Source organism: Crinia signifera, chromosome 6 (genome assembly GCF_055691185.1).
Source record: "Crinia signifera chromosome 6, ASM5569118v1, whole genome shotgun sequence".
Classification (NCBI taxonomy): Eukaryota; Metazoa; Chordata; class Amphibia; order Anura; family Myobatrachidae; genus Crinia; species Crinia signifera.
In genome coordinates this window covers 177341513-177611181 of record NC_139222.1, presented here as the reverse complement: position 1 = coordinate 177611181, position 269669 = coordinate 177341513, and the positions used below count along the sequence as shown (strand labels likewise).

The window sequence follows — 269669 nt, the reverse complement described above, 5'->3', positions numbered from 1 at the left end:
GGCCAGCGTTCTGCGCAGCATGGTGTCCAGGGGAGAGGAGAAGGTGAGGCAGCGGTGTGACTCCGTAGTTGCTGTGAGGTGAGCGGGCGGGCGCACAGTGTATGACGCGACCCGCTCTGCTCCTTTAGGCGGTGGGAGGAAGCGCTGTGCGTTCCAAGTCTGGATTATGAGGTCGACATAAAACCCAGAATTGAGGATTCTGATGATGGTGGATCTGGGGCTTCTGGCGCAGAGTCCGGTGAACTGGTTGAAGAGGAATGGTCATTTAACCTGGAGCTTGTGGAGGTGGTCCTCCAAAGATTTGTATAAAACATTGAATTACAAGCAACCAGTGAAAACGGAATATGATGTTCTATTTGAGGATAGGTCAAAGAAGGGAAGGTGTTTTCCTGTTCATAAGGTGGTGAAAGAAATCATCACAAAGGAGTGGGGCAATACAGACAAGCGTATTGGTTCAGCTAAGAGGGTAGTGCACATGTACCCAATTGAAGATATAGAATTTCTGAAATGGTGCAGTATCCCTAAAATTGATGCTGCAGTTTCGGAGGTCACCACTAGGACAAACATCCCATTGGAGGATGGTGCTTCTCTTAAAGAAGCAATGGATAAAAGAATGGAAAACGCATTGAAAAGATTGCATATTTCAAGTTATGTATCTATTAAATCAGGGGTAGCCATAGCTTCCTATGCAAGGGCACTTAGAATTTGGTGCACCTCATTGCAGGAGGATTTGCAGGACAAAGTCGCCAGGGAGCAGCTCAGCAGTAGTCTGGCTCAAATACAGTTGGCTATAGATTATATCTGCGAGGCATCTTTGGACGTGCTGGATTATTCAGCAAAGTCGTTAACATCTGGAGTGGTGGCAAGGAGGGCCCTGTGGCTTAGGTCCTGGGTGGCAGACTCTCACTCTAAAAACAAGCTGGCTACCCTGCCATTTGAAGGGGAATTTCTTTTCAGCAGTAAATTAGACCAGATGATACAAAGGATGTCTGGAGGTAAATCCGTTAGATTGCCCCAGGAAAAGAGGGGAAGATCTTCAAACTATTTTCCCAGACAAAGCTTTAGGAAGCCAGGTCATATAGGCCTGGTAAGCCATTTTGTGAAAGATATGCGTCAGGGACTTCCAGAGCCTTCTTTCGTCAGTCAATTAAGAGAGGTACTCAGAAGCAGTGACAAACCATGTCCTATGGAGAAAGTCCCGGTGGCCGGAAGATTGCTAAAATTTGCTCAAAAGTGGAAGCAGACTGTCCAGGACACAGGGAATTCCTCTCAAAGCCCAGACTGGGAAGATTTTTAGGAGCCAGAGCGAAATCTAGGCTTCTACTCACGACTATTTGTCATAAGATAGAGTTCTGGAGGACTCAGAACTATCTTAGATTTAAGAGACTTAAACAACAGAATTTGGAACCGAAAATTTCATATGGAGAAAGCCAAGTCCATTCTGATGGGGCTGAGAAGAGAGGACTACCTCATCTCAATAGATCTAAGGGACGCATATTTTCATATCCCTATTTGCTTACAAGACAGAAGATTTCTAAGGTTCTGTGTGGGAGAGCCATTTTCAGTTTACCTGCCTTCCTTTTGGCCTCACGTCTTTGCCGAGGGTATTTACAAAGGTTTTGGTGGTCCTTGCAGAATGTCTCAGAAAGAAAAGAATTTCAATATGGGCCTACTTGGACGATCTGTTAATCTCGGAAAAGTCAGAGAGCAAAGCCGTTTTAGCCTCCGAAACAGTCATCCACTTTCTGCAGGATCACGATTGGCTAGTCAACTGGGAGAAAAGCCATCTTATTCCTACTTAGATTATCCAGTTTCTAGGTATCATCATAGATACAGTAAAATTTGAGGTTTCACTAACTGATCAAAGGTGCAACAAAATTCAAAATCTCATTTGCATTCTACAAGAAGATGGAAAAGTGCCACTAAGACTAGCGGTGAGTCTTTTAGGAATGATGGCATCAACAGAAGCGGTGGTTCCCTGGGCCAGATGGAATATGAGAACACTTCAATGGTATCTACTCCAGTATACCAGGAGTCGTGTGCCCTGGCACCCAGGACAGTGTCTCTATCAAGACCACAGTACGTAGTGTTAACGGACGCAAGCGCTACAGGATGGGGAGCGCATTGTGTGGGCAAGACCACACAAGGTATCTGGTCCATTCAAGAGTCAGATCTGTACTCAAACCACAGAGAGCTGAGGGCGGTGTGTATGGCCATAGAGGCCTTCAGGATGGACGTAGTGGGGTCTCACCTACGAGTATTCTCGGACAATGCAACTACAGTCTCCTACATCAACAGACAAGGAGGGTCGAGGAGTCGTCCACTGTTGGAGGAAATTCAAGCCATAATGCTTTGGGCCGAGGAGTATCTATTGTCAATCTCTGCACTCCACGTATCAGGGGAGGTCAGCTGGCAGACTTCCTAAGTCAGAACCAGGTGCTGCCAGAAGAGTGGGAACTAGAGGACTCCGTTTTCCAGCAGATAGTTTGTCGATTCGGCCAGCCACAGATAGACCTTATGGCGACACCAAAGAACACAGACGCCGCATTTCTTCTCCAGGTTTCCAGCTTGCGGGTCCAACGGAGTGGATGCCTTGTCCCAGGAGTGGAAGTTTGCTCTTGTATACGTATTCCCCCCATTCCCACTCATCCACAAGGTGTTCTGGAAGATCAGGTCGGAGCAAGTACAAGCAATAATAATCCTACCGTATTGGCCCAGAAGGTCCTGGTTCCCTATGGTAGAAAGTATGGCAGTAGCAGACCCGTTGTTTCTTCCAGTGTCTCCCAACCTCCTAAGGCAAGGCCTGTTGCGGTGTTAGGATCCACAGAAACTACATTTAGTGGCTTGGAGATTGAAAGGCAACAGCTGAAAGATAAAGGCCTGGCACCAATGGTGATCAGCATGCCCTTAAAAGCAAGAAAAAAGGTCTCTTCAGACATCTACTACAGAATTTGGAGAATTTTTGCAGAGTGGTCAAAAGATAAATTTCGGTTTCCTAATGCAAGCATCTCACATATCTTAGTTCCTTTGTGAAGGATTCAACAAAGAATTGGCAGTAGCGACATTGAAGGTGCATATTTCACAGCACTTCAGCACCGTGATTTATTGGATAAAAGACTTGCCGAACACCGTTTAATAAAAAGGTTCTGTCAAGCAATAAGAAGAATCCGGACGAGGATCAGGTCAGTAGTCCTTCAATGGGACCTCAATTTAGTTTTGAACAGCCTTCTGTTAGCTCCGTTTGAGCCTTGTGATAGGGCAAACTTGAAGTTTCTAACATGAGAAGTAGTATTTCTTTAAGCCATTAAGTCGGCAAGACGAGTAGGAGAACTACATGAGTTATTGTTTCAAGAGCCTTATTTGAAGTTGTTTCCGGACAAAGTAGTCCAGAACAAAACCTTCATTTTTACCAAAAGTGGTTTCTTCATTTCATGTTAATCAAGACCTTGTTTTACAATGTTTTTTTCCTAATCCAGTCAGTAGAAGAGAAGATTTCCATACATTGGATATGGTCAGGGCTATTAAAATTTATTTGGATCGTACAGCCAGTTTCAGGAAGAAAAAGTCTTTATTTGTTATTTTGCAAGGGGCGAAGAAGGGGTTTGCTCTATCCAAACAAACCATCTCAATGTGGCTTAAGGAAGTAATCAGCTTTTTATACAAGAAAGTGGGTCGGCAAGTTCCAGAGGGAATAAAGGCACACTCGGCTAGAGCAATGGCAACTTCCTGGGCAAGAGAGGCTAACGTTTCAGTCAAAGACATATGTCAGGCATGGACATGGTCGTCCATACACACTTTCGCTAAACATTATGCATTAGATGTGTCAGAGGAACAGTTTGAAAGCAAGGTTTTACATCAGGCGTTGATCTAAGGTATTGTAAACCCACTCTACTGCTTTGGTATATCCCATTGTTTGGCTGCCATGAAGTAGGAAGAAGAACGCAATGGATTATACTTATGATAATTCCTTTTCTTCGGTATACTTCATGGCAGCCTATATTATCCCCCTTGTTTGTGTTTTTCCCTAGTATTGGTGGCGAAGACATTTCAAAAACTGAAGGCAAGGGGGAAGGAGCTTGTTAATGTGCAGGAGGATGAAGGGGCGTGTCCTAGGGAAAAACTACCTGTCTAAGTATATAGGGGAGAGAGGGATGAACCCATTGTCTGGCTGCCATGAAGTATTCAGAAGAAAAGGAATTATCGTAAGTATAATCCGTTGTTTTTTTAAAGTAGCAATGATTTAAAAGGCAAAATCACTAGGATGAAGATTTAAATTTTAATATGCCATCTGGAAACCAAATTTAGAAAGGACCATTTGCATATTTGCCAAATGTTATCATTCACACGCCTTCTCGAGAAAGGAGTAAAATTTCAGACTCTGTTGGTGTTAATCAATCTAAAGTGATGCGAGATCATAGGACTATATTCAATTGATCTATTTTTTATTCTGCACATTGTGCTCATTATGGTCAGGATTAGCCCCGCATTTGCACATTTCAGCTCAACACCCCCAGGGATAGCGACTTGAAATGCTATTGAAAAACAGTTGAATACTGCCCAGTATTTGTTGCCTATTCAACCAAATTGAGAACTTGCGGGTATAGCTTGACATCTAAGACCAAAACCCACCTGATCCAGGTGGGTGAATTGGTTAAGATGGTTGGCAATCAATCTAGCCTAAATTTACATGTTTGTATTAAGGGCAGTAGTCTGTAATTTGTGAAGTCAGTGGGGTCCTTACCATGTATAGGAATAGTAATATTTTGGTCCTTGACATCTCATCTGGGAATTAGCTCATTTTGGAAGCTTCATTATACCGCAGCAAAAGAAACCATAGAAAAAAACATCCATGCCAGGGGCCTTGCCTTTTTAGGCAGCTGTATAACTGCCAACTGTATCTACTATGTCTAGGTGGCAACCAGAGATGACAGGCAGTCTGTCTAAATGTAGAAGTGGGACTAGTCTTAAGAAAGGAGGTTCATCTAGTCTAGTTGCTTTTAAGGATTTTCTCTTTGACATGGAAGAAAAAGTTTATATTTTGGGGAGCAGTGCCAGTAGCTGAATATTTCAGGAGAAGTTTATCTGATCTACCAGTAAATGCTGATCAACCGAAGAGGGGAGTAGCTTTCTGAAAAGGGTCATGGTGTAATCATAGTCTGCATCATTTGGGACTGAATGTAGAATGTCCCCAATCTTGACATTGTCGTTCCTCCAAGATCTGTCCTCTGTATTACTCACCTGGTCTTTAACACCTGATCGTTTGTCTGGATTGATTTGAGAGGCATTTCTGCATAGTGTTTTCCAGGTGATTGGTGCAGATACCCACGTTGACTTTTTCTGATGATCAGATAAACCTATGGGTTAAAAGTCTGCCGTGATGTCCACGTGGAAGGACAGAAACACCTAATGACCATGCAGATTGTAAGAGGACCATCTATGGGAAGGGTCTGTGGAGAAGATGTGGATGCCAGCATCTGTGATTTTTCCTGGCTCTTTAGTGGTTGCTGAATCTGGAGATTTAGGGGTGGGGAATGGGATTAGAAGAACAAGGGTAGTTCACTTCCTGTCCTTAGATGGCATGATGAGCTATATGGAGACAGAAATTAAGTAGCAGATACAAAAACTGGCAGCAGGGTTATGTTTGGACCTCAGGTAGGCAAATAGATGTCACAGAGGTCTCATTGGGTGTTTGACAGAGGTCACATAGTCAACATGACTTGTACAAAGGAGGCCATGAGTAGCAAAGGTCACTCTCCACCACAAGAACCAGAAGGTACTAATGTAGAAGCCATCTGGCAAATAGAATTGTCAGGAAAACATTAAAGGCCAGACCAGGAGGCTTGGGTAAGGGTCCAGTCCCAGGATCAGGTGGAGGTCAATAGCAAGGGCGAGTGGTTGGTCTCTTAGCCCGCGAAGCCATTCTCGAAACTGCATGAGGTTACGGTTAGGTCTAAATGCTAGTGGGCTAAAGGACCTCCTGATGTCACAGGGGAGGAGAGGGGGTGGAGAGAGGAGAGGCAAGGTCGGAAGAAGGGTCCCAAACGGACCGTCGCAGGCTCACCTCGCTTTGGGCACGGTGGCTCGCTCGCCACCTAGTTACTAAAGGCAACCAGTGGTGGCGTGGATAGTGAAGGAGAAAGCCCCCCCCCCCGGCCTTGCTCCTCCCCCTGGACGTGAAAGGTCCCTTATCCCACTACAATTTAGCATCTAACATCAGGGTTACTGCTCTCACAGGAAATTATTGTTTCTTGTAAGGGATTTGTGGTTTCTTCCACTGGAAATAATTGGGTGAAAAGAATCCTACACCTTTGCTTCCTCTATTTGTGAAGCCTCTGCTGACCTTCTTCCCCAGTGGTCTCCTTTCTTAAGTCTCCCTGGTCATTCCAACCTAGAAAAGGATGAGATTCCATTTTAAAAGGATGAGATTCTAGAAGTATTTTCTTAAGCAGACATAACTTCCATAACAGCTAAACCTGAAAAGAGCAGATTCACGATAAAAGCCCCTGGAATCAGTAATATATTGCAGAAGAATGAGTTAATATACAAAAGGAATTCAGAAGTCTCTAGTGCCTTCTCCGATTTTCTGTCTGGTCTCAAAATTTCCCATTTCTGCTCTTCCTTTTGACCTAGCAACAGCTGTAAGGGGTTGTATGTGGTTTTTTTCTAAACTCATGGCAGCAATGGATATTTTTTTGAGATACAGTATTGTGACAGCTGTTCATTACTCTGATAACCTATTAAAGCTAGATCCTCGTCCCTACTCCAGACTCATAGGCAGACATCCATGCATATGGGCCCATCATGCACTGGCCTGCTTCGGATTGTGCACAGCGATACCTCCATCTTCCCCCACCCTCATCTGTCACCTCCTCTTGATTTCTCTCTAATCGGTCTCTACTGTTGGTCTCTGTTTTTGCTTTCCATATCTCTCTCATGCCTCACTACCCGCACATGCCTTTCGCTCATCTCTGCTCCCCTGCACCTCAGTATGTGGAAGGGTAAAGGGGTGCAGATCAGGGAGAGCCATGAAGGTATGCTGGGGTTGCAGGTATACCAAGTGGGGATTTGTGGACTAGCTCTGGGCACTGGCAGGGGTAATAGTCACCCTTACATCAGTACAGTGCTGAGGGGAGAATAGGCAGCCAGTAGGTTCTCTCTCCATAGAGGAGGTGAAGCCTTGCTCCAGCTCCCTACTCCACCTGTGCTAGACTAATACAGTAGGAAATTATGGTATAGATAAATAATTGTATTTTCTGGTAGATAAGTCTTCATATAAATTAAGTTCTGCTTTTAATCAGACATTGTATAAAATCTTTAAACGAGAGGTTAATTCATTGTGAAAAAAAATATCTTCTGTAGTGGATGATTCTTGCTGGACATGGCAAAATATAGATTACATGTACAGTAGTTTTGAATAATTTTGCTTGACATAAAGTAGCAGTATCCATTCCATCTATTATTTATGTGGACCAATGTGCTGTACATATAGAGATTTTCTTTTCCACATTAGATCAATTCCCCGGACACACAAAGGTTCTATTTTCTAATTTCCACTTAAGATACATTGGGGTCGATTCAATTCAGCATGCAATCAATAGCTCCAGTAAGGAGCTCCTTAGCTATTCAATTCTGTGCGCTGTTGAGTAAGGCACAAATAGCATTACGGTGGGGCCTCTAAGTCAGAAAATTGGCCATTTTTGTGACGGAAGACCCTGTTAACCCTTTCAAGTCCAACATCTAGTCAGGCTCAACTGCCCTAGCGCTAGTAGCAGATCCAAAGGTGAGCCACTTTAAAATAAGAACATTAACATCCTTCATTTTTTTTTTTTTTTTATAAATTTTTCTTTAAATTACAATTTAACAAATTATTTAGACCAGACTGTTTGAATTGCAAAAAAAAATTGTACTGCAAAAGGTTAAAGGAAGGAGTACCGACCGGATACGGTCACTAGGTCAACAAGAGGAAGATTGACACGGGAAATTAGACAAGACTGAAGGTCGACATTGGTACGGTTGGTAGCCAAAAGGTCAACATGTTTTTTTTTTAGCTGACATGTGCCAACAGGTGGTATTTCATGCCCTACCATTCACTAGGGCATGGTGGGAGAATGAAATAGTGTGCCGAGCGTAGCGTGCGCAGTGCACTCTTCAGTGTCCATGTTGACTGTCAACATTCGGGTGAAAACATCCATGTCGACCTAATGACCCAATCAACCTTCTGGCACATCAACATTCATTGTTTGACACAATGCTTGTAGACCTAATGCTTGCCTATACTATTATCCATACCCACTCTGACATAGCAGAATTGAATCCTTTTGCTGGGCAAATGAAATTTGACATACTGTGGTATATATATATATATATATATGTGTGTGTGTGTGTGTGTGTATATATATTATTCCATATATGAGATATATTGGTTACACAAATACAGATGTATTTTGTATATTTATATAGATCTATTGGTCAGGTTTGCTCTTTTGGCTGCTCTGATATTTTCCAATAAAGTGATAAAATAGCCTAGCTACTGGTGGGGCTGCTCATACTGCAAATAAGTCTCTTCTCTTTGCTTTTCCTCTCTTTCTCGTCCTTTCTCTTTCTTGTCTTTCTTTCCTTAATTTTTATAATGCCACAAGTGTTTCGCTTCACCCAACAAAGTACATAAATAAGAAAAAAAAGAAAACACATACACTTAAATCAGGGGTGTCCAAACTTTTTGCGACAAGGGCCAGTTTTGGTGAGGTGAAAATATGGGGGGCTGACCTTTCAGCCTGACATTCTTTGAAGAATCAATAGCATCAGAACGGTCCCCCACTCTGCCCCCATTCACTGTATATTCCCTAGACTGCCCCCCCCTTCTCTGTAATTCCGCCAGCCTGCCCCATTCACTGTATGTCCCCCACTCTGCCCCTTCACTGTATATTCCCCTGCCTGACCATCTTTCTCTGTATGTGCCCCAGCCTGCCCCCCTTCTCTGAATGTCCATAACTGCCTCCATTCACTGTATGTCCCAAAGCCTGACCCTCCTTCACTGTATGACTCCCATTCACTATGTCCCACAGCCTTCCCCCCTTCTCTGAATGTCCATCACTGCCTCCCCCCTCTCTTCTGTGTATGCTTCCCAGACCCAGGGGCAAACGCAGGATTTTCAGAAGGGGGTTTCCAGAGGGGAGGAGCAAAGCACAGAGATGGACACTTAGGTGACCCAGTATATGCCGGGTCAGTTAAAGTATTATAGATAGACCAAATGTATATATTTAATAATAATTTAAAAATATATACATCGCATACATACAGGGGCGTCAACAGCAGTGTAGACCCCTGGGCATAGCAATGTATTGGGGCCCCTACCGATCCTCCAGCAGTAGGGGTGGGGGAAGCTTTGATGTCCCACGGGGTGGTAGGGGGTATTATATCTACCGCTCAGCATGTAGGGCCTGGATCAGTAATTTCCACTACCTTTACTGCCAGCGGCGTAGCGAGGGTGGAGCCGGCGGAGCACGAGCTCCAGGCGCTGAGATTTCACATGGCGCCGGAGCCGTGCTCTGCCTGCCGCTCGCTCGCCCCCCTGCTGTCTGCCAATGGTCAGGGTAGGACAGTAAGGAGTAAGCAGTGACACAGCAGAGGAGTGTCACTCAGGGCGGCAGAGCTGAGCGGAGTGAGGAGACCGGCGCACAGCAGCGCCCCACACACAGCTGCCATCAGGCGGGAACCGGAGCAGCACTGTGACAGCGCCACAGCAGGACGGAAGCTCGGCGGTGATTGACAGGAGCCGGGTATGAGGTAGGAGAAGCCAGCAGAGCATCCTCCCCGCCGCCGGAGGCCCCAGAGCAGCACAGCAGTCGGACGACCTGTACAGTAGGACAGCCCTCACCCGGAGCAGAAAGTCATGACCGGTCAAAGCCGGCAACGGATGCAGACAGCCAGGTACCCGCACCCAGATTGGCCAACCTGTACCCCAGTGTATCCCCGTCCATTCCGCTGGTCCCACTGGCACCTCCTTCACCCAGGCAACCTCTGACCAATACCATTGACCACTTTGCAAGTACTGCCCCTATCTCCTCCATGTTGGCAGGCCTCCCATTCTAGGGATAACCCACGAGGGCCCAGCCCATCTAACAAAGTGCCCAAAGTAAAGCCACACTTCACAATAGCCCTAAGGAGTGGGTTTGGGTGCATACACCCTGTTTGAGAGGATTTATAACAGCCTTTTATCATTAAATTAATTTTGTGATAGATCAACCACTCCAATTCCTTTTTCTACAAGCAGCGCTATCTCCATGTGACTGTGTGAGTGCGCACTAGTAGGTACGTGCTGCTTCTGTGAGGCACCAGCAGCATTGCAGGTATAGCATCCAGCTTCCTGGCTGTGAGCGCTCACTCGCTTGGCTTTGATGGCTGCATTTATTCCGGTGATGGGCATCATGCTGTATAATGTGAAATGGGCCTTACGGTTTGTTATATAGTAGGTAATGGGCATCATGTGTGGCCTTATGTGTAATTGGCATTACGGCATGTGGCTTTATGTGTAATGGGTATTACGAAGTTCGCTAAAATGTGCAATGGGCATTACGGTGTGTGGTGTAATGTGTAATACCACACCCTCTTTTGTGATGCAATGCCTCCTTTCCATTAGGATGCGACCCGTTTTCACCACGCAAGAGCCCCGCCTACTACATATCATGGGGGGGGGGCGCAAAACATGCCCTTGCTCTGGGCACCGTCGCACCTAGCTACACCACTGTTTACTGCACAGATGGTGGGAGATGGGGTGGGAGAAGGGGGCATTGGGCTGAATGAAGGGGCCCTGATACATAACTTCCAGGGTGGTAGAGGATGTTTAATACGCAGAGGAGGGGGTATATAGTGGAGTGGGCTTATTATTCATAATTTTCTGGTGGGAGGACAGCTTGCTTGACTGCAGATATCTCCAGTTCCTGGAAATAGATTTATTTATATTTTAATGGAATTAAAACTAGAGAATCCCTCCCAAATGGTATTGGGGACTAGGGGATCAGAGTTCAGGAGGCAGAGCAATCTGCCAATGAGTATATAAAACGACATACCAGGTGTGTGGACCTGGAGCAGTAACCAGCTGCTGGAAGGCTGATATCTCTGGTTCTGGGAACAGTAGAGACAAGCTACTAGTGTCCATCAAAGGGGAAAGAGTCCCAGCTTTTGGCATATACCCTCAGAAAAGCTCTAACTCAGACAGAACCTGAAATATCTGACTGGGAAGAGCAATTAACAGGCTTGGATGGGACCACTGATTTGAAGTCAGATATCTCCGGTTCCCAAGGGCCGATTTTTCAAATTCTTGTACCCATGGAAAGAGGGGACCCTCAGCTTTCAGCCTAGGGCCCTTAAACTCCTGGGGGGGTTTACTGGGTACTCAGAAACCCCCCCTGCATGCGCTACTGAGACCCTTTTGTGAGCCATAGGACTGAGAGGCAAAGCAGGAACTGCAAGGACAGGAGATGCTTGGACTCCCGCTGCCGCCCTTCTCCACTCGGGAGCAAGCTTCCCCCTTGCTGCACCCCCTCTCCACACACTGCTGTCACTGATTGCGGAGGAGGGTGATATACAATTGCAGCTGCAGGGGTTGGATGCATACTCACCTGAAAGACTCCAAACACATCTTACTGTGGCGGCTGGCACCTCCTCACTGCTGCAGACAGCAAGGTAAAGGCACGCACGCTGGGGCCCCACATTTAGTGCTGTGTGTCCCGCAGCTGATGCTCCACCCGCTTCTGGCTGGAGGCTGCGGGCCGCTTGAAATGACAGCATGGGCCGCAATTGGCCCCCGGGCCGGACTTTGGACATGCCTGACTTAAATGAATAGCGAAGTAGACTTTTCATAATACATTATAGATTGTGATTTCTTCATTTCCTATTTCATGACCAGTCTGCCCTTGACACAGGTTTTTTTGTATAATTCTTTCATTGTGCCAGTAGAGGGAGATAGATAACAGGCTGTAATATATTACCACACTGCCTGGATACATACAGTACTTGCTTAAAATGTTTTCTCCATATAAATTTAGAAAATCTAATTAGTGTATCTAATTTTGGCATTTGGCCATATAAGCACATCCTGCTCCTTGACCACATCCCACATAGTAAATACTGGAACGTATCTGGATATTCCTATCAAAAGGAACCACCTTTTGTACCCCAGGAATAACCCGCAATTTATTGACCTGTTGTATGCATGTACCCTGAACAAATAGTATAATCATACATAAATATTTACAAAAGAAGTCAAAGGGCATTTGTGCATTGGACCCACAAGTATTGGTTAGGTGGATATACCCAATTAAAATGTTCACAAGTAAAGTTTTTGAATGTTTATATTGTGTTACAGCTGCTGTATGTGTACAACAGCAGGAGGGTCATGCTATATTATGCCCCTTTCCCACTGCAGCCTTAAAACGGTATATTGCCGATTTTTGAGGGCAAAATACCGTTTAAGGCTGCAGTGGGAAAGCGCCAGAGTTGAAATACCGTTTAAAGTTAAACGGTATTTCAACCTGTTTTCAAAGCAGTGTTTTAAACGGTAATCTACCGTTTAGGAGGCAATGGGAATGCATCTTAAACGGTTTTACCAGCAGATGCAGCGAGGATGGCTCATATTTGAGCCATCATCGCTGAATGTGTATACAGCAGCCGGGCTGAAAGATCCAAGGCTTTCAGTCCAGCTGTCTGCTCCCTCCCTTGCCACCCCCCTCCCCGCCCGCAGCGTCATATACTCACCGGCGCCGTCCCGCTGTCACTCACCGCCCGGCAGTCCTGCTCCCCCGCCCGGCCACACAAGCTGGGCGCTCCGCCCCTCCCGGCCTGCTCGCCCCGCCCCCCCGCCTGCTGAACGGAGCGTACACTGGCCACCAATGGTTTCTTTTTAAGCAAAGCCAATAATATATATATTGCTGGCACAGACCAGCAATGTATATATTATTGGTACCACTGGGCACCAATGATTATTTATTAGCCAGTGATATATACATTGCTGGCACAGACCAGCAATGTATATATTATTGGTACCACTGGGCACCAATGATTATTTATTAGCCAGTGATATATACATTGCTGGCACAGACCAGCAATGTATATATTATTGGTACCACTGGGCACCAATGATTATTTATTAGCCAGTGATATATACATTGCTGGCACAGACCAGCAATGTATATATTATTGGTACCACTGCACACCAATGATTATTTATCAGCCAGTAATATATACAGTACATTGCTGGCACAGGCCAGCATTTGTGCTGTAAAAACATTTTGAAGAGCTAAAACGTTTTACCTGCAATGGGAATGGTACTTAAATGGCATTTCAAACTGTAATCTGCTGCAGTAGGAATGCTAAATACCGTTTAAGATTACCTGTAACTTAAAACGGGTCTGCAGTGGGAAAGCAGCATGAGTTGTTTAAGTGAATTATTAAACTTTATTGATGACGGGAAAACTCTTAGTAATGCTAAATAAACTTTTAGTATTAGGTCTCCCATACTGACCAGACCCCTCCATAACTGCATGTCTCTTATCATAAAGTTCTAATATGTTATGTTAAGTACAATAATGTCAGGATCCCTGCTTGTACACAAACAGGGCAGTCATCAGAAATTGTGGGGCTCTTCTCCTTCTTGAACTCCAGCATGCCAGATGAGACCTTTGGTGTCCGTAGCACTGGCCGCACAACTCCACCTCTACATTGCTGCATGGGAAATGTAAACTTTATATCAAACTAGCTGCGGGACCTGGCGGTGCCCGGGTTCGGTTGTGCAATTAGCCATACTTGAACTTTATCCTTTTGTTTCAAGCTTAACCATTAATACACCTGATTATGGTGGGCTCCCAGATCTGACCACAGTTTGTTTTTTCCTTCAACCACATGTCCTCTACCCTCTTTATGTTATGCAATGCTGACATATCCTGCATTCATGACCCACTTTGTGTAGTGGCCGGACCACTTTTTTGGTCCCGGGACCCCTTTGGGGGTGTTAGGGGTGTCTTACCCAGTGTCGGACTGGGGCATGAAGGGCCCACCAGGGAAATCACTCACAGGAGCCCACCAAGGGGTGTGTGGTCTTTTTGAAGGGGTGTGGCCACCTGACCAGAGAGGAGTGGCTATACACTATGCGATTTTGGGGCATTTTCATCTGATTTCGGCACTTTGGGCCGATAATCGGTCAAAATTGACATAAAATCGCAGTTGTATGACATTTGATCCCTAAATCCCCACCCTGATAATAATGCACATAGGTCCCACAGATAATACAGAAACAGGGCCGTTTCTAAACAATTTAGCTCCCAGGGCAAAGGAATAAAAATGTGCCTCCCCCCCCCCCCCCCCCCCCCCCTAAAAAAAAGTTAACACGCCATTGAAGAAATTGCGCGCGCCTCTTCTTTATTTTTAAAAAGGGGTGTGGCTTAATATAAGGGCGTGGTCTAGCAGGAAAACAATTACCTTACATCTTACGTTTGCAGCCTGCATGAGCAGACATTGGTTACCACAGGAATTGTCATTGTACTCCCGCACTTTAGTTGGCGGGCTGAAGGCCACACAGTGACATAAAAATATAAAGGCCCACACCGTGACCTAGTACGCCTCACGGATCAAGGCCAAACAATGACAGGCTACTTGAATCATTATACACTATTTATCCGTGATGACAATTACACATGTCGCCACACACCGTGATGACAATTACACATTGTCGCATACCGTGATGACAATTTCACATTATATCGCACACCGTGATGACAATTACACATGACGCCGCACACCGTGATGACAATTACACATTATATCGCACACCGTGATGACAATTACACATTGTCGCACACCGTGATGACAATTACACATTGTCGCACACCGTGATGACAATTACACATTGTCGCACACCGTGATGACAATTACACATTGTCGCACACCGTGATGACAATTACACATTGTCACACACCGTGATGACAATTACACATTGTCACACACTGTGATGACAATTACACATTATATCGCACACCGTGATGACAATTACACATTGTCGCATACCGTGATGACAATTACACATTGTCGCATACCGTGATGACAATTTCACATTATATCGCACACCGTGATGACAATTACACATTGTCGTACACCGTGATGACAATTTCACATTATATCGCACACCGTGATGACAATTACACATTATATCGCACACCGTGATGACAATTACACATGGTCGCACACCGTGATGACAACTACACATTATATCGCACACCGTGATGACAATTACACATTATATCGCACACCGTGATGACAATTACACATTATATCGCACACCGTGATGACAATTACACATTATATCGCACACCGTGATGACAATTACACATTGTCGCACACCGCCCCCCACTCATAATACCACACATATGTACCCCCACATATAATACTTTGCATAGGTCACTTACACACAGATAATAGTACAGCACGTAGGTCCCCCCACATATAATACAGCACATAGGTCCCCCCACTCAAATAGTACAGCACATAGCCCCCCATATAATACATTACATAGGTCCCCCACTCACAATAACGCACATATGTATCCCCACATGTAATACATAAAATAGTTCATCCCTACCCAGATAATATGACACATAGGTCACCCCTCCCACACACAATACAGCACATATAGCAAGAATATAAAAAAGTTACTGCAGCACATGGTTATTTACCTACCAGTTTCCAGATGGGGTCCAAAAGCAGCTCCCTCTTCACCAGCCGGGAATAGACCTCCCGGGACATCTACCCCCGCCGCAGCCCCAGAGTGTCATCCTGCAGCCGGTGACCGTGCGGGCAGGTTTTCCATTACAGTGGGTTTGCTACCCAGCCGATGACTCCTCTGTCACCTGGCTGAGCAGCTCCCTGTCACTGTGTGCTGACTCGGCCGGACCGGAATCCCGCCTCCTTCCCTGCGCGCTCAGCCTCAGCCAATCCCTGAGCCGCAGGACAGGCAGGCATCTTGTAAAACCACTGGACAGCTGAGCCTTCGCTCAGCTGTCCTGTACTTGTACTAGGAGACCAGGGCACCAGCGGCAGATGTAGGTGCCAGGTGGAGGGGACGGGGCTCCCGCTGCCGGGCGAAGGGGGGATGGGGGGCAGATGCGGGCGGAGATGGAATTAAAGGTAATGCTGCTAGGTAGCCGCAGATGGCCAGACCCCCGTGCACACACCTATGAAAGGCCCCGCCCCCCTAAACAAGTGGGCGGGGTCAGAAGTCATCGGGGCCCACCGGGGGATTCCCCGGTTCCCCGCCCGGCCAGTCCGAGCCTGGTCTTACCCCACAGTTTTTTTCCAAGATTGTAAGTCATATGTGTACCGTTTGTTGTAAATTGGTCCAGGCATTCCAGAGCTATGTTGGAATATAAATAATATTATTCCAGCATAACTCTGGAATGCCTGAAGCAATGTACAACAAACTTGGTCTATATCCTGGGCACTTTTTCTGTCTGGGATTGGAGTCCTGGCTTCCTATTCACCATTCCAAAGGCTCAGCTAGCACAGGTACAGGGTGTACCGTTTTACTGAATTTGTTTTATGGCAAGCTTACAAATGAGGGATCCATCATCATCATTTTCACAATTGGTACAATATGAGGGCCCAAAAGATATTTGAGAATCTTGCGGTATATGGTCGTTAAATCAATAGCACTAAGGTCGATATGCATTGGGAGGACTACTGAAGGTCAACATGGGCCAAAGTCGACACCTGAAAAGGGTTTCTCACTTTTTTTCTGGAGCCAACACGTGCTGACGGGCGGTATATCGTGCCCTACCATCCACTAGGGTTGTGGCTTGAGAATAAAATAGTGGGCCGAGCATAGCGAGGCATTGTGCCCGAAGCATGGCGAGTGCAGCATTTGATGCCCTATCATCCACTAGGGCCAGCAGGTGGTATTTCATGCCCTACCATCCACTAGGGTGTGGTGGGAGAATAAAATACTGCCTGAAGCATGGTGAGCGCAGCAGTGTTCTTTTTCAGTGTCCATGGTGGCTGTGACATTTGTCTCAAAAAAAGTGAAAACCCCCTTGTTGACCTAATGATCATGTTGAACTAAGCCCTTTTCAGGTGTCGATTTTGGACCATGTCGACCTTCAGTGGTTGACCCAATGCTTGTCAACCTTAGTGCTGTTGACACCATACCCAGGGATGCAGTTAGAATCCCACAAGAGGGGGGGGGGGGGGCGATCCACGTCCCCCCCCCCCCCCCTTGTCGGGTTTTCTTACCAATCCCCTTACCCAATATCACAGGTGTCTTGTCATACTGATCATAAAGGTATTACAGGTTGAGTATCCCGTATCCAAAATGCTCGGGACCAGGAGAATTTTGGATAACGGATTATTCCCTATTTCGGAATATTTTAATATTTCAATTATGTATTTTGAAGTATCTTGCATGTATGCTGTATAAACACATAAAATACACACAAATATATTTTATTACCACATAAAATACACACAAATATATTTTATTTGTTCAAAAAACAAGGTTTCAAAACATGAAACAAAATTTGTGTACTATCTCAGATATTGAATTTGAATGCCAAGCAATCATTTTCTTGCACATATATAGTGCCAGTTACATATCATGTCACCAGTAGTGCTGTTACAAATGTCCCCAGTGAGTTTTTAGCAAAAAAAAATTTTTTTTTTCACTTTCTGGAATGTATGGTTTTCGGAATAATTCGGATAATGGATACTCGGATACGGGATACTCAACCTGTATACACAAAGGATAATAATGTTAGGACGTTTCCTTATTTATACAGGCAGAACTCTGCACACTGATGATGATAAAGTTCTATTGTATAGTGGTTAGGAATATTAGGATTCTTCCTCTCTATAGTGACATTTTTTTCCAGACAAATCATGTCATAGCGCAGCCTGTTCCTGCTGTAACGTATAGCGCTATACAAACACATCTGGTTTACAGACTTAGATTCTCAGAACTGCAGTGTTACATTTAGCTGCAGCCACTTCTAGGAATTCCATTATTCTGAGAGTAAGGTTACTCCCTCGCTGAAATCTTAAAGGTGCAATCCCTTCATTATACATGTAAAAACATTATTACGAACTAAAAAGAACCCCAAAATAGGACTGAGAAACGTGATCCGGATGGGTATGATTCTTTTTTACATTTCCTTATATTCACTAGGCATTTGTAGCCTAATAAAATCTTTGTATGAAAGATGTATCTTTAGAAAATGAAATTTTGGATCACATAAGTATTTTTTAGTTTTTGTAAACGTTTCTGTGTGGTTCTGTAGAGCAAACTCTATTTAGCCCGTTCTGTTATCAGAAACTTTCTAGTTCTGTAAAAGAATACACTCATGTTGCTGTAGCACTATGAAAAATGTGCTGCTAATCATTGTGGTCTGTCTGCTGTAGGTTAATGGAGTACAGTATTTCTGATTAGCTGTAGCCCCATTCAGTATTATATTCTAGAAAAATACCTTTTTTTTTTTTTTCTTAAACTTTTTATTAAAGCATCGTTTCACTTCACTTTTACAGTAGTCATAAGTAATACATGACAAGACAATGGCAATACATGGACAAATAAATACAATTCACCATAGTTCGGTTTAATATACCAGAAACATTACGTTAGAGCCTGTCACATCTGTGAACTACAGGAACAGTGTCTCATTTCAATGGAAATAATCGCTTGATTTGCGATAACATCAGGCCCCATATGCTATGAAGAGACATATTTACGTGCCTGATATTTGCTTAAGAAGTGCTTACGTTCTACTTATGGGCAGGGGCGGATCCAGGATAAAATGACAGGGGGGGCACCATGATAAAATGGGGTTTGGGTGGGGGAGGGGCGATGTTAGTGGTGCCAGTGTACATGCTAAGAGAGTGGCAGAGAGAGGGTGGGAATGGGATTAAATGCCAGGATCTATTTTTTTAAAGTACACAGGCCCACCATGGTGACAAAAGGATGTAGTTGTGCGCGCGCCGAAGGCGAGCTCCGGGGAAAGGGGTGTGGCCACTCAACAGGGGGCGTGTCCTTGAGTGTAGTGTACAACACCATATACAACTTCTACACATTATGCAACAAAATACTAGACCCCATTATACTTGCCACTTACACATGATGCCAAATGGAATGAGCCAAAATTTACATAATGCCACATGGATTGAGCCAAAATTTACACAATTCCACACGGATTGAGCCAGAATTCACATAATGCCACACAGATTAAGCCAAAATTCACAATATGCTTCATAAACAGGGACATTGTCTGCCAAAAGCGCGCATTAAACATTTACACCATAATGTCCGTTACACGTCATTATGTCCATTATGTATTATGCCAAACACCATAATGCCTATTAAAAATGATGCTACATAAGTGCTGCTTATCTACATGCTCATTGCCAAGGGTTTCATGCTCATTGCCAGGGGTTCCATGCTCGTTGCCAAGGGGGAATACATGCTCGCGGTAAATGGGGGACAGCCGCCTCCAGGCAGAAGTGATAGCCACTGACAGTGGCAGAGCCTGGCTGTATTCAGAGCACTGCAGGTCCCGGCTATTTGAAATAATACTCCTTTCACACCAGAAAATGCATTCCCAGGTTGGCCCCTTTAACACCAGCCTAGTCCCTGCATTTTCTGGTGTGAGGGGGAGAGAAAACCACACCTCCCTTTAACCAGTTATCTCATTTAATGGCTATATCTTCAGAACCAACTGATCCATTTACATGAGACAAATATCATATTGAAGAACTTTTGAGTGGGTTTTGAATGATTTTGGTCCCGTGAAACTGGAACGTCTGATTCCAGAGTAATCTGCACTCAAATAACATGAACAGCCATGAAATTACATTTCAAAAGTAAAAAAATCGGTTTACATGCAATATCTCTGGAACCGATTGACCGATATGGACCAGCCTGGTATCATATTGAAGGCCCAGTGATTTGAAATTGAATGAGATCAACAAGCTTCTGTGATGCCAGGGGGGGAACTGGCAGACGTCGGAACCGGGTGGGGTCGGAATTGACGGGTCCCATATTATACTATGGGTAAAAAAAGTTACAGCTTTGCCAGGCAATATCTCCGGTTCCCGGGGGGGCTAGAGACACGGGGCTGGGCTCGTTGGAAAGCCCTGGTCCTCAGCTACAAAATGAAATGACTGGGGGGGCACGTGACCGGGTGACCCCCCCCCCCCCCCCCTGAATCTGCCACTGCTTATGGGCGAGGCAGCTGTTAACACTTGAGGCCTAATCTTCATGCTGCCTCTCCTACAGTCTCTGCAGGCTGTGGTAGTTCACAGCAGGGATGCAGAGCAGGGAGAGTACCATTCCAGTCCGGTGCCTCCCTGCTCTGAATACAGTGCTGAGCAGATAATGCTAGCCTTGCTTAGGGAAACAAGTCCAACAGAGCCAAAATATTTATTTGTACACTGAACAACCATGATCTTTAAAACCACAAAAACACCTCTAATCCGTAAAGGCATGGGCTGCACTATACCTTTGAAGGTCACTTGTGATATCGGACACCAAGATGTTAGGATCAAATCCTTTATGTTCTGTAAATTGCAAGGTAGGGTCTCTGTTTTTTTTTTTTTTTTGTTCCCTAGCCCATACCATTCTTATCCAGATCTGGGAGTTTTGGTGTTTGGTGGAATTTCTGCACTGTTACCAGACACATTCCACTGCCATACAAGTATTTTATATGCGATGGACACATTAGAGATCAAAAGTATCAACCAAAGCTGGCTTCAACACGTTGCCCAAACATTAATGGAGGAACCCAAAATCAGGCCAAATTGTCATATTTTATCCATATATCTAGGTAGCCCGCTGTCCGGATGGCCTAAAGTAGATACTATGCAAAAGCCATGTCTTATACCACAGCCTTTCCTACTGTAAAATCATCCCACTTCTATAAAATTAAGACCAATCGGTCAAGGGGAGACCATAGTAAACCTTGACTGCTCTCCCTTTTGCTGTGGAATCTTGTCAGCGGCTGGTTTTCCATGTTATACGTGGAAGCACCCAGGGCTAGGGAGAGTAAATTCATTGTGCTGGGGATGGAGCTTGCTGAGCTGATGTTTTCTCCTCCACTGCTGTGTGTGAGCCCTGGGTGCAGGACACAAGCAGGGCAAACATCTGGCTTCATGCACAACTTCTGGACATACTGCTGCTGGATTCTGAAATATAACAGTTTACTTACATTACTTTATACCTTTACAACAGCTGCATACAGCAGATTTTACGGACACACAAGCTACTGATACTAGGATGTTATAATTTCCTTGTGGCAATGTGCCATGTACTTGACATGTGGTCAGCTGGGGACTTTGTGTGCAGTCTTGCGCTCACCTGTGTGTTTATCAGTATATATTGTACTTTTGATCGATGTGTATCACTGTACACTATATTGCTGTGTCTCACACTCATCTAGATTTGTTTCCTGGTATATATTGCTATGACACTATTGCCTATAAGTATCTATGCTACATATTGGGGTCTGTCACACTCCCCTATAATCTACTGTCACTCTCACCTTATTGTTCCACCATTGCCACATGGTTATATTTATGTGGCCAATTTCATATTAAAGGGGTCTGTTCCTGAAACAGTTAAATGAAAAAGTTGCCCACGGGAGCCAATTACCTGCTATGTATATTATTTATAGAATAAACTTGATAAATGCTATATTAAAGCTCAACTCAATGGCAACTTGATCCACTTTACTATACACCATAGCTTATGACCCACTTTAATAAATGCCAGAAATATCCTCTCACAGACCATGGGTGCCATGGGGCCATCAACATTCTGGCCAACAAAAGCATTGTGGAGATCTGCAACGAAACAACAGTATTGGCCACCAGTGACAAACATAGCTTAGTAGAGTGTAAAACTAGGCCGCCTTAGACTGAGCCGAGTTGGTCCAATTTTGGCCAATGGATCGGCCCGTGTAATTGGACCAAATTGGCTGTAAGACATGCCATCGGGTCAGATGCACGGTCCGTACGCATCAGACCCAAACCCTATGCTCGCAATCAGACCCATTAGTGGCATATCGCAGGTGCTTTTATCACCCACGATGGGTCAGGTGCGATCCTAGGTTTGTGCCAGCGGTGAAGCATCGCTGGCACACACCTATGTGCAGCCAGCAGTGGGGTCCGTGCAGCGGGGGATAGGCAGCATGGTCCATAGGGTGGGCAGCTCGTAGTGGCGGGCAGCGGGGTCCACCCGAGCAGTGGCTAGGAGCTTGTATCAGCATTTTGGTGGGCGGCGAGGCGGGATGCGGCTGCTGAATATTTTCAGATGACTGGCCGCTCATTGATCGGCTGAGAGAATTCTCCGGCAAGTCATTTCAAAATATTTAGCAGCCGCTACAAGGTCCCAGGCGCCGTCGCTGCTTGGACAGACCCCGCTGCCCGCCAAAAAACCTCAATGACTGGACATTACCACACAAAATGCGAGTAACGAAGGGACTGTCACAAGCTGACAGTTCTCACGATATATCCAGGATATCTGGCTTCTGAATCATCACACTGCACCGGGATAGGAGACCTCATATGATCATCTCAAATAATATGTAACATGTATATACTGGCTTGATTGTGATATATAATATATTGTAAAAGGGGAAAAATGTCATAACTTTAGTGGCTCTAACAATGCATACCTCCTTAAATTATTCATTCTTCACATAAAATGTACACCCCTCCTTCCCTTAACTCAGGACAGTTGGGGATATAATTACACAGGAGATAAAGCTAACTGCTAAGTCCAACTGGAGATATCCACTGTGTTCTTGTAAACAATTGTTTTTTCTATTTTTTTTATACATATAGACAGGTTTTTCAATAAATTTTATAGAAAAACCTGTATGTATAATATTGCTATATGGTAGCAATATTATAATTTACATATACTACAACCTATATTCACTTTCCATCTTTTAATTAAAAAAAGCAGTGTTGAGACCATAAATAAAACCAGTTAATATGTACACCAGCAAGCCACACATGCTTCTTTGCATCATCCCAGTGCCATTTTTCTTTTACTTGCTTCACTAAAATCATCAATAGTGGTGTAGGAGGAGCCTGTTTTAAAAGCAGCCTAGTCCCAGTCATCTGTTTCTGAATCTCCTTTTCCTCGCTCACTGCCAGCAGCTCTCACCTCTTGCTCCTTCCAGTGGGCCATGCTGTCTTTTCTGCAGCTCCCTAATGACCTCAGAGCCACGCCCTCCCAGCCAATCCGAGCGGCCCACCCTGACAGCCAATCACCCAGTACCCCACCAGGAGAGCCAATCACTGCCTAACAATGTGTAATAATCCCAAAAACTCTGGTCGCACACCCTTTCAGACAGCCGGCAACAGGTTTTTTTTAATTAAGATCTGGGAAAACCCTGCTAAATTGCCATGGTCGAAGCCCTGACATTTTAGATCCACATCTAACCTCCTGGACCAGGGTACTTCCCAGGTTCTATTTTCTGTGTGAAAGGGGTGTAAGTGATTTATCACATACATTACAGCCAGTGTGCCTCCCTCAGTACAATGCTCCCACCAGGCAGCTCCACTTACTCATCCCTTGTATTGATTGCAATGGTAGTGTTTCCGTTTGTGCGATGTACAGCAAGGCCATAAACCAGTTTTTGGTTTGCACATGGGAAAGAAGCCTTATTAATGCACCTTCCCAGGTGGAAGCTGCAGGTAAATAGAATTAGATAGCTAGAACCCTGCAGCAGAAGTACTGCAGTACCACTCTTGGTCATTGTGTGCAATGTAGAGCACTACCATTCTCTAATTGAAATTGTCACTGTTTTTTTTATTTTCAAAATATGTTTTTATTGAGCCTCACATATTACAGTTTGTACATATAATGGTAGATAAAATGTTAAAATAATACAACGAGGATCAATCCACAATTTTCTAATTTTCAAAAAAAAAAAGAACGAACACACAAATAAAAAGAAGACATAACATGGCAACTCCAATGGTAATATGACTGTGGTCTAAATTTAAAAATATGTCAACAATGTCGTAAATAGAAATATATAAGCAGTAACGACTAGTCAAATACAAGAGTTGCCAAATACAATCAATCAAATAAAAAAAAAATAAGTTAAATATAAAAAAAAAACGGAAAAATAACAATGAGAAATTTAAACAAGAAACATCAATATTTAAACATCTGAACAAAGCCCGTTCCTAGTTCCAAGCCATCAACCCATCCATGGACCGATCCAGCAAGAGGCACAAGGGAGAGAGGAAGAAAAATATATGAATCTTTGATAGTATTCGGCATATGTGTAAGGGGCATTATGTGTGTCATGTATAAATGCATTAATAATGTGCAACATATGTGTAACAGGCATTATGTGTGTCATGTGTATAAGGGCATTAATAATGTGCAACATATGTGTAAGGGGCATTATGTGTTTCTTTATGTGTATGAAGGGCATTAATAAAGGTTGGCATAATGTGTAAGGGGCATTATGGTTATAAGGACATTAATAATGTGTGTCATGTGTAAGGGGCATTACTGTGTGGTATTATCAGGGGTGCCAAGAGAAAGGGGTAGGGGGTACAAATTACCCAGGCCAAAGTCTGATGGAAGGGCCCAGTGGGGGCCCCGGGCCTCCTCCCCTTTAATGACAGCAGCAGCTGCAGCTCTTCTCCTCTGCCCCGCACATACTGCTTTGTGCTGGGTTGCAGTGTGGCCATGGAGGGTGCTTAAAATACAATATTTTCTCAGGATTTTTTCTAAGGGTATAATGTGAATAATATGAGGAGCAATGTATATAAGGTAAAGTGGTACTACTGTGTGATGTAATGTGAATAAGGGACACCATCACATGATATAATGTGAATAAAGTTGCACTACTGTGTGGCATAATTTGAATTGGGGGTACTATTGTGTGGCCATGCCCCTTCCCAGCAAGAACACACCCCTGTTTGGGCTGTGCACTGAATGTGTGCACGGTTTCTATTTAAAATATTGCGGGTAGGAGCACCAAAATGATGACTGCTATGATGAGGGTTGATGGTGCTGGGAAAGGGGAGAAGGGTCAGAGGCGGAACTAGTGGCGGTGCTAGGGGGCACCAGCCAAAATCTTGCCTAGGGCATCATTTAGGCTAGGGCCGGCTCTGAGTAATTATGTAGGTTCTGTTAACTAAATGGTAACAGGGACCTTATTCTGAAGGAGCTGTAGATTATACCAAGAGGTGGATTGGCCGCACAACAGGAATTAGGAAGAGTATTCCAGGGAAGGGGTCAGGGTGTGTATCCATTGTTGTAGAATGGCCTTTCTGTCAACAGCTGATAAAATCACCAGAATTTTTTTTTCATGTTTGAGAGTAGAGTCTGCAACATATCCGAACAGCGCTCATGCTTTATTATAGTGAACAGTCCATTTCAATGAGGACGCTGCAAAGTTGTGTAGGGCGTTCCAAAAAGTTTGGATGTGTGGGCAGGTCCATAGACAGTGGTACAGGTCAACATCAAAGGAATGGCATTTGGGGCATTCCGAGGAATCAGCGGTACCCATCAAGTGACAACATTTGGGGAGAAGTAAGCCCGGTGGATGATTTTGTAAGACATCTCCTGGTAGGAACTAGCAGGAATAAGCTTGAGGTTTAAGAGAAATGTATTTTTAGGATTGAGCATTGTGGCCTGTGAGGCCCATTTGTGAAGTCTCGGAAGGTCAGGGTCAAGTTTGGGGCAAATACGTGCATTTATTGTAGATATAGAATATGTACAGAGGATCCATAATGTCTTGGGGTGGCTTGGAGGTAAGCAAATTTATGTTTCGGTAACAGATGAAAATGTGACACAGCTTCATCAAAGGTTAATGGAGTATGTGAAGTGTTTAATAAATGTCACAGTGATAGAATGCCAGAAGAGCTCCAGGTAGTGAAGGGAGATGTGGGTTTGCCATTCTGGAATTCTAGATTGCCAACAAAGGGGGAGGGATAAAGAGTGGTAACATTGTATATGCAGTGATTTCCTTGCATATCTCCATGCATAAATAGTAGAGAGAGGAGGAAGTTGTCGTATTGGGTATCTGGGCAGGACACAGGGCAGTGGAGGGGAGCCCACCGTCAACTCCGCTCTGGAGTAGCAGCCAGTCTGTAGGTGCTGGATGCGCCAGCGTCAACGCGATGTCCCGGATGCGGCCAAAAATTGAGTCCCTGGCTTCGTCCGGTGGGCTAGGGATTTTAAGCCCTCCCCAGCTCCGCAACCTGCACCGCTCGGGTCCCGGAGGTAGTGGCCTGCCAACAGGAGGGCAGTGGAGGGTGAGTATCTGGGCAGAAGGGGATATTCGGGTGGGTAAGGCAGGAGCCCCAGGAGACTGCTTCCACTTAGTATGGCTGCCAAGCCATGCCCCCGAAATTGTCACCGATACTAAAATAGTCTTTCAACCAAGATGTTGGGGTAAATTTACTAACATGCTGAAATACGGCCAATCCCAGGTCTGAATGGATACGACCAGCTTCGGCAGTATTTTGGCGAAAATACGAATCGTGAATAGGGCAAATTTGCTAATCTGACGTATTCACCTGATTCGTATTTTCCGGTGTCGTAGCCGGTCGTTTCCATTTACGACATTTATGTGTAAAAAAAAAAAAAAAGAGCCAGTCCTGGTTGTAGAAATACAGGGGCAAACAAGTTGGGTCCTCTCCTGTTTTTCTATAACCAGCACTGGCTCATCCAAAATACGGGGGGGGGGGGGGAGGGGCAAAATGGCTATGGACTCCCTGTATTTTCATAACCAGACAAACAGGACCGCTGGCCAAAGCATTCACCCCAATGATTTGTTATCCTGGGCTGGGACCCTGGAGGAGTGGGGTTCCCCTAATAAAAGGTCCCCCCTCAGGATGAAGCAAGCCTGGGCTGAAGCCCTGTGCTGTCCCTGGAGCCCCAGTAGGCACCGGGCTGACTTTTTGGTGTAAAAATAATCATAAACTATTGGGTTAAGCTGTGGAACTACAAGTCCCCGCAAGCCTCCCCCTGCATTCAGGGAGTTGAAGAACCACAAGTCCCAGCATGTGGGGCATTAAATGGCCCACTGGTACTTGTAGTTCCACAGCTTAACCAATAGTTAAATAAATCTCACAAACACCTTAGAAAAATAAAACTTTTAATTCATATAACAATTAATCATCCATACGTACCTATGGCTTCCAACGTGGGCTCGTCCTCTTCTTTAGTAGAATCCAGTAGGGTACCTGTAGAAGGAAAATATACTCACCATCTAATTCAGCATAGATCGCGTCCTCGTCATTCCATGTAGCACGGGGTTAAAATAACAAACGTAGGGGTACCGTATCCATGCCAACAAGTATGTTTATACTTGGGGCTTCTCCTTCAAATAGGGGGATTTCAAACACCAGATCCTCCCCCAGCCAATCAGCAGCAGGCTCTGGGGGAGCTCCACGGTTGATTGGCTAGTCATGGCTCTATAGGAATCCCATGTTAAAGTTTAACATGGGTGGTTCCCATCATAGAAGACTATGTAAAATGAGCCTGGTGCTGGTTATAGAAATAAGGGGGAACTTGTTTGACCCCCTGTATTACTACAACCAGTACTGGCTCTTTGAGCCCGGGCTGCTTATAGCTGTGGGTGGGACACCCCACACCAGTTTTTTTTTTATTATTTATTGTTATTGTCTGCACAGAGAATCCTGATCCGTGAAGATTTCAGCCAAATATGCCTGGAGTATTTTCAGGTCAAATACTACCCGTGTTTTACATACGGCCTGGTAGTAAATTTGGAATCACTATTGTGATGAATGGTAATTCATATTCTTTCGATGGCGTATGCCATCGAATAGCAGTATATTGGCCTTTGTAAATTCAAAATTATGAAGTTATGGCCATATCTATGAATATGGGCATTTGTATTTTAGTCAATTTATCTTTACTGGAAATTAGATATGGAATGCACAGCCATTTTTTTCTCCATTTATAGATGGAAGCACTAAACAAGCTAAATGAACTTTTGCGGTAAATTGAGGTTACCATATTCGGGGTAAATATAAGCCACATTTAGTTTATATGCCTATTGAAATAATGTAATTCCGCAGTAGCTTATATGCAGAATGACCGTTGAACGCACTCAATGTATGAGTGGAACGCACGGCCATATTATTTCCGCCCAGAGGTGGAAATTGGAAAGCGGAAGCTAGAACGTTAATGCAGACAGCGTCTGCTATAAAAATGGACACTGAGCAAGGCACAGACACGCTTTTGACGAAGGATCAGTGGATCTGAAACGCGTTAAGCGTGTCTTGCTTACCTTTTTAATCCAGAGGCTGCTGCAGGTGGATGGACTTTTGTTGATTACGAGTGACCAGATCCGGAACTGGAATCTCTTACATCTGATCCCAAGGACCCAAAGCCGCTCTGCCTGAACCCCTTAGTTTTTGTATCTGTTGAAGCACACTATCTGCATATGATCTGATCCCGATCCTGATCGGTACCTAGCTGGAGGGGTCATTTTCAAATCCTACCTGCTGCAAGTAGGATCTGAAAAACGACCAAACGACCCACAGGGCCAAGTATCGGATCGGAATCGGCTCGGAAATGGCCCAAAACATGCCCAATTTACATACAATCGGTTGAGATTGTATCTACATCGGGTGTTTTGAGACCAAATCATTCTGGTGTGTAACCTACATTACTGTTAGATGGGGTAAGTGCCCTGAGTGCTACAGTAGATCGGGGTAAAGGGATGTGTCAAATGAGATCCCAGAACAAAGCTCTTGGCTAGAGTATCCAGAGTCCTAGCACTCTGAAGCTTAACATGAAGGCTGTGTTGAGCCTTTACTCACTGGAGTCACAGATTAAATGTTGTCTTCTGCACTGTCATCGCCAGTGAATATTGGGGTGTGAATTTGAACCACTTATTGAGAGAATTTTATTCAGGAATTGCTGAAGAAAAGGTTATGAACTACTTCTGGACAAAGTTATTTTATTAAGATGTTCAGGAACTAAAAGGTCAAATTCAAATAAGTGTTGGGCTTATTTCTGCTATTAGAATAAGAGATACAGAAATGTAATAATGTGTCACCTAAAATATACATAAACACTAATTCACACAGTCTAAACACAGCTGTTTTACACTTGTGATTAAAACTTATCCAGCCTAGATTTTGCCTATTTCTTCTGGCCTGGTAATAAAACACAACCTGCATCATAAACTTTAATGAAACACAGGAAGCCATGTTAGATGTGAAAATAAAATAAGGACACAATGAAAGAGACTCATCACTTGCCCAAGAATGTCTCAGTCTACCCTGTCCTTTTCCAGCGGAACATTCATTTACTCATCACTATTCCCTCAGTCCAGTTTTTATGAGACTGGAAGGTATGCTTGGAATAAGAATGCTGCTGACTAGGGAATGGGCAGGATCTGACTCAGTTTGGTCTAATACACAAGACTGCCTCTTGGATGCATCTTTTATGTCTATTGTCTGGTTGTATTATAGTAATCCAATATATATTAGTTTTGTTTTTGTAATCTAAATACTTTGGGCTCAACATAATCTTTAGGGGCCTACACACGGGCAGATTTTGGTTTTGAGCAATGCTAGATCGCTCAGCATACAGCAATGTGTCAACGCTGGGTGCTGAGCGATATGGGCCAGTGTGCTCCAGTGAGAACACTGGCCCGCGATATCCTTGCTCTGGGCCGCGCAGTACTGTCACTACACACGGAGCGAGATCACTTAGAAAATGCCCTGAAATTGCCCCATGTGAAGCCCCTTTTTATACGGCAGCAACTCTGGTGTACCATTTTTAAAGCATTTTGGATGGTGCTAGTCAAATATTTTCACTACAGAAGCACACTGTGTCCAGTAACTATTATATAGGTACTGTTAAGTGCCAGTTATCTAACCTTTACAGTATATCTTTTCTAGTATGCAGACCCCTCCAGAATTAGCAAAGGAGGTGACGACTACAATTACATATGCCCCTGGGACGGGTTGGGATCTTTTTGTCTACAAGTTGGTCTACAAGCATTCGTAGACACCATTAGGTTGACAGGTTAAACAAGTCGACACAAGCAAAAGTTTGACATGGGCAAGGTCGACATGGTGTTTCTCTCTGTTTTTCTGTGTTATTTCACCACTATGTCAACACAGCCGACATGGACACTGAAACGTAGCACAGCGTCCCCTTGCATGGCTCACCACACTCGCCATGTTTTGGGCACGGTGCCTCGCTATGCTCGGCACACTATTTTATTCTCCCTCCACGCCCTAGTGGATGGTAGGGCTAAAAAAAACAGTCAAAAGCCCAATGCCATGTCGACCTAGACACATATCGACCTATCTGCATGTCAACCCAATGCTTGCCGACCATTATGCTGTAGACCAAATGACCGTATCCCATGGGACAGTTCCTGTGGGTAGAGCAGTGTTATGAAAGAGCAGCATATATGTAATTATTGCTACATTCAATATGCTATGCTGTTGTTTTCTTATAGCTGATCGTTTTATCCCTTTCACAAGCTCTAAGCTGATATAATTTGTTTCTTTTTCAAGGCTTCTGGAGATATTTACTGCTGCCTCATCCAGCATGCCTCTGGCTGCCTACATAAAGGAAGGATCAACAGGTGTGTCACATGTGAAGGGGGATCATTGTGAACAAGATTCCCTCTCACAAGATAGATCTCTCCCTCAGTGTAGGACCTATTTTATTAATTCATAGTTTAGTGATATACCATTAAATTACCAATTTTGGGTACACATGGGAATGGAGCTGAAATTTTGGAAGGACCTATTGTGTGCTGTTGCAGGTAGCGTTATCAGTGCCTTAGAGAAGTTATTCTAAGTGGGTAGGGGGCTGTGGTGACAATGCTATATCCCGACAATACCTCTCCACACTATGGACCTTATTCTGGTTGACGCGCAGGGCCACACTTCGCTATGGCTATGAGCCTTACACACACAATGATTTGTGCTTAATTTCTAGGTGATCTAGTCAAATCACTTAAAAAATAGGTGCGATAAGAGATACTCAGTTGTACTGTGAGCAGTATTCAGCATTAGCTGCCTATGGCATATACATCCAAATGATTTGTTCCACTCTGCTCAGCCAGCTGGGATGGCACCACCACATGACAAGCCACACACCCAAGACGCGCTTCGTCAGTGTGTTGCCTTGTGATGTTAGAGAATCGTTTTATGTGTCTGTGCATTAATTATCTCATTAAACACGTTATTCAAGAGTTTTCGAATATTTCTCTATATAGTCTTGCTTTTTTTTTACATTTAATTTTCGTGTTCTGCAGGCTTTTACATTTTATATGTTATTTAAAAGAGAGAACGGGCACGCCATAGTGCGTAAATATTTTAAAATATAAAGTTTTTATTCAGTATAAAACAGAAGACAGGCAGATTGAATCACGTACCGAAGTTGGCGGCTCTAATCACCGCAAGCTTACAGCATGTGTCAACGGTGCACAGCACCTACTCGTTTCTGAGCCGGTTACACTCCGTACTTGCAGGCACTCGTTGCCGGTCACGACGCCAGGCCACGCCCCAACGCGCTTCGTCACACGGACTTCGTCAGAGGGCATAGCACCCCCGTGTTGTATCTGCAGTTTCCATGACCACGCAATGCCCCCTGTGATCGTTCAGTGTGTATGTACCACATTGTTCATTCTATAGCTCTGGGAAGTTCAAGGAACAATATAATTTTCTGCCTTTATCGCATAGTGTGTATGAAGCTTCATGGACAACCCAAAGGCGTTAAGGTTCATTTAATACTCTGGACTTTATAAAAGGTACTTGGAAACTTTTTATCTACAGTTATATTTGTGTATGTATATATTTGATACCTATAGATATAAATATGAAACGTCTGCATTGACAAAAGGTCAACAAAAGCAAATGGTCGACATGGAAAGGTTTACGCATGAAAAGGTCAACCTGAGGTTTTAGGTACATGGACCCCCAAATAGTGTAGCACGTACCCTTGGTTCAGGCCACTTTACCGTTCCTAATTGTAGTCTACGTGGATTTTGCAGTATGAAAAAAAGTATTAAAAATGGGGGAAAATATAAAAAATTTGAACATTTTCATATGTTGACCATTGCAATGTTGGCCTTTTGATTATGTTGACCCTTTTGTCAGTGCTGACCTTGTGCATGTTAACTTTTCGGTGTCGACTTATCATTCGGATCCCGATGTAGACATAAAAAATTGTCTATAGCGTTAATGTGACTGCTCCTGCCTTTAATATATGATACACAATGGGTATCCAATTGCTGTAGTAATTTATAGTGGTGGGCTAATTCCCACTTTTATTTTTTTTAAGACTCTCAATAGAGGCCCCAAAAAAATCTTCAATAACAGGCGGGTAAATGGAAAGTAAGCCTGTTAACAAATGATTCATGCACCTTTTACTGATTCTGTGTGTTAATGCCCTTTAACCTCTGTCAAGGTACTTTAACATAAAACAGGGTATGAGTCAAAAAAGGAGTAGTAGTAGTAGTACGTTTATGTATAAGGCGCCACAAGGTGTCCGCAGCGCCGTACATAGCAAACAAAAAAAAACAAATTACAAGGTAACGTACAGGGTGTGTTGATAAAATACAGCATAAATAGGGGTATAGCTGGTAGAACTAAAATCAGCATCAGTTCTGAAGTAGGTGTAGAAATTGTCGAGGAGACTGAGGATGAAGTAGAGGAAGGTAAGAACAGGACAGGATCACAGGTGAGGTAAAGAGGTAGGGTGAGGAAGGAGGGCCCTACTCATAAGAGTTAACAGACTAAAAGGAGGTGGGTGGACGAACGAAAAACAATAGGATAAGTAGGAAGGGATGGGACGGAGGCAGGATAGGAGGATCAAAAGAGGTTAGGAGGAGGGATAGGCTAGTCGAAAAAAGTGGGTTTTGAGGGAGCACTTGAAGGAGGTAAGGGATCAGAAAGCCTGATGGGTGGCGGGAGGTTGTTCCAGTGCAGGGGGGCAGCGTGAGAGAAGTCTTGGACGTGGGAGTGGGAGGAGGTGATTAGGTGAGAGGTCAGTGACGGAGCGAAGAGGACTGGAGGGAGTGTGGATAGAGATCAGTGAAGAGAGGTAAGGAGCGGTGGAGGAGGAGAGAGCCCTGTAGGTGGTGGTGAGGAGTTTAAAGAGAACTCGGAAAGGAATGGGGAGCCAGTGAAGAGATAGACAGAGGGGGAGGTGAAGGTAGAGCGGCGGGAGAGGAAGATGAGCCTAGCAGCAGCGTTAAGAATGGATTGGAGACGTGCGAGAGGTAGCCCAGAGAGAAGGATGTTGCAGTAGCCAAGTGAAATTGAATAGTTACGTACGTCAAAGTCAGTGGTGGTTTTTACCTATGGACTTTAGTTTCTAATTTTACCCCCCCCCCAAAAAAAATAATAATATATTTTGATAGGGTGCCATGATTCAAGAATTTTGGGAAGCACTGGTTTACATTTCTAAATTAGGCCATAGTCTATTTCATATTGTATTAACTCCAATAACTGTTTTATTGCACTGTGGGGATTCCCTGATTTATATCCGTATTTATCACCCACATTTAAGAATGCCAGTATGTATCAATGCCTAGCTCTTTGGACAGCTCTTCCAATAAGAGCTGTACCTTGCAAAGGCCCTTATTCAGATCGGTGCGGATATTCCCGCATTCTTACGGAGCGGTCCGCACGCCACGGTGTTTTGCCGCATGCGGCCATCGTCCGTAGAAACGCCCACGTGTACTCCGCATTCGGACGGACTCACTCGTTAAGAACAGGGCGTGTTTACGGACGACATACAAAGCATGCGTGTGCGGGAGAAACACTCCGATTCGGCACGGTATCACAGAGTATTACAGAGTTTGCTCGGGAATACCGCATCCGAACGGGAGCCAAGCGGTGCTACCGCACGTAAGCGGAGTATTTACGCCAAACAACCCACTATTATGTCAATTCTGCAATGCATCACACTGGCATTGACTGTGACATGAATATAAATAAATGTGTTTACTTTACCCAAAATGTGTGGTTTCATGAGTACATGTCAAATACACATGTGTATTGCTAGTATTAATATTCTGTCATGTCCATTGTTAGCAGTTTGAAAGTGTCTGACAAGTACAGCATATGTGGGGGACTAGTAAGGTTTCCTTGAAGCAGCAATGGTTTCAATTAAAGCACTGACAAGCGTCCTATTAGTGAGTAATGAGTAAAGGAGTAGATTGTATTGGGTTCAGGTGTTAATGGTTGTAGTCATTAGGCGTACGTTCGCCTACCGCATGAACGAGTGGTGTCCGCAAAGCAATAGTACACTTGTGGACACCGCACATTTCAGCCCTTTTTGCTCGCGTGCATTCGGAGTGGTTTCCGAATGTACGCCCCCCAACATAAGTGTACTCCCCCGTGTCCGCCCATGTTTCCGCCCCGTTTTGCCCACTTTGAAACTACGCCCATGTGTCATTCCGCATGACGCCCATAATACGCCCCTATTTCCCGACTGATTGCGGTGACCAGTTTTGGACGGTCTTTGTCCGAACTGGTACCGAGTCAAGGCGTGGCACATGCGCGTAGCGTTCTACACGCATGCGCAGACGCCGTAAAGACGCAATCCGTAAGAACGCGGTAAAGTCCGCATCAATCAGAATAAGGGCCAAAGAAAGAAATTCCAGCCTGTGCTTGCAGAATGGGGGCACTTGCAAGAAAAAAAGCCTTAATGCTTGTATATGTAACGTCATCTGTAGATGATGTTGCCTATCGTGTAGAAGTAATGGAAAGTTTCCAGCATACGGACAGAACATTCCTAGGGGACTGCTGTGCAACGGGTCCTGTTTGACTGTTGTGTAAAGGGTGTTATGGACACTTTTTAATACATATATGTAGGATAGTAGCCCATTAACTTTGATACATCCTGTCCCATCTAGATCTAAAATGTTGCCCAAAAAAATTAATGCTGGCTGCATAATATATATATATATATATATATATATATATATATATATATATATATATATATATATATATATATATATACACATACTACTTGTATGCCGGAACTCCCAGACAGCTTGATCCGGTGCTCTCAAAACTTAAATACAATCTTCCATAGATAGAGGCACACGGACACTTGTCTGTACCTGGGCTGTTATCCTGAAGACGGGGCGGTGACCCCGAAAGCGCTTGATAGTGCCTACTATGCCCAATACACTTTTTTGAATTGATGACTGGTGTCCATGGTGCCTCTATATACACACATACATACACACATCTGGAGAGGAGACCCGATATTAGCATGTCAGGGGGGCGGGGCGGGACCGATGTCATCAAGCCCCACCCCCATGCTCGGCAAACAATGCAATGCGCGGGTGGAGGGGCTAAAATGATGCGATTCACATTAATTTTAGCCCCGCCCCTCACCACGGACCCGTGAGAGCTGGCATTTTGTGCAGCAATGAAGGGGGCTGCCTGGGCAATGCAGGAGGATTGCCAAGCTTCCCGGGGGCCGGGAGGGGGTCTCAATTTTTGGGAGGGTAGGCAAGCCTGACATACATACACACTTAACTATTTGTATAGGTGCACTTTCACTTGCAACCAGTCTATCAATGTTTGAAAAATGTCCTCAATAATGGATTCCCAGTATGTCCAGGACCCTTCTCCTCCCAAACACATTTGGGTGTGGCTGTGTGACGTGCTCTGACTACCTGACAAGCTATACTTTGAGTGCGGAGAAGGGTCCCAGTGTATGGTGGTGTCCGTGGAGGAGATCGGCATGGCCCGTTGTCCCAGCATTCCCAAGAGGGAGAGATTCACGAATGTCAGTGGTAAATATAAAACAATCTTGTGGTAATAAGCCCACACGTGAAGAGGTACATGTAGTATCATAAAGGCTTATGACGACTGTTCAGTGATTTAAAAAAATAAGTGGTATTGCACTTAGGAGGTGCCCCCACTGTCTTACTCTCTATTGGAAAAAAAAAAAAAGTAAATATATTTCATCTATGTGAAATTTAATATAAATGTTGTGTATTATGCTATACAGTATCTAGGGGCTGCCCAGGAACTTTCATTGATTCACCATGTCATGTCATGTCATGTCTGTATGTATGCCATGTAACCAACATTTGATGCTCTTTTACAGTAAATATTAAGACTTTATTGTTCTCCATCAAACATGAATAAGCAGTTGGGCTCCAGCTTTAGGTATAAATCAGATGAAGGTCTTTGATTTACAAGCTGGGTATGTCTGGGTATGTCTTTTGTGCGTTGTCTCCTTTTATTGCTCAGTAATTCTAGACACAAAGACTCAAAGGTAATGAGTCATCAATTTTCTGCAGCTTTCTCCCAGGCACCACCAAAAGGAATGCCCAACATAATAATTGTGATCTTAATTAACCCCTTAAACTGCCATTGCTTATGTGCAATGAATCTGTCCGCTTTGCTTTTTGTTTTCAGTTATATATTCAGTAAAGTTGTTAGTATGGATACTGTATTTTGCATAAGATGCCAAGAAGCTACTGTATCCTTTTCTTCGGCAATAAATCTTGTGTGGCATAAAAGGCTAGAGATTTGCATGGCTTCGCCATTGCCGGACTAGAAAATCTAGTCAAATCAGCGGCCTGTGCTAACCAGAATACTGGTTAGCACAGATCGCCCATACACACATCGCTACATACTGTATGTATAAGAGATCTAGCCGCCAGGAAGTACAAGGGCAATTTCCCTAGCAGACATCGTTTGTGCTGGGCGTAATTCTAGTGTCTTCCTCTCTGAAACATAACTACAAATTTATTTGAGACCTGGTTTATTATCTTAAGCCCCGTAGACACCCGACTATATCATTTATGAATGATATTGTCAACGATTGCTGCTGAATTTTCAGTGAAGTATATAGTGCATGAACACAGAATCCTATAGTTCAGTGAACATTCAGGCATTGATGATATAGCCATGATTGAGCTGCATGTACAGTCAATGCACATGGGGCTGTGGGAACATGTATCGTTAACTATATTGAGTGTTCACTGTAAGTGATATTACAAGCAATATGTTGCTCCCAAAGGCCAAAATGAGTGATATCGTTTAAACTTTAACTTGGTGTGTATGGGGCTTTATATACATTTCCAGATGGTCAGTATAACTGTCGTAACTAAGGTGTGGCGCAGACAGTGCTTTGCACACAGTGCAATTGTACGGTGGCCTCAACGTCTGCACCCATATGTGCCGATGCAGTGCTGGCTGCTGTAGAGGAAGTGCTGGGCAAGCAGAGTCTGTCCTCCGGTGCTTGGCCCCCTCATACTCTTGTGAAGTGTGTGAAGAGGGACATCAGGGTATCCATTTTCCAATCCCAAAAATCTGGGAATTGAGCATATTTCAATCCCAAAACTCAGGACTGGAAAAGCGGCCCAAAACTGGCCTCCCTTGATGTGAGTAGGTGTGAAACCTACTTATAAATTTTAGCATCTTCTGGAGATTCCTGATGGATGGCAACGATGGTTTAGACATACTGTATTACCCCAACTTTAACTCCACTTTGATTATAACATTAACAACTGATTCACTTCAATATTTGTTAAAGGTGGTGTTTCCCATAGCAACCAATCAGATTAAGTTATCATTTTGTAGAGTGCAATATTAAAAAGTTAGAATCATATTTTTCCCCTAGATATAGAATTTAGAAAAATACATATTGTATACAAGCGTAACTTCCTACCACTTTCCTGAGATAGAGCATTGTAAAATCATGCATGATCGCAGCTAACAGCAGACTCACACTTCAAAAACAGCCACGACAAGCCTGCGTTTTTGCTGCCACTCCCACGCAACTCCCCCCAAAAAAGTCCCATCCTGTCAATCTCTGTGTATATTCGTGTCAGTGTGATCGCGGCACATGTGGTCTGCTGATAAATCGCCTTTTGCTAAAAACATTGGAATTGCATACAAACATAAATTAGGCCTTATGTACAAGGTACTTACTACTGCACATCTCAGAAGCATGATGTATTGTCCACCTGAGTGTGCAGTGTAGGTAGAAACAAGTTTTCCGTCTTTGCAAAGCATTTTTTAAGTGTTGTTCCATATCTCGTGCAGTAATACTGGAATATTAGTTCAGGGACAGATGTAAATCTGGATGATTTACCACACCACTTAAACATTCAAAGAACTGCAACAGGAACTCTATACAGCAAACTATTTCACAGTGCTTAAAGACTAACAATTCTGTGTGAGCATTTTGTGGGGTAGTTGTGAATGTCCACAGGCAGTGTCATGTGACATAGGTACTACTCATCCAAGGTGAGGTATGTCTGAGGCGATTGTGAGTTTAACCCTTTTTTTACACATACCCCACTCCATACATTTTTCAGTTTTCCTATCAATAACCAAAAAAATCATACTGAGATTTATTTGACATACACAGCAGTAGCATCTAAAGCTAATTGGAATATTATATAGAAAACAATTCCTAAAAAAGTTAAGCAGATATGGACTTTTTTATTACAAGCTGCCCTAACGCAGGACCTGATGTTTAAACCTCCAAATTTTGGAGCAATAGAAATAAAGAATATCTAAAATGGACACTCATGGCCCTGATGATGAAAGCAAACAATCTCTAAATGGGTCTGGGGAAAAGAAAAGTACATTTTAGCACCTAGTCTGAGTTTGCCGCAGATGCAAAATGCAACCAGCTATACATAGATTGCAAATGTGACTCCCTCCCCATGCAAGTAACAGGAGAGGATATGCCAAGAATATATTGCTTGACAGGGAGTATAAAACATGTTAGTAATAGCAGTACACAATTCATACACTCTCCATGGATGAATAGTGCAGATAAGTGCTCCGTTCGATTCCGGGCTGGCTCTAGGTCTAATGGACCATGTGCAAGCAATGTTGCTGCCTCATTTAAGTATAGCCATAATTACTTTTTAATAATAATTTTATCAAACACATGCATCTTCCCCAACAGGTAAAAACATACAGAATGGGCCCCACTGGGTTAAAAAATAAAACCTGCACAAGAAAAATGCAGGAAAAAAAACCTCTTGGTCCCTATTGGGAAAAAAACCAACAACATGCTATATACACATTGTACCCCACAAGAAAAATACACACAAATTGCCTTCCATGGAGCAGCAGTGATAGCACAGTATGGTGATGCAGCAGGAGACGTCAAGTGCAAGGATATACCATCTGCTGCAATAGTGATCCAAGATACATCCTGGGATGCAGTCTCAGATCATTTAGTAGCCATTAGGCAGCTTACGGCATCCATGGTGCTGCGCAAGCTCGCCATCTCAGAAGTCAGGAATTCACAGTCCTATGCCAGAGATCCCTATCCTCTTTCCACCTCCTCCATTGATATGACACACCTCCCTTTTCATGTATAGAGGACATTGCCAATGATGGAAGCAGATCCAGCTGGACCTGAATTAGGCCCATTGTTACCCACAAGAAAATATACACATAGGACCCCACAGGGAAAAAAATAGGTACTTATGTAATATCTGGGCTCCCGTTTTTCTTATGAGACCGTGTCCCCTCGCCACGCTTCGGGCACGGTGGCTCGCTGCGCTCGCCACACTGTATAAAATCAACTCCATGCGTAGTTGGATAGTAGGGGTATGAAAAAATGGGGTGCGTTTAACATAGGAGTCCATTTAATACTTAAGTACCAAAAAATACTTTGGCTCCCATGGGAAAAAAATAACACATTGGCTTTTTTTTTTCCCTGCGTGCGGAGCAAACACATTGGTCCCAATAGAGGAAAAACATTGTCCCCACCAGGAAAACAAAATGGAACAATAGCCATCATGAAAAAATTCAAAACATTTAAACTCCAATAAAAAATAAATAAAAAAAAAACACATTTGCCCCTAAACATTAAAAAGAAAAACTCACATTGGCCCCCAAAGCCTCTATGTTGGAATCCTATACTGTGATTACCATACACCTATGCCTCTGCATATGTTCCCATACCTCCCAACTTTTGTAGCCCAGCAGTCGGGACGCTGCTGCGCGCCGGAGGCGTTTATTCCCCGCTGCTTAGCAGCTGACAGGGGGGACTCCCAACAGCCCCCCCACACCGCGGGACACTGCCGCCCGCGGGCGGGACAGGCCCTGAAAATCGGGACTGTCCCGATAAAATCGGGACTGTTGGGAGGTATGTGTTCCATAGATTGGGAATGTATGTATTTTAATGGATGGGCACTAAGAATCGTTCTCTGTGCACTGAGAATTGTTGTCTGTGCACACAAAAAGGTTATTATCACCGATAGCTCTGTGATCATGTATTTAACAAGTCAGATTGTGTAAGTTATTTTAACTATAACCATATGTGCAGCAGGAGCAGCTGGCTAGGAGTTCAGGGCTATGAGTAGCGTGCAGATCTACAGAACTGTGTTACATACATTGTGTTATATTATGCCTGTCAACAGTGATACATAAGCGCCTACAAAAATGCAGATCAGGGCCAGATAAATTATTTAAGAAAAAAATCTAAACTTGGAAGCAAACTGCATTCTGTCATGTAGATGTCCCCAGGCCAGTCTTCTCGCACTTCCTGCTTCCATCTGGAAAACTATGGGGTAGCATAGGAGTTTGCGAGAGGACCCTGTGCCCTTCTTTCGCACTGCATTGAAACGGTTGTGCTCCTATTGATCTGACTGTCAGCATCTCACAGTATTTGTCTTGTATATTACTAAAAGTAATTTGTTTTTCTGTTAGTCAGATGAACCCACGGATCTGCAGCACTGTGCAACAGCACATGCTGATAAAGTTCACAGTGAACTGTGCCATGGAGAACCTAAACTACTTAATTTTGGAAGTGCGTGGATTTGGAAACCTGGTCTTCTCCGTCTTGATTCTAGGTGCTACTAGAAATGCTGCAGTCTTCCAGACCTTAGGGAGAGCAGGCAAGTATTGCAGTAAGTAGTCAATTGTCCCTAAAATTGTATGACTAAATCCTATATAGTAAAACGCTAACACTACTCCTCACCTTAAGCAAATTGTGTCTACAGTCATTCTTATGGTGCCCACGCACAGGTCCGATTCGGCCTGTTTTCACCCGATTCCAACCGATCTAGCCAACGGACTGGGTAAAAAGTGGCCAAATTGGACCTGTGTTAATATCCGATCTGATGTGCGGGCCCAAGCGTATTGGATCGGATCCAGAGATTATATGTGCTGCACATACGATCTCTGACTTGCCCCCCCCCCCTGCATAGGGAAACAGGGATCACATGCGATACATCTCATGCAGAAGGACCATAGCATGCGATCCTGCCACCCCTGGAAGGTCCCGAGAGGCTTAAGAGGATTGGATGCCAATACAGTTTTCGGAGCAGTGTATGGCCACCTTTAGGCTCAGTTATATGGTGGTGGACAGAGTTGTGCCTCTGATTGTCCACATGTTCTATGATTGAGCCACTAGCACTAGTTTTGCTGATCACTTTAACCATAACTCATTTGATTGAGTCTGGCACTACCAACACGAGGTACACCTACAAGAGTATCCCGGCACCCCAGGGTGCCCTTTTCACACAGTCTGGGAACCCCTACCGTATACGGAGAGGCAGCATAGAATTGTTGTTGTTTTTTATGAACACAACACATTTTCTTTTCATTCCTTTTTCCAGATATATTTGGATTGTTGTGTTTTGTTTTTTTTCTGTTACTATCTCTGCAGTGTACCCAGAAAGTAATTACTACATTAAAATTATATTATCTATTAGCTGTAATGAACTAATAAAATGTAATTTTATTAGATCTGGCTTTCTTTTCATTTATTTTACTGCCAACTTTTTTTTTTTCCCAGTCGACCATTAAATCGTGTGGAATTTGGATTTTAAACATATTTTGTTTGGTTTCTTCACAATTATTTTATGTAGGCAAGTTGTAAAAGCTTTTACAGACAGAATCTGCCCCTCTATAGAGAAATACAATATAAATAAACTTTATTTAGCAATGGATTTATTTATGTAATTTAAAGTATGAGTGTCCAGGGCATATGTTTTATACTGTTGCATAAACTCAACCATGAATGATGTCTGCGCTCTGTCTGTCTCAATGCAGCAAACATTAGAGATGGAAGTGGTTGAAATAAGAGGAAACATGTTTCATTTCTTTAAACGTAGCTTGTTCTAGCGAGATGTACTGAAAAAGCTGAAGCCTAATTACTTAATTCTGTATCATGGCTTTTACTCCCTTCAGTACCTCCTGGGATAAAAGTGCAATGTATCCACTTATGGTTTATAAATAAGGCTTATAAATGGAATAAAATGAGCGCATTGATGGCTCACAGTAGTGATCTGTGCGGAGTGCAGAGAGAACGAATTGTCCACCTCTTACTGTGGACTATTTCTAAGAAATCGTTACAAGCGGTCACAAGTTATCATTTGTGGTACTGAAGCACTAGCTCATTTCTATGGACAGAGGGAACCTTGCGATTGACTGTGCCATACAGTACATCAATTTACATAAAAAAGTCACCTAAGTATCTTCTATTTATGTAGTAAGGTGACCTGAGCTCCCAATCCATTGTCCCATTAGCATGATACCCAACAACTCAAGAGAGGGGAGATTCCTGAGCTCCATGATTACGAAAAATGTAAAAAATTATAATAAAAAACCCCCCTGAAAGAACCAATAAACTTGTATTAGCATCTATATTTTCATGTTTATAATATTAATATTATTATGCTTTATTTATATGGTGCCAAAAAGGAGTCTGCAGCACTTTCCAGACTACATAAACAGAATGAAAAGTGATTAACAGTACTGAACATTGCAGGACATAGGGGTCTGATTCAGACCAGCTAAGAAGCAGATCCCTGTGATCAGATAGCCGTTACACCACCAGAGTTAAATACCACCCCTGTGAATAGCTGAAAATCCATTTGCAATCTCCCACCATCTAATGATTTTTCCTGTGTGTGCAGTATCTTGGTGGTTGCGATAGAATCAGGCTGTTTAGGTCCAGAGCTGATGTCAGAGGCGCTCCCTTGCGTACGACAATAATTACTGTATGCTGGATTTTTTTCACAGAATGGGCCTGCACATTCCCATGGATCGTAGTCAATCGATAAATCGGATGGCCTGAAAATTCGCAGACATCTGAATATGTCAGAATCTGTCTTAAAACACAAGTGAGCAGCGGAACAGCCAAGCACAAAGGTTTGGTATTGTTATTGGCAATGGGAAGCAGATGATGTTATAAGTGAGGAGAGAAGAGCACATTATTATTATCCTTTACTTATATGGTGTCACTCATAGTTGAATACAATAGAGGACAAGTACAGCATACATAACCATAGCTGCTTCCACAGAAGACACTGGAATAAGTATCAGCGTGTCAGAAAACCATAGGATTTGGTGCCATCAAAGATGGTTTAAGCAATAGAAGGAAGAGCACATGAGGGAAGAGGGCCATTGACCGCTTACAGTGTAAAGGGATATATATAATCATTATATTTATATCCCTTCATGCAAAACAAAAATAAAGACCCTTCCTACTATACGCCATTCAAATGTTACTCCTTTAGATAAAAGACTAAGATCTGGGGGTGTGTGGCTTGGCAGCCATTGGAGACAGCAGCATATCCCCAGGGCTCCCACTCTTAGCCCAAATCTCCCCATCCACCCCCACCTAACTACCCTTTCACCCCTCCACTGGCCGAAGGACATTACCGGGACCCGGGCGATGATGGTCGCGGAGCCGGAGAGGGCTTAATAACCCTCTTGCAGGTTGCGGCCTGACACGCTGAGGTGGCCGCATGTAGCCGCGATAAGAGACTCAAAGACCCGGATACTTCTCCCAGGCAGCGGTGACGTCGGGCTCTCGTCTGCTGCTCCCTGCCCTACCTGGACCACGTCACTGCCCTCTCGCTGTGCAGGACAAGGCCCGGCAGCTGCTGTCTCTGCACTGTGAGCCCTGCAGTGCCTACACACCACAGGAATCATCCTCTCCCTGTCCCAGGAGCATTGGGATGCGCCCTGTGCTGGCTGGGGGGGACCCCACACCCCACGGTCAGATTGCGGCCTACTCCTCAGTCGGATCTGGGGCCTCAATTTTGGTGACACCTGAAGTGGGACACATCCATCAGCTGGAGCCCAGGGAGACAGATTCTACACTCTGCCCCTGCTGGATGCTGGAGTAATACATTGGGACCTATGCAACCAGTGTTTTAACACTGTCAGGTGCTCATATTGCCTGCACTGTCCTACAGCAATGGATTCACATTTCAGCTCCCTCTTTGGAGATGGCAACCTCTAGATTACTCTTTCTATTTACCATGGACTGGCTGGAGGCATCGCTCCATAAAGAATCCATGACCCCAGTCCTATTAGATGCTGGGATAAATATATCCAGACTCTGCCTCCCAAGACTAAAGTGGCAATCCAGGCATGCTTCCAGTCCACTTCATGGTATAATTTACAGCTTCTTCAAAACAAAACCCCTATTATAATATAACTACTATGGTACACACTACTCTCCGCTCTCTTTTGTCCTTCCCTTTCTTTTACTCTTCCCTTTCTTCTTCTCTTGTATTTTCCGCTGGATGACTGGATCGATCCATGGATGGGTTAATGACGGTCTCTGGAACGGGCGATTGTTCCTTATTATATAGTTATTGTTACTGAAATGTTTTGGTAACCCTTCTTTTATTAATATATGTCTTCATTTTATGTGTGCCATTACTATTCCTGGAATGCTATTCCCAACATCATCATTTCCACACTGTTACCATGTTTTATTATTTCTTTTTACTTATTAATGTTTGATTGGAAAATTTGAAAATGGTGGATTGCTCCTCATCTGATATCTTTGTCTCCAATTGCTGCTGTCTATATTGATTGTAACTTATGAGGATCAATAAAATACATTTTAAAGAAAAAAAAAAAGACTAAGATCTGCGTACTCTAAACAAAGCCATTAGTACAGTCATCTGGGAGGGGTAAAAAAATCTAGAATTTCTATGTTTAAATTAACACAGCATGCTTCGTTAGGCGGCATTAATCTGCCATGCATTAAAAGTTATACGTTAACTGCCAACTTTATATATGCAATAGACTAGATACAGTCGACCAATAATTATGCAAACGTTACTATTGAGCAAGTATTTTGCCCTAACATACCTTTAACGAGTTTATTACACGAGACCATCAAGTTTTCCACCTAACATTTCTGGTAATCTATTATTACTAACTACTTGTCAAGCCGGACGGTTCTCCTGCTCTAGATTAGGACTATCTTCACATTCCACACTATTCCAATCGATATTTTACAATACTTAGACGTGTACACTAACCTTAAAGAACTCAAGACTGGCTTAAACCTGGGATGTGGCAGGTCTACGTCTATTTAATTTCATGGATGAAGGTTGCAGAACCATATTATCTTATTAACAGTTGTGTGATAACTACGCTAGCATTTCTATACCTATATTTTTATCCTTTCAACGGAAAAGTGATCTTTTCAGTGTTTTTAAAAAATACTGGCATTGTATATTGTTAAAGGCCTAGATGTTATGATCAGCCATACCCAAGATAGACCTTGTAAGACTTCTTTATTATACATTCATCTCAAACGGCAATTGAATTTAGACAATTACAGGATTAGTGAAATGGCGTGCAGACTTACCCCAATGTACCTTTACCTACCCTTTTATCTGCTTTTGTACGGTTGAACAAAACCTTATGGCCCCCACACACAGCACAATTTTCAGGCACTTTCTGAGCGATTTTACTAAATCGCTCAGAAAATGCCTGAAAATGCATGTAAATCGCTGTGTATATAGCCCACACAGCGATTTACATGCGCGCCCCCGCCGTTCTGAATCTGCACAAGATTCAGAATGGCCCGGTCAGTCAATTCATAACAGTCGCTCAGAAGCTCCTGCTCATCTCCCGCATGTGTGGCGCGGGGATGAGCAGGGCCATCTGAGCGACTGTCATGCCGGTGACTGTGACTGTCAAGCCCCGCTGCCACCGACCTGGAAGCCCCGCCGCCGCCGCCTGGAAGCCCCGCCGCCGCCGCCGCCTGGAAGCCCCGCCGCCGCCGCCGCCTGGAAGCCCCGCTGCCGCCGCCTGGAAGCCCCGCCGCCTGGAAGCCTCGCCGCCGGAGCCCAGCAGAGACGCTTCCTGGACCTGCCGGGTGCCGCGCCCGCCCTCTGCAGTCAGATGGAAGCTGCAGTGAGAGGACGCGACGCTGGAAGACACCGGAGTTGGTAAGTATATTCTTTTTTTTTTTTTTTTACACTGTGCCACCAACGGTTGAGGGGAGAGGGGGATGCCACACTATACCACCAACGATTAAACTTTTTATATGGGGGACTAACTAACTATTAAACTGTGTATGCATATATATATATACTGTGTGTATATATATATATATATATATATATATATATATATATGTATATGTATATATATATGTATATATATATATATATGTATATATATGTGTATATATATATATATATATATATATACACTATGTATGTGTATGTATATATATATATATATATATATATATATATACTGTGTGTGTATATATATATATATATATATATACTGTGTGTATATATATATATATATATATATATATATATATATATATATATATATATATATATATATATATATATATATATATATATATATATATATATATATATATATATATATATATATATATATATATATATATATATATATATATATATATATAGCGCAGTCTGGGCAGGCACATCCAGAGTAGCCAGCTGCACAATGTCCAGTCGTGACAGATTTGAGATCTCCCGTGCTGAATCTCCCAATTTGAATCTCTGACACAAATCTCTCTGTATGTGGCTCATTGTCTGAAATGAGCCAATTAGTGAAATCTCTTGTGCTGAATCTCCCGTTATGTATCTCTGGCACACATCTCTGCGTATGTAGGGCCCTTTAGTTTTGGCGTCTTATATAGAAATGCTGTAAAAACTGCTGCATCGCGCTTATTATACACCGAAATGCCCCTCACCTGTGTCCTGGCAGTACAGAGCTGTGGTGCCCGGACCTGTGACCTCCTCCTCCCTGCGCTGTAATCGTCTTCCGGGTGCAGGGAGGAGGAGGAGAGCCAGCCCCCTGCAGCAGCACAAGCCAGGTAAGGGAGGGAGGAAGGGAGGGAGGAGTCGCTGGGTCCCACTGGCTCACCGCAAAGGACAGCTCTTAATGCAGGAGCTGTCCTTTGCCATAATTATTGCATCTGTTGGAGCATATGCGATAATTATATCGGCGAAGGGGGACTGCGAATGTTAGAACATCCTGCCCCGTCAGAATCAGCGTAGTGTTCCCGCGGCCAGCGTAGTCATCTTGTGTCTGCGACTGTGTGTACATTCGCGCCTAACCGGAGCTTACACAGTTAGCGTAGTCAGTCAGTGTTGTGTCAGAGCTTATTACATTGTGTGGGAACCATTGACAATTTTTATACTGCCTGACATGACAGGTGTGAATGTGTTCCTGAAACACCCCCACTATTCACGTCAGCCCGAAGCGTGGCGAGACCTGCGTTACTCGTCCTCCCGACCTGTTCATACCCCCACTATCCACGTCGGCGTGGAGTTGATTTTATAAAGTGTGGCTAGTGCAGCGAGCCACCGAGCCCGAAGCGTGGTGAGCGCATTGAGGCGATGCGGATTACTTGACGTGTATTAAACATCCCCTTGCCACGCTTCGGGCTCGTTTTACGCACCCGCTCATCATGCTTCAGGCTCGCAGCGCTCGTCACACTTTATAAAATCAACTCCACGTCGATAGTGGGGCTATGAACAGGTCAGGAGGACACATACCGCGTACGCTCGCTTCGGGCTGACATGGATAGTGGGGGTTTGAAATGGAGGCATTTGCCAGTATGTAATATGGAGCACTGGCAAATGCGTCCTTTATTGTGCATGATGCACTTGCGCACCGCACCCCCCCACACCTTTGTGCACGAGATGCACGTGCTACCGAACCCCTAACCCTGACCGTCTCCCTGAAGCGGACAAGGGCAGGGTTGCCGTACCCTGCCACATGAATTACTGAGACGCACAAGTGTATGAGACGCTTGTGCGTCTCAGGCAGATGGATCACCTCTCCGCCGGCTGTGTGAGAGGCGCTCACTAGGCTTGCCAGGGACAGAGCTGTAGCTCGCGGGGACAGTATGGTGACTACACTGCCTGACGGGGACACTACGCAGGGCTGCCACTGGAACACTATGCTAACTACGCCAGGCTGCCGTTGAGCTACGCTGAAAGCATAGCTTAGCCTGCTCCCGTGAAACTACACAAGTACCGTAGACAATTAAGAGGCTCTATGGGGCATCAAGCACTTCCCATCTGGATATGTCTCCATGTACATAAATCCTCTCCTCAGCCATGCTTATCCACTTGCTTCCATACTTGAGTACCTTAGAGAAGGCATTCTGCTCACACAGTTTTGATCACCTCAGACTCAAACCACCACTGCCTATAAATGACAATTCAAAACATGAATGCTGCCGTACTGTGTATCAGAAACCTGCATGTTCCTGACTCGAATTCTGTACTTGTGTCTTGGACTCCTACTTGTAGTATAGTTATTGTACCTCAGCCTGTGACCCGGTCCTTTTCCCTGAATAACTATATTGAACCAGAGTCTGTACCCCTGATCCTTTGCTATTTCTAAGGATTTTCCAGTTTACAATTTGTTACTGCATTATAATACCACCAAACCACACAGCTAATCATGTTAAAAGGACAATTTTCAGGCCTCCTGCGAAGAAAGCCAACACTACCTTCTTTCATTAGACATTAGACGCATTTCAACAAAGTCCATTCATCCCACCTGTATATATGACAGAGCCGATGCAAAAAAGATTACTATAATGGTGTGAGTTTACTAGTGTAAGGTTAGACATGGGACAAAGCTAGCACAAAGCTGACTTGTTAAAAAATATTGAAATTATTTGAAGGCTGAGAGCCATTTGTATCATGGAGGGAGCCTTCTAGGTGAGTGTGAAGAAATAAGAAAGGTGTTCCAATCACCTTATAAAAGTCATCACCTTAAAAAAAAAAAACCACATAAACCAAGTTATTGACTACCAAAGTCATGTTCTTCACCACAAATCAAGGGAAATATCTTACATTACGAACTAGAAAATTATTATTGATCTTCGGCTAGCAAAGGTTACACAGCTATTTCAAAGAGTTTGGTCTATCAAGCTGATACACTATTAAGAGAAATAAATCGTAACCAATATATTCAAATCTAAAAATTATAATACATCAATTGGTATCACAAAATTATATAAATTTATTAAACATTCTAAAATTTCCAATAAAAATATTGAATATAAGAATATAGTGATTAAAAGTTGGACTGAGCAATATATACTTACGGTGGTCTCCCGCTGAGGTTCACTTCGTCATCCTTATTTTCTTAATCACATTGGAAATTTATAATGGTGGGTGTCCATATAAACTGACTGGGTTTTTGGTGCTGTGTTAGGATATCTCTGTCCACATTGATAGTGTAGAATCAAAGGCCAGTAGAACAGGTAACACAATATTGAGCAGGTGGTCGTGTTCCAAGTGCAGTTTCCCAGTGGAGCAAGGATCCTCAGGTTAGGTCTTTGAAAGTGAAATAAAGGTGTTTACAGCGGGATATCCATCCAATATGCTTCAAAGTCCATAAAAAATAAGACAAAAGTCTATATTCTGACGCATTTCATTGTCTTAGCTGACAATTTTTTCAAAGTTTCCTTTGAAAAAGTTGTCAGCTAAGATGACGAAATGCGTCAGGATATATAGACTGTTAGCGCTTCACTTTTCCTTGTTTGTACCATATTTGAGGAATTGACTATTCCTTTGTGAGAGCTGCTTAACACACACATACCATCCTTGGCACCTACTATTCACCAGTTGGTGAATACCCCTTTTTCTCTTTTTGATAGACACTAATGTTATGATTGCCGCCTGGGCGCTGGATAGAACTACAGGAGGCAGGGAGCTGGATGTCAAGCTTGAGCCCGTAGTTGGGACCGCTGGTTAGGATGGCCACAGCGAACCCTACACTGACTCTATTGAGTACCCCGGGCAGATGACAAACCCCTGCGGGAACTAGGCTTCACCTATGGTCGCTGCCTTCGAAGGAGTGAGTTATGCCTGCTCCAACCTCGATGCCACCAGGTCTTATGGATGGACAAAGGGTGAGCGATCATTAGGGGTAACTCAAGAGGATGATCTAACTAACGGGCCTGACTGAAAGATGCCCCTATCTACCGGCACCTGGCCAATGACGGGAATACGACCCAGTCTCAAGCACCAGTGACAGAGTACGGGGAATCTCCACACAAAAAAGTAACAATCCCCAAAACCAGGACTGAACGGAGAGGCCCTGCCTAATAAATGAACTGAAAGGACGAGCAACGAGAAACGAATGTAAATAACTGGTAACCACCAGAGAGGGGAAATGGGCTAGGCCCGCGGTGGGGCGAAGTCCTGAACCTAAAAAACTAAACAACGGGCTGAACAGCCTAATAACTAAAGGAGCTTGGCAGCGCTCCAGACGAACAAAGAGAAAATGACCAGGCTCCACAGGAGCACTTACGTGACCGGACCGAGACTGGACACTGACCGTCCCAAGACGGAACCGGATCTGGACCAAGACGGGACCTGGAGAGGACCGGATCTGAACGGGACCGGGACAGGCAGGAGACAGGATTATGTCTGGACCAGGACAGTGACTGGACCCAAACTGACACAGGACAGGATACTGACAGGATCCAGACTGATTGGACCTAGGACATACAAAGTCAGAGCAAAAGGGCACAGCCAAACTGACTACAAGGACCAATATCACCGGCGGGGCTGACCAGGGCTGAATCCCTTAAGAGGGATAGCCCAGCCAATCAGCCCCTGCCATATGCCCAGCCCACTGTGATTAAAATCACAGTCAGCTGGCTGGCCGCACACCGCACGGCGTCGCCTGGTTGCTTAGCAACCACCAGGCGACGTAATCCCCGGTGTCCCCTGTTGCCTGGCAACCGCTGGGTGGCTGCTAGGGGACGCCGAGGGCTCCCTGTGCAGTGACCCGGCCGGGCGGAAGTGACGCGGCGGCCTGCGCACCGCCGGGCGGAAGTGCACGGGATGCCCTTCTTTCCAAGAACTAGTCATACTAGGAGATTACAAAGAAACACCACAGTATTGTGAAATGTCATGCTGGATTAGGAGAAGTCTTCTTGCACCTGGATTGTCTAGATTGTAACCTCCTTAGAGCAGGGCCCTCCTCCCTCCTGTTCTCACTGCACTCTTCTTGTATTTCAACTACAGCTCTCTTACTCATCTACAATCTATACCTGCATCTATTCTCATTCACTTCCTTATATCTCAGCTGTATTGTGTACTAAGAATTGTGCTTTAATTGTGTTATGACTAGTTCTGTGTACCCTGTACTGTTCTTTTGTGTTCTATATGTACAGTACTGGCTGGTGCAATCACCATGTGGCGCCGCTGATTGGCTGCCTGGGTGCTGCACAGCTCAGTAATGATATGTTCCCCATGTCTGTGACCCTCATTAGAGTACATCTAGTATATATATCAGTACTGTTACTGGCTACCTAGCTGGCTGTGCAATCACCATGTGGCGCCGCTGATTGGCTGACTGGGTGCTGCACAGCTCAGTAATTATATGGTCCCCATGTCTGTGCTCCTCATTAGAGTACATCTAGTTTATATATATCAGTACTGTTACTGGCTGTGCAATCACCATGTGGCGCCGCTGCCTGGGTACTGCACAGCTCGGTAAATATGTTCCCCATGTCCGTGTCCCTTATTAGAATGCGTCTTGTGCATATCTGTATGTGTGATGTACATTTGTACTGCCATTGTTGCCTGTTCCTTGTACTGATAACCCTTTGTATTGCAGTATGTGCATTGTTATTTTTATTGTCTGTAAAGCGCCTTGAGTCCTGTTGGAGAAAGTGCGCTATATAAATAAAACTTACTTACTTACTTACTTACTTATTACATTGTACATTCATTGGAGCAAGTGCATAGCTACTTTAATTTTAAAATATGTTTTGTTTGGAGCCATCATGGAGTGACAATGTTCAGACACCCCACTAGAATAATGCACCTCTTTGTAGCAAAGGTCTGGTCCCCCATCCCCCTTTAAGTCACAAGTGGGAACACATACACTAAACAAGGTATCTGAGCTTCCTGAATGTTGGATCACCCTATTTTTTGGGATGTAGAACTTCATGTTGGGAGCACAACTTCATATTACAGGGCTATTTACAATCATTTTGACACATTTTTAACAAAGCTATACTGTCCATAACACATGCTTTTTTATACAATTGTTATTCAATTTTATGGTTGCTTATTGGCCATATCCTGGCATCGGCCAACTCGGATTCATCTGTCAGATTTGCAACCCCAGAGAATTTTCACTGCTTCAGAGTCCAAGACACTGTGCGTTACACCACTGCAGATGACCTCTGACCTTGAGCAGGGCCATGTGTGTGTGGCTGACCAGCTTTATAAACCCAATCCAGTTGAGCTCCCAATAAAGTTATTGAGTCCCTGTCTATGAGCTTGTGGGGCCTGCTACTTCATGGATGAATTATTGTAAGGCCTTCTCCACTTCACACTAAAGATGGTGAAGTAAGAACAAGCCGGTTTATAATTAAAAAGAATCTTGAACTTGTCATGCGTCTACCTTTTTCAAGTCAACCTTTGGGGGTAGACCGATTGGCTGTATCGGGACTCTGTGGAACTATTACCCGCAACCAGTTCACACCCAACATACTGAAGTTTACTGTGTTTCCCTCACATAATCCATGGTTTTCCTGTCATCCTGCAACTGCCCCACTTTTATCAAACCAACAAAGTGCGTAACTACCTCACACTGCTCCATCCTTTTCTAGGAGGCCAAACAGGGCCACTGGTTGCAGAAATTGCCATGCTCTTTTGCTATGCGCACTTCCTGCTGACTGGTCTCATGTTACTTTGCTTTTATGAGTCCGTACTTACTACTCTCCAAAGTATCTTAAATGTTCACATAAAGACCACACACTGCTTTCGCTCTCCATCTCTGCTATCACTCTCCTTGCACCTGTTGTCACTATGTCCCCATGCCCTCTGTTGTCACTCTCCATGTCCCCATTGTCACTCTACCTGTCCCTACTGTCACCATCTGTTCTTCTCCCCCTCCTATCATTGTCACTCTCCCTGTGTCCCCACTGTCACTCTCCATGTCCCTACTGTTTCTGTCCACTCTAACATTTAGCTTTTTTGTAGCAGAAGCTTGATAAATATATGGAATGCGTAAGGCCAGCATTTTCCACCTTTGGTAAATCTCACTATCTGTCACTCATTGCCTCCCTGTCACCCTTTACCTCTGCTGGCACCCACTTCCTCTCACCGTCACCTTTTGCTGTGTAGCATTTTATAAACTTGGGTGGAGAGGGGCCCAAAGCATATTTTTGCACCTGGGCCCACTATTTTCTAGTTCCACCTCTGCAACCACCTCACATCCCCCCAAGCCCTGCAACTTCTATACTGTCGATTCACATACAACTGTGACATAGTGAGGCACTTGGTCCTAAAATATCAAACAACTTTGTTTTTCCTTCCACTTAAGCTGTCCCTGAAGGAAATCTTCACTGAGTTGGAGCAATGTTCTTACTAGCTAGAAGCGTAATCTGTCTCAATACACCCTGAGGCAGATTCCTTGCCTTCAAGACATTGTTTAAAAGGAAATTGTTCAAAAACAAAAAAAAAAAATCTATGTTTTATATAATTTATCATACAAAAATAACAAGAGCAACTTATTCTATTCTAAGGAAAGCTATTTTAGCTGCCTTACTGAAAGGATATCTTTGTAATAACCAGGTCACTGGGCACACTGTTTATTGCTCGCTACAAATGACATCTCATTTAAGTGCAATACAAGCAAAAACACTGTACCAAACTCTGTACTACATCTTGACACTGCCGTCAGCTCTGTGCCATTCTCTCAGGTCTTAAGGCAGTTTATGCTTCTCCGGATGTTGCTGACTAATGTGTTACTGTGTTTGGTCGGATGGAGGATTAGGACAGCTTCTCTATTTTACCTGGCCTCTGTTTTGAAGACAAATGAAAAAAGCATAAGGGAAACACAACAATTTGCTTCTGTTTAATTCCTTTTTGGTGATTCCATTTTTGTCAATTATGTATCTTTTTATATGCTCCTTTTAGGAGGTGTATTTTACTTTGAGCTGGGTACACCTCTAAACATCCAAGCTACGTGGTACAGCGTGACATATTGTTACATGCTTATTACGACAAATACTGTGTCATTCGTGGAATCATCCTACACTATACAATAAAAGATTGGACAATGTTGCAATCGGGAACCATTATATAGTGTGTATGTTCAACTGGGTGGTCCCATCGTCCCACTGGTTGTACTGCACATATAATGGGACAATTGCATGAATGCAGTAGGGAATATGAAACATGTAGCGATATATTGCATCATTGACCATTGCATCATGTACTGTGTACAGGACGTGATATCATTACAGTACATTTACGTGCCGCACCATCATTAAGGTGTGTACCCAGCTTTAGCTTAGTGTATGAGGACTAACATCTGACTTAAATTGCTGTTTGGTAAAATCTTAATTTGCAATCTGGTGGACCATTATGTAATATAGAATACCTATCCTTGTGTATCACTGCCTTGTTCTCTATGGATTGTAAGTTTGCGAGCAGGGCCTTCCTACAATTTTACTGTCTGTAACGGTTTTATCTCTATTTCTAATTGTACAGCGTAATGGAACCTGCTGCGCTGTTTAAGAAACTGTTAATAAAAATCAATACATAATGCCCCCTGCTCACTGCTTTAGCTCGTTTATGATTGTCCAACCAAATTCTATAAATATTGTTATAGACATTTTGTCCTACAGTAAATTCTGGCATCTTGAGTTGAGCGATTAAGTTGCTTAGTAGGAGCCATCTCATTGTAATCTGTGCTTATAATACAATCTAATTTTACTACTGTCCTATGAGTTTCCAAATGTCCCAAAGACATTACTGGATGGTGCGGACCAGAGACCTCAAAGGGGGACACACCAAATTGCTAGCTCCTCCATAGTGACAGCGAGTCAGGTTCTGCACAGTGACATTCTTGTCTAGCTCTGAAAAGGAGCCAGCAGTCCACCAAACTCTTCTCTGGGAATGCTGAGCACAAGTAGAGATGTAATGGGGGCTTCCAGTGATGCCACACCCCTGAATTGTAGTAAATAATGGCTTATCATAAGGTCACGTCCCCTTATCAGCCACAAGCAATGTTTACTGTAGCAATGTTTGGTGCATTGGGAGTCTCACAAAACCCAAATGCTTAATCCTCTTTTCTGTGAAGTCTATTTTGTATTGTAAATGCAAATGTACAGAAAAAAACTGAGTCCTATTGGGAGAAAAGGAATATAACATTATTTAAGAGTATTTAATGCCAATAAAATGTATATATGTGCTTTAGAAGTCACAAAAATATAGCTTAATATGGTCTTGGCCATGCATAACAATTTGTTATTGCCTTAATAGACATCTCTAGCACCTTGTAAAACCATAGCACTCTTTGTCATCGGATACATGCAAGCGATCTAATGTAGTTATGGGCAATAGGTGCTTCAAAGGTTCAATCCAAACACACACTTTGTGGATTGATTGATTGCTTGCTTGACAGGCAGTGTAGACTTGTGCTGAAAGCCTAGATATCCTATCATCAGGAATCACACACACAAAAAAAAGACATCTGTACATTTTTAAACTGAATAATTGTTTTACATAATGGCTACAAGACAATGTTATTCCACTAATAAAACCACCCCAAGGGGGTTGAGGAACTGTTCAGATTGAAGAGACATGTGGATTTACACGCTGAGACATTGGTTTGTCAGATCGGACCTTCCTGTGCTGCAACACAGGTCCACTCCAGCATCAAGGAGGATTTCCAATGGTCCGAAACAAGTTTATAATTTGAAAATATATGAGGATTGTTCAATAAATAAGGTAACAAGGCCTTGTGTACATTAATTCAACTCATAAATATAGGTTTGATTATTAGTATGGCCTCGGTAGAGATTATTTTTCCACATAGCCCCATACTTTTCTAAGCTTTTGTTCCAACAATACACCAAGGCATCGAAGATATCAGCGTCAAGCTACTGAGGTCAAGACATGACAGCTTGCTGAACTTCATTGTTAGATCACCTTCCACACCAGGTGCTTCTATACTGGTCCAGAAAAAGCTGGAAACCAATTTCTGCAAGGTCAGGATTGTTGGGTACTGCCCAATGGTAGCACTGCTCATCTTGAACTTCTGTTCTGCGGTTATCAAAGGCAGTGCACCAAACCTGTTTATGCGTTCTGACGTTATCACTATACAACTTGACAAGTTGGCTATGAATTTCACACAGAAATCTGAGAAAACTTTGCACTATAATGTTTTGACCGTGATTCTGCCAGCCCTGCCATGTTACAAGTGATGTTGGAATGAGGGGGCAGTCTAATAGCCAAGAGGGGAAACTGCTCTGGCCTTACAGAAAAATTAGAGTGAAACACTACAGACCAGAGGTCTTGTTACCTTGTTGAACCATCCTCCTGTTAACAGAAGCGTATGCAGTATATAATTCAAGCCGCATCATTTTTGTTGTCAGTGTGCACAATGGATTTGTTCCCGTATTATTACTGTTGAGTCATTACAAAGTGTAATTAATATTGTAGTGGATGTTCAATGCATGTCAGCTGCCCGCCCCAAGCAAGCATGGACATGCCTGCATTTGCAGGGGTACGCTCAGCATTTCTATGGGTGCTGTTTTTGTGGGCAGGCCGATGAAACTCTAGGTGGTCCCCTGAATCCACCTCCTCCCCGGGGAGTGTGAAAAATGATGAAGGCTTTTGCTCCGGGGGTTTGCACATGTGCATATTCATGCATGCATAACCCCCAACAATAGGCCGAGGTAGCAAATTCGCTCGCATTGAGCGCATCTAAATTGCCCCCTATGTGAGGTGACAACTAAACAACCATGGGAATTACAAACCTCAAGAGCTGTCACATCTTCTGCCTTTCTTGCAATTACTAGCATTCCTACAAAAATGGAGGATGGATTGGTCGCCCTTACTAGAATGATCAATATAGAACATTCAGGAGGGCAACCTCAAGCACAATGGCAGATAGGACTGGTCCTTGAAATAATTACTGGTGAGAGTGGCTCTTCTGTTCACTGCTATGACAATGTCCCACATGACAAGTCCCCTCCAAAGAGAAGCCACACTCACCTGCAGGCATTTATCTCAGAAATTGTAGGGTACAGGGACAGAAATAATGGCCCTTATTCAGATCTGATAGCAGTACAAATGTGTTCACAAAATGGGCTAAACCATGTGCATTGCAGGTGGGGCAGATGTAACATGTATAGAGAGATTTAGATTTGTGTGAGTTATTTTGTTTCTGTGCAGGGTAAATTCTGGCTGCATTTTTACACTGCAATTTAGATTTCAGTTTCATCACACCCACCCAAATTTAACTCTCTATGCACAGGTTACATCTGCCCCACCTGCAGTGCACATGGTTTTGCCCATTTTGAGAACAAATTTGTACTGCAATCAGATCTGAATAGGGGCTATAATGTAAATTGCCTCTTAGGTGGGCTTTCTGCCTTTGCCCCCAGCAAAAATAATCATCAATCCTAGACATGTATATTATATGATTGGGCAGATGACATCACAGCCAGCATATCTGAGATGTGTTAAAAATTGGTGAATAGTAAAATATTGGGTACTTATGTAGTATCTGGGCTGCCGATTTTTTGATTGTATGCCTTAAGTTAAGGCATACAATCAGATGCGATGCGATGCGATGACCCGATTTTTCCATAGGATTCAATGTTAAAATGGACTGAGTCCATTTTAACATGGAATTCAATGGGAAAAAGGGGTCCTTTTCATACCCCTACTATCCAAGTGGGCATGGAGTTGGATATAAACCTGTGGCGAGCGTAGCGAGCCACCGAGCCCGAAGCGTGGCGAGCGAAGCGAGCCCCGCGAGGGGACGGTATTCTGTGTCCCCTCGCGGGGCTCGCTACGCTCGCCACGCTTCGGGCTCGGTGGCTCGCTACGCTCGCCACAGGTTTATATCCAACTCCATGCCCACTTGGATAGTAGGGGTATGAAAAGGACCCCTTTTTCCCATTGAATTCCATGTTTAAATGGACTCAGTCCATTTAAACATGAATCCTATGGAAAAATCGGGTCCATCGCATCGCATCGCATGCGATTTGGTCGGGTGCGATGCGATGCGATGGACCCGATTTCAAAATCGGCAGCCCAGTTACTACATAAGTACCAAATATTGTTTTATACATTGCTGTAACAGGTACTACGCTGATCTAATTATGCTGTTGGCAAGTAGGTCAAATCTTTTTTAATAGCTTCAATTTGGCAGAATGAATTAGAAGTAGTGGGAATTGCAGATGAACTAGTGATTTGGAGTGAGGACTGAGAAATGACAGACCTACTGTAAGTCATTATGATTCCCTGTGTGTGATTGAGCAGTTATATAATTTTCCATCAAATTACGCTCATGGGGCAACTTCCTCTGTGTTATAGGTGTGGAAAATTTGTATTTTTATTGCATCTTTTCATTGTAAAAATGTCGAATTCCATGGACTTCATCATTCTGTCCCACGAATCCATCCACAGTTCCCTTTAAAACAGTACTTACGAGACATGTCAAAGGAAGATTTGTGATCATAAATTATCCATCAGTACTGGGAGACCTGTATCTGCTGCCCTCCTCTCCTACTCGGACCATGCACCGGTGATCACCATGGACACCCTTCCCACCACCCATGAACCCCCAACCTCTATGAACCCCACCTCCCTTTACCTGCAAAATCTGTGTCCGTTAACCCCCAGGAATGTAATTTCAGCCTGAGGACGGGGAAATAAACTCCCTAAAAACGTTGCTAATCTAGCATGGCGTGAGATGATTCTTGAAATATATGATAAGTCCTGAGTGTGTGGCATCCTGGGTAGACTGTGTAAGTTTTGTTGCCTGCACCTTGGCTATTGCAGAAAAGAGGAGTGAGTGCCGGCATATCACATTATATATTATATACACACACACACACACACATTCCAACCTGGTGGCTTGTACTGTGTCTCTCCCCCAGCCCTCCCCCCCCCCCCTTCCTGCTCTCCCACCAAGTAATTTGCCTTTCCCCCTCCCAGGCCCTACCCCAAACCGTCTCTGTGTCCCCACCCCAGTGTCAGCATCCATCTGTGTGTCAGTGTCTGCTTCTGTGTACCAGAGTCATTAGCTGGCTGGCTGGCTATATTTTTTTATCTTATTTTTTAATATTCAAAACATGCAGGAGTAGGCAGAAATGTCTGCCTACTTCTGTGACATCACAGGATGGTGAGAAGTTGGCTGATCTGAGGAAAAAGTGCTCAGGTTGGCTGGTCTGATAAAAATAAGTTGGTTGGGTGTGGGGTGGTGTTTTAGTTGGACAGATAAGTTGGACAGTAGGTCAGATGAAAAGTTGGAGAAAAACTGGTCTGATTGACAGTACAGACAGCATAAGTAAATAGACCCCATGTTCTGTGAGGAGTCGCGTTGTGATGCGATTTAGCTGCAGTTTTACAGGCACACCATAGAATAAATACCAACCGGAAGTGGAAGATTTTGCTGTAGAGAAATATACCTTTTCTATACTAAATACCAGACATCCTAGTCAACAGCTGAGTCTCCCATCGCAAACTCTCCATCACCCTATTGCCCCCAAGGTTAAACTAGTCATTCTATTGTGACTCATTGTGGTGGATACGCCTGTGACGCGCATGTTGTATGGTGTGTATGATATAAAGAAGAATAATTGTCTTCCATCTTGTGCTACAGCAAGCCATAACTTTCTTATGCAGGATGGGTTATTAAAGTTCAAACCTACAAGAGGCAAAAGCTGTTAAAACTAGTTTAAACCAACAGTACAGTATGATGCGTGGTCGCAAGATGTTTGCTCGAGGCGACACTAGTTAGTTAATAGTTCGTTAACTAAAAGTTAGATATATAAGATTGGCTAGTTAGTTAATAGTTCGTTAGCTAAAAGTTGGGTATATAAGGTTGGGGATTTCTACGGGGAATTTGGAATTCATCTTGGACGCAGCAGACGTGCTACGTGAGTCCCGGTATTTCCCCGTGCTGATTGCTGGAATTCCCCAATCAAGGACAAAGCTTCGGGTGATGCTACAATATCCGGTGATGTATTGATGCTTTTAACTGAAAACTTATACCAATAATCTCTAGACTGTTAGATCATAAGAATTATATTGTATTATGTTTTAGCTTGATACTTGTATAATAAACTAAGGAGTATTGAGTTAATTCATGTCTTGACTCTCTTTAAATTGAGTGCCTGTTCAGTGAAACAGTGAGCGTTGTATGTAGTGACTTAGTGTCACAACATTATATTCTGTTGAGGCAAGACATAAATTGGCGACGAGGATGGGATGTATCTTGTAAATGTATTGATGTATTGAATGCCAACAGACTAGCGGTCTTATGCTTCCCAATCTTCTGGGATAACGCTACGTGAGGCTTCATATTTAATACATCAAAATCAGCGATTAGACTGTCTGCTGCATGTGGCAGCCTATCGCAAGAGTGTGTTGATAAAATAATATTGCCACCATAGTCAACAAGATATAAAGAACTTATAGAGCAAATTTGGGCACTTGGCACTTTGCCAAAAGTTTTAAAATATGTGTAGAAAAGTAACAAAGGTAGAAAAGACTGTGGTTGAAGTGCCCGGCTGGACCGAGGCACCCTACCACCAATTAGGACAGGAACTTTTAAACGCAGGGCTAGCAGAGAATTGGGATAGGCAGTTAAAAGACTCAGAACCTCTCGATGTTGTTAAAGTACTCGAGAGTCTCCCTGTTAAGACAGGTGATGCAGTTGCTTTAGGCAGACGCTGCTGGATATTGTTGTCCGCATATCGGCAGAATTGGGATAAACAGATAAAAGACTCAGAACCTCTCGATGTTGTTAAAGTACTCGAGAGTGTCCCTGTTAAGACAGGTGATGCAGTTGCTATAGGTAGACGCTGCTGGATATTGCTGTCCGCATATCGGCAGATACATAGGGAAATACACCCCAAAGCTAGACAAAAAATCTTAGATTTTGCAACACCCAGGGATAAAACAGAGACACAATCTTACATAGGATTGTTCACATTTTGGAAACAGCATATACCTCATTTAGGACAGTTGTTGGCTCCCCTGTACAAGGTAACTCGGAAGAAGTTTGAGTTTACCTGGGGAGAGGAACAGCAAGAAGCTTTTGATCAGACTAAATTGGCAGTACAACAGGCAGTAGACCTGTGGCCCCTTAAGGAAAACCCAGTAGAGCTTCATGCGACTGTACAGGACATGTATGCTACATGGTCCTTGTGGCAAAAACAGGAGGGAAAACGAGTGCTGTTAGATTTCTGGAGCAAAAAACTGCAAGAAGCAGGTGATAAATATACCCCCTTAGAACAACAATTGTTGGGGTGTTATTGGGCACTAGCTGACACAGAACAGTTAACCCTAGGACATGAGGTACTGATGAGACCTAGGATTCCAATTATGAATTGGGTAATGTCAAATGCAAAATCAAATAGGATAGGACATGCACAGGAACAAAGTATCATAAAATGGAAATGGTACATATCCCAAAGAAGTAAAGCAGGAGAGGGAGGAGTGGCTACACTACATGAAAAGGTAGCAGATGCACTTGCATATGACAGTCAACCCAAGGGTAAGACACAATTAGAAGAGTCACCTGTGAGATGGGGAATACCATATTCCCAGTTAACAGAAAAAGAACAAACACATACATGGTTTACGGATGGTTCAGCCAGGTACGTTGCAGGATCCAGAAAGTGGAAGTCAGTAGCTTTAAATCCTAAGTTACAGAAGACTTTGGTGATGGAAGGAGATGGCAAGAGTAGCCAGTATGCTGAATTGTATGCTGTATTCTTGGCATTAAGACAAGAAAAAGGAGGACGGTGTTATGTGTATACAGACTCATGGTCAGTGGCCAATGGTCTGGCTACTTGGATGATGAGCTGGAAAAGCCATGATTGGAAAATTCATGGGAAAGAGATTTGGGGATCAGAGATATGGAAGGAAATTGAAGATATTGTGAAAAGTACTAAAGTGACTGTATTTCATGTAGATGCTCACATGCCTCTTGACTCATTGGAATGTTTATTTAATTCCCAAGCAGATGCCCAGGCAGCCATTAAACCCAAGACTGCTACAGTGGCTGAAACGCAAAATAGCGAAGAAACACAAACATGGCTTCATGGTACAGCCCTTTGGGCACATCAAAAGTCAGGACACCTGGGAGAGAAAGCCACTTACAGGTGGGCACAGGATAGGGGTCTTCCCATTACGATGGATATCGTAAAATCAGTAATATTGCAGTGCCCCTTGTGTCAACACATGCAGAAAAGGGAAGTACCACACACGGTCATGGGACATTTTGGTAGAGGTAAGCTACCAGGGCAGATATGGCAAATAGATTTTGTAGGGCCTCTTACTGAAAGCAGAGGATGTAAATATATTTGCACCGCAGTAGACACATTTTCAGGATTGTTGGTTGCTTTCCCATGCAAATCAGCAACACAATGGAGTACTATTAGGACACTAGAGACAATAGTACAATACTATGGTATGCCATTACAAATACAATCAGATAATGGTAGTCATTTTACAGGACAACAGGTGAAGGATTATGCCCAAAACAATAACATTGAGTGGGTATACCATATTCCATATTACCCTCAAGCGGCAGGGTTAATAGAGAGAATGAATGGCCTTCTCAAAACTGCTTTGAAAAAGTTGAGCTCCAACGATGGGTATGGTCAATGGAGGGACAATCTGTCTGAAGCATTGCAGACCCTTAATAATCGACCATTGACGGAGTCAACTACACCTTTAATGAGGATGTTGACCCCTAATCTAACTATCAATACTGTCAAAATAGACAGTTTGATATATTGGAAGACAGACAAGCAGGCAAAAGAACCATTTAGAGCTACCCCTTACTCAGCAGGGGCAGATTTGCATGCACTACATTCAGAAGTTATAGTACCATCAGCCACTAAGGTGATTCCCACAGGGATAGGATGCAAAATACCAGAAGGGTATTATGGGCAATTATCAACCAGATCAGGCATGGCCATTAAAGGACTTATGGTTGTAGGAGGAGTTATTGACCAAGATTACCAAGGAGAGTTGAAGGTAATCTTACATAACTCTGGAAAAGAGCCTTTTATAGTAGCAGCCGGGGACCGTATAGCCCAGTTGCTATTGATCCCAATATTAATACAAAATTTGAAGGAGGGAGAAGCCCCCACTACCTTGACTGTAAGAGGAGACAAAGGTTTTGGGTCCTCTGACACTGTCAATGTAGGAGCCAAAATTTGGGTCCAGAAGACTCACGGACCGCCTGAGCAAGCTGAAGTCATTGCAGTAGGCAAGGACCGAGTCTTATTGGTAATGAAGCCAGGTCAGGAAAAGTGGGAGTACGTTCCACAAGAAAAATGTTACTTACGTGAATAATCAGACCTGTTTACATTACAGATTCCTACATACATCTTTATACCCCTTGTAATCCTTGTTTTGCTGTTACTGGCTGTAAACGTCGGAGAAGCTTGGACGCCCGGAGTTCCGGTGGAACGAGACAACGCTTCTGTGACCCGTTGGGGATGGAAGAATGATTCCAAACCACGAAAGCAGGACAACTTTACCTGTGCCAGCAATACAAGGTGCTTTATTGCCAATTTAACTTTCGGAGGAACTCGATGGAGTGGATCGGTGGCTGATAATACAGGATACCGTCCCACATATGCTTTGCATAATACAACAGGGACTATCAACATAACATCCAGTGTAAATATTAGTTGTTGCTCACGAGGGTCAACTTTTCCATATTGGCCCCTGCGGGATCGAGTAAGAAGTGTAAGAAATTGTTCCCTAGAACATAAAGGACAATATGAATGGAAATTTAATATTACAGAAATTGATACTTTGGTGTGTACTAATGCTACAGTAATTGATAATCGCACATCTTGGGGACAATATCTGGTGTTTATAAACATTGACTCTGCTAAAATAGATCCAGGCCAAGTCAAAAGACTGCCAGATACTTGTGAACGTGTTGGAATCAATGCACAAAAGACTGTAATATTAGCCCAAATTGTGTTTCCACCCTCCAATGTAGAATGTTTAGCTAGGAGAAAACGAGCATGGTATGACACTTTGTTGGGAGGGGTGGGAACAGTAACTGAAGTACTCAATAGTTGGGACATTGAAACTTTAGCTAATAGAATGCATAATGCTGGAAGTAAAATCAATAATGGACTGACTTTACAGGCACAATGGATGCCAACTATTTTTGAACCAGCAAAAATATCAGCTGGTGTACATACATTGACTAACCAATTGATTTCTGCCTCATTGTATTTTGATCAAGGTTTTGACACCAATGTTACTAAGTTTGTTAATTGGACAATATGTACTCTGAAGACTATGAATGAACAGTCACAAAAGGTGTCAATGCAAAGCATGTTGATGACCGGTAATGAACAGATTTGGAGACAAATGTTTAACAAGACTGTCATGAGCAGTTTTTGGGTACATATTGATGCTCAGAAAATGCAATGTAATGATACAATGTGTATGGGAACAGTGGTAATGTATAATGTAACGAAACAATCAGTAATGTGTAAGTATATAGTCCTGCCATTGCTTTTGGGCCCTCCAGGTCATCAATGGTACTGGATGCCTAAAATGAATGGTATGTATTTAGATGAGAAAAATAGAACACATAACTTAGATATATGCACACAATCTTTAGAAGGTAAGATTTGTAATATACAATCAGCGGCATATGAACCATGTTTATTGCAGCAAGGAATTAATGTTTGTCAATGGACTATATTACCTCTTGCTTATAGAATGATGATTGAGATTGCTCCCCAGCAGGTATGTTTGGTAACTGACCAAGTGGCTGTTCCAGGAATGAATGTTCCTTTTGTAGGATGTTTAGCAAATATATCATCCCTAATTTGGGAGAATCAAACATATATATTGTTTGAAGAACAACATGAGAAAGTAATTAAGTTTTGGAGGCCACAAGATACTCACATACCTACTTGGGATTTTAATCTAAACAAATTGAAATCTTTGCTTAATGAATCAGAACATATTCAGGCACATATAAAATTATTAAATACTAGTATTAAGGAACATCAAGTGACCACGACAATCATTGCTGGAAAACTGATCAAAATCGGATCTGACATTCAAGATGCAACTTCGCATCATTGGTGGGATGCATTTACTGGCCTCTCACCCTCTGCCTCAAAGCTGTTTGAAGTTTTAATACACCCTATCTTAGTTTTATGTATTTTGATGTTGGTAATCACCATCTGGAACTGTGTGGTTTTTTACAAAATATGTTGTAAAGGGCCAAAATCAGTTATGACATCGTACGTCACATGATGGAAACAATTAAGGACCGATTGTGGTGGATACGCCTGTGACGCGCATGTTGTATGGTGTGTATGATATAAAGAAGAATAATTGTCTTCCATCTTGTGCTACAGCAAGCCATAACTTTCTTATGCAGGATGGGTTATTAAAGTTCAAACCTACAAGAGGCAAAAGCTGTTAAAACTAGTTTAAACCAACAGTACAGTATGATGCGTGGTCGCAAGATGTTTGCTCGAGGCGACACTAGTTAGTTAATAGTTCGTTAACTAAAAGTTAGATATATAAGATTGGCTAGTTAGTTAATAGTTCGTTAGCTAAAAGTTAGGTATATAAGGTTGGGGATTTCTACGGGGAATTTGGAATTCATCTTGGACGCAGCAGACGTGCTACGTGAGTCCCGGTATTTCCCCGTGCTGATTGCTGGAATTCCCCAATCAAGGACAAAGCTTCGGGTGATGCTACAATATCCGGTGATGTATTGATGCTTTTAACTGAAAACTTATACCAATAATCTCTAGACTGTTAGATCATAAGAATTATATTGTATTATGTTTTAGCTTGATACTTGTATAATAAACTAAGGAGTATTGAGTTAATTCATGTCTTGACTCTCTTTAAATTGAGTGCCTGTTCAGTGAAACAGTGAGCGTTGTATGTAGTGACTTAGTGTCACAACATTATATTCTGTTGAGGCAAGACACTCATGGGATTATTTCTCAGAGTTGTACTAACTGCAACTCGCGTCCTTCTTACATCTATGGCTGCCTTGTTCGAATGCCAGGAACTGATGAATCAGGTTTGTTCGAGAATCAACTAATATATCTTATGTGTGATCTTTCCCTACAACAGTGGTTCCCAAACTTTTTTCAATCACGGCACCCCTAAGTATCAGAACATTTTTCACGGCACCCCTAGCCCAAACGTTTCTAATTGAGAAAATAAGAATAAATATTAAAGTAAGTAAATTGTGTTTATATCTAATCCTTAGTGTCAGTTATGTAATGGGGGACAGGATTCACTTCTGTTTGTCCACAATTTGCCTAATACATTGGTCAAAAAATAATTAATGGGTCATGGACCACCAATCCAGGGCACCCCTGTAAGTCCTCCAAGGCACCCCAGGGTGCCACGGCACACAGTTTGGGAACCACTGCCCTACAACAAGGATATATCAGCTTTTGTTTACCCTACACAAATAATCCACCTCAGTAAATGTGTGCATGAGCCAGTATAAACATGCAGCTAGCAGTGTCTCTAGATTATGACAGTCAATGACTTCTGGTGTTTTCTTGAAGCAAGTTATTATAAAGTGTGAATTACGGTGATTGAGAAAGATCTCGGAGTTAGAATTTATGAATAATTGAATGTAAATAGGAAAGAGAACAATGCAATTTTCAGGGAAGTAATTTCCTTTACATAAACAGCACGGTTATGCCTAAGATTCCCGGCAGAGAGGAAACACCTGATGCAGTATATACATGTGTACATGTAATAATGGCACATTAGCCAACAAAATAGTTGCTTCCATCTCAAGTTTTCCTTTAGATTACATTAAACTGAAAAATATATTTAATAGTATGTACATGGAACCCAGGACATAACATACCTTTGCATGGCATAAATGTTTATTTCACCAAATTCCAAGTCATTCTGAATGGAAAAAAATGCTAGCTTTGCCTCTGACCAGAAGCCTCATGAAATAGCTTAGGAGACAGACCTTTCCAACCCCTACTGATGACTAGGGATGGTGCACCATTAGGACAAGAACGGCTAAAGCTTCTATCAGTGTGGCCAAACAGGAAGTGTGCTATAAGGTATATACGAGATGGCACTTTGTGCATCACACTATTTCCATCGTCACCAAGCTCCTGTTAGAGACAACCCCTTTGGAGGACCGCACATATGAACAGTCCAATGTGCTTGCACAGGATTCCAACACCTGTTCTCTCATGCCATCTGCTGTTTGAGTGACAGTGGGCAGCCATTAGGCACCGTGTCACCAGCGTCTTCTGGCCAATCGGGAGAAGCGTTAAGGTCATCAGCGGCCACCTTCTGCCCACAGCAGTGCAGAGTAAGTCTTGCCTCCCTCAGGGCTGCGAGCATGGGAAAAATCATTCAATGGTGAATGATTTTTCACATGTGTATGGCTAGGAATGCATTCACAGCCATGCTCAGAGGCGGGTGGCAGCTATTTGCTCACTGAGTTCCACAGCCCAGTGAGCAGGTCTGAATTGGGGCCAATGTAAAGAGTGCCGTACCTTCATACATGATGGCCCAATTATTGCTCTCTTTTGGGATGAAGTGTGGGACATGTTATTACGAGTCACAGGTATGTCTCTGCCCCAGATATCTCAGAAGCGCTTTTAAGTGCCTCAATTCGGTCCGCCAGGCACCAAGACAACCTAATAATCTATATTTGTAATGCTGCAGAATCTTTGGTTACCAAAAATCTCTGGAACGACACTCTGACAGCCTTTCATCCTTGTGTTCATTTGTGGCCTCAATCCAGTACGGATGGGTGTAATGGTTAGCATTACTGCCTCACATCACTGAGCTCATGGGTTTGATTCCCACCATGGCCCTAACGGTGTGGAGTTTGGGTGTGTTTCCTCCCACAATCCAAAAATATACTGGCAAGTTAACTGGCTCCCAACAAATTAACCCTAGAATGTCTCTCTGTTAGGGTGTACATGTGGTAGGGAATATAGATTGTATGCTCCACTGGGGCAGGGACTGATGTGAGTGTTCAAATATTCTCTGTAGAGCTCCACAGAATATATGTGTGGGGTACAGTATATGAAACTGTTAATAAATAATCTAAGTTACCTTGGTCTTCTCTCCTCTGTAATTTTCTATTCCATATGACCAGTGAATCTCTGAATAATCACTGGGTATTATGCATACTGTATGAATATTATTGTTTTATTCACCTTCTATGTACCCTCCTTCCATAGTTTGCTAATCGTTTGTTATAGTAATGTGTATACTAACCTTATTATGGAAATCTTTAATAAACATTTTTTATTGGGGGAGCGGGGGGTTTAAAAAAAAAACAAAACAAAAAAAACCACACAAAACATTGATTTTTTTTTACACATTTATTTTAACGTCACATTACAATACAAAGCATCTGAAATCACTTATTATTGGGGGGGGGGGGTGCATGATTTGCACTTTGCGTAAAAACTGTTAAGTGTCCCCCTATATATTTAACACCAGGATTAAAAAAACAAAAACAAATTTCCTTCTGATCAGTTATCTTGCTCCAGGAAAACCCCTATTGGGTACCGGACAGGGTCCCGACATCGGGATCCCGACTGTTAAAACACAGACAGACAGGTTCCTGACGGCCACGGCTATTCTCCCTCACGACCCCCATAGAGGGAGAATAGAATTGGTGGCGAGCATAGAGTGCCACCGTGCCCGCTGCATGGCAAGCACATCGAGCCCTCAAGCAGCTTTGTTGCGCTCGCCATGCTGTCTGAGTCCGGCCAGTCGGGCTAATGACTGTTGGGATCCCGGCTGTCGGAACCCTATACTACACCACCCCCATTTGCATTGTTCAACTAAGCAGTTAGCTACCATGAGATGGATAAAGGGGGTTTGCTAGCGCTCAGTTACCTATTGAGCGAAGGGGCTGCAGAGTAATGAGCTGTCCAAACTCACAGAGATAATGTAATACAAATAAGGTATACAATGCGCTCTCCTTCTAGCAAAATTCCGTAGGTGCACAGAAGTTTGCCCTATGTGGTATAAGTGTGGCAGTATTAGTAACAGCTCAAAGCTGGATGTGATGCAGGTTATACCTAGGTAATGATGGGTCTGGAGAACAATGTATTGTAAAAGCACAGTTGCTTTATTAATAATAAAAAGAGTGCGTGCACGTCCAGGTCCCACTGCTGTGGGTATTTAGTCACTGAGGGGGAGGGGGGAGAGATGAGCTGGGAATGGCAGCACGGGGGTTTGTGCTGGTTTGCTGGTGATGTGGGGTAAGTAGGTCTGCAAGTGCAGACAGGGGGAAGGAAAAAGTCAAGTGATGAATGTGGCACAGGGGGGGTGCAGGGGGCTGGCGTCCCGTCCCCCCGCAGTGCACCTCTCACCTGTGCTGTGGATCACGGAAGGTCCCGCGGCGTTCTTTCAGTAGACTTCAGCCGCAGCACTGACAGCGTGGGAGCTGTGCTGTGTGCTCGGCTCTGTAGTGATGACGTTGAGCGCGACTTCCGGGTCCTGGCGTCTGGTTGCCAGGGAGACCCCAGCCGCGTCTGACTACAGGCTCTACTCCCAGCCGGGAGGAGACTTTGATGTAGTGAGTGCTAGTGTGCTGGTATGTCCAACGCGTTTCAACCGCTGTGCGGTCTTCTTCAAGGATGATTTACCGTGGGCAGTGTTAGTTCTTTTATTGAAAAACGTCCCGCCCTCTGTTGCTCTGGTTGGCTGTTAACACTTGTGGGAGTGTTCATGGCTAGATTACGTGATTGCAGCTGACACCTGTGCTGTAGATTGCACTGCTGTTGTATATTGCCTGGTGTGTGGCCACCCTACATTTGGGAATGCACAATAGGTGACTGATTTAGACGTTTTTAATGCTGTGTTTGGTCTGAAAACGTTGTACAGCAGGAATGGCTGGTATCCCACAGGCATGTGAGGGGGGCTAATGTATTAGCCCAATGTACCATTGTTGAATTCAATGTTGAGGCCCATAGGATGTAGTGTTTTTAGGGTGAACATCCAATATAGTTCTTTTATTTAAGATGTCTGTGTGGTCCCCCCCTCTCCAATTTATGTCGGGGGCTTCAATGGCAGTGAAAACTAATCCCTTGGGGTTAGAGCAGTGTGTCTCTTTGAAGTGCATTGATACGCTGTGCTTAGTGTACCCCATTTTGATATTGCGGATATGCTCATAAAGTCTGACTTTAAGGGGCCTTGTGGTTCTGCCAACATATTCCAATCCACAAGGACACCTTAGGAGATATATGACCCCTTTACTCTCACATGACATTTGTTGTTTATGTCTGAATGTTTGGTTAATGGTGGTGGAGGTCCATGTTGGTGCAATTTTCGTGGAGGAGTTAGTTAGGTTTTTGCATCCAGCGCAGCGTCCAAACTGGAAAAAAACTTTCTTGTCAGTAAGTGTGGTTTGTCTGTTTTCTTTGGGTTTTATATGGTTTTTGACAAGTTTCTGTCTGAGGTCCGGTGCCTTCCGGAATATTAGTCTGGGCCTGTCTGGTAGAATGTCTTTGAGTTGGTGGTCCTGTTTCAGTATGTGCCAATGTCTGCTCAATATATTCTTGAGTTGGTCAGAGGATTGGTTTAACTGTGTAATGAAAGTGACTTCCTGTGTGGTCTGTGTGTCAGTTGGGTTTTTATTTGTCAGGGTGGCAGATCTGTCCATGGCGGTTATGTCGTTGTATGCCTTATCGACTATATCTTGGTCATATTGTTTATCTAGGAGCTGTCCCCTGAGTTCCATGCATTGTGTGTGAAAATCATCAGTTTTGGAACAGTTCCATTTGATACGGCGGAATTGTCCTCTAGGAATGTTCTTTAGCCATGGTTTGTAGTGCCCGCTGTTATAGAGAATGTAACTATTCACGTCCACCTGTTTCCTGTATGTTTTTGTGTGTATGTTGTTGGATTCTATGAAAACTTCTAAGTCCAGGAATTGTACTGTGGTTTGGCTAGCGGTTGAGGTGAATTGTAAATTTCTGTCATTGACGTTGAGGTATTGCATGAATTGTTCTAGAGAGTTGTATGTGCCCTTCCAAATGAAAATGCAGTCATCTATAGATCTTCGCCATAGGATCAAATTGGCACTCCAGTCACGCTCTCCCCATATTTAGTCCTCCTCCCACTTACCCATAAAGAGGTTAGCGTAACTGGGCGCCACTTTTGATCCCATGGCGGTCCCAGTTGTCTGTAAGTAAAAGGTGCCATTGAACCATGTATAGTTGTGGTGTAATATGTAGTCAATGGAGTCGATGATGAATTGTATTTGGTCCTGTTGTAATTTTTGTGTTTTTTGGAGAAAATGTCTGGTGCTGTCGAGACCTTGGTGATGTTTGATGACAGTGTAAAGTGATGTGACGTCACTGGTGACAAGCCAGTAATCGTCTTTCCATTCTATTGTTTGGAGTGTAGTGATGATGTCTGTGGTATCCCTTATGTATGATGGTAGGCTTTTTACAATGTCTTGAAGGAAGGTGTCAGTGTACTGCGCTAAGTTTGAGGTGATGGAGTCAATGCCTGAGATTATGGGTCGTCCTGGTGGTTTTTGTAGATTTTTGTGTATTTTGGGTAAGTAGTAAAAAACGGGAATTTTAGGATGTGTTTGTCTGATGAAATTGTGTTCTGCTTTGTTAAGGATTCCTGTTGTATGACCTGTGTTGAGTAGATCATGGAGTTCTTTGTTGAATTTGGATGTGGGGTCCTGCGGTAATACCTGATATGTGTCTTTGTCTTCAAGAAGTCTAAGAGATTCAGTAATGTAGTCCGATTTGTTCAGTATGACTATGCCACCCCCTTCATCTGCCGGTTTTATTATGATCTGGTTGTTGTGTTCTAGGTTTTTAAGTGCTTGTCTTTCACTATTTGTCATGTTCTGTTTGTATTTATTGTGAGTGGTTTTGTCTGTGGTTAAGCGGTCCAAGTCTTCTGTAACCAGTGATTCAAAAGTTTTGATTTGGTGGCTCTTGATATGTGTGGGATTGAAGGTGGACTTAGGTTTTAGAGTGGTATGTGAGTAACGGTCTGGTGTTGTGTTACTCTTTTTGATGATGGGGTTTGTCATGAAGTACTTCTTCAGACAGAGTTTCCGTGTGAAAGTCTGTAAATCGCAATATGTGTTGAATTTATCAGGTTTCTTGTTGGGAGCAAACTTGAGGTCTTTTGCAAGGACATCAAGTTGCTGCTGGGACAGTGTGGTGTCACTCAGATTGAATATTTGAGTGTGTTTGTTAGTGTGTTCTATTGTGGTATTTGATGTGTTTTTGTTTTCTTGGAGTCACCTCCTCTACAACCTCTTCTAGATTTATGTGTCTTTTCTTTTTGTTTTGTGTGTGGTTGCTGGTTACCGGCGTCAGGCAGGCCTGACGACCTGCCTCCGTATCTAAAAAATGTTCTCCCCAGGTAGGAGCTTCTGATGTGAGTGCGGTACATGTTGCTGGAGGAGTTGTCGTCACCCTATCTGTTGGGTCTTGGAGAGTGGTGTTGTTGCCAAGGTCGTTATTGGTAATGGTGTTGGAAGGGTTGGTATTGAAGTTGCGTTGTGTCGTCACCCACCCTTGGTCAAATGAGAGTCTGGTGAGACACTAGCACAGCACACTAGCACTCACTACATCAAAGTCTCCTCCCGGCTGGGAGTAGAGCCTGTAGTCAGACGCGACTGAACGCGGCTGGGGTCTCTCTGGCAACCAGGCGCCGGGACCCGGAAGTCGCGCTCAACGTCATCACTACAGAGCCGAGCACACAGCACAGCTCCCACGCTGTCAGTGCTGCGGCTGAAGTCTACTGAAAGAACGCCGCGGGACCTTCCGTGATCCACAGCACAGGTGAGAGGTGCACTGCGGGGGGACGGGACGCCAGCCCCCTGCGCCACATTCATCACTTGACTTTTTCCTTCCCCCTGTCTGCACTTGCAGACCTACTTACCCCACATCACCAGCAAACCAGCACAAACCCCCGTACTGCCATTCCCAGCTCATCTCTCCCCCCCTCCCCCTCAGTGACTTAATACCCACAGCAGTGGGACCTGGACGTGCACGCACTCTTTTTATTATTAATAAAGCAACTGTGCTTTTACAATACATTGTTCTCCAGACCCATCATTACCTAAGTATATCCTGCATCACATCCAGCTTTGAGCTGTTACTAATACTGCCACACTTATACCACATAGGGCAAACTTCTGTGCACCTACGGAATTTTGCTAGAAGGAGAGCGCATTATATACCTTATTTGTATAGCTACCATGAGAGCTAATATACTGTACTATCTGCCCTTAGTGAATGAAAGAAATTGCATTTTTTTATTGAAGCATGAAAATGTGTAAGACGCATTCCCTTCACTCCAACTCAATGGTTGCCAAACTTTTTCGAATAATCATGGCACCTTAGACCATCAATATTTTTTTGTCATTGCACCCCCAGGCCAAACCTTTCTCATAATTTTTTTTGAAAATTAAAGTAAGTAAATTTTGTTTATATGTAATTTTTAGGTTTAGTTATATGGCAAGAGCAAGGATTCACTGGATTGTCCACATACTTTGTGATTGAAAGCCATAAGCACTGGCTTTGTCTAGAACATTGGCCATAAAAAAAAAATATATATATTCTTCATTGAACACCAATCCAGACACAACGCCACAGTTTGGCAACCACTGCTAACTGCAATACACATTCTACCCCACCTTACAATTAATATACTCTGAAAAAGGCTATATCTATTGCATTACAGAAATCCGCTGACAAATCTGATAAGCGGGGAGACACTACACAATGGGGGTGATTCTGATTGACTCACTAAAGCAGCAAAAAATATGCTGCTTAGCGAGCCTTCTAATGATGCCCGCTAGGCATGCAAATGCAAGACCCCTGCCACGTTCCAAACATCCCCACCTCTTTGCGAATGGATGTTTTCGCAGGGTAGTGTATGGGGCCAAAATCATTTAATGGTCGCAGACCATCAAATGTTTTTTACCCTGTTCACAAATCTAAGTCACTGACCTAGACTTACGGCGTTCGGGTCCGAGAATGGGGCAGGCGGCTGACATCCTGTGACATCAGCCGCCCGTCCCAGAAGTCAGGTGCCAGCCTGTGTTTGCATGGGGATGCCCAGCTTTTTCCTGGGCACACCCACCATTTTTGAAAGTACGCCCAGGAAACACAGGGCGTTCGCATGCCCACCTCCATGTCACCCCCCCTTTGTGAAGGCCACAGCGACTATGAAAGGCACCCAAACAGCAGCCCTGCACATCCGAATATGCACAGTTCATTAACATCAGTCCCCGGTGCGAACATGCCAGGGACCAAACAGATTAGAATCAGGACCACTCTTTGGAGGAGATCAGGAGGTCAGATCAGTCTGAACTGACCTGTATAGTGGTCAGGTATATGGGAAAGTTAAAAATAAAAAAAAATAAAAAACACCTAATGATCCAGATCACCTCTCTACTGTTATTAGGCTTTTCCAGTCATTCGCATAAGTCCCTGCCTCAATGGAGTTTATCATCCATGTTCCTTACCATATGAACACACAAACAAGAACATTAGGGTTTCTCTTTTTTTTTTTCTCCAGAAGCCATTAGCATACCTGCCAATATGTTGTTGAAGTGTGTGAGTAAACCGAATGACCCAGTGGAAACCCACACAAACACAGAAAAACATACAAACTCCACACAAAGGCCTCGACCATTAATTGAACTCATACCATCAGTGCTGTTCCTCATTCTGCCTCCCCCTTAACTAATATCAACAAGTGGCCATTTTGCATGGCGGCCTGAGCAGATGTCAACACATTACATAAGCCTATCAATTAACACTTTGGATAGTATGAAATACAATTACTTGCTCCTCTGTACAGAAATTCAGGAACCCTTAAGGCACATACACATGCAGAAATTTGTGCTTAGTAATGTGTACTAAGTGATCTAGGCTAGGCGATTTTCCTTGAACTTCCCGGTGTCTAAATCGCCCATACACACGCCCACCCTCCAACATGGTCCATTCCATTAGGTACAAAATGTTCTGTTTCTGGACTTCCCTGCCAGTGGCAGTTACAGAGGTGGAGCTGCAGCACAGTCCAATATTCAAATAGGGGAGCCACGCCAAACATCACTGTCCTGGACTCACTGGCATTTGATGCGTCTCCCCCTCTTTGAATTTTGGACTGTGCTGGAGTCAAACCTCTGTAACTGCACTGGCAGGGAAGTCCAGGAACAGAGCATTTTGTACCTAATGGAATGGGTCATGTTGGAGGGTATGCACACGTAGCAATGTGGGCTAAGCTAAAAAATACCCTGCTAAGCGATCTTACTAGATTGTGCCTGCATGCACACAAGATCTGATCTGGCGATAGTGACGTGCAGGACCATCGCTGTGTGGTTTACACACAGAGCGATTGTGCTTAATTTTAAGAGATCTAGACACACATACCCTCCAACATGACCCATTCCATTAGGTACAAAATGCTCTGTTTGTGGACTCCCTTACCAGTGGCAGTTGCAGAGGTGAGGCTGCAGCACAGTCCATTATTCAAAAAGGGGAGCCACACCTAATGCCACTCCAAACATCACTGTCCTGTGACTCCCCCCTATTTGAATATTGGACTGTGCTGGAGCCTCACCTCTGTATCTGCCACTGGCAGGGAAGTCCAGGAACAGATCATTTTGTACCTAATGGAATGGGCCATGTTGGAGGGTATGGACACACTAGGCAAAAATTGCAATGTGTGTACGCTCCCTTAGACAGGGCTCGACAAACCCCGGGGCGCCAGGTCGCCACAGCGACCAGATTCTGCTTCCTGATGACTAGATTTTGGGGGGAGGAAGTAGAATCTGGACTTGGCCGGGTGGGTCGTCAACCCCTCCCCCAAGCTGTATAGGAGCCAGAGGCGAGCAGGACTGTAGCGGCGTGGCTATAACACAACTCCAGCCTGCCTTGCATTGCAAGCCAATTGGAGTTTGCGGTTCGGGAGCCAATCAGGAGTGGCAATGGTAGGACAGCTCCTGATTGTCAGACCGGGCTCCGTTTTGAAATAGCAGTGCCGCGGCAGACCAACAAGCAAGTTAGCTCTTGGCTCAGCTTCCCGTCATGCTGATTGCGTAGGTGCAGTGTGGACAGAGTCAGTGTGATGGTGGCCGCGGTGTTGGCCCAGGGCTCAGCAGTGCACTGTTTTTCTGGTATTCTGCACAATGGTCAGGGATTACCCTTTACCTCTGGAGCTGTCGTCAGGCTGACCGCTTGAAATGCTCGCTGGAGAGGGCCCAAGAGGAAGCTGCGGTCAACGGTTTGATGAATTTGAGAGTCAGGGAGTTTCTGTGGAGCGTAGCAACTTGTAAGACCTCAGTGACACCACGCATGCCGGTGAGAGGACTGGGGCCGGGGAGGAGGCAGCGGCTCTGATGCTGGGCAGAGGCGGGTGACCGGGTGGGCTGAGCTAGTTTACATGCCCTGCTGCAGACAGAGGAAGTCCAGGGGAGACATTGATGTGGCTGCTGAAATAAGTGTGGCCCCCAGGGGCCACAAAGTGTGTCATGTATTATAGTCCATGGGCAAAGTGCATTGTCCCCTTTCCCGTCTGGCACTGACACATACATGCAGGTATATAAGGCATGTCATGGCACTGGTGATGCTGCTGTGCCTTTGACAGTTGAGCTCATTTTCTTTTCAGTAATTTTAAGCTTTTTTATATTTGTTTTGTGCAGTCAGTGAAGAATCCTATAAAGTTACACATTTTTGGGAGTTTTGGTTTTTGCTCCAGCAGGGCTATGTCTTAGACTGTGAGCTAGCTAGCAGGGCCTTCTTACATATTTGCTGGCACCCAGTCTTGTTTAATTACTGGTTTGATCCCAGTAATTTAAGTTAATAAATAATAATCATTCACCCCACATTCTGGACAGTAATTTGTACTATTACGTGCAGCAAATGAGTATCACTAGGGATACAAACGGGGGTCGGTCCTCACTATCAGCGCTCACACAAATATGATTCAACCACACCTCCCTTAAGATTTTGTGGCGATCCTCTTCTCCGAATAACAGATAGCAAGAGTCAGGGACCATGGACCATTTTCATACTCCAAATCCGCACACACTCCATCCACCATGGATATCCCACATAGGAAGAGAGGAAAAGAACAATTGCGCAATACCACTTTTTATTTATGTACACACAATGAAACAAATCAATGATAAAATGCACAGATCCAGTCGAAAGGAGAAGGGGTGGAGTTTACCATATAAGATGGAGAACCAGATGAAAGGCTCTCTGAATGGGCATAGACGGTGACAGATGTTCAAAAAACCCGGGTAGCCACAGCGTCAGTCCACAGATAGGTCACTCCTTCTCCAAATCTCCCAGTCTGTAGGTGCAGTCTTCTCCAACGCGTTTCGGACACCAATGTGTCCTTTTTCAAGTGAGGACCGACCCCGTTTGTATCCCTAGTGATACTCATTCGTTCCACGTTGTCTCACCGCCATCGGGGAAGGCGGTTGGGGATTGGACTTCACAGCCAGCAGCCATTAATTTTTTGTTTTGTCTAAGTTTGCGCAGAACTATTGTGTTCCGGTTGGGTTTTTTTGTTCTACGCTATTACGTGCAGCTGCCTGATGCACAGGATCATTTGCATGTTTCTGTTTGGTTGTTTAGCTTAAATCGTGTAGTAAAAGTATCAGTAGTCATTTACTAAGGCCATAGTCAAAACTCGTTGAAGGTGCACCCCAAAACACTGTCCCTATTATTAGTTTATCTGGCTCCTACATTTTCATCCTGGCTCCTAGATTTTAAAGGAATTTGTCGAGCCCTGCCTTAGACCAATGGTATTCTATGTTGCTCCCACTGAGGTTAGAGAAAATTGTAAATTCAGGGACCCCTAGACCAATGACATTATAGGTTGGTCCCAGTAAGGTGCATAGGCTAGTGGCAATATTTAGAGATTCTCAGTCTTCAGTCAGGTCCAGAATTAACTGCTTTATACAAGACCACGCACATTTCTTACCTTTGCAGGATACATCATAATGCCAGTTTAACGACTATTACTGAACCTGTAACCATTCTAGTCATTCAGTGCAGATCACATAGGTGTTTTATTGTTCATTAGAATCTATTAGAATACATTTCTTGAAAGATCCCAAACACCTGTAATGTCCCTGAACAAATCAATGCCAGACCATATGGGCCTAGTACACAGATATCACACTTTTCTCACCTGATTGCAATTTATCGCAAACATTTTTTATAGTAATAATTCCAGACAAAATATAAGAGTATATAAGCTTATTGTGGGATACGGTGATATTACATACAGCACACAATCACAGTTGATCAAATTACAGTAACACTGCATCAATACAATATAGTACGATAGTTGACTGAAGAGTGTTGAATATTGCAAGAACAATAAGGATTTTTAGGGGCATTATGACTGGTTTACTTAAACACAGCTGCCCCTCAAAGTCCTTCATTTTTCCTGCTTTCTGCTGGAGTCCTGGTGTGCTTCTTATCACCTCCTGGTTCTGATACTGCAAATGGAAACATTAGCAGTCACAATACACATCATTGCTGGTCTCAGAGCGGGCAATGTACCAAACTGCAGTGGTTTTGCAACAATACCTCAGCTAAAGGAACAGCAGTCTTAAAATGGAATCACCATTTTATACCCAATGAGAGAAAACATGTAAAAATCAAAAGGTACTGTACTGAAAGAGCACAGGTTTGTCTTCTGCTAAATCGCCTAAACTAGTAAAAACTTGAAAGTGTGGGCAGTAGCTTCCCTTACCACTATTTTGGCTTTTTTTTAAATATAGGACATGGGATATTACTAACTATAAAAAAAGTTTCCTAAGATATTAAGGGATAGTATTTACCTATATGCATAATCGTAAGCATCAAATATATTCTCTACAGTCTGTAAACTCAAAATTACAATGTTTCATATAGTTTATTTGCATCAGAACCTGATTAATCTACAGCACTGTGTAGTATGTTGGCTATTTCTAAGTAATTAAATAAAATCACACACACAAATGAATGAATATATATATATATATATATATATATATATATATATATATATATATATATATATATATATATATATATATATATATTCAACTACACATCAGGATTTTTTTATAAGGCTAAACATCTGGTTGCTCTAATTAAATTTCAAGGAGCCAAACCTGACTGTGTGAATTAAACTACCAGGAGTAAATCAGAGCTACAAAGTGTTAAACAATAGCAGACTCACATGAGGTTGCTGCTAGGGATGCCAATTGGCAGGATCCCAGGATTAAGGCCAATTTTTATGGGATCTCAATCCTGGGATTAGATCCTCCAATTCCTGGATTTCAAGATTGAAATGCGCATCATATTCCCTCGGGCAGAGCCGAGCACAACATGTTGGTTGGATGCATAGTGTTACGTTAAGGGTCTCTGCCCACCCTCTCCGCTGTATCCACCAACCCCCATCCACCCACTACACTGTGGGCCTTATTCTGATCTGAGCTCAGTACAAATTTGTTCGGAAAATTGGCAAAACCATGTGCACTGCAGGTGGGGCAGATGCAACCTGCGCAAAGAGAATTAAATTTGGGTGGGGTGTGCTGAAACTGAAATCTAAATTGCAGTGTAAAAATAATGCAGCCAGTATTTAACCTGCACAGAAACAAAATAACTCACCCAAATCTAACTCTCTGCACATGTACATCTGCCCCACCTGCAGTGCACATGGTTTTGCCCATTTTCCAAACAAATTTGTACTGAGCTCAGATGAGAATAAGGCCCTGTGTCCGCCCGCTTTCTACACAGCGTCTGCCCAGCCTGCCCTGTCTGCCATCCCTTGCCCACTCACTGAAGGACTACTTTTCATGCACTATACTGTTTGCGCAGGAGTTCTGACGATATAGTTAACAATATCATATAGTGTGTACATTAGGCACAGAAACGGTAGTATGCATACAAAAAACTAATCCAATATAGCAGAGGAAATTATATTCCAGAACATGTTAAACCATATTAAAATAGATTCAGATGGTTAATCTAAGACAGGGTTAAAACAATGGGTGTGTGTTACCAGGGTTATAGGCAATTTCATTCCAGAATTTACACATGGTTAAACAACGGATCAGCTGAGCATGATAGAGTTAAGTAACATTCCCAATCACACCTCAATCAGACAGAAATTTCTGGTTTACACCGGCTTTCACACCAAAATTTTCAGTCCAGCACAGGTTTTGGAACATTGTTCCAATCTGGCCCGGACCCCGTTCACACCCCGGTGAGCGCCAACTATTCTGCTGGCATTTGGAGCCGGCTCTCACTATGCTGTAAATGGTATGTGGATTACCTGATCACACTGCCCTTTAACCTGGGTCCTTCCCATGGGTTATTTTCCAGGGAACCCTTTCACACCAAGCCGTGACTGATTAACCAAACATTTATCTGGGCCAAAGCAGGGGTAAAATTGAGGGGGATGCAGTAGCTAGGACTGCAAGCATTTTCCGGTCGACTGGTACTCTGTCAACACAAGCATTAGGTCGACATGAATTTTTTCCTGGTTTGTTTATTTTATTTAATGCTTTACTTACCAAGTGGGCATAGTGGGAGAATATAATAGTGTGCCGAGCGCAGAGAGACCGAAGCATGGCTTGCATAGCGCACCACGCGTGGGGATGCAGTAAACATATGGTGTCCATGTTGGCTAAGTCGACATAGGCAACAAAAAAATCATGAAAAACTCATGTTGATTCATATCGACCTAATGACTATCGACCCTATGACTCATACCCAATTGAGGTGTTAAAAAAACAAAAACAAGGGGTTTAATGCTAGCATGTGATGTACATGTTGTTAAACAGCAGTCCATGAGGGAAGCAGACAATAGTCACATACAGTATTTCAGGTTTATTGCGATGTGAGCTGGATGATATTGTGACAAGCAGTATGCACAGACTCTGTTTTTATAGTGTTAATAAGGGTTATACATCAGGCGTAATAAACACGCTATCACTTGTACTGTTATTCCAGACTCAGCAATAATCCTGGTATCCAGTCTGCAGAGTGATCTCTTCCATTCACCCTCCAGGTACAAAATATACGTCAATACAAGGTAATAAGATCTGCCGTTTGTAACGGGTACTGACAACTCAACACACACTCTAATTTCCTGCAAACATTTACTATATGGGTAATACTGAAGTCTGTTCATAATATTGTCTACCACAGAAAGGACCCATTAATACACATAATATAATGTAATATACAAAATAGCATTGTGTGCCTCAAATCTGCAAAAATAGCAAATTAATTAGTCAAGCCGATTCAATTATCCAAAAGGTTCCGTTGTAACATTGCAGATATGGTTTTTTTCCCCAAGTACAGCAGTTATGCAGATTTGGGATGATAGATAGGATAGAAATGTGAATATACTAATAAAATAATTCTCTAAATGTCTAAAATAAATACAATCACAGGCTGAAGAATATGCATAACCCTATACCATGCAAAAGTGTAAAGTATAGGGGGTGTGGAACCCCAATGCTTAAGGTTAAGAACTACACTACTAGAGCACAGAGACCGGATTTACCATAAATCATGTAATCCAGCTTGGGAAGGTCTCCCCAAAATTCCAGGGTCTCCTGGGCATTCTCTGAGAGTAGCCAGGTATAGGTTTCAACTGTCTTTAACTGAGTGAGTGAGTGAGTGAGTGGATATATCACATAAATCACTGTTGCCAGGGGAGTTCAGGAGGAATGGGATGCGACTTGAGCCTCAGACAAGTCGCAGTAGTGTATGGGGGTCAGGGCCGGATTAAGCACGGAGTCACTTTAGAGTTAGACAGTACACTTTACGCTCAAAATACAGAGTAAAGGCAGTATAAACTTGGTAAACAGGTATATATATATATATATATATATATATATATATATATATATATATATATATATATATATATATATATATATATATATATATATATATATATATATATATATATATATATATATATATGATGCAGTTAAAATCCTGGCGGTCGGGATCCCGGCGTTCAGAATCCCGACAATTTCTCCCTCCGTGGGTGTCCATGACACCCCTGGAGGGATAATAAATTAGCGTAGCGAGGCACCGGGCCCGCAAGGGGGGGCGATCCACGTCCCCCCCTTGTCGGGATTCCGGCGTCGGGATTTTGAACGCCGGGATCCCCACCGCCGGGATTTCATACTGAAATTATAATATATATATAAAATTTCCTTTGGTGGCACTCCCCGTTGGTATAATAAAGCAGACAAACAAGTCGGTGCCCTCCTGCAGAAAACAGCAATGGCTGTGGGTACTATCTGTAGCGTGGTGTGGGACACACACACCTTGATAAACGAGCCCCGAAGCTTTGAAACGTTGGTGACCAAAACACCGGCTGTTGTATCATTATTATTCGAGTGCCGCCGCAACCCCCCATGCTCTATCTATCTACACACACACACACACACACACCACATGAAAAGTCTGTGTTTGTCCCTCTGTACCTTACTCTGCAGAAGCCCTGACAGGCTTAAGCAGCCCATACATGCTGCTTTGTGGGCTTGCTGTACTAGCACGGATCACATTGCATTGCATGTGCATGCGTTGTGCATGCAATGCGATGCAATGCGATGAAACCTAAGTACAAAAAGTATGTGCTTGCACATACTTTTTGTACTTAGGTTTCATCACATTGAGTCGCATTGCATGCACAACGCATGCACATGCAATGCAATGCAATGTGATCCTTGCTAGTACAGCACGGAAAGCACGCCCACAAAGCAGCGTGTATGGGCTGCTTTAGCGCTGGATTAAAAACCCTCCCATGATGAGGCCACTGTTACTGCTGTGCTCCAAGGGCCTGAGAAGCATATTATGAGCTCCACCAGGCAGAGCTCAGCACAAGCCTCTCAGCCTCTGACCTATTGTGCAAAGTCTCATGGGACTTAGTCAGCTACCAGTAATGCACTGCACACTTCTGCAGCCAGTGTGCCTTGGCTCCCGATGCTCAGCACCATTAATCATTGTTACATTGACAGATAGGTGAAGCTGCAGCACTACCACACTCACATGCACAAAACCTTAAGCTAAAAAATAATAATAAAAAAATACATGCCAAACACAGGGGCACTGACCCCCTGTGTTCCCCCTTAATCCGTCCCTGATGGGGGGGGGGGGGGGGGGGCCTTAAATGAGGCTTGGATGTCCTAGAGAGAAAAGTATCTGGGAGAATGGGCATATTTCAGATACTGGAGCCAATGTGGCATTGAACACACATGTGCCTGAAAGGCATTTCTTAGGTTTACACACTGCGCATGCTCCAAACTGAGCACACAGTAGTTATGAGTTATGTGAAGTCTTGTGTTTTATTTGTCTCCACGCAAGTTTCAGTGAGGGCATGCTGACAACTGTAGGCTACACAGAGTTGAATGTAAGAGACAATACATAATTTTGCACCTGCTATAGGGCAGGTACGAGTGCTCACTAATAATGAAGACATACAGGCAAAAAGGCAGGTACATAGGAAGAGGGTGCAGCGCAAGACACCAAAAACTCTGTATATGGGCAAATATATGCTTTTTACCATGCACACAGTACAAGAACAACATGCACCTAAGATGCTTCCAACTCTGTATTAGCCCAATGGGTGCTGCAATATACTGCGTGTGACAAGTACACAGACATATTCCTAGAATGAGACTAATGCAGGAAGTCAGTAATGTGGCACCAGGGACACCAACAGTGGAATTTATCCGCTTGCGCTGTAAATGTCCATAGAACTATGTGGAGATATACACGCCAGCCTTCACGGTTTTATTTCAACTGGTCTCTGAATGGTTTGCATTTCACAATTACACTACTGGGCCCAAGATCAAAACTTCAGTCTAAATACTCTGATATTTCATTATTTACTGTTGTGCTGGGATTCTGAGCTTGTAATACAAACATAACAGACTAATCAAAAATAACATTCAATAAGTAAAACACATCAAAAGCTCCAAACTCTATTATAATCAAAACTTGCTCTACATCTCCCCATAGTGGAGAATTCAGTGCCCATACTTTTAGGTTAACCCTTTACAGCTACCTACATAATGCACAAATTCAGGCCATTTAAAACATTTCAAACTTATAACATAAAGATTTGACTAAGCTTCAATTAATTGACTTCAGATCATTTGCCGGCAATAACAAAAGTGATTCAGATTCCTTGACTACGGCCCTGGCATTTTTGGCACTCAAAGGGTTAAAGTAAACTCTAAAGGCAATGTCTGACAGTAGCTTGTATGCTATACATAGAATAAATGTACTTATATAGTGCAGCATGTTCTGTTGTGCTTTACAGTACAATTATAAGTGAATACAAATTGAACAGATATATCACATAGGGGGGAGGTGTACTACAGCGGCACGTATTGTGCCACTACTTCTTCTTGCTTTGCCTCCTATCAAGGTGAAGCAGGAAGCAAAAATGCCAAAATGTATTAACATCTTGGCCTCCAGAATGGTCTTACCTCCTGGCCAACCCCACAACGTAGGGTTCTCGCAAACATTGAGAAATGTCATGCGCAGCCGGAGATCCTCACAGATGCTCTATGCTACCACACATACTGGCAGGTAACTGCTGATATGTAAAAAGTGATAAGCAACAAAAGTGCTTAAGATGCATTTTTTAATCTCATGTTAAAGATTTAGTGTCACCATGGCGACGGCAACATTGTTCGTGATTTTTATTTTTTATTTTTTTTATTAAACAATGCCTCAGAATAAAGTACCTGCACAATGTCACCTGGGACACACTGTTCTGTTCCACAAATCTTTATACGATTTTACAGAATACTGAAACAAGTTTTAGGCCTGAATTATTCGCTTAGGGATAATCTATTAGCCACTAAAGTTTTGTGTTGTCCCCCCCCTTTTTTTTAGTCCTTTGGCCATAATTGGACTATCCAATTATAGTCCTTTTTCCGTGAGAAAAAGTTAAACATTTTTCGCACAATTCATATCATCGACGGACCTATGTATTTATCACAGAAAAATGCTTAATTTTCAGGGACTTGGTTACGCCAGCCTCAAAATCTTCAATAGGGCTAATAGGATAGGCCCTGGTGAATCCATTAGCTGCTGTAAATTACTGCGGCTAATTGTGTATCCCCATGAGGGGGGGAATAAATCAAAGCTTAGTGAGCGATAAAAAAAATTGTGAGAGATAAAGTACTAACCTATCAGATCATGTCATTATTATATATATTATATATTATATATATTAATATATTATATTAGTATAGATAAAGTGGAGCTAAAGGAGAAGGTGATAACACACCAGCCAATTAGCTATGTTTGAAAAATGACAGTTAAGAGTTGATTGGCTGTTGCGTTATCACCTCCTAATTTATCTCTTCACCAGGATTAATTAATCGGCCCAACAGCCTGTAAAAGTCAGAAGCTGATTGGCTGGTACATTATCGGTCACAGTTTTATCTCTCTCCAAGCTGTGGGAAATACCCCATCATAAATCAAAGAAAAAGCAGGAAATTAAGAATCTGTTGAGTTGGTCAAATCTGAGTATCGCTAGAAACCCTTTGGACCAGGTTCAATATTGCTGCGTGCATAACCTCCAGAGGCTGCGAGCACGATCGGGTGCAGTGAATACTGGGTCCCCCGCTGGCTATAGGGGGGGGGGGGGCAGCTTGTACTGCCTGGGTCCCGGGGAGCCCTCCTCCCCTCCACATATGTTCTGGGGCAGCCAGGGAGACTTTAATCTCCCTGGCTGCCACCGTCCCCTGGCTCCCTGCCACGGACGCTCGTCCGCTGCAGGGGTTAAGACTCGCCGCGAGTGGCGGCGAGTCTTAACCACATTGAATAGTGGGAGCAGGAGTGGCAGCAAGCCCTCCGGAACAGGGCGAGTGCATGGCGAGAGAAAAAATCTCTCACCATGCACGGAGAATATTTCTCATTGAATACTGCCCTCAGACAGGACTTGAGAAGCGATACCAGCAACAGCTGAAGGTTAATTGAATTTTCACCTCATAATTCTAACGAATCCTTGCACAAATTGTGGATATGGAGTCTACCAAAATAAACATATGCTGAGTCAAGTCAATCAAAGAATGCACCTACTTACAGAGAACACCTAAAATGTATACCAAAATCACTATACACCTGAGAAAATTCTACTTTTTTTTTTAAAATAAAATCAATGCCATAGCAACTGTGACAAAATGACACAAAGAAAATTCTTCAGGATCAGACCACAAGCAAACTTTAGACAAGTAATTTGTAGAAAATAAAATACACAGAAATTATCCTGGCCTGAGCCACAGCGCTTCAGCTTCTAAAGTTAACACTAGGCTAAAAATCAAAGGCAACGAATAAGTCATAAATTCATTAGCTAAAATGTGTTACTGATATTTCCATACTAGGAAACAGTAACACAATCTACGGAATAGGGCCAGGGCAGAGACACAGCTCAGAATAGTATAGCAGCAAAGGGAGTCTGTGTAATTGCAAATGAAAATGAAGAACTGAATAACATGGCTGTGTGGCAGGTATGCAAGGCACCCAAGTTTGTGGCTTTAGGTTTAAATAAATTAAACATTATTTTTTAGTTGGGGGGGGGGGGGGGAAATTATATTCTATACAATATATAAAATTCTTTTTGACCTTTTAAGTTAGCATTTGGGGTCTTGCATGCTGATTTTTTCAATAAAACATTTTTAATGAATAAAGATTTTACATTTTTTTCATGATTCAATTGTATCTATTTTTACCCTTTTTTCACATGAATGTGAGACGGTACAAGTGCACATTTGCAAAAACCATCCCGCCAAAATGGTAACTTAACCCTCACTGCTGAAGACTGGAATATGGGTCCAAGAGAGCACTAACGGCATCACTAACAATTTTATTATTAAACTTCAAACTTTTATTTTTTCTATTGCCAGAATAACTTGATGCCGAGGTCAGAAAATTTATTGATGAATATTTGTGATGTTGGATGAAGTCAGGATTGCTGATTAGGAAAAGTCAGAACTGGGACTTTGTAGGCCAGTTGGAAATGGCACGCACCTCGCCCGCAAAGACCCAGCTCCAAACTCTCTTCTTCCACATAGACAACACATGTTCCCTGGAAACGGCAAGTGGGAATATTAAATGTTGCTGGAACCACAAGTCTTTAGAGCCAAATTATGTTACAGCATGGAATTTAAGAGCAGGCTCATTCTCCCCAACAAACTGTTCAGAAACCAATGTCTCAAGAAACTGGCTTCTCATAATAGTGGGTAAAGAGCTTTTTGCAGGATTTTTTTTTTTTTAACTTATGACCAGTACACCATGGTAGACACCTAGTCTACCCTGTCCTGATACAGAAGACCAAAGCCTGCTTCTGAGACACCTTCCCCAACTTCATGTGAATAACCTGTGCGGTTATAAGGTTCCCATTCCCAACTAGAATAGTTGCCATAACACACCTCCTATTAGCAGTTCAAGTAGCCTGTTCCAGATTTCCAGTTAAAATTATGGCAAATAAATATAAATAAACCATTTTTGTGACATAACAGCACTGTCTGCCCTGTGTGTGTTTAAATAGTTAACTCCTGACTTAAGGAACTTAATAATTAACCTCTTGAGTGCTAGAATGTAGGCAATACTTACACAACACTGGCCATTTCCATAGTGGATCTCTCAAAGGCAGTTTTATCGGGGGCTGCCCTGAGGTCTCCACGACAGGTTCTGGGGTCTCCGCTCGCTGCTGCTAGGACTCCTGCAGGAGGTGGGGCAGAGCCTACAAAGTTTCCCACGTGTAAATGACACATGTACCGCCCGTGGCCCCTCTGCTGGTGCAAATGCTGACTGAGGAGGCACTTCCAGCCCCACCACACCCCCTTCCCCATACTGACTCAGCAGCAACAGGGCTGCTCAGCCTCTCTCTCTTTCGCATGTGTGTGGGGAGGGGGGAGTCTGGGATCTTATGCAGGCACAGACACAGCAGTTCTCTCTCCCCACCGTATACATTCATCATGCTGCGTGCAGACTACATAAGCCTGGCCATAGCTCGTTCTGTACTCGCCCCGTCCCTGCATGCATGTAGCCGGGAGCAGGGGCACAGCGCACTCTGGCGGCCGCAATTACAATATCACCGGTACACAGAACTTCAAGGTAGACAGCAGTAGTTAATATGCAGCAGCGGCATACAATAATAACAGGACAGATGGGACATTATTGCTGTCGCTGCATGGGAGCGATTCATCACACACACTTTTTTTTTTGATCCTGTCATATACAATCTGGTAACATTCTATAATGGGAGGTGTCAAAGCATTATATATATCCAGTACATTGTACACTACTTGTATCTGGGTACAGATGTGTACGGAACGATTGGTTATCACATTTCTGTATTGTAAAATGTCGTACTTTTTTACGAGGCACGGATGGAGACGAGTATACAGGTCTGTTTTTCATTTCTTTTCTTACTCTAAAATGTCAGCATTTATAGTAGGCACGGACGGGGATCGAACCCGTGATCTTCGGTTTACGAGACCGACGCCTTACCACTTGGCCACCGCGCCTCATTTGCGTTAGTCACGTGTTTAGGTGACATCTGAATAGAAGTGTGCAGACAACTTTTGAGGACTGATAACTCTGAGGACATTGACAGTGTAGACAAGTTTCTGTTTTACACATTGGTGGATGGCATAGTTTATTAGTCTACAGTATATAAAGAAATTGATTATAAATGGGTGGGTAATGTGTGTATATATATATATATATATATAGATATATATATATATCTATATATATATATATATATCTATATATATATATATCTATCTATATATATATCTATATATATATATAGATATATATATATATAATCGTTGCATACTTCCTGTGAGGCAGGGTTGAGAGGAGCCACTGACAGGGCGGGATGGGGGTGGAAAGGCTGGCGGATCACCAGTGTGGGGCTTGACCAACGCGATTGCATCTTCGTGACCCTGGGAATGCCTGCACTAGGGTGTGGTGGGAGAATAAAATAGCATGCCTGAAGCATTGCGAGCGATGCGAGTGCATGCGGAGCATTGGAAACTGTGTCCATGACGACTGTGTCGACATTTGGGTAAAAAAAAAACTGTGAAAAACCCCATGTCAACCTTTTGACTGTCGACCTAGACACTGTCGACCTAATGCTTGTATTGACCTATTAACCTGTTGACCTTTCCCCATGTTGACCTAGACCCATGTCGACCTTTCCCCATGTTGACCTAATGGTGGCGACCTAATGCTTGTCAACCAACTTGCTGTAGACCAAACGATTCCAACTCTTTTATACTTACCTCGTCCCTCGGGGTCCACAGCGGCCATCGGAATCCTCATCAGCGGCATCCCCGGTCCAAAGAATGCATTGCGTGGGTGCGCCTGTGATGTCACCAGAGCACTTGCGCAATGCACTCCTGGAACTGGAGATGGCGCTGAAGAGGATTCCAAAGGCCGTTGTGGATACCAGTGGACACTGTGGACATTGGGGGACCAGGTAAAATACCTGGTTCCGAGTGGTCCCAAGCATTGCGGATAAGGGGCGAGATTCTCTATCACAGAAATGCGGTAAAAACCCCGTTATCGGGGTTTTTACCGCATTTCTGTATTCTCTAACCCCCCTCCGCAGTGTCAGCGCTGCGGAGGGAATCGCCAGAAAAAGCTGGCGGTTCCCTGCAGAAGCCTATGGGCTTCTTACCGCAGCGGTGTGTGAGGGATCCGTTCACGGATCCCTCCCAGCATGCCCCGCGGCCGGAGCGTCAGTCTGCGCATGCGCAGACGGACTCCCGGGTCATAGACCCGGAAGTCAAGCAACGGTGCCGCATCGCAAGGGACAGCTCTTACCGCAAGAGCTGTCCCTTGCGTTAATGACCGCATATTTTAGAGAATATGCTAGAGAACATGCGGTCATTAGAAATGCGAATGCCGGCGATACTGGGCTGCGGATTTTAGAGAATCCCGCCCAAGGGATACTGAACATGTACTATTTTGAAAGAGAGAGAGAGAGAGAGAGAGAGAGAGATTTTATTTAGAAATAAAGGAACGGTACTCTTTACTTAGAACGGCGCCCACGATTTTGATCGTGGGCATCGTTAGTAAAAAATCTCGGGCATCTCGGGCATTGAATGCACTAAAAAATCGGGTGCGATGCGACCGACGAGATGCCCGCGATTTCCCATAGGGAACAATGTTAAATATCTCAATTGACCCAATTTTCCTGTTCAATGCCTCAATTGACCCGATTTTTCCATAGGAAACAATGTTAAATGGGCTACAGAGGCCAAATAGGCACCCTGAAGTGTATAATGTCCACCCGAATTGTTAACGCCACCCCACGATCAACGTCAACCCAAAGCGTGGCGAGCACAGCGAGCCCGCGAGGGGCGGCGGTACGCGTCCTACGACCTTTTCATACCCCCACTATCCACGTCGGCGTGGAGTTGAGAATAGAAAGTGTGGCGAGCGCAGCGAGCCACCGAGCCCGAAGCGTGGCGAGCGCACGCGGACAGCTGTGAAGCCCGCGAGGGGACGCGGATACCTCTATTCTCAACTCCACGCCGACGTGGATAGTGGGGGTATGAAAAGGTCGTAGGACGCGTACCGCCGCCCCTCGCGGGCTCGCTGTGCTCGCCACGCTTCGGGTTGACGTTGATCGTGGGGTGGCGTTAACAATTCGGGTGGACATTATACACTTCAGGGTGCCTATTTGGCCTCTGTAGCCCATTTAACATTGTTTCCTATGGAAAAATCGGGTCAATTGAGGCATTGAACAGGAAAATTGGGTCAATTGAGATATTTAACATTGTTCCCTATGGGAAATCGCGGGCATCTCGTCGGTCGCATCGCACCCGATTTTTTAGTGCATTCAATGCCCGAGATGGCCATGATGGGCGCCCTTCTAAGTAAAAAGTAAAGAGTACCAAAGGAACTGACAGGTTACTTTAAAATAAAATGTATCTTATGGAAAGTACACTTTGGCCCAGAACAGGTTCAGGAACCCAGTTCCTGATGTCATATTTAATTAGAGGTTCAGGAATTGAGTTCCTGCAGTATATGTTGAAGTCTAACAGCCACAGAACCTGTGTAATTTATTAGTGTCCCAGTTTAAATGGATGGGTATGGGTCGACACAATTTAGGTCGACCGCTGAAGTCGATAGGCCTTAGGTCGACAGGGTCGGAAGGTCAACAAAAGCATTAGGTCGACAGTCAAAAGGTTGACATGAGTTTTTGCGTTTTGTTTTTTTACCTGAATGTCGACATGGACACTGTCTAAGTGTATTGCGTAAATTAGTGTACTCACTGCACTTGCCGCACTCGCTATACTTCGGGCTCGCTGCCCTCAGCACAATATTTAATTTTCCCTCCACACCGTAGTGGATGGTAGGGCATGAAATGCCACCTTTTGCACACAAAAAAACTTGAAAAAATCATGTCGACATTTTGACTGTTCCCTTGACCTTCCCATTGCTGACCTAATGCTTGTGTAGACATTCCGACTTTAGCCATGTCTACCTATTTCAGGTGTCGGCTCAATGACCATATGCCAAATAGATACTGTGGTAAATATTTCTGTGTATATATATATATATGTGTGTGTGTGTGTGTGTGTGTGTGTATTAAATCAATGGTTTTACTAGGTGACACAGTGCGTAGACATGATTTATAAAGTTATTTTATTTGCTGTTTAGAATAAATGCAATTTAGGAATAAAATCTCAGGCACAGATGGGGATTGAACCCATGATCTTCGGTTTACGAGACCGACGCCTTACCACTTGGCCACTGCGCCTCTTACATGAAAGATGTGGACTCTGTCTGCAGGTATAGCTGTGTATACAACTATAGCAAGGGTCAAACTGATATAATTGTAACAGTGGGAGGGTGAGGATTTATATGTGACAATACACTGGAAAGTAAGAGTATACTAGTATATTTAACCTGTCATTTGCCAGGTCGCAACCATGCAAATTACATGATAAAAAAAATGAATGTGTGTCCATCTGATGTGAGTCCACCTGGGCAGATGCATTACATGTAATTGTGCAAGCCTCAATGGCGTGGATGTATATATATTTCCCCATTGCATTTGGTTTCATGGCATACTTGCCTACCTGACCATCTCCATGCGGGAGAAAATGCTCTGTTCCTGGACTTCCCTGGTAATGTATGATTGCCATCACCTGTGGGGAGCTAGGTAAAGGTGTTTCACCACAATCATACATTACCAGGGAAGTCCAGGAGAAGAGCATTTTTTAGCTCCACCTGTGGATCTTTTAAAATGTGTCAGTCAGTAAGGAGTGCACCTGTCAGGTAACCTGGAAAACGTGAACTTGTGTGGGGTCCCGAGGACCGAGTTTGAGAACCCCCGGGGCAGAGGTTACAGTGATGGTGGTGGTTTTCTACTGCATGCATTCTGTACTAGATTGCATCGCATCTAGTTCAAACCGCATGCAATACGCTCCAACAATGTGCAATTTTAACTAGATGCGATCTGGTACAGAAAGTATGGGCTGCACATAATTTTTTGACTTGTGATTTGAGATTTGCGGAAGTGCGTATTGTATCGCAAGCGATGAGCACCATTACACTGCAATGCTGCTGCTGTGCAGGCCAAAACTATCAGGGAGAGATCCTTTGGTAAGTTTTAATGGTGCTTGATAAATCGGACAGCTTCGCAACCCCCATAGAAACTAAAAAATCCACCACCGTGTGAAGCCAGATGCAGTCTGTGAGACTGCACTGGCTTCATTGTGACTGGCAGTGGCTTCCTATTGGAAGTCCGACCTGCCAGTCACCCAAGGCAGTTCCGTTTGGAGGTGTTTACTCCCTCTGGGATTCCTCTACGGGATGCTGCGGCGGCATCCCACAAAAACGGGTCCTGCACATACGCATTACCAAGGACGTTACTATGCATGCGCCAGATCCAGGACAGTGAATATGCTACTATCGAATGCTACTGAAGCAGCCCATAAATGGGCCAGTGCATGCACAATACTATTGCGCATGCGCCCGTCCCACAACCGCGGCAGAAGTCGGGACCAGCAGCAAGCACCGGCGGCAGGGACCAGCAGTGGTGGCAGCGGATGGGTGGTCTGGCATCGCAACCAGCGGCAGCCAACCCTCCTCCATAGAAGTAAGGGCCACCACTGAATATTACCCCCCCCCCCCCCCCCCAATAACAGGTGTTTTAAAGGGATTTACCTTAGAGTTTAGGGGCACATTTAGCATACAATATTTGCGGGCTAAATCCCCGAAAACACCTGTATCACTGGAATGTATCAGGAGGGACCGCAGCAGGAATCTCCGATCCCTGCTGCAATCCCTCCTGCACCGCCGCCGGCCACTTCCCTCATAGGTTACTATGGGGGATGCCAAGCTGTCCGATGTATCAACATCGGGCAGCAGCGCATCGCATCCCTTGGCCACACACATTGTGCTGAAGCGGGGCAGTGCAGTCAGCGCGTGGGGGGTCAGTGCTAACCGTGCATGCATAGCCCCCCGGCGCCCGGCTCAGCACACCACAGGGATGGGCTCCTTTAGAAAGCCCTGTCCCTGCGCTTCAGGGATGATACATCCCTGTGATAGGATCTCATTTTACAATGCGATTCTGTGCGGTAATATTCGACCCAGATCGCATTGTAAATGCGATAATTGGTAAATGGGCCCCTTAATGTGATCTTTGTATAGCCAGTGACAAATGACCTGGGGGAATGCGTTCAGCATCCCGAAGTTCAGTATATGGACGCCGGCATACCAATTACCAGGATGCCAAACCTAAGTATAATTTATCAGGTTAGGGTCAGGCCAGGGAAGGGGGGATCAGGATTAGGCACTAGCTTAAGGTTAGGCTGCGAGGAGGGAAGTATGGTTGGGCACTTAGAAGGGGGGTTCAGGATGCCGGCATCGGTATTCTGACTGCCAGCATCCCAACCACCGGTCATCCATATGTATCCCAACCTGTGAGGATTCCTAATCTGTTTACAACATTCATTGCAGAAATGGCAAACATGTTGGACAAGATTCAGAGACAAGAGAAAAGAGGAAGAAAAAATGCAAATGCATTATTTTGCTTGCCTGGAACTGGCTACTTCTGCATATACTGTTAGAGCTTTGTTTCTTACAATGACATTTAGCATTAAAAACATTTCAAATCTACCCCACCTAAACTGGAGTCTATTGAGAAGACCCCCTATAGCTCATAGACTACACCTTTGTGTTTACGCTTTTGTGTCTTCTCATGCCTCATCCTCACTACAGTATATACTGTAGTGTTGCCTCTATTTGTTATTGTCACTGCATTCAGTATTGTGTTTCCTCAGTGTCCCTTAAAAAACAAACGGTTTCGATTGTTGTAATTATATACATTTTTATTTATGTACAGTATTATACTCAATACTTTAATAAAAAATAAAAAATCTGCCCTGTCTGTTGTACAACATGGTTTTGATAATATGCAAACCAATCTTGTAAGTCTCTGAATTCGGCCCTTTATACCCCCCCCCCCCCCCCTTTTTACACAGGCGACCCAGCAACTATTCGGCACTTTGAGTGCTGGGTCAATTTGCTGGGGGCAGGCTGACCCCCCTTTCACACCGAGCAGCAAATTACTGGGTTAAACCTTTTTAACCTGAGAATATGCTGAATAACCTTGGTTTTTCTTTGGTGTGAAAGGGTAAACACGGGTCTTAAATCCCAGCTCGCCGACCCTGGTAAAGAGCAGGGTTGGCGCCCCGGAAATTAAGACCCGGGGTTATTCAGCAAATTCCTGGGTTAAAAAGCTTTAACCTGGTAATTTGCTTTTTGGTATAAAAAAGGTATTATTTAGGTTTGCAAAAATGTCCACATGGATATAGCCCAGCTTCATTTGATTTGGCCCAAGAATTCCCTCATCTCACTGGAATGGAGTTTTAAAGCATGTCAGGCACATGTGCGCTACTTTTTTTCATGCTCTCGGATGTAGCTGAAGAATTAAACTGGGTACTTGTTTCCTGGCAGGGCAGTGCTTTTAGCAGAGGCGTAACTACACCATTGTGGGCCCCATAGCAAAATTCTGAAAGGGCCCCCCAGCACTTCACCCAAATGAGGACGGTGGGGTGGTGTGGAGGTCAGAATAGCAAAGGGGGATGGGTATGATACAGTAGAAGGTAATGGGGGGGGGGATCTTAGAATGCACACCCGATTTACATGAGGTGCTATCATGCTGGGACTTGTAGTTCTGCAAAGAAAGACATGTGGTGCAGATGCACACTCCATATTATTAATCAAAATCAATCAATAATAGAGGTTCTTGGTATATTTCTTGGCCAACGAATATACCAAGAACCTCTATTATTGATTGATTTTGATTAATAATATGGAGTGTGCATCTGCACCACATGTCTTTCTTTACAGTAGAAGGTATATTAGGTCAGTGGAGGATTAAGCACGGGGCGACAGGGGCGGTCGCCCCGGGGCCACCACACAAAAGGGGCACCTGTCGCCCCCTGCTCCGCCCGGACGTCTGTCTGTCCGCCCGCCCGCCCGTAGGTAGCTGACAGCCGGGCAGACTGTATGTGCGCTGCCCGGCTGTAGTCTCCCCCCGAACAGCCCGAACCGTCCGCACGCAGTACCTGTAATTGATGACAGCCAGGCAGACTGTATGTGCGCTGCCTGGCTGTAGTCTCCGGCAAGAGAATCTGTATTTTCATATCTCCCGCTGGACCAATCAGGAGCGGCGGCATTGATAGCCGCTCCTGATTGGCTGCCGGTGGTCCATCAGGAGATCTGTGAAAATACAGATTATCTTGCCGGAGACTACAGCCGGGCAGCGCACATACAGTCTGCCCGGCTGTCATCAATTACAGGTACTGCGTGCGGGCGGTTCGGGGGGAGACTACAGCCGGGCAGCGCACATACAGTCTTCCCGGCTGTCATCAATTACAGGTACTGGTTTGAGGGAGGCATTGCGGGCACCGGCGGTTATAGGGTGTCTGTGGGAGACCTGTTGGGTCTCCCCCCGGCAAGTGCTGTTCCCTGTTGGGTCTCCCCCCGCTCAGCGCCAGCGCAGGAAAAGGCAGGGGAGTGCTTGCTGTCCATGGGGCCCACCAGCCGCCGGGCCCCATAGCAGCTGCACCCCCTGCACCCATGGTAGTTCCGCACTGGCTTTTAGCTTACTGGGCTATTCTCCATAGTGAAATCGCATCGCATCACGCAGCGTGTATAGTGTGATGCGATGTCCATATAAAGTGCACAGGAGTGCTTATACAATGAAATATCGCATGTGATCGCAGGGCACCAGGTGCGATGGGATTCGATGCAATATTTCATAGTAGAAGCACCCATGCGATGAGATGTGATGGGATGTCATGTGATGTGTGCATAGTATGACATGTGATGGGTGCTTCAAATTGAAAGCACCTATGCCATTGTTTAGCGTCACCTCCAGTATCAACGCCACCCCAAAGCGTGGCGAGCGGCGGCAGAACGCGTCCTCTGACCTTTTCATACCGCCACTATCCACGTCGGCGAAGAGTGGCGAGCCCCACGAGGGGACGCAGAATACATGTAAAGTAATCCCATTTTATTGACCCAGCCACAGGAGTCCATACGCAAAATGTGGAGCGACTGTGGGGCGCAAGTAAGAGGCACTGCGCGACACAAGCTCCAGTCGTATTTCACTGAAGTCATGTGGAGATAGACATTGGGAGCTCAGGACCCTTTCCTCTGCATAGTTCAGGCACTGAAGCTCCTCCCTAAGGATGATTAACTTTGATTTTATTTATTGTTCTTTAATCATTACTTCTATATGTTCTTTAAAGTTCTTATATTGTCAATATTAATGAATGTTCTTATTTGTTCTTATAAACATATTTGTTTCTGCAGATCTATGTGTGTGAGCCATACATCTGCCCAACATTTCCCCGATGATCTGTCCTATGTGTTACAAATATGATCAGTATGATTTCCCAAAATTCAAAATACTGACAAGCATTGGGAAACAGTCCAAATACTGACATTCAAAATGCCCACAATCATTATGTCGCCATGGTCAAAATGGCAACATTTAAAATGTAAAAAATATGGGGGGGGGGGGGGGAGGGTGTCTATGGACCGTGAAAAACAAGTCAGTTTCAAAGAAAAAAATCATGAAAAACTCATGTTGAATTTTTGACATGTCGACATTTTAAATGTCTGCATTTTGACAATGACAGCATAATGAATGTCAACATTTTCAACATGTCAGAATTTTGACTGCCAATTGTTGACGGTATTTTGACTGCTGGTAAGTTGACTGCATCCTTTTACCATATATTGTGCATTTTTCAGGTGCGATGCGATGTAATGCGCGTCCCCGCACACATCACATAGCACAGAAAGCCTGTTCAGCCCGATATTTTTGTAGTAGATTGCATTGTATCCAGTACAAAAAGCAGGCTGCTGTAGCACACTTTTTGTATTAGATACAATGCAATCTTGTACTAAAAGTACATTGCTCTTAACCGATTTGCAATGTGTGGCACAAATGTTTCTGTTTCCCATTTATCATTATATATTTGCGGCCAAATCCCCAGTTAGCCGCAAATATTAAGTGTCACTGGCAGGGGCGTAACTACAGTGTGGTGGGCCCCATAGCAACATCTTGAAAGCCCCCCCCCCCAACCTTGCGAGAGAGAGTGTCAGAGAGAGAGAGACATAGGGGTTTATTCGAGTTCACTCTTTCTGACAAAATCCTTCTTGGATGGACAAAACCATGTGCACTGCAGGGGGGCAGATGTAACATGTGCAGATAGAAATAGATTTGGAGATTTTTTGGTGATTCTTTGCAGGGTAAATACTGGCTGCTTTATTTTAACACTGCAATATAGATCTCACGTTGAAGTAAAACCCCACCCAAATCTAATTCTCTCTGCACAAGTTACATCTGCCCCCCTGCAGTGCACATGGTTTTGTCCATCTAAGAAGGATTTTGTCTCAAAGTGTGAACTCGAATAAGGCCCATAGTTGGGGAATGGGATTGTCAGTGTGTTATGGAGACAGAGAATGGAGAGACACAAAAGAAAAGGGCTGACAATTTCAGGCATATGGGGAGTCATCTTGCACATACTCTCTACTGCAAGGGGGTGGGTTCAGGCTCTGTAGACACATGCTTGGGAGGCAAGTTTTGACTTGTGTGTGTGGGGGGGGGGCATTAGCAAGACAACATGGGGGGGATCAGGCTTTGCAGGCACACCCTGGAGAGTGGGGGTGGGGCCGATGGCAGGGTTATGAAGTGCTGGGGGGGGGAGGGGGGGCAGCAAGGGTAAGTCAGGCTCTGCAGACACAAGGGGAGAGTAGGGTGGCTGGCTGAGATATGCAGGGGTGAGGCATCAGCAAAATAAATAAGGGGTGTCAGGCTGCAGAAAGAGGTGGGGCAGGCTCTGCACATACCTGCATATACAAGCTGGAGAGCGGGAGAAGGGGGCCATCAGCAGCCGAGGTAAGCAGCCTGTGTGATCCACATGCCGCCGCTTTGAATTCGGCATGTGGCTACCCCGGCACTCGCCACGCCCACCTCCCTCTACCTGTTCAGGCAGCCGTAGGACTCGCTGCAATGTTTATCTTTTTCAGTCTTCCCGTGGGTACATCGCTGGCTCTGCGGCGCTGCGCTTGGGTCCCGGGACTGTACAGGGCTGACTGCACAAGCCCCAACAAATAGAAAACAGAAAAGGCAGCTGTGGCACTGTTGAGTGCCGACCTGTCTATATTCTGCCTAGTTCCCTACCCGCCCCGAACTCTGTGCCGTGGCTACTTTATCAATTCAAAAACAAAGTATTTTCATTAAAAAGGGTGCAGGGGATTGCCTGCTGGGCCCTCGGGCCCCCCCCAAGCCCCGGGCCCCATAGCAGTTGCACCCCCTGCACCCTCCATAGTTACACCACTGGTCACTGGAATGTATCAGAAGGGACTGCAGAAGTTATCTCCGATCCCTCCTGCACCGCCTCCGGCCGCCTCCACCATAGGTTTCTATGGGGATGTGTAGCTGCCCAATGTATCAACATCGGGCAGCAGCGCATCGCATCCCTGGGCTACCACCATTCAGTAGGGGGGGGGGTCAGCGCTAACTGCGCATGCACAGACTCCCAGCGCCAGGCTTAGCACGTCACATGGACGGGCTCCTTTCGGAACCCTGTCCCTGCGGGTGGGGGACGATACATCCCTGTGATAGGATCGCATTTTACAATGCGATTCTGGGCAGTAATATTCCACCCAGATCTCATTGTAAATGTGATCATTGATAAATGCCCTCTTCTCTTCACAGCAGCTCTCCCAAACTCAAACACACAGCAACCATCTTCATCCAAATACTCATCTCCATCTTTGGCAATCAGACCCTAGTAGTACGTTGATCAAGTCCTCACTACTTACATCTAAGCCTGGGGTAGCCAACCCTAGTCCTCGAGAGCTACCAACAGTGCATGTTTTGCAGGTCTCCTCACAGAATCACAAGTGAGCTAATTAGCTCCATCTGTGTATCTTTTAAAATGTGTCAGTGATTAATGAGTGCAGCTGTGCAGCAGCTAGGTTGTCTGGAAAATGTGAACTGTTGGTAGCTCTCGAGGGCTAGGGTTGGCTACCACTGGTCTAGACACACACACACAAACACGGTGTAGATATCCCCCCAAATAAAGAAAACATGGCACTGCAGCAATGTTCAAAAGTGTAATGAAGATTCCAACAGTTTAGGGTTACATATACCCTGTCTTCAGGAGAAAGAAGCAGCATAAAAAGCAAAGCTGTTTTCTTTGCTTCTGCTTACTAGTATATAACCCCAAAACATTGGGATTTTCATTACACTTTTGAACATTGCTGCAGTACCATCTTCTTCATTGGGGGGACATCTGCGTTTATTAATCCTATGCAAGGTCACTCAGCTTCAGTAGCCTATACAGGGAGTGTCAAACCTAGTAGTATTTACCAAAGGGAAATTGTTTGGGCACAGGCTCCGTACCCTTCAAATCCTAGCGCTGACAAGAATTCATGGGGTATGGGTAAAAACCAGACCGGACAGTAACCTTGAACGCAGGCTCCATTCATCAATATATGCCATTCTGGGGTTTTTAGTTTCCGGTCCAGGAGGTGCATTGCCGGAAGTGTCCTGTCCGGTGGGGCTGCTCTGACACCTGTCACCAGAGAGAGGAGAAGGGGGGAGAATACAGGACCTGCATGGTCAGAGGTGTAATAAAAACCGAAACGGTCCGGACCACATGGCTGTAATCTCACATTCCCCATGTCGCTGGCAAAAGCTATCACAGGGACCCCCAGGACAAGACACACCCCAGATGGGACACCTACAAGCTCCAGAATGCAGAGTATGATGTCCAGTCCTTTATTCCGGGGTCTTGTCTGGGGGGGGGGGCGCTGTAAATAGTTCATAAAAATCGCATAGGATAGGCAGAATCAGTATAAAGAGCGTAACAGAGTCTCTCTGAAATCATACATGTGGCACAAAGTGTACAAATCTCTGTTTATTTACAAATTTACAGCGTGTGAAAGATGGCACCATACGAAGTATATCATATCTAACAATGTACAGCCTGAAGGCACAGTACCAATGAACTCAATAACAATAACGTGTGCGAGACACAAGTACATTTCTCTTTACATTCAGTATTTAAACATACTGCCCATTCCTATATACATTATAGTGGAATAATCAGTTCACTCGTGATATAATCCTGTTTATTGCAGGTATTGGGTTATTTGTGAACTTGATCCCCCTCTTATGGTAGTGGAGAGTAGTGCATCTAGAGGGATATGTGCAAGTGTGGTGTTCAGGATTTTCTACTTGTGAGATTGTTTAAGACTATATATTAGATTCTAGTTCGTGAGTGTTTACAGAAAAGCCCCCATGCCAAATGGCAAACCTCCACATTCTACTTGTGATCTCTGAACTTTATATGTTAGAGGCACTGTATGTGAGCACCCTCTTGCCTGCATCATTGTCAATGCCATTTTCCATTGTATAGAGCTATTTAGCTGTATGTACCCTTCCCACCAAATTCCTAGAGGAATATACACCTTTGTGCGCAAACTTCCATGTCCAGCCCAGCAGCCCTTATTATTATTATTGTTACAGATGGGGTTTGTTGGCTAAAATGTTTAAATTTGCCTTTGAGGAGCCACTGAATAAAAAAAGTACAAGTGATCTTCTATGAAATACACAACGAACATTTATAAATATATAAATACGATTATTTCATACCATATAGTGTGATCAGACTAAAGTGGTTGACAACAGAACAACAGCTGAACAACAAATGTAATTACATTGTTAAACAACTAATTGTATAAACATTTGCCGTGTGGTTAGTTGTGATCAATTGTTCCAGATTATCAGCCACTTCATGCTGAGAATAAACCACTGCCTTTTAGCAGAATTAAAGAGTATTGGGGCCCACACACGTAGTGACAGGAGCTTTGTGCCGAGCGATCTAGCATAGCTTAGATCACTCAGCACAGATCACTCAGCACATAGTGCTACACCAGCGATGTGTGCTAAGCGATCTGTCACAGCCCGTGTTCTCAATAGCATGCTTGAAATATCTAGCTAGGCAATAGCGACGTGCATCGATATGGGGCATAAACACGGAGCGATTTGTGCTTAATTCCTAAGCGAACTATTCAGATCTCTTAGAAAATATGCAAAAATCCCTACGTGTGTAGGCCCCATAAGATACTATATGTATAACAAGCTCCTGCTCAACCCTTATCAGCAGAGTAGCGTCATATGTAAGGATAAGCTTTGTACATGCAAAACAGATCTGCTCCAAACACCTCTGTGGGTATAATTAGTCATTTCATATAATTAGTCATTTCATAGAAGACACTTGTGTATTCGGTTTAGTGGTCCTTTTATAGCTCTGCACTTGATAGACATAGTGGCTGAAAACCAGGATTTTTTGTTGATACTGATTGTACTATGTGTTTTTTTTCCCCACCAGCTACAACTGGCTCTGAACTGGTGCCCAACAACCCAATAATAAGTAAACAGACATAAGGCCAGGAAAGGCAAAGCTGTGGGACAGCCACGGAGCTCATATTTCAACCGTAATTCTAATGCAAAATCCAGCAAGTGGTAGTCGTGACACAATCCGGTACATCCGGTCTTCCGTCATGCTGGGATTCGTGACATCTACGTTTTCCAGTTACACTATATGACCTTCATGTCTTCCAGTTTAATCCAGGTCTGCTTTAGCAGCTTTAAGTCTTAAAGTGTCTTCAAGAGAAAAGTGAACATTAGCATAGAAGGTGGTCCATAGGAACACAATACACCTACAAGGTGATCAAATATATAAAACTATATTTCTAAACAATCACAGTATATTCAAGGGATCCGGAGTGTGAGAAGTAACTGCAACCATTGCTGTTCTGTAAGCACGTCAGTGTTTGATCTCCAGTATGGAAGGATTGTGATCCAGGATGGCTAAAATTATTTTGTCCATGTACTGTCGTAAACGTAAATTAATCTCCTCTTGTTCTTTTAAGGCTTCCATAAGCTGAAATAAAATAGAAGACAAAATAATGTTTCTGCATTGCTTAGGATAAGTATGTAGGCAAGGCTTACTCCTTTGCCAATAGCTAGAGGAAAGATCCTAATACCCAATGACTGGACCTGTACATACACATGAAAGATGATGCTATGCTGTATATAAATTGACATGAAGCCTATATCTGGGATACTGGTGGTCTTACCTCATCCTTGGATGCAGAGTCAATCTCTGCAGCCAGAGACTGAGCCTTTGTTTGCGTTGAGAAGAGATTCTTTGCTTCATACAAGCTGAGACTTAGAATCTGTCCATTAAGATCATCATTCTGGTCCCGTAGTTTCTGGTTATCCTACAATAACATCAAAAACACACAAAACAGCTTAAAAACTTTCACTCCATAAAGACATAGGTAATTCTTGAGATACAGAGAAGAAAGCGTTTTGATTACCTTGTGTTTCCTACAGGAATGTTGGTATAAAACAGCTACCCCCGATCTACCACCTTCTAGAAGCTAATGGCAAAAATCTAATATTGCCCATATGAACCCATGGTTCATATGGGCAATATTACCACTTCTAAAAACCCACACTTTAGTAAATATACCCCAGGGAAACAACCATGTAAATGTTCTCTGGTTTTAGGATATGAATTTGGAGTACCATCATTTATCAGACATCACTGGATTCACTCCAGACTCAAAAGGAGAAGAAATGAAAATGGTGTATTACTTAATAGGGGCCAACACCCCACAAGAAAAAGACATGGTCAGATTTTATATTAGTAGATAAAAGGTTAATACCATTTTCAAGCGTCTAATCTCCTGCTCCAGCTCAGACTCTCGTGTTTTAGTGTTGAATTCTTGAAGTCCAGATGACAAGCTTCTTCCTCTGCCAGACCTCTCACAATCTAACCGATAAATCTGCAAGTGTTCAAGCTCCTTGCGCAAGTCCTCGATGAGCTGGAAGTATGGAGAATGACAGCGTTACAATCTATTTAGTGTTAGATACAAATACCCCAAAATAGTATGTCAAACTGATTATTGTCCCCAAAAGCTGGAATGAAATATGATTTTAAATCATGTCAGCAAGCAGACAAATTATTATTATTAACAATTACTTATATAGCGCATACATATTCCACAGGACTCTAGATAGTATAGTTGAACATTCACATCAGTCCCTGTCCCAGTGGAGCTGAATCTATATTCCCTACTACATGTACATGCACACACAGACATTCTAGGGTTAATTTGTTGGAAGCCAATTAGCCCTACCTGTATATTTTTGGATTGTGGGAGGAAACCGGAGTACCCGGAGTAAACCCACGCAAGCACGGGTAGAATATACAAAATCTGCACAGTTACATTCATGGTGGGGATCGAACCCATGACCTTAGCACTGTGAGGCAGTAATGCTAACCATTACACCATCCGTGCTGTCCCTGTATGCTGTATGACAAATGTCTAATAAACTAGTACACTTCATGTAAACCTACGAATTTTGAAACAGAAAATAAAAATTAAAAAACACGCACAACTCATGCTGAGACTCACCTCTTGTGTAGCCTCCCGTTCCCTCTGAAAGTTTTGTCGGTTCTGACGCAGTTTGTCCATCATTTTCTTGTACAGATCCATCTCGTCTTTAAGCCGTAGACTGGTGTCTTCCAGTTTATCAGACATTCTTTGTCTTTCCTGCAACACAAAGGAAATTCAACATTGTGACTGGTTCCTCATGCCGAAATATAGGAAAAAACTTTTACTCATATGACTCAGTGGGCCAAATTAATCAAGTCTTAACAAGAGATAAAGTGGAGAGTGATAAAGTACCAGCCATTCAGCTCCAAACTGCCATGTTACAGGCTATGTTTGAGAAATGAAAGTTATTAGCGGATTGGCTGGTCCTTTAACACTCTTTATTACCCTCACTTTGGGACTTATTCTAGTTCACTCTTTCTGTCAAAATCCTTCTTAGATGGACAAAACCATGTGCACTGCAGGGGGGCAGATATTACTTGTGCAGAGAGAATTAGATTTGGGTGAGTTATTTTGTTTCTGTGCAGGGTAAATACTGGCTGCTTTATTTTTACACTGCAATATAGATCTCACTTTGAAGTAAAACCCCACCAAAATCTAACTCTCTCTGCACATGTTACATCTGCCCCACCTGCAGTGCACATGGTTTTATCCATCTAAGAAGGATTTTGTCAGAAAGAGTGAACCAGAATAAGGCCCTTTATCACTTTTTAAAGCTGAATACATTTAGCCCAGTGTGCATTGTGTATGTACATAAACAGAAAAGTTAGACTCTCCATTATGAGTGCAACTAAGCAATAAACATATATACTGCTCTGATATAAAAGCATCTTCTCTGTCACTAGAAATAACCAGACACAGGTGCTGCAACAGATATACACCCTCAGGAGCCAATAGGTGACAGCTATGACCTTACATAAAGGGGAGCACCACTTTAGTTCACAATGACCCTAATGGGAGAGTGGCCCAGCGCAAATAAGACTCTATTTAACGGAAAAAGTCACAGAAAAGATGCTCTGCACTACAGAGATGTGCCATGACATGGCATGCAGTGACTAGAAGAGAGGCTACATGTATGTGGACACATGGACACTGTACATGAAAACTCCTAGAAACTCTATAGCAAATATTAGGCCGGGGGTTTCCTCACCTCATCTACTTTCTCTGTGTGAGACTTCAGTCTGGATATTGCAGTTAATAAATCATCATTCTCCTCTTCCAGTTCCTGAACCCTGAAAATAACAATATCATATAAAACTGTAAGTCAGAGAGTGATAAAAGCTGCTATGCACAGATATGGTCGGGTTAGCAGCAGCACCTCATGTTGTTGAACAAGATACTTCATGAATTTAGGGCAACATTTAAAATCTCCTTCTACAAACTTGGGGGGGGGGGGCATTGTTTTATGGGAGCCTGATGGGGCTATTCACTTGTTTTGAAGCTCTGTGGGGACTGCATTGCTTATTGCACGAATGCACAGTTTAGACATGTTAAGTGGCTAAACCCATGTCAAGTACTGGGCAGCGCTGTAATAATGGAAGTTTGGGTGCTCAAACAGCTGACACTTCCTGGACTAGTACTCGCCATGTCAGAAATAATCCAGTCACAAGGATCGGCAAACAAAAATAAAAGAAATTGAAAAGCTTTGTTGGGCGCAAAAAATAAAAAAATTGGATTACCTATCTTACATTTATTTTATATTGAATAGATCCCTAAGTCAGGCCATTTCTTGTCTGTCCAGTTTTTCTTTACTTTTGTGCAGACAAATGTACCAGATGTAGCCCTATATTTGTGTATAGGTAATGTTAGCATAGGAGCTTGGTCAGACTGTGGCAGATGGTCTCTTAGTATGTGCTCTCTGTGTTGGGTTAGGTTAGTGTAAGCTGCTCTAGCATCTGCCACTGTCTGATCAGGAGACTCCAGGTACTCACAGACTCACCCCACAGTACCTCTCTCTATGTTTAGCACAGACTGTGAGGTTAGTAGGACTATTTTTGTACTACTGATTGTAAGCGTCCTTTCTGGGCTTTTTTTTTAATTTTGTAATGGAAATCTTTAAGGGCAGTGAAAAATTATCGCATAACTTTGTATCAAAATGTAGGTGACCAAGCCATTAATTGTAGGAGTAACAAAAAAAATAAAAATAAAAGGTGCCACCCAAAATCCAGTGACACAAATGTACCATCACAAATACCATAATGAGGCCTTTCAATCTAGAGACAGCTACCTGGCATTCAGGAGCTCAATCTCTGTTCCCTTCTCCTTCTGTAGTCTGTTATAGGTTTCCCTGTGCCGCTTTATTTCCTCATCCAGTATCTGATCAGACCTGGTCTCCTGGTCCTTCAGCATCTCCTCCAGCTCATGTACCCTGTAGACATGAAACATTTAGTTTTCAAGCCATTTTTCGCTCTTTACACAAACACAATACTTATTATGCACCATATTTTAATATTTAAAAACCCACCACAAACACACAGGATGGTTCACATTTGAATGCTATTTTCCCTTGTGGGTCTACAACCCCCATAGAGGGAGAACAGAATAGGAACCTGCAAGGGGCTTAAATGCGTTCGCCCCCCTGTCGGGCTCCTGACAGTCGGGATTCAGATGTCGGAGAAGCAACTATCGGAATCCCGACTGTCGGTAAGTTATACCATACCTCCAATAGTGAAGGCACTTGAAGACTGTATCTAAATCCAACAAACAGCGTATTAGAGTTGAATGTTTTCGGGACAACAGTCCTGTCCTCAGAATAATTATATATATATATATAATTAATAGTGACCCGCATTAATAGTGACCCAAGCAAGCTAGAAGCCTGCCTTGACCTCATGGTCCAAAAATTCATTGAAAGAGGCTATGATGCTACCATACTCCAACAACAAAAAATACAAGTAATGCAAATTCCACGCAATACCTTATTACAGAATAAAAAAGCTAAAACATTCGACAGAATTCCCTTTGTAACAACGTACACCCCTGCAAGTCAAGTTTTACCTAGAGCCTTACATGCCGTGTGGCCACTAGTGAAGAGTGACCCGTCCTTACCTTGTTTTAAACAGAAAAACATCATGCCCAGCTACAAACGGGGTAAAAATCTAAAAGATATGTTGGTAAAAACAAATATTCTTCCCAAACCCCAAGCAACTTTATTTAATGTACAAAAGAAAAAACCAGGCTGTTACAAATGCCCTTCATGTACAACCTGTAAAACTATGACCACAGGTGCAGATTTTGTACACCCACAAACGGGTCAAAAATTCAAAATAAACCACGTTGTCACCTGCAAATCTCAGTACATTATATATACCATAATATGCCCATGCGGCAAATGGTATGTGGGCCAAACAATAAGGACGTTCAGAGAACGTATGGCTCTTCACCGGTCGGCCATTAATGCTTGCCTAGCCGGAGAAAAAATAGAACAACCGGTGGCCAAACATTTTAAAACTTGCAACCATTCAGTAAATAGTCTACGCAGTAAAATCATAGACCATGTACCCCCTCTACCGAGAGGAGGGGACAGACAAAAAATACTGTCCCAAAGGGAATCTCAATGGATATTTAAATTAAATACTATGGCACCAGAGGGGTTAAATGAAAAAATAGCATGGAATGCATTTATCTAATAACCTGATAATGTGTTAAAATTTGTAAACAAGATTGTAACATTATTGTATGCATTCGTATCTGTGTACATATGGGGCAATGTAAGAGAAGTGCAAAGAGATGAGACAGCCCATACAGACGCACAGATAAATTGTTACGTCCTTTCGTTTACATTAACCTAAAAGAATACTCCAATTTGCACATGTTTTTAACCTTATTGTCCACTCACTTAGTATATTCAGCAGTATTGTTTAAAACACTTTTTTACATGTTTTTAATCACCTTTTTTTGCACTATATTTCCAGCAGTGTGCTGCTGGTCCTATTGACACAGCCTGCAACGGAGCCGGAGGGCTGAAGGAGCGAGCGTCCAGGTAACTAGGCAACGGCAGCGTGTCACCACGGGGGCGGAGCTTACCAACCCGGAAGCCGCACGCACGGACACCGGCGTCCGACACAGGTACACAGACACTGCTGAATAAAAGGTAAGAGAGCGCACAGCTCTACTTCTTTCTTCTTACTCACAGCACTTTGCACTTTCTCAAGCCCACGTCCTGATGAAAAGGCCGACATGGCCTTGAAACGTCGACAGATGACGCTGTAAACCTTTTTGCTTTTCTGCACCAATAAATATGGTTTAAAAACCAGGAGCCCTTTGGAGTGCCGCCTCTTACTTGTGGATCCTGTTACAGGTCTCAAGCATCTATATATATATATATATATATATATATATATATATATATATATATTTTTTTTTTTTTAAGATATAGATATATATTCAACTTGTACTGTATGTCAGTGGCGCACGCAGGGGGTGTTTCTGAGTACCCTGAAACCCCCCCATGAGTATAAGGGCCTGAAAGGGCTGAAAGCGGAGGTCCCCTATTTCCATGGGTACAAGAATTTGAAAAATCGGCCCTTGAGAACCGGAGATATCTGACTTCAAAGCAGTGGTCCCCATCCAATCCTGTTAATTGCTCTTCCCAGTCAGATATTTCAGGTTCTGTCTGACGTAGAGTTTTTCTGAGGGTATATTCCAAAAGCTTCCCCCTTTGATAGACACTAGCAGCTTGTCTCTACTGTTCCCAAAACCAGAGATATCAGCCTTCCAGCAGCTGGTTACTGCTCCAGCTCCACACACCTGGTATGTAGTTTTATATTCTCGTTGGCAGATTGCTCTGTCTCCTGAACTCTGATCCCCTAGTCCCCAGTACCATTTGGTAGGTTTTTAATTCCATTAAAATCTAAGAAATCTATTTCCAGGAACTGGAGATATCTGGAGATATCTGCAGTCAAGCAAGCTGTTCTCCCACCAGAAAATTATGAATAATAAGCACACTCCACTATACACCCCTCCTCTGCATATTAAACATCCTTTACCACCCCGGAAGTTATGTATCAGGACCCCTTCATTCAGCCCAATGCCCCATTCTCCCACCATCTGTGCAGTAAAGGGGTAATTAGTGGAAATTACTGATCCAGGCCCTACATGCTGAGCAGTTGATATAATACCCCCTACCACCCGCGGGACATCAAAGATTCCCCCACCCCTACCGCTGGAGGATTGGTAGGGGCCACAATACATTGCTATGCCCAGGGGACTACACTGCTGCTGTTGATGTATGTATGTATGTATGTATGTATTTATTATTATACATTTGGTCTATCTATAATACTTTAACTGACCCGGCATATACTGGGTCACCTAAGTGTCCATCTCTGTGCTTTGCTCCGTCCCTCTGGAAACCCCCTTCTGAAAATCCTGCATTTGCCCCTGTATGTTACTTATATAATAATATCAATGTCAGTGTATTACCTGTGTACCAGCTGTGTATTGTCATGCTTCAGCTTGCTCTTGACATCACCATTTGTCTGGTTGTCATTCTCCAGTTCTGTCACCTTCTTTTCGAGAAAGCTGACCTACCATGGGGACAATACGATTAGTTCTGAGACTTTTATTACTACTGTATAGAGGTTGCTGCTTCCAGGCCAACAGCAGGGGGCAGCAGCAAGTCTGTATTACTATTTGGCAGATTATAAGAATTTTGATAATCTACTAGAAGCACAGATTGTGCCTATGCTCGGGACAGTAATTGGTGAGAGCCACTTATAAAATTACATTGACACACAATTTTAAACTTGCATAAAGTATTGAAGACATACAAATAAAGCACGCATTTGCCTTTCCGTATCTACAGGCACTAGATAAACACAAACAAACAGTAACAATTAAAAGGAAGGCCTCACCTTTTCCGTAATGTCATTGTCACAGGAGTCTATGCTGTCACGGAATAAGTCCTCTGTGCTGCCATTACTGCTGCTCAAGTTACTGTTATGGAAAAGCTGCCTGCAAATGACAGAATACCATGATCATGCTCCCAGTATTCAAATATTGATCAGCTGTCCAGCACATCCCTTCAGCCAACATCTTACCAGCATTATCCAACGGGTATGGGTTATAGGGTCGACAGTAACTAGGTCGACACATAAAAAAGGTTGACAGTCACAAGGTCAATACAATCAATCAACAAAAAATGGTTGACATGAGTTTTTACAAAAAAAAAAATTTGTGTCTATGTTACATAGACACCGTATAAATGTACTGTTTCGCTCGCCATGCTTCGGGTACACTCAGCACACTCAGTGGCATAACTACCTAATTTTCTCCCTTCCCTCTGCGCCCCCCCATCATGCCCTTACCTGCCCGGCGGCATCTGCGGTCACAGTCCTGTTTCTCCTGGCGCTGGCTCCTGCTGCTATAATGAAAACTGACTCTCAGAAAATGGCTGCCCCCATACTGCAAACAGAAAACTGTCTGCAGTATGTGGGCAGCCATTTTCTAAGTGTTTTCATTATAGCAGCAGGAGCCGGCGCCGGGAGAGACGGGACCGTGACGGCAGGCCACCAGACAGCAGCGGGTAAGTGGTAACTATTTCCCACATGTTCTCTGCGCCTCCCCGCCACTGCGGGAGCTGCGGAGCTATAGCTACGCCACTGAGCACACTATTATATTCTCCCTCTATGTCAACATGGATAGTTAAGTATTAAAACCCAGCTTAACCAGTACTTCCTCATCTTTGCGGCCACCACTAACCCAGTTACATAAGCCGCTACTGGAATAGCAGCGAGCTCGGTGGCTCGCTCCGCTCGCCACAACTTTACTAGCCATAGTAGATGGTTGTGTGGACACAGGAGGGTGGCGTGGACCCAAGGTGGTGGCGTGGAGAGTTCCACAAGTTCCGTAGGGTAGGTGGTGGCCGCAACCTACACTACGTAATTTCTTTGGAGTAAGCGGTGGTCGCAAAGATGCGGAAGTACCAAAATAACACATGAAAAACTCATGACAACCTTTTTCAAGTCAATCTAATGCATGTCAACCTTTTTACTGTCGACCAATAGTGGTCATCCTATTGACTGATGACCGTATTACTGTCCATCTATCGACTGCATCCCTTATCCAAGGGGATGCGGTAATTTGGTCTAAAGCATGATGGTCGACAGTCATTAGGTTGACACCATTAGGTCAACATGGGAAAAGGTCGACATGGTTATAGGTCAAAAGGTTGTTAGTTCGACAGACCATTAGTTCGACAGTCAAAAGGTCGACATGGGTTTTTTCACTGTTTTTTGAGCCGACATGCGGTATTTCATTCCCTACCATCCACTAGGGTGTGGTGGGAGAATAAAATAGTGTGCCGAGCGTAGCGAAGCACAGTGCCCAACGCATTGCGAGCGCACTTTAAACTGTGTTCATGTCGACTGTGTTGACATTCAGGTAACAAAAAAAACAGTGAAAGACCCCATGTCGACCTTTTGACTGTTGACCTAGACATTGTCGAATTAATGACCTGTCGAACTAACGACCTTTCGACCTCTAACCATGTTGACCTAGACCCCTGTCGACCTTTTCCCATGTCGACCATCATGCTGTAGACCAAATGATCCCAACCCTATCCAACACCCCTGTGATTCTAGCCAGAGGCGTAATTAGATATTTGTAGGCCCCCTAGCAAAAGTTTGTAAGGGACCCCTATTTAGCAACGGATGGTGATAAATGTATGTAAAACCTATTAATTAGACAGTAAAGATGGGCCCCCTTCGGCTCTGGGCCCCATAGCAGCTGCAACCCTTGCACCTACGGTAGTTACGCCTTTGATTCTAGCTAACAACCAAATTATCACTCACATTTCCTAGAAAACAAGACCACCACAATATTCCCACTAGTATTCACTACCTCCTGGTCCTCATAGTTGCTACTGTCACAATTGCACACATTTACCAGCACCGACATCCTTCACGTTCCCACCAAGAACTACTACCATGCCCAACATTCTCCCATTATCCCTCATTCAAATCACACGTTCGTTCATTCATTCCATATATTTCCACCTTAATCCAGCACCCACTGTTTTCCAGCATTCATGTACAGTTAATACACATAGTTATGCCTCACATTACCTTATTGAAAAGTGTTGTATTAGAATTATATTTATGATAAATAATTGAATATTGAAGCGAATATTGTGAATTTAAGGCAATAAAGTTAATCCTCAGAAATGGGTGTGTACTCTATGACATGATAATCCCCCCACAAAATTCTGAAGTGATTTTTCCCAGAGTTCAGAAACATGCTGACTGCATGTGTGAGGATATTGAAAGCCCCTTGTAGGGGGGAGCTCAGAATCAGTCAGCAGCTGTAGAATACGGACATGCACATTACTGTCCAATGTACGGCACTAAATTTGGATCTAATTTTATTTTCAAAACTATTGCTTTAAACAAAAAGGGCTTTACCTTCCAAATGCTGTGCTGGAGATCTTTCTGTTGGGACTGCAGGTCATAAACACAGAAGAAAAACAAAAAATTAATCTGAAAATATTACATTCATTATATCTTTATGGTCAGTATGACCACATCCACAGATACACATTATTAAAAGTCGTAACCTGTATAACTACCTGATGTGCCTAGTTTCAACCGGCCAAAAGTTTGCTGGGTGGAACATTTTACCCGTTTTCACCCTCTTAGGAGACAAATATTGAAAAATCCCTGCTTAGTGGGTGGCTCCAAATAACTGACAGGTTCCAGACCACCCAGCAGGTGCACAGGGAAAGGTCACTGTGACAGTTGGTGAACTCTCCATGTGCACCTGCTGGGTTGGTCTAGAAACCGTAGACTAGCTGAGTGACTGTTTGCCTTCACCAAGTAAATATACAGTAATTGCTTATTAATCATTCCATGCCACCAACAGGATCAATTGTCTCTTTTCATGCTAGTGCCCACCAGCGACATATCTAAAGTATCCCTGTAGATTTATTCCTCGCATGTGAACTACCTTGCTGGAATTATTGTCTGACCAGGCAAAGATTAAAACAATTCACCTGTTTGCTTTGAGGTTCTTTAGTCTTGCTTCCAGGTCATTGAGCAGGGTGATCTTCTTACAGCACTGTGTGCAATACATATCCAGTAACTCGCTGTTGTACATGTGCCTCATTTTACGTGGAGTTTGGCCAGCACTGTGTGATAGAGAGAGTTGGTGTCACTAACTGTAAGAGCACAATATCTACTAATCTCACAAAAAATTGTGTCGTACTAGCCCCGGCCATGGACAAAAAAAAAAAAACAGAAAGAGGACACCTTATAACATAGTAATCATATGCTACCATAAAGCTAGAGCTACCTGGAGGAGACTGAGGAGCCTAGGTCAGATAAGGCATGGGTCCTACTCTCATCATCAGGACATGGACTGCTGGGGGTGTAATCAACATCATCTCCTTCACCATAGTCCTCAAATTGCTCCTCATTGCTGAGCAGCGAAGCTGTTGAGTGGCTCGAAATGTCAGATGAAGGATTGAGAAGATTCCTGAGAAGAATTGAAACATAGAAAATGTTAATATCACATTACTCTTCTCCCACCCAAATGATATACTGAACCCCTCTCACTATGCATCCCTGTAACTTCACAGTTAGGAGCTGATTGGCCGGTGATAAAGTACCAGCCACATTATTACTTCACCAAGCTTAGTAAATCTTCCCCTAAAAGCACACCCAACGTGCGCTAGGGACAGCCTGCCGAGTAATGCTCACCGGGCCTGTCCCCTGCAATCCCCCCCAGTAATTAGTGGCTGGGGCATTGTATTAACTGCCTTCAAGGCATTAGCGTTGTCCTAGCCCTGCTGCTGGCTCCGGGCTGCGCACGAGATCTCGTGACAAAAGCGAGATCCCGTGCATGCCCAGAGAGCCGGCAAGGGGGAGAGAAGCTTTTTTTTTTCTCTATGCGCTGATAAGGAGAGTCGAGGAGGCAGACAATAATGGCTCTCCTTATCGGCTACTGGGGGGATAATACATCAATGGGTTCCCACTTCTCCACGTTACACAGGAGAAGCGGGACCCGTTATTTATAAAACGTAAATGCCTATTTAATACATCTGCCCCCATGTTTGCTCTGAAAGCCATTCCCTCAGGATGTCCTGTTACTGTAACATGATAGGCTACTGCAAGCTTATTGTTCCACATTTAGTAAACCGTATATTATCGGTCACTCATTAGCTAAAGCCTGTTTTAGAAATATTTTATTGACTTATATATTGCTAATGCATTGGTTCAAGTATACTTTTCCACTTACGGGTCACCATGGATGTAAAGCCCTCTGAGATCATCATCTTTCCCATTACTCCGGCACTCATCTGAAGCTTCCGAACTCTGGGCACTCTCAATAGCACTGTCCTGATCGGATTCGTGGTGGACATCTTGTTGCCTGAGTGTTATACTCTCCTCATCTGGGAACAGCTCAGAGTCACTGTACGCACCCTCCGTATCCACATACATCCCATTTGGTATTTCAGAGCGCTGTCAAACACAAATAGTCATTTGGGTTAGACTCTAAACCGTTAGAGGTTTACTCTTCTAGTATAAAGACACTTAAAAACATATACATACACACACACATATTATGATAGATAGATAGATTGATAGGATAGATTTCAGGAATCTGGCACTCTCAATATATCCCTAAACTATATTTACTGGTCACCTCCACATTTGACGGCTACCTTATAGTTGCATACATGTGCTGCAGGACAGCGGCACTCCGGACGATAACAGATCCAACTCACAGATGCAGATTACATTATTGATGTTTCAGTGTTTTATTGTACTTTTTTGAAGTTCTGCTTATCTTGAAAAAAGAAACATTCACGCGCACACACACCTTATTGCGGTGATTGCTTTCTGTAATATAGTTGTATGTGCAGCCCATAAAAACACACACACAGAGGTGAGGTTACTTGAGCAGACTGGAGCAGTCGGAGTTCAATTTATCGCAACTGAGGATTTGGATGACTGGACCATTCCTGTGTCAACACTCTGCTCTAGCCCCAGGGTCCACCTCGGGCCCACACTCTGCTCTAGCCCCAGGGTCCACCTCGGGCCCACACTCTGCTCTAGCCCCAGGGTCCACCTCGGGCCCACACTCTGCTCTAGCCCGATGTGGCCCACACTCTGCTCTAGCCCCAGGGTCCACCTCGGGCCCACACTCTGCTCTAGCCCCAATGTCCACCTCGGGCCCACACTCTGCTCTAGCCCCAGTGTCCACCTCGGGCCCACACTCTGCTCTAGCCCCAGTGTCCACCTCGGGCCCACACTCTGCTCTAGCCCCAGTGTCCACCTCGGGCCCACACTCTGCTCTTGCCCCAGGGTCCACCTAAAGCCACTCAGACCCTCATCTCTACACATCATATATGTTATACCCTTATATACAGCATGTGAGATTTATTTCCATGCAAGAAAAAAGGACTCTCCCTTTAAAAAAAAATAATCCTTTACACTGAAATACAGACAGAACATAAAAACGTATCCAATATCAGGAAATTGGATGAAAAAAATGAGTAGAGGGTTTTGAACAACATCTAACTTCCCTGTTCCTCTTATGTTACATGATAAACACTGAACAGCCAGGGACACTCATCCTTTCTCTATCTATGGGGAATCAAGAGGGGAATTTCTCACTGGTAGAATGAAAGCAGGGGTATTACCAGAATTCACACCATATGTATGAACAGTATCAGTTTTATGTCAGAAGAGATGACGATCCAAGCCGGTTTGTAACATTCCTAATGACTGCTGAATATAGTCCTATAAAGTCATTTATCTTTAGTGTTCTGTGACGAAAGCTGTCCAATATGTCAATTACATCATCACAATGTCCATAAAGAGAGATTAGTAATGTCACTGTAATCCAGTATTCCTTCTTTATGACACCAGCATATGCAGTCTGCACGAAAGTATGTTACAAGGCCACACAGAACAGATTTTTACGTCTATTAAAGTCCTCCTTCCCAAAATTACAATGGAAGGGACCCTGTACCTTCGGGCAATTCCCCAAGATGTACAGTGATTAATAACTAGTGATATCTGTGTAACCCTATTATACAGAGAAAAAATATAATATAATATAATATAATATAATATAATATAATATAATATAATATAATATAATATAATATAATATAATATAATATAATATAATATAATATAATATAATATAATATAATATAATATAATATAATATATATATATATATATATATATATATATATATATAGGACTGGCACTCCAGCTGTGAGGGGCAAATACCTGGGTGCCTTCTGGAGACAAATGGTGGAACAAACAAGAAACAGGCAGCGGCACTCAAAGGATTTTTCAAGCAGTGTATTCAAAGGTCAGGAACCAACGTTTCGGGGTATCGGATCACCCCTTTGTCAAGGTACAAGTGAAGAAGTCTTCACTTGTACCTTGACAAAGGGGTGATCCGATACCCCAAAACTTGCTTGAAAAATCCTTGGAGTGCCGCTGCCTGTTTCATTTATATATATATATATATATATAATATTTCTGTATCTGGCTCTATTGCTATCTTTGATAAACATGAGAAATTGTTTAAATGCCTCAGCAAAGCAATCTATATAGATGGAATGAAGTAAGACGGAGAGTTGTGTATCTGCTGGGAGTATGTCACAGGTATCTACTACTCCCACAGTACCATTACACTTGCTAATTATACAGAATTTCTGTCAGGAGTTGGAAAGCGGAGACAAGGTTTTATACAAAGTCTATAGGTGTGAAACCAGCATAAAAATGCCTACTTCAATTCACTGCCATGAAGTCACAGCTAGCAATTTCTCAACACAGCAAACATCCATTAGTAACACAAAAACCATGTATAATGTGGTGGAATGAAATGTGATTTAACAATACCTCAGATGATACAGTCAGTATATAATACAGAGACAGTAAGTAATGGCACATTTCAGCAAATAGTGAAAACTACTGCTTCTATATAGAATTACGGAATGTGGGCCGGGCAGGGATGGGTGAGGTAAAGCATGACATAACTGTGCATACACAGTCATCTATACATTACATGACAGACGTCAACAAACACACACCTCAGTCACATGGGCACTGTAACACGCTAATACACAGTACACTCCCCTCCCCTGGGCATTATCCAGAATTGGTATGAACATTAGTCACAGAAGATCTCTTTGCTGATGGGAAACCAGAGGCTTCACCTACTACAGAAACATCATCATTACCACGTTATATTATTACTAACCCCAGGCTCAGGAAGGGAACAGAGTTCAGCGACAGTAAGAAAAAGCGACTACTGCCTCAGTTACACACAGATTGTGGGCCAGATTCTCTAAGCTTCAAAAGTGATAAAATGGAGAGTGATAAACAGCCAGCCAATCAGCTCCTGTCCGACATTTTTCAAACACAGTCTGTGACATGGCAGGTAGGAGCTGATTGGCTGGCTGTTTATCACTCTCCATTTTATCACTTTTGAAGCTTAAGGTGGCCATACACACCCAGATTTATCTGCAGATCTGTCTGGTTGGAACAAACACATGGTTATGGATGAGAGCAAATGACAGTTGACCATTTGCTTGGAAATGCTAGAAAATTGCCAAACTGTCACTCATCCATAACCATGTTTTTGTTCAGACCAGCCAGATCTGAAGATAAATCTTACTAGTGTATGGGCACCTTTAGAGAATCTAGCCCTGGATCTGAGATATTGCATTTACAAAGAGGCCTCGGGTGAGAAAACCATACTTCAACCTTGGACTAAAAGCTGAGGAAAGTTTCATTCAAAAGGTCATGTATGAACTATAGCTGGATATACATTACTTGATTTCCGTTAACGAAAAGAGAGCAGGAAAATTATATTTTCTGCGCATATTGGCTAGCGTGTTTGCACTAGACCATTAATAAAGGAAGCTCCCGCTTGTTGTTAATGACATTCACTGTCGGCTGTATGTGCAGTAAAATTGGGACTATGGAGGGTATTCATTGCTGTTTCTGTAAGTCGGAATATCGGTCCATTCGACAGTCAGAATTCAAACTGTCGGAAATACTCGGTCAGTCTGAGCACACATGGGATTTCGAATCCACATATATTTTGTTGAAAACAGCTGTGGATTCCACAATCCAGCAACCATTTTTGACTTGCATCGAACACCCACCTATATGGTCACTGACAGCATGCTCTTAGGTGTGGCCACTGAACGATATCGGTCAGTCTGTATGCACTATATTGTATGTCCAGGAGTTCCAGGATATTCAAGGGAAATCATTAGCAATTGTCATCTAATGTGTAAGCTTAAGGGAGGGTTATGGGGAATGGTTTAGGGAAAGCTGAGAAATACTTCTGGTAACTTTAGAGCTTCAAAGGTCACAGGACCACTAGGACCCAGAAGGTAAGTCACCATTGCGTCACCTGGATGAAAGTTTGACATTGTAATATGTCATCACTGTCTACATGATAAATGTCGGCACGGTCAACATTCACAATATGACTGTCGATCTTCTCATATCAATATTATGAATATCAGCTTCTGTGGGGGTCTCCAGCTGCAAACAAGATTTTGCAAGATCGTGCACATGTGCAGTAAGGTCAGCCTGGAGGTAGACACAGCGCATCATCAGATTGTCAGGAGGGGGTGGGAAGGTTCTGCTTCACCTCGATAAAAGGCGAAGCAGGAACAGCGATAGCAGTGTGATCAGCGCCACTATAGTACATCTCACACAATGGGTTTTTTTTTTACCTGTCCAGGAGCAGAGCATTTTCTCCCTCATGGAGAGGGTCAGGTAGGCAAGTGTGGGATTATTAGGTCGACAGTGTCTAGCTCGACCACTATTGGTTGAAATCTATAGATTGTAAGCTTGCGAGCAGGGCCCTCCTACATTTTGACTGTCTGTAATTACCCTGTTTGTTGTATCACTGTCTCCTTTGTAAAGCGCAATGGAATATGCTGCGCTATAAAATAAACTGTTAATAAATAAATAAATAAATAAATAGACAAAAATGATAAATAAGGTTGTTACCATTGGAAATGATTAACATGCGTGATACAAAGTGTCAGCCATTTTCTTGTAGCACACTTTCACCTGGCAAATAAGTGACATCTAGGAATGAGTGGGGCATCCATACCATATGCCAGATTTTCAGGGTCCCTACAAATTCTTGTGAAAATGGGCTGCTCACCTACTTCCTAGGGGTGTGGATCAGTTGGTCACCTGCAAGTTGCTAGACACCATTAGGTAGACATGCATTTATGTCGACATGCAGGAAGGTCGACATGGGTCTAGGTCGACATGGTCATTAGGTCGACATGGCCATTCGGTCGACATTGGTAAGGTAGACAGTGAAAAAGTCGACATGGTTTTTTTTTGTATTATTTAAAAAAAAAACATATATTTTTTGTACCCTTATGTCGACACAGTCAACATAAACAATAAAACGTACCACCGCGTCCCCTCACATGGCTCGCTACGCTCGGCACACTATTATATTCTCCCACCATGCCCTAGTGGTTGGTAGGGCATGAAATACCGCCTGTCGGAACATGGCTCAAAAAGACAGTGAAAAAAAAAAAAACATGTTGATAATATGACACTGTCGACCAAAAGACCCTGTCCACCATACCCAATGTCAACCTAGTGACTGTCGACCACATTCAAGATCCTGATACCCATCCAAGTCCATTCCTCCACTTGGACCTTATCAATAGCCTGAACCACCTTGCACCAGGCTCCATCACAGCGAACATACTCCGGACCAGCTTCTATCTTCTTGGGCCATTGGTCCCTACCTCCCTGGGCAGTGATTCACGGCGGTGGTTTACCATCCTCCACCCACCATTCCTGCTTCAACCCACCAGAGAGCCAGGTCCATACCTCCCAGACAGGGATTCATGGCGGTGGCCACTCCATCTTCCACCCACCATTCCTGTTCCAAAAACATCTGAGGTATACTGGACCGTCAAGCTGGGAATTAACCGGTACCTCCTCAGGTCCCCAGATGAGATCCTGATGTTCTTAATCCACTGGTGGTAATTATAACCAAATATTGGCACACGAACTGTCTTCATCAATTTTTTCTTAGAGCCCAGTGCATGCATTAACCCCCGTTTTTTCTTCTTCAACACCCCTTCCCCCAATTTTTATACATTGCGCAAATTTTTTTAACACATGTATTTTTCATATTTTATGCTTAGAGAGTACTCTCTTTAATTGTTATTCTGTATAATAAATGCATTTGTATTTTCCTAAACCAAGTGTTTAGTGGTCATCATTCAGAAATACCCAGCGCTGTATATTCTCTTTTTTGTCCTTTGTTCTATACGGGGAGATTTACACACTCCCTTATACAGCAGCTTTAATTGGTTTCGAGGTTCACTTCTTTCTTTCTGTCGACCTAGTGACCCTGTCGACCTTAAGTCATGTTGACCTAGTTGTGTAGACCTAATGCTTGTCGACCTACTTAGTGGTGACCCAATGACCGTATCCCCTTCCTAGTGAAATGGTTGCTGGAAATAATGGGATTCACAGACTATGGCATAATTTTGGTCCTGCGATGCATGGCATTGTACTCAAGGGGAGGCCTAATGACGCAAACAGCCTGCCGCCCATCCTACCAAGAGTGTCCTCTGGCAAGTACATACTTGCCTACTTTTAAACATGTCATGCTCCACCCAAAGGCGTGGGTAGTTTCATATATGGAGAGATTGTGAAAAGAGATTGTGAACATGGCACCTAGAGGTGTGGGTGTGTACTGCTACATCTGAGAGGAATCTTTTAAAATTATTTTTTTCCCCCATAATGTAACAGTGTAATGTGGGCTAGGTGAAATGAGGGAGATTGCTAGACTAATGAGGGAGAGAGGGAGATTGCTGTTATTTCAGGGAGTCTCCAGCAGGATGCAGGAGGGTAGGCAACTATGGGCAAGTATGATCCAAAATCTGACTTGCAGTGTAAACAAAGCTGGGTAGGTGCAATCAGAGAGTTTACTATTATTTCAGGGAATCACCCCAACATTCAGTGAGAGTTGGCAAGTATGATGCAAAAGCAGGCAGAATATTACCTGCATACAAAAAGATTAATTTTGAACCTGCTAAATGCCAACATGGTTGGTGCAGGTGCTGTCTGTACACTATAGTTGTGTTGGCAATATACACAGGAATACATGGCATGCAAGCCCCTGAAGAGAAACTGGGATGCGGTCATTTGGTCTACTGCATTATGGTCGACAGTCATTAGGTCGAATCCATTAGGTCGACATGCTAAAAGGTCGACATGACTCTAGGTCGACATGGGAAAAGGTCGACATGATTCTAGTTCGAAAGGTCATTAGTTCGACAGGTCATTAGTTAGACAAGGTCATTAGTTCGACATTGTCTATGTCGACATTCACAAGGTCGACATGGAGTTTTTCACTGTTTTTTGAGCCAACATGTGCCGACAGGCGGTATTTCATGCCCTACCATCCACTAGGGCGTGGTGGGAGAATAAAATAGTGTGCCGAGCGTAGCGAGGCACCGTGCCCGACGCATAGCGAGCGCAGCGAGCGATGCGAGGGGATGCAGTGCACTTTAAACTGTGTCCATGTCGACTGTGTTGACATTCAGGTAAAAAAACAGTGAAAAACCCCATGTCGACCTTGTGAATGTCGACATAGACAATGTCGAACTAATGACCTTGTCGAACTAATGACCTGTCGAACTAATGACCTTTCGACCTAGAATCATGTCGACCTTTTCCCATGTCGACCTAGAATCATGTCGACCTTTTAGCATGTCGACCTAATGGATTCGACCTAATGACTTTCTACCATAATGCAATAGACCAAATGATCCCAACCCAGAGAAACTAGCCTTATTATTTTGTATGTACAGTATAAAATTATGTCTCTCTAAAAGAAACGTCTTTCATGTATAACGTATGTTGGAAATAATTCATTAGGGAAGTACAAAGGGGGTGGAATGTATCACAGTCATTATCTGGGGAAGCATGTAACTATAGCAATAACAGTCTATGTGACTGCTGTCGGGCCCTCAGGGACAACTGTGCCTTACTTAAACTACAATCTTAATGTGGAAAATGTACCAGATTTCTATTTATGCAATCCACAATCTGCCCTATAGGATATTGGCTGGGGACTGAGCACAGATTGTAGTGGGGGTGGAGTTATGTTGGTGTGCAGGGGCCACACTCTTAATCTTACTAGGGTGTATATGCATTTCTAGGGGACCCCTGTCATACCAGGTCACATCGGGCTACTATACCACACCCACACTAATTGGGGACCCACATGCTCAGTTGTCGTGTCGACACAGAAATAATGTGAGAAACTCATACCGACATTTTAATGTGTCGACCTTTTGATTGCGTCAACCTCTTTCCAGTGTCTACTTAATACATAAGGTCCCTGGAACGTTAATAAGCCTAAACATTTGCCTGTGTAGAGATCCAAGGCAGTACTATTGTTTTGTGTATTGGAAAAATTACTAACCCCCTTCCCCCTTCTTCAACAGGTCATGTTTAGAAATCTAATTTAGGGGTTGATCCTATTAAATGCAAATAGTGCCATTTCCGCTGCGTTTAAACTCCTACAATGGTACACATTCTCGCACCCGTCACAAGCGGGTTTCAGACAGAATTCCCAAACAAGACTAAATTATTAAAATGACCAGGCCTGAAACCTGTATGCTAAAAAACCCTACAGCCCTGTATACACGGGAGATTTTAGCCAGACTATCCCCTGTGTGTAGAGGGCGATATTGGTAGGAGCGCGCTCCCACGGCCAGCCCTGTACTGGTCGCATGCTCCTGCGATTTACTCTTTTTCCGGTGTGAGTGTCTCAGTTTTATTTGACAAAAACAGGACACTGAGCGATTTGGTTCCTGAGCGATAATAAGACAAAACCGCTCAGCGTCCAAGTCACACCATGTGTGCGGACCTTCACCCTGCAAAACTGACAGACTTAGGACAACATAATGAGCACCCTGGTCACCAGCCAAAGGAGATAAGTAACTTTGAGTGCCAACATCTCTGCGAGAGATGTGCAAAATATCTGCTAAAAATGCCAGCGTCGCTCACATTTGTTATAAATTCAAATAAAAAATGTTCGATAATGAAATATTATATAGTTTATATGAGACAACAAGAGAGGGGTGGTCACAAGAGAGACCAAAAAGGGAACATTCAAACGGGTTTTTGGGGCACACTTGACGATAACATTAGTATAGTTGGTGTAAGATATGGTGTATGGGTAAGATAAGACTTAACTTTTATTAAGAATAAACTCTAAAAAAAGGGTGATATTTAGATGCAACCAATGTGCTACACAAGACAATACGTATTCAATAAATTGTATGTGGAAATATCACAAGATAAAAGGTTATTAACCTGTCAAAAAGGAGAGAGGGTCCTTGAAACAATTGACAAAGTAAGCGCAATGTTAAGATAAATACACAAATACCTGTAGCAAACAGAGAGAGTCCCTGTTGTTGTTCAAAAATTATTCAATTTGTAACGATATATACGAAAAATTATACAGGGTACAGGTATATAATTGTGGATGCTTGACACACTGAATCTAAATATTTAAGAGATATTTATCAATCTATCTCCGTCATAGATAATGATTATTGCCCAGAAGTGGGAAATAGTAATAGAAGGTCACTACCTGACAGTAAAAGGAAATAGTAAAGATTTAGAAGTGCGAAACTTGCAGAGGCATATAGAAAAATTAGTAAGATTGAGCTGTATTAGGAGGGTGATCTCCTGCTGCAATTTGATTACAACACCCGGTATTCCCAAAGAGTCTTCCCAAAGGTACTGACCGGGCCCAACACTGCTTAGCTGCTGAAATCGGAATGGGTTCAGGCGATCCAGTGTGGTATGGTAGTAATATTTAGAGCATGCGAGAGGGATACCCGTGTTTGAGGCTCAAATGAAATACGGTGCTTCTGCTGTCAGAAGCGCCGTCAATAGTCCACCCTGATGCTCACCTGCATTGCAGGGGGGATGGATACGACGCGACTGATGAGAGAGCACTTAAATGAGAGGAGAACAGCGAAAAGACGGGCTGGTGTCAATAATGCAAACCTTGACCTCTGCTGTCCATCATCCACCTTGGGTGTCCAATAATGAATGAGAGAGTCAAGGATTGCTGATCCTGTCCCAGAAAGAGAAGAAATTAAATACTAAGGGCAGCACAACCAACAATGTTGTGACTGGTAGTATTATTGCTGGAAAATGGGATGAGGTTTATCAAGAGTAACGTGAATTGGTTGTATCAAGGTTTTTTGGGGGTTTGTATCCTCATGGGTGGTACATCTTAGTCCCCACAAACGTCAGTGGATGGTGATTTCTGACAGAAGCTATGATGCTACCTTGAGGAGATTAATTGCTGGATTGCCCAGTCTGTATGCTTATGTAATCAGGATCATAAATTATTACTGTTTAGCAGCGCTGGTCTTATGTTAATAAACAAATGCTGCAAATGAGGGAAGCTTAAATGTAATTTCTTATTAGAAAAAGACAGTGCCCACTACTGTGAGTGGGTTTGAAATGTAGCGATATTGTACACTTGATAGGGTAAAGAGATAGTATTTTGTACACAGTATGTAATGATTATATTGTACACAGAAAATCAGATAATATCAGGCGCATGGAGTTGAATAACAGTGGTTATAAAAATCATACCAGCAGATCTTTATTGATGCCTCTGTACCAACAATAACAAAGCTAGATTTCTGTATACCAGGAATAATTGCTGCGATCGGGCGTTGCTGCCTATAGTAATTATACTGGAAGACCAGGTGTGTCAGAGGGTTCGTAATTAATTAGCGCAACTGCCATGTATATTGTGGATGTTAACTACAATAATAAACAATCCGTGTAGGGACAACAAATAGGTACATTTCAAATGCTGGCTGAAATTAATATAGACACCCCGTCAGACGGTTACCCGCACTGAATTGCGGAGGCTGTCTGTGGAGCACAAATATCGGTGTGCCGTCTGGGGGTAGAAAAAATGCAAAAAGCAGGGCTAAGACAACGAGCTCCTCAAAGACAGTAAAGGGGGAGACGGTACTTAGCTTGAAGGACGCGGCACCCAACGCCAAATGTCGGGAGCCGCTGTTCCTAATGTCGGGTAGTGACCAGCGTCGAAGACGGAGGCTGGGGGTGTGTCAGAGGCGTATCCTCACACGTGTTTCGCCTGTGGCTTTCTCAAAGGACGCTGACAGGGAAGCCGAACAGCCGGTATAAGTGTGTGGCTCTGTCCAATTGGAGCCAGGGGGAGGGTAAGAGTGTAGGTGAACAAGATACTGATGGAAATGAGAAGGAAATGGCCTGAGTCTGAGTACTCGAGCGCTGATGAATTGAGCGACAACTCATACGATAATTCACACACTAATAACCAGCAACATTTTTTAGATTTTGGAGGGGGAAGGGGTTCCTATCGAGGGGGAGGAAGACAAGAAGGTCAAAGAAGAAATCGAAGAAGGGACTGGACACAATGGGAGCCGCGACAACCCAGTCGTCAGTCACAGAGGAAGAAACCCAACTAGTTCCATCTACTTCCGGCCTCCAAATTATCAACTTGTCCACCCATATCTTGACCACTGACCAACAAAATGTCCTACACAAAGGTCTCTCTTTCTCACCCACTGGGAAGTTTGACAGATTCCGATGGGAAACCAGTATACAATTATTCAGTCGCAAACTTCTCTTGACTAAATTCCATGCCTCTCGCAAGGAGTCCACCGTCTCTGAACAGACCCCAGAATGGTCAACACGAGAACTACAGGCCATTGAGGAGCTTGAAGACCTGGAGAATTCGGAAGAACCCAGTAACAGCAGACCCATATGTAAGAAGCGCTCAACTTTCTTCCCGCAAGATATCATCTGCCCAGAAGTACGAGTCTTTACTAATCTGGTTGCCAAGGACCTGGACCAACTATACCTCAAGAAAAAAATGACTAAATTCCTACCTAAAGGTAACCTGAGCAAACAGGAAGCAAAAGCACTCAGAGAAATCAAAGAACTAACTGATATTGTTGTCAAACCATCTGACAAAGGTGGAAATATAGTCATATGGCCTGTCCCGATGTACTTAAAAGAGGCACACAAACAACTCAACGATACATCGTGCTATACTAAATCCATGTTCGACCCTACCTCGAATTTCCTACTTGGATATAACAAAATTATTGGTAGGGCACTGGCCAATGGCGTCATTACCAAATCAGAGCACAAATATCTTGAGAATCCTACACCAAGAGTAGCGACATTCTATTTACTTCCAAAGGTCCACAAGTGCCTGGAAGAACCACCTGGAAGACCTATTGTGTCGGGAAATGGCTCCCTAATTGAGAATGCATGCACTTTTCTGGACATCCATCTACGTCACCATGTGGTCAGCTTACCATCGTACACCAAGGATACCACAGATGTCCTCCAGAAACTGCATGACATACAACTAGACGATGACCATCTCCTCGTCTCATTAGACGTTGAGTCACTTTACAATTGCATCAAGCATGATCTTGGCATCCGAGCAGTGCGATATTTCATGCAAATGGAGGGCATTACCCCCTTTCATGAATTTCTATTGGAGCTCTTGGATTTCTCACTCCGGAAAAACTATTTCATCTTTGAGAACTACTACTACGTCCAGGGAAGGGGTACTGCGATGGGAGCAGCCTGTGCTCCCACCTACGCAAACCTCTTCCTTGGATGGTGGGAGAGGGAAGTGGTCTTCCAAAATGATCCTGACACTGAATGTATCCAAAATTGGATGAGGTACATTGATGACATTTTAGTTATCTGGAAAGGATCTAAACTTCATCTTACCCAATTCATCGAGCGACTAAACACCAATGACCTGAATTTAAAGTTCACTTTCGAATGTGATAGTAATAGCATCAACTTCCTGGATTTGAGAATTTACAGGGATACCAACAACATGCTCTCCACGGAACTGTATCGAAAGTCCACCTCCACGAATAGTCTGCTTCATAGTACCAGCTCACACTTCCCTCCGACCATCGACAATCTTCCAAAAGGTGAATTCCTACGACTCCGACGCAACTGTTCCGATGACCAGGTTTTCAAAGACAAATGTGAAGACCTATCGCAGAGACTCCATGAACGTGGTTATTCAAAAAGACTCATTAAAAGATCAAAGAAAGCCATACTCTCCACTTCCCGTGAGAAGATCTTGTTCAAAAGTCCCAAAGACACCACGTCCAATACGATCCGACTGGTAGGGAACTTCTGCCAGGAATGGAAATCAATTAAAAACATCATCCAACGACACTGGCCCATTCTTCTGTCCGATCCCGATCTCGCCGCGAACCTGAACACACGAGTGGACATGAGCTGGCGCAGAGCACCTAACCTGAAAGACAATCTGGTGCATAGCCACTACACCGCAAACCAACCAAGGAAACCGCAGACCACAGGGACTTATCCCTGTGGCAACTGCAAAGCATGCGGACATGTCAACAACATCAAGACCGTTGATGACAAATTTGGTACACAGATTCTGATCAGGGAACACTTCAACTGCAAGACCCCCAACGTCATCTACTGCATTACATGCCCATGCAATTTGAGATATATAGGCATGACCTCCAGACCTCTTAAACAGAGGATTCTGGAACACCTAGGCAACATCAGAAATGCCGTCAGTGACCAATCAAGAATGAAAACTTTAACATCGGTGGCACGTCATTTTCTGAAAAAACATGCCTCCAATACCAAAGATCTCAAATTCTGCGGTTTGGAACAACTCCATCTTGGACGAAGAGGAGGGGATATCAACCAAGCACTCCTCCGCAAAGAAAGCTGGTGGATTTTCCACTTGGGATCCCTGACTCCCAAAGGCCTTAACGAAGGCATCAATTACAGTGCTTTTCTGTAAACAGTAAACTCTTCCAATCTCCTCGAGTGCATTATCTTCTACTCTCTTTCATCATGTATTATATATAATAAGTGTATATATTCATTCAGTGCCATCTTTATCCATCACAATATTTGGTCAACCCTTCCCAAGTATCCACATCCGCATGGTTTCTAATTTTCCCAACCCTCTTCAACCTCTTACTTGCTCCCATCCCTATTCAGCCATGTTACATCCACAATAAGGCTCCTCCCCCTTTCTGGGATTCATCGTTTGTATTTGGGATAAACCCTAACCGGGACCACCATTATTCTTAGCAGTCATTTACATCCACGGAGCACCAATCATTTAATATACAAACAACTTCATATATTTATTTTGTTTAACCTTTAATAGACATTAAGACTGTGCAGGATCACATTTTAGCATGGGTAGTTGATCTATTAAATTCGGACATGATTATTACAGTTACACTTCATCTATCCAGTTCACCCATTCTTTCATCATTAGCCTCTGTCAACGGTCAACAATCCAGTTTCCAACGCATACTTGGTTGACTTCTTTGTTTTATATATATACTTTCTCCTTTTATATAAACGTTTATAATTGTTCTATTTATATATTAATTTGTTTACCCTCATTATTACATTTATCCATGTCCTTTGCAGCGTTCTCAATCACTGTGTATTATACATATATATATACTTCAGATATATATATGTATATATTGTTTCCTACCATTATTTAATATCATTTTCTGTACCAATCATCGCAGGAGTATCCATTCAATACACTATAGTTTACCGAAGCATAGTCTTCCTGCCTTTGTTAAACTCATATAATGCCGTGTATGCACAAACTATTGCAGCAGCATCCCTTCAAGCTATCACAGCTCCCCGCTTTGATCTCCTAGATTACAAGCAGAGCGCTACATATATACACGTATATATTGTTTCCTACTATTAATTATTTTCTGCGTTTATCGCAGTAGCATCCATTCAGGACATTATTGTTTACCAATGCACAGTCTTTCTGCCAATTTTAACCCATATCACGCTGTGCATGAACTAACCATTGCAGCAGCATCCCGTTAATATATTATTTCCTACTATTAATAATTATTTTCTGCATTTGTTTATCGCAGTAGCATCCATTCAGGACATTATTGTTTACCAATGCACAGTCTTTCTGCCAATTTTAACCCATATCATGCTGTGCATGAACTAACCATTGCAGCAGCATCCTGTTAAGCTATCACAGCTCCCCGCTTTGGATCTCCGGCATTACAAGCTGAACGCTACATATATATATGTATATATTGTTTTCTACTAATATGCATCAATTAACGCATATGCATCCATTCAAGATATCATTATTTACCACTGCATAGTCTCTCTGCTATATTTTTATTTTTTTCTTTTTTTTTAACCCATATTTATTTATTTTTTTTAACCCACATTATGCTGTGCATGAACTAACTATTGCAGCAGCATCCCTCTAAGCTATCACAGCTCCCCGCTTTGGATCTCCGGCATTACAAGCTGAACGCTATATATATGTATATATTGTTTCCTACCAATATTAATTAATTATTATTTTCTGCATCAATTATCGCATGTGCATCCATTCAAGATATCATTGGTTACCACTGCATAGTCTCTCTGCTATTTTTTAACCCACATTATGCTGTGCATGAACTAACTATTGCAGCAGCATCCTTCTAAGCTATCACAGCTCCCCGCTTTGGATCTCCGCTATTATAAGCAGAGCGCTACATTGCGTTCCCTGCATTTTCGTCCTCCCCCCTCCTCCCTTTCCTTTCAACTCATCCCACGGCCATTTCCTTCTCATTTCCATCAGTATCTTGTTCACCTACACTCTTACCCTCCCCCTGGCTCCAATTGGACAGAGCCACACACTTATACCGGCTGTTCGGCTTCCCTGTCAGCGTCCTTTGAGAAAGCCACAGGCGAAACACGTGTGAGGATACGCCTCTGACACACCCCCAGCCTCCGTCTTCGACGCTGGTCACTACCCGACATTAGGAACAGCGGCTCCCGACATTTGGCGTTGGGTGCCGCGTCCTTCAAGCTAAGTACCGTCTCCCCCTTTACTGTCTTTGAGGAGCTCGTTGTCTTAGCCCTGCTTTTTGCATTTTTTCTACCCCCAGACGGCACACCGATATTTGTGCTCCACAGACAGCCTCCGCAATTCAGTGCGGGTAACCGTCTGACGGGGTGTCTATATTAATTTCAGCCAGCATTTGAAATGTACCTATTTGTTGTCCCTACACGGATTGTTTATTATTGTAGTTAACATCCACAATATACATGGCAGTTGCGCTAATTAATTACGAACCCTCTGACACACCTGGTCTTCCAGTATAATTACTATAGGCAGCAACGCCCGATCGCAGCAATTATTCCTGGTATACAGAAATCTAGCTTTGTTATTGTTGGTACAGAGGCATCAATAAAGATCTGCTGGTATGATTTTTATAACCACTGTTATTCAACTCCATGCGCCTGATATTATCTGATTTTCTGTGTACAATATAATCATTACATACTGTGTACAAAATACTATCTCTTTACCCTATCAAGTGTACAATATCGCTACATTTCAAACCCACTCACAGTAGTGGGCACTGTCTTTTTCTAATAAGAAATTACATTTAAGCTTCCCTCATTTGCAGCATTTGTTTATTAACATAAGACCAGCGCTGCTAAACAGTAATAATTTATGATCCTGATTACATAAGCATACAGACTGGGCAATCCAGCAATTAATCTCCTCAAGGTAGCATCATAGCTTCTGTCAGAAATCACCATCCACTGACGTTTGTGGGGACTAAGATGTACCACCCATGAGGATACAAACCCCCAAAAAACCTTGATACAACCAATTCACGTTACTCTTGATAAACCTCATCCCATTTTCCAGCAATAATACTACCAGTCACAACATTGTTGGTTGTGCTGCCCTTAGTATTTAATTTCTTCTCTTTCTGGGACAGGATCAGCAATCCTTGACTCTCTCATTCATTATTGGACACCCAAGGTGGATGATGGACAGCAGAGGTCAAGGTTTGCATTATTGACACCAGCCCGTCTTTTCGCTGTTCTCCTCTCATTTAAGTGCTCTCTCATCAGTCGCGTCGTATCCATCCCCCCTGCAATGCAGGTGAGCATCAGGGTGGACTATTGACGGCGCTTCTGACAGCAGAAGCACCGTATTTCATTTGAGCCTCAAACACGGGTATCCCTCTCGCATGCTCTAAATATTACTACCATACCACACTGGATCGCCTGAACCCATTCCGATTTCAGCAGCTAAGCAGTGTTGGGCCCGGTCAGTACCTTTGGGAAGACTCTTTGGGAATACCGGGTGTTGTAATCAAATTGCAGCAGGAGATCACCCTCCTAATACAGCTCAATCTTACTAATTTTTCTATATGCCTCTGCAAGTTTCGCACTTCTAAATCTTTACTATTTCCTTTTACTGTCAGGTAGTGACCTTCTATTACTATTTCCCACTTCTGGGCAATAATCATTATCTATGACGGAGATAGATTGATAAATATCTCTTAAATATTTAGATTCAGTGTGTCAAGCATCCACAATTATATACCTGTACCCTGTATAATTTTTCGTATATATCGTTACAAATTGAATAATTTTTGAACAACAACAGGGACTCTCTCTGTTTGCTACAGGTATTTGTGTATTTATCTTAACATTGCGCTTACTTTGTCAATTGTTTCAAGGACCCTCTCTCCTTTTTGACAGGTTAATAACCTTTTATCTTGTGATATTTCCACATACAATTTATTGAATACGTATTGTCTTGTGTAGCACATTGGTTGCATCTAAATATCACCCTTTTTTTAGAGTTTATTCTTAATAAAAGTTAAGTCTTATCTTACCCATACACCATATCTTACACCAACTATACTAATGTTATCGTCAAGTGTGCCCCAAAAACCCGTTTGAATGTTCCCTTTTTGGTCTCTCTTGTGACCACCCCTCTCTTGTTGTCTTACAGTTTAAATACTGAACATCCTTTGGGAGCACCACCAGCCTAACACTGCCATGATATATGTTTGTCAAGCAGTAACTACGCTGGTTCTGTCTATCTAACACTCTTGCCTAATTATTACCTAACGTATATTTTATACCAGTGCCAATCCCTCTCTCTAAGTCCATATAGTTTATATGAGGTAAACATAACAGGTCATGATGAATACAAATGTTTGCTTCAGCAATTTTCACAACTATTTTGTCAAATTCAGTTGGCACTCAAAGGGTTAAACAAACATCCTTTCCAGTTATTCGGCTTAATCGCATTCAGCACATACATGGGGTTCTTTCACCACAGGACATCAGCTCTCACATCCCTGGTGTACAGTATTTCCTGATAAGCAGGTAGGACGGTATATACAGATGGAACATTTAGGATCATACAGTATACTTATATTTATATGCACAAAGGGCAAGTTAAGCAGTGCAGTGCATTCACCTATACATCATGGTAGCCTACCTGACCCTCTCCTTCAGGGAGAAAATGCTCTGCTCCTGGACTTCCCTGGTAATGTATGATTGCCAGCACCTGTGGTGAAACACCTTTCTTATCAATTACCTAGCTCCCCACAGGTGATGGCAATCATGCACTACCAGGGAAGTCCAGGAACAGAGCATTTTCCCCCTGAAGGAGAGGGTCAGGTAGGCAACACTGCTTATACATACTGAATAAACACAGACCCTGACAATTACACATTCTGCCAATATGGAAGAGTGGGCAATCTTTGAAAAGCTATTTCTGCATATTTAGGACAGCTAACAGCTACTGCATCATTAAAGGAGAGAGGTGAGGGGGTTATTGCAGTGTTCTCCTGTCTGGCGGAAATTCCAGGACATTAGTGCTGACTCAGTAGCTTCCTGCACTGTAATCTGGGGACCTGCTAGGCTGCTCTGTATGGTGCAGGCAGAACCCTAGGACCTACCGTAGGTCATTGTGATTAAACTCCTTTTAACAAACAAACTAGTCACATCCAACAGCCTATGGGGGTTATTCCGGTTCACTTGAAAAGGCACAATCACTCTCTAATGGACAAAACCATATGCACTGCAGGTGGGGCAGATGTAACATGTGCAGAGAGTTAGATTTAGGTGGGATGTGTTCTTCAAACGGATATCTATATTGCAGTGTAAAAATAAATCAGCTAGTATTTACCCTGCACAGAAACAATGAAACACCCAAATCTAACGCTCTCTGCACATGTTACATCAGCCCCACCTGCAGTGCATATGGTTTTGTCCATTAGAGAGTGATTGTGCCTTTCCGAGTGAAACAGAATAACCCCCATGTACATTACCTGTGACACTTTAATGTTTTAACTTATTTCCAGACAATCAAACAGAAACCCTTTCACCCAGTAACAAAATACTGTACTTCCCACTTTATTTACTATTGAAGTTCATTAAGATAAATTCATTCAATGGATTACAATCCTGGTTTCTATTTGAATAATAAATCTGCATACAATTGTGTTGTCCCAAATTATATATATATATATATATATATATATATATATATATATATATATATATATATATATATATATATATATATATATATATTAGCATCCCCCTGTATATTAGGATAGGTTTTGCAGTTTTATATTGGAATGAATGTAAGCTCATGATTAATTTTTTAAATCCTAAGATTCAACGAACCAACCAACTGATTGGTAAGGAGTTAAATTGGGTAAGATCAAGTCAATACTATTAGAATTACCAGATCACTGCCCCAGCAAGACATGTTTTAGAGATCTTCTCACAGATATTAGAATGTTGGGAGTCTGATTTCTTCACCTGTGCTCCAGATAGGAGAACCACAGGCCCTTGAGTATAAGAACAACTGACCTAGATACTCTATCCCGGCAAATGGTCCTCATGTGTTCTTAAATCAGCAAGCCAGGATTTCTGAATAGCACTCTTTAATCACAAAATGGGCACACATTTTCCTATGGACAACCAGGGATTGAATGCTTGCCAAGATAGCAGTATAAAAGACCTATATAAACATTACCTGATACCTTTTTTTGTATTTTAAGAATAGGCTGCTTGTTATTTCCCAATTTCAGTAATCTGGCCAACATTAGTGGTTTGAGGCTAATATGCCGTTAATTATAAGTATTGTACTGTCGCGAATATAGTTAAATAAAAAGGAAATTAAATTTTAGTGTGAAATAGCAAGTTGGAAAAGCAGAAGATCAGGAAGTTGCATGGTATGCTTTGACACTTCCAGTGTAAATACCACATGGAGGCTCAGACATTTGTGCACATACCAGGTGCAGTGATCATTGTGATGATGCAGCTTTTGCATGATCTCATTTAATACAGGAAAAAATAGGACAACTAGGTGTGATATAGTTTAAAAATAGCTCACCTAGCCTAGAAATACACCTCTGACACGCAGCTTAGTCACTTTCCATCTTGTCCCATTTCACTGAGTACAATGGTTTATTCCTATCGGCCCCACCTTCTTCTGCAGACACTTGTGCAGCTGCATTCACAAACTGAGATCACAAACACCCTTGCATGACGTCAAACTTATTTTGCTCTGTTTATTGTTATTGGAAAACTAGCTGGAAGACATTTGTGTATCAGGTAATGAATGGTGTTTGGTAGGAAGTAGGCAGTCTCATGAGCAACTTAAAACAGTCCTGAAATGTGTTTTCTTAAGTCGGTGTCACATGATCAGTATAATTAGTTTTTTCCTATTATTATTACCCAAATAACTGCCCTCATGTAGTGTAAAAATCCATATTATTTCAGCTGCTCCGGTCACGTGCATTGTTTAAAGCTCCAAATAGGCCTCTTTTTTGGAGTGGGGTGCTGAATTTTTGCGCTCCAATAAAATGACGCTGGAATCCTAAATAAGCATGATTTAAACTCCACATTTAAGCAGCAAATTGAAGCTCTGCTAAATGTATTTCTTGCCTTAAAAATACTTACAGCTTATGGTGCTTGGCTGCAATCTATAATATTTATTATTTACAGTTTCTTATATAGAGCAGCAAATTCCGTTGTGCTTTACAATAGGAAACAAACCGGGAAGCATGCCTCCCAACATGACCCTCTCCAGGAGGGACACATTGTTCTTTTCCTGGACTTCCCTCTTAATGTATGTTTACCATCAGCTGTGGTGACACCTTTCTTATCAATTAACCTGTTCAACACAGGTGATGGCAATCATATGTTAAGCCGAAAGTGCAGGGGCAGAGCATTGTGTCCCTCCTGGAGAGGTCATGTTGGGAGGTATGGGGTAGTAACAAACCAAGATAGCGGTATATTATGTGGGTTATCGGTGAACTGTTGCAGCAGGGACTAACAAATACATTGTATAGATGGAACCCCTCTCATTCAGCTCCAGCGCTCGCCAGAATGTCCCCACGTCCCAGTCACTCGGTGGTGGAAACCCTGCCCGTCTCCGCATCAGGGATGGTGGGGACCGGCGAACAGCGAAGGGGAGGCGGCAGCAGGAAGCTCCATCGGAACGAGGTGTGCGAGCGTCTCATGTGCGCACACCCCCTTCCAATGGATGGCAGGGCCTGGCAGCTGGCGATTCTATCGCCAGGCCTCGCAATGATGAGAGGGGCCCCATCTGTACATTGTTGGCACCAAAAACATTATTATTTAGAGGTTCTATTAATTATCTAAGCCAGGTTCTGCTGTATCTATGTATACTATATACCTATCATTTATTTCTTTATTAACAGTTTCTTATATAGCGCACACATATTCCGCAGCACTTTACATAGAATATTTGAACATTCACATCAGTCCCTGCCCTCATGAACATTTTTTTTTCCAATCCGTTTCTTTCCAGGTGCTACAGTGTTAAGGCACCCATACACTAGGGCGACATCCCTGAGCAGAGTAGTCGACCGCGATCCTCCCACGAGCCACCCTAGACCTTCAAGGGCTGCAGGATCGCAAGTAATATATCATATGCGGCCATTTCACATGCGTTATATCACATGTGATCCCAGCCAAGCCTGCCCGGCTCGGATGTGTTAATAAATAAAATAATGTGATCCAACAGATCACTTCTGCAGCTGGTGCGACTCATAGGCGCCTGTGCAAGCCAATGTGCGTGGAACGGCGCATTGCATGGGACCTGCCATCAATGACATGCAATTTGGACGATTTGCTGCATGAAAATTACTTGAAAAGATCCCTAATCGCATGTAAATCGCCTAGTATGGGCAGTATTATTCTTACAAATGTGCTCGCTTATTTTAAGTGCTGGACCTAGGACAGAACCTTAAACTTGAATGGTGTGTACACACAGTGCAATGTGTTCGCTGAACGATTTTGGCTTCATATCACTCCGCAACCATATCGCACAGCATACTGTTTTCATCAGCAACCAACAAGTTCTAGTCCTAACTGAAGGAGCATGCTCCTGCGACCGGTACAGGGCTGGTTGCGGGAGCGCGCTTCTATCAATATCGCCCTGTACACACTACAAAACACGGGTGATATGGTCGCTTTGCGACCGTTTAGCCAAAAATTCTGACTAATATTGCTAATATATGTGTACAGGGCTTGACATGTACTATGTATACTCAATGAGGTAGCTTTACTAAAACTTCTACAACTAGGGGTTGATCCTATTAAATGCGAATTGTCATTGACATATATTTTTAAAACGCAGGCAACAGCACCCACCCTCGCACCTTTCAAATTTGCTGATAATTGCTCGCTACCCTATGGGGCAGTGAACATTCAACAATTGTTGTGAATTCCATCCACTGTAAAGTGCGTCCTCTTCCGCAATGATTCACACCCCCAAATTAATCGCGGCTAAAAGGATCGAGCCTGTAGCTTAAAACAACCAATTACATTTTGTCTATCATCATTTCTATATTGCATTATAGAAAATGAGGCAATCTGATTGGTTGGCAATAATATTTAGAATCATTTACAAATGTATTAATGCATCCAATAGCAACGGAATATGCTGCGCTAAATAATAAACTGTAAATCAATCAATCTGGATCTCCTGTAAATCATGTGTTGATACAGAGATAATGGAGCGATATCTTCCATTAGATCAGCACCTGAACTATATCTCCAATTATAAGTACCCACTGGCCGATATATCGGACGTTCGACCGAACAGAAGATGTATCCACGGACGATCGGCCAGTGTGTATCATCGATGTATCTGTGAATAGCGTCATTCACAGATATATCGTGTTGGCTGTGCAACACGGATGATGCCCGATATATCAAAAGATATATATATATATATATATATATATATATATATATATATATATATATATATATATATATATATATATATATATATATATATATATATATATGTACACCGTTCCACTGCCCGCCCGTACAGCCACTGCAGGAGCCGCCAGTGATTGACAGCTCACTTGTTGTCAATCGCGACAGATCAGGCAGTATGTATGGAGACCGGGCCGCCCGAGTCATCTGCGGATATATCTACTTGTGTGTACCCAGCTTAAGGCCATAACAACAGATTGCTGCAATTATTATAATATAACATTGTTCCCTGGGGTTCACGTCATCATTTCTATATTTGCACATTTTCCCAGGCCTTCTGGCACCTATCAAGTTCCTGTATTTTCTGAACATGCAGCCTATATACTAGTATTGTATCTGTTGAACAGCTAATAAATAACATAAGCAATCCTTACACATGTAGTCTGTACAGACTGTAACAGGAATAGGGGAGGTTAAAGACAGCATAGCACATATTGAGGTGATATCAGTGTGATTAAAAACATGTACTAAGAATGTAGGTAAATATAAAACATGCGCAACAAGGCACATATTAATCAAACATCTGGGTGTCTACAGCATGTATCTGAGCAATTACCTATAAGAATTGGGGTGGATACAAACAGTGTAACAAGAATGAGCACTTACAGACCTAGTGGCATGAATGGAGGGGATTGTAAACAGACTAATAAGAATCTAGGTGACTAAATAGTGTAGCAAGCACCAGGCTGATGATAGACAGGTTTGTGTGGCAGACTCAGGACAGCGCTGCATGTCGGACCCTGTGATGGATCCTGGACAATCCCTTACCTTGCTGCGGAGATGGGTAGGGCTGGCATATGGATGTTTGTGTGTTACCAAGGCCGACATTCACTCCTCACTCCAATAATATCCCAGGCACACGACGTGTTAGCAGTGGCTAAAGGGCCAATAATGAGAGCTTTGTACTGGAATCCTACAGCCACACCACAATGAACACACTCACCCTGTGCAAGGAGAGGCTTCAAATCTCAGCCCGCCCCCTGTCCCTGTTGCTTAGAGACAAGCTCTGGCTGGGACTGTCTATCAAGTCTGATGTCATCAGACACTGTATAAGGATACGAGGGAGGGAGAGGAGGAAACAGTTTCGGTTAACCCCCCCTCCCCTTTCCCCCACTCACACTGCAAGTAATGATCACACTCCCACTCATGATGACTTAAAGGAAACAGTGCATAACTTCCACAATTTATAGAAATATCCCCAGCTTGAGGGAGAAGTTACACTGACTAATATTGTCTCATGTTCTGTCCATGCAGAATGCTGACATTGCTATCCAGATGGCTGACAGACTTTATCTAGGTCGTCAGTCAAAAGGTCGACAACATATGGTTGAAATGGTCAAAAGGTTGACGCATGAAAAGGTTGACATGAATTTCTTTTTTTATTTTTTTTACTTTTTCCACTTGGACTCCAACTGGCAATGGTAAAGTGTGTGGAGCACGGCAGTAGCAGAGCAAGGGACTGGCCCGAAGCATGTCGATCGAACGTTAAAGTTAAATACCAGTTAACTTTAACCGGTAAATCAACTTTGGCACTTTCACATTGCAGCCTTAAACGTTTTAAAATGGGAAAAAAAACGGCAATATACCGTTTTAAAAGTGCGATGTGAAAGGGGTATAATTGGGGTCGACATTGATAAAAAAAAATTAAAACCTCATGTCGACCTTTCATGTTCCGTGTTGACATATTGATATTATCAACCTTTTCCCAGTGTTGACATTGTCCACATCGACCTTTTAGGATCACCTACACATTGATGGCCTGCTGTACCCCACCTGCTGAAATACACATTGTTCATCTGTAGTAGATTTATAATGCCAATGAAACAAATACATAATCCACACAGAGTACATTCATCACTAGTATCGGCAATTACACCTACCCAATGCTAAGTGCAAAAGGTCCATCTGAAACAGCACCCCTGACTGCATGCATGTACGCACGTTAGTTAGAACATAGTTAGAACATGACGCAACTCTGGTAACACACCCACAATACTGCTACATAATGGTTCTCTTCCTAGTATTTACATTGTTACTGCTAAAAATTGTCCTGATTGCTTTTACCATCTGTTTTCCATGAATTAATTGTTCCTGCGTCTAATATGTAAATGTAAATAAGGATTATTTTGTAAATTTGACGACATCCATAATATTGACATAAATGACTGTCAACACTAAGGAAATGTTGATAAAACAAACCTGTGGTGAATCATCTCGTTTGGTGGGTCCGGTGGCTCGTTCCATGTCCATACCTCCCAACAGTCCCGATTTCAGCGGGACAGTCCCGATTATCAGGGCCTGTCCCGCTGTCCCTCCCGCGGGCGGCAGTGTCCCGCGGTGTGGGGGGGCTGTTGGGAGTCCCCCCTGCCTCTGGGTCATGCCCCCATAGCGGCAAAATGGGGGCGTGACCTCGCGGGAGAGCCGCGAGTATAGGCCACGCCCCGAAATTAGGCCACGCCCCGACATTCCCGGTGCGCAGGAGCTGCGTCCCGCATCAAGGTCGACAAAAGTTGGGAGGTATGCATGTCTCAATGCCCTAACTGCATAACCTAATTATAACCTAATCGCTCTCCTCTGCCTAAAGGGGCGATATATCGCTCAGCATCCCGTTTGCATCAGTGACGAGAGGAGCCTGGCAGTGGAAATCAGCTGGTCGCTGATCACTATGGGGGAAAAAACGGGAGTGCGCACCTGGTGATATATCGCCGGTGCACACTCCCATCGCGGGCAATATGGTCGCTCAGCGACCATATTGCCCGTGATATTAGCAAAAATTGCCCCATGTGTACGCACCTTTAATGAAAGACTCTGCTGCTGCAGACTAAGGGGCCCATTTATCATTGATCACATTTACAATGCGATCTGTGTGGAATATTACTGCCCAGGATCGAATTGTAAAATGCGATATCACCCGAATGTATCACCTGCCAGGCACAAGGACAGGGCTCCGAAAAGAGCCCGTCCCTGCGATGCATGGAGCCGGAAGCCGGGGGTCTGCGCATGCATGGTTATGCGCTGACCCCACTGCCACCGAGGCAGTGCGGTGTGTAGCCCATAGGCTACAATGGGTTATCGCCATATCAGAATATCAGAAAGCCCAGGGGTGTGAAGCCGGGCTGCCCGATGTTCATACATCGGGCAGCTTCGCATTCCCTATAGAAACCTATGGGAGATGTGGCCGGCGGCGGTGAATGGGGGATCGCAGCAGGTATCGGAGATTCCTGCTGCGGTCCCCTTTGATACATTAGGGCAGGGCTGGGCAACACCGGCCCTCCAGATGTTAATGAACTACACATCCCAGGATGCTTTGCATTAGTTTTGCTATGTGGCCATGCTGAAACTGATGCAAGGCATGCTGGGATGTGTAGTTTATCAACATCTGGAGGGCCGGTGTTGCACAGCCCTGCATTAGGGGGATACTTAATATTTGCAGCTAACCCCGAAAACGGGTGTTTTCAGGGATTTAGCCGCAAATATTACTTGATAAATGCACACATATTCTGCAGAGCTTTACAGAGAATATTTGAACATTCACATCAGTCCCTGCCCCAGTGGAACTTACAATCTATATTCCCTACCATATGTATACGCACACACAGACATTCTAGAGTTAATTTTGTTGGGAGCCAATTAGCCCTACAAGTATATTTTTGGACAGTGGGAGGAAACCGGAGTACCCAGAGGAAACCCACACAAGCACGGTGAGAATATACAAACTCCACACAGTTGGGGCCATGGTGAAAATTGAACATATGACCTCTGTACTGTGAGGCAGTATTGTTAACCATTACATTATCCGTGCTGCCCAATGTAGTTATTTCATCAATGCTGACACCGTACCTGTGGACATTGTGTTGTTGACATCATAACATTGTGGTGTCAACCTAACGACTACATTCCTTAATACGGTATATGATATGATTACAGAGGACAGAACTGATCTGTTCCAAGACCAATGACAAGGGCAATATTCCAGATAGTATCTACGTTATAATGACAGCTGGAACACTGCATGTAAATATGTCTATAATGTAAATCTATTTCTGTCTTTGACATTTTAAAAGATTATAATTCAGATCACAATAACAAGCAAAATCACCCCTACTGTCTATAATTAAGTATGAACTTAGGGCATATGTACTTGGTGGAAGAATACAGCATACCTTATGTAACCTGTCTCGTTGTGTAATCCCTTATTTTTAGCTCTCTTTATGTAAGGTACTATTAGTTACTGTACACCATGAAATTATGAGTTTATTTTGATGGTTAATTATGTTTTTAATATCTGTTGACCAATCTGGCCTATTACTTTGCAGGTATCTGGTAATCAAAGGCAGGGCATTACTAAACGTATGATGGGTTTGAATGACAGGATGCCAATTCTATTAGATCTGTCTGTTCCATTACAAATTCTACATACGGACAATGTAGACAAATGTTGAATAAGATGAGAGAGAATCAAGTTCACATTTTTCCTTAGCTGTGATCACTAGTACCCATGTGCATGCTGACATTTCTAGTTCTACAAGCACCAGTGTGAAATAAAACTCAGAATGTTGGTGCATACTGGCACTTGTGTACTTACACTAGGGGCCCGAGTCAGGTTCATTCACACAGGCTGCTAATTTGCAGCCCGAGCGTTAATCGAATGACCGCGCATGCCCAAGGTACACATTGCGCATAAGCGAGCTGTCTGCCTGAAGGCAGCGAGCGAAGGATAGTCTTCGCTTACTCCTTGCACGGTGATTGACAATGACACCCTGCTGGGATTTGAAAGCATGCTGCTGGCATTTTCTGGGCGTCCCCCAGACAACGCAGGCGTTCCCTGGCCATTGGGAGGGAGGGCTACTGACATCATCAGCGGCCTCCTTCTCTCCACAGCCTACTATTCTGTAGGTGCAGGGAAAGGCTATTTGAATGAAAAAAATATATATATTACCCCCCCCCCCCCCCAAAAAAAATAATAATTCATGGTTCAAGTGCAGTAAAACTCTGCTTACACTGCCTCACATCTCTGAAGTCATGGGTTCAATTCCCACCATGGCTCTAACTGTGCAGAGTTTGTATATTCTCCCCGTACTTGCGATGGTTTCCTCCCACATTCCAAAAATATACTAGTAGGTTAAATGGCTCCCCAAAAATTAACCCTTGAATGTGTTTGTGTGTGTATGTGGCAGGGAATATAGATTTTAAGCTCCACTGGGGCAGGGACTGATGTGAATGTTCAAATATTCTCTGTAAAGCGCTGCGGAATCTGTGTGCACTATATAAGAAACTGTTAATAAATAAATAAATACAAATAAAATATAGGGCCCAATTCAGACTGGATCATAAAGCACATTTTTCTCTTATGGACGAAACAATGTTGCACTGCAAATGGGGTAAATGTAACATGCTTATATTCTAGCAGCTCAGTAGCAAAGTGCCCCATGAAATCCACTAAACATTGTGTCAGCTTTACAAGTTATTCATTATTGTGTTGTGACTGAATTACTTTGTGGTGACTGAATTACTTGTCTGTGTAATACATATGAGGTCAGAACTAGGCAGAACATAGCTGGAGCTGTAATATACACAGCATTCAGCCACGCAACCTGACCCAAAATGCTGTGCGCCTAGCCTGACACTAGACCATTATTATCACAGCAACCATGCAGAAACATCACTAATGCGAATGTGTGTCAGATTGTGTTTCCATGCACAGAGACCGGGGGCACAGGCCTTGCCCAATCCCCCCTCCTTCTCCCTTTGTCTCCCCTCCCCCAGGTTGCTGAGTAACGCAGATCGCATACTCAAGCACTCAGTAACCTCCTCCAGCAGTTACCTGCACACGTAACTGTTTCTGGACTGTCACAAACAATAATGGGCCTTATTTTGGTTCATTCTTTCTGACAAAATCCTTCTTAGATGGACAAAACCATGTGCACTGCAGGGGGGGCAGATGTAACATGTGCAGAGAGAATTAGATTTGGGTGAGTTATTTTGTTTCTGTGCAGGGTAAATACTGACAGCTTTATTTTTACACTGCAATATAGATCTCACTTTGAAGTAAAACCCCACCCAAATCTAATTCTCTCTGCACATGTTACATCTGCCCCACCTGCAGTGCACATGGTTTTGCCCATCAAAGAAGGATTTTGTCAGAAAGAATGAACCAAAATAAGGCCAATGTGTAACCAGACAAGTGCCCTTGTCATTGGGTGTCATTAATACAATGCTGAATTATACCAGTCAGAGCCTGGCCTGGAAATGCACACAGGCTATGAATGCTGGGTTACTTTTACTGCAGAAAATCAATCACTGGTTTTCTGATGGAAACATTTCAAACTTTGGACCTTATTCTGGTTCACATGCAGAGCTTTGAATTTTGCAGCACTGCGTGTGGTTTTAACGCCACTTGTACAGCTATCCGTTTTACATAAATATCCATTCGCAGCCTTGGGTGCAGGGACCAAATAATTTAATGGTTGCCAAACATCGAATGATTTGGAACGTACACGCAAAAAAACTAAGACACTCTCAGATGCCTTAGCTTTTTTCGTGTTCCCTGTATGGGATACAGTCATTAGGTCGACAGCATGTTGGTCTACAGTCATTATGTCAACACCACTAGGTCAACAAGCTGAAAGGTCAACATGGGACACGGTCGACAGGTCATAAGTTCAACATGGTCTAGGTCGACAGTCAAAAGGTCAACATGGGGTTTTTCACTGCTTTTTGAGCCGACATGCTCAAAAATCAGGCCTACCATCCACTAGGGCATGGTGGGAGAATAAAAGAGTGTGTCGAGCTTAGCGAGGCACCATGCCCGAAGCATTGCGAGCTCAGCGGTGCACTTTATCCTGTGTCCATCTAGACTGTGTTGACACTAAAAAAACTGTGAAAACCCCCATGTCGACCTTGACTGTCGACCAAGACTATGTCAACCTAATGCTTATAGCAACCTAATGACCTGTCAAACTTGTCCCATGTAGACCTAGACCCATGTCGACCTTTCAGCTTTTCAACCTAGTGGTGTCGACCTAATGACTGTCGACCATATGATCCGCAGCCGCGTCACTGCCTAATTGCCATGGAAACGCCCAGTGTTTTCATGGGAACACCCATGAAATGCTGGATGTTTCCATGGGTGCATCCCCTCGCCACCAACTCCCCTCCCTGGTGGGTGCGAACGGGAAAGCAAACAAGCAGTTCGCCGTGCCCACTCATTGCTAGCAATATATTGCTCAGCAATCATATTGCTCAGTGTCCCGTTTTCATCTGCGACCAGAGATGGTCGCAGATGAAAATGTCACACTGCCGGGGGAAGAGGCAGGGGAAGTCACTGGTCGGAGGAGCATGCTCCTCCGACCGGCGACCATTCAGGGGCTGAAAACGGGAGCGCGCACCCCGCGATTTATCGCTGGTGCACACTCCCATCGCAGGCGATATAATCGCTTAGCGACCATATTTTCAGCGATATTTGCAATAATTGCCCCCATGTGTATGCACCATAAAGTGTGTCTGGGCTTCAGGGGTGTGCCACAGCTTGTGTCTGCAATCCTGTGCATATCCACAATGGTTGCGGCAAGTTCCTCTCTACAGAATGTAGTTTGGACCAGGTGACCAATGGAACATACCATGGGGCAGTGGCAGCAGCAAGGACAGTTAAACAACAATTTCTTTATCCAAGCCACCTTCTATTCCTTCTAGTAATGGGTGGCGAGCAAATTAAAACGAGCCACCAGGTCTGAAGCGTGACTAGCAAAGCGATCCCGCTAGGGTACACCTTGTGTGTCCTGTTGCCTACTTTCATGCTCCGGTGAAAAATAATTGGTGCCGATTGCACAGGATGCTGTATGCCTGAAAAGAGGACCCCTTAGTAGTGAAATATGCTTATTATCAGGGTTTGACAAATTGGGTTGGGATCATTTGGCCTACAGCATGATGGTCGACAGTCACTAGGTCGACATGGTTCTAGGTCGACATGGTTCTAGGTCGAAAGGTCATTAGTTCGGTGGGTCATTAGTTCGACAGTCAAAAGGTTGACATGGGGTTTTTCACTGGTTTTTGACCCGAATGTCAACACAGTCGACATGGACACAGCTCGCAATGCTTTGGGCACTATTTTATTTTGCCACCGCGTCCTAGTGGATGGTAGGGCATGAAATACCACCTGATGGCACATGTCGGCTCACTAAACAGTGAAAAACCCCATGTCGACCTTTTGACTGTTGACGTAGACATTGGCGAACTAATGACTTTTCTACCTAGAACCATGTTGACCTATTCCTATGTCGGCCTAATTGTGTATCTGTATGCTTAAATAAAGGTTGGGAATCTTCTGGCATCTTATTCTATGTATCTACGTCTGACTGCATCTTTTTATATCCTATTCAAAAAGTGTTTTTAGTATTGAGCACTTTTTATATTTTATTCACAGTTTCTTATATAGCGCACACATATTCCACAGCGCTTGCAGCAGGCTTTGCCGACAACTGTCCTCAAGGCACACCAACAGTGCAGGTTTTAGGGATATCCAGGCTTCAGCACTGATGGTTAAATCAAAATATCCCTAGTACTAATTAAGTCACCTGTGCTCAAGCATGGACATCACTAAAACCTGCATTGTTGGCGTGCCTTGAGGACCGTGGTTGGTTATGCCTGGCTTACAGAGAGAAAGTCCCTGCCCTAGTGGAGATTATAATCTATGGCCTGATTCTGGTTCCCTTGCAAGAGCAAATTCTCTCTCTAATGGTCAAAACCATGTGCACTGTAGGTGGGGCAGATGCAGAGCCGGATTAAGGTCTGTGGGCATACCTCCCAACATGACCCTCTCCTGGAGGGACAGAATGCTCTGCTCCTGGACTTCCCTCTTAATATCTGATTACCATTACCTGTTTCAAACAGGTTAATTAATAAGAAAGGTGTTTACCACAGGTGATGGTAATACTAATCATACATCAAGGGGAAAGTCCAGAAACAGAACAATGTGCCCCTCCTGGAGAGGGGCATGTTGGGAATACCTCACAACATGACCCTCTCCAGGAGGGGCACATTGTTCTGTTTCTGGACTTTCCCCTTGATGTATGATTAGTTCTGTTTCTGGACTTTCCCCTTGATGTGTGGGGGCCCTGGACAACATAATCGTGGGGCCCCCTCCTGTCCCTCCCCCCCCCCCCCCTCTCCCTCCCCCCAGCACTCCCACAGCCTCTTCATGGTGCCTGGGACACAGGGTGATCAGGTGGGGAGAGCAGGGTAGGTCCCCCCCCGGTGACAGTGTGAAAAGAGAACTGGGCAGCGGGGAGATTCGGGACTGGCAGGTGAGTGTGAGATCACAGCATCTAACCCCCAGCACTGCTGAAATGCTTCCCATGCTGTGGCGGATGAGCAGTGGCGGGGTCCCTGTGGCTGACTGTGTAGCCACTGCAGGGACACTCTGAACGCCCCACACTGCCCGGACCCCACCACCCACCAGGAGTGTGGGTGCCCCTGATGTGTGGGTGCCCCGGGGCTCAAAGTCGCCCAGTGTGTATGGGCCTTTTTACATTCAGTCTTCGGTTAATTTTTGTTGGAAGCCAATTAACCTAATAGTATTCAGTATATTTGGATTGTGGGAGGAAACCGGAGTACCCGGAGGAAAACCCACGCAAACACAGTTAGAGCCATGGTGGGAATGAAACCCCTGATCTCAGCGCTGTGAGGCAGTAATGCCTTATATGAATTCAAATACACTAGAGATCTAGCAGAAAATGACTGTGTATATTAAATACAAATCACAGTGACAAGCAACACTGTTGCAATAAAGTGATTCTTTGTTATCTCAGGAGTCCAAACATAGGGCCTTATTCAGATCTGAGCTCAGTACAAATTTGTTTGGAAAATGGGCAAAACCATGTGCACTGCAGGTGGGGCAGATGTAACATGTGCAGAGATAGTTAGATTTGTGTGAGTTATTTTGTTTCTGTGCAAGGTAAATACTGACTGCATTATTTTACACTGCAATTTAGATTTCAGTTTCAGCACACCCCACCCAAATCTAACTCTCTCTGCACATGTTACATCTGCCCCACCTGCAGTGCACATGGTTTTGCCCATTTTCCATATAAATTTGTACTGAGTTAAGATCTGAATAAGGCCTATAAGTATGTATCCTTATAATATCCCCACTGAGGGCCTTATTTTGGTTCATTCTTTCTGACAAAATCCTTCTTAGATGGACAAAACCATGTGCACTGCAGGGGGGCAGATGTAACATGTGCAGAGAGAATTAGATTTGGGGGAGTTATTTTGTTTCTGTGCAGGATATAGATTTATTTTTACACTGCAATATAGATCTCACTTTGAAGTAAAACCCCACCCAAATCTAATTCTCTCTGCACATGTTACATCTGCCCCACCTGCAGTGCACATGGTTTTGCCCATCTAAGAAGGATTTTGTCAGAAAGAATGAACCAAAATAAGGCCCTGAGTGAGAGCTGCTAGACACAGTGATATTTATATAAAGCTAGACCATAGACTACTGCAATGTAGCACAGCAGTGTATGGCCATTCGATCCCCATGAGCCATGCGATACATTGAATGCGGTCCTTTTACATGTGATCTGTCACATGTGACTCCTGTTCCCTGACACTGCGATGGGGGTCCGAGTTGGAGGTTGGACATGCATTAAGTGAATGGTGCATTGGACCCGATGGCATGTCCTACACATCCGATTTGGGCCAATTTCTTGGGACAATCTGTCAGAAATCGGCCAAAATCGCTGTAGTGTATACATCTGGCATACTGCGGATTTGTGTATTCAGTCTCCTCTAATGCGTACACAGTATATCAATGCAGTTAAATAATGCACTAGTTCCACAGTATTCATATGCCACAGCTGTAGTCAAATGGCTTGTTCTGTGTGTCTTAAGGTGCATACACACTGGCTAATACTGTATATATCGGTTTGATAGATATATCACAATGTCACTGCAACACAGCCGATGATTGATATGCAGTATCTAGAGATATTTCGGCACATCGTCCGCCCGTAGAGCCGCGTTGGGAGCCGCCGATGATGGACAGCTCAGTAGGCGTCCCATGCAAATGCGCCCACCCACTTGGATGTCAGTTCCAACAGATACTGTATATCTATTAGTGTGGGTATAAAGAGTAGAATATATAAAGAAATAATGCACTAGTTCTTTAATTCCACAGTGTTCATATGCCACAGCTGTAGTTAGATAACTAGGCCTGTCTGTCTGACAAGTGCTTATCACAGATCTTTATGATCAAACAATACTAAGGAACATGGTCGTTAGATCGACACAGTAAAGATCAAAATACATTGGGTCGACCACTGACCTCGGTTAGGTCAACACCTGGAATAGGTCGACATATTTAAGGTTGGCATGGTTTGAAGGTCAACACTACAATCTACAGTCAAACGGGTGACATGGGTTTTTCACTTTTTCTTTGTCCCTATTATCGACATGAACTCAGTGCACCACGTCCCTTTGCATGGCTTACTGCGCTCGCCATGCTTCGGGCACTATTATATTCTCCTTAACCCCTTCCCGACATTTGACGTACATTTACGTCATGGTCGGGAAGCACTTCCCGACACATGGCGTAAATGTACGTCATGGATTTAAACTGTCACCGCGTCTATAGACGCGGTGACAGTTTCAACATGTCTGCTGTCCCTGACAGCAGACATGTCCGTGCATGCCCCGGGGGGGCTGCGATGCCGCCCCCCCGTCGGCGATCGCTGTGATTGGCTGTTCAGTGTGAACAGCCAATTACAGCGTTTTCCTGTGTCACCGGCGAATAACGTTCGCCGGTGACACGGGATCGGAGGTGATTGGTGCTGTAAAGTACAGCACCAATCACCGCGGGGTGTAAGGGTGACACTGGTGTCACCCCACCTCACCCCGCCCGCCCCCAAAGGCCGTGATTGGTTCGTCGGACCGACGGACCAATCACAGCCATGGAGGGGGGTTTAAACTAACGGTGACTGCACTGCAGACGCCATTCCGGTCTGGAATAGCGTGCAGTGCGGTCACCGTGCCACCTGCCGCCATATACTGACCAGAACCTTGCTCCATACTTACCTGATCACTGCTTCATCGCTGCTTGATCACTGCTTGATCTGTGCCTAGTAGTGTGCTGGATGCTTCCTGGATCCTGTTGCTACTTGTGCCTTCCTGTGCTGTGAAATTGTGCTGCTGCAGTGTAATAGCTAGATAGAGAGATAGATAGAGAGAGATAGAGAGATAGAGAGAGATAGAGATAGAGAGAGATAGAGAGAGATAGAGAGAGATAGAGAGAGAGATAGTGTCAGAGAGTGCTATATTTTGTGCTGCTGCAGTGTGATATAGTTATAGATAGAGAGAGAGAGATAGAGAGATAGAGAGAGATAGAGAGAGAGAGATAGATAGAGAGGCCTAGTGACAGAGTGCTATATTTTGTGCTGCTGCAGTGTGATAGTTATAGAGAGATAGAGAGAGATAGAGAGAGAGAGATAGAGAGAGATAGTGACAGATTGTGCTATATATTTTTTATATAACTGACTGCTGCCCCCTCCTTTTGTGCTGATCAGTATAAATTAACTGATCAGCAACTTTTTGGGGGCGCAGGTTTTTTTTTATATATAGATATACCTGTCAGTGCTGCTGCTGTAGTGTCATAGAGTGATAGATAGTGATAGATAGTGATAGATAGTGATAGATAGTGATAGATAGTGATAGATAGTGAGAGATAGAGAGAGATAGAGAGAGATAGTGACAGAGAGTGATAGAGAGTGTATATTTTGTGTCTGCTACCCCCCCTTTTTGGGGGTGCAGGTTTTTTAGTGTCCTAGAGTGAGAGATAGTGAGAGATAGTGAGAGATAGTGAGAGATAGTGAGAGATAGTGAGAGATAGTGAGAGATAGTGAGAGATAGTGACAGAGAGTGATAGAGAGTGACAGAGAGTGCTAAATTTTGTGTCTGCTGCCCCCGCCTTTTGTGCTGATCACTATATCTGAGGTGATCAGCAACTTTTTTGGGGGTGCAGAGGTTTTTTTTTTTTTTATATATACCTGTCAGTTGCACCAAAGGTTGTGCACCTGCTGCACCTCACTGGTAATCAGTGTCGCATCACTGATCACCTTTTTTTTTTTTGTGAGTGCTGTGGGGTCTTTTTTTAATTTTTTTTTTACACACACTGTGATTTTGTGGGTGTCCTGTGGCCACTGTGCGCTGATCAGTGACGTACATCACTGATCAGCTTTTTCGGCACAGGGTTGATCTATTTTATTTTATTTTTTTTTATTTTTTTTAACAACTTTTTTATTAAGTCAAAGCATCATTTCATAACAAAACATATTGCTGAACATTCAGGCATTTGTTACAGATGTATAGCATTCAAGTACATGAGGTAAGATTGAGTTACATTTTAGACATAGGTTTCCGTATTTTTAGAACATGTATACAGGATGTCTATCTTATCATAAAAGGGGAGTCCCTTATTCTAGGATTAGCGGAGGATCATTGAGTAACATTTGTTCTTCGTACCAGCGGGTATTCTGGAAACATTGACGAAGGGTTTGCTTGGTTGACATGGGCAATGTTTCCATGTAACTGTTCCAAGTAGCAAAGAACTGTTTGGTACGTGAGTCCTTTTGAAGGGAGGCCTCCAACCAATCCATGTGGAAAATAAAGAATAGTTTATCTTTGAACATTGCCAGGGCTGGGGGGGTGGTTTGGATCCACACTTGAAGGATCGTTTTGCGGGCAGCTGAGGAGATTGCCAGCATTAATTTTCTGATGGGTTTAGGGGCTCTAGTTTCCTCTGGTAGGATGCCAAATATGGCCCATTCCGGGGTGAGTGGAGTGTAATTAACCAGATGTTCGTTGGCAAAGTCACGGACATCTGTCCAGAATTTTTTAACAAACGGGCAGGCCCAAAAGCAGTGGTATAGGTCTGCGTGGGCGTTATTACATCTGGGGCATCCTGGGGAGTCCAGGATTTGCATCTGGTACCCTCGTGAGGGAGAAATGTATGATCTGTGGAATATGTTTAAGTACATTTCCGAGAATTTGGCCATTGGGAATGTTGTGATTGAGGTCTGTAGGGTCTTTAATAACGTGTCTGTTGTTAGGGAAGGGAAGTGTTCTAACCATTGGTTGAGGCCTGTGCGTTGTGATGTATAGTCCATAGGTTTTCGTAGGAATTTGTAGTAAGTGGAGATCGCTTTTTTGGGTAGGGGGGGAGCCAAGAGTACATTGTCAAGGTCATTATTCCAGTCTTTTTCCGGGATAAGCTTTGAGATTTTGTCAGCATATGATTGGGCTTGAATAAAGTTTAAATTAAGGGTGGTTATAATTGGGTATTCCCTTGAGGCTTCCATGAAAGTGAGTGGTTTGTGAGTGTGGGTGTCTATTAATTGTCCTACTCTATGCAGTCCTGCATTTTTCCAGCTCGTGAAGAGAGGTGGAGCATCACCATCATGAAATTGGGGGTTACGTAGGAAAGGCAGGTGTATGGAATGGTTTGGGTTCAATTTAAAAGTGTGGCGCAGGGTTAGCCATAATTTACGGACGGACATTAGGAGGGGATTGAGTTGTATTTCCGGAGGGATGTCTCTATCTTCTAGGTGTAAAAAGGCGGTTAGGGAGATATGGGGTAAGAAATTTTGTTCTAGGGTAGTGTTAGCATAGGTATGATTTGTAAGTAACCAATCTTTGAGATATCTAAATACCGCCGCTTGATTGTATACCGTAATATCTGGGAAATTGATGCCTCCGTTCCATTTGGGTTGAGTTAATTTTATCATTCCGATCCTTGCTCTCCCCTTGTTCCAAATGAAATTTCGGAACAACTTCGTGATAGTGAGTGTGTCGGGTTTGGTGAGTAGAAGGGGCAAAACTTGGATTTGATATAAGAGTTTAGGGAAGTATATCATTCGTAGGAGGTTCGCCCTTCCCAGGTAGGACAGCTGAAGGTGGCCCATTCTATTCAAGTCTTTGGCGAGATTTTTGATGGTTTTGCTTATATTAAGGGTATATAGGTTTTGTATATTTTTGGGAAGGGTTATGCCCAGATAAGTCAGGCGACCCTTGGCCCATCTCATGGGTAGTTGTGAGGCCCACTTGGGGCGCGTGAACCCCCGTTTTAAGTATAGAATTTCTGATTTTTCCAGATTGATTTGGAAGCCAGATAGACGACCTGTACTACGTAATAGCTCTAGGAGTGGACGTAAAGAAGTTTTAGGGTTTGCTATGTAGATTAAGACGTCGTCTGCGAATGCGGTTGTTTTAATTTCCATGTCGCCTACCCGTATTCCCTGTAGGGTGGGCCAGGATTCGATTAATCTGAGTATGGGGTCTAAGGAGAGGTTAAATAGGATCGGAGAGAGGGGGCAACCTTGCCTAGTCCCTCTGTGCATCTGGATGGGTGTACTTTTGGTTCCGTTAATAAGTAAAGAGGTGTTAGGGGTGTTATAGAAGAATTTAACCAAATTTATGAAGTGAGGTCCAAAAGAGTAGGCTGATAGTGTTGAGAGTAAGAAGGGCCATGAGACGGTATCAAATGCTTTATGGGCATCTAGGCTCAATAACATGTGTGGGGCGTTGGGTTGGAGATTGGATGTAATTACCGAGGCAATAGCTGTTCGGATACCCTTAACGGATTGTCGTCCCGCGACAAACCCCATTTGGGAAGGTGAGATGATTTCCGCAAAAAAGGATTGTATTCTAGTTGCCATAATTTTGGATAGGAGCTTAAAATCTACATTCAAAAGGGTAATGGGGCGATATGAGTCCAGCTTTGTGGAGTCACGCCCGGGCTTGAGAATTAAGGTCGTGTATGCCGCATTAAATGTGGGATATGAGGGTTGGGACTTATGGATAGTCTGGAAGAGTTCTAGCAATGTTGGGATGATGTCCGGTTGCAATATTTTGTAATATTCCCCGGAAAGTCCGTCCGGCCCCGGGGATTTATTTGTTTGGAGGGACGAAATGGCTTGAGTCACTTCCTCAGCTGTGATATCTTTATCTAGCATTTCTATTTGGGATTGTGAGAGGGATGGTAGTCTAGAGTCTCTAAGTAGTTGGTCTATTTGCGTATAGTCTGGGGGGTCAGCCGAGTACAATGTAGTGTAGAAATTTTGGAATGCATTTACTATATCATGCGTCTTTGTTAGTAGTGGGGAGTCAATAGTTTGTTTTATGGATGTGATGTGGCTTCTGCGGTGGAAGGGTTTTGTGAGGTTTGCTAATAAACGTCCAGTGCGGTTTCCCCATCTATAATATCTATTCTTCGTGAAATCAAGGTGCCTTTGAGCTTGTGAAAGCAGAAAGTCTTCAAGAAGGTGTTTCGCCTGCTGGTAAGCTGTGTGGTTGTCATCTGTGGGGTTAGAGATGTAAGCGTTGAGGCAGGAGTTCATATTGGTGTGGAGGGAATCATATTGAGTTCTGGAGGCTTTGTTTCGTTTGGCCACATATGCTATTATGTGTCCCCTCATTACTGATTTTGCAGCTTCCCAAAATAATACTGGCGTGTCCCAATGTTCGATGTTGGTGTCTACGTAATCCAACCAGTGGTGTTTTAGGTATTGGCGAAAGTTTTCTGAGTGGAATAGGTAGGAGGGAAATTTCCAAGATCTGTGTAGTGGGTTCGTAGTAGATATGTTGAGAGATATGTTTACGGGAGCGTGGTCAGAGATTAAAATGTCTCCTACGTTAGCTGAGGTAACAGAAGGGATAAGGTGGTCCGCTACTAGGATGTAGTCTATCCGTGAGAATGAGTGGTGGACTCCCGAGTGGAATGTGTATGATTTGTCCGTAGGGTGGAATAGTCTCCATGCATCTGTCACGTGTGTTTGGGTTAGGAACGTGTTGAATGCTGTCCAAATGTTGGAAGAGGTAGTTCGTGGGGGGGGTATTCTATCCAATGTGGGATCCTTGACTACATTAAAATCTCCTCCTATAATTAATGAGGAGTGTGATCGTTGTGCTAGTAGTTGGGAGATTTGGCAGAGGAAGTCTGAGGTCTGGGTGTTGGGGGCGTATATATTTAAGATAGTGTATGGCGAGTCCCCTATCCGGACGTCTAATAGTAGGAATCTGCCCTCAGGGTCTAAAATTGAGTCTGTGATGGAATAAACCAGTTTTTTGGAAAAGAGTATGGCTACTCCTCTTGATTTGGTGACATAGGGGGCGGATATGCACTCTGCAATCCATGGTGCTCTGAGTGTTGAGTCCTCACCGGCCTTCCAGTGGGTTTCTTGTAATAGGGTGATATCTGGGTCATGGTGTTTTATGTGGGTTATTATTCTCCTCCTTTTGATTGGGGAGTTTAGGCCGCACACATTCCAAGATAGTACGTTAATGGAGTGTGGGGGGGATGAGTATGGTAGGGTTGTGGGGATGTGCGGTGTCATCCTACTCCAGCCCTGGCAAAGATATTAGGACAGAAATTAAACATATAAGACGGTCCTCCATCCCAGCGAGTGTGGGGCCGTGTCTTAATAAATGGTAAACCCCATATCAAGTAAGTTAAACATGCCTGATGTAGCAATATTTTTCGGGTGTTAATAACTAAAAAGACATAAGTTGTAGGTAACATATGAAGCTTTGACAACATTTTCCATTTTTTCCAAACCAAACTTTCCCGGTGTGTTCTGATTGGGGTATCAGAACCGACCGGATGCGAACTATATAACAGTAACAATATACCTAACAGTGATAAACTTATCATTGATCAATATCTAGCATAGGGAGAAACAATAAAGAACAGTGGTATTTTGGATAGGTTCAGGTAATTAGGTATTCACCAGTGAGCCAGGAGAACCCATTGATGGCATAAAGTGTGCTCTTGCGGCTTCAGGGTCGTCGAACAATAGGGTACGTCCATTGTCCGTCACCCGTAGCTTAGCCGGGTACAATAAGGCGAATCTCCTGTGGGAGTCCACCAAGAATTTACATATTGGGGAGAATGCTTTACGTTTCTGGGCTACTGCCACAGAGAAATCTTGGAATATGAGCACACGGATGCCATCAATTGTAAGTTGTTCCATTTTCTTGTAAGCACGTAATACCGTTTCTTTTGTTCTGAAATCAAGGTACCGTGCTATTACTGGTCTGGGGCGTGAGTTGGGGTCTGATTTTTCAGGTCCGATTCTATGTACTCGTTCTATATGTGGGAAGTCAACTGCGTCCGATACATCTAGGGCTAGTAACAATTTGGAGGTAAGATAGTCTGACAGCATGTTTGGTTTAACGCTTTCTGGGATGCCTATGAATCGGAGATTGTTCCTCCGATTTCTGTTTTCTAAATCCTCAATTTTGTCTTGGAGTTCTTGTATCATCATGGTTGAGGCGTCAGAGGAGGATTGTGCACTAGTGATAGCGTCTTCTGCGTCACTCACTCTTTGTTCAAGGTCGGCAATACGGGAGGTGTTCGATGCAACTTCCCTGACTGTAGTCTGGAAAGAGGCTTTGAATTCGTCTAGTTTTTTGTCAATGTGTGGCATCAGGACTGACAGTATTTCCTGAGCTGTAGATGAGAAGCCTGTCTGGCTATCTGAGGGGGAGTCATCGTCGGGTGGGGGATTCACATCCGTGGTGGATTGTGAGGAGTGGGGGGTTGCGGGTGTCTGTTTGACGGTTCTATTGCGGCCCATTCTAAGCTCGTCAAGCGATAAGGTAGGGCGTGAGCGTGGCGGGGACAAGAATCTGTCCATTAACCAGATTAGGTATGGGGGGGGGGGGGAATAGGAAGGGCAGGGAGTGGGGTGGCACCTGGAGTATAGAGTTAGGCAGTGATCAGGACAGGTGACGAGTGGAAGCTTGTATTAACAATAGTTTGGGTGTACCGAGTGATACACTTTTTCTTAGTTCACCTTGTCTCCTCCTTTTCTTAAATAATTAGGGTCGGACAGCAGGAGTCTGAAATAGAATCAGGCCCACTAGTGGAGGTCAGAAGCGAGTATAGTCAAATATCACCTTATCATGTTATAGCAAGTGAGTGTTTCCCCCTACTGAGGGTTATGGTCTACATTCTACCTATGCAGTAATCTATGATTATATAGTAATAGGCGTTTTGTGCCTTGCACCCTGTGTTCTAAACCGCTATAGGTGGGCTAATACCCCAGCTCTCCTGAGGAGCAGAAGTAGGGCATAAATATACAACGATTATACAGAGCGCCAGGTTTTTTAGTAATTTTTAAAGTATGAAGTATGAGCTGCTGAATCAGATAAACTGAGGTAGTTTCAGTTTTCGCCACAAGATGGCAGCATGTGCTTAATAAATGTGCCCAGCATACAGTGCTTTTATGTAGAGGTATAAGAAAGTGAGTTTTTAACCTGTAAAATGCTGGACAATTCTGCTGCTGTTTCTTGCTAGTTTGTTATGTTATTCAGTACAGTATTAAACAGTTTCAGAGTATTTAGGCAGCTATGCACAAATATTATAACATTAAACAATTATTTAGCATATGTGTGGGTTTCCATCCGTTACCAGATATCACCAAGTCCCTGTGGGGTGGGAGCAGTCCCAGAGGATTTGCAGGCACTTTTTATAGGACACCTTTAGCTGATGGGGTGCGTGGAGCCCCTTGTGTCGTCAGGGTTGCCGGTAATCAATAAGTCAAGTTCCTTATAGCCGGCCGTGCGTAGGAGTTCCTGGGGCTGGGGGTTTATTCGCCTAATTGGCGTGTCCCTTCAGGGGTGCTTCAGTCGAAAGAGCACAGAGGGGTTGAGGAGGGGGGGGGGGTGAGGTTAGAAGCAAGGTGAAGTAGATGTAGATGTCGATGGGCCACAGATAATGGTATAAAAGGCACTTCAGTTTGATAGGATATGTAGCATGCCCTATGACATTGGGCTGAGCAGTGGTAAGCAGACCAGGTCTTTTGTAGTAGGTAGTGTGGGATTTCACCCCGAGTGTCCACAGGTCGCGTGGGGGATCAGGGGGTTCACTCTTAAGAGTTGAATGTGTTGTCTGGCGAAGGGGGGTGAGCGGTGAGAGGTAAGGGGTCAGGGGCACCAGCCTCCGGTTGAAGGGTAAAGCCACGGCATCTGGGTTTTTAAGTATGCAGCAGCAAATCTGTCCAGAGTGGTTCCCGAACACCTCTATAGCCAGAGGGGGGCTCGACCAGAGACTCCTCAGGGCACAGTGTGTTTTCAGCGTGGTTTGATCCCAGGGAGCTCCCGGACCCCAGACCCCGCTGCGGTGTCTATGAACTGTGTGGGGCCAAGGTTGGTGTGTGGCTGGCACCTCGCAGTAGCACTACTGCAGGTATGGCGATCTCAGGGCTTAGGGGCAGAGAGCGGGGGGGGGGGGCGGGAGGGGATCGGGCTCACCGTGCTGCGTCTCTGTGGCGTTGCTTGCTTCCGTGTGCTCCGGCGCTTCGGTGCTGCGCACTGTCTCCGGTGTCTGTCTCGGCGTCACGGAGTTGGAGTTGAGCCTGCGGTGTACTCCGGGCTCTCCGCTCGCCGCTGATCAGGGGCGTCCTGCGTCTGTGTGGTTGAGCGGTTCTGCTGCAGTGGGATCCGCCGCCCCGGCTTCCGATGCACCTCGGTTGTCTGCCGGTGTCTCACTGCGGGGAGATGGTAAGGTGAGCGGGATGTGAAGAAGGTTCCGGGGGGGTCAGATATTTGCAGAGTGGGGGAATCGGTTCTCTCTCAGTCCCCTGTCCAGCAGCGTCTCGTGTAAGGGCCCGATCACGGGCCAGACTTCGGCGTCGATAGGCTATCCCAGAGCCCAGGTCCACAATAATTATGTTGGACGATTCCCCAGATAGTCAGGGGGTGATCTAGCACAGTTTCCAGCCCGAATCTAGGCGTAGTGCGGGTGGATGGTCTGGGATTTAGCCTGTGTGAGCGGAGCTCTGTTAAAACGTGGCCATCTTGGATGCGCCACCCACCGGAAGTCTCTTATTTTTTTTTTTTATCAAATTCCTGTTGCCTTTGAGCGCTGTTCAGTGACAGACGTTACTGACCAACATCTGTGCTCAATTTTTGGCGCAGGACCTTTTTTTTTTTTTTTTTTTAACCCCTTCAATTTTTTATTTTTAACCCCTTCATTTTTTTTTTTTTTTTTATTGGTATAAAGTATTTTTTTTTTTTCTGCACTACATACACACTACATATCCCCCGGGTTGAAATAAAGTTTGTACCCCCCCCCTACACTATACACGTGTTGAAACATTTCACTACCAGTAACACAAAAATAAAAATGGCATCCCAAATGTCCTCCCAAATGTCCTCCCAAATGTCATCACAGTCATCCAGAAGAATGTATTCAGCGGAGGAGGCATATGCCCTGCTTGCTTCTGACTCTGACACAGCCAGTGATGCAAGCGGGGAATTTGAAGGATTCGCCTTAAGCTCCTCTTCCTCCTCCTCTGATGAGGGACCCCCTCAAAGACGCCCCCGTAGAGCAGCTGAGACCCCCCCCCCAACAATTGATCTCGTATGGACCCCACCACCAGACAATTTTGAGCCCCAGGTTCCTGAGTTTTTGGCCATGCCAGGAATCCAATTTGATTCCACAGGTCTCAGAGAAATTGACTTTTTCAAATTATTTTTCTCTGATGATTTTGTAAATTTAATGGTGGACCAAACTAATTTATATGCCCAGCAGTTTATTGCTCAAAACCCCACGTCATCATTTGCTAGGTGGACCCCTGTAGATGCAGTAGAGATGATGACGTTTTGGGGTCTGGTGTTTCATATGGGCATAGTAAAAAAGCCAGAAATTAGGCAATATTGGAGTACAGATGTTCTGTACAGTACTCCATTTTACCGTATGGCCATGACCCGGACTCGATTTGAGACAATTCTTAAATTTATACATTACACCGATAATGCACAGTGCCCACCCAGAGATGATCCCACCTTTGACCGGCTATTCAAAGTCAGGCCGGTCATTGATCATTTCAGTGCCAAATTTGAAGAGGTGTACATCCCTGAAAAATTTATTTGTATCGACGAGTCCCTTATACATTTTAAAGGAAGGGTTAAATTCCGCCAGTACCTTCCCAGTAAGAGGGCAAGGTATGGCATAAAAATGTATAAACTGTGTGAAAGCACCTCAGGGTACACCCACAGGTTTAGGGTTTATGAAGGGAAGGATTCTAGAATTGAACCGCCAGAATGCCCCCCCTCCCTCGTAGGTGTTAGTGGAAAAATTGTCTGGGATTTAGTGCACCCCTTCCTGGATAAAGGTTATCACCTCTATGTGGATAACTTTTACACTAGCATCCCCCTGTTTAAGGCCCTTGGTTCAAGAGGTACAGCAGCTTGCGGTACTGTGCGCAAGAACCAAAGAGGCCTCCCAAAAACGCACATTGCCCAAGTAATGAGAAGGGGTGAAAGCAGGGGAATATGCAACGAAAATATGTTGTTGGTCAAATATAAGGACAAGAGGGATGTCCTTATACTGACAACAATTCACGGAGACAGTACCACCTCCGTCCCTGTACGAGGTACCAGTACCCACACCTCAAAACCTAATTGTATCCTGGATTACAATAGGTACATGGGCGGAGTGGATCTTTCAGATCAGGTACTGAAGCCGTACAGTGCCCTGCGGAAAACAAAAATCTGGTACAAGAAGGTGGCCGTGTATATCATCCAGATGGCACTGTATAACGCTTACGTGCTATTCCGTTCTACCGGCCAGAGGGGGACATTTATGCACTTTCAAGAGGAAGTCATAAAGGGCCTAATATTTGGGAACCAGCAGGCAGAGGGCCCCAGTACTTCTAGTACTGGCCCCCGTATTGTACCAGGGCAGCATTTTCCTGATGAAATCCCCTCCACTGGAAAAAAGGGCAGGACACAAAAAAGGTGCAAAGTTTGCTATAAAAAGGGAATAAGAAAGCAAACTATTTTCCAGTGTGACACTTGCCCCGACAAACCCGGCCTATGTATAAAGGAGTGTTTTAAAATATACCACACATCTATGGAATATTAGGTTCATAATTTCACCGTGCTTTGGGGGTCTTGCTAATGCCACATAGCACCCACCATTCATTCCACCAGAATCTGAGCCGCAAAATCCAAAAATCACTCCTTCCCTTCTGAGTCCTGCCATGCACCCAACTGGTATTTTTTGGTCACATGTGAGGCATTGCCGTACTCGGGAGAAATTGGGGCACAGATTTTGGGGTGCTTTGTCTCCTTCATTCCTTGTGAAAATGAAAAATTTTGAGCCAGAACTGCATTTTTGTGTAAAAAAATGTAATTTTTCATGTTCACTGCCCAGTTTTATCAAAATTGGTGAAACCCCTGGGGGTTTGAAATGTACACTATACCCCTAGATGAATTCCCTGAGGGGTGTAGTTTGCAAAATGGGGTCACTTGTGGGGGGGTTCCACTGTATTGGTGCTTTGGGGGTCTTGCTAATGCGACATAGCACCCACCATCATTCCACCAGAATTTGTGCTGCAAAATCCAAATATCACTCCTTCCCTTCTGAGTCCTGCCACTTTTTGGTCACACATGAGGCATTGCCGTACTCGGGAGAAATTGGGGCACAGATTTTGGGGTGCTTTGTCTCCTTCATTCCTTCTGAAAATGAAAAATTTTGAGCCAGAACTGCATTTTTGTGTAAAAAAATGTAATTTTTCATTTTCACTGCCCACTTGTATCAAAATTGGTGAAACCCCTGGGGGTTTGAAATGTACACTATACCCCTAGATGAATTCCCTGAGGGGTGTAGTTTGCAAAATGGGGTGACTTGTGGGGGGGTTCCACTGTATTGGTGCAACATAGCACCCACCATTCATTCCACCAGAATCTGTGCTGCAAAATCCAAAAATCACTCCTTCCCTTCTGAGTCCTGCCATGCACCCAACTGGTATTTTTTGGTCACATGTGAGGCATTGCCGTACTCGGGAGAAATTGGGGCACAGATTTTGGGGTGCTTTTTCTCCTTCATACCTTCTGAAAATGAAAAATTTTGAGCCAGAACTGCATTTTTGTGTAAAAAATGTAATTTTTCATGTTCACTGCCCACTTGTATCAAAATTGGTGAAACCCCTGGGGGTTTGAAATGTACACTATACCCCTAGATGAATTCCCTGAGGGGTGTTGTTTGCAAAATGGGGTCACTTGTGGGGGGGTTCCACTGTATTGGTGCTTGGGGGGTCTTGCTAATGCAACATAGCACCCACCAAAATTCCACCAGAATCTGAGCTGCAAAATCCAAAAATCACTCCTTCCCTTCTGAGTCCTGCCATGCACCCAACTGGTATTTTTTGGTCACATGTGAGGCATTGCCGTACTCGGGAGAAATTGGGGCACAGATTTTGGGGTGCTTTTTCTCCTTCATACCTTCTGAAAATGAAAAATTTTGAGCCAGAACTGCATTTTTGTGTAAAAAAATGTAATTTTTCATTTTCACTGCCCACTTGTATCAAAATTGGTGAAACCCCTGGGGGTTTAAAATGTACACTATACCCCTAGATGAATTCCCTGAGGGGTGTAGTTTTCAAAATGGGGTGACTTGTGGGGGGGTTCCACTGTATTGGTGCTTGGGGGGTCTTGCTAATGCGACATAGCACCCACCAAAATTCCACCAGAATCTGAGCTGCAAAATCCAAAAATCACTCCTTCCGTTCTGAGTCCTGCCATGCACCCAACTGGTATTTTTTGGTCACATGTGAGGCATTGCCGTACTCGGGAGAAATTGGGGCACAGATTTTGGGGTGCTTTTTCTCCTTCATACCTTCTGAAAATGAAAAATTTCGAGCCAGAACTGCATTTTTGTGTAAAAAATGTAATTTTTCATTTTCACTGCCCACTTGTATCAAAATTGGTGAAACCCCTGGGGGTGTGAAATGTACACTATACCCCTAGATGAATTCCCTGAGGGGTGTAGTTTTCAAAATGGGGTGACTTGTGGGGGGTTCCACTGTATTGGTGCTTGGGGGGTCTTGCTAATGCGACATAGCACCCACCAAAATTCCACCAGAATCTGAGCCGCAAAATCCAAAAATCACTCCTTCCGTTCTGAGTCCTGCCATGCACCCAACTGGTATTTTTTGGTCACATGTGAGGCATTTCCGTACTCGGGAGAAATTGGGGCACATATTTTGGGGTGCTTTTTCTCCTTCATACCTTCTGAAAATGAAAAATTTTGAGCCAGAACTGCATTTTTGTGTAAAAAAATGTAATTTTTCATTTTCACTGCCCACTTGTATCAAAATTGGTGAAACCCCTGGGGGTTTGAAATGTACACTATACCCCTAGATGAATTCCCTGAGGGGTGTACTTTGCAAAATGGGGTGACTTGTGGGGGGGTTCCACTGTATTGGTGCAACATAGCACCCACCATTCATTCCACCAGAATCTGTGCTGCAAAATCCAAAAATCACTCCTTCCCTTCTGAGTCCTGCCATGCACCCAAATGGTATTTTTTGGTCACATGTGAGGCATTGCCGTACTCGGGAGAAATTGGGGCACAGATTTTGGGGTGCTTTTTCTCCTTCATACCTTCTGAAAATGAAAAATTTTGAGCCAGAACTGCATTTTTGTGTAAAAAAATGTAATTTTTCATTTTCACTGCCCACTTGTATCAAAATTGGTGAAACCCCTGGGGGTTTGAAATGTACACTATACCCCTAGATGAATTCCCTGAGGGGTGTAGTTTGCAAAATGGGGTGACTTGTGGGGGGGTTCCACTGTATTGGTGCTTGGGGGGTCTTGCTAATGCGACATAGCACCCACCAAAATTCCACCAGAATCTGAGCTGCAAAATCAAAAAATCACTCCTTCCCTTCTGAGTCCTGCCATGCACCCAACTGGTATTTTTTGGTCACATGTGAGGCATTGCCGTACTCGGGAGAAATTGGGGCACAGATTTTGGGGTGCTTTGTCTCCTTCATACCTTCTGAAAATGACAAATTTGGAGCCAGAACTGCATTTTTGTGTAAAAAAAATAATTTTTCATTTTCACTGCCCAGTTGTACCACAATTGGTGAAACCCCTGGGGGTTTGAAATGTACACTATACCCCTAGATGAATTCCCTGAGGGGTTTAGTTTGCAAAATGGGGTCACTTGTGGGGGGGTTCCTAACTTTTAGCATCTTATGGTGCCTTGAAACCTACATGGTGCCTAAAAAATAATCTCATAAAAAGGAGGCTCCAAAATCAAGTAGGTGCTCCTTCTATTATGAAGCCTGTGGTTTGGTCACTGTGCACACTAGGGCCACATATAGGATATTTATGAAAACAAAAGAATTGGGGGAATCAATTTTTAGTCACATTTCTCTAGTAAAATGTACTGTGTTCCTTAGAAAAATGTATTAAAATTGCAAATCTGCAAAAAAAAAGAAATTTTGAAATTTCACCTACACTTTGTTTTAATTCCTGTGAAACACCTAAAGGGTTAACAAACTTCCAAAATGCTGTTTTGAATACTGTGAGGGGTGCAGTTTTTGAAATGGCATCATTTATGGGGGTGTCTCACATACAAGTCCCTCAAAGTCACATCAGAACTGAACTGGTCCCTAAAAAAATCAGTGTTTGAAATTTTCTTGAAAATTTGAGAATTTGCTATTCATATTGTAAGCCTCCTAGTGTCCCAAAAAATTAAAAGGAAGTTGAAATAATGATGTCAACATAAAGTAGACATATGGTCTATGTTAGTTATTCACTATTTTGAGTGGTAAGATTATTTGTCTCACAAGCAGAAAATTTAACATTTTGCAAATCGCTAAATTTTCCATTTTTTCACGATATTTTGGTATTTTTCACAAAAAAACACAGACTGTATCGACCCAAATTTACCACTAATTTGAAGTACAATGTGTCACGAAAAAACAATCTCAAAATCACTGGGATAAGTAAAAGCAAAAAAAAGTTATCCCCACTTAAGTGAGACATGTCAGATTTGAAAAAAAGGGCTCTGTCAGGAACGCAAAAACTGGCTCTGTCAGGAAGGGGTTAATGGATGGTTGAGCCAACAATGTATGTTGACCTTCAGTTGGGCAACCTAATGACCCATACCTACAACTAATGAACAGGATATATGATGAATAGGGGTATAATCAACATATACATTTACATTTACATGTCGACTTAATAGCTGACACAATATAGGTAGTCCTGCTACCCTTAATAAGGCTGTGGAGGAGAGACGCAAGGGTAAATCAACAAATATACCAGTAGTACAATGCACTGCTCTGCTGGCACACTGCTAGCTGGCGCATGCTTCGCAGAGCAGCTTCATCAGTGGGCTAGTGTGTACAGGGCATTACACAAGGCAGGGATGGCACTTCAGCTGTTGAACTAAATATTTTTCCCGGAGATCTGCGTATGCGCAATAGAGACTCAGGGGTAGATTTATTAAGCTCGGTGAAGTGATAAACTGTCTGGTTTTTATCACCGACCAATGGGTCCTGGGGCTAACACCATTCTGAGATGCCTTTGGGCAATTTACCATCATTCTGAGAGATGCCTGGCACAGCAGATCATAGGCATGGGCTCCTTTCGAAACCCCTGTCCCTTCGTTTGCAGGAACATACATTTTGACAAAATCCCATCCAGATTGCATTGTATATGCGATCTCATAGTAAATGGGCCCCATAGTGTGTACCTCATCTCCAGCTCATTAAAGCCAAAGTCCATTAACAGCACTGACAAAAAGGTGTGATCACAGTGTGGAGTGTGTCTATTGTCAATTGTCCTAGGTGTGATAAGAGTCTGCCTCCTGCAGACATTGCATTATAAACTCCATAAACAAAGCAATGACTTCTCTTCAGCAAGAAACTATGGTCCTAATCCAGAGGTGTAAGTAAACTTGATTTTATAATGTACAAGTCGGATGCTGTGGGGTCTGCACATATGCAGGACAGGTCTTGCGATATCACTTCCATCCTCTAGTTAGCACTGCTGTGTAGGGATGCCAATCCCGGGGCATTTGTTCAATCCCGGAAATCGGGATTGAAAAATGCTGATTCCCAGGATCCCGCAGTAGGCTTCCCTAATAAGAAAAACCCTCCTTAGCCGAGTGGGCGCGGTGAAAACGGGTGGCGGGCAGGTGGTGTCGGGAAGCCGGAAGCACGCTGTGCGGCTGTGTGGCCTGCGTAGCATGACCTGTCACCTTGTCATGCTGCGCAGAGCTGCACTGCCGGGACGGGAGTAGCCGGGCAGCGTTTCAACACTTGCTCAGACGCTGCCCGGCTTTAGACTGTGCATGCGCAGTCTAATTCAGAAATCCCGGGATTGGAAACTCCAACAGCAAAGCAAGATGGAATGGAAGGCAGGCAGGTAACACTTGTGACATCCAAAAACGTCCGGAACAGGGGATTCGGAGATCAGGGATACCGCGCCGGCTTGTAGCTGTCCGCCTCTCGTGGAACCGATCAAGACACTCCCCACCTAATTATCATTTTGTTCAGTGTGGAAAAATTGTCTGTTGTCGGATCTATATCTATTATTAAAATAAGGCCTGTTGTCTCTGAATGGGGTTTTCGGTTTATAGTTATTGAATTGGCATATTGGTGTAAAATTGCCATTTCCCTTATTATTTTTTCTCCATATTGGATTTTTCTTAGGATTTTTTACATTAATCCTAGTAGTATCTGTAGGTATACGTACACTAACAGCAGGGATAGGGTCAATAACTGTGTTTAGGCTTTGTAAATCTCTGTGATATATATATATTTTTTCCTTTAATTCTTTGCTACTTTTTGCAATTTTCTGAACAAGCATCTCCCATGTATAATCCTGTGCAGAAACTGCAAAGTAAGCAATCTGCAAGCATTCCTGTTATCTTGTTTTCATGGTTCTCTGACTGATGGGACAATGAGGGGAAGTCAGATTGCTATGGCTGGACCCTCATTCTTCCTTCACCAGATACTTCCTGAAAACACACTATCCAGGAAATCCAAGAGGGAAAGTCAGTCCATTACTGGACATCATTATTGTATCCAGCACATGGCTGGCCTGAAAGGGAAATTCTTTGATGCTGCGCATATGATCACTGTCAGTGGTCTGATTCTGTATCTAGTCCCCTGACAGTTTTATAGGTCTGTCCGAATTCTCCACATCTCTGGCTCTCAGATGGGATGTGAAAACTGTGTATAATTATCTCATCTGTGTCATACGATCACCTGTTGTCTGTACACAGTCAGCAGCCAGACAGATACTGTACTAAAAATCATGACATTATAGCCTATCAATTCACCAGGAAACAGTGGTTCCCTTGTGGCAAGAGACACACATTGAATAAATATTGTAATAGAGATCGGTTACATTTGCAAAAATAGCTGTCTCCAACAGTGTCCAGTGATGGATGCAAGTTTGCTAGTAAGGTATGTTTTGTTTTCTTACAATTATAATTGTTGATTTTGTAAGGTGCCACAGTGTACAGCAGAGCCGAAAAATGGGCAAAACAGGACATACTACTAACACAGGGACATACAGGGTAGACAGAATATATGCAGACTTGAAAACAAAGGGTAGGGAGGACCCTGCTCATTAGCGGGTTTGTTCTCATTGGAAGAGAACACAGCTGAAATAACAATAATGAGTTTGATTATCGAGGGTGTTGATGAGTTCTTTATGAATACTTAGTATACTGATGTAGCGCCGCTCATCCAGCGGGGGTCTGGCGGTCGGATCGCCAACCGACAGCCGCCGGAAGGCGACAAGCTTGTGCACAAGGTACTCGTCCGTCCCCTTTCAATGGAGCTCCCTCCCGCTTCCCCGCTGGTACCCGTCGATCGCCGCCGCCTCCCCGCACCCACCCTAACCTGGTCCGTCTCCCCTGCCGCCCAGAAACTGGGATGCACGTGCGTGAGAGACGCTTGCGCTTCCCAGTTAGATGGACCGCTTTTCTGCTGGCGATCTGCAGCGGGAGCATTCTGGCGAGCCCCGGTGCTGGCTGAGAGGCGCTCCATCTGTATGTGCTGTTAATTTAGAAATAGCTTCATTGTACAACTTCTCCTTTTCGTCATGTAATGATTATAAAATGGCACCTTCATGCCATAGTGGCCTGCCCTTCGGCATTCTGCGGGAGACTTCCCAAAATAGGAGCAATCTCCCTCTCTCCGTGAAGAGTCTAGAAATCTCCTGGATTTCTCCTAACCCATCTTATGCAGCTGTTACTTTTTTTGGGGAAAAAAATAAATCAGAGATATATACAATCAGATGGGATTTGCACTTGGAATTTATTGCATAGGCATCACATTTAGTATCATGTAAATATTCTTGCAGGGGCTGGCGATAGTATCGCCAGCCCCCACCAGCGGCTGGCTCCACCTACGGAGCAGTCTACAGGTCCCCGCCGCTTCCCCCCGATGCCCCTCACCGCCCCACTATCCCTGCCCATCTCCCTGAAGTGGAGGCGGGCAGGGACCCGCAGCGGCGCCGTCCTGAAACTGGGACGCGCGCGTGTGTGAGACGCACACGTGTCCCAGTCAGATGGAGTGCCTCTGCGTCGGCGATCGCCAGCGAGGACATTCTGGCGATCCCCGGCCAAGGAACAGAGGTGCTCCATCTGTATGTTGTGTGGAGAGAGAGAGAGAATAATCTAAATATCACAGCAAATAATTGCAAACAAATAATCCAATATTGCAGGCAGCATTGTTATTATCAATACGTGATAAATATCCCAAAATATATAATTACTAATGTTATCTAGATATTGCAACAAGCATTTAAGCACATATATGCCCATATATAGAACTAGCGACAACCTTTGGGTGGAGCATGACCCCTCTTAATGGGGCATTGTACAAAATTCTGCTGTCAACTATAATCACCCTTGAACTATTTTTCAAAAGTAGGCAAGTATGCTTTATGCCAAAAGTCTGTGATGCAAATTGTATCTATTCATACTGAAGCTATAGATATAAATGTGTCACACCCATTTATCAATGATCGCATTTACATGCGATCTGGGCGGAGTATTACTGGGATATCACAGGGATGTATCATCCCTGACGCGCAGGGACAGCGCTCCAAAAGGAGATGTGCTGAGACGGGCGCCGGGGGTTCTGCGCATGCATGGTTAGCGCTGACTACCCACGACCCCGCTAACCGTACTGCGATGTGTAGCCCATAGGCTACAATGGGCTACCGTCATCTCAGAATGGCGGTAGCCCAGGGATGTGATGAGCTGCTGCCCGATGTTGATACACTGGCCAGCTTCGCATCCCCTATAGAAACCTATAGGGGATGCAGCCGGCGGCGTTGCAGGGGGGATCGCAGGAGGGATTGGAAATTCCAGCTGCGGTCCCTCAAGATACATTCCGGTGATACTTAATATTTGCGGCTAACCCCCGATCTGGGATTTAGCCACAAATATTGTGTGATAAATGTGCCCCTAAACCTTATAATGTGCATCACATAACACAGATGGGCCAACATGCTGGAAATTCTTATGTTTACACTAAGGGGATCAAACAGATACCCCCCAACTGTCCTGATTACAGGACTCTAATTGGAGACTGTACCACTATCCCTCCCATGGTTTGCAGTGTCCTGCTGGGTAAGGATCTGGATGTCGAGTTGGAGATCAGGGAGTGCTCGGGGGGGGGGGGGGGGGGGGGATATTCGTAGGCCCCCTATTTAGCAACTGATTGTGATACAGGTATGTAAAACATATTACTTAGACAGTAAAGATGGGCCCCTTTCAGCACTTTGCTCCATAGCAGCTGCCCCCCTTGCACCTATGGTAGTTACGTCCTTGCCTCTGCTTATTACCCTAACTGACCTTTTTTTCCACTGTGTTTTATATTGTTTTTTTTCTTCTGCAGGAAGTTTGATGCTAAAATTTTATAGTAACATTTGTTTAGTTCCCAGTCATAACTGTCTTATGTGAGTGTCCTAAATTAGTGCAATCATTTTTATTATACAGTATAGCAAATAGGTTTTAGCCGTGATTGCAGATTTTAGCCCAAACTATTCCATAATTATCTGCCTTAAGGGGTTCTTCAGACCTGATCGCATGGCTGCGAATTTGAAGGTTAATTAATTATCAATAGACTGCGATATACTGTGCATACATACACATCATAGTGTGAGGCCGTCCTGCAATAAAATCCTGCTACTTTTATTGATTGCAGGATTTTTTGATTGACATTTGGGGTGGTCACCAGTCATTTTCTGAAAATGTCAGGGAAAATGCAGGCGTGCCCAAACGTTTGAGGGGAAGTCGTGTGACATCAGCTCTGATCCCGATCCGACTGCTTCTGTCGCAGCCGCCCAGTAAATCCTAATAGCCGATCCAGCTAATTTTTCCAAGCCTTGCTTTGCAGGTTTGCATGTGGTGGGATTTTCCTCAGATTGGACAGTGGCTATATAATTGCAGGGTGATCACAAGGCCCTGCTAAATCAGGCCACAGTGATCAGGCCTGAATACCCACCTTACTTTGAGTTCTTCTTAGATACTTAAAGATTCCAGCCTTAAGTGTTCCTAGTCTTATACCTACATACCTCCCAACAGTCCCGATTATCAGGGCCTGTCCCGCTGTCCCTCCCGCGGCCGGCAGTGTCCCGCGGTGAGGGGGGGCTGTTGGGAGTCCCCCCTGTCGGCTGCTAAGCAGCGGGGAATAAACGCTGTGCGCAGCGTCTATTCCCGCAGACAGGGGGCTGGGGGCATGGCTAGAGCCTCTGGGTCATGCCCCCATAGCGACAAAATGGGGGCATGGCCTCGCGGGAGAGCCGCGATAATAGGCCACGCCCCCAGAATTAGGCCACCCCCCCATAATTTTCGGCACGCAGCAGCAACGTCCCGCCTCCGTCACTTCGAGAGTTGGGAGGTATGTACCTATCACACCAGAGCAGTAACTAGGGTGTTGCAGCTGGCTGCTGCAAAGAGCGCATCTGCCATGTAGGCAGAACATCCCACTACCACCTCAATGTATATATATAGATTTATTAAACTCGCTGAAGTGATAAACTGTCTGGTTTTTTTTATCACTGGCCAATCAGCTCCTACCTGTGAAGTTACAGGCTTGGTTTGAAAAATTACAGTTAGGAGCTGATTGGCTGGTGATAAAAACCAGACAGTTTATCACTTCACTGAGCTTAATAAATCTACCCCCCAGGGAGCTGGGGCTAGAAGTAACACTAAAGGCCCCCATACACTAGCCGATTTTGGTCAGATTTCAGCCAGATCAGTCGGATCTGGCCGAAATCGGACCAAAATCGGCTAGTTTTGATGTCCCCTCAGATCCGATGCGCGGTCCCGTGCGCATCGGATCTGCGTCGGGTGGTCGGACCTGCTGCACGTCCGACCACCCGACTTGGGACCTAGTGGGGCGGTGGAGGGAGCAGGGGGGGCTGGGGACGCTGCGGGGGACACGTCTGTGTCCCCCGCTGCTGGGGACGCTGCGGGGGACAGCGTCTGTGCGGCGAGAAGGTAGAGGGAGCAGGGGGGGCTGGAGACGCTGCGGGGGACACAGGCTGCATAGAGCCGGGCAGGGGGAGCCGGCCGGGAGCTGTCAGTAATGAATAAAAAAAAAAGCCCATACAATGAATGGGCGGCCTGTGATTGGCTGAGCGCTCTCTCAGCCAGTCAGCAATTGGCTGAGAGAGCGCTCAGCAGCCAATCACAGGCCGCCCATTCATTGTATGGGCTTTTTTTTTTATTCATTACTGACAGCTCCCGGCCGGCTCCCCCTGCCCGGCTCTATGCAGCCTGTGTCCCCCGCAGCGTCTCCAGCCCCCCCTGCTCCCTCTACCTTCTCGCCGCACAGACGCTGTCCCCCGCAGCGTCCCCAGCAGCGGGGGACACAGACGTGTCCCCCGCAGCGTCCCCAGCCCCCCTGCTCCCACCAGCTCCCACCTCTTAGCCCCCCCCCCTGCTCCCCGGGTTTTTTACATGTGATAAATCGAGACGATTTATCACATGTAAAAAATGGCACATCAAGTGCCAATCTAATCAAGCTCCCCCGGGGAGCAGCCGGGGAAGCTCAGGGGGAAGTCGGGGGCGACTTGTCCTAAGGACAAGTCGCCCTAGTGTATGGGGGCCTTAAGAGTTGGGGCTGGAACCAGGATGTGCAGTCAGGGAAGGCAAAGCCTCTCCTGTCATACTCAAGTATAATCCAGAGTTGTGACAATATAAATGATTAGAGTTCTACAAAGAATATATTTATAACTTGAACCATAGGATCATACACCAGTTATACTGTGCACAGTTCATACTGCTGCACCTCTGCATAATGCCCACATGAACCATTGGGTTTATATGTGTGTGTAGATTTGGTTCTGATACTAGCCAGTACCTCCCCAGCCATTGACTTAATATAACTGGACTGAATGCAACACTAGGTCTAGAAGAGACAGCAAAGCCATAACTAGGATGGTGCAGCCGCTGCTGCACAAGTGCCCTGAGGTGGAGCTGGCAACAACCACCACCCTGATCTTTAATCATGATCGCATTTACAATGCAATCTGGGCGGAATATTACCGCCCAGGATCGCATTGTAAAATACGATCATACTGGTGGAATGTATGAAAGTTGAGGGCGCAGGGACAGGGCTCCGATAGGAGCCCGTCCCTGCGAAGCCCTAACCCAGAAGCCGGGAGGTCAGCGCATGCGCGGTTATGCGCTGACCCCCACCGACCCCTCTTACCGCACTGCCCTGCTCGGGCAGTGCGAAGTGTAGCCATAGGCTACAATGGGCTATCGCCACATTACAATGGCGATAGCCCAGGGGTGCGATGCCGGGCTGCCCGATGTTGATACATCGGGCAGCTTTGCATTCCCCATAGAAACCTATGGGGGATGCGGCCGGTGGCGCTGCAGGGAGGATCGCAGCAGGGTCCCCCTTTAATGCATTTGGGGGATACTAAATATTTGCGGTGAACCCCCGAAAACTAATGTTTTCGGGGATTTAACTGCAAATATTGCTTGATAAATGCGGCCCTAAGTGTCCCATTGCCTAATGACCACTGCAATGTATACCAGAAGTGGTGAATATGGCTCCTATTCTGCCAGGCGCACCACTATTAATATACATTACAGCCGGAAGTGGGCAGTGACTGTTCTCCTGTACTCTGTCTCCTTTCACCTCTGCAGAGAGAGAAGGGAGAGACATCACATATTTACAGAATCCACTTACAAAGCAATGGCATTTGCTGAGGAGCCGTTCTAGGACTGTTGGGCACAGTTTGATCTTGAGAGACTGCCATCTGGCGTGAACTCAACAATTATTGTATCAATGCCATTAGCAACAGATCAATAGGGGCTTTACTGTGTTTCATAATGTCTATAGAGTACTGCTGCATGGTGTAATGTGAATAACAGACACTATTGTGTGGTGTGATATAATGGGAATAAGGAGTACTTATATGTGGTATAATGTGAATAAGGGGAATTACTGTGTGGTGTAACATGAATACGGGGTACTACTGTGGCCAAAGGGTAAGTGCTGTAGCAGTCTTGGCTGCATCTGTTATAAATGAAATCATGATTTTCTGCAGGCATGTGGAAATCTTTGGCAGAACCTTTGCTGCATTACCACATTAGTGTGATCACTACTGCTTCGATCTAAGCAGCAGTGATGGCACCTCCACCCACTTCTGAATCAGACCCAATGTGCTATAAGGGGCACTACTGTGTTTCATAATGTGTATAAGGGGTACTACTTTGTGTAGGGTTACCACCTAGTCCCTTTAATTCCAGACACATATTAATTACACAGGTTCTGTGGCTGGCTGACTTCAAGACTCCACTTCACCTGATTTTAAACTGCCACAGAACCTGTGTAATTAACATGTGTCCGGAATTAAAGGTCCTAGGTGGTAACCCTAACTGTGTGGTGTAATGTGAATAACAGACACTACTGTGTGGTGTGATGAATTGGGAGTAAGAAGTACTACTGTGTGGTATAATGTGAATATGGGGTACTACTGTGTAGTGCAATTTACATAAGGCGCACTACTGTATAGTGTAATGTGAATAAGGGGCACTTATGTGTGGCATAATTTGACTTGGGGCTCTATTGTGTGGCGACGCTCGTTCCCCATGAGACCACATCTGAAGGCACATGTTGTCCCTATTTAAAGTGTGTGGAGGCATCAATACTTTTTGGTATAGAAAACCAGAATGTTTAGTTACTGCTCTAAGCCACAACACAAAAAATTGACTACCACCCTGATAGACTGGAACAACCCATCACTTTATGCAATTTTACTTTTTTATGCTGTGTTATAAGGTGGGTGAAGCATGCAGGACCACTTCTGCACATTCTGTGGCCAAAGATGCAGTAGTAAAGATATCGCTGGGCCTGCATCTTATTGCATGTGATATTCTGGCTGCAATTAATAATACTTTAAAATTGGAAATTGTACTTCATATAGGATAAGCATTTTGCTCATCAGTACGCAGCCACGAGCATTTGGGTATGTCCAGTGAGGGATCGCTGAATTCTTAAGATTTTTGTCTATTCTGAGATTATATGAGTGTAGTAGTATCCCTATCCTCCACTTTAATGATCTCCTCAGACAGACAGAAACCAGACACAGTCTTCTTTACACAGAACAAATCTCGTAAATCAAATTATTTCTTTATTGGTCAGGAAGAGCTAACTGCCTTTTCATTAGTGTCAGCTGTGGAATTCTCTACTGCCAACAGAGAGCTAAGGGCCTGATTCAGAGTAATAAACTCAATGGTTTGATAACTTCTCTGATGGCAGCTGAACTGTGCATGAGCAGAATGGGGTCCGCATTGTTGCTTACCATGCCCCCAAGCTGCAGCAATATGGAGATGCTGCCGCCATATGGGAAGTGGAGGGCTGCGGCAGAGACCATTCTACAAAATGGGGGCCTACCTTACTTACTTTCTTTCCCTCCTTCTCTACATCTAATCCTCTCTTTTCAAACGTCCCCCCCCCCCGCAAACTGCAGAAGGCTGGGCTATGAGGCATTATAGGGGTATGTGCAGGGTTGGACTGGCCCACAGGAGTACAGGGGAAACCCCCGGTGGGCCCCCCTGTCTGGGGACCCTATCTCCTCTTGGGGCAATGGTTCATATTGTACAGCCCATCGCCATTATTAATCTGGTAAATTATTATGCATAAACTAGAAGTATTTACTATACATTCATTGATATTACACTCCCTGATGATTAGCCATGTAACCACCTTTTAATTACAGGTATGTGGCTACCACGTGTACTATACTGATTTTGTATTTGTTTCCTTTTAGGGCTCTCAAATGAATAGAGGTACAGCGCGTTTATATAAAAAAGGTAATTTTACTTTTCAAAATGTGATGAATATAACATTACAATGCAAACATTTGAATTCAATAAACAACTTTTTTCATAACTTGTGACTTCAATAATTGACTTTAACAGTAGAACAAGCAGAGCTTAACTTTACACCATATGACGGTTCAATAAATAACTTTGCATGACATATAAATAAACTTAATAATATACTATACTCTCTATATTCTTATACATATAGTGATGCATGCATTTACACAAAAAGTTACCATGCGCTGGCCAGCATAAAAAAAACACTGCATATAGATGTATTTGTTGGCGCGCGTTGGGGCCCTTGCTGAAGGTGTGAATGGGTTAATAAGCAACCTGTCTAAATATGAATTTGTCCGCTGGTCTTCACTAGGTATTCCTAGCACTGTAGAAGTCTATGTCTCTGTCCCTATAAGGTGTGATATTAATCACACAAAGTATCCGTATACTGAGTTTAAGTGTAATAGTCTGGCTTTCCCTTTAGAAGGTTGAAACTTTCTATCCTTTCTTTATAATTGCTTGGCTGTAAGCCCAGAAGCAACCATAGCAAAAGCTTTAGATCAATGCTTTCTCTCCTATACTGTGTGGCATAGGTTTTATGTGTTCACACTAAAGAGAATGCCTTTAGGTGCAGTTAATACAATTGTCTGGTATCCCTTGTAGTGTAAAGTGCATTATAAAAAGGGGGTCATTCAAGCTCACCAGATCTAGCAGCTTTCTGTCTGTAAAACTGTCTCTCTTATCCTATCCTCTTCCTGCTTTTCTTTGTATGGCTGCTGTGATAACTCTGGCTCCTGACTCTGTCCCTTTACTTTCTTTCTGACTGTGGCTGCTCTATAAGTTCTTAGGGCGATAGCCTATTACATCACTCCCCGTCTCCCTCTGGAGGCTGCCTATTACAATAGCAGCACCAGGGTGTAGGAGGATGTGACAGGGACCCTTTGTATCTGTGTTTCTTTCACTGGTTGCATAGCACTGAAAGGGGGTAATACAATTTCCCTTGATTTGGGTAATGTCAGAGGGGTGTTCTTCCCTCCCCTGTCCGCGCCTCCTCCCGTCTCCCGCAGGCAATGCCTGGGTGTAGAGGGGCTTGGACTAGGGGTAGGCTCCCCGCAGTGATCTCTGACTCTCTCCGGCTGCTAGTGGGCAGGTGGGCGGTGACTTCGGCTGCTGGGCGGCGCTTCTCCCTTGTAGTTGATGAGCCGGTGGGCGGCGGCTTCGGCTGTCGGGCGGCTCCTTCCCTTACTGTATGCGCTCCCTCCCGTCTCCCGCTGGTGACCGCCTATAAGGTGGGCGGCACCAGGGTGTAGAGGGGCGCAACAGAGGGTGACTTCTGGCCAGTGCTGGGCGGCTCCGTGCCTGGATGTGCTGTCAGGCAGTGCCGTGCCCCTGCTTTTTCACTCCAACCCCTCCCGTCTCCCGCAGGGCTCCTCGTACGTGAGGGAGTCCCTGGGTGTAGAGGGGCGGTCTTGCAGCAGAGGGCGGCGGTTCTCCTCTTCGGGCAGCGCCTCTCAGTTTCTGGCCGCCAATGCCGGCATCAGCTGGGCGGCTCTTACCTCCGTCATCTGCGGTGGGCGGGGAAGAGGCGGCTCTTTCACCTGGCTTGGTGCAGCGCGGCTTCTCAGGCGGGACTCTCCGGCTTCTTCCGATCAGACGCGGCGGGACTTTCTCCCCACCGGCAGCAAGGTACTTGGTTTTCCTTTTAGCTGCGGCGTCTTCGGTACTCTCCGGCTGTGTTTCTAGCACTGGGCGGCTTGCGGTGGGCAGGAGGGAGGCAGCGTTAAGTGTGCAGCGGCAGCGTCCTAGATAGGCTCCCTATAAACAAGCTGCTTGTGGCTCTGGTAATGCTGGCACATATAGAGATTTCGTCCAGCCTGCCTGGGACCCCTTCCCCGACTCCGCTCCAAGGAGCTCAGCCAGCGCTGATTACAGCCCAATGTTTACAGCTGCGCCGGACTGACTCCGTTGGAGGGCTCTGGAAGGGAGCGATCAGCTGTGTGTTTAGTTGTACTGACAGGTCTTTTATATTCCCTGCTGGGGGGTCAGCTGATGTGGCACGGGGACAGCTGTTCTCCCGCTCAGTCCACGAGAACAGCTGTTTTCCCGCACAAATAGTGTCCTCGAGGCCTCTCTGGAGGCTTGCCTGAGTGACAGCTAACAGTGGGTTCACTCAGAGGGCAGCAGCATACGTATAAACGCTGCATTACCTAAAGTCTATGTAAAAACAGCACTTTCACTGCCACCAATGTTTCTTTGCTTAATAAATCAGTAACAATGCATATATATATTAAAGTTTTTTATCAGCAATGTTATTGGTACATATAAGAGTCCATACCACACTGTTTCGAACATTTTCTGGCAACTTGTGCACTTTGGTTGCTCAGCAAATGTTGCCATATTCTTATAAAAGTCCATCACACAACATCAATTATAAAGCAAACAGCTTATCACTTTTGAATGTACATTTCTTAACATATTTACAGGCATATATGTTACATTCTTCCCCTGATGATACAAGGCAATAAATGAACTTGGATCATCACATAAGTATTTACATTTTCTTAATATACAGTTTGAGTATTTGAAAAGTAAGGCCATACTGCTAAGTTGGCAGGGTAGGTCACTCTTGGGATATATGTGGGTACCCCTAACTGATCATAGGTAACAATGTTTGGGGGCCTACATGCTCTCTTAGGCCTAGTTGTAGTTACTTCCCCAAATGCTTCCCCATCTTCCAAGGTATAGTCACTGGGATAATCCTCTGTTACATTCTCCCCTCCCATAACCCATTCTTCAGGGACAGGATAGACAGAGTCATCAATTGTAAAATCCCAATCTGCTACGGCAGGACTTTGCAAAGGGGGTTCATCAATAATTTTACTCTCCTCAAGGCTTTTGGCAATGTCTCTTTCACAGTCTTTGAAGTAGCAGCCTTGGCCAATTTCATCTCCATTCTCTTCTGGTTCTGTAGATTGATGTATCTGTGCAGTGTCACTTGTAGGCGTTTCTTTTCTTACAGGTTCTGTGTCTCTGTCTTTCAGGTCCTCCATTCGAGTATCCCGTCCAATGGGAAGAAGATTCTGCCTATGATGGGTCAATACAGCTCCTTCTCCATCCTCTCTCTGGATTTTGTACACAGGTAAGTTTTCAAACTTTTCTAACACCACAAATGGTTCTTCTCTCCAGCGGTAAGAGATTTTGAATTTTCTAGGGTGTCCCAGTCGTCGAAGTAGCACTCTGTCTCCTGGGTGCAAGACATGATCACGTACTTTGCGGTCATAGTTAGTCTTGTTCTTTCTCCCTAGTTTGTCTGCTGTCCTTTCAGCCAGTTCATAGGCTTCCTGGAGTTCTTTCCGAAGGGTTTGCACATACTTTAAGTGTGAGGTATTTGACGGATCAGAGTTCAAAGTTCCAAAGCTGATGTCAATGGGGAGCTTCGCTTCACGTCCAAACATTAGGTAGTATGGCGAATACCCAGTGGCATCACAACGTGTGCAGTTATATGCGTGCACCAGCCTGGATACATGTTGCTTCCATCTGCGCTTGTCCAATGGATTCAGGGTCCCCAACATATCTAACAGGGTTCTGTTGAATCTTTCAGGCTGAGGGTCACCCTGTGGATGGTATGGGGTGGTTCGTGACTTTTTAATCCCGCAGCTTTGACACAGTTCTTTGATAAGTCTACTTTCAAAGTCACGCCCCTGATCTGAGTGCAGTCTGTTAGGAAGTCCATAGTGGATGAAGAATTTCTCCCACAGCACGTTAGCAACTGTAACAGCTTTTTGGTTTGGAGTGACATATGCCTGGGCGTATCTGGTAAAGTGGTCGGTAATCACTAGAATGTTGCATTTGTTTCCCGACTCCACTTCCAGGGTTAAAAAGTCAATGCAGACTAGGTCCATGGGCCCTTGGCTCTTTATGTTTACCAGCGGGGCTGTTCTTCCCGGGAGAGTTTTTCTGGCGACACAGTTACCACAGTTCTTGCAATAGGCCTCCACATCTCTCCTCATGTCTGGCCAATAGAACCGATCAGTTATTAATTTCAGAGTCTTCTCTATCCCGATGTGGCCATGTTTGTCATGGAGAGCCCTCATTACTGTGACACGGTGCTTCTTTGGCAGCACAATCTGCCATTGGTTTCTCCCAGCTTCATGCTTTCGGTACATCACCCCTTTCTTGGTAACCAGGTTCTTTCTCTGTCTTTTCAACAGTTCAGCTTCTTTCCTGACCTCTGGGGGAGTGCTGGGGCTGTGCTTGTGAGAGAAAGCGCACCTCATGCCTGGATCAGCTTGCTGGTCTTGCCTTAGTTGACTCTGCCTCACCTTCGGTAGCCCTTCCATTTCAACTTGGCTAATCCAACAGTAGGATAGCGGTAAGACTTGCGGTGACAACCCTAAACAATCTGCATACCTCTTTTCGGGTGGATGGTTCACTCCGATGCTGTGGCACATCCCCTTGATGTTACTGGCGGGTACTTCGATCCACTCATCTTCCCCTTTTTCTTCAGGTTGGCCCGGCATGCGTGAAAGAGAGTCAGCATCTGTGTTGTTGACGCCTGGGCGGTATTTCAGCGAGAAGTTGTAGAGAGCTAGTGCAGCTAGCCATCTGTGTCCGGTAGCATCAAGCTTGGCTGTGCTTTGCACATAAGTGAGCGGGTTGTTGTCAGTGTGGACGGTAAATGATGCTCCATACAGGTAGTCATGGAATTTATCCACAATACACCATTTCAGGGCTAGGAATTCCAATTTGTGCGTCGGGTATTTTTTCTCGCTTTCGCTCAATCCACGGCTGGCGAATGACACCGGCTTTAGCTCCTTCCCGTGCTCTTGGTACAACACTCCTCCCAGTCCATCCAGCGATGCATCAATGTGTAGGACGTAAGTCAATTCTGGGTCCACATAGCTGAGGACAGGTGCCTCTGTTAAACATTGTTTCAGGGAGTTGAAAGCAGCCTCGCATGCATCCGTCCACCGATCTCCAAAGGGTTCACTTGTCTTATAACAGTCTTTCTTTGACTTTACCCTCTTGTTAGTCGACGGGTATCCCTTGGTCAGATCGGTCAAGGGCTTTGCAATACTGGAATAGTTTGGGACGAACCTGCGGTAGTAACCACAGAAACCCAAGAACGATCGCAGCTCCTTAAGCTTGTTCGGACGGGGCCACTTCTTCACTGCCTCTACCTTTTCGGGATCGGTCGCCACACCATCTCTGCTGACAATATGCCCCAAGTACTTCACTCGTGATTGGCACAACCGGCACTTATCAAGCGATAGCTTCAACCCTCCTTCGATCAACCTCTCCAGCACTTTCAGCAGGCGTTGGTTATGCTCTTGAAGGGTTGACCCAAACACGATAATATCGTCCAGGTACACGATGACTTCTCGGTACACCATATCACCCACGATCCTTTCCATTGTCCGTTGGAAGGTGGCTGGGGCTCCCTTGACTCCTTGGGGCATGTTTAGAAACTCGAAGAACCCCAATGGGCAGATAAAGGCTGTTTTTTCTCTATCTTCGGGTTTCATAGGAATTTGATAGAAGCCGTTCCTTAGGTCGAGCACCGAGAACCAAGCGCTCCCTTGTAGGCAGTCTAAAGCTTCGTCTATTTTTGGTACTGTATATTGGTCAGTCACTGTTCTCTGATTTAAAGTGCGGTAATCGACGCACATCCTGATCTTCCCGCTTTTCTTGCGAGCTACCACAATAGGGGAGGCATAAGGGCTCCGGGACTCTATGATGACTTGGTTTTCTAATAGTCCTTTTAAATGTTGCCTCACATCTTCAAAGTCAGCTGGCGCAATTCTTCTTGAACGCTCCCGGAAAGGGGTCTCATCTGTGAGCCTTATATGATGTTCCACTCCCTTAGCCATGCCGAGATCCCACTCTCCTTCAGAGAAGGCTTGCTTATGCTTTTCAAGTTCTTCAATTAACATGGCTCTATCATTTGGTGTAATGTCGCTCCCCTCAAAACAGTCCTGAAACTTATCTTCCCTTGTCCCCACATAGAAAGAACTTGCATTCGCCTGCTCTTCTTCTCCCTCTTGCCACTTCTGTAACACCTGGTATATGTGGGTGTTGGTCCCTATTATGACAGGTGTTTCTCCCCTTTCTTTCGACAGGTCTGGGCACACTAAAGCGATTAAAGGTGTTTCTAAAGTGTCAGTCTCTTGAGATGATGTCTTGTGCAAACTGAGGTTCACTTGTACATAGCCCAGATAGGGGTACTTCTCAGCACTAAGGCCCCATATTACAAGTCCGCTGAGTGGCTGAATAGGTACTTCTGACAAGTTCTTCTCATACCACTCCTCAAATATTATGGACACCTGGGACCCGCTATCCACTAAGATTCTACACGGCTTGTCGTTGATGGACGCGTCCATGTGGCAAGTGGGCCCTACTAATCCCTCAGGTAATTCCCCATTCCACCAGGAGTTTCCCATGGCGCAACAAGTTATCTCTAGGGGGCCTATGCGGGGTTCACAGACCTCCCTCTCCCGTTTCCCTGCTCTTGACTCTCTTGGTTCAGGTTGGTATTGTCTGTTCTCCTGCCAGGGTTTCTGTATGTGCCCCGGTTACATTCAAAAGCTCTATGCCCAAACCTTCCACAGTTAAAACATCCCCTGCCACTCCCCCTTCCTAATCCTCTTATCGGGGTGTTGATGTTTGGAGTGGGGGCCTTCGCATTCTGCTTTACAATAAAATCCTCTAATTTTTTATTTTGTTCTTCTAACATTTTAAGGATTTTGGCCTCAAACTCGCTACTTTCAGTGGCGGATTGTACCACCTTTACCTTTTTCACAGTTTTTTCCCTCATTTCAATTAGGACTTCGTCCTGCTTCACTTCCTTAAGTAAGTCATTAAAAGTAGGGGGAGGCTCTCGTATCCCTGAGCATCTTAACTTCTGCGCAACAGGGTCACTAGTTAATGCTCCTCTGAGAAGCTGCTTCATCCTGTGTTTGTCTACCTCCGTTTTCTCTATTCCTCCCTTATCCACTATTTTATACAATAACTTGTCTAGGCGGATCAGGAAGGTGCTTAGCTTCTCCCCAGGGTCTTGGAATGTATGGTGTAATCGGGACGTAAGGTCCCCTACATCCTCCAGGGTCCCAAAAGCATAATCCAGGGCCTCAAAATACGTTTCCAGGGTGGCATTGGGGCTACTGCGCCTGGCTGCCTGGATAATTCCCATGGCGGGGCCCCTCAAACTTTCTACCACCCTTTGCCTTTTAATCTTATCTGGGCACTGCCACTCTTCAGCTTGCTGTATGGCTGCCTCCTTCCATGCCTAATAGGCTTCCTCTCCCGTGGGTATTGGGATAATCCCAGAAAATATACGCAGCCTACGGTAACTTCCCTCATAGTGCCACCTTTCAAGTTGTGTTACCACCCTGTCTACTATAACCTCAAATTGTCCGCCACTTACGTTGGTGGTTTGGCTTTGGGTATCATTATCCTCTACATCCCTTTCCTCTTTCCCTTTGGCATTTGCATTAGTGGTGGGTTTTTTTGTACTGGCAGGCCCTTCTGGTTTTACTGGCCCTATTATATGCCATTTCCTCCCTGTTTCTTCGCTAGCTAAAACCATTGCCGGGAGTAAGCTGGGGTCTAATTCTCTCAGATTCTCTATGAGAAATGCTGTTACCTTCCCCAAGGCTCCCTTCCATTTGTCCACTATTTTTGGTTTAAGCATACCATACAGTTTGTCTGCTTGTTCTAGTACCTCTTCATCTGAGAACTCTGAAAAGTTTCCTGCTATTCCTAGGCATTTCCTAGGGTCCCTATCATTTTGTATACACCACTCGTGTATATCCGTTCCTGTTAAAGTCTCCATTTTATATATGTTTGGTAAACAGGAAATCCTACCAAATCTCAGCTCCAGTGCCTCCAAATGTAACCACCTTTTAATTACAGGTATGTGGCTACCACGTGTACTATACTGATTTTGTATTTGTTTCCTTTTAGGGCTCTCAAATGAATAGAGGTACAGCGCGTTTATATAAAAAAGGTAATTTTACTTTTCAAAATGTGATGAATATAACATTACAATGCAAACATTTGAATTCAATAAACAACTTTTTTCATAACTTGTGACTTCAATAATTGACTTTAACAGTAGAACAAGCAGAGCTTAACTTTACACCATATGACGGTTCAATAAATAACTTTGCATGACATATAAATAAACTTAATAATATACTATACTCTCTATATTCTTATACATATAGTGATGCATGCATTTACACAAAAAGTTACCATGCGCTGGCCAGCATAAAAAAAACACTGCATATAGATGTATTTGTTGGCGCGCGTTGGGGCCCTTGCTGAAGGTGTGAATGGGTTAATAAGCAACCTGTCTAAATATGAATTTGTCCGCTGGTCTTCACTAGGTATTCCTAGCACTGTAGAAGTCTATGTCTCTGTCCCTATAAGGTGTGATATTAATCACACAAAGTATCCGTATACTGAGTTTAAGTGTAATAGTCTGGCTTTCCCTTTAGAAGGTTGAAACTTTCTATCCTTTCTTTATAATTGCTTGGCTGTAAGCCCAGAAGCAACCATAGCAAAAGCTTTAGATCAATGCTTTCTCTCCTATACTGTGTGGCATAGGTTTTATGTGTTCACACTAAAGAGAATGCCTTTAGGTGCAGTTAATACAATTGTCTGGTATCCCTTGTAGTGTAAAGTGCATTATAAAAAGGGGGTCATTCAAGCTCACCAGATCTAGCAGCTTTCTGTCTGTAAAACTGTCTCTCTTATCCTATCCTCTTCCTGCTTTTCTTTGTATGGCTGCTGTGATAACTCTGGCTCCTGACTCTGTCCCTTTACTTTCTTTCTGACTGTGGCTGCTCTATAAGTTCTTAGGGCGATAGCCTATTACATCACTCCCCGTCTCCCTCTGGAGGCTGCCTATTACAATAGCAGCACCAGGGTGTAGGAGGATGTGACAGGGACCCTTTGTATCTGTGTTTCTTTCACTGGTTGCATAGCACTGAAAGGGGGTAATACAATTTCCCTTGATTTGGGTAATGTCAGAGGGGTGTTCTTCCCTCCCCTGTCCGCGCCTCCTCCCGTCTCCCGCAGGCAATGCCTGGGTGTAGAGGGGCTTGGACTAGGGGTAGGCTCCCCGCAGTGATCTCTGACTCTCTCCGGCTGCTAGTGGGCAGGTGGGCGGTGACTTCGGCTGCTGGGCGGCGCTTCTCCCTTGTAGTTGATGAGCCGGTGGGCGGCGGCTTCGGCTGTCGGGCGGCTCCTTCCCTTACTGTATGCGCTCCCTCCCGTCTCCCGCTGGTGACCGCCTATAAGGTGGGCGGCACCAGGGTGTAGAGGGGCGCAACAGAGGGTGACTTCTGGCCAGTGCTGGGCGGCTCCGTGCCTGGATGTGCTGTCAGGCAGTGCCGTGCCCCTGCTTTTTCACTCCAACCCCTCCCGTCTCCCGCAGGGCTCCTCGTACGTGAGGGAGTCCCTGGGTGTAGAGGGGCGGTCTTGCAGCAGAGGGCGGCGGTTCTCCTCTTCGGGCAGCGCCTCTCAGTTTCTGGCCGCCAATGCCGGCATCAGCTGGGCGGCTCTTACCTCCGTCATCTGCGGTGGGCGGGGAAGAGGCGGCTCTTTCACCTGGCTTGGTGCAGCGCGGCTTCTCAGGCGGGACTCTCCGGCTTCTTCCGATCAGACGCGGCGGGACTTTCTCCCCACCGGCAGCAAGGTACTTGGTTTTCCTTTTAGCTGCGGCGTCTTCGGTACTCTCCGGCTGTGTTTCTAGCACTGGGCGGCTTGCGGTGGGCAGGAGGGAGGCAGCGTTAAGTGTGCAGCGGCAGCGTCCTAGATAGGCTCCCTATAAACAAGCTGCTTGTGGCTCTGGTAATGCTGGCACATATAGAGATTTCGTCCAGCCTGCCTGGGACCCCTTCCCCGACTCCGCTCCAAGGAGCTCAGCCAGCGCTGATTACAGCCCAATGTTTACAGCTGCGCCGGACTGACTCCGTTGGAGGGCTCTGGAAGGGAGCGATCAGCTGTGTGTTTAGTTGTACTGACAGGTCTTTTATATTCCCTGCTGGGGGGTCAGCTGATGTGGCACGGGGACAGCTGTTCTCCCGCTCAGTCCACGAGAACAGCTGTTTTCCCGCACAAATAGTGTCCTCGAGGCCTCTCTGGAGGCTTGCCTGAGTGACAGCTAACAGTGGGTTCACTCAGAGGGCAGCAGCATACGTATAAACGCTGCATTACCTAAAGTCTATGTAAAAACAGCACTTTCACTGCCACCAATGTTTCTTTGCTTAATAAATCAGTAACAATGCATATATATATTAAAGTTTTTTATCAGCAATGTTATTGGTACATATAAGAGTCCATACCACACTGTTTCGAACATTTTCTGGCAACTTGTGCACTTTGGTTGCTCAGCAAATGTTGCCATATTCTTATAAAAGTCCATCACACAACATCAATTATAAAGCAAACAGCTTATCACTTTTGAATGTACATTTCTTAACATATTTACAGGCATATATGTTACAGCCAAACCTCTGTGGCAGCTGCTCACACCCCCTGTGGAGAGTAGCCACACCCCTAAACAACGGCCCCTAACACTGCATTCCCTGGTGGGCCCTTTATGTCTCAGTCCGACACTGGGTATGTGGGCAAAACAGCGTCAGCTAATCCCCAGTGGTGGAAGTTACGGTTCAGGAGAGCAGGAAGCTGGGTAGTGATAGGGGTGTGTGGGTATGAGGGGGACTAAAGCTTGCAGAGGAGGGTGGGGGACACTGTGCAGCTCCAGCCAGTGGGTGAGCATCCAACATGCCAGCGCAGGAGTACAGGACGGTGCCCCTGAGTCAGTGTCTCCTCCTACTGGGTGGGAGTTAGGGTGCATGAGGGCAGGAGGCTGGGTGGTAAAGCATGATAGGAGAATGTGGGTAACACAGGGTGAGCGGATCCCCACTGGCGGAAGTTACGGGGCAGGAGAACAGGAGGCAGGGCAGTGATAGGGATGTGTGGGCATGAGGGGTAGTAAAGGTTTTTGGCTGTTGCAGAGTAGGGATGGGCATTGGTGCAGATGCCATCGATGGTTGGCATTGATGGCGATTTTGCACCCTGCCATCGACGCACTGTGCCCAAGACGCATTGCAAATGCGTTCAGAAAAAAACGTGAGTCTCCCGATACTTTGAGGGAGAGTACACAAGTATGTTCCAATCAGGGTTCTAAACTCCAAGATGGGTGTAGCTCACAAGCCAGCCCTTGTCTAGATCTTACCATCTGTACTTGTGAGGTGAATATTCTATACAAGTGATTACATTTTAACCTTTGAGAATGAAATCAGTGGTAACCGGAAGGCTGACAGGCAATGGTTTGGTCGACAGTCAATAGGTCCACATCAACAGGTCGACAGGCACAAGGTCGACATTGAAAAAAGATCAACTTGCACAATGTCAACATTGACAAAGGGTTGACATGAGCTCAAAGTAGATATGACAATGGTCAACACCTGAAAAGGTCGATATGATTTTTCTATGATTTTCTTTCCAGTTTTTTTGACATTTACACACTGTACCATTCACATGGACTCTGATTGGGAATGGAAAAGTGTGCTGAGCGCAACAAGGCAAATAGCCTGAAGCTTGGTGGGTGAAGTGAACCACGTGAAGCAGCATTTATCAAGAAATATTTGCGACTAAACCCACAAAACATCAGTTTTCGGGGGTTAACCGCAAATATTTAGTATCCACATCGGGCAGCCCGGCTTCGCACCCCTGCGCTATCGCCATTCTGATATGGCGATAGCCCATTGTAGCCTATGGCTACACATCGAACTGCCCTGGCAGGACAGTGTGGTCAGAGGCGTCGGTGGGGGTCAGCGCATAACCGCGCATGCGCAGACCCCCCGGCTTCGCAGGGACGTGCTCCTTTCAGAGCCCTGTCCCTGCGCCCTCAAATTGATACATCCAGGCGGTATCACATGATACCGCAATGCGATGCCCGGCGATGGCATTGCTATATAATGATAAATGCGCCCCTCAGAGAGCTAGCCCCGCCCCCCTCTCTCTCCTTGCTGTGAGTGTTACAACAATAATTAATTACCAGCACACAGGTGGGCGCCGGCGGCCACACATTGCTCTCCCTTCACCGCTCCTCGTCCTCCTCCATCATGGATGGAGACAGGGATCCGATACGTAATCCCGGCGGTCGGGATCCCGGCGGTCGGAATCCCGACACTGGAATCCCGACCGGCGAAATCCCGACATGGGGGGGACGTGGAGCGCCCCCCCTTGCGGGCTCGCTGCGCTCGCCACGCAGCGGACCCGGTGCCTCGCTACGCTCGTCACGCTATTTTATTCTCCCTCTATGAGTGTCGTGGACACCCACGGAGGGAGAAAGTTTCGGGATTTCGGCGGTCGGGATTCCAGTGTCGGGATTCTGACCGCCGGCAAATTGACCGCATCCCGGAGACAGTATGACGTCATTAGATAGTGGCGGTCACGCAGTGGGGGTTTTCTATGGGAGCTCCTGGCTTTCCTGCTCCCCACTGCACTGCCTGTTTGACCGTCGCAGGACAGCATGCAGGAGGAAGGCTGGGATGGCTGTCACATAAGGTTGGAGGCAAGCTATGTCTGTGCAGTGTGCTGTGCACAACCCGCTGCTGTTTAGGGGGCTGGCAGTCAGATGACCCGCGGTCAGACAGAGCTGTTTTTGAAGAAGGGTGCTGGTGGGTGCGGGCTATGGGGATAGAACGGCCCGGGCCCTACCTTCTGTCAGAGCAGCCGGGCCAGGACAGTTGTCCCCATAGCACCCCCTGATGGCAGCCCTGGAGGTATGGATACATCCCTGCATATATGTTCATAAGTGCTTAACTGGATGCCCTCTGCATGATGTGGTTATTGGCTGCAGCAGTGGCGGAATTAGTGGGTGGTGAGCTCAGGTGGAAAAATATTGTTTGGGCCCCCCTCTTCCACCTCAACCCAAGTTCACAATCCTATAGATTGTAAGCTTGCAGCAGGGCCCTCCTATCTCCATGTCTGTCTGTTGTTACCCAGTTTGTTCTATCACTGTCTACAATTGAAAAGCGCAATAGAATGTGCTGTGCTATATAAGTAAATAAATACAACTATTACTGCAGTGGATGACAGAGAGAGGCACGGGGAGACAGAGTGTGACAGGGATATACAGTGGGTGTCAGGAAGAGGGTGACAGTTAGTTTTCACCTGCTGCACCAATGGTAGTTCCACCCAGGGCCGCCACTAGAAATGTTGGTGGCCCGGGACTGACCTACAGTCCGGGCCCCCAGCAGCACAGTGTCATATCTCCGCCGCGCCCCCCCTCGCACCTGCACGCACCCTGCCTCCCCCTCCCCTGTCCCCATTACGATTATTTACCATCACCCGCAGCGACGTCCTCCAGCTCCTTCAGCCTCTACGGTCTGGAGCACACACTGCACAGTGCAGCCTGCAGAGTGCCGAGCCCCTCTGTGTTCTAGGTTTGGCGCTCTGCAGGCTGCACTGTGTATTGTGTGTGCCTGGCACTGGCGCAGGGGGAGGCTGTGTGCGGGGGAGGCTGTGTGCGGGGGGGGGGGTTGTGGGCAGCTGCCTGGGAGGGGCCCGGGACAGCTGTACCCAGGGCACCCCCCCTGTCGGCGGCCCTGCTTCCACCTCTGAGCTGCAGGTAGCGTCCTATAATATACTGACGCACAGATACTATAAAACCTGTCCAAACTAGTATGGTGTCATCTAGTGTTCATCCCTGGTACTGTAGCGGATAGGTAATGGATTTTGAGTTTTTCCTTACCTGATAATAATAGTTGACATACTGGGCAGGGTAGTGTTGAATCTTTTTGCTGTTAACCCCAAGTACGCCTTTCAGCAGTTCGTTGCATCCTGCAAACAAACAGAGCAGCTCACTAAATAATTTGTTAAAAATGTAATTTATTACAACATTAACTATTGCTGTATACCAAAAGGCAATGAGCCTGTGCTGCTGTTGTGTTTTGGTAATGTGATTAGGAATATTGGGGGTCATTCTGGTACACTTGCGTTATAGCAAGTTCGGCCCTGTCCCAATATTTAGGGAACTGTGCATGGTCTATTATGCCCATGTGCAGCTTCCCTTTGCATAGTCGCCAAGCTGTTCACAAAGGATGGGGGTGGCCAAGGGGCTGACAGCGGCGGGGACTGGGATCACCCAAGCGAACGCCCAGTATTATATGGGTGTCCCTGTGGGTATGCGGACGGGACAATGACTGCCAGGGGTGGGCGGTTGACGTCACAGGACATCAACCACCCGCCTTGTTTTCATCCCGATGTTCGCAAATAAAAGTCAGTTCCCACTGACTTTTATTTGCAATGCTAGGAGAAACCGTTCAATGGGATTTCTCTCGCAGTGGAGGCATGCAAGGCGATGTGTCTTCATTACACATCCCCTTGCATGTTAAAGAGGGGATTCGGCAGTGGGAGGGCGGGGATTCGTCAGTGGTAGGCGGGAATTCGGCAGGGCGGCGTCTCATGTGCGTGGTAAGCTGCGATGTTTGCAGCTTACCGAACCAACCAAAATCAGGCCCTTTTATGCGGCACAAACTAGTCACATGTTGCTGAGACTTTTTAAAAATCTACAAAAATGTCCCTGCTACTGTAACTCACAGCGGCAATAACTGCAGTCCCTGTGAGTTACACCATGGCCACATTGAAAAGCTTTACCATCTTCTAAAGGTAGGGAATGGTAACCATTTCCTGCCATCGTAGTCACATTCCCTGCTATTACATACCATGATTTCTGACATTATACAGCAGGGTGTGTGGCTACAATGATATGATTCAGCAAAAATCGTGTCTTCGGCTGCCTGGATCGCCCTCTTTATTCGTTAAGTGGACATCCAGACAGAAATGGGGCTTACATTGGGAGACTTGCTCTTTATTCCATCCAGGCCCCTGAGTTTTGCAAGCCTCCTGCCCTTTTCGATAGAGTAGGCAAGTATATCGTAGTCCCCATTGAACATGTGCTTATTATCCTTTTAGAAATCTCCTGCAGTAGGCTTTTAGTACTTACATTTTATGAAAACTGGGATGTCAAATAGGGTCCTTAATGTGTAAGTTTACACTAATACGTTATTAGCAGGACCCTCTTCCTTCTTGTTGTCAAAGCTCTCCTCTTCACATTTCACTTATGTGCAACTTTACCCAATATTCAAAAACTCAGCGACCGTCTTCATCCACATACTCATCTCCATCATTGGCCACCAGCCCCTGGTAGTACATTCATCACATCCTCACTACTTACATCTAAGCTGTACTGTGTATTGAACTGTGGCGCTCTTTTTACCTGTACTCTATTTTTTTTATTTATTTACTGTCATGTTAAGTTTTGTCTCCCTGTACTGTTCCATTGTACGGCGCTGCAAAACACTTGTGGCACCTTATGAATAAAATATAATAATAATAATAATAATAGTAATAATTATTATTATTATTATTATTATTATTAGGCAAAGCTCACCACTGCATGGCAGTGCATGGTTATGTGAAAAATTTCCAAAAAAGAACCACCAGAGGGAGACATTGCACACTTAATCTTTGTATTGTGTGAATAAAACTATTGGCAGAAGGTCAGGGCCGCCGAGAGGCAGGGGGGGCGGGTACATTTTACCTGGGCCCGGGCCTGCCAGGGGGGCCCGGGTCCCGACACACACAGGCTTTGTAACAGGCTTTGTATGTATGGATATATGTGTGTGTAACAGGCTGTGTATGTATATATGTGTGTGTAACAGGCTATGTGTGTGTGTGTGTGTGTGTGTGTGTGTGTGTGTGTGTGTGTGTGTGTGTGTGTAACAGGCTATGTATGTATGTCTATATGTGTGTGTGTGTGTAACAGGCTATGTGTGTGTGTGTAACAGGCTTTGTATATATATATATATATATATATATATATATATATATATATATATATATATATATGTGTGTGTGTGTGTGTGTGTGTGTGTGTGTGTGTGTAACAGGCTATGTTCTGTATGTGTGAAGGAACAGGCTGTGTATGTATATATGTGTGTGTGTGTGTGTGTGTGTGTGTGTGTGTAACAGGCTGTGTGTGTGTGTGTGTGTGTGTGTGTGTGTAACAGGCTATGTATGTATATGTGTGTGTGTGTGTAACAGGCTATGTACTGTATGTGTGAAGGAACAGGCTATGTGTGTGTGTAACAGGCTATGTATGTATATATGTGTGTGTGTGTGTGTGTGTGTGACAGGCTATGTACTGTATGTGTGAAGGAACAGGCTATGTGTGTGTCAGGGTTGCCGACCCTCCCGCATTTAGCGGGAGTTTCCCGCATTTTGGTCCTTTCTCCCGGTCTCCCGGGAATACACAGGATTCTCCCGTTTTTTCCCCTGCCTGGGGAAAACCAGTGACTGCGCATGCGCAAGTCACAAAGTGTATAGGCTGGCTGACGTTGCGCGGCTGTCCTAGTATTGCCGGCGGGGCTTCTGTAGGACATAGGGTATCGCTGGCTGCAGCAGCAGCACAGCACGGGGCAGCCTTGGGAGCGGGAGCAGTAGAGAGAGCTGACACGAGCAGCAGAAGGCAGCGCCGCAGAGGAGATGGTGATTGGTGAGTAAGTTAGAGGCTGGCTGCTACGGTGCTGCCTTCTGCTTCTCTCTCTCAGCTCCCCGGCGTCCCCGCTGTTTTATTTAATAACGTTTCTCAGGCTCTGTCTCCCTCACCCTTCAGACCTTCACGCTGCTGCAGCAGCGCAGCTTCATCAAAATTGTTCCTCTCCCCCCTCCCCACTGCAATCATACTTCTATCATATTTTAAGCAATAGGGAGGGAGGAGAGGAACAATAATGAGGGTGCAGGAGGAAAGGAAACAATTATTTTTATAAACCTGCAGCAGCGTGGAGGAAGTAAGCTAAGGGAAGGATTTAAAATTTTAATTGAAATGCAATTTGGTTAGCTCCACCCATGGCCCCGCCCCATTTACGTCACGATCGATGTCCACGCCCCCTACTTTTTGTAACTTGCTGCCCTCTCCCGGAAAAGGCAGAAGAGAAGTCGGCAAGTATGGTGTGTGTGTGTGTGTAACAGGCTTTATATATATATATATATATATATATATATATATATATATATATATGTGTGTGTGTGTAACACAGGCTATGTTCTGTATGTGTGAAGGAACAGGCTGTGTATGTATATATGTGTGTGTGTGTGTGTGTGTGTGTGTAACAGGCTATGTGTGTGTGTGTGTGTGTGTGTGTGTGTGTGTGTGTGTGTAACAGGCTATGTATGTATATGTGTGTGTGTGTGTGTGTGTGTAACAGGCTATGTACTGTATGTGTGAAGGAACAGGCTATGTGTGTGTGTAACAGGCTATGGCCCTCATTCAGGTTGGTTCGTTCCCCCGCACGGTCACACAGGGGAGCGATGTTGTGCATGTGCAGCCACTTTGTGTGAGCGAGCAAACCGATTATTTGCCGCCCCGATCGCATGCAGCAGTGTGGACGGAAGCGTGGGGTGGTGGATATGGGTTGCGCCCATGGGAACTCCCATGACGTGGGTGCCGGGGGAGGGCAGCTGATGTCACCGGATGTCAGCTGCCCGCCCTCTTCTCGTACAGGAGCGCCACAGATCTAAGACAGCAGAGACTGACTTAGATCTGCGAGGGCTTGAGAAATCATTTGATGGTCAGCGACCGCACTGCCCTGCACACAAGCTGCAAATCGATGATGTAAAACATCCGTTCGCATGCGTGAAATCTGAGGTATTTAGATGACCCGCAAAGCTGCAAATTTTGCAGCTTTGTGGTCAATCAGAATGACCTCCAATGTGTGTGAAGGGAACAGGCTACATGGGGCCCATTTATGACGGATCATATATGGAATGCGATCTGGGTGGGACCATACTGCGCAGGATCACATGAGATTAAAGAGGTTGGTACTTCTTTACTTTCACGGCGCCAGCATGGCGCCGCGCGTCAGAGTCCCCTTGCGGGGCTCGCTTCGCTCGCCCACGCTGCGGGCTCGGTGGCTCGCTACGCTTGCCACGCTATTTAAAATCAACTCCATGCCAACATGGATAGTGGAGGTATGAGCTATCCATGTTGGCATGGCGTTAAGTTCCTTTATTTTACATAGTTTGTGGCGAGCGTAACAGCCGGAAGTAGCACGGCGCCATGCTGGCGCCGTGAAAGTAAAGAAGTACCAAGAGGTTTAATGGACACAATCCCCCTCTCCCTCCAGGTGCACATACCGCTGGCCATCACAATGCAGCTGCTCTTGGTGCCGGATCTGTAGCTTTGGGGGACACAGCAGATACCGGCAGCTCAGCTCGGCGATACTGCAAGTAGTGGCATCTGCTGCTTTTTGCCAGAACTGTTGCCGCTTTCCCTGCTGCGTGTGTGAGCTTGGGATCCTTATACTCCAGAGGCGGCGCTTCAAATGGGGATGATCGTGCCAGTCACAGATCTTGGGGAGAGGAGCCGTGGGCTGGCCACCCCTGCTGTATGGCATAGGGGTCTGGGCAGCGCAGGGGTGCAGAGGGTCCCTGTGACGGATGGGCAGACAGCAGTGGGGTCCTTGCGGAGGATGGGAGCTATTACCTAGTTCCCATCCTCCGCAGGGACCCTGCCGCTATCTGCCCATCCGTGGCCACGACCCCTTACTCCCATGGGCGCAACCCATATCCACCACCCCACGCTTCTGTCCACACTGCTGCATACAAACGGGGCGGCAAGTAATCGATTTGAATTTTGTGTAGCATAATGTGTAAGGGGCAAGTATAAGGGGTCTACTATTGTGTTGCATAAAGGGTATATGGTGTGGTACACACCCCTATATCCTTTAATGGCCACACCTCTTTTCTGTTGCTCACCACTCCAGGGGGGCCCCGTGACGCTGTTGTACCGGGGCCCAGGATTTCTCTTGGCAGCCCTGCAGAAGGTGACTGAAAAATGTCACGAAATCTGTTTGTTTTGTGGATTTTTTTTTTCCAATAACCTGTTATGCTTTATATAATTGATATAGCGCCACTGTTTTTAAACCATATATTAGCCACACTGCTTGTTTTGCAAACCTTTAGCAGATATCTTCTTATAGGTATAAGAAGGTATCTTATAATACACACAGATAATATTTTTGGATAAACAACATTCCTCAGATTGAACATTTAAAATTTCACATTTGCAATAATTGGGATACAATTTGAATTACATAAAAAAAAAAAACTAAAATCAGAACAAAAAGCAGATTACCTTCACCCAACTCCAAACCTAGACATGTCTAATGTTTGGCCCCCGAGTTCCTGTGATGCTCAGGACCCTGAAATTTTTTGAAAGAATGCAGCACTCTGTGCAAAGTTATCAATAAAGCTGATTGGGTGGCTTGTGTGGCTTGGTCACAACTATCCAACCAGCTTGGCCGAGAGATTTTTTTCCATCTTCCTGGAAATAATGACATACTAGAGTATACGATCATTAGGTCGACATGCTGAAAGGTTGACAGTTCATTAGGTCGACATGGGTAAGGTCAACAGTCAAAAGGTCGACATATGGTTTTTCACTGTTTTTTTTAGCCGACATGTATTTCATGCCCTACCATCCACTAGGGCGTGGTTGGAAAATAGAACAGTGTGTCAAGCATAGTGAGGCACCGCGGCCGAAGCATGACAAGCGGACGTGGTGCTAGGTTTCGGTGTCCATGGCGACTGTGTTGACATTCGGGTAAAAAAAACTGTGAAAAAACCCATGTCGACCTTGCTTGTGTCGAGTTAATTACCTGTCCACCTAGACCCATGTCGATCTAGACCCATGTCAACCTAGACCCATGTCAACCTAATGGTGTCGACCCAATGCTTGTCGACCATCTTCTTGTAGACCTAATGATCCATACCCAAATCTAGGATAAAGCGAGGTGATGGGTGCCGGATGACTCACCGACAGTTGGGATCCCTACTGTCAGGAGCCCGACAGTCGGAATCCCGACTTACATTGGCTATTTTCCCTCATGGGAAGAATAGAGGGAAAATAGAATGCACTCGCCACCAAGCCCATAGGCCCTTATTCTGATCGGTGCGGCCGGATCCGAATATGCGGGCAGGACCGTGCGTCCGAAACCCCGCCTTCCATACGGATCGCCAACTCTGTCCGAATGCGGTAAGAAGCTGTCCGAACGGACCGCAAGTGTATTTCTCATGGAATACGCCTCCATCTCAGGTAACCTCCCCCATCATTCGATGGTCGCAGACCATCGAATGCAGGACTAAGTGGTCCACCAGCTCCCGCAACCTCAGACCACACGGGCATTTCTCCGTGCAAAAGCAGGGATCTGGGCGGGCAGCTGACATCCGGCAATGTCATATGTCCGCCCCCTACATGTGCGTCACGGCCGCATTACCATACGTACGCCCAGCGTTTTCATGGAAACGCCCATGAAACGCGGGGCGTATGCATATGGTAATGAGCCCAAATAGCCCTTCACGCCCCTCTCCACCCCCTGATCGTAGTGTTCACATTTCATGCGGAATTTGCCCGTACGCCCCGCTCGCACATGCGCAGAGACGCCTCTGCACATGCGCAGACACAAAACATCGGCGGCACGAACGCACACGGATATTACCGCACCAACCAGAATAAGGGCCATAGTGTGGTGAGCACATTTAAGCAAGGGGCTTGAATGCGCTCGTCCTCCTTTTGGAAGAAATTAAAAGGAAGATGTGAGTCAATATAAGATGAATTTAAAAGTTTGAAGTTATGGATAAATGGATTACAATGGTAAAAACTGAATACAGGGATCTTTAAGAAGGTCATAGGGGGTCATTCTGCTTCTGTGGGGGTCATTCTATGAAACAGTGAATTGACCAGCATTCACTATTTGCTTTCGGCAAACAGTGATCATTGAATATGTTGAATATAATTTTCTGAGGAAAAATTTGCAGATTCGAAAAAAAAAACAAAAAACAGCCCGGTTCACCGAAAAAAATAAAAATAAAACGGTGAATCAAGACCATTGAATACTGCCCATTGTGTTATATACAAATTACATTATTATTGTATTTTCTGTTCATGCTTCAATAAAAATATTTTTTTTATATATAAAAAACAAATAAATAAATAGCATCTTACCTTTAATTTCGAGTACCCCATGGCAAAAGTCTTTAAAATTTATGCTGCCAAGTTCATTGGGGTCCAAGTATTTAACAAGTTTTTCAACCTAGTAAAATAGAAATAAATATAATATTGCTGTATTATTCCAAAGAAGCTCCATAAAGAACAAATACTTTTGCAGCATAGCACTTCTAATATGTTACAAAGTTGGGAACACCGGTTCTGAGCCCTGTCCATTATGTGACATTATCAGCCTCCAAGTCCCGCATGCAGGGACTTGGAGAACCATAAGTCTCAGAATGCAGGCATTAATGGTCCCACTAGGATTTGTAGTACCGCAGCATGACCAAGATTAAAATGAAGCTTAGTTACGTGAACCCCAGGACTCAGAAAGCTTAATGTGTGTATTATTACAGGCTGCTCTCCACTGTGGCAGACATGGACACCCAATCAGGGCTGAGCTCCAGGGCATTTTCCCACATGATTGGATGTTGCCATCTCTATGGCAATTTACACATAATGCAATGGTACTTGTGTAGTTTCAAGGTGGCACTGCCCGTGGATCATATCGCATCACATACAAATCGTATACGATGCGAATTAGCACCCACCCCCTACTATCCACATTTCGCACACCCCCACTATGCACATTTCGCACACCCCCACTATCCACATCAGCCCTAAGTGTGGCGAGCGGACGCGGAAAACGAGCCGGATGCTTGGGGAGCGTAGCGAGACCCGCGAGGGGATGTGGATTACTTGATGTGTATTCCGCGTTCTGCGATGTGATGCGTTCCGCGGGCAGTGCCGGCGTGAAACTACACACATACCATGCGATGCGATCCCAGTGCCGCCATGAAACGACACAAGTGACAAGAGTGACTCCTCCTCCCCCAGGTAAATACAGTTACTCCATAATATTCAGGCTCCTCCTCTCTTAACATGCATGCACTGCAGCTGGGTGACCAGGATCCGCAGGAGAACCGCCACTGGTTACCATGCTAGCAACTATCTCCAGCTCCTTTGAAGCTGTCTGTCTTGGCCAGCTCCTGCACCTGCGAGTGGAGATTGCAGCGTGTGGAGAGCAGTAATGCTACCAGCCATAGGACTACATTTCCTGGACCATCGGTCCCACTCCCTAGCCACACACTGCACAAAAGTTAAAATGGGGCATGGCATCGACATCATTGTCATAAAAGATTCAGGGCCAGATGCACTAAGCTTCAAAAGTGATGAAATTGAGAATGATAAAAAAGCATCCAATCAGCTCCTGCTTAACATTTTTCAAACACAGGCCCTTATTCATATCTGATCGCAGTACAAATTTGTTCTCAAAATGGGCAAAACCATGTGCACTGCAGGTTGGGCCGACATAACATGTACTGTATAGAGAGAGTTAGATTTTTGTGAGTCATTTTGTTTCTGTGCAGGATAAATACTGGCTGCATTATTTTTACACTACAATTTAGATTTCATTTTCAACACACCCCACCCAAATTTAACTCTCTCTGCACATGTTACATCTACCCCACCTGCAGTGCACATGGTTTTGCCCATTTCGACACAGGGGTTTATTCTGCTTGGTACGGTGGGACCGTATACGGGCGGATTGGGATTTTTTTTCATCTGCGCAAGCATATCTTTAGCAATGCACATGTGCGGCGACCGCACACTGCTCACGGATGAGTCTCTCCGTGAAAAAAAAAATGTCCGCAAGAGCACGGTCATTGTGGGCGTTTTTATGGGAGCGGCCGGAATAATGAGGAAAACTGGGCGTAAACATGGGCGTACATGGGGGTGTGCACACAAAATGCACGGTGCCACAACCGCCTCGATCGGTGAACGCACCGTGCATTTTGGCCCAAAAAAACAGGCGGACGCCAAAGATAGCTCCAGACCACCCCTAGAGATACCGTATGAGAGTAGACGCCTGGGTCTGCTAATTAACGCTGATTACTACTCAAACACATACACCTGAATGTAATAAGCAATGCTGCAGGCTATTAAGTGAAAACCATTATTTCACTACCTGCAAGCCACACACAGCCCTCAAACACATTGGAAGCTTATCTTTCTACACTTCTCAACATGTAAAGGTTGGTTTAATTTTAGGTAATATTCATTCTAATACCTGGTTATATATGTCCAGCTAGTTATTTTATAACCATCTACACCCATTCAGAAAGTGTTTTTGTATACTTTAAAAAGCAGGACACTCAATTCACAGAAGTCGACATGTGTCAACTTTTTCACTGTAACACAAACATACCAGTTTTTTATTATGAAAAAGACACATAAACCACGTCTAAGAGCAACAGGGATGTTTTTGGACTCAATTTCTACTTGCAATGGTTGAGCAATGTCTTAAGGCTGGGGTAGCCAACCCTAGTCCTCGAGAGCTACCAACAGTGCATGTTTTGCAGGTCTCCTCACAGAATCACAAGTGAGCTAATTAGCTCCATCTGTGTATATTTTAAAATGTGTCAGTGATTAATGAGTGCAGCTGTGCAGCTGTGCAGCAGCTAGGTTGTCTGGAAAATGTGCACTGTTGGTAGCTCTCGAGGGCTAGGGTTGGCTACCACTGGAATGGCCACTATTTTGCACACAATCTTTATATTTTTGCCCAACAACATACATTATGCACTTTCATATCTGCTATGAATTTTATGTAGCACACCCTGTATGTAAGATGCCACATTAGAACATAATAAATATACATGTAATGAGGTTTAAAATGTTGTTTTATTAGGGTGTTTATTAAGGTAGACAATTGAGGTAATAGAAAACAATTATTAAATAACAGTTAGAATAATTAAGTAATTGTCTTAATTATACTTCAAAGGCAAGATTTGCAGGCCCATATATGTGAAGGGTACGCCACTGTGCACGGACGTACGCTTCCTCTCACAATCGGTGACACACGCTGAGTTTTCCATTGAAAAAGGCGAGACCCGTCCGTGCACTGTGGCGTACGCTCTGATGTACGCCAGGTATCGGTGGCTAAGAGGGAGATCTGTCCGTACACTGTGGCGTACGCTCAAGTGTACGCCACTTCCCATTGTTGGTGTCTGTGACCGATCGTGTGCGGCTTTTCTGTGGGCGGACTTACGCTCACCGTGAGCGTACGGGAAACATACGGTGTGATGGACCATACGTACGTTTCACCGCACCAAACAGAATAAGGACCACAGTCTGTGACATGGAAAGTAAGGAGCTTATTGACTGGCTGTTTATCTCGCTCCAACTTTTGAAGCTTAGTGCATCCGGCCCACAAGAAGAAGGGAGGGGGGTTTTAAACATAATGCATAAAAAATTGGAGGGGATGGGGGCTTGCTTACAGCAGCTTTTCTGTTCAGGCTGTTTAAAATATATTGTGCAAAACCTGTGCGGCCATGTGTGGATTGAGGAGAAGGTATGGCTGGAGAGAGAAGGGGAAATTTTAATTCCCTGTACACTATTCCCAATACCAGCCACCGCTGATATCGTCAGCCACGGTGACCCGGCATCGGCAAGTGCATACACACTTTCTGATGACGACAGGGGTAAGTGATGGTGGGAGGGGGAGGAGCAGAAGCCCTTGTTAGTAATGTGCTCAGATGACGTGGGGTTGTTAACAACCCATGGGAACAGCATACACACACACAGTGATATTATAAATATCATGACTCATGAGATGATGATGATGATGATATCAGCAGCAGCAGCAGCTCAGAAATCAAGAAGCATATTTGCAGCAGTGGTACAGCCGACCGATGCCTCGAGCATTGGGTGCCACATAGCCCTAACTACTGATGACAGTGAGTGGACCTGTGAGAGGCTGTGGTTTTTGTTTACAGCAAGTGAGCCATCAATCTCCTATCCTGGCGCCATCGCTTCCTCCTGCCCTATCTCCTGAATTCTGAACCATCTGTTGTGTCCTTGGGCGAGATGTACTAAGCCTTGGAAAGTGATAAAATGGAGTGTCAAACCACCAGCCAATCAGCTCCTAATTTTTCAAACACAGCCTGTTACATGGCAGTAAGGAGCTGATTGGCTAGTGGTTTGTCACTCCATTTTATCACTTTTCAAGGCTTAGTACATCTGGCCCTCTGCCTCTTTAGTACTGGTCCTTTCCCCATTGTCATATCCCTGTCCTTTCACTTCTAAACTGACACTGTCACGTATGTCCTGCCCTCTTTGTCCTGTCCTTGTCACCTGTGTCCTGTCCCTGTCCCACTGTCATGTCACTGCCACCCCTTTCCTCTGTCCCTGCCCAGTACCTGTTCAATCTCTCCTGTCTCCTCTCTCCTAACCCTGTTACATCTGTCCTGCCCTCTTTGTTTTGTCCCTGTCACCTATCTCCTGTACTGTCATCTGTGTCTTGTCCCCACTGGCATGTCCCTGCCACCCCTTTCTCTTGTCCCCTCTGTTCTGCCCAGTACCTGTTCCATCTCTCCAGCCCTGTCATCTCTGTGCTGACCCCTCTGTCCTGTTCTTGTCCCAGTGTCCTGTCACCCATCCCTCCTGCTCTGGTCCTGTCACCTTTGTGATAGCCTTGTCCCGGGCACCTTCATCCTGGTCATGTCACATGTCCTTTTTTACTCATACGGGGTGACTGATGTGTTTTTGTTATTACCTCTTGTGTCAATGGAAGGGGGGGGGGGGCTTTTCAAGATTTTGCTATGGGGGCCCACAAATTTCTAGTCATGCCCCTGCTAGACATTGGGCAGGATGCTCTACAGTGAAAATGTAGTAAAAACCCCATTAAAGCCCCTCCATCAGGGCACCGATGCGGAGGGCTTTGCTAGCTTTTGCTGGCAATACCCTATAGAAGCCTATGGGGCTCATCTACATTTGTATATGTCCTTTTAAAGGATTCATCTCAGATGTAGCAGTACACACCCACGCTTCTAGGTGCCACGTTCACAATCTCTTTTCACAATCTCTCCATATATGGACCGAGATACGCCCTTTGGGTGGAGCATGACACGCCCCCTCAATGGGGCGCTGTGCAAAATTCTATTATCAGCTATAACCTCACCTGAGCTTCATGGCCTAATGTTATACCATGTTATCTGTTTTATAAGGAGTGAAATAATTGTTTCTTCTCACCTCTACACATACTGTGTGTGGTATACATCACCAGGTGACATTTATAGAGATAAATATAGCAGCAGCCAGCTCCTCTTTTATCTCCAGTGACACAAACAGCTAATATATGCATTGCCGAGATAAGAGCACTGAGAGAGCAACTCCTGTCTCTCTATTTGCTTGCCATCGGCACACCTTTATTCTGGGGTTACTTCCTTATCATGAGTATATCATCGAACCGAAAACCAGGGTAACACTACTGAAACCAATCTATTATTACTAGCTGTAAGTGGTGATGTGCGAAGTTAGGAGGTGTTGTTTCTACATTTTACAGGGCTATGGCACCTTTCTCCTCATTAGAACTGTTCAGCCTAAATAATTGTGTAAGTCATTGTTAAGGTGCCCATTCACGTACCAATTACCCGATACTTTTTGTGCTAAAATAGCATCGTTGTGCATGCATTGTGCATGCGATGCAATGCTATTTTAGCACAAAAAGTACCGGGTATTGGTACGTGTATGGGCACCTTAAGAGCCTCCATGAAAGGGTTCAGATTAATTTCCTGACAATGATTTTCTGGATTTTAACCATCTGTATTTCTATTGACTGTGTACATAGACAGTCAATAGGGCCTTGACAAGGGTCGATATGGCATTGGTCAGCACGGATGGTGTAATGGTTAGCCTTATTGCCTCACAGCGCTGAGGTCATGGGTTCAATACCCACCATGGCCCTAACTGTGCGGAGTTTGTATATTCCCCCCCATGTTTGTGTGGGTTTACTCCAAGTACTTCAGTTTCCTCCCACAATCCAGAAATATACTGGAAGGTCAATTGGCTCCCAACAAAAATTAACCCTAGAATGTCTGTGTGCATTTGTTCATGGGGCAGGGACTGATGTGACTGTTCAAATATTCTCTGTAAAGCGCTGCGGAATATGTGTGCGCTATATAAGAAACTGTTAATAAATATGAAAAGGTTGTTACTAGATTTTCAATTTTTTTTCCCATTTTGGGGAATTTTTTAATGCTTTACCACCAACGTCGTGGACTCTGATTGGGAATGATAAAGTGTGCAGAGCGCAACAGAGCGCGGCACCTAGCCCAACGCATGGCAGGTGGAGCAAGCAGTGCGAGGGTATGCGCTACTAATTGGGGGTCCACAGGCTCAGGTGTCAACATTGACACCCAATAAATGTGAAACTCATGTCAACCTTTTGTATGTCAAGCTTTTGTCAATGTCGACTTACTGCATGTCGACCTTTTGACTGTCTACTGATTCAAACACAATAGTTCTACTCTATAGTATTCAAATAGGAGAAATATTTCTACTGTAAAAGGAGGGAAGGATCTGATTTACATTTCATATTTCAGTGTCTGTCAAAGAGGGATCGCGGAGCTTAAAGCTACCTCACTTCTAGTCTCTCCCTGACAGTCTCTGTTTTTCCAGCAGAGCGCTGCATATTGCAGTTTTTGGCCCTCATTCAGGTTCATGCGCTCGCATGCACATTCGCAAGCACTCTTACGGAAAAAAACACACGCACGCATCGGGCGAAGGCACGCCTACAGTGCTTGCGAAATCATTCGCACGCAACCATACTAAGAAGGGGGGTGGTCTATCATTGCGCGTACGTGTAACTGGTCGCACGCACCCACACATTTGCGCACGCACACTCACCTCAAGCTGCTAACGAACATGCTCTACTCCCCAAATGTTAGCAAACCAAATACTAGTATGCACGCTGCAAACATCCTCACACACATCAATTAAATCACATCACCCTCCTCAATTATTTCCATGTGCTGGATACAATAATCAACTTTGCAAGCAAATTACATTGACACAATAGAGCTGAATTTAATCATGTTTCCTCATTATCCTCGTTTGGTCAAAATAACTTTAGCAACAGAAGAAGTTTGTATCTGCTAACACTTGATTGCTGGTGGTATGCAATCAGAAGTTGTGCTGAGGTAATTGTCTCATGAAATCAACCATGTATTGGTGTCAATAGTGTGCAGGTGCCATTGATTTAGCCATTTCGTGCGTGTGTTTGCTCCGTACGAATGAGCACATTACAAGGAGCAAGGTGTGCGAAACTAAAAACCTGCTTTGAGCTGGCGAAAAGTTTTGCGTTGGAGGGGAACAATCCCTCTTGCACTCATGCGAAAGCACTCCCACCACTCATAGTGAACGCCCATGTGTACGCCCACTTTTGCTCATTATAATGGTCGCGCCCATGCTAACGCCCACTGCACGCCTACTACCGATGCACTCGTTCGCACGGAGAAATCTCCGCGAAAGGTTGCTTGCGAGTATTTTTTAATTACATTGCACATGCGCAGTGCGCTAGCTGCACATGCGCAATGGGGGTAGCAGGGTGAAACCTGCGAATTCGCATGCGTACGCGCCAATGTGAATAAGGGCCTTTGTGTATAAAAATAATTAGAATGATACAAAGATGATATAACGTTATAAATCTCTTCTTTGTATTATTTTCATCATTTTAATAGGGAAAACTCTGGAGTATGACAGGTGCTAATTGGCTGGCTGTTTATCACTTTCCATTTTATCACTTTTGAAGCTTAGTGCATCTGGCCCACTGACATTCACACATACTTACCTACATCTCTTTTCTACACTCAGGGAGAAGCCGGCAAATGCAGCGGTGGCACCAGCTTCCATCAGTTATCAGGTCTGCGGAGAGGGGTCAGGGCTAAATTGACCCAATTTTCAGAATTTTAGCCCTGCCCCTCCTTTCTGCACCGTATTTGCTGGTGTTTGTCTCTCCATCATGCCAACATCACTAGGATGTGGTCATGATGGGGGATCTTCCTGCTCTTCGGGGGATGCGGGGTACTATGCGAAAAATTGGGAGTTTCGCATAACTTCCAGGAGAGCAGGCAAGGATGCAATGATTAGCATAAGGTAGTAAATGTGACAACCAACAAGGCTTTCCACAATTACAGAGACACTTTGCTTACAAAATTAGGATCAATCTGCCCACGTCGTCAGTCAGGAATTATGGGTAGATTATTGTCATTGTTCTTATAATAGATGTAGGTCCCCATCTAGTATAGAAATTTCTGTGGTCTTGTAAGTTTACATTAACATCTGCATTAGCAGTTGCACATGTCACCAATAATTACAGGAGAGAAAATCTCCCATTATACTGCAGGACGGCTGGTGTAATAGTATTCCCACATAATTTGATAGAACATTGCTGGCCGGCTTCATAATCACTTGAATAGCCCCCTAAATTTACAGTGATTACATATAAACATGGAAAGAGGAGCGACCAGTCAAATATCATAGTATTTTGTTTTACATAAGTCTGTGGTGGAAATGGAATCAAAATAATAAGATTCTATCCTGTTGCCTAGCAACTATTTTCCCTAAAATAGAAACCAGATCGTAAATCTGGTGTTTGGGTTCTCAAGTGTTTTCTATGCTGCCAGTAGTATGAATACATTATTTGCATAATCCAGTTTGCATAGAGCATTATATAATATAATGTTGCTGTAATTCACAACAAGATTTGCTACAGGCTGATTGTCAGATTCTGCCTTAGGAGGTTCCGCCCCCCAGCCAGCGTTCTAAACACTAAAGTGACGCCCCCCGCCCAGCGTTACCACCCCAAGTCAGCCACCGTAACTCCCCCTGTCCAGTGCCCATCCAGCCGGAAGTTCAGGGGAGCAAACACAGGCTGCACAGATCCGCACCCCTCCCAGCATTATATATATATACACACACGCACTCCATCCAGCGGAGCGCTTCTAAGCCGGCCACATCCTCCCCCACTGCATCCCACGGAGCGGCGGCTCCTGGGGTGAGACAGCTCTTCTTTTTCTATCACTGACTATCAGTGATTGGAAGAACTGTCTTGCTCCAGGAACCGCTGCTCAGTCACATTCACAGGTCAAGGACTCCGCCTTCCGGCTCATAAATCTGCTCTCCCGGATCAGCTCTCGCAGCTCACAGCTATTTTTTTAACGTTAATCATAATAATAATAATAATAATAATAATAATAATATCAGTATTATAAAAATAATATATATATATATATATATATTTATACTTCTGAACGCTGTGGCTGCACCATGGGTAACTAAACTGATTTTTTTTATTCTGATTAACGTAATAAAAAAAAAAAAATAAGAGCTGAGAGCCGTTCAAAAGAACCAGCTCTTTTTCGTGAGCTGGACTATTGAGAGATGGGCAACTCACGGAAAAGAGCCGAGTTGCCCATCTCCGACCCCACCTCTTCACCCCCCCCCCCTGGAGCGGGTGAGCGCCGGGACGCACCCACTCCCCTTGCACCGCCCCAGTCTGCAGGAGCCCCAGCACACATGACAGCACTGCCTACAGGAGCCCCTGCCACAGGACACTGTCGTCTACCCACGCCGCTCAACTCTATCTCCCTTCCCTTTCTCTTTCCTATTTCTCACTCTCCCCATCCCCTTTTTTCTTTCCTGGGTGTCTCACCAACCCCTCTCCCCCACATTCCCCCGTCAGGTCTCCCAGCCCACCCCCTTCCGTGACAGCATCCCCTACCCCCCCCTCCCCTGCAATCTCCAAGCACTGTCACCAGCGCACCTCCTCATTCCCCAAGCAACTTCACCCCCCCCCCCTAATCTCTCGCCAGTGTCCCCAGTGCACCTCCTCATTCCCTGGCAGGGTCCCAAGCCACCCTCCCCCCACGCACCTCCTCGCTCACCCAACAGGATCCCAGTTGCACCCAAACCCCCCACCCACCTCTGCAATCTCCTGCCAGTGTTCTCAGACCCTCCCCACATCCCACGGCAGCATCCCAAGCATGATTTTGCATGCAAATCCACCATCCGCGGTACCCATGCACCCATCCACCTGCACATCACTCAACCAGTCCACCCCTGCACCTCACCAACCCACACCAACCATCTGGAGAGACCCCACATGTGTAACTCCAACACCTGCAGTATCCTCACACCTGCGACTACCCCACCCGCACCACACCCAAACACCCTCCCCTACCCACATCACCCTCGCACCCCACCCTCCCATGACACCCACATCACCCCAGCATCCACTTGCAAAACACCACAACCACACCTCCACCACCCTTAGTTCACCAACACCCGCCCCTCCCCCACGGCACGCCGCCCTCTCCCCCATCCACAACACGCACAAACCCCATCCCTCACCCACACAAACCCCGCACCCGCCCCTCCAACAGCGGCGGCACCCCTGTCCATCCCCAACCAAACTACAGCACCCCCACCCACAACACCCACAACACCCACATGCGGCCCTGCGCCTAACCAAATTACACCACCCACACGGCCCACCCCCACCACTGCAACTCCACCACACACAGTATCCCAGAACCAACCACTCCCCCACTCACACCACCCCCAAGCACCTCCTCCCCACCCATACCACAAAACCCTCACCCACACAATAACTGCATTCACAGGTTAAGGGGGCGCAGCCCCTTAAGATGGTGTGAAGAGCACCTAGTTACAGTATACAAAGCATGAGTAGTACAGTGCAATAATTTTTACACACATAATATTAACAGATAAGAAGAGTATATACAGAACTAGCCATATACCCAGATGTCTATATGTACAGTAAATAATCAGAACAGAGGTGAGAACCCACTTTTCATCAGCTCCATAATCTGTTGAAAGGAATTTGCTGAATTTGTACTGCAACAGATGAGAAAATAGTATGTATACAAAAGCCCAAAGCCCAGTGGTTTGATAATGAATGGGCAGTATGGATGGTGTAATGGTTCGATTCCCACCATGGCCCTAACTGTACAGAGTTTGTATATTCTCCCCGTACTTGCCTGGGTTTCCTCCAGGTACTCCGGTTTCATCCCACAATCCAAAAAATATACTGGTAGGCTAATTGGCTCCCAACAAAAATTAACTCTAGAATGTCTGTGTATCCGTGTACATGTGGTAGGGAATATATATTGTAAGCTCCACTGGGGCAGGGACTGATGTGAATGTTCAAATATTCTCTGTGTAAAGCGCTGTGGAATATGTGTGTGCTATATACGAATCTGTTAATAAATAAATAAATAAATAATTTCAGTGCTATGTCCAGTGATGGAATATGAGCAACCATCAGATTCTTGATGATAGAAACAGAACATTTGTTCTATTTCACTGTCAGGTCTGTAGGAGATCTTCTCCTCCCATTATCCATTTCCCAAAATGGAATCTTCATTAGACAGATTGATGACCTGGCTAACTGCCTACATAACCAACACTTAAATATCTAATGAGAAATTCTGAGAAGCCACATAAAAACTGCTGCCTGCTCTGAGATAACAGAGTCAGGCCATGAAACTGTCAATTAAATTCAATTTTCAGCAGATTTCCTTCTATGACTATGGAGAAACATAACACATATTGTCTAAAGGCTCATCCTCCGTTATACTGTACTAGTATTTTGGACACTTACTTTGCTGGTTCATGGTCAAGAAAAAACCCTAAAAATGTGACCTGTAGCTCTGTGCTGCTGTACTTTCTTTTTCACTTGTTTCCCCCTTTCTCTCTCTGTCCCCCTCGCTGAGCGCTGCATTTTACTATATCCTCCTGTATGGGGCTTTATTCACTATGAACCAGAAATCCTTGTATAAACCCAAGAATGAGCACTAATTATCCTCTGGAGACCTAACGAGGGAACAAGACAATGTACAGTAGCTTGAATATTGTTGCTGTCTTGACTTGCAGTTGGGACAAATACCATTCATCCAGTTTTATTCATGTGCTTTATTTTATTGTACACAGATTCTAATCAGACACTGACTATATATAAGCAAATCTAAGGAAGATCACAGTACCATTCATATTCTATTGTACTATTGGTGCAATAGATAGAATATTTTGCTCATATGAGTTATAAATTATAGGTGACATTGTCATGGCTAGTGCTGGGAGACTACTCCGGTAAAGGATGACATCATTTATTATTTTATACTACATCAATAATTTTGGGGAAATGTCTTTTGGCACCCAAATAATGTATGACCGGACCCCAATACCCTCTATGAGCAGCAGCCCAAAACGAAAATTATGTTGCGCTGTTAAACTTCTTTTGAAAATTGATTATAATATATTCAACTCCTAAATCGGAAGATGCGGGTCAGAATCCTGACTAAAATGATGTTGGGAAAGGTGGGCTAGGTTTAGACCCAAGGGGGGGCGGGGAGGTCTATCGTTAATCAAGATCAAGTTTATCTAGAATACTGGCATAAGCTATCACCATTACACCCATTACATCCTCTATGCTGGTTACTCCCATTGTATCCCTTCTTAATTATTTAAGCCATCTGAAGGTCTTCTGAATCTGCTCATCAAAAACATCTAGAGGGACAGGAACTTGCTGTTAACTTGTCCTAGTCCCCAACTATGACCTGCTACCCAGTAGTTTGGACTGTGCAGATAACTTTGAACATATTGCTTGTTTGCACTCGCCAAAGTTGTTGTTGGAGGGTGTTGTTCATGTTCCCTGTTGTCTGCCCTCTTAACACAACAACTGTGCTACATAGTTTGCATTTCTAACCAAGATTACCTATTATGCCCCCATTGTATAAAAAACTCACATCTACTGTAGGTGGTAAGTATTGGGACGGAGTGGATTATATATGCAAGGAGTGAATTAAAAACCCAAGCCAGTAAGTGCCCGACTCTGGGCTAGAAAGGGTAAATGCTCTTGTTGTGAAATATTGTTCTGGGGTGATTGGGGGGGGGGGGGGGGGGTTGCCTATAAGATGGAGTTAGTGGGGTCAGATTTCAGGGCCTTTCAGCGAGTGTTGTTGCAGACAATTTCCTGGTTGTCTGTGCCCTGCCCTTCCTCCCTTCCTTATTTGCTTGGTTTCAGCTTTGGTGGTGGTGAGAGAAATGATGCAAATGCCATTTGTCACTGGAGCATGAGGTGCTTTCCTCTAATACATGGTGTAGGCAGATTCTACGCTACTGGGGTCAGCGGCACCACCAATCCAGGTGGGCCTTATGTTTTATAATTGGGGTGGGAGATGGATACCTTAGCCATGGTAATGAGCTGGCTGGTCACCTCCCATTTTGAAGGGCAATGTATGTAGTGACAATTGGCGAACTTGTATTGCGGTGACGTTCTGTTGGTGCCACCATACTTTCCATCTACTTAGCTTAGTTGATTATTTTTATATTGGGTTATTTAGATAAATAAATAGTTGAATTAGATATAAAATAAATATATTTTTGGATTGTGGGTCCCTATGTTTTAGTGCTATTTCATTACTGTCATGGTTTTATTGGTTTACCATACGCTGGGAGGAGGATGACATTCCTCTGGTGATGGGGAGTTTATTGCATTTGACATGAAGACAAATAAGTTCTATAGAAGTTGGGTCAATATTGAAAAACAAGGACCTTCCCAGGGAAGAATCTTTAAAATCAGAGATGGTTACTGGAAATTATGGATAGTTGGCATCTATCCACATACTGCACTATATTATATGGTCTATTCTAATGCATTGTTTTACTGTCTTTATATTCATTACAGTATGATTTCTGGAAATACTCATTTATTGTTACAGCAATGAGCAGATTATTAATCACGAATGTTCCTCATTCTGACATTAATTATTTAATGTTTCAGCATCTTGAGCAATGAAAGCGAGTAGCGCATGACAACATTGTGACAATGACAATATGTTGTGAGGAGTGTTCACAGATTGCATGCGGGGCTGACCATATTGACAGACCATCTGCCCCACTATTCGTTCCCATCTATCCAGTCACATATGTGGCTAAACCCTTTCACAGCCAACCATGGATAACTCTACAAAACCACTTGTTTCCAATCTCTAATCCCATGACAGTAGTGAGTTTCTCAGCAGAGTATTGATGTCATCTCTATTTTTTTTATATTGGTTCTGTCATGGCATTCAAAGTAACAATATTAGTTTACACAAGGATCTTAAGTATTAGAGTAGTATAATTGTTACTGCTAAACCCTATGCAGGTTGAGTATATCTTATCCAAAATGCTCTGGACCAGAAGAATTTTTGTATAACGGATAATCCATATTTCAGAACATTTTTATATTTCAGTGATGTATCTTGCATTTAAACACATCAACCACATGAAATACACACAAATATATATTATTTGTGCATAAAACAAGGTTTTAAAACATGAAACAAAGTTTGTGTACAGTACTATCTCAGATACTGAATTTGAATTCTAATTCCTTGCACATATTTAGCGCCAGTTACATACCATGCCCCCAGTAGTGCTGTTACAGATGTCCCCAGTAAGTTTTTAGCAAGACATTTTTATTTATTTTTCACTTTCTGGAATGTGGTGGCTTTCGGAATAATTTGGATAACGGATATTGGGATATGGGGTACTCAACCTGTAGTAATGTTATACTGTATATAATATATGTATATATATATAATGTAACAGTGACAATGGCGCACAGAGGTGAGGGGAGGCATGTGGTAGTACCCATACTTCCTGCAGTCACCAGCACCTGAGTTCAAGTGCTAAAAGCCATAATTGATAAACGCCAAGTGAGGAAAACTACAGTCATTCCCTAAACGCAAAGGCAAAATTTGTATATATAGCTAGTCAGCAGTCTCTTCCCTGTTATATAAAGTGCTAGGTGTCCAGATATATCTTTCCTGCTAAGTAGAGTGTCATTCTCTCCAGCAGCCTCTTCTCTTGTAATATATATGGTGGCCCATTTCCCAGTGGTCCCTTCCCTATTATGTATAGTTATGTGTCATATTGCCCCATCTGTCTCTTGCAGCATGAGTTTTCTCCATTGTTATGCAGTACCACACTCCCTAGCTGTTATGTAACGGCAAGCATTCCCCTGACTGTGCTTAAGCATTTCTGGCTGTATAAGCTATCTGCACACCTCTATCAAAGAATAACATGATGAGGCACCTCTAATGGAAATGTGCTTTGTGATTGCATTTCCCGGGAGTAATGTTCAGTACTGTAAAGTGAGGCCAGAAAATCACCAGTAAAGATGTTATTTGGCCAGTGTCCCAGCTATGCACTGTCTCACCCAACTTCACTCTGCCCTAGCCAATAATCCGTAAGGCCACAAATTGAGAAAGTGACTTTCCTCTGCCTAACACATAGGGACTGCTGCAGAGTTGTTGGCAAATGATTCTAAATAAGGAACACAAAGAAAGCAGTCCGTGCATGCACATTTGCAGAGACGTATACATCTTTACATGTGTCCATCTCCACATCAGCAACATATGGGCTGGCCAACATCATCAGCCGCATGTAATTACACTTGTCTTGTATTATGTGCAGAAGATACACTTCCTACTATTAGGGCCCCATCCACTAGTGGGAGGTACCGCATGCCCCGCCAACTTACTCGGCAGCTCCCACGTGGCTCGACCACATAAGATACATCATATGCTGTCTTTTTACATATAATATATTGTATGCGATCCCAGTCATGGATGCGGGATCTGATAAATATGCATGGCAGCCATGACTATCTGTGACTCCAATCCGAGAACGGGAACGTGCCTTGGTTTGGAGTCAGAAGAAACAGACATGGGATGTGACACTTTTCATCCGATCCCTTGTTCCGAAAGCTCGGAATGGGACGAAAAGTGCCCATATCACCAGTGGTGCTGAGAAGGGGGGGGAGGGGAACGGTACTTACCCAGGCCTGAGTCTGATGGAGGGTCCCACTCCCCCCTAATGCATTGCAGGGAGCAAGGCAGTTAGTAAGAGAGAACGGGCTGCCGCTGCAGCACAGCCTTTCTCCACAGCCCGGCACATGATGCTCAGTGCTGTGCTCTGAGCTGGGAAGAGAGGCAGTGGCAGCCTGTCCTCTCTCCCTGCATGCCGGACTGTCGGCGCCCCTGCATAATATATATCACACTAGTTGATGGAGGCCTTTAACAGTTGTAGTAAGCGAAAGCGTTAAAGCCTTTACTGTAATCTGCCAAGTTAAAAAACTCTCCTCCCTACAATCTCATAAGAACTCATAAGTGTCATATGAGTGTGGGCTGGATGTATGTATTTGTTCCTTTTCTGAGCAGGCACAGACCAAAATTATGCAACCTGGTGTAGTGCTAAGTCTGTATTGGCTGCAAAGGGCACTACCAGTGCTGCACTCCATCTGGACAGGATATAAAAGGAGTACTGTTACCTATTAGTGTTAATAACAATATAGTGGAAGGCTATGGTATGTTATATCGACAAATGTCTAGGTCTACAGTCATGAGGTCAACAGGCTCAAAAGTTCAACAGGGTCAAAAGGTTGACTAAACATCCCAGCATGCCCTGCAGTTTTGCTATTTGGTCATGCTAAAACTATTGCAGGGCATGCTGGGGGGTGTAATTCAACCACAGCTGGAGTGCCAAGGTTTTTCCATCACTGTTCTAGTGTGTATAAGGCTTTGCACCTTTTATAATCTATATTTAAATCCAGCAGCTAAATATTCTACTGCTGCTCCACTCTGTCAGTTTCTACATTGGCTGTCTGTACTTTACTGGATCTTCTATAAATTTTGTTAACATACAATTTAATTAACAAAATCTCACCAACATTTATCAAGTCTCCTAACGTGGCCCATCTGCTCTTCTCAGTGTCTGTGTCTCATCCACACTCATAGCCAGTTACAGAATGTTTTGTGCTCTACCCAGCCTTGTACAACAGGACTTGTTATTAGCCTTCAAACCTTTAAGCATGATCTGGCATACATCTATTTAGCAAGCATATGAAATTCCTGAACTACAGTATCATCTTCCTCTACCAAAGTTGGTCTTCCCGATTCACACTCCCTAAACTGTTTACTTAAAACTTGCAAGTATTCCTTTTCTATGCTCAACCATTTCTATGTGACTGGATCATGCACCCCACTATTCCCTTTGCAATGTGGCTGGATCAATAAGCAACAGAGGCCACATAACCTCTGGTATTAAGCTCCTAGCTTCCTATAGAATACAACCTTGTACATATGTCCCTTATCCAGCATTTTTATCCTGATGGTACTCAGCGCTATGCCGTACTGGCACTTCTTGTATCATTTTTAATTCATATAACTAGTTCCATAACTAGAGGGAAACCGTGAAATAATAAACAAAGCATCTGATCTTGTCCATAGTATGGTGTGAGCACTGTATAAGTAAATGAGAATGAAAACTTCAAATAAGACCACTAAGCTTCTCTTAATGCACATATTATATAAATGAGTAAAAGAAGCACTTAGGTTTCTATTTCTGATAATCCTATTTCATCACATTTTCTGGATTAATTGAAAGACATTTCACAGTATTCGTTATTTAATTATTACACCTGTATCCCACAAACCAACGTGCACTGTCTCATACAATAAAGACTGTCCAAATGTGACCTTACTTTCATGATACATTTAATGAGGGTCATCTGAGCAGTATGTTTTTGAAATATTGTAAAGTTGAAATGAATGGAGGATCAAGAGGGGAGGTGGGTATTTTTTCCATACTGGACATTTAACTGTATATAAGAACAATCTTTTACCCCCACGCAAAAAGTCTGTGAACCTTAAATGCCTCTGATTATGCAAAACAGGTAGTTCAAGTCCACATATTTTGCATAAATGAAAACTAGTGACTTCGGGATAGAGGGTCTAAAATATAAATGGAGGTTGGATATGTCCAATTATATACAAATCATAGGAGTCTGATAAGTACGTGGTGAGTTAGTAATAATAATGTAAAGTCTTAAGGAATATACAGTATAGAAGAGCAACAGTGGCATTCGAACGACCGTTCATTTTGAGGTTAATAAGTTAATAAAGCAGCGCAGATTATGATTATGAAACAGCAATAAAGGGTTAATCACCATTAATTATACAGTGCTTCATTGCATATATAATGTTAGATTACGGTCTGGTTATCACTGGATTAGTAAAACAAAAATAACAATAATTTCAATCAGTGTCTCACCTCATCTCCATGAGCAAACTGCTGTCCCAGGTTTATGAAATGCTCCACATTGATGACTCCATCAGCATCCTCATCACACACGTCAAACACCTCCCTGAGCTTCTGCACAAACTGTAGGACATGATGACCCTGCTCCTCTGGGCAACTGCCTCCTCTTTCCATCAGGGAGACGACTAAACAGAAAAGAGACTGGACACAGCCGCCATCATCTGCTCCCCTCTATAGTACAATGTGAGACATCAAGAAGAGCCTGGCAGAGAGAGGGAGGTGGGAGCAGAGAATGAGGGATAGATGAGAGCGATGGAGGGGGGTGTGAGCGCAGAGGGAGAGCGACAAAGTGGTGTGAGCAGAGAGAAAGAGAGGATAGCTGGAGCGAGGTGAAAACAGGGAGGGAGGGAGTGAGGGAGGGAAAAAGAGGAAAATAAACGAGGTGAGAAAAGATAGAGGGTAATGATGAGACATTGGTGGAGGGATGTGTGAGCAGAGAGCTGGAGGATATAGAGATGGAAGCTAAGGAGATTGTGGGAAGTGTGTACTGAGGGAGAAAGGTACATAATACAGAGATAGAGAGAGAGGTAAACACAGATGTAAGATGTATATGGAGGCATGTGTGAGCAGAAAGAGAATGAGAGATGTAGGTTGGTGTGAACAGAGGGCCTGATTTAGAGATGGATGCAGTGTCGATGTCTTACGCAGTGGAACCAGTTTGTGCCTCTGTGCATGCCTCAAAGCTGCACTGTTCATGTACCGTGAGGCCATGATATATTTGAAATTGACAGTCAGGGAGAATTTGTGGAAGGTAACAGAGGTGTGGCCACTCAAATGCAAATGTTTCAGAGGCAGATCACATGTAGGTAAAATGGCTCTGGTGTCAATATCGACGCCCATCCTGCACAGCCATAATGTTACTCAAAAGGTCGATTATCAACTGTGTGTCCAATGTCTGCATCTTCATACATGTGTCAGATTTAAGACATCTCCAGTGGGCAGCTTAGTACAGATCCTGAGGACATATCTGCACAGCAACTGTATAACAAATCACAGCTGTTATTGCATTTGTGTACATCTCTGAATCTTTTTTTTTTCTTGTACATCTCTGAATCAGGACTATTGGGAGGACAGAGATGTGAGCAGAGAGAGGACTTATGCTGCCCATACACATGTGCGAAATTGTATACAATCCTTCGATTTCGACCTCATCTGGCAGATCTTGCAGAATCCAACTCAAGACACAGCAGGATAGAAGCACTTTGTCGTGCCAAACAGAACAAAAGCTGTGCACAGTAGTTAGCGCTGTGGAATGAGCAGCAGGTTTAAACCAAACCTCTCTAGTCACAAAGCAAACAGGAGTGCAGGGAGTTAAAATGGCTGCCTGTTTATATATCCCCCCAGATAGGCCAGCCCTCTATTTACATTTTTCAAGATCTGTTTTATAATCTGGTATTTTTTAACGCATTTGACACTATCACATTCAATCATGTGATCCCGCCAAATCGTTTTATCGAAAGGTGCATTCGATAAATCGCATGATCGAAGGCTAAATCGAATGCACTAAAATGATTTTTTCATGCAATTTCTCTAATGTGCTTCAAAAGAAATCGAACCAGAGATTGTATCGAATGCATGTGTGTGGGCAGCATAACATAGTAGGATGGACGACCTGCGAGCAGGATGAGGACTAGAGGAGAAAGTGAAAGAAGTTGAAGCAAAGATCAAGAGAGAGAGACAGATGGAAGTATGAGTGAGACCAGGGGTTAAAGTGAGAGGGAACGAGGTGGAACTGAGTTCCACCACCTCTAATGGTGAGGTGGAACATTTTAACCTCTACATTTGCCCTGAACAGTAATTCTCACAGAAAACCATTCTAGTTTGCAGGGGGGTACCAAAACAAATACCCTGCCACTGGCCCTGTCTCTGCCTAATGGGGGTAGGGGAGGGGGGTTAATTAGGTGGCATAAAGAAATTAATTCCCTCACCTCTGCATTACCACTATAAGCCCTAAGTGAGACGGATAGTAGACTGCTCTGAAAGGAGGTGTGGTCAGAGAGGAGGAATATGGAGAGTGCAGGGATAGATAAGAGATGAGAACAGGGAGAGAGAGTATGGAACAGAGAGCAGAGAGAGAGATGGAGGGAGGTGAGAGGTATGGATGGGGGTGAGACTAGGGGTTGACAAAAGAGAGGCGACAACAGAATTTAGGGTATCTATTCATAAAGCAGAGAAAGGCCCTGTTTTGTGGAAAATAGGTATTTTCTCTGCTTAGTGCTATTCAAGAAGGAGGTCCTGTGGAGAAGTTCCTGCCTTCTCCAGCAGAACCCCTGCTCAGTGCCTGAAACGCCTCACCATACAGTGAGTGCAATTCATGAAAGGACAGAAGGCTATGCTTTCCATTCCACAGCCCTGTACAGATTTGCCATCTGAGGATAGCGTAATCAATAGTTAAATGTGAAATGGAAGTCAAGTTCAACGTTTCCTGCTCTTTGCCCAGCACCAGATGAATGGCAGTGGAGAGGATGCCGGTGTTCACTATACTGTCGCCAGCATCCTAAGTGCCACTGGGAACCTGCCGGAATCCTGACCTCAATTAGGATGCCAGACCAAAGGTACATATAGCGAGCATCATGCCAGGGAGGGGGGGTGTGTGTTAGGTTAAGGCACTTAGGTTAGTACGTAGGGTTAGGCTGGGGGGTAGGGTTACGCTGCTGGGAGGGGGAGGTTAATGGTAGGTTGGGGTGCAGGGGTTAAGGTCGGGTAACATCCACAAATGCTGGCTTCTGTCAATCAACATGCAGATTGCCAGCGATTAAAAAAGATGCTGGATTTTATCGCATCCTCGCGCATGTGTACTGCAAGCCGCACAAATGTGCAGTTGAATGATTATCGTCTAGCCTGACAATTCACAGCCATCCAGCCAGGTCTAAATAACCCCCATAGACGCCACACTTAGGTTTAGAAGAAGGTGAAAAACTAGCTTGAGGTGGAATGAAAGAGAGGGGAAGGTGGTAAACGGGTACGAAAAGAGGGAAGGAAATATTAACGGAGTAGGAAAGCAAAGTTGTATGATATGTACAAAATTGGAGAGCAGGAAGAAAGATGGGACTGAAAAAGAGATAAAGGGGGATATCCATTTACTCCACTAATCCTGCAGTGTCTGATTCAGAGATGGCGGCAAAGCAGAGCAAGGGTTTTTGGGGATTATTTGGTACTGCACATTAAAACCTCACGGTGCGCGATGACATATGCATACGACATCACTTTGACTTGACAATGTCTGTGATCCATGGGGGAAGTAGCTCCCGCCACCTATTCAATGCTGTCGTTTCCGATCGCATAGAAGGCGGATTTAGAAAAAAACAGATCCGACTTTCAAACAAGTCGGACCTGTTTCATTGGAAACGGCCGTGGATTGTCGAATTCACGCCTGTTTCTCGACAATCCACATCCGGTTTTGCTGATATGCCCACTTTTCAACACTTGACAGGCAGAACATTGAATTCCATTAAGTTGCAGACGATTTGAGTTGAATTCCCCGCTTAGATGAGAAACGGAGATGGAAAAGGTAAAAAAAGTAAGAGGGACAGATGCCAGTCTCTATGCAGGAAATTAAAACAGTTCAGTGAAAAGGGTAAAAGAAGGAAAATGGCATCACAGAATAATTGCTGTGTTTTATATAATTGCATGATATGTCAATTACAATAATGTGATAGGTAAAACAAAGGCATGGTATATTGCATTGCTTCTATCAGGAATGTTTATTGATTTGACAGACTTTCATAGAAATACAATATGGTAGCAAACAAACAATGAGCAGATATGAAACACATGACAGATGTATCCCTTTGCTGGTCCTTTCTCTGCTTCCCAGATTTCTACTCTCTCAGTTGCTAAGATACCAGAATCCAGTTTTCCAGCTGAAATCATGAGCAGAAAAATGACTATAAGCGGAGTGGAGCTGACTCTGCTGCAGCGTTATGATTGCTTCCAATCTTCTTAAAATAGTAGCAATAAACCTGTGCAACACCACATCGCTGGTTTCTGTAACATTTACAAATATTTGACAGAAAATGTTTCTTTGAACTGTATTGTACTGTGAAAAGTTCACTCTATCAAGGGGAACATTTCTTAGGATTCCGAGGGCACTGGCTATCAGCAGACACAAAGCTATTCTCTGTATCCCCACTCATCACGACTTACACTTTTTTTTCATTAATTTTCTTCTATTATCACCATCTTGACACTGGCACGATCCTTGTTAAATAGGTTTCACCTTTATACATGGCCAAATCTATTGTTGGGTAAATCTTACCACCAGTGGAGGCCCATTGTATAAAGGTGAATATCACACTGGAAATAGGTATTTTTGCCCTTAATTAAATTGACTAAATACAGTGTCAATAAATTAGTTATTATCCCTGTGCACAGCTCTTTGATAACATAATGGACAATTGCTATTAATTCAGAAGCCTTGCTTATGCTTCTCTAGAAGAGGGATATATTATCCACTCAGATACCTATAATAACTACCAATTTGACTCCTCCAGTCATTTATCCAGATGGGCTTTATACCATTTATGGCTTAATGTAAATATAAGAAGGGCATGAAATGGAAAGATATTGGTATTGATTTTATTATGTGTCACAGATATATATTTGAATGTTTTATTTCTATGTTAATAAAAAAAAAATCATAAAATGTGCCTTCCTATATACTTTACAATCACCTGAAATGCACAAAAAAAGCATCACACTAAAATCTTAGGCCAAGGAATAATGTATATAAAACACATCACCATCCTCAAGGACATCAACACCAGGAGCATTTGCATAAAGTTATTGGCATATTTCCTCACCTAGTCGCACTAATCAGGAAAAGGGCATCGTTAATTAACAAAAAAAAAGGCATGACATCAGAAAACAAACTGCATTATGGCTGAAATTTTGTATTAATTCTTATAGGACAGTTTTAGACTTCCTTAAGACTAGAACATTTTGAAGATACAATATAATACACTTCTGCAGATGTTGTAGTCAAGGCAACAAGGAGGGCTGAATATGAAAGCTGCTTTTTCACTTGTTTTTCATTGTATGTGGATACCACTTACAGATGCAAAACATAAAGTGTACGGCAAACACCAGGGTCAGATTAGAGGTCATGCTGAAGAGCTCAGTGACTTTGTATGGCACACAGTCATAGGATGTCACCTTTACCACAAGTTGGTTTGTCAGACATCTATGCGGTTAGAGATATCCTGGTCAACTGTACAGCCCGGTACACATTCTGTGATATTTCATTACAATGAAGATCAGGACAAATTCCCTGATTCCAATCTGGACCTCTGATCGTCAAAATTGTACATGTTACACCCCAAACACGATTCCATTAATTTTTGGATCAAAATTGTTCCAGTTAATGGCAAATGTATGGGGCCCTCAATGCCTCTTCTACTCTCAAGTCTCTGTCTCTCTGTTGTTAACCCACTCTCCTCCATTCCCCAAGTCCAAAGCCTAGGTGTCACACTTATGCAGGCCCTTATTCAGATCTGATCGCAGTAAAAATTTGTTCTCAAAATGGGCAAAACCATGTGCACTGCAGGTGCGGCAGATATAACATGTATAGAGAGTTAGATCATTGATATTGATCAGACTGTCCCTGGATATGCCCAAAAGTCTAAAACGCATGCCAATAAAAATATAATGAGCCCCAACTGTGGGCAAGATGCAATTTTGTTTTACATAGTGTATATAGCGCAGCGTTCCTTTGGAAATCCAGAAACACCCATAAAAATGTATGGTTTCCAGCCTTTATCTCATTTCAAAAATCTCTTCTACAAATTGAAGTATTCGCTTTGCTACAAAAAAAATTCAGCACACTTGTGAAACATACATTTAGCATTTTAATTGACAGTATTTTTAAATATGTGAGTATTGTATTCACAGAACAGACCTCACACATTAGCAATGAACAAAAACTTAGTGAAAAGCATGAAAATCAAAGTACAATATATAGCTTGTATTGTCTCTAGAGGCAGTGGTTGATTCAGTGCCGATCCACAGCAATGCAGCCCGGAACCCATCTAACAACAGCCTTTTATTCCCATGAGCCAGAGTCCTGCCGGCTTCTCCTACTTTTGTTTGGTGATCATCCTCAGCATTTTCAGTGATGTTTGTGGCTGGTCAGATGGCACCTACACAATAAGGAGAGAACTTCAGAGAACTTGACCAGATTTATAAGTAACATTGTAATTAGTCTGACGTTTGTAGGGCAAAGAATATCATTTGTCAAGTCCAGACTATTAAAATAAAAAATATGTTGAATATACTTAAAGTTAATTCGGTACTTGTGAGTTATCTGGGCGTCCGATTTTTTGATTGTATGCCTTAAGTTAAGGCATACAATCAGATGCGATGCGATATCGCATCGCATGCGACCATCGGATGCGATGACCCGATTTTTCCATAGGAATCAATGTTAAAATGGACTGAGTCCATTTTAACATGGAATTCAATGGGAAAAAGGGGTCCTTTTCATACCCCTACTATCCAAGTGGGCATGGAGTTGGATATAAACCTGTGGCGAGCGTAGCGAGCCACCGAGCCCGAAGCGTGGCGAGCGAACGGTATTCCGTGTCCCCTCGCGGGGCTCGCTACGCTCACCACAGGTTTATATCCAACTCCATGCCCACTTGGATAGTAGGGGTATGAAAAGGACCCCTTTTTCCCATTGAATTCCATGTTAAAATGGACTCAGTCCATTTTAACATTGATTCCTATGGAAAAATCGGGTCATCGCATCGCATCGCATCCGATGGTCGCATGCGATGCGATGTCCCGATCCGACCCGATTTAAAAATCGGACGCCCGGATAACTCACAAGTACCGTTAATTCTCCATTTTATTTATAAGTCACCATTCTCTTTGAAAACTGCCAATACTTTAAATAAACAATTAGTAATAAATCCAAGTTAGAGTGAAGGTGCATAAACACTGAGGGATTTTTGCCTGTCCACGTGATTTTTCTGGGTTGTCCAGCCAGGCGCTTATCAGTTGGTAATACCAGCAGATGAGCGGCGGCAGCTGGCGATGATGCGGGAGCGCGCATCAGCTCAGATGGTAAAAGTGAGCTGCTTTCAGCTCAAAAATCGCCCATTGTGTATAGGCCTTAAGGAGTGAAGTTTTTCACATTAAGCTGTTTTCCATGAATACCCCTTTCACATCGCTAATACCACGTCGCACCAGGAATTTGGACATGGGAGTGACCCGGCATTTGCAATGATCAGCCCCCACAGTGACACGACAATAAGCTGGGTCGCTGAAGTCAGAAAGGGGTGAGGGAGGAGTCAGTGCTTGGAGCGGATGCTGCTTCCTCCCTATAGTGTGAACAGGACCTGGGTACCCGTTTACACTGCCCAGTAACCTGGGTCTGACCCGGGATTAATGCCGGGTTGCTGGACCCGGCTTTTTCTAATGGCCCTTTCACACCACAGAGTGACCTGGGTTATTGCTGCAGTGTGAAATGGGTATAAGTTTGCATAAAAGGAATGTGAACACTGCTGCCCCTGCTGGCTTTATGTGCTCCATATACACTGGTACAGGAAGACTTCTATGCAAGCTCAGGCAGTGAGGAGCAGACATAGCACCAGCGGTGGATGCCAAGAGGCAACAAGTAGTATGTCTGCAATAGGAATATTACAGCAACTAGAGACTCGAAAAATGACTGAGGTATGTTGCCAGCACTAAATAAAACTTGAAAACAGGTTTCTGGAGACAGATATCCAATTGTCTCTGAATCAATTAAGACATAGATCTATAATTTGTGTAAGAGACAACAGTGTGATATAGAAATGCTGATATCAAATATGAAATGTACATATATGTGTTGTATTGTTAGAATAAATATACTCAGGAAACCCTCTGACCATGTGGCCTGCCTTCAGGATCCAATAGAATTCGAAGTTGTCCCAGGACTTGTAGAAGGCAGCAGTTTCACTGGACTCTAGATGTAGTGGCTTCCACTGCAAGTTCTTGAACTGGTCCAGTTTTGGCCATTTCAATTGTTTCACCCAGCTCTCCTGACCTATCAGGAAGACACAAGATATCTCAGGATTCACTAGTATTTACCATGCTGTACTCCTTTTATCTAATTTTGTAATGGACATGCATTTAGTGATGATGGTGTGCGGAACACCTATGGCCTGATTCAGACCAGCACGCTAGGATGCGTATACTTGCTTGCCGCTGATCACACGCCCCCCCCCCCCCCCGTTACGCTGCAAGTGGATGTGTTTGCTTACATATTTGCTCGCAAGCGAACGCACAGAGGAAAAAATATCCTTTGATGCTTGCTCACCATCGAATGACCTTTCCTCCAGAAATGTAGCCCATGACTTACTTTTCTGCTGCATGCTGATGTCGAAATTGGGGCGGGCACTGGCAACATCCACCTGTCCCGAGCAGACAGAGGAACGCCTGCCCAATGGTTTTTGTGGGCATGCCCATGAAAAGCCGGTTGTCCACCCTGGAACGAAAAATTTTCATTTGCCTGGGCGGTTGCTGGGCCCTCTGCCCGTCAACCGCCCAGGCAAATGAAAAATTTGCCAAGGCCGCACACTGCGGGGGTGTGCACATGCACATCAACGCCTATGCGCAGTTCCCAACATCATGGACGGGGCCGAATTCAGACCAGGTCTAAATCAGCAACCCCTAGTATCTGAGAGTTTTCCCATTCCTACTCACCCACAGTGTCCACAATGAGATCCAGCTGTCCGTTATACACTGTGACGTTTACTCCAGCGCATAAAAGTTTGTCCACGATACTAATGACTGGTTTCATAAAGTCGCCGGCCATGTTTGCAAAAACTTCACTGGACTGTCCTGGATTGAAGGAAGATCAAGTTACTTGTCTCGCATATTAGTTTGACCATCCAAACCCACCTCACAGATAATTACCTCCCCACATGACTGAATTTGGGATGATCTTCAGCTTAGCTCTGATTGGTCCATTCATCAGCTCATCCAAGTCATCTTGCTGTAGATGCAGGAGGTGGCGCTGGTACAGCTTGCCTGGAGAACAAGCACGTGTTACAGAAAATGAGGAAGTATTTTGTCAATTACAGTGTGCACTCACTGCAAGCCACATGATCTCACCTAGATACAGATTGTTGAACTTCAGATTTGTCCTGAAATTATTTTTGTCCATTAGTGTATTCTTGGTTAGGATATTGTAAAAGTTCACACCATCTGTATTCTGAAATAAAACACATTAATATTTGTCAAGTTGTCACATTCCACGGAAAAAAAAGTAATTGCTTAGTGATCATATCTATAACTTTTATAAACGCACTAGATCAGGCATGTCCAACGTTGGTCCTCCAGATGTTGTGAAACTACACATCCCAGCATGCTTTGCAATAGTTTTAGCATTCTCTAATAGCAAAACTGTGGCAAAGCATGCTGGGAAGTGGAGTTTCACAACATCTGGAGGACCAACGTTGGACATGCCTGCACTAGATGAAGTGCTAAGGAGAAAATAGTGAATGAGACGCAGACTATTGATGTTTCACACTATAACACGTCATCATATGGAACAATAGCTTGTAGGGATAGCCACTATCAACTTCAAACTGCATGGTGACATCTTGAAGCAGCGTACACTGATTGGTATAAATGGTTTCTAATACTAATTATATGCAGTTAACATTGTATAAAGAGAAACATTTAGTAATGTATTCACAAAATGTTAGCAGTAAATCTGAAGGGAACTGGAATATATTTTGACTGGCAATCTCAAAAGATAACAAAAATAAGTACAAAAAAACACAAAAACTTCAGTCATATGGAAATATAAGTAAAGCGGCACTATTAAAATTATTTTTGATCTGCATGAAAAAACTGCCAGTGTCTCCCAGTGCCGTCATTTCAGGGAGAGCATGCTGATTGTTAGCAAGACACTGGTAACATACATATTACCCATCATGCTTACAACTGAAAACAAGTGTGTATTCCATTTGAGGCCATGTCTTCTGTTAAGATAAATGTGACGAAGTATTTTGCAGGTGCCGGCAGTTCAGTTGTAATCATGATGGTGAAGAAGTATTTTACTAGTTGTATTTGCGGCATGCATGAAACGCTTTTAGAAGTGTATCAGATCTCCCGGTGACCGTTTAAAGGGTCCACACAGTACTTATCAACAAGACAATTACATACCCCAGAATTGTGATAAAAGGAGGTTGACAAAATAGGGTGTGTTATATGGTATAGCTCACATACAATGTCTAAGTCAACAACAAAAGGTTGATATGCATAATGTCAACATCTACAAAAGCTGGACACATGAAAAGGATGACATAGGCCATTGCCGACACCTGAGCACATGGGCGAGGTGCCTCACTCTGCTAACTATGCAGTAGGCACACTATACCATTTCCAATTGTCAAAGTGGGTGGTAAAGTATGAACATCAAAAAAAAAAATTCCAAACAACTCATGTCAACCTTTTCATGCGTTTACCTTTTTGCTTGTGTCAACTATGTATGTCATCCTAGGCATTGTCCTAGATATCTGGATACTGACAAAGTAGTAGTTACACATGACATCTGGTGGACACTGACAGTACTGTAGGATGTCTCTTACCTCTTCAATCACATCCTCTGTCTGGGACCACAATTCTGTGGCCTGGTCAAACTGGCCTTTATTGAGGGCATCCTGCACAGCATTAGCAGAGCTCTGCACCTCCTTTAACCCCTTTTCATCCAGGAGCGACTAGACAGTGATTACAGAAACAACAAATCAGATTATTATTCAACTTCACTCATAATAAGTGCGCCACCTAATGTACAAAGACAAAAATACAGGCGGAAGCAAAGAATACAAAAAGGACCCTGCTCTACATGATACCAATGACATTATAGAACAGTGATGGCTAACCTTGACACTCCAGCTGTTGTTAAACTACACATCCCAGCATGCCCTGCTACAGTTTTGCTATTTGCCCATGCCAAAACTGATGCAGGGCATGCTGGGATGTGTAGTTCAACAACAGCTGGAGTGTCAAGGTTAGCCATCACGGATACAGAACATACAATGACACAAAGGGATTGACACTCACTGCAATTCACACTCTATTGTCAAAATATAAAGGAGGGGATGTAGATGTATCATATTGCAGGATTATACAATGCTACATTAGGGGCAAAGCCTCACTCAGTAGTAAAGCTTACATTAGACCACAGGTACTCAAACTCGGCCTCCAGGACCCCACACAAAGTGCATGTTTTGCAGGTCACCTCACAGAATTGCAACCGAAATAATTACACCTGTGGATCTTTTAAAACGTGTCAGTGAGTAATGAGTAAGCCTGTCCACCTGCCAGGTGACCTGGAAAATGTGTGCTGTCCCGAGGACCGCGTTTGAGAACCACAGCGCTAGATCACCCACATAATCTGCAGTGCTGTACAATAAAGGAGACATACTGAATATATAATAACATTACAGTTAGCTATAAGCACAAAAAGGGAAGGAAACACCACTCACTACAGTTTATACTAGGTCACCAACATATATAACAATGGTGTACAATGAGGAACACATACTGAATGTACAAGGATAACATTATATGAAGATAGAATGACACAAAGGTAACCAGGAACTCTACTCACTACAACCTATATTATATTGTGAACACAATCTGCAGTGCTGTATAACAACAGGGGAAGCATATTGAAAACGCCCTTAAAATAAAACCGAGGGAATACAATAATACATAAGGTGAGAGGACCGACCTCACTACAGCTAATACTATAATCAATATAGTGTACAGCACATACAACAACAACAATAATAATAATAATACTACAGAATAGGCCAGGATAGCACTATGGGAACATACAGTGATATTAGAACACCATCATATCGTACAGCACTGTGCAATAAGGGAGAATATATCACAATCACAAGGATTAAAGCATTTATAGCTTTTGTAGTGTTAAATAACGTAACACTACATTAAATATTGGGGGCAACTGCTCGCAAAACAGGACAAAGATAACAAATATTACAAGACAAATTGTTACTATAGTTTTATAAGACAAGGGTCACAGAGTTTCATAAATGAAATGTGTATATAACAAATGTACAGAAACATCTACTTACAATACTGTACAAGTAGGGTCCCCAGGATAACACAGAGTCTGCAAATAGGAAAATAAACACCACACTGTTGTTACTGAAGCCCCTGCAGGGAATAAGTAACAATGCTACACACATATTAAACTCCCTGCACTATACTTCGTGTTCTGTATTGCATTAGAAAAGTTAAATGTTGGGTCAAAAGGGAATATTGAAAAGGCAGATATATAGAATACGTTCCTCCTCAATGTGTTCTTCAGAAAGGCCACAGGTATATTATATACACACATATATACTAAGCTTGCAAACAAGGAAATGGGTGGAGTACTCTTTGTCAGCATCATTAATCTTTTGCTACTGCCTACCTTCTCTCTTTATAGAACTACCACACTATGCTATTGCATTGTTCACAATCAACCTACCAATGGGGGAAATCCAGGAGTCTCCAAGCGCTACTCCTCCAAAGTTACACTTCATGCATCCCGCTGCGATCGCCTACATGTGGAGGGAACACAGTTACCTTGTCTGCAAAAGTTACAAACTGGCAGAGGACATTCCATTGCCTCAAACAAAAAGCAGTGACTGAGATCTGTACAGTATTAGAGCAGGTAAAGCATGCCAGGGTGAGTCTAAAGGTGCCCATACACGCACCGATCCCAGCGGTGCAATCTGTGTTTTGAGGTGCGCGCTCCCGCAGCATCTCATCGCACAGTACAAAAAGTATGTGCTGCACATACTTTTTGTACTTGCTTTTCAAGAACTGAGATTTTGTACAGAGGGTAAAGCAAGACCCAGATTTCAGACCTTTCTATAGAAGGTAAAGCATGGTTTCTAAGACCGACAATCCAGAGTCTACATTGGGGCTTATTCAGAGGTGGACACTAATGGCACTGCCGCTGTGTCTTTGTACACAGCGGCTATAAGAAAGTATGCAAAAGCTGCTGGTGTCTTAAAAGACAGCCAAGGTTGGCTTGTCTGTAGACGCAGTATTGGATTAACAGCACCACCGGGCTATTAGACACCCGAGTAACCTTCAGGCAAAACTATGATCCCACTAAAAAAACATGGCATACGCTCCCCTGTTTTCTTGAATGTTCCTTGCAGCCACCCCCAATCATACTGCGATTTTCAGGGCACTGACAGAGACAGAACCGCTTTAAAATTGTGAGATAATCAAGATAACATCCTCTGAATCAGCCCCATACATCTTAAGGCTTACCTCGTGCAGTGCCAGAGAGATTGCAGCCGCCATTTTGCCTCCATACGATTCAGAGAATATGTAAAATGGGATTTTCTAGGGAAGCAAACACATTAAATGTTCTGAACAATTTATAGTAACAATCCCCTTATGCATCAGAATATCACTCATAGAAAACTATTCTCCCACAGTCAAACAAACTCATATAACTAAACTATGCAATTTTTTTTTTTTATCTGTTTGCATGAAAAAGATGGAAAGATTCTGAGAAATGGTGATTTCTTTATGGTAGCTACAATATGGTGATGTTCCACGTGGTACCTAGTGTTCATTCTAGAACCCTGCACCTTCCAAAATCTATGCAGTTTGTCTTTTCTACCTGGGGTGTCCCTATCCACTGCGGTGCTACTAGCACAGTCTGATTTGTATTTCTCTACTGAAGTACAAATTAAACTGTGCGAGAAACATCACAGCGGAGAGTTACACCCCAGGCAGGAAAGAGGAACAGCATGGATTTTTGAAGGTGCAAAGTGCTAAAATGAACACTAGGTACATTTATAAATTAAATTAATTACATTGTATAGATTTCTGCTATTGCTTAAAGTCAAACTATTCTTAATCACAGTCACAGCTATCTACATACCATACATACTTTTACATATTCAATTTATATCTCTGCATCAGGATTCTCCATACTGGAAACATTATTTTCTTCAGGCTTTATTCATCACACCAAACCTCCATTTAAATAAATTAGGATTATGCACATAATGCATTCTACATCACAGCCACCTAGTCCTTGTTTATTTTGTGCTAGATTTTGCATTTCACAGTTTATAGCTAAAGTAGTATTGGAAACCCTACTAATGATCTAGCTACACAGGGAACACAATTAGAGAGTACACACTAGGCGATATTGAGCTAAAAGCAGCTCACTTTTGAGTTACTTTCAGATAGTGTGTATGGTCGGGCCATGAGCGCTCCCCCATCATGTCTCCTTCTGTGGAAAGTGGTTCACTGCCTGTGAAAATTGCTGGGCCGGGTGAAAATTGGGTGATTTTCACATGATCGCTCTGCATACACACTGGGCAAAAATGCCCAGTGTGTATGCACCTTAAAAGCAGATTAGCCTTCTGTAGTAATTTCTAATTGCAAGAAAAGAAAAAAGAGAAAATACACAATGCTTAAAACTAATTGTACAGCTACAATGTCAATGCTGGAGGATACTTTCTTTTGATATGTAAATTGGATAGTCACTCCTCAGATATAGATCTATATAGATGTACTTAACATAGGTTTGCATTATGTGTAGGAGGAATTTGCACGAACCACACTGATTGCTCACCTGGAATTCTGATTTGGCCTCAAAAAATTCTTTGAGAAGAACCAACATGTCAGCAGCAACAGTGTCAACATCCTTAGCAAACGCTCCAGGAGCTGTGGTGTAACTGTATCCAGTCCCCACAGGATTGTCCACAAAGAGCAGATTGGCGACTTGGATCTATAAGACACATTAGGAGAAAATGTAGGAACAAAACTGAGGCAGACAAGGCACAAAGTACGTTTCTTAAAGCTTGGGATTGTGGGACAGCATTTGAACTGCTGCACTGATCTGGCAACATTCACAATATAAAGTATTCTATTAAGAGGGGACAAAAACTTTTTTTTTACACTTTAATCCACCATAAATCAATATAAATGGAAAAATAGGTGTCCTACAGTAGTTATCATTTACCTTTACATCTCTGTTCTAGAACTAGGCCTATATCATTTCACATCCCCCCATCCAGAGTGGCCCTACTGTCTTCTAGGCATCAGCATAACATTTTCTGTTGCTAATGAACTAAAGTACTGCAGTATTAATAAACGACTTACCCAGCTGGATTCTCTAGGAGTCAGTTTAGTGGTGAGGGGACCAATCTCTTCAAAGTTCCCAAACCCACAACCAGAGCCTCCCGGTCCACCCTGGAAATAAAAATAGACAGATGTTGATACAGGTTTCTAAACCAATGTAAAAATAATCAGGGAAGAAAATGAAGGAGTACAAATAAAAACAAAGTAAGAAAACAGGTAGCTGTGCCAGATGAGTGTCATGTGTTATCTGTAGAGCCGTAGGGAGAAGGGATATGGATGTCTGCAGAGAGATAATATGATGGGGTAGGCAGGAGGATAAGGAGGGGGAGGACTGGTACAAGAGATGGAAAAGTGAAGAAAAGTAGGAAGATTGGTACTGGTGTTAACTGTGATAAGTAAAACGAGAACTGATGAAGGGGTTTGTAGGCAATAACTAGGTTGTGGAGTGGTAATAAAAATCTGTAAGGTAAGAATGATGAGAATTTGTAGAGACGTTTGTATGCAATAAAGTTTAGCAGTGGTGTCTGCAGGCAATAAGCAGGACAGGAAGTGGTATCTGTAGGAAATGAGAAGGTGGATGGGTAGTGGTGTCTATTGATGATAAGGAGTTGGATTGGTAGCTGTGTCTGTCTCTTATCAATATTAAGGTTTATGGATTGGTAGTGGCTGTCTATAGGAGATGAGGAGGTGGATTGTCAGTGGTGTCTCTTAAGGCCCCCATACACGTATCAGATTTGGGACATTTTTGCCCGATTCCGTATGATTGGGCCGGGTAGTGGGCCCAAATCAAATCTATGCTGCAGGTTCAATCTGTCATATCGGACCCATCAGCAGCACATCGTGGGTGCTTTTTAACACCCGCAATGTATCCGGTCCGATTCTGCGGTGTGTGCCAGCAGTACCTCACCGCTGGCACACACCTTTCAGCATGTCCTACCTCTGTAGTGAGCCGTGTGGAGCAGTAGGGCGGGTGCTTAGCAGCAGCGGCCGTTGAGAAGCAGTGGGGTGGGCATGCCAGCGGGTATTAGAATTTAAAAGAAAAAAAGTGTCAAATTACTAGCCGTCCTCTTATTAGCTGAGAGCTCTCTCAGCCAATCAGCGGCTGCCCAGAAGTGAGATGATAACAGAGTGAAAAGAATGATGACTATTTAAGTAGGTGGCAGGGCGATAAGAACAGATACAGGTATCTGCTGAAAAATAGGTTAAGCATTAAACTGATCAACAAAAATTAACCTGTGCTAATAATGAGTTGGCGCCAAACCATTATCAGTCTGCAATGCCTTCTTACCTGAAGCCACAAAACCAGCGGCACATCTGTATAGTTTTTGGTGGGATGGTCAGCATAATAGAGCCACCAGAACATAAAAGCATCGCTCCTTACTTTCACATAGTTCCAGTCTTCCTTTGCCTCAGTCTTATTTATTACCCGACCTAATACATAAAAGCAGACCATTGATAGAATTGTTAAGAAGCAGCATTTAAGAAATAATAATAAAGGGCCAGTAACAGCAACAAGAAAACTAAATACATTTACATGAAATTGTAGATTAGCCTTAGTCATCTTGTACATGTAATAATTACCATAAAGAACAGTTCATTCATTTTACCTGATAATAATACTATGGCCTTTATTCAGATCTGATCGCAGTACAAATTTGTTTGGAAAATGGGCAAAAGCATGTGCACTGCAGGTGGGTCAGATTTAACATTTTCCAAACAAATTTGTACTGAAATCAGATCTGAATAAGGGCCTATGTTTTTATCCACAACAAGAGGATATTAGTGAGGGAAAACAATATTCAATCCTATAATACACTCAACCGGACTGGAACTACAAGGCACTGGATCAGTGACACTGAGTGGGGTTATTTTACCCTGGCCTGGGAATAAATGGGAAAATTATTTTGTATTTATCTAGTGAGGAATATTGGACCACCCAAACAAAATATAGAGGAAAATACCACACAGGCTGGGAACAGGAAAAATATTAAGGAAGCCATAAAACTTTATGGGACTGAGGTAAGTGTGGACATCAAAAGCCCACCATCAAATGGCTGGGCATCAAGTCTCTCAATGTAATGGTAACTGGCTATCACATCAAAAGATTTAGATAGAAAAATTCATAAGATTTTTGCATGCTTAAACATCTGCAGCATGCCAGGCTGGGGATGGAACTGGGGGTGGTAACATTGCAAAACCAGTGTTTATCATTCGATGGCAGCAAATATCAGAATGCTGCCAGCAAATGGTAAAAACACTACCATCAGAACAAAAACATCCATGGTTGAGAACCATTCCATAGCAATGTCTATCTCTAGGGCAGTATGGATGGTGTAATGGTTAGCATTACTGCCTCACAGCACTGAGGTCATGGGTTTGAATCCCACCATGGCTCTAACTGTGCGGAGTTTGTATATTCTCCCCGTACTTGTGTGGTACTGTAAAGCGCTGCAAAATATTTATAAGAAACGGTTAATAAATAATATCACATCTTGGCGCTAACACTATTATTGGTGGTAATAGTCTTCATTCTAACACCCGCCATCTTTGAAAAACCATGCAGTTCCTCTTCCCTGCCAGGTCTGGTTTGCATATCAGTGCTGATATACAGACCACACTGGGCTAGAAGCACTACAGCAGACAGAGACACCCCAGGCAGGGAAAAGGAACTGCATGGGTTTTCCAAGATGGCGAGTGCTAGAATGAACACTAGGTAATATATATATATATATCTAATATGGGAATAATGGGCGTCACTCCGGGACTTTTTGAAGAAAAAGTGAAAATTTATTTCTCTGTGCGGTCTACGCCGTTTCGGGACAAACCCTTCGTCAGGACCAGAAATATAAACCAAATGCAAACAACAATGTGATACAGAAAAAAGAACTTACATATACACATACATACACATATAATATATATATATATATATATATATATATATATATATATATATATAAAAACACATACAGGCAGAAACTGGAGGCGACACTCAGAGTCTTGTGCAAAAAAGTTAGATGTGTATTGAGCACATAGCAAGTGATCTACGTTTCGGGGATAACCTCCCTGTCATCAGAAAAGCACCGGAGCACAGTATTCCCAAGGGGGGACCCAGCAGTGCCGGAGCCAGAGGTTTGGATATAGCTATATATATATATTGGGTGTAGGCAGAAAGGTGGCACTCACGGATTTAGCAAAGTGAAAAAAAGCTAATTTATTGCTAGTAAAAGTCCTCCAACATGTTTCGGGCACAATCCGCCCATCCTCAGGGATCCCTGAGGACAGGCGGATTGTGCCCGAAACATGTCGGAGGACTTGTACTAGCAATAAATTAGCTTTTTTTAACTTTGCTAAATCCGTGAGTGCCACCTTTCTGCCTACACCCTATACAAGAGGACAAGTTCCTAACAGGGAGGCACCGGCATTGACACTAAGGGAGTGCCGGTTACTGTGGACTATTATATATATATATATATATATATATGGATGATCCTTTGACAGGATGTCAGCAGTCAGTATACATTTTCTGCACGATATATGTCAAAAGTAGTTGCCATCAATGTTTCAGCCTGGATTTAGATCTTAATCAAGATGCTTTACATAATCAAATACGATGGTTTCATATACTGTTCAACCACATTTTCACTAAACAACAATGCAGCCATCACTTTGTTGTCTCACTGGGTCCCTATATTTACACCTAAAGTATATCCGCCATCGCTAATCGAAGGTAATTGCCTCAGTTATTTTGTTATTTCGTTAAGCCAGCAAGCCACGGTTTTCTTCCTCCAGCAGGCAAAGCAAATCCACGAAATCAGACCGGTGTTCGAAAGAAAACACGGCTGTTCTAAAAAAAACCCCACAGGTTTCATTGCCAAATTGCACTCCCCCGACCCCCCCCCCCCCCCAAAAAAAAAAAAAAAAAATCAACAAACAAACTGGATACACATTTCAGAAAATTGGTTTGAAATTATCTTTTTTAAACTTCCAGATAATTGTAATTTTCTTTTGAGTGAATGATGATGCCATGATTTTAATTTTAGACCTTAGGGCCCCCTGTATTTAGTACTCCAGGCCCCCCAAGGCCTTAATCCAGCTCTGCACTGTCGGAAACCATAAATCTCCACTGGGGCTGGGAGGTAGATGGAGTTGGCAGTAGCCCTCACCCAGGAACAGAGACAGGAAGAAGGTGGCGATGGCACAGTGGCAGTGACACTAACCCAAGGCCAGGGAAGAGATAGAGAGATGGAGGGGGCAGTAATGCTGACCCCCAGCGCTGGAGAAGATCATGGGCACAGTAGCGGGGCAAGGACGGGAGGAAGGTGGAGAGAGCAGTGGCACTCACCCTGGGCCGGGGACAGGAAGAGACTGCAGGGAGTAAATATACACAGAAGGGCCAAAATCGTTGTCTCCATGTCTTCTCACTAATCATATGACCATCAGTCACAGGAGCTAGTTCTCTCTTTGCGAGTCACATGACACACCAGGGCTATCGGTCAGCTGACTGAGGAATTTGCGACGCGCTGTCTGTTTCGCTTTCAACCGATGACGTAATCGGAACGCGTCCACGCTTTCGGTAACATGGCAGCGGCCGCTCGCGGAGATGTACGGGTCCGGCTGATGTTTGAGTACCCGCCGCCGGCTATCCCTGAGAGCTGCATGTTCTGGATCCTCCTGGATGCTCAACGCTGTCGGGTGGTGACTGATCTAACCAGCATCATCCGACAGCGCTTCTTCTACAGCCAGCGTGGGGCGCTCTCTCTCTATGTGGATGACTGCTTGCTGCCTCCAGGGGAGAACATCCGGGTTATCCGCGACAACGACTCCATCAGGTACCTTGTTGAGAGATGTATCAGATAGATTTGGAGAGCGATAAAGGTCAATTAATTTGCCGACGAGTATCTTGTCCAACCGGATTCTCATGACTCTCGCCGCATTTTAGGGCGGCGGGATCTCACTCAAGAGCAGTGTTCCTCAAGGCACCCCAACAGTTCAGACTTTAAGGCTATCCCTGCTTATTCACAGATGTTTCCTGTGCTTAACCCCTTCCTGACAGAGCCTGTTTTTGCCTTCCTGACAGAGCCCTTTTTTTCAATTCTGACATGTCTCACTTAAGTGGGGATAACTTTTTTTTGCTTTTACTTATCCCAGTGATTTTGAGATTGTTTTTTCGTGACACATTGTACTTCAAGTTAGTGGTAAATTTTCGTCGATACAGTCTGTGTTTTTTTGTGAAAAATACCAAAATATCGTGAAAAAATTGAAAATTTTGCGATTTGCAAAATGTTAAATTTTCTGCTTGAGACAAATAATCTTACCACTCAAAATAGTGAATAACTAACATAGACCATATGTCTACTTTATGTTTCCATCATTATTTCAACCTCATTTTCATTTTTTTGGACACTAGGAGGCTTAAAATATGAATAGCAAATTCTCAAATTTTCAAGAAAATTTCAAACACTGATTTTTTTTAGGGACCAGGTCAGTTATGATGTGACTTTGAGGGACTTGTATGTGAGACACCCCCATAAATGATGCCATTTCAAAAACTGCACCCCTCACAGTATTCAAAACAGCATTTTGGAAGTTTGTTAACCCTTTAGGTGTTTCACAGGAATTAAAACAAAGTGTAGGTGAAATTTCAAAATTTCATTTTTTTTCGGATTTTCAATTTTAATACATTTTTCTAAGGAACACAGTAGATTTTACTAGAGAAATGTGACTAAAAATTGATTCCCCCAATTCTTTGGTTTTCATAAATATCCTATATGTGGCCCTAGTATGCACGGTGACCAAACCACAGGCTTCATAATAGAAGGAGCACCTACTTGATTTTGGAGCCTCCTTTTTATGAGATTATTTTTTAGGCACCATGTAGGTTTCTAGGCACCATAAAATGCTAAAAGTTAGGTACCCCCCCACAAGTGACCCCATTTTGCAAACTACACCCTTCAGGGAATTCATCAAGGGGTATAGTGTACATTTCAAACCCCCAGGGGTTTCACCAATTGTGGTACAACTGGGCAGTGAAAATGAAAAAAATAAATTTTTCATTTTCACAGCTCAGTTGTATCAAAATTGGTGAAACCCCGGGGGGTTTGAAATGTACACTATACCCCTTGATGAATTCCCTGAAGGGTGTAGTTTGCAAAATGGGGTCACTTGTGGGGGGGTTCCACTGTATGGGTGTTTCGGGGGTCATTCAACCAGAATCTGTGCTGCAAAATCCCAAAATCACTCCTTCCCTTCTGAGTCCTGCCATGCACCCAACTGGTATTTTTTGGTCACATGTGAGGCATTGCCGTACTCGGGAGAAATTGGGGCACAGATTTTGGGGTGCTTTTTCTCCTTCATACCTTGTGAAAATTAAAAATTTTGAGCCAGAACTGCATTTTTCTGTAAAAAAATGTAATTTTTTACAGAAAAATGCAGTTCTGGCTCAAAATTTTTAATTTTCACAAGGAATGAAGGAGACAAAGCACCCCAAAATCTGTGCCCCAATTTCTCCCGAGTACGGCAATGCCTCACATGTGACCAAAAAATACCAGTTGGGTGCATGGCAGGACTCAGAAGGGAAGGAGTGATTTTTGGTGGTGGAATAAATGGTGGGTGCTATGTCGCATTAGCAAGACCCCCGAAGCACCAATACAGTGGAACCCCCCCACAAGTGACCCCATTTTGGTCACCAGCTTTGGGATGGGGGCTGGCGCTGCGGCTGGCGGGGGGGTGGGAGCGGTGCTGGCGCTGCGGCAGCCGGGTGGGTGGGAGGGAGGGGGGCTGCCAGGGGGGGGGGGGGCTGGCGATCGGTGGTGATCGGTGCTGTACAGCACCGATCACTGTTACCGAGCGGCTTAGCCGCCGGTAACACAGAAAACGCTGCAATTGGCTGTTCACATTTGAACAGCCAATCGCAGCGATCGCCGCGAGGGGGGATGTCTGCTGTCAGGGACAGCAGACATCTCCAAACTGTCACCGCGTCTATAGACGCGGTGACAGTAAAACCATGACGTATATATACGTCTTCGGTCGGGAAGTACCTCCCGACCATGACGTGTATATATACGTCATATGTCGGGAATATCTATGTATATATATGTGTGTGTGTGTGTATATATGTGTATATATGTGTGTATATATATATATATGTGTGTGTGTGTATATATATATATATATATATATATATATATATATATATATATATATATATATATATATATATATATATATATGTATACACACATATATATATATATATGTATACACACATATACACATGTGTATATATATATATATATATATAATTCAGCTGATTTGATTTATTTTTATTTTTAGCAGCTCATGCTGCTGCTGCTGCTGTGGGTACGGGGGTGGGAGCGCACGCTGCGTGCGCTCCGGCTGCGACTGCCGGGTGCTGCTGCCCTGGACGGTGAGCTGCCGGGGGGGTGGGAGGGGGTGTCTGCGGATCGGTGGTGATCGGTGCTGCACCGATCACCACCGATTTCTGTGTTACCGAGCGGCATAGCCGCCGGTAACACAGAAATAGCTGTGATTGGCTGTTCACATTTGAACAGCCAATCACAGCGATCGCCGACCGGGGGGGGCACCCCTGCCCCCCCTGGGCGACGAGGGGGGATGTCTGCTGTCAGGGACAGCAGACATCACCTAACTGTCACTGCGTCTCTAGACGCAGTGACAGTTAGAAGCCATGACGTACATGTACGTCAAATGTCGGGAAGTACTTCCCGACCATGACTTACATGTACGTCAAATGTCGGGAAGGGGTTAAGCATGCATTATTCCCAACATGACCCTCTCCAGGAGGGTCACAATGCTCTGCTTCTGGACTTCCCTTATAATTAATGATTGTCATCACCTGTGCTGAAACACCTTTTTTTTTTTTTTTTTTAATCATTCAACCTGTTCAACACACTTAAGAGGGATGTGCAGAAATAGAGCATTGTGTCCCTCCTGGAATGGGTAATGTTTGGAGGTATGATGGATAGCCATAAAGCATAGACTCAAGACTACTCTGCAAGCTTTTTGGGTGAATCGGCTGGGCAGGTCCCCTTTGCTGGCAAATTGAATGTCCCCACGAACTACCAGCTAGTCAGCTCACAACTGCACCATATTACAGGCCGTGCTTGCAAAATTATATGAGCTGGTTGATTGGGGACATAAAGAATCTGGAAGGAGCCGTAACACACCACTCTGACGTCTTATTAAAGTCAGCCTGTAACTTTTTCAGGCAGGAGCTGACTGGCCGCTGTGTTATTACCAGCCACTTTATCACATCACCAGGCTTAATAAATCTGCCCCAGTGTGAGGCTAGAAAGCCCCGTACACAGGGGGGGGGGGGATATATCGCTGTGTCCCGTTTGCATCAGCGACCAGAGATGGTCCCTGATGAGCAAGAAACTGCCGGGGGAGCGCGGCAGTGGAAATCAGCTGGTCGCAGGAGCATGTTCCTGCGACCAGCGATCACTACAGGGGAGAAGACGTCACTGGGAGCGCGCTCCGCAGACCAGCACTGGGGTGGTCGCTGGTCACAGGAGCATGCTCCTGCGACCAGCGGCTTCCCCCGGCAGAGAGTCTCGTTTTTATCATGGTTGCTGATGAAAACTGGACACTGAGCAGTATATTGCTCAGCGATCATATTGCTCACTGTATGGAGCTTAATTTACTAAATAAAATACCCAGCACTCTCTTTAACCATTATATTAAACCGGCACTATCTAATGGGAATTTCTGCAAATTTTCCATCCAGTGGTGAGTGTCTGTGGCTTGAAATCTATGGAAAAGAAAGCTTAAAGAAAATACACATTTTGCTATGTGGATCAATACCACAGAAAGTGAAAATACGTGTCACTGAGACTCCTTTTAGCCAGCCACCGGAGCTTTTCCTACTCTAGCTGCAATGTGATTTGCTACCAGTAACTACCCTGGGACTTTGCTTTGTTCACACATCATTTGAGAATAATTGGATTTCTGCTTATGGGAGAAAATACTATTGATATCGTTGGTCCATTTATTTTAAAGGATTTTCTACACGTAGAACTCCAATGAAACTGAAGATAGGAAGAATGCTATATTAAAGTTTAGTGAAAGTGGATATAACCTTTAGACTGCAGTCTTCATATTATAAATGTCAACTTTGAATATGGTAATGGTAAATTGTCTTCTCCGTTCTCTCCCAGAGTAAAGTTTGAGGAATGCTATCCAGAAGAACACACACATACTAGCCCAAGCAGAGCTCATCTCCCTAAGAAGTCCAAGAAAAGACACAGACAGAAATCTGAAGATGATGGTGAGGATCATACGGTCTCACGGCACAAAAAACAAAAGTGTCTGCAGAACAGCGACAGTGTGGACAGTGACGTGGCCGAGAAAGCTAGGAAGAAAAAGAAGAAGAAAATAACAATTATTCCAGATAAATCTGATTCCCTCCCAGAAAGTTCCAAAAAAAGTTCAGCTGAAAAGAAGAAAAAAGAGAAACGCAAGGAACAATCTCCTGCTACAAAAGTTAAGAAAATTCTTACACCGCAGAAAACAAACTGTACAACTAAAAACAAGGGATTAAGGCAGAGTACTAGCAGTGACAGCTCTGTGTCATCATCTGATAGTAAGCATGAATCGGCCACAGTGATCAAGAAGCCTCCAAATAAACCAGGTACAACCTCTTCCAACACATCTGTGAAAAAGGCTCCGATCAACTCTTCTGGGAAGGCCAAAAGGAGGGAGAGCGCCTCCTCCAGTTCTGATTCAGACTCCAGTGAAAAAGACAATACACAGAGCAGTATAAAGAAGGCCGCTGTGATTGCTACATCCTTGGATGTTGCGTCTGAGAAACCACAGAAGAAAAATGTTTCGTCCAGCTCCGACAGCTCTGACTCTGATAGTTTTGTTATCAAAAAGCCTGTGGTGGTGCCACCTGTGTCCGGCACTGTCTCACCTTGTATAACTAATGGACATGTTGCAAATCAACAGGGACCCTTGCATAATCCTGGAGCATTGGGCCGTGGCATAGGAAGGGGACGAGGGACGGATAGCTTTCCTTGGAGTGGACAGAGGGGGCGTGGGTTTAGAGGCAGAGGAGACTCTAGAAACCGGGGGAAAGGAAGGGGCAGAGGGGAAAGCAAAACATTTTTTTACAACTATGACACACAGATGCTAAAACAGCAGCACCTACATGAGCCAGCAACCAACACCTCAGTATTAATCCAGGTGAGTCCTGTATAATGCAATAGGTATTAAAATTATGTTCCTTGTGACTGTTACAATGAAATGGGAGTTCATGAGTAGAAAACATCATGTTTGGGTATATAAAGGCATACACTTGCTTTCAATATCTTAGAATTCATTGGATATGAAATTAGTGACAGACATGGCAAATATAGGCTTTTCATCCGGTGATTTACAGGTTGGAGGTATGACGATGGTTATCCTGCTGAGGTTTTGTCATTGCAAAAGTAAATATTTACATTTTATTTTACCTGCTTTTCATCCTACATGACTACACCACAAATGGAGAGGGTGTTGTATGGACCTAGGAGGCTGTGCATAGCCCCACCAATTTCCACTCTGAGGGTGATTCAGGTTGGTTTGCAAAAGCAAACTCCTTCTTTAATGTACAAAACCATGTGCACTGCAGGTGGGGCTGATGTAATGTGCAGAGAGTTACATTTGGGTGGGGTGTGTTCAAACTGAAATCTAAATTGCAGTGTAAAAATAAAGCAGCCAGTATTTACTGCGCACAGAAACAAAATCACTCACCCATATCTAACTCTCTCTGCACATGATACACCAGCCCCACCTGCAGAGCACATGATTTTGTCCATTAAAGAAGGATTTTGCTTTTGCAAACCAACCTGAATCACCCCCTCAATGCGATATGACCTACAGGACTCTGTATAGGATATTCTATATGACACTAGCAAACACATAGTGGCAGATTTGGTTAGCTGAATTTGCCACTATGTGTTTGGTGGTGTCATATAATTGTTAGGTGCTGCAGTATTGTGGACCTTTTCAACTAGTTTCTGCATTCCCGTGGCTTAAGCACCAGCAGACACAATTTATCTGCATTAAATACACACACATATACATACATACATATATATATATATATATATATATATATATATATATATATATATATATATATATATATTACACACACACACACACACACACACACACACACACACACACACACACACAAATTCTAGCACTTGGGCCTGTTTCATATGTGAATCTTTAGAATTAAAGCTCTCACAAGCAGGGCCTGTTTCCCTCATGTGCTTTTCCTACAGGGATGCATAGTTTCACAATAACTGTCCAGGTCTGGTCCAGACCTTTTCAGCCTGTTTATAGCTACACACATTGATAGGTTCTGCCATAAAGCTATATGAGCATTATTCAGATCTGAGCTCAGTACAAATTTGTTTGGAAAATGGGTAAAACCATGTGCACTGCAGGTGGGGCAGATGTAACATGTGCAAAGAGGGTTACATTTCGGTGGGGTGTGTTAAAACTGAAATCTAAATTGCAGTGTAAAAATAATGCAGCCAGTATTTACCCTGCACAGAAACAAAATAACTCACTCAAATCTAACTCTCTCTATACATGTTACATCTGCCCCACCTGCAGTGCAATGGTTTTGCCCATTTTAGAACAAATTTGTACTGAGCTCAGATCTGAATAAGGCCCTATATTCCTGTCCTCTGTAAGCAGCTGTGTTATGATCCTTTTGACATTTGTTTGAATCACCCTTGATGGGATATCATGAGTTTTTATTTTATTTTTGTTTTCCTTCCTTGTGTGATCTCCCTATTTTAGTGTGTTCATGCTATTTTTTTTTATTTCTTTTATGTGCACAGTTCTATGTAATTGCATGACCTGAATGGGTGCAAGTGAAATATTGATATACTCACCCATTTGCACTGCAAATTATACTACAACTGATTTGAAGATAATCTGCCAATATATAGTACTTGCCATCTAATGCTGGGGTGTGGTGGCATGTACTGGAAAAGGAAGTGGCTGTTTCAGGTTTTTCTGACACCTGTATCTTTATATATGCACTTGTCCTCCAATATTTTGATAACAAACCATTTGTATCATAACAATAATTTTTTTAGACTGACCTCAGTAAATGTATTTTTTTTTTTTTTTGCAGAATCCTCCTGAAGCTACCAAAAAGGATTACAGCAAACTCCCACTCCTCGCTGCTCCCCCACAAACTGGAAAGATCATCGCTTTCAAGGTAAGAAGTAGCATGAACAACGGTGTTCTATTTTAATATCCAGTATGTCCGGCCACTCTGTCTATACACTGACTTAGCATAACATGAAAACTTCAAGAATTATATTGCGTAGGTCCTCCTTGTGTCGCCATTGGGTTAGCTCTAACCCATTGGGGCATGTACTCTTTAAGACATTATCTGGCGCCAATACATTAGCAGTAGATATTTTAAGTCCCATAAATTGCAGGTGGAGCCTCCATTTGTAGAACTTGGTTTTCCAGCACATCCCATAGGTGCTCCAATTATGTTAGGATTAAGCGTTTTAAGCAGTTTGTTCTAAAGTAGCTATTTTGTGGTATAGTAGTAGATAGGGTTCTCTGTGCTCCTCGTGCATCATTGGAAGTGATCTGCAAGAATGGTTATATATTGATACTCACCCATTTTCACTGCAAATTGTACTACAACTGATTTTAAGAGATATCTGCCAATATATAGTACTTGCCATCTAATGTTTGGGTGTGGTGGCAGGGATGCGGTCAAAATACCGACAGCCATTGACCGACGGTCAAAATACCGACATTTAAAATCCCGAGAAGGTCAAAATACAGAAATATAGAATGTAGACAGGTGATAAAGTCAACATGACTTTCGGTCGTGAGGTCGACATGGGTTTTTTCATTTGTTTTTTTGAGCCGACATGTGTCGACAGGCGGTATTTCATGCCCTACCATCCACTAGGGCATGGTGGGAGAATAAAATAGTGTGCCCGAAGCATCGCGAGCGAAGCGAGGGGCTGCTGTTGACTTCCAACTGTGTCCATGTCGACTGAATTTTTCACCTGTCTACATTCTATATGTCGGTATTTTGACCATGTCAGTATTTTGACCGTCGGTCAATAGCTGTCGGTATTTTGACCGTCAGTATTTCATACCGAATCCTGGTGGCATGTACTGGAAAAGAAGTGGCCTGTCGTCGGTTAACCTGTTTTAATTTTCGAGGTACTAACCACTGTTTACCTTGAACAGCCCACAATACACATATGTCCTCCTACATTATTGCTGCAGTCTTGCCAAACATCCTCACTGTGCGCCAAGGCCCATGACAATCTGCTAGTGCTGGACACCTTTTGTTGAAAATGCATTTTAGTCCCATGTGACTAGGAAACACCTGGGGGAGACTGTGATGACTAATTTGATATTTAATACATGTGACTTAATATCTGTGACTCTAGGATTTTTTTAGGGCAGAATGCTGACCACCGAGCAGGGCACATTTTTCAATTGGGAGGGCACATTTTACATTGGAACAAAAAAAAAAAAAAATCATATATAAAAAAATTGCATACTGTGCCAGGATTACGCCCATTACATTGTCACACGCCATAATGCCTATTGCATATTATACCACACACCAAAATGCCCATTACATATAATGCCCATTTCACATTATGCCACACACCTTAATGCCTATTACACATTATTCCACACACACTGTTATGCCCATTACACATTATGACACATAAGTGCTGCTTACCTACATGCTTGTTGCCAGAGGTTCCATGCTTGTTGCCCAGGGGGTGTTTTGTGCTCGATCCACTGAAGGTGTTTCATGCTCGTTGCCCAAGCTGGCGGGAAGAGCTGACTAGCATAGAGCTCGGTGGCTATCAGCATGGTGGGGCAGTGTTGGGGGGACAATGACCTGGAAGAGCTGACAGCCGCTGTAAACATAGAGCTCATCGGCTGTCAGCGCGGCTGGGCAGCATTCCTGAAGTATGTATTCAAAAGGGCAGGGGGCATTCAGGAATCTAAACTGGTAGGGTGTGGAGCCCTGCGAAACTAGTGTAGCAGGAACACTAAATACTACAATGTAGCCGCCTCTGCTGTTCTTTGTATACAGACTTGGACAAACACAATATACAATTGCCACATATCAACTCAATCAGAACAGTCTTTTGATGTGTCCTAGTCACATTGTGACACTAGCAGATTTGCACGGGGTTCACTTTCACCAGGAATATAAGGGTGCATGGTGTATTTTGGCTAGATGTATGCGTGCACATCTTTTCCTGTCATTTTCGTGATGTTCTGACCGAGTTGTTGTTTTGTTAGGGGGGGTATTCAATCTGTGTCTGATTTTGCAATCTGCAATTTTTGCCCGCTTTTAGGGCAAATTCAATTTGCCCTTTTCAATCTCTGTGACAATTTTTTTACCTGGCCGAACAGTCTGGTACGAGTAAAAACCATGTGGATTGTCGAACTTGCCTGAATTTGGCCAAAGTGAAATGGCACGGGCAAACACGTACTAAAAATTGCCCCTGATTGAATACTGATTGACGAATCGTTGCAGTTTTGTTTTATTCAGCTGGCGAAATATAAAAACAATGATTGACAACAATGAAATTGATCGGCCTATCACCCAGCTGCATTTCAGCATTGGGGGCAATGACCTCCTACCCTGGGCACACATATAACAGGAAGCCACAGGTGCTGCTAATCAGCCAAACCTTGATCACATCAGTTTAGGAAACCTGGACTAGATATAAAGTTCCTGCTGCTGCTCTAAAACCTGGACTGGATATTCCACATTACCCTTATGTGAAAATATGCTGTCCCTGCCACACTATAGATTGTACACTTTGCAGTCTATTTTTTTTCTTGGGATACCAATCCTTTGGTGATGCTTCGGCGAGGAGTTCCACATTTATATATTTATTTATTTTACAGTTTCTTATATAGCGCAGCAGATTCCATTGCGCTTTACAATAGTAGACAGCGATAAAACAAACTGGGTAACAACAGACAGACTTGGAGGTAGGAGAGCCCTGCTGCAAGCTTACAATCTATAGGGATATAGGAGGGAAACACAAGGACAGGCACCAGTAATAGCATAGCTGTCCCACATTGTGGCCGAACAGTAAACCCCTTCTTATCATATTGATTTGCGGCTTAGTCCATCTAGTGACTTATACAATGTAATATTGCGTTTCCACCACATGCATTTATTCATTTTATTTCTGCATCCCAGGATTCAATTCACCTTTATAGCCACTGTCTGGCACAGAGTACTGTTGCTCCGATTCTGTAGTGTTTTTCCATCCCAATTTCCCTACTTGTAAGTTCATTAAATGTATAATTAGTACAGTTCTTACCACAACCTAGTTACATATATCTACATTACATCCCTTATGTCATGTTGTTGCCCAGTTTACTATTTTGTTTGCATTTCCTTATAGCATATTTTTGCCCTGCATAGATTTGTACTGCCTGCAAATGTGGATACCTTAATTTCTTAGTAATCTTTAAGGTCATTTAATAAAAATATTTTATCAATTTAATTAATGTATTGCACAAAATCCTGCAATATTTTGTGTTATAATTTTTAACATTAATCTTTGTAACATTTATGTGTGGCACTTGATGTTTCAATAAGAAAAATAAAAAAGATACCAATTCTACAATATTTTATATTATTGAACTTTCATCTTTATACAGCTGCTTGAATTAGGTGAGAACTACGCTCCTGAGGTCTCCGATTACAAGGTAATGATTTCTGTGTAATATTTTCCCTCCGTTCCATCTGTCTGTACACAGTCACTTGTCTGATCAGTTATGTATCCCACCTTGTCTTGCTGCTCTCCTGTCTGGTCACTGATGTAGCACCCATTGTACACCTCTCTTTTGTCTGAACAAAGATATAGTTCCCTTTTCTCCCTGCTCTTCTTTCTGATCACTGAGTTGACTAGGGATCAGCTCTACATCTGCTTATGGTGTTCAGGGCTGCCAAGAGAAAACCTGGGCCCTGGTACAACCATTTCCCGGGTCCCCCCTGGAGCGCGTTTTTCTCAAGACTCTAGGGCGTTTTTCTCAATGCTCTATGTTCACAAAGAGTCAAATGCCCTACGTGGTGCTGAAACATCGGCCCACCTATGTTTGTATAGCAATAATACAATTTGTAAAAAATCCGGAGAGTGCCACCTAATTCCTGAGAGTATGGATGGTGTATGCTTTCAGCACATGCACACCACATACATAGGGGGTTATTCTGGTTGACTCGTAAGGCTGCAAATTCACAGCGTTGTGAGTCCACCAAACCTCACCCGGGTAGCAAACGTATTCTGGTTGCGAATCAACCAGATTAGGTTCCATAGTCCAGTCTCTGTCTTCCAAAGTCACATAGCAAAAATTTACACCGCAATGGCCATTTCAAATTATGCCACACACCGTAATGCCTATTACACATTATACCACACACCATAATGTCAATTACTATTACACCATAAGGCCTATTACACATTTTACGACACACCGTACTGCACATTACACATTGTACCACACACCATAATGCCTGTTACACATACCAGACACCGTAATGCCCCTTTCATAATTATGCCACATGCCATAATAATACCGATTACATATTCCACATGCCGTAATGCCTATTACACATTATACCACACACCGTAATGCAAATTACATATTATACCACACAAGTGCCACGTACCTATATGCTCATTGCCAGGGATTATGTGATACCATCAAAGAGTTATAATTGATTTACAACATGCTGTTGTAATAATAAATATGCTTAAAATGCAATAATGTATTTGTTGGCTGTTACCCCTCACAGAGGGAAGTAATCTAAACCTCTCAGAGAGAAAATTCACTTAATTAATTAGTCCCCCTCATGGAGGAGAGTTAAATTGAGCCTAAACGGTCTCAGACATTTGCCTTAACAGGCCTGAGACCATGGATTGGATAGTACCACCTCAATAGAAGGAGGTGGGCAGGACCGCAAGTGTATTTGCATCAACCTTTTTTGAAAAGTCGGAGCTGGGTGACTCAATTTACTGACGCCGAAATCCCAACTGTTCAACAGCTCCAACAGTCAGGATCCCGACCAACAGGGCAAGGGGGCTTTTTTCCACTCCACCCCTGTCTGAGTACTGGTCTGTATACTGACCATCATACCACACCAAATGAAGTAACCTGTGCCCCGCCCCAGCTGTCGTGGAGCTATAAATCACAGGGGGGGGTTGGTCCATGCTAGGATATGTAGTCCCACATGGTTCCTTATAATTATACCAAGGCAAACCTAGGGGACTGGGCAAGAAATAGAATTATCAAAAACTCCCCACAAAAAAACAATTGTCCAGTCCAGACTCTCACCTACTCACTGTAGTGCTGATATGTAGGTTTACTCCCAAATCCAAAGGGAGTACAGAAGCTTGGCTTGATTGTGGAGGCCAGGTGGCATAGCTTAGCCACAGGAGTTTCCACCAGGACACTCGGGGGATGGGGGGGGGAGCTGTGCGGAGTCGCGCTGGAGTGGGCCCCTGAGCACTGCTTGTTGTCGTGGCAGCAGAGTCTGGGAATCCGGGGGCATGGGGGATGGTAGCTGTGGGGAGTCTGGGTCGGGGAGCATGCCAGTGGGGGTTGTGGATGTGTTAGCACCGTGCAGGTCATACTGGCTGCAAGGGACAGCAGGGGAACGGCTAGTCCCCCTGTTAAAAAGTGTGTTAAAAGTGTTCTGCACGCAGCCAAGCACCGCTGCTATACAGCTGACCTCAGGGGAGGATTGGAGACTAAAAGTGGCCCTGGAAAATTTCTGGCAGTGGCCTCATGTGGGCGGCAACAAATCAATTATGGCCGCTCTTATACATACACCCGGTCCCTGCCACTCTCTTACATACATACACCCTGCCGCTCTCATACATACATACACCCAGTCCCTGACGCTCTCATACATACATACATACATACATACATACATGGTCCCTGCCGCTCTCATACATATGTACATGGTCCCTGCCACTCTCATACATACACCCTGCCGCTCTCATACATACATGCATACATACATACATGGTCCCTGCCGCTCTCATACATATGTACATGGTCCCTGCCACTCTCATACATACACCCTGCCGCTCTCATACATACATGCATACATACATTCATAAACCCTGCCGCTCTCATACATACATACATGCATACACACACCCTGCCGCTCTCATACATACATACATACACCTGGTCCGTGCCACTCTCATACATTCATGGTCCCTGCCGCTCTCATACAGTACATACACCCTGCCGCTCTCATACATACATACACCCGGTCTGTGCCACTCTCATACATTCATGGTCCCTGCCACTCTCATACAGTACATACACCCTGCCGCTCTCATACATACATACACCCGGTCCGTGCCACTCTCATACATTCATGGTCCCTGCCGACATACATACACCCTGTCGCTCTTATACATACATATACCCTGCCACTCTCATTCATACTTATACACTGCCACTCTCATTCATACATACATACACCCTGCCGCTCTCATACATACATACATACACCCTGCAGCTCCATACATACATACACCCTGCCGCTCTCATACATACATACATACACCCTGCAGCTCCATACATACATACACCCTGCCGCTCTCATACATACATACACACACCCTGCCGCTCTCACACATACATACACCCTGCCACTCTCATATATACATACATATTGTGTAATGGACATTACAACGTGTGGTATATGTAATGGCCATTATGGCATGTGTACATGTAATGTAATGGACATTATGGTGTGTGCAAATTTTTGGTGCGTGCACTGTCCCTGTTATTAGTATATCTGGCTCCTACATTTTCATCCTGGCTCCTAGATTTTAAAGAAAATTGTCGAGCCCCGGGCTATAGTATATATATGGGGCTAGAGCAGGGTTACCGGTGGTGCTGAGGACAGGGCTATAGTATATATATATATGGTGCTAGAGCAGGGTTACCAGTGGTGCTGAGGACAGGGTTATAGTATATATATGGGGCACATTACTTTGACAATCCCCCCCCCCCCCATATATTACTGTGACTCTTTCCTCACAAACATTAATGTGCCCCACTCCCCCCAAACCTTAATGTGCACTCTCCCCCCTCCCTCCCCCTAAACCTTAATGTGCCCCCCCCCAATCTAAACCTTAGTGTGACACTCTCCCCCTCCCCCCCAAACCTTAATGTCACTCTCCCCCCTCCCCCGATTATATTGAGCAGAACTTGCCTGGTCTCTGCTCTTATGGGTGGCTGCTGCAGCTCTTCTTCTGTTCTTACTGCTGGGCTGAGGCTGGCTGAGCAGCAGGGCTCCTCCAGTGCACATGGTGTGCATCATGTGACTTCCTGTTTAGCTCAGCCTCAGGAAGCCAGGGACACACGGGGAGTGAGGGTCGGGACGCTGCCTGACTGTAGCTAGCTGACAGTGACAGGGGCAGCCAAGTGCATTAGTGCATGAGAGAGGGAACGAGCAGGTGAGGGGATCCTGCTGCCAGCGCTGCTGCAGCCTGCCCTGTCACCCCTTGTATCCGTCCTCCTCTTCCTCCTTGTGTGCATTCAGTCAGTCACCCGGCCGCTTAGCAGTGGCACTGCGTGACACAGTTGTCTGGACAGGAGTCGGGACACACGCTGCTGGAGCTGCAAACACAGACTCGCAAGAGGGTCAGCACAGCTCCGCAGCGGTGGAGGACTGCTGGCTGTGTCCCGAACTCCCGTCCTGATAACTGTCACGCAGTGCCGTCTCCTCTATGGTAAGCTGACACCGCTCTCCGTCAGACTCGGCTACCCCGCCTGTGCACCCGCCGCAAAATAAAACAGGGTATGTGTGAGTCCGGGCCCCCCTGGCCGGCTGGGCCCAGGTAAACTGTACCCTCTCCCCCTGCCTCTCGGCGGCCCTGATGGTGTTAATAGCTATTTCTGTACCTCTGTCTTATCTGTGTAATCAGACATTAAAGAGACCACAGCTTACATTTATATGGGGCCCATTTATTATTAATCACATCTGCAATGTAATCTGTGTGTGATATTAAAGCCCAGTAATGCATTTTTACCAGGCCACAGGGAAACGGGCTCCAAAAGGAGTCTAATGCTGTTATGTGCTCAGTGTGGAAGTGGTACTACTGTGCATACACAGTCATGCTGACCACTTCTGCACAATGGTTATTTATGTATAGGGTTTGCAGTGTGTAGCCCATAGACTGAAGTAGGTGGGGTGGTGTGGGGTGGGGTTCAATCCATTGCAGACATTGAGGCATCTGGCAGCATTGCATCCCTCATAGAAATTTATGGTGTTGCTGGTGGGACTGGAGGGATCGCATCAGGTATTGGAGACATCTGCTGTTATCCCTCCTTACATACATTCAGGTTATACTAAATATTTGTCGTTAAGCCCCGAAAACTGCCACAAATATGATTTTAAAATGGGTCCCTATGTCTGTTGGGGAATAACTGTATTACCCACTTGAGGGTAAATTACACAGCAAATTCTCCTATCCTGAATAACAATTATTTTGTATTTTTGTTGTCTGCATACAGGAAGGACGAATTCTGAGTTACAATCCTGTGTCTCAGCAGCTGGAGGTAGAAATTCTGTCATCTCTGAAATGTGGGTACAGTAAACACAAATGAACCGTGTAGAATGGACTAAACCAAGAACCAACATTTAAAGCTGAATGTTGTTTGTTTTCTTAACAGGGAAGGAGCCAGGTAAATTTGACCTGGTCTATGAGTGTGCGGATGGGACAGATATTGTGGAGTATGCGGTACCCCAGGAGTGTAAGGTACATATTATGCCTTTATATTATTTTACAGATGTATATAATTGATATGACATCTCATTTACTAATGTCAAATATTGGCCCATTGCCAAGTTTTTATCGCATTATACCTTCATTTTCAGTGTTCTGGAGCCTATACATGGGGCGATTTCAGGGCATTATCTAAGAGATCTCACTAGATTGCTTAGAAAATGCCCCTACATCACTCCATGTTTAAAGGCCATAGCGATGCGCGGTCCTGTGCGTTGTTATAGCCCACCGTTTAATATCCGGCATGCTGGATAAATCTACACATTGCTGTGTGCTGAGCGTTCTGAGTGATCTACCAATCTAGCAAATTGGTATAAAGTCCTGTGCATGGGGACATCAATCCATGTTTCATTGAATTTCTATGGAAAACCTCCCAAACGCTCATCACCACTATTGTGTACGGCTTCTTTTTTTGCCCAGTGGAGCAATTCAAGTATTGCACCATTTGGGCGCACACAGCTGCTGGCGCTGACTTTACTGTTATGTTCCTTAAATTATTAGCAGTTTCTTATATAGCGCACACATATTCTTCAGCGCTTTACAGAGAATATTTGAACATTCACATCAGTCCCTGCCCCAGTGGAGCTTACAATCTATATTCCCTACCACATGTACATGCAGGGTTAATTATGTTGGGAGCAAATTAACCTACCAGTATATATTAGGATTGTGGGAGGAAACTGGAGTACCCAGAGGAAACCCTCGCAACCATGGGGAGAATATACAAGCTCCACATTTTGATAGGCTAGTAACTAGTACAAAATAAATATACAAATATTATAAAGAGCGCATATGATACCATTTTTAAATAAAATATTCCAATTTATTCCAGTATCACGTTACAGTATTCATTAAATAAAATGCAGACACTTAGAATCTAGGCCTAATCCACAACTTAAAAATAAGTCTAATACAGTGGGACAGTCTGATTCCCCAGTCTTTTTGCTGACACAGATTATTGCATCCAGGAGCAGTTGTATATGCTCACAATGAAGTATCAATTCCGATTGCCATGTTCCTTTTTGAAAAGATTCTGATTTATTTTAGCTTTAATTGGTAGTGACCAATTTGGTAGTGGTAGTGACACCCCCCCCCCCCCCCCCCCCCCCCCCCCAGTTTACCAGAGTACAGATGAGCTGTTGACATTTGAAATTAAACAGCTGTTTAGTAGGCAGGGCTGTCTGATGGATAATTTGTGGGGCTTTTAGATCAAGCTTAGCAGTGACAATTTCATTAATAGCCAGTAGCCTATGGCAAGACTGGGCAGTGGGGAAGGTCTTGTGTATTGCCAGATGCAGTTGTTAAAGGCAGAATGCTGCAGGTGATGACTCCAGAGCACTTGCCCTCATCATGTTTGTAGATATGCACACCACACGGGGCCATGATCAAGGTACAACCAGGTGTGTTATAGGGGTCCAACAGTTGGGATCCCGACAGTCAATAGCCCGACTTAGGGATCCCGGTACAACCAGGGGGGACACTGTTAGCGGACACTGAAATTACTCACACCGGTTCGGAAGTCCACTGATGTTACAAGGTATAAGCTCTCTCTGTGGAGCGCCGACCGCCCGTGTCACCAGAGCTGTTTATATAGATAGGTTGGAAGTCCGTGTGACGGCGGACTACAGATCGTCTCCGGTCTCAGTTGGAAACAGGCACCTTGGCTCACGATCCCTGTATGATATTCTGCTCAATTTTGTCTGGAGTATCAGCTGGAGGCAGACAGCCCCATCGCAACAACAGCCTACTCCGAGTAGCCTCTGGTCCCAGTTGGGGACGTGCACCCTTAATCGCTGCACTGTTCGCTTCCGGTGAACATTGAATAGGGTGAATCAGATTTCAGTGAAAAAGATTCACCGCAAGGAGTGAAAACAGCCTGATTCACCAGGAAAAAAAACCCGGTGAATCGGGAGCATTGAATACTGACCCTTTACCCTGGATGTTTAATAAAGATTTGGTGAAATCTTTTTAAACAGGGTCACCAAAACCTTTACAAACAACTATCTGTATGTGTAAAATGTTATACAATATGCTGCATCTACTGTATGTTGTAATAATGTGTGTGAATATATAACCCTCTATAGATAACACAAGCCTGGAGCTCCCTGATTGAACCCAGACTGGTTATGGAAAATGGATCAGAAGAAAGAACTTTACCACAACCTGAAACCGTTACATGTATCTGATCACCACTACTGTTGGCTGTCCCATGAAACACTGCCTATGGTTTTAAAACATTACTAAACATGGGTGACATTTGTTTTAACCTCTCCCAATGGGAGATCCTTCTTTTTTTTTCTTGTGTTCATTATATTAATCTAGAATGCACATAAATTGTTGTGTTTGCCTAGGGATACTTCCAGTATGGAAATTCCTATGTGTTTTTATGTTAAGGAATTTAATAAAAAAATGTGAATTTAATTACAGCACCCATTTAAGTGCGTCTTGATACTCACTTGGCACATAACTAGAAAAACCTGTGATTTGTGCACAATGATCAGAATACCTACACATAGTGGTGATCAATGTGTAGAGTATCATGTTTGACAGAGGTGTAACGTGTGTGTGTATAATGATCAGTGTGTATCAGGTGTTTGATATTAGAGTAACCTGTGTATTGTGATTAGTGTGATATCAAAGTGACCTATGAACATGAATCAGTGTGGGATATTGGTGCGACCTGTGTACTTAGTGTATCACATGATATAGGTGTGGTGTGTACAGTGATCAATATGTGATCTGATTCTGTGTGATTTGTGTATAGTAAACAACATAGTTGATTGTTATGAATTCAGTGTGTGAGGCACAACTGCTCCAGAATACAGGATTGCCCACACCCTACACCCATGTTCTCTTTAACACTTACCTCTGAAGTGCTGCATCAGTACACTGCACAAATCACTGGGAAAATAGCAAGGTGGAAATTTTCCCAGCGATCCATGCATGTGCAATAAAAAAAAAAAACACGAGAAATGTCCACTGCACCATTTTACCAAATACCTGCACATGCTAGTTTAAATTACTAGCGCGTGTACCGCCAGATAGAGAGTGGGGGGGGCCCAGAAGGATACTGCACATGGGCCCTCTCCTCACTTGAGATGCCCATGTATCAATGTGTAGAGTATGTGAGTAACTCAAGTCGTATGGAGTGATCAGAGGAGGGGGCCCCAACCAGATTATTGTTTAGGGCCCCAATAGGTCTGAAACTCTGTACACACACTGAGCAATTTTGACTTAATATCGTTCAACGACCAAATAGCTGAGTGTCCCATTTTCATCAGCGACCAGGGATGGTCACTGATGAAAACAGAGTCACTAAAGGAGAAAGCTGCTGGTCAGAGGAGCATGCTCCTCCGACCAATGACCAGTACTGGGCTGGTCACGGGAGTGCGCTCATAGCAACCGTTGCCCCGTCAGCACGGGGATATAGGCTTAAATCGCCCCGTGTGTACGGGGCTTTCATCTGGTTCCGGAATGGAGATGTAAAGTGTTGAGACATAGCCCTAACTGTTGTCCCAAGATAGTAACCTGGTCTGACTGCAACTGAAATTCTACCACTGTGTGTGATTGCATTTCATTGTGCAATAAATCTTAATCAAAATGGATGGGGAAGAATCATGGTTCATCTATGCATCAGATCTTTGTTTGTGGAACCCCATGATGCTTGTCATATGCCAATTTAAAAGCCACACCCCCTGTTCATTCGTTATTAAATGTTTAGATTTCTCTTATCAATACAGATTTTTGAGCAATGAGTGAGTGTGAATGATACTGAACAGTGTTGGATTTCCTACTAGGTACATGCCTAGACGAACCACTTGGATAGTACCTTTTTTCTTTGTTATTAAGCAGACAGACACTTTTAGCTGTCTTATGCTCTCGAAGTCGGTTGACAACACTGATCTAGGACATGTGCCCCACTACAGCGTGTGTTTTACCTTTCAGACATGGATTAAATACAATCACGTTATTTGACCACTTACATTGAGTTTATATTCTCCTGGTACTATCAAGGTCCGGCCTACAGGGAGACATACTTCAATCTATTTGAGCTCTTTACACTTATCCTTCTGCTAGAATTTTTAGTAATGGTTTCCTTTCCTCCCCTTTTCCAATTTATAATGTCCTAGCCATTGAGACCCTTGCCCAAATGATTAGGTACTCCCCTGAATTTCCCAGTTTGTAATACCGTACTTTGCATAAACAATGTCTATTTGCAGATGATGTTTTATTGTTTGTTACCAACCTCGTTAATCTCCCTCTATAAGATATTAGATAATTATAGTGCTGCCTCATACTACAAATTGAAAAATACCAAATCTGATGCACTTCCAATTAACATACAGATAGTGGTAGATGCTCAATTAGTTCAGTAGCACTTCCAATTAACAATACGTAAATTTCAAGGGAATGGGGAAATGAGATATATCCGCACAGGTAGGTGCTATAGCACCAGTTTGCCCCAAACGAGACAGTATTATTTGTAGAGCTCAGAGGGGGTGCAGCCAAAGACAATGAGGGTTACAAATAATCTGTCCTTTTTTTTCTATCACTTCCAATTAACATACTACCTCAGGTTTTACGGTCCTTGAAAATGCTTTTTCCGTTAAATTGGAAATACTCTTCCTTGCTATATTTAGGTATCTCCATTCTGATATCCAAAATGTACATACAGTTAATTATGTCCCCTTACTAAATCCCTGGTCTCATCTTTCATGAATCACAAGTCCTCCTGTTTGGGCCGATTAGCAGCATTTAAAATGATGCTGTTACCGAAATTAATGTATCTTATTTTGGGCTCTCCCTGTTGCATTTCCCTGCAAAACCTCTGTCACAGATGAGAAGATTAATGTTGACTTATGTGTGGAAACGTAAACCCCCTCGATTGGCATATACCCTCATGATCTATTATAGATCACAAGGTGGTCTTACCATTCCGGATTGACTAAATATCATGAGGACATTTTGCTCTCTCAATTATGTTATATTTATCCACCCTTTCTCTAATGGTGTGTACACATGTCGAGTCCCTTGCAGATATCTTTTCACGATACTCCCTCCTACCATTTAATAACTTCCAAGAGGCATGGAAACATCCTAACATAATAATTTCTAGTATCCAGGCGGAGTTCTGATTTTTGTCTGTTAGCAGAGGATCACAAGACATGGGAATTACCACCTCTGGTAGATGCCTATGTCACTAGGTTAGTCAAGCCTACCACATTACCGATCATAGATTTGACTTCACTCTGAGACCCAGTTGACAAGAAAATTGAACAGTTCTTAAAATCAATGTATACCAATGCAGGTGCTGCCATTTCTCCAGCTTATGCAGCAGCTTGGACTTCTATGGCGGTCGGTCATTGGGCCGACTCATTTAATCTATAAAAGTGTTGGAGACTCTTCAGTTTTCCGGTTCAGTACTTTTTGGTCCAGAACTGAACAAGATAGTGGCAAACATTGCAGAGTCAAAGTCAGCCTTTCTGCCCTCAGGTCCACAAAAACCTAGGCAGAATACTTTTCAGACTTTTTTCGTCCCACCAGTAAGGCACGATCCCAGTCTTTTCAACGTCCTTAGCCTTCCTTCCAAAAAAGTCAAGTCCAAGCCCAAACAAGGTTGGACAGGTCGACGTCCGGCTCCTAAACAGTCTGAAAAGCCAACAGCTTTATGCCAACAAAAGCTTACCTGTGGCTTCGGCAGTGGGGTGTCGCCTCCTTTGATTTGCGGGAGTCAGGCAAACATCAACTCTGGACACAGCTCTTACAAGTAGTCTCAAACGGCTACTCACTTAACTTCCAGTCAAGACCTCTGGTTCTAGAGATTGGAAGAAGGCCCACCACTCTTCGATCAGCCATTTCCACTCTTCTAAAGTCACAAGTTATTGTTCCTGTACCTGGCGCTCCTTGCTCAATGGAACCGCTCACATTTCACCTCACAACACAGTTCTTTCTGTTGTCTCAGGATGTTCGTCTTTCACTCTGGTGGTGGGGTCAGTCATCAAATCTTTTGAAGACACACTCTTTTGCCAACCACACATGGGTAATCCTGGCAACGGATGCAAGCCTCCAGGGCTGGGGGGCAGTAGTGGATGCCCACTCCTTCCAGGGTCGCTGGTTGACTCTGGAAACTTCCGATAAATATACTGGAGTTGAGACCTTTATTATGCTCTGTCAAGCAGATTCTATACTTCACTGAAAACCAGTTTGAATCCAATCCGACAATGCAACGGCCGTAGCATACATAAACCATCAGGGCAGCAGTGAAAAAGGTAATGCCGATTCTGGTTTGGGCAGAGAAGTACTTTCTCTCGCTGACAGCGGTATACATTCCAGGTGTATTAAACTGGGAGGCCGACTTCCTGAGCTGCCAGCAGATTCATATTGGGGACTGGTCGCTCCAATGAGAGGTCTTCTCCCTCCATACAGATCCCTGGGGTTGTCCTCTGGTGGACCTGATGGCGACACATCACAACAAGAAGAACTTAGTAATTTGCTCTAAAGAGAACCATTTTATTATCTCAAAGCCAGCTTATGTTGTACTTTCTAATTTATTGTACTTCATAATTTGTGGAAAAAAATAAAAAATTCTCCCCCCCAAAAAAAACCCTTCCAATCTACGGAAGGAATCCATTAGCTTGCCTTTTGGTTGCCCTCTCGGCTCTGTGGCTGTTCAAAATGATGTATGTCTTTCCTAAAACAAGAAAAGGTAATATTGATCCTGGTAGCTCCAAACTGTCTGAGAAGGGCATGGTATCCAGACCTAGATCTAGCCAATGCGACTCTGTGGCCTCTACCTCTGCACCCAGACTTACTGTCTCAGGGCCTGTGTCGTCATACCAACCTCTGTAAGTTAGCTTTGACGGAATGGCTATTGAAAGATCGGTCCTGAGAGCCAGGTTTTTTTTAAATAGAGTTATAAACACTATGATAGCGGCCAGGAAGCCATCCTTGGCAACAATCTACCATTGCTTATGGCATAGATACTTCCTCTGGTGTGATTCTAGAAAATACAAACCTTGCCTCTGACATAGATGAACTAGCGGATGCAGTCACATCCTACATCAGCTTCTGCGAGGACTTATGTGTACCAACTAAGCAAATCCGATCCTTTAACAACAACAAGCCATGGTTCGGTAGCCAGCTCAGGAAACTCCGCTAAGCCAAGGAGGAGGCATACAGCAGCGGGGACAGGACACCGTACAAAGAAGCCAGGAATTCCTTGAATCGGGGTATCAAACTCGCAAAAAGGGAATATACAAACAAGCTGACACACAACCTCACAGCAAAGGACCCTGCGGCAGTATGGAAGGGCATGCAAAACCTCACAAATTACAAGAAAGCCCAAACACAGTCTGAAACCAGCCATGAACTTGCAGAAAACCTGAACAAGTTCTACTGCAGATTTGAGCAGGCCGTACCTCCCCCACTCCATCCCAAAGACCACCACACCCAGGCCCTCCACGTGGACCAAGGCGAGGTAGAAGCAGTACTCACAAGAATAAAACCTAAGAAGGCTGCAGGACCGGATGGTGTGTCGCCATCCAGCCTTAGGACCTGTGCAACTCAGCTCGCCCCCATCTTCACAACGATATTCAACTCCTCTCTGGACTTGTGCAAGGTTCCTGCCTGCTTCAAACGCTCTTATCATCCCGGTCCCTAAGAAAACACCCACGAAGGACCTAAATGACTTCAGGCCAATTGCACTAACCTCAGTGGCCATGAAAGCATTTGAAAGACTAGTACTGAAGCACCTGAGAGAAGTGACAAACTCTCACCTTGACCCCATGCAGTTTGCCTACCGGGCGAACAGAAGTGTAGAGGATGCGGTCAACCTCGGGCTGCACCATATTTTACAACACCTCGACCACCAAGGCACCTATGCAAGAGTCCTATTCGTGGACTTCAGCTCAGCATTTAATACTATCGTTCCCGGCATCCTGCAGCCAAAACTCCTCTCCTTAGGAGTCCCAGGATCAACATGCTCATGGATAGTGGACTTTCTAACGGCAAGGGAACAGGTGGTCAAAGCCGGTGCCTTCTCGTCCAGCACACGAACAATCAGTACTGGAGCACCCCAAGGATGCGTCCTCTATCCTCTGCTCTTCTCTCTCTACACGAATGACTGCACCTCAGCTGAGCAGTCAGTGAAAATCATCAAATTCGCAGATGACACCACTATCATCGGCCTAATCAAGGATGGTGACGAGACCGCGTACAGGCATGCAGTGGAGAAGCTGACACAGTGGTGCAGTAGCAACAACCTCGATCTAAACCCCACCAAAACAGTTGAGATGGTGGTCGACTACAGGAATAAAAAAAAAAAGGAACAAGCCCCGCTAACAATAGCCAACGCAGTGGTGTCGCGGATTGATTCCTTCAAATTCCTAGGGACAACAATGTCCAGTGACCTAAGATGGGGATTAAACATAACCACAAACATCAAAAAGGCCCAACAGCGCCTGTTCTTCCTGAGGCAACTCAGGAAATTCAACATCCCACAGGAGCTGCTGTGCGTATTCTACACCGCCATCGTGGAGTCTGTCTTATGTTCCTCGATCACAATCTGGTACGGTGGCGCAAGCGAGAACGGCAAACAAAAACTGCAGAGGGTAGTGAAGACTGCGGAAAGGATCATAGGGACCGACCTCCCCCCGATAAGGGATCTGTTCTCATCTAGGGTAAGGAAACGTGCTGAGAAGATCGCAAATGACAAGCTGCATCCTGGTCACAACCTGTTCGACATCCTACCATCCAGAAGACGGTTCAGGTCCATCCCCGTCAAACGTCCAGATCCGCAAGAAGCTTCTTTCCGTTAGCCATCCATCACCTGAACAATCCAATCAAAGCGAATGCAATCCCAATATCAACAGCCAAACAACGTGTCCCTACTTGGCGACCTGACCACCATAGTCGTAGCTAGAAATTAAATGCTTGTAATGTCTTTATGTAATATATGTAATGTCTCCCCCCTTTTCATCCCTGCTTGATGCTGCACTGTAATCCACAAAAAATTCCTAGTGTGCGCAAGCACACATGGCCAATAAAGTTGATTCTATTCTATTCTATTGAGTGTATTGACTTTCTAGAATCCTTGGGTTATTCGAATCCGGTCTGGATCTAGGCCTGAGTCATGGTTCCTTAAATGTCCAGGAATCGGCCTTGTCAGTATTATTTCAGAGGAAGATTTCCACATCTTCTACCATTCATACATTTCTCATGGGGGGTTTGCACTTGAAACCACCAGTTTTATCACCGGTACATCTGTGGGACTTAGTGTTGGTTCTTAAATGTTTGTGTAAACCACCCTTTGAACCGTTGGAGTCAGTGGAAGTGTCTTGGCTCACCTTTAAGACATTGTTTCTATTGGCCACTGGATCAGCACGTAGAGTGTCTGATTTAGGTGCCGTTTCCTGCCACTCCCCATTCTTAATCTTACACGAAAACAGGGCTGTACTGAGTACCACACTGGACTGCCTACCCAAAGTGGTTTCTGGTTACCACGTTAACAGGAGATTGTTGTTGTACCCGTCTTTTCTCCTTCTCAGTCGTCCTCTTCATCTGGCGATGTAACTTCCTTGGATGAAGTTAGGGCATTGCGAGTTTGTGTCTAGGACCTTAGGAATGACTGATTCCTTATTCAACCTCTTTGATGCATGAAAGAAGGGATGGCCTGCTTCTAAACAAACCCTGGCCCGTGGGTTGCGAACTATCATTAGGCATGCCTACCATTTAGCTGGGTGACGGGCTCTGATCTCAGTGCATGCCCACTCCATGCGGTCGGTGGAGTGTGCATGCACCCGAGACAGGGTTTCTGTGGAGCAACTTTGCAGAGCAGCCATTTGGTCCTCTGCTCATACTTTCATCAAATTGTATAGGTTTGACACTTTCACCTCAGCCAATGTGGTTTTTGGTAGAGGTGTCTTGAGTGCAGCTTTGGAATGTCCCACGGTTCTCTGTATCCACCGCAGGCTGATAGAAAAAAGGAGATTTTTGGTTCTTACCTGTAAAATCCTTTTTTCGTAAGCCAAGGTGGTTTCGTGAGCGTATGTTCAAACTATGTTTGCTAGTTTGTTGGTGTTCTGTTGTATTTTTAGTAGTCTACTTCTCCTATCCCTATTTCCTGGCTTTTTAAGTTTAAACTGGTGTCTGAGGACAGGAAGGGGGTATGGAGCTGCACTCTCTCTTCAGAGATATTCATCTCCTTGGTGCCTGGTCCTCCAGACCAGAGGATACCCCATGGTTCCCAGTATCCGCCTTGGCCAACGAAAAAATTATTTTTACAGGTAAGACCTAAAAATCCCTTTATCTGCTTGAGCCACGATCGACTAAAATATGAAAATTAAAAACCCAATTCCATTTTGAAATGGAAACAGAAATTTCACATCTCTTTTCAAAATGGCTCCCATGGCACATTTGATACTGAGGGAAAAGGAGCTCCTCCAAATTCCGTCACACAGAACTCTTCTCCTCCCTTTAATTGAAAAAAAACAAAAAACCTTTCTTTATAACTTTTGTTTGGATTGTGCCTTTCTTGTTACCTTTTGTGTTCTTTTGTACACTTCTATTGTTATAATATCATTTTTGAATAAAACTAGTTTTTTCCCAACATAGTCACAAAAAAAAAAGGGGGTACTTGTATAGTTTCACGGCAGCAGTTACGTCATCAGCGTAACGTCCCTGTCAGAAGTAGCCATCGTGGAGTCTGTCTTATGTTCCTCGATCACAATCTGGTACGGTGGCGCAAGCGAGAACGGCAAACAAAAACTGCAGAGGGTAGTGAAGACTGCGGAAAGGATCATAGGGACCGACCTCCCCCCGATAAGGGATCTGTTCTCATCTAGGGTAAGGAAACGTGCTGAGAAGATCGCAAATGACAAGCTGCATCCTGGTCACAACCTGTTCGACATCCTACCATCCAGAAGACGGTTCAGGTCCATCCCCGTCAAACGTCCAGATCCGCAAGAAGCTTCTTTCCGTTAGCCATCCATCACCTGAACAATCCAATCAAAGCGAATGCAATCCCAATATCAACAGCCAAACAACGTGTCCCTACTTGGCGACCTGACCACCATAGTCGTAGCTAGAAATTAAATGCTTGTAATGTCTTTATGTAATATATGTAATGTCTCCCCCCTTTTCATCCCTGCTTGATGCTGCACTGTAATCCACAAAAAATTCCTAGTGTGCGCAAGCACACATGGCCAATAAAGTTGATTCTATTCTATTCTATTGAGTGTATTGACTTTCTAGAATCCTTGGGTTATTCGAATCCGGTCTGGATCTAGGCCTGAGTCATGGTTCCTTAAATGTCCAGGAATCGGCCTTGTCAGTATTATTTCAGAGGAAGATTTCCACATCTTCTACCATTCATACATTTCTCATGGGGGGTTTGCACTTGAAACCACCAGTTTTATCACCGGTACATCTGTGGGACTTAGTGTTGGTTCTTAAATGTTTGTGTAAACCACCCTTTGAACCGTTGGAGTCAGTGGAAGTGTCTTGGCTCACCTTTAAGACATTGTTTCTATTGGCCACTGGATCAGCACGTAGAGTGTCTGATTTAGGTGCCGTTTCCTGCCACTCCCCATTCTTAATCTTACACGAAAACAGGGCTGTACTGAGTACCACACTGGACTGCCTACCCAAAGTGGTTTCTGGTTACCACGTTAACAGGAGATTGTTGTTGTACCCGTCTTTTCTCCTTCTCAGTCGTCCTCTTCATCTGGCGATGTAACTTCCTTGGATGAAGTTAGGGCATTGCGAGTTTGTGTCTAGGACCTTAGGAATGACTGATTCCTTATTCAACCTCTTTGATGCATGAAAGAAGGGATGGCCTGCTTCTAAACAAACCCTGGCCCGTGGGTTGCGAACTATCATTAGGCATGCCTACCATTTAGCTGGGTGACGGGCTCTGATCTCAGTGCATGCCCACTCCATGCGGTCGGTGGAGTGTGCATGCACCCGAGACAGGGTTTCTGTGGAGCAACTTTGCAGAGCAGCCATTTGGTCCTCTGCTCATACTTTCATCAAATTGTATAGGTTTGACACTTTCACCTCAGCCAATGTGGTTTTTGGTAGAGGTGTCTTGAGTGCAGCTTTGGAATGTCCCACGGTTCTCTGTATCCACCGCAGGCTGATAGAAAAAAGGAGATTTTTGGTTCTTACCTGTAAAATCCTTTTTTCGTAAGCCAAGGTGGTTTCGTGAGCGTATGTTCAAACTATGTTTGCTAGTTTGTTGGTGTTCTGTTGTATTTTTAGTAGTCTACTTCTCCTATCCCTATTTCCTGGCTTTTTAAGTTTAAACTGGTGTCTGAGGACAGGAAGGGGGTATGGGGCTGCACTCTCTCTTCAGAGATATTCATCTCCTTGGTGCCTGGTCCTCCAGACCAGAGGATACCCCATGGTTCCCAGTATCCGCCTTGGCCAACGAAAAAATTATTTTTACAGGTAAGACCTAAAAATCCCTTTATCTGCTTGAGCCACGATCGACTAAAATATGAAAATTAAAAACCCAATTCCATTTTGAAATGGAAACAGAAATTTCACATCTCTTTTCAAAATGGCTCCCATGGCACATTTGATACTGAGGGAAAAGGAGCTCCTCCAAATTCCGTCACACAGAACTCTTTTCCTCCCTTTAATTGAAAAAAAAAAAAAAACCTTTCTTTATAACTTTTGTTTGGATTGTGCCTTTCTTGTTACCTTTTGTGTTCTTTTGTACACTTCTATTGTTATAATATCATTTTTGAATAAAACTAGTTTTTTCCCAACATAGTCACACAAAAAAAAGGGGGTACTTGTATAGTTTCACGGCAGCAGTTACGTCATCAGCGTAACGTCCCTGTCAGAAGTAGCGTAGTGTTCACGCGGCTGCTCAACGTAGTCAGTGTCCCTGTCAGAAGTAGCATAGTGTATGATATGGCAGGTGTGAATGTTTTCTTTAAACACCCCCACTATCCACATCAGCCCGAAGCGTGCGTGCGAGCGGATGCATTACGCTTCCTCCCGACTTGTTCATACCCCCACTATCCATTTTAGCCTGGAGTTGATTTTATAAAGAGCAGCAAGCCACCGAGCCCGAAACTTGGCGAGCGGACGCGGAATACATGTAAAGTAATCCGCATCCCCTCGCAGGGTTTGCTGTGCTTGCCACGCTTCGGGCTCAGTGGCTCGCTGCGCTCTCCACACTTTATAAAATCGACTCCACGCCGGCGTGGATAGTGGGGGTGTGAACCAGTCGGGATGACGCGTAACGTGTCCCCTCGCAGGCATGCAGCGCTCGCCATGCTTCAGGCTGCCATGGATAGTGGGGGTTTCAAATGGAGGCATTTGCCAGTATGTAGCATGGAGCACTGGCAAATGCCTCCTTTATTGTGCATGAGACGCACTTGCAACCACACCCCCCTTTGTGAAGGAGACGCACGTGCTACTGAACCCCTAACCCTGTCGGAAGGGTTGCCGTACCCTGCCACAATACTTACTGAGACGCTCAAGCTTCGGAGACGCTCCTGCGTCTCAGAAAGATGTAGCCCCTCTCAACCGGCATCCAGCAGTGGAAAGGGGATCATGCTGGCGCTGTGTGAGAGGCGCTCACTAGGCTTGCCAGGGATAGTACGGTGACAACGCTAACTACGCAGGGCTGCTGCGGAGACACTACGCTTACTATGCTGACAATGTAGCTTAGGCTGCCACTGTGAAACTACACAAGTAAGGCAGCCATTGGGCTATGCTGATAACTTAATGTAGCTTCAAACATAGTGTAGGCTGCTGCCGTAAAACTACACAAGTACCAAAAAATGTTATGCCTAGGGTTGGCATAAATGCCATATCTGATACTGGGACAGATGCACCAAGCTTCAGAAAGTGTTAAAATGGAGAGTGATCAACATTTTTAAACACAGCCTGTGACATGGCAGTTAGGAGCTGAATGGCTGGTTGTTTATAACTCTCCACTCGATCACTTTTTGAAGCTTGGTTCATCTGGCCCAGTAAGAGGTAATCTGCCTTTAATTACACTGCAATGTATTAGTGTATCTTCATAATTTATTGTGAGCCTATTTAACAAATCTTTGCTATCCATAGATAATAACCCAGGGCTGCTTAATGGCAGAAATGACCATGGAATGCCAAGCTCTGGCATTAGCGATCACTTCTAGCACCTCACGTGACTAGGCTACTGTGTAAGACCTGTCCCTGCATGAGCTATATAATATTTTCTGTGTGATACTTATGGGCATATTTATGATAGGTTTTGCTTATCATGGCAATAAGAAATTAACAAATCCAGCTAGTCTTCTCCATTCCCTCTTGTTTTCACTTTACCTTCCTTCTTTTATCTTCATTAAAAAAAAATGCATTTAGCATCCTGGTGATCACGATGTTGGCATTCACAATAGCAACACCGGCATCCCAACTACCTCTGGGAGACCTACATAAATAAGGGCATGGGAAAATTGACTGCCAAGATGCTGTATCCCAGTATATCGGGGAAGGTTAGGGTCAAAGAAAGAGGGGGGTTGGGTTTAGTCATTAAGGGGGGACTTGGGGATAGGCTGCAGTGAGAGAGAATTAGCTAGCAGGCTATGGGGGGTAGGCACTAGTGGGAAGGATTAGCGGTTGAGGGGACAAGTGGACGGTAAGTGTTCTTACCTGACCCCTATTGGGTTTCCCTCAGTAGTGATGCCGATGTTGGTGTCACCGCTGGCAACCCAACCGCCAGTCATCCTAATGGATCACCTTTACAATCCACATAAACAAGTGCGGACAAAAGAAAATTCCAACAAAACCATGCAAGATTTTATATATCTGCATAGGAAAGCTATACAATGTGGGTACGATACAGTGCTAGATATAGAGCAGGTTGAATACAATGCATACTTGCTACTTTTGAAAACTAGTTTCAGGGAGATTATAGTTGGTAGAATTTTGCACAGTGCCCCATTGAGGGGGTGTGTCATGCTCCACCCAAGGGGTGTGTCTAGTTCCATATATGGATAGTTTATAAAAAGAGATTGTGAAAGTGGCACCTAGAAGCGTGGGTGTGTACTGCTACATCTGAGAGGAATCTTTTTAAAATTACTTATATCCAAATGTAGATGAGCCCCAAAGCAGTTAGTAAGAGCTAACTCCAAAGGCAAGAGTGACAATAAATGGTTACACATCGGAAGCATTCTCTTTGGGTAGAGGGACAAGGCAGGGATGCCCCCTCTCCCCAATATTGTTCGCACTTGCTATTGAACCGTTGGCGTGCTTGTTAAGAGATGAGGAAGAGGTTCGTGGGCAGGGCCGGCGCTACCCACTCAGCAGCTCCTGCAAAGCAGGGAGGCGCCATGCTGAAAAGGCGCTGTCTCCCTCCCTGCTCTGCTAAAGCTGCCTCAGCCCTCACTGTCACTGCCTCCTGCACGCCGCCAGCAGCGCCTGTCTGTCGCACACACTCTCCTCCTCCTGCGACCCGCCCCCTCTTCCTCACGCACACTTGCGCTCAGGCATGTAGCGCTGTCTGTGAATGCCGGGATGACATGTCATGTCCGGATCCGTCCCCTACCCATTGCTCCCTGCGCCTGTCAGGTGTCAATCAAATGACGAACAGGCAGCAGCACCGCCTCCCCTTCCTTCCCTCTTCTCAGTGTGCTGTGCCAGTGCCACTGCCAGTCCTCAACACTTCGCCCCCTCTATCTCCTCCTTCTCTCACCTCCTTTCCCCCTCAGTCACGAGAGGGGTGTAATGGCGTCCTCAGTTAAACAGCAAAAAAAAGTGAGTCTTTTATTATACATGTTTATAACAAATTTTTTAATAAATGTAGATTTTTTTTATATTAATTTAGACACTTTTTAAATAATGGGCTGGGTTATGTGCCTAAAGGTGGCCATACACGCTGCAATAGCAGCGTGCGATGTGCGCTCCTGCGGGCATCGCATCGCACAGTACAAAAGTATGTGCTGCACATACTTTTTGTACTGCTTTGGGATCGCATCGCACACACATTGCATGCATGCCGTGTGATGTGATGCGATCTAGCACATAACGTATGCGATTCTCGCAGCGTGTATGGGCATCTTTAGTGCCTGCAAAATTTTGCGTACACAGCACTGAGATGGTGTACGCATAAATGTACATGCACCTGAGATAGGATTGCATGTTGCATACGCTCCCACAAGCTCCCATAATCGGGCTGCAGCTTGTTGCAATGGCAATGTGAAAGGGCGCAAAATTTATGGTTTGCAGGAGGGCGCCAGACACCCTAGCACCGGCCCTGTTCGTGGGATTAAAATTGGGGGAGTCGAAGATAAAGTGGCCATGTATGCAGATGATACCCTTCTTTTTCTGCGAGACACAGAAGGTTCGCTTAAAGCTGCACTTCAGCTAATAGAAACATTTGGGGTATTCTCCGGTCTTTTAATAAATTGGGAAAAATCGTATATCTTCCCTATATCGGGTAAGATTCCTGAAGTAGAGAGGACAAGCCAATCACTTTTATGGACTAAAAAATTCAAATATTTGGGAATCTGGATTACATCGCAGGTGGGTGAATATGTAGCACAAAACATAGATCCAATAACGGCGAGTTTCAGAGAAAGGGCACAGGCCTGGAAGAAACTACCGTTGTCGGTTCTGGGTCGTATCAATATGATTAAAATGGCTATACAGCCCAAATTTGTATATGTACTACAGAATTCCCCGATATATGTATCAAAGCAAATATTTAAAAAAATAGAAAATATAATGTTATCATTTATATGGAACAACCGTCCAGCTAGAGTCTCAATTAAAACATTGTATAAGACGCAGCGATTGGGAGGTTTGGGGCTACCCAACTTGAGATTGTACTATGTAGCCTCACAGCTGGGGTATTTGTCAGATTGGGTAAAAGGTACTTTGGATATAACAATGATGGGTTTCATTGCTGAACAGGTGAAAAGATTCTCCTCTGTTCCCTTTTCCCCTCTCCAATTTCTATTAGCTGGCTTTTCACCGGGTAGGTTTCCGCACATACTTAGACAAGCGTTAATGATATGGAAACTTGCTCACTCCCTATATAATTGGTCTGCTAGGGATGGATCAACACCAAGCTGGTTCAATAATAGATACCCGGAACTACAGAAATTATCAGAGGACAATATATGGGTTAGTTACGGGGTGCTGGAATTGGGTCAGATATTCAGTGAAAATAGGATCAAAACATTCCAGCAACTAAAAGATGAATTTGGAGTACCAAATAGGGCATTATTTAGGTATTTTCAGTTAAGGCATGCGGTAACAGCCCAGTTCCCCGAAGGGCCACCGGTAATTTTGGATTCTCCAATAAAGAAATTGTTATTGAGGTTAGGGCGAAAGGGAAAGATGTCAGCAATATATGCGGTGATGAACGATAAAGATGAGTCAGATCAAATAAAAAAACTGAGGATAAAATGGGAAATAGATCTTGGTCCGGTCACCGGGGAGGTGTGGAACCGGATCTTGGAATCAATGGTAAACACAACTCCATGTATTAGATTTAGGCAGATATCCTTCTTTATATTACATAGGGTATACTGGACACCGGCATCCCTTGTGAAAGCAGGTCTTAGAGAAAATTCTGATTGCCCTAGGTGCCGAAAAGAAAATACGGGATTTTGGCACATGATATGGGAATGCCCTAATATATATGAATTTTGGAATGATGTTTGGAGAGATGTGCGGACCACAGCTCCAATGCTACCAGAGATAAACCCTTTATTGTGCCTCTTTGGAATTGGGATAGAGGAAACATATTCAAAAATTATGTACAAATATGTGCTGTGCCTCACTACAATGGCCAAGGTGATAATAGCCAGAAACTGGTTTACAGCAGAAACTCCGAACATTATTAAATGGCGAGCATTAGTCAATGATATGGTGCGTCATGAGCAACATATGTTTAAAACTAGAGGGGCCATCCATAAATTTAATGAGAAGTGGGGGAGATGGTGTATGGTCGGATTGGGAAGAGGGGATGGTACAACTTAAGTCTCGATTAAATATTTGAAAGGGGATCATATGGATAGACATAAGGTAAAAAGTATGTATCGACTGATGAATTGTCTGTGCTTCTTTCTTAAAGAATGAAAAAGTTAATGGAGAATCTTTACTGCTGACTAGTGTTAAAATAAGGATAAAGACAAATAAATACTAAATTAAAAGCTGGTTAAAAGGATATAAAGTTAGGATGTATAGCCTAAGTAAAAAAGGAGGGTGAAAGAAGGTTTTTTTTTTTTTGGTGGGGATGAACAGGGGCGATCTCCTTGTGGTTGCAGTTGGAGAGAGATGGGGTCAGAAATAGAAGAGGGAAGAGAGGGAGGGGGGAAGGGAGGTAAAATCAACCTAATCAAAGTTCACTTCACGAATCACAAAAACACAATAGATACACAAGAATAGGGAATATAAAAACACAATATACACACGCATATAGTAGATGCGCTGAAGGGTCACATAGGAATCACATATCTAAGGGACACCATAATCAGGGAGGGTGGGTATAGAAAAAGGGAAGTAAATAACAAGGGAGGGGAGGGAGGTGTGTAAGGGGGAATAAAGGGAAGGGGTTAGAATACTGACCCCATGTCTCTCCATAGAAAACATAAGGACAAAATCAGTAAAATGAGAATGTCAAATTGAACATTGTAAGGACAAAAAGAATTGTATAAGGGATTATGGAAGTGACTGAATCAAATGTTCTCTGCTCTAACCATCATTTGGTTCAGTTGCATGTATATGGTTTTTCTTTTCTTTTTTTGTATTTTTTTTTTTCTTTGTTTTCTTAGTTGTTGTTTGTTTTGCTATGTGTTTATGTATATGTCCAGATGAAAAATAAAAATAAAAAATTTTGAATTTAAAAAAAGAGCTAACTCACTGGTGGTGTACTCAGTTCCAGGATGGCAGCGGTGTCTACAATTTGAGGGAAACTATGTGTGGGCAGTATACAAGGTGCCAGCGCTGGCTGAATAATTGTTCAGATGGTAATCCTAATAAAATTATATTTATTAACTCTAATAATAGCAAATGTAAAACACATTCAATCTAACTTAGACAATGTACAACAAAATACATGAAAATAAAGGATGGGGGAATTGTCACATAGGTGACATATAGTGGTATGTAGCAGGATTTAAAAGTCAAATGTCATAAAACATCCATGATAGGAACTTATTTTACCGATTGGGAAATTTCTCCACTGCTGAAATTGGATGAGGGATTGTAGGTGTGTACCCTCCAGTTGTAGATAAATAGATGGTTGTAGTGATGATAGGCTCTTGTATACAGTAGAATCCTGATGGCAACCACGGTACTTGTGTATTATCTGGGCGCTCAATTTTTTCATCGGGTCGGAAAAATCGTGTCGATCGCATCGCATGCAACCAAATCACATGCGATGCGATTTTTCCATAGGAATCAATGTTAAATGGTCCCTGAGACCCGATTTCACATTAGGGTCAATTTTAAATGCCCCCCCCCATTGTTTGTATGCCCCCTCATTGTTAACGCCACCCCACCATCAACGCCAAACCGAAGCGTGGCAAACGCAGCGAGGAGCGGCGGTATGGTCCTCCGACCTTTTTATACCCCCACTATCCACGTTGTTAAGTTATTCTACGTGTTAAGTAATCCGCGTCCGCTCGCCACGCTTCGGGCTCCTATTCTGCGTCCGCTCAACATGCTTCGGGCTCGGTGGTTTGCTGCGCTCGCCACACTATATAAG

General features: G+C 44.1%; 3 protein-coding genes, 2 non-coding genes and 2 pseudogenes across 9 annotated transcripts; 2 read left to right on the top strand and 5 right to left on the bottom strand.

Moving 5' to 3' along the window:
• Window positions 1-88821: 88821 nt before the first annotated feature.
• Window positions 88822-88893, bottom strand: TRNAT-CGU (transfer RNA threonine (anticodon CGU)). Its single transcript has one exon. It is a non-coding gene; the product is annotated as a tRNA-Thr (tRNA).
• A 3182-nt stretch (window positions 88894-92075) lies between these two features.
• On the bottom strand, window positions 92076-92147 carry TRNAT-CGU (transfer RNA threonine (anticodon CGU)). Its single transcript has one exon. It is a non-coding gene; the product is annotated as a tRNA-Thr (tRNA).
• An 8677-nt stretch (window positions 92148-100824) lies between these two features.
• On the bottom strand, window positions 100825-214337 carry RAB11FIP4 (RAB11 family interacting protein 4). Of its 5 annotated transcripts, XM_083148227.1 has the most exons (15): window positions 213891-214337; window positions 195888-195975; window positions 188574-188662; window positions 114629-114852; window positions 113684-113866; window positions 113385-113519; window positions 112798-112833; window positions 110251-110350; window positions 109820-109923; window positions 106623-106763; window positions 105546-105627; window positions 104417-104554; window positions 103664-103822; window positions 103070-103213; window positions 100825-102873 (listed from the first exon to the last, which is right to left on the bottom strand). In XM_083148227.1, exons 1-15 carry the CDS (start codon window positions 214050-214052, stop codon window positions 102757-102759), a joined length of 1902 nt encoding a protein of 633 aa, XP_083004353.1. In that variant the 5' UTR covers window positions 214053-214337; the 3' UTR covers window positions 100825-102756. The 5 variants fall into 5 exon arrangements, with proteins under 5 accessions (XP_083004353.1, XP_083004357.1, XP_083004354.1 ...); XM_083148231.1 differs by lacking the exon at window positions 188574-188662 and having other exon boundaries at window positions 213891-214027; XM_083148228.1 differs by lacking the exons at window positions 188574-188662; window positions 195888-195975; window positions 213891-214337 and adding an exon at window positions 138403-138560.
• Window positions 124143-124260, bottom strand: LOC146011788 (5S ribosomal RNA; annotated as a pseudogene).
• Window positions 131542-131659, top strand: LOC146011787 (5S ribosomal RNA; annotated as a pseudogene).
• A 4477-nt stretch (window positions 214338-218814) lies between the features above and the next one.
• SCPEP1 (serine carboxypeptidase 1) lies at window positions 218815-233590 on the bottom strand. The gene is made up of 13 exons (XM_083148226.1): window positions 233410-233590; window positions 230353-230495; window positions 229086-229175; window positions 228556-228711; window positions 227232-227306; window positions 226435-226507; window positions 226037-226074; window positions 224519-224647; window positions 223035-223134; window positions 222837-222950; window positions 222624-222761; window positions 221807-221964; window positions 218815-220075 (listed from the first exon to the last, which is right to left on the bottom strand). Exons 1-13 carry the CDS (start codon window positions 233477-233479, stop codon window positions 220013-220015), a joined length of 1347 nt encoding a protein of 448 aa, XP_083004352.1. The 5' UTR covers window positions 233480-233590; the 3' UTR covers window positions 218815-220012.
• Window positions 233531-252381, top strand: COIL (coilin). Its single transcript, XM_083148225.1, has 7 exons — window positions 233531-233896; window positions 238262-239288; window positions 241243-241329; window positions 244800-244847; window positions 249684-249753; window positions 249843-249928; window positions 252040-252381. Exons 1-7 carry the CDS (start codon window positions 233646-233648, stop codon window positions 252139-252141), a joined length of 1671 nt encoding a protein of 556 aa, XP_083004351.1. The 5' UTR covers window positions 233531-233645; the 3' UTR covers window positions 252142-252381.
• Window positions 252382-269669: the final 17288 nt, after the last annotated feature.

Bases quoted from the DNA above. Each gene is read 5' to 3' on its own strand.
- RAB11FIP4 (XM_083148227.1), bottom strand. From the start codon at position 214,052: ATGGAAAGAGGAGGCAGTTGCCCAGAGGAGCAGGGTCATCATGTCCTA. The intron at 188,663-195,887 runs GTAAGATGCTAT...GTTTGTTTGCAG, and splicing joins TGGGGTACTCGAAATTAAAG to GATGCAACGAACTGCTGAAA. The intron at 105,628-106,622 runs GTAGCTGTCTCT...TGTTATTTTCAG, and splicing joins ATTGAGCTCCTGAATGCCAG to GGTTCAGGAACTGGAAGAGG.
- SCPEP1 (XM_083148226.1), bottom strand. From the start codon at position 233,479: ATGGAGACAACGATTTTGGCCCTTCTGTGTATATTTACTCCCTGCAGT. The intron at 230,496-233,409 runs GTGAGTGCCACT...TTTATGTATTAG, and splicing joins CTTCCTGTCCCCGGCCCAGG to GTCGGGTAATAAATAAGACT. The intron at 229,176-230,352 runs GTAAGAAGGCAT...TTTTATTTCCAG, and splicing joins CGCTGGTTTTGTGGCTTCAG to GGTGGACCGGGAGGCTCTGG.
- COIL (XM_083148225.1), top strand. From the start codon at position 233,646: ATGGCAGCGGCCGCTCGCGGAGATGTACGGGTCCGGCTGATGTTTGAG. The intron at 241,330-244,799 runs GTAAGAAGTAGC...ATCTTTATACAG, and splicing joins GAAAGATCATCGCTTTCAAG to CTGCTTGAATTAGGTGAGAA. The intron at 249,929-252,039 runs GTACATATTATG...AACCCTCTATAG, and splicing joins CGGTACCCCAGGAGTGTAAG to ATAACACAAGCCTGGAGCTC.